This window comes from Erythrolamprus reginae, chromosome 7 (genome assembly GCF_031021105.1).
Source record: "Erythrolamprus reginae isolate rEryReg1 chromosome 7, rEryReg1.hap1, whole genome shotgun sequence".
In the NCBI taxonomy this organism is placed as follows: Eukaryota; Metazoa; Chordata; class Lepidosauria; order Squamata; family Dipsadidae; genus Erythrolamprus; species Erythrolamprus reginae.
In genome coordinates, this window is record NC_091956.1 from 53,872,259 (window position 1) to 54,160,616 (window position 288,358).

A 288,358-nucleotide genomic window follows, 5' to 3' on the forward strand; every position below is an offset into this window, starting at 1 on the left:
ATGAATCCATAGGAGCCATAGTTTTCATATTCGCTTGGCATGCCAAACCCAAGCCTATAGAAAATATACCCCATGGAATCCATTTCAGTGCAATCTGAGCAGGGTAAAATGTTAAGAAATGATCTGCTTGGACAAAGGTTTAGACCAGGGGTCTCCAAACCCGGCCATGTTATAACTTGTGGACTTCAACTCCCAGAACTCCCCAGGCAGCAAACCTGGCTGGGGAATTCTGGGAGTTGAAGTCCACAAGTCTTAACATGGCCGAGTTTGGAGACCCCTGGTTTAGACTATCAAGGTGAAATTGCCAAATTGAAAAAAAAGTAACACTTCTCCCTTCTCATCCATCCATCCATCCATGCATCTACCCATCATAGGCAATTCCTATTAGGACAAACACTGCAAGTAGCATTGCCTTACAGTCAAACTTTGGTGGAAGCTCAGTTGTTGATTAAGCATCTTTTCTACGGAATTCACATTCCATAAAAAGTGGAGGCTTTTTTAAAAAAAAAGCCATTCTTCTTAAATGAAAAGAATGCCACTCTTTCCAAATTACATAAATTTATGCAACAATAAGGGAAGAACAAGAAGGGAAGAACAATGAAAATCTATATACTATTAAAACTATCCTGTGTTTTTGTAACCATTAATTGGACAAAATAAGGCATTGTAGGGAAACAATTCTTGAATCAAGCTACCTCAAGTGGCTAACTTAAATAATGCATCCAAAATCTGAGATCCAATCTTTCTGTGGGATTGGGAATCAGGGATCTTCAAGCCAGTCGTATAGGCAGTTATAGCTGCTGCAGCAATGCCATGATTTTGTGGTTGTCTGTAGTCACATGTGCCATGTTCCCTGCCAGCTTTCAATAAGCAAAATCAATGGAAAAGCAGCAGAAAGTCAGAGGTTATTCCCACTCTGATTGGTTTTTTTGCTGAGCCATGTTGATTCTCTTTATTCCTTTAGTTACGTCACCCGATTCCTAAGAGGTCAGTAAGGGCCGTGCATAAGTCCACCAGTGTGCCACCTTCCCTATCCTAAGTTTCTCTCTTATTAGTACCAATATCATATATATAAACAGTGTTATTTCTTTGTACACTACTAATACGTACTTGTCAAACAAACAAATAAATAAAACAAACAAATAAATAAATTGATAAAGAAATCTATCTTGAATAATGACCTAACATGGGCTATCTAATATCAACTATGACTTTTTAAAACAAGGAATTTTTAGAGCCAAGTGTCATGAAGCCTACATAGTATATATGGTTTTATTTACTAGAAACTAGTATAATTTCCAATAAAATAAACCTGGAGTCATTTTGGATGAACAAATTCTCAGTGCACTCAATGTGTCCTTTTCATGCTGGATTAAAAGTAGTCAGCCTTTTTGTAGTTAGAGGTCACATTTCAAGAGGATGACAGATTTTTTTTTAACATAGTCTATGACACTGTTCCAAATGGGTATTTGATCTATTTCTCCTTAGCTATATGTCAAATATCATATTCTCCTTGGCGTTTTCTTTCCTATTTGCTCAATTCCAGAGAACTGTAGTTGGCAATGAAATCTTGGCAATGAAAACTATTCCAAGTGCACCTAGCTACTTCTTAGTATCAGAAAATACTAATATGAGGTTTTCAAGACAATTTTTTTTCTCTTGAGGAAGATTTTTTTTTTAGCTTTCAGCCTCAATTGCTTGAGTACTCTTTTGTGCCTTTTCTGAAGCAGTAGAAGGACATTAGTACATGTGATTAAATATGTAATTCAATTCTTCATATAGTGTAGGTATAACTAGACCTGTCTTGGGATGTTGGTATATGAGATAGAAATATTTTTTAAATGGTATCTTTGTTCTAGGTTCTGATATAATCAGTGTAGGGCTACCAAAATTTTTACTACCACACTGTGGGCGTGGCTTATTTTTTGGGCGTGTTTCGATGGTCATGATTAAAATGGCCACTCACAAAATAATCATTTACTCAAAGGCAACAATCTAAAGTGTTCCTTGCTACTTTCACAGCCTAAGTGAAGATCCCAAAATGCTCCATTCCACATAACATTCCTGCAGACTACCAAACAAAATCAAGGTTTTTGCCAAAACATCAGGTTTCAATCATTATTCATTTTATTTTCTAGAACAGGGGGGCCAAAACTTGGCAACTTTAAGAGTTGTGAATTTTAACTCCCAGAATTCTCTAGCCAGCTATGAAGACCTCTGTTCTAGAGAATACTATAGCCATTCGGAAAGAAAGAGGAGGAGGCAGAAGCCCAGATCACATAGAATTAATTCCAGATCTTATCTCCTTATACTTTGCCTAGATACTTTTGTTTGTAGCAAAATCGTCGGCTTTGAGGTTTTTAAATGGTTTTGGGAAGAACGCAGAGGCTGCCCAAACAAGACACCCTGCATTTTCTTTCAATACCTTTTGGTGCAAATTGGGTGCTCTGGGGTGGAGCTCCATTTTTGCTACCCCACTGTGTTCCCCCCGGTCCGGGCAGTAGCCCACCCTTGGATATAATTTTTACTAAGAAGAAACCAAATTATACAGATACTCCTTGACTTATGACCAGTCAGTTAGCAATTGTTTGCTGTTCTGACATATCTACTTTGGGAATATTTACAACCTGGATTGGAAATTCTAATGGTCACTTCCTCTGCAGTCGTGTGACTGCATATTATTATTATTATTATTATTATTATTATTATTATTATTATTATTATTATTTGTTCTGTCTGGGTCCCCCCAGATGCCAACACCAACCAAAAAGAGTATCCAGACACACTGGTAAAAAGCAAAGGCAGTTTATATAATTCAAAGCAAACACAGGTAACAAAAACTGTTCTTACAGACAGGAACACTATGAAGCTTCACAGAGGTTTCACGAAGACCAGGCAGTAAAACAGGATTCTTGCTGGCAAAAACAACGCTGGAGATAATAAAACCCACGCCTCCCCCAAGTCTTCCAGACTTCTAGGCCACAAGCCAAGATCAGAGACGCCGAGAATCGAAGCAAGGTCACAGGACTCCCAATTGATAACTCTCCACAAGACTGTAAGGGTGGGCCTGCCTTTTCAACCCTGCTGAGGAGAACCACACCCAAACCCAGCTGTTGCCAATTCAGGGATGGAAATACCTTTCTAATTGGCCCCGTCTTTGAGCTGCTCATGTCACTGCCTCATGTCTATTATAGCCTGTGCGTCTTCATCCAATGAATCCAGGCTACTAGCTGGGGAGAGCCCCCACCGTGGGTCTCAGGCTGCTCTCCCTCCTCCTCTTCCTGACGTCCCTCTCCCCCGTCTGCCTGGTCCTCCCCCTCCTGTTCACTGTCCTCCTCCTCTGGGCATGGATCCGGCAGAGATCCAGCTGGTCCCTGAGTAGCCTCAGGCTGAATCACAACAATTATTATTATTATTATTATTATTATTATTATTATTATTAATTAGATTTGTATGCCGCCCCTCTCCAATAACTTGGGGCGGCTCACAACAGTAATAAGGAACAGTGTAACAATAATGAAGAAAATATAAACAATATTTTGTATGAAGAGAAATTTTCAACCATGGATTCTGTTATTCGGCTTCTAAACATTTTAAAAGGCCATGGGTTAGAAACAATGCTTATTTTAATGTTTGAATTGTGGAAAGGAAAGCTGTAGATTTTACTTCTCTATTTTATAAACCTCAATGTTTTTGAAGCATGACAATTGTTCTCTGCTACTAGAATAATGTGATATAAGAATAACAATCCACTATAAGGCTTCAGAATGCTTAAACAAAATATCCTTTGACTTCGATTCTAAGCTTATTTAATTCTTTTCTCCCTGTGAAAAAAGGTTATAAAAGTATCATTTTACAAAAATGTTTAGTTGCAATAATACAAAAACTAATACAAACTAAACGTAGAGAAGAAGAATGGAAAGAAAAATAAAAAATGCTGGAAAAAGGAAAAAGAAAGAAAGAAGAAAAAAAGAAAAGAAAGAATACCATTAGTCCTTGACTTACGAGCATTTCTTCAGTGATTATGATGGTGATGACCTGATAAAAAATAACCTTAGCAACCTGCCCACATTCTTTGTGGGGCAGAACAGTTAGAGGCAATTCTGGAGAATTATAAAGAGGTTCAAATAGAAGCTTCTAGCTTCTTTACATTACTAGGCTAGTAATTTGGAAAGTAGCTATCAAAGGAGAGTTAATTCATGATCCTTTCAAATCAAGGAGACTTCAAATTAGGTGAATAAGGAATCTACCATATTTTTCTGAGTATAAGACGCACCCCATTCCTCCTTTAAAAAAGCTGAAAATTTGGGTGTGTCTTATACTCAAAATGTAACTTTTTCAAAGCTTCTCCCTCCCCAGTCCTAAATAGGTGCTAACGATCTTCCCAGCTTCCTACTCCCTCTGAAGCAGTTTTTCCTGCCCTAAATCTTTGTAGGCTTGTTTTCATTGCTATTCGCTCTGAAAAAGATATTTTCAGCCCTAACCAGGGGATAAAATAATGCTGAACAGACTAAGGATGCTAGCCAGATGAATACCTGCTAGGTAGATTTTTTTTCTCCCTGATTTCCTCCCCTAAAAGTAAGGTACATCTTATACTCCTGTGCGCCTTATACTCTGAAAAATACGATACAACTGTTTATATTCATTTATGTTTTGAGTATATTTGGGCCAAAATAACTATTGAGAATGCATTGTAAAAACAGACCTATATTACTTCCTTGGCTGGCTGTTGTGAGTCAAAACTGCAGACATCTACAGCTTTATTGTACTATAAAATATTTATCAGGCTCTACAGAGAAAAGCTTATGTTTCTGAAGTCAAGTGCTAAAACATATTGAATAAAGAATCTATTGTTCCGAAAGGAGTTCCTTAATGTGAGAAGCTTTTTCATTAAGAGAGGGATGGATACATTTCCAGAAAGACAATTAGTATTAAATCACAATGAAAATATTGACTGGGTTATCGGATCATTACTGTACTGCAAACCACTGAAGTTGACTGTAGATCTGTAGGTCAGCGGTTCAAATCTCATCACCAGCTCAAGGTTGACTCAGCCTTCCATCCTTTCGAGGTGGGTAAAATGAGGACCTGGATTGTGGGGGCAATATGCTTGCTCTATTAAAAAGTGCTATTGCTATTAGCTTCCCTGAGTCTAAGGAGAAGGGCGGCATAAAAATCAATCAAACAATCAATCAATCAAACAAACAATCAAACATATTCATTAAATTCAATTTACCCTGACTTTGTGAAGCATCTTGATTCTCTCACTTTTCACTTTCTGCTCCCTTCTTCCCTCATATTTTGTTATAATGATGCCTTCCTCAAAAATTTTGCATGTTCCTCCTAAAGGAAAACTATAATTTATTTATCTGCTGTTATTATTTACTTTGCTATAGTTCAGTTGGAGTTCTTGAGATTTGAAATCCAAAATATCTGGAGGTAATCATATTGAAGAAAACTGCTTCAATAAGATGATTAAAAATAAATAGTAGTCTCTACTGTGAAACCATTCAATTCCTTATTAAATAAATAACCTATAGAAAAGGAAAGAAAATTTTAAATTCATAGATTGAAAATTTTCCTGTTTTGAAAATGCGCCCAATTTACTATTGGATACTTTATTGATATAAGTATTTCAATAGTAATACTTATATTTATATTATAGCTCCAGCATCCATGTGTGTGCCGGCCAGCTGATATTTGGATCACACAGAGGCTCTGAGAAGGCATTTGGAGCCTGGAGAGGGCAAAACACAAGCCTGCTGGATTAAAAAATCCCCAGGGTCCTTTCCAACTCTGTCATTGTATTATTCTGACTACACTATAATCAAATGTCCAAGATTTATAATCCAAACTTAGTTTCAGCCTTCCTCTTGTTACAGATTTATCGTTAAAGAATGACCTAGACAAAGATCACTTAGTCACCTGAACTGATGCCAAAGTTTTGGACAATGTTTGGGTTTTTTTTTGTTTTTTGTTTTGGTAGCTCAGACTCTATTTCTAGGGACTTTTTAATAGCTTATTAGATGGTAATACATTGCCTAATAGTCTTCAAAAACAAGAAAAGTGAATACACTCTTAACGTTTAAAATTCAATGTTTCTCATTTTTGGGCAGTATGTAAATAGAGGATCAATCATTTATTTGCCATTTAAATATCAGAATACTATCTAATAAATGGGCTAGTATCAGATTTTTCCTTCACCTTTCCCACAGTTAAATACAGAATGACAACAGAACTGTCTTATCGCATGTATATGTTTGTTTGTTTGTTTGTTTGTTCAGCTTTCTGAATCAGCCAGAATCTGTATAGAATCTTCTGTACAGAGTCCCTGTGGACAGGGACTCTGTATAATAAAACGTCAAAATATAAAAACAGTGTATAAAATTAAAATTTTAGAATTAAATATTAGAAGTTTTTAGAAGAAGCCAAGAATAATTAAATTAATCAATTGAAAATGTGAAGGAAGGACCCATTCTCCTTTGGGCTCCACATCCAGAGCCATGTTTTAAATGTTTTTTGGAGGGCCTGGAAAGTGGGGGCCTCTCTCACCTCATTGGGGATAATGTTCCATAGGGTAGAGGCAATGGCAGAGAAACCTCTATGTCTAGACCCCACCAGTCAGAATTCTTTAACTGATGGGATCCACAGCATACCTTCCATACTTGGCTGGATGGAATGGACTGATGTAATGGAATGGAGGTCATTCCATAGGTCAGTGATGATGAACATTTTTTCCCTTGGGTGCTGAAAGAGTGTGGGCGTGCGCTATCGCGCATGCGCAAGTGCCCACATCCATAATTCAATGCCTGGGAAGGGCAAACACAGCATCTCTCCCCCCCCTCGAGGCTCTTTGGAGGCTGGAAACAGCCTCTTTCCTAAATTCTTGTGTGCCCAGTAGGCTCGTATTTTTTCTTCTCCGGAGCCGGGGGAGAGTAAAAACACCCTCCCCCATCCCCCCGAGGCTCTCTGGAAGCCAAAAATGGCCTCCCAGAGCCTCTTGTGTGAGCCAAAAATCAGCTGGCTGGCACACACATGCAGGTTGGTACTGATCTAGGGCAACAGGTTACATGCCAGCAGATATGCCTCCACATGCCATCACTGCCATAGGTAGTCTGGTTCACAATTAACACCTTGAATTAAACACAGAAGCAAACTAGCATCCAATACAGATCATGGAGCAGAGGTATTACATGTGTCCTTATTTGCTCACACATTGTAGCTTATGTGGCTGCATTCTGCCCCAGATAAAGCTTCCAGATACTTTTCATAGGTAGAGCATGTTGCAATAGTCATGGGTGACTGAGCGGAAAACCTTCTCAACCACCTTTTTCCAAAAGGAGAGGTGGCGATTGGATGAAAGTTTCCAGAATGGTAGGGTCCAACAATAGTTTCTTGAGTAGCAAAAAGCTACTTCCTAAAAGGAGGTGGAAACACCATTCCAACAAGGATGAATTCACCATCACTTGGATTCATCCATACGACACATGCCACTGTGGTGCACTAGTTTGAATGCAGTAATGCAATTTCTGCCGATTGCCAGCTACCCACAGTTTGGCTATTCGAGTCTCACCAGCTCAAGGTTGACTCAAGGTTCCATTATTTCAAAGTAAAATCAGGTCCCAGATTGTTGGGGACAATATACTGACTGTACTGTTTAGAAAAGGATGTAAAACACTGTGAAGTGGTATATAAGTCTAAGTGCTATTGCTATTGCTATTAATCAGCCAGAAGGGGCATGGATCTAATGCACATGTGGCCATGTTTGTATTCTGTAGGATCCTGTCCACTTCTTTAGGTCCAAGAGAATCAACCTGTTCCCAGATAATTGGATAAGTCTGCTCCCAGGCATCTCCACAGAACTTACACAATCCATTGTTATCCATTTTAAACCTTTTTTTATCCTATGGATTTTAAAAATAGATCTAGTATGGTTGGAGTTGGGAAGAATGAGGCTAACCTAATTCCTTGCTAGGCAAGATTTAAGTTCAACGTCTAATTGGCTGGTCAAGCTGAGGAAGAGCTGACCTTATAATGTTAGAATCAGGTATTTCTAAGTAGGTAATGAAGAACTGAAATGGTGAGCTTAGCACGTACCAATATCTATGAAATCTATGAAAAAACAAGTTTGCAAATCAAAAAATTAGCTTCTCTCTCTCTCTCCCTCTCCCTCTCTCTCCCTCTCCTTCTCCCTCCCTCCCACCCTCTGAACAGCTAATTAGTAAAAGTTATAAAAAGAACTTTAGCTTATTTAGAATTATTCAGTCCTCAAAAGACACTTCCATTGGATTAGCTAGCTCGGCTTAGTTAATAAAAGCAATATTATCCTGCTGAGATTGGCCTGAAAAAGCACTCAAGGAGAGGGAAGGTCAAACTGACTTTACATTTGAGAGAGAAATTAAGAACAATTTCTCTTCTTTACCAAGGCTTTACTGCTTTCTCTCTCCTACACACAAACATATATATACACTCCAATCCATATTCCTTCTGTTTTAAGACATATGATATAGATTTTATATCATTATGAATTTCTCTGAATATTAGTATAATTAAAAGACAACATATTGTGTATATATAGTCACAGCTTTTTACAATAAATATGCATTTCCAACTCCTCCTATGCCATGATATTAGAAAAAACCTTTTTATTTTTGATTTTTCTAGCATTTGATATATCAAGATTCCAAATATAAATACAAATTAGCACTCCTGTGTATAAAGATAATATTTTTAAAAATCTGGTGGATGATAAATTTTAGACATTTCAATGCAATAGGACTTCCAATAAAATCCCCAAATATACCTGTCTTATTGATTTGTGGAAGATCTTATTCTCTTGATTTTAAAAAATATATATACACGTCACAATGAATGGCAAGTAATTTCAGGTTATTGATAAAGATTGTAGATCTTTGCCAGTAAGAATACATCTCATGAAAACTGATTTTTCTTTCAAAAGGAAGATGAGTATACATTGAATTGTTTCAATTTGCACAATGTTATTAGTATAATTGTTTTGTTGAAGGTGAATTTTATAGGGTTACAGTAATTGTTTTGCTGAGAGTACTATTTAATACAACACCAGTTAAGAATTGCAAAGACTTGAATTGTAATATGAGTTAGATCTGAAATTTATTAAATGTTATTACTACACTTTTGTAAATAATAAAAATTCAAACAACAACATTGTGAATTGAAAAGCAATATGGCAGAGTGCATGCTTCATAATTTTGAGCAGTTTTAGCCTGATCCGACTACTTAGAAACAAGGAATATAGGAGTGAGTGGAGTGGAGGGTGCCTTGAGCTATAGTATCCTGTGAGCTGTCCCAAGTCTTCGGAGAGGGGCGGCATACAAATTAATCCATTAAATAAATAAATAAATAAATAAATAAATAAATAAATAAATAAATAAATAAATAAATAAATAAATAAATAAATAAATAAATAAATAAATAAATAAATAAATAGTACCTTTTTAAAAAAGGGAAATTGACGATAATGGAAGAAAATAAGTTCATATTTCAATTAGCATTCTGATGATTTCCTTGGAATCTTCAATATGGAAGCTGGAACTTAGAAGCATTTTCATAAATTGGAGGGTAGTAACTTTAGTATTTCATTTACATTTAATTAATATAATTTTAATGTCTCATTGCGGAACATACTGGTCTACAGCTGGCAAATTTATTATACTCCCCTCCCTCCAAATTTCTCTTCTGGATATGACAAAAAACCCTACAACCTTTTGTGCGTGAATGTTTATGCAACCTGGAAATGAATATGTGGCTTAGGTATCGTTTAAAGGCATTTTAAAATTTCTATTTATTTCATTTAGTAGATTTATGTGCTTCACATCTCATCTACAGACAATTCTATAGGCATGGTTTCTATATGGAAGAGGGTTGTTCACTTTCTGTTCAATTAATCAGTCAAAGAGATTGATCACTATCTGTTCAATTAATCAATCAAAACTGGTAGATATAATTTGTATAGACTGAGCTGCTGGGGTTCCCAGGGATTCGGAAGAACATCTAGTTAAGATTCTGTGCAGTTTGGAAAATTCCTAAATCCTACTCTTGGCTGGCTCCATTCACCCAGCCCTTCCCAGGAGTCCCAAAGTGGCCCATTTTGGATGAAGGTAAGTGCAGGGCATGTATGGAGGCGTGGGAGGCCAAAAAACAGGCCTATCGGAAGTTTGGGAAGGATGGAAAAAGACCTGTTTCTGGCCTCTGGGGCCTGGGAGGCCATTTTTGCCCTCCGGGAGGCTCGAGAAAAACCCCACACACACATGGTTCAAGAGACCAACTAGGCCCTTCCCACTATGGCCACTCCCACCCAGCAACCAGGCAGAGAACCCCTTGCTAAAATTTTTGAAGCCTACCCCTGCTTAAATCAACAAAAAGGCAGAGATAAAAATATCCAAGCTGTCTAGTCACTTTTAGAAGAAAGAACTAGCTAGAGAAAGAAATATGAAGTTTCATTTCACATTATAACAAAAGCTTGTGCATTTTATGACACATGAGGAGGCTTATAGGATTCTTCAATATATATTTCTCTCACACATAAAATCTCCCAGGATTGTATGGCTCAGTGGGAGTAGAAAAGGAAAGAATGAGAGGCAGAAAGGATCTAAGGGATTCTCAGCAGTCATGTTACCCTCAAACATTTTAAATGTTTAAACCAGCTGAAGAAATGGTGAACTGAAAACAGCTCTGCTAAAAGGGGAGCCACTGCCAACTGCAGTGGAATGAACAGCTGCTAATTAGACCACTTCTTTGTAATTCCTCTCCAGACATAGAGAGGATGAGAGAATATCCACAAATGCTCTGGAAAGTTGAAGAGACTGCAAGAAAGTGACCTCTGGTGGGTTTAGCATTTGGGGAGTAGAGGGGATAGTGGAATCTAACCAAGGCCAGCGTTTTTCATATTTCTTTTTCTCGTCATTTTCACAAATTGCTTGCTAAATTCTTTTTAATTATTGGATCCAAACTTTTGGATTAACAAGTCTGAAAATATCAAGTGAGTTTCCTTCAATTTTTTGTATAAGAAGTTTTAAATAGAATTTGAAGCCGATGATCTTGACCCTCATCAGTTTCAGGTCCAGTTACAGCACCAAAATTGCTTTGGTCGTGCTGATGGATGATTTCTGGCAGGCCCTGGATAGGGGTTATTCCTCTATCCTGGTGCTCCTTGACCTCTCAGCGGCTTTCGATACCATCGACCATGGTATCCTTCTGTGACAACTGGAGGGGTTGGGAGTGGGATGCACTGTTCTCCTCCTACTTCTCCAGTTAGTCACATTTGGTGTTGGCAAGGGGTCAGAGGTCACCCCTAGGCCTCTCCTTTGTGGGTGCCTCAGGGGTTGGTTCTCCCCACCCCACCCCACTGTTTAATATCTGCATGAAACTGTTGGGTGAAATCATCTGACGACCCGGGGTGAGTTACTAACAGTATGCTGATGACACCCAGCTGTACATCTCCACCCCCATGTTGATTCAGTGAAACAGTGAAGGTGATGTGCCAGTGCCTGGAGGCTGTGAGTGTCTGAATGTGTTAACAAGCTCAAGCTGCACTGGCTACCGATTGATTTATAAACACAATTTAAAGTGTTGATTATTATCTATAAAGCCCTATAGGACTTAGGACCAGATTATGTACAGGACCACATATTGCCTCATTTATCCTAGTGACCAGTTAGAGCCACAGAGTTGGCCTTCTCCGGGTCCAGTCAGCAAAACAATGTTGCCTTGTGGGGTCCAGGGCAAGGGCCTTCTCTGTGGCAGCTCTGACTCTTTGGAATCAGGTCCCCCCAGAGATTCATTCCACCCCACTCTCCTGGCCTTTTGTAAGGCTCTAAAAACACATCTCTGCTGGCAGGCTTGGTGGTGCTGAGCCTTGCCTTTATGTTCTGGCTAATGGAATAAATGAATGATTATGAATGAATCTTAGATAATTTTTTTTTTAAATTACGTGGGATTTTAGACTAACTTTTTACTGCTGTTAGGTTTTATATTGGATTTCTCATATTTTGTATTGCATTGACTTTTTATGTAAGCGGCCCTGAGTCCACAGGAAAAGGGTGGCTTAGAAATCCAAATAAATAAATATAGAATGAAGCAAAATATTTTAATATTGGACATATTGAAGGATACTTTGAACAATAGACACAGAAGTTAATTTTTCAAGTGTCTCTGTTAATACACCGTTAATATCTCTGGTGATACACAGTGTTTAAAAGATGTTATGAAAAGCAATATAGTTTTCCTGACAACATTGAGATTGATCTGAAAGTGGATTAAAAAAGTACAGAATGATATGGAAAAAGATGCTATACTAGATATGCAAAATATATCTGCTGACATTGTAATAATTAAAAGGGATATAAAAATTGAGTGAGCAGGATAACTTTCAAGGATTTACAAAAGAGACTTCTTAAACTTTGAAAAGTTTTGTGGTAAGAAGCAAAGAAAAAAATTAAAATATATCAAGTAGCGTAAGATATGTATTTAAATAGGTTAGATATCAAATTTATCAAAAGTAAATGGAAAGAATGTATAGTTGATTTATTTGATCAATATTAAAAGAGGCATTAAACTTTTGCTGATAAGCAATGAATGAAAAGTTGTTTTGATTATAGTTAAGAGTGAGATGTGGGAAGAACAGGACATTTACTATAGTTTAAAAGAAGTTGATAAATTATTAAAACTATTTATTGCTTTGTGATGGGGGAAGTCATTTTTTACTACACTTTTTCTTTTTCTCAATTTGTCTGTTTTTCTTTTCTGCACTTTCTATTTGTTCTTAATCTTTTTTTCAGTTTGTAGTAGTTTTTATCTTTTCAATTTTAATTTTTAATAAATTACTATTGAAAATGTTTAAATATGTGAAAATATTTAAATCAGCCTAAGAACTCATATAAATGCATTCCCTTTTACAGAGTCACTACATGTGAAGGCAACTGGGCTGCTATAAATATATGATAGATCAATAAATAAGAATTTTTTTCAAGCATTTTCCTGCTTTAATTCTGCCAGCATGTGATATCAAAGTAATCTGAGCATGTGACGTAAACTAGGATCAGGGTAAAATTAGCAGGTTCTGACAGGTTATGGATAACTGAAAGAAATTTTGAATAGTTCGGAGAACCAGAATATACTACCTATGGCTGGCCCCAGAGTGGGGTGGGAATGGAGATTTTGAAGTATCCTTCCCCTTTCACGCCCATAAGCCACGCCCACAGAACTGGATTTTGAATTCCACACACTCCTGCCAGAGAGTATGTCCTTTTGGCAGTGTTCCCTCTAATTTTTTTTGGGGGTGGGCAGAAAAGTATAGTGTCTGAGCGGCAGTCCCTTCGGGACTGGGCGGCACAGAAATAATAAATAAATAAATAAATAAACAAACAAACAAACAAATTAAAAAAAAACCCACCCTGTTTTGCCTCAGAGAATTTCAAAATAAAATACTGTAGTGTGTGTCTATAACAGTGAGCTCATAATAGGGCAACTCTATCAATATCAAAATGCCACTTAAATAATTGAGCTAGTTTCAAACTAGATTTTGATTTTCGTTCTCTCTTCCTTACTCCCATTCTTTTTCTTTCTCTTTTCCTTCCTCTCTTTTTTCTATCTGTTTCTTTCTCTTCCTCTCTTCCTCTCTCTCTCCTTCCCTCTCACTCTTTCCCTCTCGGCTTCTGGGCAGGTTTGGAAAACTCTGAGTTGATGATGATTTTTAAGTGAGCGATTGCTCACTGCTCAGCTTAGAGGGAACTATGCCTTTTGGTGCACTAACAAATTACAGGTGCATGTCTGAAATCATTAGAATGAAAGCCAGGTACCTTCTGTTATTAAAAATCACTTTGTCACTGCTTCCCTTTTACTAACGTGGGATATGTTTAAACTTGTTCTCACATAACTTTTTTAAAAAAATATATTTTATTAATTTTTTCAAAGTAACAAACATAACAAACAAAACATACAACATTTAGTGGAGCTACAGTCGCTCCGCTCAGAGTAGAAGTCGTCATCATAATAATGAAAAAAAAAGAAAAAATTGTCTATAAAATACATATAGTTATGTAAGATAGAAATGTCTATTCTAATATAATAAATCTAAATCTATATCACAATTTATAAAAATATATGTAAAAAAGAAAAAAAAATTCAAAGATGAAAAAAAGAGAAAGGAAAATTTATGTTTATACTGATAATTATCATCTTATACAGTTCTAATACTAAATTCAAATATGCAAGATAATATAACAACACACTTATCTCTTTTTCCTTGTTTCCCACCAAGTATATACTTTCTGCCAGATTTCATAAAATTCTGATTCTTCCTGGTTGTTTTACATAACTTTTTTTTAATTGGATTGGCTCATTTTTTTAACCCAATGTTAATGCCATGACCTCTGACCTTGTACCACTGGCACAAGGATTCTGTGGCAGATGAGAAAACTACAGGTGGCATCAGTGTAGTTCTTTTCATATATTATGAAAATCAAAGACAAAATGTTAAAAATTGTAGGATTATATTGGAGTATATAAAAGGCTTAATTTCACAAGGACGATTAGATGACATCTAAATCAGGGATCCTAAACCTGTGGGCCACGGCTCACTAGTGGATTGTCAGGGGTTTTCAACTGGGCTGTGGTAATGGCTGGTGAGCGCATGTGTGTATCTTCACTTGCATGAGTAGCGAGCGAGCGTTTATGCACACACTACATTTGCCACTTGCACAATCCATCCCCTCTCCGGCTACCAGTGTGCAAAGCTGAAAACTTTGGGGAACTCTGCTCTAAACTGATCGAGGTATGTGGAATTTTGCAATAAATTCAACTTCTAATAGACAGTACTTACATAAATTGCATGAAGAGATCTTCCTGAATGAGATTCATTAAGTAAACAATGATTGGTTTTCTTTGAGGACCGACAAAATGGGTCTTTTGGAATATAAACTGTCAATTTACCTGATCTCATAAATGGTAAAATCAATGTTCATAGTCAATGCACATATAATTTGATGTACATCTATCAGCATGAGTCAGTAGCCATTTCCATATTAGTGACTTATACCATCCTCACAGCTATCATTGAAGTGATATATATTGTGTCTGCATTATTGTTATTTCAGCATAATTACGTTTGTAAATTATTACAAAACACAAAAAATGACCAAAAATCCAAGTACATACTTCTCTTCAAGGAATAAGCCCACACAAAAACACTTTCACTTTACCTATTCTTTCATTTACTTCAGCATATCTTTTTAAAAAAACATCCATCTGTTCATTTAAGTCTTTCACGTCAGAATTATATTTGTTTCTAGAATTGGGCTCCAATTCTATTAATTCCATTCCATTAATTAATTGCAAAATCCCCTTTGGCAATTTATTTAAATTATAGATAATTGTCTCAAGCTGGCAGATAAAAAAATATCATTACATTTTGCCAAAAATGAAAACTGAAATAGAAAATAAATAGAAACTTCTTGTCAGGACAAAATTTTCATAGGCAATTCATGGAAGTTGAACTTTAAGTAAATAGTATGAAAGTTTTACTTTCTAGTTTCTTTTCTGCCTGATAAAATAGGTTTGAACAGAGAAGGCATTGATACCTCTTTTTGAGAAGATGGATTATATTTTAGTAGGAAATTCATTTACTAGGAAATGCTAATAACTTTTCTGTAGATATTATAGTAATTCCTCATTTTAGTAGTTAAAGAATTTTCTGCACCATTACACTATTTGCGCGGGCGGCTCCATAAACTCCGGACGTGCACGCACCATGCACATGAGATTCAGCTTCTGCGCATGTGCAGCAGCCGAATCACGCTACCCCTGCCAGCAGAACAGTACCCCCCGCTAGGTGGGCTCAGAGAGCATGGTGCTCATTTGGTGGGCATGGGGCACTGCTGCTGCTGCTACCGATGTGAGTGGCCGGCTGCCCGGGGCTTGATCCTGCGTGGTTTGCCCAAACTACTAATAATCTACTGGTGATGTCATGATCATGTCACTGAACCGGGTTGGTCTGTGTCAATCCATGGGCACCACCATCTTTAAAAAAAATATTTTTAAAATATTTTTTGAATTTTTTTTAAAAAATATTCTTATGCGCTGAGGGACTGCATATGTTCTGTTTCCAGCAGTGCACAAGTGCTGCCTCTCTACCACTGTTCCGTTACATGCTCACCCACACTACCCATCTGCACTATGCTTGCCCATCCTGCCTACTCACCTTCCACTCGCTAGTTCATTCCGCCTCTGAGACCCACAGTCCTGACTGGGAAGCTTGCAGGAGTTACTGATGCCTCAAGGTAAGGCAGCGGACACAGACGGTAGGGGGCGGGAAGAAAGTACTGAGAGCAGCACCAGGCTTCACTGTCTGTTCGAGCCCCAGAAATGGCTGAGGCCTTCCTTGCAGCCATTCCCCAGACTCACATAGATGGGGAGGCCCGGTGGCGCTTGGAGAAAGTCTCTGCAAAAATGGTGGGAGATAATTACCAAGAGTGGCACGCAGCTTCACTTTCTGCTTAAGCCCTGGAATGGCTGAGCCTTCCTTGCAGCCATTCCCCAGGTTCGCATAGACAAAGAAGCCTGGTGGCACTTGGCTGAAGGTTTTCTTGCCATCCTCCCCAGTCCCTGGGTTCACCTGGCTGACTAAGCCACCTTGGCTTCATGCCAGAAGATCCTAGCTGACTGGGTTGTCCCTGTGTACCTCCAGTCCAGATTCAGCCAGACTCCAGAGTGTCTAATCACCTGCTCCATCATTCCAGCATCCATCTCATCAGAGATCAGTTGATTCTGCTTACTGGTAAGTTGCTGGTTTTTTTCTTTATGCTTTTAATTTTTTTAAATGATATTTTATTGTTAATTTTTTTCAGGGCATTTTGTTGTTTTTAGGAAATGCCTTTTTAAAAATATATATTCTTTTTAGGAAATGTTTGTTTTGTAATGCAGTATTCTGCTTTTAAGTGCAGGTGGATCCTTGAATTTGCTTAGTGACTGTTCAAAGTTACAATGATAGTGAAAAAAGTGAGTTATGACCATTTTTCAAGTCCACAAGTCTTAAAGTTGCCAAGTTTGAACACCTCTGGCCCATGATTTGTGAGATTTTGGTTAACAAAGTTGGAGGGGACCTTGTAGGTGACCTAGTCCAGCCCCCTGCTCAAGCAGGAAACCCTATACCATTTCTGACAAATTTGTATGTTTCTGTGTGATAACTGGCTTTTGAAATAATTGCTTCTTGCAACAATAATCTTTTATTGACTCTATTGCTGTTTTTATATGTTCATCTGTGTGTGGCTTTTAAGTGCAGGTTGGTCCGTGAGTTAATTTAGTGATTGTTCAAAGTTACAATGGCAGTGAAAAAAGGGACTGATGACCAGTTTTCACTTAATGACCATTCCAGCATCCCCAGTGTTGTGTAATCAAAATTCAGACACTTGGCAACTGATTCATATTTATGATCATTGCAGTGTCCTGGTTCATGTGATCCCTTTAGTGACCTTCTGACAAGTAAAGCCAGATTCACTTACCAACTGTGTCATTGAGCCGCCCCGAGTTTTCGGAGAGGGGCGGCATATAAATCCAATAAATCTAATCTAATCTAATCTAATCATTTAATAACTGCATATCCTGGTAGTCTGAAGCAGGAGTCCCCAAACTTGGCAACTTTATGGACTTAAACTCCCAGCTATGTCCACAAGTCTTAAAGCTGCTAAGTTTGAACACCCTTGGACCATAGTTTGTGAGATTTTGGTTCAATACTATTGCCTAGTGGAAAATAACCTGTACTATTCTTTTTTTTTAAAAAAACCCAAAACATTAACATTAACAGTGTTGGAAGGGAATCACTGCGTCCCATGACCATCAAGCCACTCCCACTGGGTCACATGACCATTAAGCCACTCCTACCTGTTCACATGACCATCAAGTCACACCCACAAAATAAGCCACATCCACAGAGCAGCAGGGTGGAACCCACCCTCATGTGAATCTATTCTTTCTGTATTCACTTTCACCATTTTATCTCCTCAGCTGAAATACACATTCCAAATATAATTCAGTATAACTCCAAACTAGATAAAGAAGTCAAATTGGCAACCTGGAAGGACACAAATGAAATTGCTTCCATATCGGACCAGAAAATTGCACTAATCTATCTATATAATTCATTACAAATTAAGCTTTAATTGAAAGAGATTTTAGATAAAGATGAAACACTTCTACTTTGTGCTAATGCATTTCTAAAATTAAGCAAATGAAAGGAAATTGCTTATAAGTGCTTTTGAATGTAGAAAGTTATAAGGGATATGTATATGACTCAACTGAGCTGCTTGTATTAATATTTTTAATTTAACTCATAACTTTTTCTTATTGTCCCATGTCATTACTTATTCCTCTCCAACAATATATAATTAAAAAATACACAATGAAATTTTCTATCCCTTTATTTTGTTTCTTAATTCTGTTTATATTTTTATATTCTTGATATATCCTTCAATCTGATTATGCCCTCACTTATTTTTAGACTTTTATTATCAAGTTTACTTCTGCCTTTCTTATATCTGTCTGATGATGCACACATAAATATGAAATGAAATCTACTTTGATTTGAGGTATTTGAACAGTTGTATAAAGGCTGGCAATTTTTATAATTATGAGAAGGACTTTGTCTATTTTTCCTCTGATTGCTGTTGTCCACCAGTCTAGAATATGTATGGTAAATCAGAAAAGATCCTACTTTTGATGAACAATTTTTGATATTTTAAGTTCATTACTAATAGTAGATTTTAGTTTTAAGTACAGTGTAAAGCAAGTTTGGAGTTTTAAAGTTTAATGTTCTGGGGATTAACCTAGCAAATATTTGAGGATATAGAGCATTGAGCAGAATTTTCTAGAAGACGTTCTGGAAATTTTTTGATATAAATATCCTATTTGTAAAGGGCATTTAAAAAAAAAATTCTGTTAAAACCACAATACGTATCTGTATATTAACTTTATAAGCTGATAAATTGCTAGACAGGTAATTAGCAAGAGATGTAGGTAGCCCATGAGAGATAATACTTGGCTCATTTCCAAATGTGGTAAATCCTATTGATTTATTGGAATTTAATTTCACTTAAGAAGTCTCTTGGGAAACGTGACATTATGGAAAGAAGGCTAAATCATTATAAGTTATTCAGCTGAGTACAGATTTCTGGACTCATACAAGTCATTAACATAAAATTGATTTCTTTAGTATATTTCAAAGAAGTTTCTTTTTATCTCAGGGTGAAGAGATAGATAAGGTTTTTTTTTAAAAGAAAGGTATGTGTGTGTGTGTGTGTGTGTGGTTATGAAGAAAGCTACAAAACTCCAGGTAGTTGGCAACCAGCCAGAATAGATGAAAAAGTCTTTCTTGCTCACCCCATCCCATCTTTTATTAGACATTGCCTTGCATTCAGATACAAAAGAACAATAAATCCATTTCATGTTTTTTTCCAGTTGCAACTTTAATCTAAGTCCATCTCTACATCAGTTTACAAAATAAAAGTTGGCATGAAAATACCACACCTTCATGTACTTTTTGCTACAAAAATCATTTATCTGCTCTTTTTCCAATGTGTATTTGGTTCTTGTATTCATATTTTTGTGTACACTGTTCCTTAGCAAAGTGGGAGTTTTTGCATGCAGGAAAGAAAATTACAAGTTGTGTTGATATTTTTTAAATGTGCAGCCTTTCATCATGTACATATTCAGAATCATCTTTTTCAGTATGAAAGATACAAATTTCGTCAATTTGTATTAAAAAATTACATAATTTTTCCTCCTATATCTAATTCTAAATGTGGACTTTATCATGAAGGTTTGGGGAATTTGGATCAATTTGTTCACTTATCAATTTGTTCTAATAATAGAAATAATGTGATTGTTGAAGTTGCTGCTGATATTCTCAGAGAGATGCAAAGTAGACAAATAAGTAGCTAGAAAGATGGTAGATATTTAATCTGTTACTGTTTACTAATGAGTCACTGCAGGCAAATAAATATTTAGAATCCTAGTAAATTTTTACTTATTCATTAATATTAATGTGTTTGTTACTACATTGCTTTCAGCATTATTGAGATATTCAAAATAGTAGATTCTTATAGGTATATCTTTACTAAAACTAGGATGCATGATTTTTTTTTAATGTTCAAGGTTTTTAGAATGGTTTTTAGATTATTTATATTAATTGGATTTCAGATGTTTCATTGTGTATTGTTTTTTTATATGTTGTGAGCTGCTCCAACTCCTCGGAGAGGGGCGGCATACAAGTCCAATAAATAAATAGATAGATAGATAGATAGATAGATAGATAGATAGATAGATAGATAAATAAATAAATAAATAAACAAATAAACAAATAAATACAAAATTATATTTTCATGGCTTATGGACAATTCTTTGTTCATGACCTGTTGTACCCACTTTTTACCCAGATATAATTTAAATGGAATTTACATCTCAATTAGAAAAGCATTTTTAATTCTCTCTGCATGTGTTTCTTGTGCTGAACTGCAATTTGATATTTTATTTTAATTCCTATTTTAGATACTTTCAGATAGGGTAATTTTGTGTTATTCATTCATCTACATAACATTCAAAATATACCAGTAACCCAAGACTTACCAGTTAGTGACTATTTAAGGTCACAATGGCACTGAAAAAAGTGACATGACAGTTTTCATACTTAAGACCATTGCAGCATCTCCATGATGACAATTTATATTTGAATGCTTGACAACTGACTCATATTTATAACAGTTGCAGTCTCCAACCTTCTGACAATCAAAGACAATGGGAAAACAGATTCACTTAATAACTGGGTAACTAATTTAACAACTGCAATGATTAACAAAGTCATAAAATGGGGCAAAACTCACTTAACAAATTTTCTACTTAGCCACATAAATTTTGGGCTCAATTGTGGTTGTAAGTCAAGGACTACCTGCATACCAGCATAACTTTATTCAAAAAATTGTTAATGCACTATTTCCTCAGTTATCTTAAAATAAATTTATGTCAAGTTTCTAAGATAAGTGCTGTGTTTTAGATAAGTGATGTGTTTTATTTTTATGGAAACATTTTGTTTCACATTTATGGTCTCAGGATAATTCATCCAGAAGGCGATCATTTCTCTAACAAGTTACTCTCTAATTTGTTCACACAGCTGCAGTCTGTGATTGTGACTGCTGTTTTAAAGATTATTGTTCTTTCTGACTTGCCGGTATTTATCTTGTTACTGAATTCCTAGTTTCAAAGGATCTGCTAAATTGTAACCTCTCACAATAAGCTAATGATCCATTTCAAACTCCCTACTTCTTCAGAGGACTAATTAACTCGGACCCACAAGTGGTTTAGAAAAAAAATTCATTCGAGACTATGAAACCTATAAAATTCTGAAATGAAAATTACATCTTAGTGTCAAATTATTATGAATCTCCCTTTTTCTCCTCTTTTTATCTGGAATCTGTTTCTTCTAGAATTACATATTTTGGGATCAATGCATAGCATGATTCCTTTTTAATTGTCTCTAATTGTATACAACCAGAGGAAGACTTATTTCTTTGATCTCTAGCATCCTTGAATTAAAATATCTGCGGCTGGTCTTGAAAGGGTCTATCTAGCTCTTCTTTAAAAAATTCTACTACTTTACTGCCTGGTTCCCTTTATAATTTACTCTTCTCCTATAAACCATAACTACGCAGGGCAATTTATCTATTATGTTATAATAGTGCATTTCACGACACAATTCACCATCTACCAAGCAATGGATGGAGACATGCCAAGTCATTTTTATTTTGCAAGACTTTGACAGTAATTGATGAAAGCTGACTGTATTTTTATATCATGGAAGTTTTTCACATGAAAGTGAGAAACATGAGAACTCTAAGGTCATCTAAAACAAGCCTTAGTGTCAAAATAACTGTCAAAATCGCTAACATTTTTTCTTTAAAAAAAAATCCACATCTTGTGCACGAGCTACATCCTGAAAAAAGGGGGTGGATCATTTCCCTCAGTGATATCTCACATTAACTTCAGGGATATGCTGGTACCAGAGTGATGAATAGGTATAGTTACTTCCAGGCCTACACAGAACCTTTATATACAATTACTTTTGAAATCGCCTTTCTCTGACCTCATCTCTCTACTATTTTGATTTTGTATTAATAATTATAATTTTTCATTTTCATTCTACACAGCAATGACACATCTTGCTTTTTACATTTCTTCATCATCACTTGTTACCATTAGCCAATCTGTATCATCAAGGTACTGCATTATTGGTTAACTAGTCAAATTTGCAGATGTCACAACACAAGTAATTTTAAATAGAAGAGTTTTACATGGAATAAAGTACCTTATACTATTTTGGGGATCATCCTATTAAAATACATGAGAAGGGATCAATGCATCCCATACCCTCCTTTGAAATTGGTGGCATACTCTCGGATTAACTTCAAAAGTTTCTAATAACACAACTCTTCTGTATAAATAGTTGTATGGTGAACCTTATTTCTCCTTCATTAAGTTGGTTAGCTCCACATCAATGTTATACTGTAGGAATTACTGCTACACAAGAGACATCAGATTTTGATAATAAATATTTTGATGATCAAATTTTAAATTCACCAGGATAGAATAAAGTAAGAAACATGAATTATTGAAACAAGCAATATAAAGAGAGACTTGCTAAATCTGATAACATGCTCATTTATTTATTCTGGAGGTTAATCAGATGCTCATAAAAAGCTAATGTAACAATCTGGTTGCCTCTGTTCCTCAAGTAAAGTATTTGTGAAGAATAGGAAGTATTAATGGAGTGTGGATTGTTCATGGACATATTTATGTAGACTTTATTAATGGAATAATATATAACTTCTTATTTCAGTCACTTTTATTTAAAGGTATTTATAGAAAACAAATTATTTTGTTAACAACTGGTTTTATCATGACCGTTTCTAATACAGTGTATCTAAAAACATGTTCTTATTTCACAAATTATTGATTAGAAAAAATATTTCTGATTCATACACATTTTGTTTCTACATTTTGTTTATTTGGCCCCTAAATTTTATTATGAATTGTTGGATTTTATATTTTTTTGTTATACTTTAAAAGGAACAATTAATACATTTACAATGTAATGGAGATCTACATGTATTTCTCCATAGAGAGGCATCCATGGAGAAACCGTGTATTGACAGACTCTCTTCTAGGTATAGCAAGCAATGGAAGAGGCTGCTGAATGTTGGAAGAGGCTGTGATAAGCATAGGAAATCAAATTAATGAGCTATTAATTTTAGACCATTTTTTGGGCTAACCTAAATTACACAAGTAATTTACAGGGATTATTTTATAATTCTGTTAATAACCCAAAACTACAATTCTATACTTTCATGTACCCAACCATAAGCCTTTATGAATTCAATGACTTTACATTAGAGAAGAGATGTGTAGGAGTGCAATGTACATTTGTGGTGTCAATGAATTACTGAAAATTATCTAATCAATGTCAAGTGTAACTGACATATTTTCTTAACTATTGTCAATGGTTTTCAAGTATCTTTGTTGAAATCATGCCTGCTGTGTGTAACATCATACATATTGTGATAATAGAATATGTAATTATTAACTATTATGTAGGAAAGAATATGTAATTATTAGTTATACATATAATCTTATCTAAATGCATACAATATATTCATGTAAGTTTCCATGTATTGCAACAGAAATTGAAGAAAGGGGCTGTATGCGGATTTAATACTTGGGTGTCATGTAACATAATATTTAGCAATCGTTGGTAACTAGATCTCTCCCTTCATACTGATCCAACCCTCACTAAATTGTTTTCTGTGAGCAGGGGTGAGGGCTTGCTTTTTATCCGTTCTGGAGCATCATTAGAACTGTCCTGGAAGAACACTTTTCTTGTACAAATTGTCCTAAGTATTCGTTTATATTCCCGACGGAAGTTCTGATTTAGAAGTCCATAAATGATTGCATTAAGGCAACTATTGAAGTATGCCATGTAGTAGCTGGAAACAAACAGCCAATCTGGAATCTTGGAAATTATCATTTCTGGACTGACAGCTACTGCAAGTCCGATGAAATTCAATGGAGCCCAGCAGACTGCAAACAGTACAAAGACTACAAACATGGTGATAAAGTTCCGGAAATCATGTGGCTTTAGTTTAGGTTTGTAGTCAGGTTTAACTCTTCTCCGTACCTGAATAACGAGGATCCATATTCTCAGGTAACAAAATGTTACTATGGTTATTGGAAGCATGAAATGAAAGAAGACCACTGCTATGGTGTATGTGGAACTCACTGACTGAGAGAAAGTACATGAATAAATCCTAGCATCATACTGAAGGGACCCAACAAAAAAGTTTGGCATAATTGCAACAAAAGTCAAAGTCCAGATTAGAATGACACAGCAGACAGAATTCTTTTCACTGTACAACTTGTTGTACTTGAGGCTGTGGCAGATGTAGCAATATCGATTAATAGCAATGCCTGTAATGTTGAAAATAGATCCAATCACACTCAGGCCCATAAGAAACCCACTGAGTTGGCAGTGTATGTATCCAAGGTCCCAGCCATTATGAAAAATAGATGTCAAGATCAGAGGATAAGGGTAGATAGCTACGATCAGATCCGCAATAGCTAAGTTGACCACAAAAACATTTCCTGAAAAATAAACATAATATATTAGTAAATAACATAGTATTTTTAAACATAAATTTGATTAGAAGCTGAATTGAAGATCAAAGTGTGATTTTATGTGCATGTATACATTCATTTCTCACATGAGAAGTTTATTCAAGTAAGACACTATTGGTTATGTTATATACTAAGGCTCCAGTCAGGTCCTGTATTCTGGCGGGAAAATGCTTGAAGCTGATTGGCTGAGTGGTCTAATAAGCTGTCAGAAAAAGAGCTGCTGGATTGTACATAGTTGCTTTAATAAAGAGTTGTTGCTGTCACTGAACCTGACTGCCTCATCCATTCACCTGATCTAAAGGATTAATTATTTGAGGGTACTATAAAGACTACGTAAGATTGTTATTATTACATTAATTTATGTAGATACATGCATTGAGTTTCAGTAGAAGGTTTTGAAAAAAATATTCCTAAATCTGCACACACACACACACACACACACACATTAAAAATGACTACTTTTTCAAATAAATAAATTTCAAGTTTATGTAAAAATATCAAGTTGGATAACAGCAGAACAATGTTTCGATGCTGAAATACCTAAATTATACAGAAAGTATTTGTGGGAGATATAAGACAAAACTATTTTTTTAAAATGTATTGAAGTCTTTTGTTTCTTTAAAAAGGAAACTATATTGGGATAAATTACAAACTCTAGTTCTTGAAAATTCATCAAAGGAAGGTAAATATAAAGACAAATTACATAAATTATTTTGAAAATTAAAATTAATTAGCATACATTAGAGGAAGTGGAATATGTTCATATATACTACACTGTAGATATACAGTGAAAACTATAAATGAAATGAAATTTTTAACAAAATGTATAAACATTCAGTCCTGTTAAAAGAGGTAGGAAATGGGATAAAATCTATACTATTCTAACTACTTGGACACATGTACTGAAAGCTATTACCATAGTCTCATTCTGCTAGACCTAATTTGGATGAAAAAATGTGGATGAAAAAACCTCCAGTCTTTAGGCCACATAATGGTTGAAGGCAATGAAGGGCTACCAAAATTTTTACTACCACACTATGGGTGTGGCTTATGCAGGATGCCCTGCATTTTCTTTCAACATCTTTCAGTGCAAATTGGGTGCTCCGGGGTGGAGCTCCATTTTCACTACCCACTGCATTGCCCCCTGTTCAGGCAGTAGCCCACCCCTGGTTGAAGGAAAATAAAAATATTGTAAGGAATATTACATTATTTTCGCAATTCTTATATCTCCCTCAAATGTGAAATGCCTGCCTTTATAATCAAGATTCTATATATAAACCTACATTAAGTATATGTATAAAAATTCCTCTGCATATTAAATGGTAATTCATAAAGGCTTATGGGAATCACTTCTAGAAGTTCAGGTGGCTATATAAACGGACGTGGATAGCTTTAAACTCAAAGTGTTCATTTCAGCAGAAAGCACGTGTACTTCAACATATTTGTCCCTCTAAAAATAGGCCATATATTTTACATTATTAGTAATGTAAGATATTTTTTAGTATCTTAGCTAAGAGAATTCTGGTAGCAGCTGTCATGTCTGTGGACTGCCTTAACCAATTGATTCTATTTAGGAGATACAAACAAGCTTTGTTAATTAAACAACTGATCCAGATAGGCATTTAAGAACCAGGAACACTACAAAATTGTTTTCTGTAAAGAGTCCCATTCCCAAAACGATTCCCAAAGGACCTAGCTGAAAGTCTCATAAAACCATCAGTTGATGGTTTTGTATGTAATCTCAGGTATTATGATTTGTGATTGTGTTATAATCAGTGATTGTGATTATGAAGTGATTGCATTACAGTGATTTGCAATTTCAGCTATTGTCAGAACAATCTTGTAACTATTAATAAGATATCTGTGTTACTGCAAATAAACCAGAGCATAGAAACTATACTACTGTATTAAGAGTTGTGTACAACCACAATCAAGCTGCAATGGCTATTAAACCACATTAAAGAATTGTTTAAATTAATATTGCCATTGTATTTCCATTGTGTTACTATTTCCTTAGTCCACAAATGCAGTTTTGGAGAAGGAATTTTGCAGCTTTCTAAAAGTTTGAAGAAATATGTTGAGCATGTAAGAAAATCACAAAATATTACACAAAATATTGTATCTTGTACAAAATGAATTGGCTTATTCTGAATTAAGCTCATATTGATAAATTCCTGAACCCTCTTTGCAAAGGTCTGTCTTTGAAATAGTCCACGTTTTAGTTTAATTTAATTTAGTTCATGCTTGTCTTTGTTAATTCAACAAAGTGGATGGCAATCTGCCTTCAGTGAACTGTTGGACAAGGATTCATTCTTAAAACTACCTTTCCTAAGGAACTGCAAGACTTTACCGTGTTATAATTTGAAAAATTGGAGCGAATAAAATCTTATGGTTCTATCATAGTTCTTATCTTAATACGGCAGGCAGAAATGGATTTTAAACAGAATAATTAGGCAATATAATCTTCTGTAATGTTCAGCAAGCATTTAGCATTTTACAATTACAAACAGAACCTTCAACAATAAGAGTAGATATTCTTGTTTGTGTGTGTGTGTGTGTAATGTATTTTGCTGATAATGAAACAAAAGGAAACACACACACACACACACACTCATGTATGTATGTATGTATGTATGTATGTATGTATGTATGTATGTATGTATAGCATTTTGCTTAATGATGATGAAAAGGAAGGGACACTATTTCAAGCTATTTTGCTCTCATCAGCTAGCCATACCCTCATCAGCAAAAAGGATACGGTATGTTCCTTACCATGTCCCATATATTATATAGTATTTCCATTTATAAGTGCCCATTACATTTATCAGTTTGCAAGACATTTATTGAAAAAGATGAGGTAGCTGCTAAGATATTTCAGATGCAAGAAAGGAACACTTTATCTGATTTTAATGATAGCACACAAAGTCCCATTTATGCTAGAAGTACAAAATATTTGTTTAGATTGTTTAGATTGTACACAAATTAAATGGCTCTGCACCAGTGTTGAATCAATGCTCCCTGTTTGAATTGTATTTTAAACTGTGTAAGATTAACAGATATAATGACTATGGATGCACGTGATTAGTACATTATTGTATATATTAAAACAAATGCTTTAAACACTTCTGTAGTGGAATACAAATTATGTTCTATTAGAGAAATTAATCTTCAATCTCTCTGAAAATTTCCTCTGAAATTTCTAGTACTTTCTCTGATATTAATTCAATGAATGATTTTTTACTGCTTCATTAAATTTTAATTTATATTTGTAACATACTGTATTTTAAAGTCTTAAAGAGTTTTCTTTTTGCCAGTGATTCCACAGCTTTTCCCCCTAGCAATAAATTACATATAATATTTACTATTTGCCAAGGCATACTAATTTTAATGAGAGCTAATTCCTGGCACACTCCTTAAGTTCTTATTTCTCAAATGAAGTAAATCTAAAGCATAGTAATATACTACTATGAAATTACTAATTTCAAAAAACAGTGGATACATAGATTTCAAATTTGGTCAACAGCTATCTAGCTAGATGATAGATGGTAGATGGAGCCTTCAAGACAGTGTTGACTCTTGGTGATTAACTGGGCTAGTCCCCAAGTTTTCTTGGTGAGATTATCAGAAATGGTTTGCCATTGGCTCCTTCCAAGGGCTGAGAGGAAGTGACTGGTCCTAGAACACCCAGGTGAATTCATGTCTAAGGCAGAATTAGAACTCACAGATTTTTAATTTGATACCTTAATGGGCTCTGTAAAACGTATTAGTTAAACTCAATTTAGAAATGTCTTAAATATTTTATTTGCAAACACACACACACACACACACTTCTTGGGAACAAGCATCACTGGATTAAGTAACATTTATTTTCTAAAAGATATACATGACAAGAAATTGTCAAACAATTTCTGAAAATTGGCAGAATGTATCCATGAACACCAACCAGCAGTCAATAGTTATGATGACTAAATCTCTAGAACAGAGATGTCAAACTGGTGGCCCACAGACTAAATGTGTTACGCACAGGCCACACTCGCCCAGCTCCACGAAGGAAAAAACGTTGTGATACATCCCATTATGGTAATGTGACGTGGCAAGTTTGACACCCATGCACTAGAATATAAACTGAGAGTAAACTCAACACCAGAGGTGGGTTCCTTCCTGTTTGGATCGATTTGACCAAACTGGTAGAGACCCACTCATGATGACGTCGCAGAACTGGTTTTTCTGAGCATGTGCAGACACTGAGTTTCCGGCACTGTGCATGTGGTCGCCATCTTGTTTTTAGACTTTAAAAAATGTTGGAATTTTTGGCACTGTGAATACAAGCAAGTACGCACACCTGTGTGGCGCAACCACGTGCAGAAGGAAGAGAAACGACAATGAGGTAAATTTTTATTTATTTTATTTATTTATTTGTTTTGTCCAATACACAATAATACATTATAGAGAATATAATCAGGTAGAATATATTAAAGGGAGAATAGAGGAGAAAATAAAGGAGTAAAATATAACTATTAGAGAATAGCAGAAAAAGATATAGGGATAGAAGAGAAGATATATGAGATATGGGAGAGACTATAGGACAGGGGACGGTAGGCACTCTGGTGCACTTATGCATGCCCCTTAAAACCCACCCATGCTCCACACCTTAATAGCATTGGGTAATGAAACAACCAAGCTCAGAGAATACCAATGTCATTTATATGCACACATTTTGTATTTATGAATACACAAAGCAGATCACTGTTATAAAACCAAAATCCTACGGAAGAAGTTCAGATTTAATATTTGAGGTAATTCAGTTGGGTGGTGAATGATTACCTAGAATCATAATTTATATAACCTTTTCATTTCATTGTTCCATCTTACAGAGTTCAGTTTTATCAAAATCACTTAAAAAAATGGTCAGGTATGGAAACATAAAATCCTTGTCATATGAAGGAGCTGTTATTTGAGAAAGTCATTTGGTTATTTTAAAATCAATGACATAAGTCACAAGTAACTTATATTGTCTTTTGGAAATGCTCCACGTGGTCTTTCCTAAAATATGATGCCCAAAACTGGATACAAATACTAGGTGTATATTAGAACATAGAATAGAAATAATACTTCACTTGACTCTACAATTACCCCAATGATTAAGACTGAATTTCATCACAATGTTGTGATATCAAGAACCTTTTGTATGTGTTAGTATCCAATATAGCTCCTTCTATCATATAATTATACCGCTTCCTAGCTAAAAGTAACAAATTAGTAGACATTCAGGCTGAGAGCAATAAACGTGAATAAATACTATGAAAAAAATTAATATAAAAGTTTATTTTTTTGAACAAAAGCAACTGATGAATTAATTACAGTATTTCTATAGCAGAAAACATTGGCCATTTAAAAGAACTATCTAACTGAAGAATATCACAAACTATTATTGGAATATGTATTAACCAATTTTAATGAGGAACTACACTTTCAGACTGAAACAAAAGTTAAACTAAACAAACATCATAGTATGCTTCCAGTCTCCTTGGAACTGGGTTGCAGATTTTGCTCCTGGCATTTAAAGTTACAACCCTCTGTTAACATCTTGGTATTTTGCCAAAGGACTTACAAATAATTCATTGCTTTACAAATTATAGAAGAATTATTGTCTGTTGTTTTTCTACAACAAAAAAAGCAAGAAATATTTACAAAAAGATATATAAAAAGCTTTAAATACCATCTTACTAGAAAGAAGATGCAGAAATTCGGAGTAAGATACTAAATACATGATGTTGTCAAGGTAACCTCATCATGAATTGTAGAACCTTTATTCCCTTTAGAATTAATTAGGAAGTGAAGATGCACGTGACAAAAAAGAGATCATTGAACTTTTTTTTTTACTGTGATCTGAGAATTCTTGTTTTTAACTGAAAGAATGGACATGGAATCGATGACTCAAATGCTGATTAAGTCATCTGTCTTTCCCCCAGAGTTAATTTGAGCTGACCTTCCTTTTTTCCATCTTTAAACTTCCATGTACACATTGATTGTGCATGTAGTGATTTGGATGCAAAAATCATCCCTTTAGCAGAAAAGATCTAGAGAGAAGTTAATTCTTTGACATTCAGGCAAAAAAAGGAAAGTTTTACAATATTAACATATTTTTATTTATTTTAATACATAAATATATTTATTTTAAAATAATGTTATTACCTGAGAGAAATGAAATAAATGAAGTAATCTATATCAAGCTTAAGCACTAAAAAGGAAGGAAATAAACCTAGACATGGTGACATTCAACATTATGTATTTTTAACTTTCCCTGATTTGCTACTGTTGGTCTGACTTCAAAATGCCTTGGAAACTGCAGTTGAATAAGATGTGGCAGACAGGATGACAATGGAACATCAGTGTTCATTCCCTTTCATTAGTTACCAATAGTTTTGGGTAACAAATGTATTCATTTATTTATTTGATGTTTATGCCGCCCTTCTCCTTAGACCCAGAGTGGCTTACAACGTTGCAATAGCACTTTTTTTAAACAGAGCCATCATATTGCCCCCACAATCCAGGTCCTCATTTTACCCAACTTGGAAGGATGGAAGGCTGAGTCGATCTTGAACAGGTGGTGATATTTGAACCACTGACCTACAGATCTACAGTCAGCTTCCCTGCATCACAGCACTCTACCTACTACACCACCCTGGCTCTTTTAATAGTATGACATAATTTTGATCAACAAAGTATTATATGATTGGACTCTTCCAAAAAAACTTGTCTGGCCCATGTGTTCATAGAAAGAGTAGATGCTCAGGATCTGGGCCCAGCAATGGTCCTGGTGTGGCCTGTGATTGGCATCATCTGTCCCATGGAACATCATTCCCCAGGATTTTTTTCAAGTTCCAACCCTGTTACTGTTTTTTTTATAAGGCAAAGCAAATAAAATACAGGGGATGGACAAATAAATGGAAACACTTGACTTTTTGGCATCATAATATTGTTGTTGTTTTTTAAAAATATATTTTTTTATTGATTTTGTAGATATGGTTACATAAAACAAACATAAAACAGTGCACAGTGCGTGTGCCCATCACCCGACTAACAATAACTATCACCACCACCACCAATTGCGGGGGGTTCAAATATTTACTAGTTTATATATATATATTTCCTTAGCTCTACTTTGCATTTGTTATTATTGAAAGAGTGATTGGAGTTTATTTTTCACATTTGTGTCACAGATTCTACTCAGCATATAACTTTTCACCTTATTCCATCGTGCCATCAGCTTCTCCAGTTTATTTTCATCAAAGTTGTTTAATCTTATTTCCATGATTTCAAAATGAATGTGATCCACCATGTACTAGTACCAGTTCTGTAGTGTCCATTTTATAGACTCTTTCCAACCCAATACCACTACCGCTTGAGCGCTTTCCAGTGCTGCAGTTTTTATTTCTTTAAAATCTCTTAGTTCTCTTTGTTTAATTAATATCGCTATTTCTTTTGTAATTATCCAATTAATATTTAACATTTTATTTATTTCGTTCTGCACTTCCTTCCAAAATTCCTGAATTTCTACACACTCCCAGAACATATGCATGAAAATTCCTTTCTTTTGGCAACCATGCCAACAATTACCTTTCTCTTTCCAGCATCATAATGTTTGAACATGTTCAAATCAATCAAAAATTGACATATTTTAATATTTTTTAAATTCTGTTACTTGATATGTTTTTTTAAACTACCTTTTTTTGTACAGAAATTTCAGGAAATTGGTTAAAACCTTCTAGAAATGGCAGACCTCTCAGACTTTAAAAGAGGCCAAATTGTTGGTGATCGAATGGCAGGTGCTAGTGTAACATAAAGTGCCTGAATGTTTGGCATTTCAAGAGGTAATGTCTCAAAAGTAATGACTGCTTTTGAAAGAGAAGGGAAAATGTCCTCAGCCAAGCACAGGCCTGGTCAAAAGTCGAAGTTGTCTGAGAGAGACCATCAGACTCTAAAGTGAATTGTTAGAGCAGATCGCAAGACCACAGCTCCTAAAATCACTGCAGAGCTCAATAGACATGTACAGAACCCAGTTTTCAGAAAAACTGTTCGAAGGGAGCTTCACAAATCTGGATTCTATGAAGAGCTGCAATTAGAAAACCTCTGCTCTCAAAGACAAATGTTTCAAAGCATTTAAAGTGGTGTAGAAACCACCAGAAATGGTCCCTCAAGTAGTGGCAAAATGTGATTTTCTCTGATGAATCATTGTTTACCATTTTTCCGACCTCTGGCCGTGTTTATGTTTGGAGACAGTAAAAAGAATCATTTCATCCAGACTGCCTTCTCCCAACCATCAAACATGGTGGAGGTTCAGTGATGATCTGGGGTGCTATTTCTTAGAAATCCATCGGGCTAATGATTTCCCTTCATGGAAGAATTAACAGCCACCACATTTCAGGAATTTTGGCCGACCAAATTCATCCTAAGGTTCAAGAACTGTTTCCAGAGGGGGATGCCACCTTTCAAGATGATAATGCACCAATCCATAGAGCAAGAATTGTTAAATAATGGCACAAGGAACATTCTAATGAAGTTCAGCATCTCATCTGGCCATCACAATCACCAGACTTCAACATTATTGAGCATTTATGGTCAATTTTAGAGATTAAAGTAAGAAGTCGATTTCCACCACCACCGTCTCTAAAAGAACTGGACGGTGCTTTAACTGAAGAATGGGCTAAAATTCATTTGGAAATAATTCACAATTTGTATGAATCAATACCCCAGAGAATTGAGGCTATATTTGCCGCAAAAGGTGGACCAACACCATGTTAAAAGATATTTTGATGATTTTTCAAGGTGTTTCCATTTTTGTGTCCATCCCTGTATGTGAAACATATTAATTTTAAATACTGTATGCCATCATCAGAGAGACATATACAGTGGTACCTCGTCTAACGAAGGCCTCTTCTAACAAACTTTTTGAGATACGAATCTGGTATTTAAGATTTTTTTGCCTCTTCTTCCGAACTCTTTTCACCTTACAAACCCAAGCCACCGGCGCTGGGATGCCCCACCTCTGGACTTCCATTGCCAGCCGAAGCGCTGGGATTCCCCTGAGCCTCCTTTTGCTGGGAATCTCCACCTCCGGACTTCCATTGCCAGCCGAAGGACCCATTCTTGCACTGCTGGGATTCCCCTGAGGCTCCCCTCGCTGGGAAATCCCACCTCCGGACTTCCGTGTCCTTGCGCTGCTGGGATTTCCCTGAGGCTCCCCTTGCTGGGATTCCCTTCATTTTTGCTGGCGTTGCTTTGAATCCCAGCGATGGGAGGCTCAGGGAAATCCCAGCAGTGCAAGAACGGAGCTTTGGCTTGCAAAGGAAGTCTGGAGGCAGGGTTTCCCAGCAAGAGGAGGCTCACGGAAATTCCAGCAGCAAAGGAACAGAGCTTTGGATTGCAACGCAAGTCCGGAGGTGGGTTTTTTCAGTGAGGGCAGCCTCAGGGGAATCCCAGCAGTGCAAAAACTTGCGCTTTGGCTGGCAACAGAAGTCCAGAGGTGGGGATTCCCAGCGACGCAAAGCAAACAGGGTGAGTTTTGGGATTGCATGCATTATTCGCTTTTACATTGATTCCTATGGGAAAAATTGTTTCATCTTATGAACTTTTCTACTTACAAACCTTGTCACGGAATGAATTAAGTTCGTAAGACGAGGTACCACTGTATACTAAATGTAATAGAAATTGATAAAGAAGCAATTAAATCTGATTTTAAATGCCTCATTTGCAGTTTGATTGTGAATGTCCACAGATACCAACCATGCAATATTAAAAGAATTGCACTGTTAAAATGCAGTCTTCAGTATAACCATCAGTATTTGAGATTCCATGCTTTAAATGCAAAACTACTTCATGGAAACTAGTATTTATCTGTTGTATTTGTAGCAAGTATCCACAATTCAATAAGTGTCATTGAACAATGATCCCATTATGTTTTACTTTTCTTCATTTCTCCTTTAAAAAATGAATTCTTTTTAAAATTATTAGTAAAATAATAATACAGTAGTACCTCATGATACGAACCCCTCCTCTCACGAACTTTTCAAGATATGAACCCGGGGTTTGGAAAAAAATTGTCTCTTCTTACGAGCTTTGATGTCATGAAGACGTCCTTCCTGGCCGACCAAAACATGGACTCCAGGAAGGACGTCTCTGTGATGTCAAAGCTCCGCCCATGGAATTCCCTATTGGGATTCCCCACCTCCGTTTGAGCCTCCCTACCGGCTGACAGCTCTGCGGCTCTTCTGGCAAGGTGACAGCCAGGCGGCAGGGCTTCTCGGCGGCCTCCCGAACCCAAACGCCAAACTCGAACTTTTGCCGAACTTCTGGGTTTGGCATTTGGGAGAACGCCGAAAAGCCCCCTGACTGTTTCAAAAGGTGACAGCCGGATGGCGGGGCTTCTCAACGGCCTCCCGAACCCGAACTTTTGCCGAACTTCCAGGTTCAGCATTCGGGAGAATGCTGAGAAGCGCCTGGCTGTTTCAAAAGGTGACAGCTGGGCGGTGGCGCCCAGTGGAGCGCTGTTTTTGCGATTTTTTTTTTGCTTGCACACATTAATTGATTTTACATTGTTTCCTATACAAACATTGTTTCGTCTTATGAACCTTTCGCCCTACGAACCTCCTCCCAGAACCAATTAAGTTCGTAAGACGAGGTATTACTGTATTTAATATTATTATTTTTAATATTATTAAATATATTCTTTTATTTTTGTCAAGCTTATATAAAATTACAGTAAAAGTATACATGAGATAGTTATGAGTACATGGGAACATTAGGACAGGGATGGTAAGCACATTGCTGCTCTTATACATGCCCCTTACAGATCTCTTAGGAATGGGATGAGATGGACAGTAGACAGGCTAAGGTTAAAGTTTTGGGAATTTGGGGAAGAAACCGAAGAGTCAGGTAGTGCATTCCAGGCATTGACCACTCTGTTGTTGAAGTAGTTTTTTTCTCAATTGAGTTTGAAGCGGTTTACCTTAGTTTATTTAGAAGAGTGTCTGGATTGATGGTATTGAATGCTGAACTAAAGTCTACAAAGAGTACTCTTGTGGGCCTTTGAAGATGCAACATGTTGTAGGATGTAGTACACAGCCTTAACACTTTACAATATTTGTATACGAATCATGCTGCTTTACACTGAAAGTAATTGCCTCATGATGGCAGAAATGGAAATGAGTCTGGTTATTTGACTTACCATCAACCAATCACAATTGATAAGCCACATATTCAATAAAATGGATTTTATTTATCATAAGGCAAAAAATCCCCCATGATAATTAAATTCAAAATTAAAGTAGATTTTTATCTTTTGATGCATTTAATTTTAAGGTGAAGTAGGTGACATAATGAAAATAAAATGTAAAGGGTGGAAAAATTATAGATATCATATATATTAGACGCGATTAGATCCCACGGAGTTGGCCTTCTCCGGGTCCCGTCGACTAAACAATGTTGTTTGGCGGGGCCCAGGGGAAGAGCCTTCTCTGTGGCGGCCCCGACCCTCTGGAACCAGCTCCCCCTGGAGATTAGAACTGCTCCTACCCTCCTGGCCTTTCGCAAGCTCCTTAAAACCTACCTCTGCTGTCAGACATGGGGGAACTGAGATAACTTCCCCAAGCCTATACTGTTTATGTATGGTATGTTGTGTGTATGTTTTCTTAAATTATGGGTTTTTAGTTTTAATTATTAGATTTGTATTGTACATTGTTTTTCTATTACTGTTGTGAGCCGCCCCGAGTCTACGGAGAGGGGCGGCATACAAATTAAATAAATAAATAAATAAATAAATAAATAAATAAATAAATGTAGGAATATCATCCCAAGCACATATACATTTTGAGTAAATCTCATTTATTCTCATGATTTACCAGGAGAAAAAAATAGAGATTGCAGTGCATTAATTGACATAGTGTAGAAGAACAGATGTTACAGATGGGAAGCTGGGATTGAGTTAGCTGGAAGTGTGTGATAAAAAAAGAACTGAATCACCAATTTCTGTATATGTAGTAATAAATATCACTGAATCATTACAAAATACAATAGCCACGGAACATAAACTCCACCCTGAATAAAAAAAGAGAAAAAATTAACTAAAAAATAAATGAACAGTCATTAATAGGGATATAAATTTCCTAGTTATTAAATAAGCAAAATAATTTTCCTAATTCAATAGTTTTCAGACATGGCAGCTCTACCACTTTCAAAATTCCCAGTTATCAGAGCAACATGACTGGGAACACTGGAAATAAAAGTCTCAAAAATACAGAAGGTCATGTAGGTTGGAAAGGTTTGATAAAAATAAGAAAACATAACCTATTTTCATATAAATGTCAGGAAATAGTATTAGTTGGTTTTGTCATTATTGTACACCGCCCAGAATCACTTTCAGTGAGATGGTCAGCCATATAAATTTGATTAGTAAATAAACGATCACGATATAAATTTCACAAACAATGACAAAAACATTTTTGAATGTTTTTTATTCTCTGCCTGCAGAAAAATTTAAGGTGCAATTCTATAGACATCTACGGAGAAGTGAGTCCCGCCTAAGTATAAAGGGACTTACTTTTTTGTAAACAGGTATAGAAATTGCAGTCTAAGGTGGCTAACACCCACCCACTCCATATATGCAATTTGCTTACCCTTCACGCTATCTGATGTAAGGCAATTCTGAAATACAAATGTTCACTCTCTTCTCATGAGATCCTGTGTTTGCATATAAGGACCGGGTCTTCTAAAAGTGAAAATGTCCTTCTGATGGTTCAGATGTCTCCTCCATTTTTGCTCCAAAATACATCTGCAATAATGACAAGGACTTTTTAACTTCAAAATTCAAGGCAGCAATCAATGTATTTTTTATGACATGGAAGCAATAAAAAAATTAAAAATCTACTTCGGTTCAAAAATAGGGCACAAAAACAATGAAGGAAAAAATGACAATTTGATTTTCTGAAGTAGATTAAAATTTAGCATCTGGCCTTTTGTTTTTCAACAAATATTTCTGTAAAATAGGGTCTTTCATTAATTAATCAAACTGCTGTTCAAAATTTCATATATGCTTCAGAAAAAAAATCAGTTCTGCAAATGCAGGAACTGTCTGTAATTCCAAATATAGACCTCAATTTCTTTACTAGGTCTTTAAATGAATTAGAATTAACTTAAAGCCAAGTGCTGCAATCAGCCAAATCATATGTTGCAGCTCATATTTACACTAGAGATGGTATAGTGATGTTTGAAGCACAGAGATATGAAAGCATTTAAAAAGGAGACATCCCATTGAAAATGTAAAATAGTATCCTTCAATGACTAATTGCTAATTGTAGGATTCACTTGAGGGCTGTACAAAACAGTTAAAAGATAAACTTCACAAGACATCCAGAGACAATGGGAATAGCTTTCAATGTATGCACCTGAGCCTTGGAAAAAATGTGGCTGCTTTAATGCAGTGTTTCCCAACCTTGGCAACTTGAAGATATTTGGACTTCAACTCTCAGAATTCCCCAGCCAGCATCCGCTGGCTGGGGGATTCTGGGAGTTGAAGTCCAAATATCTTCAAGTTGCCAAGGTTGGGAAACACTGCTTTAATGATCCAAAGAGCAACACATTGTTATGCTTCCATGTATTGTGAGGAACCTCCTTTGAATCTTTTGCGCACTTTTCTATGTTTTGACTCATGTTCCCATTTGTATTATTTATGAAGCCTTGGTACAGTTATTAAGCTTATTCTTTTAGTTATCATTCACAAACTGAGAACTGGCCTTAAGAGCCGAGGTGGCATAGTGGTTAGAATGTAGTACTGCAGGCTACTTCACCTGATTGCTAGCTGCAGTTTGGCAGTTCAACTTTCACCACCTCAAGGTTGATTAGCCTTCCATCTTTCTGAGGTAGATAAATGAGGACCCAAATTGTTGTGGGCAATATGCTGACTCTGTAAAACTACTTAGAGAGGGCTGAAAAAGCACTATGTAGTAGTATATAAGTCTAAGTGCAAATGTTTACATCACCAGGGGCTATTCTCCACCTCCTCTTTCTCCTCAACTTTAATTATGGTTAAATAATTTCTGATATAAACTTTCAAATGAAGTTGGGAGTAGTTTTGGAAACTAATAAAAATGCAATCCTTATTAAAGTTAATCAGGATTTAGGTTGATACAATCCAGTACTAAACTATGCCCTAAGCGTATTTGTGAGAAAAGAATTTTTTTTATTAACAATCTTCTTTTGCTTGTAGCAGTTTGGGTTTTGTAATAGTATGCTTTGGAAATATTTCCCATATAGATGTTCTGTGAATACTAGTTCCTAAGTTTGAATTCTGCCTTATCCACATTATCCTTAAGAAAATAAATTAAAACAAGCAATAATTGGTGAGTGAATATTTATATTTCAATGATGAATTGTGCCATGAAAGTTAAAAATTGAGATTTGGAGAAGGGATTAATACTGTTTTATATTTATAGCAAATATTTGCAGGAGTGGAACAGACTGCTCTGAATAATAATTTAATCACGCTTCCATATTTAGGATTTTTAATCTTTTCCTGTTCCTACAGTTGGGTTAAGAACTAATTATTATTATTTTCCTGCATATCAGTTTATTTGTTAAGAAAAAATAAAAATAAATAAAAAATTGCATAATAATTAGAGGAAAATCTGGATAGAAAAATAAAACCACTTTACAAACCTGCTCCAATTGAATATGATAATGCTAGTCTTAATATGTTGTGGCAGTTGAATCAAGTAATCAGATAGCTGTCAATCTCTCTCACAAGAAGTGTGAAGAATGAATATTGCAATGGAAGGCAGCAATAGCATTCACCTAATTAAACACCATTAAATACATTCTCTTTCATCAAAAATCATTGATACCTATGACTAATTTGCTAAAAAATAAAATAGGATTGCTTTATGTACTACTTTCTTTTCAGAAATAAGGTAAGAAGACATAAGAATGTTGCTAACTGTAGAAGTAACTAAATAAGTAACCAAATAACACTGCAGATTGGTTGTAGTTCAACTCTTATAGTTCTGTATTAGCTAAATCAATTGAAAATTAGTGGAAATTGAATTCCAACTGAAAAGCTGGAGCTTGGAGCTGTTGTAAATGTTTTGGAAGGGGAATATGCATGTTCAAATGCTAATTGTTTTCCATATTTAGACAAAAAGCTTTGATTTAAAAAAATAGCTGTTATGTGCTATTGACACAATCAAAACCATTTTTGCTATTCAGAAAGGCTAATGCATCATGCCAGGCACAGGCCCCATCCCGTTCTTATTTCTGGAATCCAGGTCAGTGTGGAAAGAAATCTATAAAATCCTAAATCATCACAACATATTGCTAGACTGTTCAACTTGATCACTACAAGTATAGACTTAGCCTAATTACTATTTAATGTTTGTGAAACTAACAAAATCTTCATAATTAGCTTTATCTCTGACTATAAATTATAAAATGCCAAATAATGTGCAGTAAGGACATAATCAGCACATGTGGCATTCTGTATGGCTCCCCTGAATGACAAAATAATTGAAATAACTACATCTGCATCTCCTTAGACAGAAGAAACCATAGGAAGCCATATAAGATTCTATTAATTCTTTGGTTACTACTTACTTACTTCTTTGCCTCCTCAGGCAACCAGCTCACAGCTTTATTGTACAGCATCCCATATCATAAACCACATAAACCACACATTATGTGGATCACATAATGCACAGTGAAAGGCTGCACTTACCTTTCCCTATCAAATCGGTCTTGGAGGCTGGGGGGGAACGTGGCAGGTGGGCGCACCACTGTGGAAGAATTTGCTTCTGCACATGCATGGAAGCAAAGAAATTAGTGAAAATTGCTAATCGGTGCAGAAGCAAAGAAAGGCCAAAATCACCAAAAATTGTCAATTCCTTTGCTTCTGAGAATGCGTGGAAGCAAATTCTCGCACGGGAGTGTGCGGGGCATATGGCGGGGATGTGTAGATGCACATGCATCACCATTTCTGCTAACGGATCGGCCATCCCAGGCCTACCAGGGGCAGATCAACACTGATTATGCAACATTAGCCCATTATTATCAAGACTTTTGAAAAATATGCAACTATTTATTTCCCTATATAGACAACAATTTCCTGTTCATAAAATTAAGAACAGTTGCCAAACATTACCATATAATATGTTGTGTACAGAAATGTATACAATAGTAACTTTTGGCATAAATTGTCTTGCAATGAGGTGCCTGTAATTTTCTTGCTTAATAAAGGCGTTGTGTCTGCTTTAATATAATAATAACAGATTAGGAAGGGACCTTGGAGGTCTTCTAGTCCAATCACCTGCTTAGGCAGGAAACACTACATTACTTCAGACAAATGGTTATCCAATATCTTCTTAAAAACTTCTAGTGTTGGAGTATTCACAACTTCTTGGTTCCATTGGTTAATTGTTCTGTCAGTAAATTTTTCCTTAGTTCTAAGTTACTTCTCTCCTTGATTAGTTTCCACCATTGCTTCTTGTTCTACGTGCTTTGGAGAATAGTTTGATTCCCTCTTCTTTGTGGCAACTCCTGAGATATTGGAACACTGCTATCATGTCTACCCTGCTCCTTCTTTTCATTAACTAGACATACGCAGTTCCGGCAGCTGTTCTTCATTTGTTTTAGTCCACAGCCCCTAATAATCTTTGTTCCTCTTCCCTGTACTCCTTCTAGTGTCTCAACAACCTTTATCCATCATGGCGACCAAAACTGAATGCAGTGTATTCCAAGTGTCGGTTTAGCAAGGCATTATAAAGTGGTATTAACACTTCATGTGATCTTGATTCTATCCCTCTGTTAATGCAGCCTCACTGTGTTGGCGTTTTTGGCAGCTGCTGAACACTGCTGGCTAATAATAATAATAATAATAATAATAATAATAATAATAATAATAATAATAATTTATTAGATTTGTATGCCGCCCCTCTCCGAAGACTCATATTTAAATGGTTGTCTACTAGGACTCCAAGATCCCTCTCACAGTTACTACTGTTGAGCAACGTACCACATATACTGTACCTGTGCATTTTGTTTTTCTTGCCTAAATGTAGAAGCTTACTTTTTTCACTATTGAATTTCATTTTGTTAGACAGTGCCCAATGTTCAAGTTTGTCAAGATGCTTATATCTTTTGTGCCTATCTTCTGGAGTGTTGGCTATTCCTCCCAGTTTGGTGTCATCTGCAAATTTGATGAGTTCCCCATCTATCCACTCGTCCACTTGCTTTGCAAATAAAGGGGCGGGAGGAAAGGAAGTCCATATCATTTCAGAAATAAAGATTGGCTATCCAGGAAAGGTCCTTTCAAGAGTAAATCTGATATCAGGATAGTATGTAACCAAATAATTGGCTAGTTAACCAAGCCCTTTCATCAAGAGAAAAGCTGTATAATGAAAGTTGACATCATCTTCAAAATCATGGCATATATATGTTATTAAAGAGCCAATCCTTTTAAAAAAACTTCATTAATTTCATCAAGACTCAAATTAAAGAAAACAGAAAATTAAAAAAGAGCAGGAAAAAGGAAATCATAAAGAAACAAGAGAAAAAGGGGGGGAAATCGAACAGGAGTAACTTCCTTATTGAGACAAACATAGAGTAACTTTTTATTTTAAGATTAACAATAATACACAGTATTTCTATAACCACAAACATTTCTAATAGTAAACTCTAAAATTAAAATTTTATTTCTTTCAGTTTTAAGCAAATTTTGAATAGTTGGGGAAACCGGCAAATACCATACCTCAGACTGGGATGGGAATGGAGATTTTGCAATATACTTCCCCAGGAGTGGGGAAGGTGTAATAAGCGAGATACACAATTTCTAACTATTTCTTCTTTATTTACAGCAGGAGGTTAACAAGCGGCTGTAACACTTTCGCTTAGGCGCGCTCTCCGCAGAAGACGCATAAGACCAGAAGCCCTCCTATTTATAACATTTAGCCCAGCAACAAGCGGCGGCTGACAGCTATCTGATCTTGGCGCCAAATACAACAGCCAATAGGAAACAGTTAAACAGTTTACATTACATTTGATGATTTCTGCTTAACAACAACTATTAGAAATTTACCTAGTTACAATTTCTTATTAATAACTTCGGACATAACACCCCTCCCCCTTCTGGTTAGTTTTTTGTTACCGATTATTCTGACAAATAAGTAATATAATCATCCAACCGGGCAGGTCTTCTTGGTGTCCTCTCTGATCGGCGAGGATCATGGGATACTTGGGTGTCTACGGAAGAGGAGGGTTCCTCATGTCCTGATGAATAAGATTCTCCACGACTGGCATGTGGCAGAGAAGGGGCAGCGCTGGAGAGGCCAGTGTCCCCAGGTAAGTCCCAGTCTATTTGTTCCTGGTTTCTGCCCGGTCTGATATAACTCCCTGCGGGGAGTGAAGGAGTAGAGACCCCATTATTATTGTTATCCACATTTTGTCTCATACTGGCTGTCTCCTGTCTTCCCCTTATATGATCTATGTGTCGTTTCCATAGGCGTCCATCAGTTAACTTGATCATATAAGTCTTTGGGCCAGATTGCTCGGTCACCATGCCACGTTCCCATTGTTGGCCCCTGTCAAAATTTTTAACAAATACTGGTTGACCCACACACATTGCCCTTTCTGGGATAGACATATTTACATTTTTGAATTGTACAAAAGAGGGGTGCAGTCTGTCCAGGGGAAACCTCAACTTCCTCCCCATAAGCAGTTCGGCTGGACTCTTGTTGGTGGTTAAACTGGGTGTAATATGTTGAGTAAGGAGAAAGGTGTCCAGCCTCTCTTGCATCTCCCCTGGTGATGACTTTTTAATGGCCTCTTTGGCGACACGGACATATCTCTCCGCCATCCCATTAGACCATGCTGCGTGGGGTGATGTTAAAGCATGTCTGACCCCTAGTTGTGCCAAGAACACCTCAAACTGCCTTGAAATGAACTGGGGTCCATTGTCTGACTCTAGAATGTCTGGACACCCATGTACTGAAAATAATTTTCTTAAAGCAGTTATAACAGCAGTGGAAGAAGTGGACCCCAACAAAATAATGTCTAACCACTTAGAGTATGCATCCAGTACAATTAGAAACATGTGGTTGCCCACCGGCCCCGCCAAGTCTATGTGTACCCTTGACCATGGACTTTGGGGCATGTCCCACTGTGCAGGGGTGGTTTTTGGTGGATTTGGTCTTGTTTCTTGACACTGTGCGCAAGTGGCAACCCAATCCTCAATTGTTTTATCCAATCCAGGCCACCAATCCAGGGCTTTCATTCTGACCACTCCCGGGTGACCCAGATGTAGCATTTTAATGACCTGTGGCCTTAGAGTAGTGGGAATGACCACTCTGTCACCCCACAGAATACAATCATGCATGACTGACAGCTCCAACCGTTTAGCTTTGTATTCCCCCACCCCGGGGTCTTCCCCATTGGGTGGCCATCCTTTTAGAATATATTGTAGCACCCTGTGTAAGGTAGGATCCTTCTTTGTTTCAATAGCCACTTCTTTGGCCGTAACCAAAGGGTCAGTATTTAAATCTATGAGGAGAACATCAGCTGCAGGGACTGGGTCCTCTACCCTCTGACCTAAAGGGCAGCGACTAAGTCCATCTGCATGGTTTATCATTGAGCCTCCTTTATGAATGAGGACATAATCATACCCAGCCAAGAATATTGCCCACCTAGACATTCAGGGGGACATAAATGGAGGAGTAGGGCGACCAGTGGATAGCAGACCTAATAGAGATTTGTGGTCAGTGACCAATTGGAAGGGTCGTCCTAATAAATAGTGGTGAAATTTCTTCACCCCAGCCACCAGTGCCAATGCCTCCCTGTCAATCTGGGCATAGTTCCGTTTGGCCATGGATAACATTCTGGAGAAATAAGCCACTGGGGCTTCCTGACCGTTAGGGAATACATGGGTGAGTACCCCACCCACACCGTATGGTGAAGCATCGCATGTGAGCCTAAGTGGTAGGGTCGAGCTGTATTGAATTACAACACTATTCGATGTCAAAAGATTTTTTGCAGCTGTGAAAGCTAGATGTTCTTTCTCACCCCATTCCCAAGCTGCCCCTTTGTGGAGGAGCCGATGAAGCGGCTCAGCTGCGGAGGCCTTTTGTCTCAAAAAAACGGAATAAAAATTTAATAGCCCCAAGAAGGCTTGCAGCTCTGTCTTACATGTGGGGGCTGGCGCATCCTTGATAGCTTTAATCTTTTCTTCAGTGGGGTGGATTCCTTGTGCATCTATACGGAATCCCAAAAAATCAACGGAGGGTGTCTCCCACACACATTTCTCAGGCTTAAGCCTTAAGCCCTTATCCCGTAGACGAGAGAGTACTTGCCTAATTCTGCCATGCAACTGCCCAGGGGTGTCCCCACAAATTAAGATGTCATCAAAATAGGGGACTACCCCTTTAAGCCCACTTAGCAGTCTTTCCATCAACCTTTGAAAAATACCAGGGGCCACACTGACCCCGAATTGTAAACGTGTACACTTAAAGGCACCCCGGTGCGTAACAATCGTTTGTGCCATTGCTGTGGCATCATCAACGGTTAATTGCTGGTATGCTTGGGCAAGGTCCAGCCTTGCAAATAATTTCCCTGCCCCTAGGGTATGCAGCAACTGCTGTACAACTGGTATGGGGTAAGAGTTGTGCTGCAACGCTTTGTTAAGGGTCGATTTATAATCCGCACATACTCTGAGTGAGCCGTCCGGCTTCAAGGGGGTCACTATAGGGGTCTCCCAAGGGGCATGTTCAACAGGGACTAGAATGCCTTGGACCTGCAGTTTCTGTAATTGTGCATCCAGCTTCTCTAATAAGGGCAGCGGTACCCTCCGTGGTTTTAGACGAAGGGGAGGAACAGTGGGATCCAAGGAAAAAGAAATAGGAGGACCCTTGTACGTACCCAAACCTTCTTGAAATACCTCCGGAAATTCTTGGATGAAATTAGGCACCCCCCAGGTGGTTATTTTGTGGAGGCCAGTGACAGCCAACCCTAAGGGAGCCATCCAATCCAGACCCAACAGGGAGTGATTTTCCCCTTCAACAACTAAGATTGGCAACACATGGTGGACATTTTTAAAAGTGACAGGTATTCTAGTTCTCCCCAATACCTGAATAGGGTGTCCCTGAAAGTCATTAATTGCAATGTCCAGTGGTTGTAAAGAGTCTCGAGACAACGCTGGCACATAGAGCCGCAACTTATGCCCACGGCATTAAAGTAAATTTTAAGCCAGTGTCTAGTTCCATGTGGCAAGGCTGGTGATTTAGGAGGAGCGGGACAACAATTTTATTAGGGGGGGAGAAATAGGTGCCACAGTCGGTGTATTTTTTGTTACCTCGGGGGTTCCACGGTCGTCTGCTCCCTCTGCCTTGCTGTCTGAATTGCCGATAATAGCGCTGGGAAGAAAATGTGGGTAGCAAATCTTGGTTGCCAGAGAGGTCATCAGGTAGAGTGGCCCGGCAGATGGCGGCAATGTGGCCGCGCTTGTCGCATCGGCGGCAGAAGGCGTCTTTGAAGGGGCATCTGGATCTTGGGTGCTGGCCGCGGCATCCGGCACAGGGCTGGAATGGTGGACAGGGCTGCCTTGCTGGTGGTCCTCGAATTTGGCAGCAGTAATCTTCATAGGTGTCGAGGTCTTGAGGATGGTAGTCGTGGGGACGATTCCCTGGGGTGCGATGAGCGTCAGAAATTTTACAAACCGTTGGCAGCTTGTCGTTGGATTTCAGGTCAGCTGCAGCGGCTTCGGCTACCTCAGCTGTTTGAGCAGCCTTGATGACATCCTGTAGGGTTGAATCCTCCGCCGCCAGCAGCTTGTTTCGAATTGTCACATTTCGCATGCCAAAAATGATGGCATCCGTTAATCGTGCTTCAGGATTCTCGAATTGGCATTTTGCTAAAATTGTCCTAAGACGAGTAGCAAATTGGTTGATAGACCCCCCTTCAGCCTGGGCTGTGCGCGAGAACTGATGCCTGTAAACCCTCGCAGGTTTTGTGGGTTTAAAATGAGATGCCAATTTATCCCTCAAAGTGTCCCATGGCACGGAGTTAGCGGGTTCTGGATCAGTCAAGGTACCTGCCAAATCAAAAATTTGGGAGCCACAGTAATTAAGAAACAAAGCTCGTTTCCTGCCGTCTTCAGCATCCTTCATTCCGGCTGCCTCAAGGAATATTTCGAATTTTGCCATATAGGCAGTCCAAGTTGACCTTTCGCGGTCAAATATCTCAGGAGGTTGAATGATCGATGGGGTCGCCATTATGATTTTTTGTGGAAGAAAAATCACCTTTAGACCCTCGTCGCCACTGTAATAAGCGAGATACACAATTTCTAACTATTTCTTCTTTATTCACAGCAGGAGGTTAACAAGCGGCTGTAACACTTTCGCTTAGGCGCGCTCTCCGCAGAAGACGCGTAAGACCAGAAGCCCTCCTATTTATAACATTTAGCCCAGCAACAAGCGGCGGCTGACAGCTATCTGATCTTGGCGCCAAATACAACAGCCAATAGGAAACAGGTAAACAGTTTACATTACATTTGATGATTTCCGCTTAACAACAACTATTAGAAATTTACCTAGTTACAATTTCTTATTAATAACTTCGGACATAACAGAAGGAATGGATATTTTACAGATATCTGCAACATATTATTTGCTTGAACAACATTCTTGGGAGATATTGGAGTCTTTTGATTTGAGTTCTACAACTCTAGTTGCAAATGTTATAATTGCTGTGAAGAGAAACTGAATTGTGGATTTCTCTACAAGGGCATAGCCAGTTTTCCTCTCGGTCTCTCCCTCTTTTCTTCCCAAAAAGTTTAATTAAAGAAATCCAGATATCCAAATTGTTGTTTTTTCCTGTCATTTGGTAACATGGTGGAAAAATTGAAGAAATATAGATTGATTTCCCCAAGCGATCATTTTCAACAGACCTTAATCAGTTTATTTTCCTTGCAGAGAAAAAAGGGTGATCTTCACTGTTTTACATTTTCTTCAAGACACATCTTCATTCTTTTGATCTGTGTCAGATTTCCAACATGTGGTGAGGTTTTTCATAGTGAAAATGTCATAAAATAACTGTAATAATTACCCAGGTTCTATATCCTTATTATGCATTGTTATAGCTATACTTCATTATTGACACACACACAGACACACATATACTATATCCTTTGCATTTATATCGTGTCAATGGAACAGAGAATTTATGTTACTTTGATGTACTTCATTTAACAGTCTTCTCACAATTATAAAGTTACACGAGATATGTAAATGAACACATAAATAGTCTTGAATTCAGAGTTGTAAGTTATGCTAAATGTTACAGTTTAATTAATACCAATTATTCAAATGAGTCAAGCTTGCATTTTAAATCTCTTCTCTCAACAGCTCATCAGCTGCAAATGCTTTAATAAAGGAGTCTGGCATTGTTTTACGAAAAAAAGGGTAATGGAAAATTTAAACTGCAATTTAAGTAGAAAATCCTTAACCTAAATATTTTTAGGAGTATTTTAAAAAGTTGCAAAGAATGGGTTTTTTAGCTTATTGACATAGAATTGTGCTGCTCATTACAATGATAATTTCTTTATAAGCCCAAGACTTCACATTTTACATTGAATATATTCATTCTATTAGCACACCCTTGACCACAATAATGAAAAGATAATTAGAAAACAAGTACTTGGGATGAAGAAAAACAAGCAAATATGTGTGACAGTGCTTATGGAACATGGGCAGAAGCATAGAAAACTAAAGAAGTAGAACCAACTTTGCTTTCTAGCAAAATACCAGTTATAGCCTAGCCATTTCTCCCCTAGTTACAAATTTGCTCATGTTCCTTAGATCTCAGCTGGCTTCATTCATGATATTTGGTTCTTCACCACAGACCCCATTTAAATAGCATTAGCATTTAGACTTACTGTATATACCACTTCACAGTACTTTATAGACTTCTCTAAGCATATTTCCCCCAACAATCTGGGTCCTCATTTTTCCGACCTTGGAAGGATGGAAGGCTAAGTCAACCTTGAGCCTACTGAAATTTGATTTGCCAAACTGCTGGCAGCTGGTGATCAGCAGAAGTAGCTTGCAGTACCGCACTCTAACCACTAACTACTAGTACTATGCTATGTTGTGAGCTGCCCCAAGTCCTTGGAGAGGGGCGGCATACAAATCCAAGTAGTATTAGTATTAGTAATAATGATAACGATAACGATAATGATAATAATAATAATAATAATAATAATAATAATAATAAAAGTACTGCACCACCAAGGTGCTTTTGAAGCCAAACAAATGCCTTCTGTAGCCACTGACCATGGTCTCAGACCATCAAGACTTAACTCAAGTTTTAAATTATAACATTTCTTCAAACCTTCATACTCCCTCACCCTTCCAGGATAACACTGTGGTCCCTCATTTGTCCACAGACCACAAGTTGAAAACCACTCCTCTAAAGCATTTTCTATTATTTTAGCCATACTAAAGTCACATATTGTGACTTTCTATAAACAAGCTCGCAATAGTGATATTCTGAATTACTGAGATCTACCCTTGGCACATATGCCTGAAAACTATGTCTGAAAACTGCTTTCATTGTGGCAAATCCAGAATGCATAGGATATTCTTTATGTTATTGAAGTTTTATTAGGGAAGACCATAAAATATCATATCTCCTATTTCAAAGAAGTTACTCTTTGGTTGACTAGAATTTGCTTCATCTAGTCTACCTGCTTCACGGAGAGTCGCTTTTTAAGAGTATAAGCAGTAGTTGTTCTCAACTATGTTATCTTGAATAGTTTAATTAATTGGGGCTGTATTGCCCCAAGCTCTACAGCTATCTTTGACCATGCTGTCAAATTTCAATAGTGTGGTTGATAAAAATCCATGGTGCAATTTATGCCATTTCTAGATAGAAATTGCAAGAAAATGATACTGTACTAATGCAAAAGATGCATGCTGTACTAATAGAGAAGTATCATAAAAATTGAAATATATTATCCCTATACAAGAAGAAAACTTATAAAACATGGAATATTATTACTATTATTATTATTATTATTATTATTATTATTATTATTATTATTAATTAGACTTGTATGCTGCCCCTCTCCAGGGACCCTTATGCATTGTCGAGTCCTGCACACTTTGGAACATCATGTCGTTACAACATTCACACAGTCCAAAAATATTTAGTGTGATTCTGACTATAAATATTCCAACTCTCCACTCCTCTTCAAGCTTAAAATACCAAGCATGGAACTATGATATTGCTGTAAAACAAAAAAAAAATTATACTTGATGTGAAAAAAAGATGGATTTAATGGATACAGAATGCTTCTCAACTGATGCATTTAAAGAAGCTAGTGATCAATTTTGAAGCTATTCATCAATTCTGTACACAATACTATTTATTAATTTATATTTAGTATGCTCTTTAAATCTTATGCTCAGGAAATACTATTTTGTTGGAAAAATATTGGAGTACAACAGATACTGCCTTGAACTCCTGAAGGAAAGTCATATTATAAACCCAATAAATAAAATAAACTTGCCTTAGGTAGGAAACATTTTCACGTAGAAAACAATACACAGCTCTTTTTCAAGCAATTGTACAGTACGATTCTACCACTCCAAGTTTTGATGGTTATACATGGAGTCCTTGCTTAACAATGGTAATTGGGACTGGAAGTTTGGTTGCCAAACAATGTAGTCTTAAAGCACAGTGTCACATGACTGCATTGCTTAGTGATGGCAATGCTGCAAGCCCCTTTGGCCATTGTTAAGTGAAACTTGTGGATCTTTAAGTCACCCTCTCCTTGTGACTTCCTACCAGTTTCCAAGAAGGAAAGTCAATGGAGAAGTGAGGAAGAATTTGCAAGTCCCAGATGGGGCCAGGCTAATGTTAATTGAGAGCTATCTGCCCTGAAAAACCTAATTTGTTTGTGTAAAGTGTATGGAATAGAATGTACTTGTATTCCTTTGCCCTGGGAAAATTGGTTTCTATTGCCTTATTTTCAATATCAAAGTAAAATTTCGTTTCCATTTGGTCTGTCAGTACTTATCTCCATTCCATGCAAAAGTGTGTGTGTGCACGCTGTATGAGAAAGACAAGGAGAATTCTATAGTGCAAGTGGAAATTCACTTTGTAACTCAATGCATTATTTAATGCAGTGTTTTCCAACCTTGGCAATTTGAAGGTATCTGGACTTCAATTCCCAGAATTCCCCAGCCAGCATTTTCTGGCTGGGGAATTCTGGGAATTGAAATCCAGATACCTTCATGTTGCCAAGGTTGGGAAACACTGATTTAATGTAGAGTTCCAAAATTTACTTTTGAGTTTTTGTCTGAGTTTTAAGACTCCCTTGGGATCTAGAAGTTCTTTATATGTTTTAATTTGGTTTTAATTGGTTATATTTGGATGTATTTGAGCTTCCAATGTAGATAGCCATCTAGGCGCTTCTCTGTACTGTTTTTTCCTTACTTTTCTCCAGTGCTCAAGTAAAATATTCCGTATCTGGTGTTGTCTAAATTGTGAATGTTTGATGCGCTCTCTTTCCCACAGGTGTGCGTGCCATCCCTCGTTAATATTATGTCCCTCTATTGCTAAGATTCTATTGTTATCCAATTTAATCCATTCTTTAATCCACAGTAATATTGTAGCCTGATAATATAATTCTAAGTTCGGAAGACCAAATCCTCCTCTCAGTCTTGAATCCTGCAGTGCTTTAATATTTATTCTTGGTTTTTTGTTGTGCCAAATAAATTTAGAAATTGTTCTATTTACGTTCAAGAATTTTTTTTCATCCAATTGAATTGGTGCCGTTTGAAAGAGGTACAACACTGATTTAATGTAGAGTCCCAAAATTTAAAGTCAGTGAGATGGCCTCTCACACATAACAGGCTCGGGCTCAGCCTTTTCGCCCCGGACTCGGCTGAGCAGCAAACACCCACCCGCCCTCCCTATCTTGCAGTGTGCCACTTGGGGTCGCCCTATGGGGCCGAATAGGAATTTTTTGCGGTCTTGGCATTTGCCAAGATTGTTTTTTCGCCTATTCCACACTGTGGAGACCGATAAGTGGTTAGGGGGTGCTTTGCCCCTGTTTAGGTTAATTGGCTTACCTTTGGTCATTTGGGTAGGCAGGTTAGGGGCGGAAAACTGGGTGGTGGTTTAGCAACTGCGTGTTCTCCGTTGGGCATCTTTGGGGATGATTGACAGGTTCTCTCCAAAGGCTTGTGGTTTGAGCGACCTGAGTAATTGGGGGGAACCTGTCTTTGGGTCCTGCACATTTAATTCCCCTGGTAGGGGTTAGCCGGCGGGAACTCCCACATGCAAGTGCATGGCAATGTCTCAGGTGAGGGAGGGGTCCCTCACCTGGATTAGCATGGAGCTACGCCCATAAGTTGCCCCGGAAGTTTATCTGACGTCATTTTCCGCCCCGGAAGCAATTGTTTGACCCTGCGGGTCCTTGTTAGGGTTATAGTTAATTATGCTAATTATGCTAATTTATTAAAATAAATTATGCAAATTTAATTAATAAAAATGACCCAGTTTTAAATCCAGCTCTTGTGTCTGTGTCGTTACTCCACCTCTCCTGCAAAAGACCTCATGGTCCATCTAGTCTGCCCTTATACTATTTTTTTGTATTTTATCTTAGAATGGATCTATGTTTATCCCAGGCATGTTTAAATTCAGTTACTGTGGATTTATCTACCACGCCTGCTGGAAGTTTGTTCCAAGGATCTACTACTCTTCCAGTAAAATAATATTTTCTCACGTTGCTTTTGATCTTTCCCCCATCTAACTTCAGATTGTGTCCCCTTGTTCTTGTGTTCACTTTCCTATTAAAAACACTTCCCTCCTGAACTTTGTTTAACCCTTTGACATATTTAAATGTTTCGATCATGTCCCCCCTTTTCCTTCTGTCCTCCAGACTATATAGATTGAGTTCATTAAGTCTTTCCTCATACGTTTTATGCTTAAGACCTTCCTCTTCCTTTCGGAACTCCCCAGACTGATGAAAAGAACCCCAGCAGCAAATACCTCAAAGGAAAACTGTATCCTTTGATTGCATGCTGGTTATGTAATCAATACTTTGCAGCAACAAGGAGGTGATTTATTCTAAACCCTCCACACATTCTGGAAAACACTGTAGTATGCTAGGTGCTCTTGTGGACACCACAGGGAAAAAAAGAGTCATCCGTCAGATTTCATCTGCCCAGATTGTCAAAACACCGTGTAAGAACAACTAACATTCCATGTGACACCCTTCAAATGCCGCAAGACATTTCATTCAGAGCATCAACTAAAGATTGGAATTCTAGAAGGGGGTGTGGAAACACAGTTGTCTGCTTTGCTGACGCAATTCCCTGCACGTGTTTTCTGTTCCCTGCACGTGTTCTCTGTTCCTTCGGCAAGCAAGGATTATTTTTTTTTGTTAATGAAAGTTTAAAAGGGCCAGAGTGGTATGAGTGACTAGATTTAGAATTTGTGTGCTCCCATTCAGCCAACCCGAAACAGTGAATAAGGAGAGGATCTTCCTCTATTAGAACAAGCATCAAAGAAGGCACATTTGCTCAAGAGATTCTCCTCTTTAAATCCACACACACACAGGAAGAAGTAAAAATCTGTTTAACTGCTGGAGAGTTTCCCAATGAATTAAATAGACAGGAGGAAGTCCAAAGAATTGGCTGCATCCCAAACAAGCATTGGTAGCCACATATTCATTTTGTACCATTATTTCTTACCCTGGATGAATAACATCCATCTCTTTCCATTTATTCATCTAAGAGATAACTGTATTGCTCCCTCCCTCTCTTGGCAGACTGCCTGACTCCAACTGAGCCTATTTATTTACTTTTATTTATTTTTTGGATTTGTATGCCACCCAATTCCCAAGGGGCTCTGGCCGACTAGATCTTACCAATGCCACTGAGCATTGGAGTTTTATACAAACAGCCCAAAACCTGGCTCATGCTAAAAAAATAATCTCCTTGTTTACTCTTCCATATGAAGTGGGGAAAAATACATTTCAGCCCATTTATGTATGTACGTATGTACACTGCTCAAAAAAATAAAAGGAACGCTTAAACAACACAATCAAACTTTTGTGAAATTAAACTGTCCACTTGGGAAGCAACACTGATTGACAATCAATTTCACATGCTGTTGTGCACATTCAACTTTGTACATAAAAAAAGTATTCAATGAGAATATTTCATTCATTCAGATCTAGGATGTGTTATGAATGTTTCCTTTATTTTTTGAGCAATGTATGTATGTATGTATGTATGTATGTATGTATGTATGTATGTATGTATCTCTATCTATCTATCTATCTATCTATCTATCTATCTATCTATCTATCTATCTATCTATCTATCTATCATCTATCATCTATCTATCATCTATCTATCTTTATTGCCTATTTTGAAGCTGATGCTCTGCCTAGTAACAAGCACTCAGCCAGGGCAACGTGCAAAAACCTTGAAAAAACTACTGAATACCGTACTTAAGACCCACAGAAGGAAAAGAACTGTTACAGGAGCTGGGTTCATCCCATGGGCAGGTTCATAGAAAAGGCGCCACCCCAAACTTCCGGAGAAGGCTACCTTGAAGAGCTACTGCAGAACTTGCCTTGCAGCCACCCGGCAGAGTCCGGAGAATAAAAAGCGAGCGGCTTGGATGGATGGACCGTAGCTGTGCCCGTCCGATTAAAGAGGGGGGAGGGCACTGGGGGATCCCCAAAATTAATGGGAACGCCTCACAGCCAGAAGGGAACGCTTTACGACTTACAGGGGACTCTTGTTTCCCGGGACCGAATGACCCTCCGCCCCCTCAACCTTCCCGATCTTCCTCTCCTCTCCTCGGAGCGCCGGCTTGCAAAAACTTTGTCGTCTCCCCTCCACCCGCCTCCTCCTCGGGCTTCCCCGTTCCTCACCGGCGTTCCTCAGCTTCTTGTTCCTATAGACGGAGAGGATGACCAGCAGGTTGCCCAGCAGGTCGACCACGATGGTGAAGATGAGGACGACGGCCAAGGTGGACGCCACCCAGGGGGGGCGGTCCAAGGTGAGCTGGTCCCGCGACCCCGAGCCGTTCAGCACGCTCCCGTTGACCGACATGCCCGCTCACCGGACGCCCCTGCAAAGTTGGGCGGCGGAACTTCGGATCGCGGAGGAAGCTCGATGCACGCCAGGCGGGGCGGGCTGGGAGGACCGCGGCATCCCTCCGTCGCCTGATCCCTTTGCAAACGAGCCGAGCCGTCGCTGCCCTTTAACGTCGGGCGCCTACCGTGGCCGGGCGCCCCATCTCGCCCCCCTTTACTCAGACCGGGACGTTTCGCCCAAGTGTGCATGTGCCTCGTGGAGTTCTTTTTATAGCACCTCCCGTTCCTCCTCCTCTTCCCGCCTTCCTCGCCCCGACGCTTGGGCTGCTTGCACTTGCGTCCGGCCTCCGCGCTTCTCTCCCCCCCCCCAAACACACACACACACACACACAAACGCCCCGACGGCCCGCCACCGTCGTCTCCAGGTGACACTTCGCGTTGGCGTCTGGCTCGCCCCTGCCCGAGACACGTGCGGCGCGAGGGGATTCCAGCTGTCGTCCGAAGTGGGCAGCGCGGGGCACAGCGCCCTCTCGCGGCCTGCCCGGGAATTGAAGGCCTCCATTCATGGCGAGAATTGTAAGCGGGGAAGGTCTGAGCGGGGCGCGAGCGCGCGAGGTCCCATTCATTTTTTTCTTTCTTTCCTCCAGGCTTCCCTTCCATTCATTTCTTCGCTCGCTCATTCATGAGTCCTACAGGGGTTCATTCATGAGATTGGGCGTCGGTAGGTCCTGGAATGGCAGCAATTTTTTCTCTCTTTTGCCACTTGAAGTAACGGCTTGGATAGCCTTCCGGAGGGCAGAAGAAGGGAAGAGCAAGAGCAAGATGATGATGATGAGTTATTTACTTATAGTCAATGCATTTTATGTAGGCTTTCTAAATCGATTTTTACTCAAATGGGTAAGGAAAGGGAGGAATGCTGGGAAGGGAGGGAAGGGAAAAAAACCCGATTCTAAACAGAGTGCTGCAAAAACTTCCTTTGAGTACAGCATTTGCTTTGCATGAGAAATGAGCAGAGAAGGGCAATTTAGACCTCCGCTTCAGGGGTGGAAAAGAAAAACAGCACATTTTATTCTTTACCTTTGTAAAAACAAGTAAAAAATCAGTTCCCTTACGTTTAGGCAATATCGCTTATTGAATCTACCAAAAGATTCAGATCGCCTTTCCTGCTTGTGAGATGCAATGCGGATTTTTCATGGGATTGCAGCTCAAGGCAGGATGGTCCTATCCGAAACTGGGATCCTTTCCCTCCCATCTCTCAGGGGCCTGCCTGATTTCTCAGTGGAGATATTGCCAGCAGAATAATATTCAGCTTATAGGGATTATGAACTGATACCTGGATGGTGATATAAACCAGTATTTCTCACCTTTGGAAACTTTAAGATGATTGGATTTCAAGCTCAAAAGGTTGACAAACATTGCTGTAAAGTAAACATTCTGGTCTGTGCCAAAAAACAGCAGAGAAATTACTCCTTCTCCCCTTTCACAGAGAAAGCTGGTTGTGTTTATGTTATAAAGGTTTGTGTCATTAAATTCAATTTAATATAAACATGTTTATATTATTCAAACAGCTCTAACAAATGCTAACCAAATACGCCCACAGAGCTAAATCCCCCTCTCATTTTGGGGTCTAGCTGGAAAGGAAAAAGCAATGTCTTATATATGAAAGCTCAATGTATAATTGTTTGGAAATGCTCCCTTCCGTTTTTCAAAAAAAGAAAAGGGGAAAAAAAAAGAATTTACCAACCACAATGCACTGATCCTTAACCATTTGGTGATTATGTCATTTTGAAGCCCTTGACATGAAATAATGAAAGGTGCTGCGTTGGGCAAGGGAGGAAAAAACAGCAATAATCGCAAAGCTCAATAAGCTGAATAACAAACAAATGAAAAAGTGGGAAGTGATAGACATGTAAAAAAAACAACCTCTTAGAAGATGCAGCAGTTTCCTATGGTGGCATGCCATTTGCTAAGAGGGGGAAAAAAAGCTGTGCTAAAAATAGCATCCAGTGCTCTTACACGTGCCTTATGCTACAAGGAAAATTTCTCTGATTTGTACTGATCACAGATTCAGAGCAGCAGCGTATCAGAAAGTGAGGAGAAAGGATGATGCATCACTGTACTAAGCCAGTTTTTGTCAATCGAGCTATGCTTGCGAGAAAGGAAAATCTTTCAAAAATACAAAAAGTATCCAGGCTCTCTTCTTATGTCATGTTAATTCAGGCCAGTGTTCAGCTATTATATCTGAAAGAAAGAGGATGCTCTATTTAAAATAATCCGCACTATTCAAACGTGGACCATAATTTTGTGCAATACTCAATTTCTCCAACTCTAATTTTTGCTGTCCTGGATTCAGTGCTGTCTTTCCATTCCTGGAAAACTTGGGAGGAAATTACCTCTGTCGTGAATATATGCACGTGACACATTTGTGTATTGTTCTGCCGGGCTCTCTGGTAGGAGCCACCCAAAAATTCAAGGGTACAAATTTCAGACACACACACACGTTTGAAAATTCAAAACAATGTTCTTTTTCACAAAATTCAAAATAAACTAAGCACTCTTTTTGTATTGCAAAGAGCACTCGTCCCAAAACAACCGGGTAGTCTGTACAATTTCCCTTAAGCAGTCATTAAGTACTTAGCTAGCAGCTGTGAAGAAACTTCACAACCCTTCTTCTTCCAATTAAGTGAGACACACACATACATGTTGCTCTGCTGTGGTTTCAAAGGCATGAAAAATCAACAAAGTCCAGAAAACAGCAACACACGATTCCTGAAGAACTGCGATCAGATACTCTTTCACAACGGCCAAACCCACACGCTGATATTTATAGCAGCAGCCCTAATTACTGGAGCCCACCCAAACACAGGTGGCCTCATTTTCTCTTGTAATAATTCTTCAGTTGTTGTCTCCTATGCATCACTCTACACATGCGTGGAAGTGTCATTAATTCTTGTTCAGAATCCAAGGATGATACAGATGATTGATCTCCTCCTGGGCTGTCTGCCAAACTCCCCTCTTCCCTGTCACTCACGCTTCCTTGGTCAGAGGAGGCTTCATTGGCAGATTCCATCGGGAGCAAAACAGGCCTGCAGCATGTGGATGTCTCCCTCACATCCACCTGCACATTCCTTGGGGCAGGAGCTGGGCCAGAGCTAACCACAACATGTATATAAATAGAAATCTGCATATGATGAGTTGCCACAGCTACATCAAAAGACAGCTTGGCTGGAATTATCTCCTTCCAAATTTATGCTGCTTTTATTGTACATTGCCCAGAATCACTATCATGAGATGAACCACTATAGAAAGGTGACAAATAAATATTAATTGAAATAATTACTAATTTAAAGTGAATTGCCTTTAACATAAAGTAGCTTATTTATAAAATTGATTGATTTCCTGCTGACATATAATACACAAAGAATTAACACTATCTTGCTGCAGTAGAAAAAGAAAAAAAACTGGAAAAAGAAGACAAAGGAGACAAGGGAATGACATCAAAGGGAAGGAAAATGAAAGGAAGTACAGTGTTCCCTCGATTTCCGTGGGGGATGCGTTCCGAGACCGCCTGCGAAAGTCGAATTTCCGCGAAGTAGAGATGCGGAAGTAAATACACCATTTTTGGCTATGGACAGTATCACAAGCCATCCCTTAACACTTTAAACCCCTAAATTACCATTTCCCATTCCCTTTAGCAACCATTTACTCACCATTATTACTGGTACTCACCATTGAATAAGACACTTAGTGATCCTGATATTTATAAACATAATTATTTATTAACAATAATTATTTTTTTGTTATTTACAGTATTTGCAAAATTTATTAGTTTGGCAATGACGTATGATGTCATGGGGTGGGAAAAACCATGGTATAGAAAAAAAAATGCAAAGTATTTTTTAATTAATATTTTTTGAAAAACCATGGTATAGGTTATTCGCGAAGTTCGAACCCGCGAAAATCGAGGGAACACTGTACAAACTAGATGGAAATGATGTAGAAATGTATTATTAATGAAGCAGAGGACAAAAAAGAGAAGCATTTGCTGGCTGGGGAATTCTGGGAGTTGAAGTCCAAATATCTTTAAGTTGTCACGGTTGGGAAACACTGCTCTAGAGGATAAAAACTGTTAGAAGAGCCTTCATAAGCGGAGAAAAAAAATCCTTGACGGTGGGATGTCACCACTTTTATCAAGGCAAGCACGGTGTTTGATATAGCTCTAATTAATGTAATAAAATAAGTAACACTCAACAATGTCAAGAATTTGATATAGAATTAAGGAAGTGCAAAATTTCTTAGTGCAGAATTCATTGGAACAATGCCATTCCATTTTAGGTTGATCCGAGTTTTCAGTGAGATAAATCCAGAAGCAGATCGAAACAAAAGCAGATTCCAAACAGGATGGTTTAGAATCAAAAGCCAAAGAATCTATTTAGGCAGATCTTAAATAGGATGGTCCCAAGTAGTTGCAGATCCCTGAAGTCACTGCCACTGAAGTCACTCATGCTTTCCAACTAAATCGCTTTTCCCCTCCTTTATGCCTTTCATTCTATAGCTGTGATGGTGAACCTATAGCACACTTGCCAGAGGGGGCATGCAGCACTCTCTCTGCGGGCTTGTGAACTGTCGCCCCAGTTCAGCTCCACCGTGCATGCTCGCACACCTCCTGTTGGCCATCTGCTGCACATGTGCAGGAGTGGGGCATGTACAGAAGGGCTGTGTGTGCATGCGTGGGCCACCTCAAAGCAGGGATCCGTGTGCGCATGCATGGGGAAGGGCACATATATGGCACATGTACACAGGCAAGGGGCCATACATGAATGCATGGGATGGTGTGCATGCATGGGAGTGCATGCACATTGCATTTTGGGAGTTTTGCCACACGTATGCTCATTTGTTCGCATACGTGCTTTGGGCACTCAATCCAGAAAAGGTTAGACATCACTGCTCTATAGTTTTTCATCTGTCTAGCTTGTAACCCTTAGCTTACTTAACTAAACTGTATTCACGCACTACAATGAAGGATATAATGCTATGTGTAGCCCTTATTCATAACAACATAAAACTGCTTATCTCAATACAAGTCAGGAATATGTACCTCTTTATCTATCCTCAGTCAATTGAGTTTATTTATTTATTTTATTTATTTATTGATTAGATTTGTATGCCGCCCCTCTCTGTAGACTCAGGGCGGCTAACAACAATAGTGAAACAATATGAACAAATCTAATATTTAAGTTAATTTAAAAAACCCTTATTTAAGAAACCAATCATACACACAGACATGCATAAATTTTATAAGCCTAGGGGGAGGAGATATCTCAATTCCCCCATGTATGACGACAGAGGTGGGTTTTAAGGAGCTTACGAAAGGCAAGGAGGGTGGGGGCAACTCTGATCTCTGGGGGGAGTTGGTTCCAGAGGGGCGGGGCTCTTCCCCTGGGTCCCACCAGATGACATTGTTTAGTCGACGGGACCCGGAGAAGGCCAACTCTGTGGGACCTAACTGGTCACTGGAATTCGTGCGGCAGAAGGCAGTCCCGGAGATATTCTGGTCCGATGCCATGAAGATTTGTTGAAATCTTTATGACCTTTATATATTATTTCAACTACAGTATTTTATTTTAAAGATATGTCCAGGGCCCGATGCTGTCACTTTGTGCTTGTGTATACCTATTAAAGCTTTATTTAAACAGTGGTGTAATTAAATTGTTCTGTTTTTTTATATATGCTGTGAGCCACCCCGAGTCCTCGGAGAGGGGCGGCATACAAATCCAATAAAATAAAATAAAATAAAATAAAATAAAATAAAATAAAATAAAATAAAATAAAATAAAATAAAATAAAATAAAATAAAATAAATAATAAATGGTTCATTAAAATATGTAGTTCTTTCATTTCATTTGGGAAGATGGATCAAATCTCCTCCTCTATTTTGATACCAAGGAATATTGTGCGTTTAAAAAAAAAGAAAAAAGATCACCGCTTATTTTCCAGAACACCAGTTTTGCATGCACTTTAATGAATAAGCATTCAGGTAATCAAGACATGATTCATTACCCTCATTTTTAAATACAGGTATCTATTTTTTATTTAGTAAATGTCACCAACATAAACATTGCTGATGGGTAACATCATCCCCAATTCCCCCCTCTCCCCTTTGATTTTCCTTTAATCAAAATATCCAAAGACTAGGGAGAAGCAGTATTCATTAGCAATGAGCAATAAATGGCTTCTTGTTCAGCTTGGACAAGAAATTGCCTGTTTAGGGAAAATCTTAGGAAATTATTGACTTCAAATAATTTTGTAGGAGTTGTCCTTGTTTTGTGAAGTCATTACCTAGCAATTTGAAGCCCCTTTGGCTTTCTACAGTTCAATTAAATTGCAAAAAGGCTATGAATGAACTCCTCTTAGCTGTCAGGGATTAAGGGCAACCACATATACTGCAGGTAAATAATAAAGTACTTAAGCACACTACCTTAAGTTAAAACATTGTCAAAAAGTTCTGAAGTATTTCTTTGAGATTTAGAGCAAAAATAGAAGTCTTTCACAGAAAAAAAATATTGGAAAACTGGGAAATACATTTTGGTGCAATATTAATCCATTCTTTCAGCTTTCTTCCTTCATTTAACCACTTTTGCTTTTCAATGCTGGCTGAGGAATTCTGGGAAAGAGAGTCCCCTGACCTTGAAAAACACTGTTGTAGAGCATTCAAGTAGGCAATTTTCTCCACATGGTGTTTCACCAGCTGTAAAGAGCAGTGCTTTGCAGTGGAAAATGCATTATGCCCTGTTATTGAAATGCTTCTTTAAGTGGATGCCATTTTTGATGTAACTACAAATCTCTATAAAATCAAGAAAATGTTTCTGTTATAAAACTGTATTTAATGTTTGAATAGGAAGCCTTATTGCAAATTTCCTTGCAAATTTCTCAGCACCTGCCAAAACCACTGACCTCATAAGATTCCATTTACTAGATTTATTTACTCTCAGAAGAGTAAAATTGAATAATAGAAAGCAGCATTTCTTCAAGGCATTTCTCATCAAATTTTCACAATGATGCTAAATCTCTTTGAAAATAAGTTTTCATATTAGTTTTTTTCCTAAAATAGATTTCCCTTGAGCTATGACCACAACTGGGGGCAGAACATCCATCATTAAGCAATTGTGGTCATTAATTGACTCATGATTTTATGACCTATGACCTCTTTTGGTATGAGCAGGAAGTGAATCAGGAAGTGAATCAGGAAGTCTTCCAGTTTGATGTTGTGGCAAGAACAGCTGGAAAATAGCAGGCTTTGCTGAGCTTGGCGAAATCTAGCTGGTAACTGCTGCTGGGAGATCCTAAAGAGTCAAAGCTACCTTGTAGAGGTGGTGAAGGAAGAAGAGTTTAAGTTTAAGTTTTATTGGATTTATATGCCGCCCCTCTCCGAAAACTCGGGGCGGATAACAACAATCATGAAAATATACAATAAAATCCAATACTAAAAGCAAATTAAAACCCCTTAATATATAAAAACCAAACATACATACAAACATACCATGTATACAGTTGTAACGGCCTAGGGGGAGAAAAAAGTCTTAATTCCCCCATGCCTGGTGGCAGAGGTGGGTTTTAAGTAGCTTACGGAAGGCAAGGAGGGTGGGGGCAATTCTAATCTCTGGGGGAGTTGGTTCCAGAGGGCCGGGGCCGCCACAGAGAAGGCTCTTCTCCTGGGTCCCGCCAAGCGGCATTGTTTAGTTGACGGGACCCGGAGAAGACCCACTCTGTGGGACCTAACTGGCCACTGGGATTCGTGCGGCAGAAGGCAGTCCCTGAGGTAATCTGGTCTGGTGCCATGAAGGGCTTTATAGGTCATAACCAACACTTTGAATTGTGACCAGAAACTGATCGGCCACCAATGCAGACTGCGGAGTGTTGGTGTGACATGGGCATATTTAGGGAAGCTCATGATTGCTCTCGCAGTTGCATTCTGCACGATCTGAAGTTTCCGAACACTTTTCAAAGATAGCCCCATGTAGAGAGCGTTACAGTAGTCGAGCCTCGAGGTGATGAGGGCATGAGTGACTGTGAGCAGTGACTCCCGGTCCAGATAGGGTCGCAACTGATGCACCAGGCGAACCTGGGCAAATGCCCCCCTCGCCACAGCTGAAAGATGTTTCTCTAATGTGAGCTATGGATCAAGGAGGACGCCCAAGTTGCGAACCCTCTCTGAGGGGGTCAATGATTCTCCCCCCAGGGTGATGGACGGACAGATGGAATTGTCCTTGGGAGGCAAGACCCACAGCCACTCCGTCTTGTCTGGGTTGAGTTTGAGTTTGTTGACACCCATCCAGGCCCCAACAGCCTCCAGGCACCGGCACATCACTTCCACTGCTTCGCTGACTGGACATGGGGTGGAGATGTATAGCTGAGTATCATCGGCATATTGATGATACGTCACCCCATGCCCTTGGATGATCTCACCCAGCGGTTTCATGTAGATGTTAAATAGCAGGGGAGAGAGGACCGACCCCTGAGGCACCCCACAAGGGAGAAACCTAGAGGTCGACCTCTGACCCCCACTAACACCGACTGCGACCAACCGGAGAGGTAGGAGGAGAACCACTGAAGGACAGTGCCTCTCACTCCTAACCTCTCCAGCCGGCGCAGAAGGATACCATGGTCGATGGTATCGTAAGCCGCTGAGAGGTCAAGAAGCACCAGGACAGAGGACAAGCCCCTGTCCCGGGCCCGCCAGAGATCATCCATCAACGCGACCAAAACAGTTTCCGTGCTGTAGCCGGGCCTGAATCCAGACTGCTGAGGACCTAGATAATCGGCTTCTTCCAAGGGCCGCTGGAGTTGGAGCGCCACCACCTTCTCGACAACCTTTTTTACATTGTATTGTTATTGCTGTGAGCCGCCCCGAGTCTGCGGAGAGGGGCAGCATACAAATCTGATTAAACTAAACTAAACTAAACCTTCCCCATAAAGGGAAGGTTGGAGACTGGACGGTAGTTATTAAGCACAGCTGGGTCCAGGGAAGGCTTCTTGAGGAGGGGGCGCACAAGTGCCTCCTTATAAAGGGCCGGAAAGGACCCCCTCCCCAAGGAGGCATTGACAATCTCCTGGGCCCAGCTCCGTGTCACCTCTCGACTGGCCGAAACGAACCAAGAGGGACACGGATCCAGTAAACAGGTGGCGGAGCTCACAGCTCCAATGGCCTTGTCCACTTCATCAGGTGTCACCAAGTCAAACTCCTCCCAAACAGATGGACAAAGATGTTTAGCCCCAGTCACCTCGACTGACTCGTCCTCAGTCGACTCTGTTTTACAATTGGAGTTGAGGTCAGCTCGGATCCGAGCGATTTTATCAGCAAAAAAACGTGTTAAAGTCCTCAGCACTGCTCTGTAAGGGCTCCCCAACTCCCCCCTGATTAAGAAGGGAGCGGGTCACCCTAAACAGAGTGGCCGGGCGGGATTCTGCTGATGCAATCAAGGCGGTATGATACGTGCATCCTGCTGCCCTGAGCACCACTTTGTAAGTCTTAATATGAGCTCTTACAAGTGTTCAATTGGATTCGGACTTATTCTTCCTCCATCGCTTCTCTAGATGTCTCTTCTGGTGTTTCAACTCCCGGAGCTCCTCGTTGAACCACAAGGAATCCACAATTTCCTCGTTTGTCCAAGCAAGCTCTCCCGAATTTGCAGCAGGGATGATGGCCATTTTTGGCAGTCATAAAGCTGGGACAACTGGGATCACAAGATTTGTGCTGGAGCTGTTTATGGACATAACACTGAAACTGGATGAGATAATTAACACATTTTATTCTAAAGACCGGATGTAAAACCAAGAATATTAAAAGTCAACTCCTAAGCCTAGGATAGAAGCAATGTAACACACAGAGAAAAAAATAATGAAAATTAAGAGGTGAAAGAAGCCCAAGGGAAGCTATAAAACATAGAAAGCTTGAAAAAATGTTCAAACAATCTGAAGTGATTTTTGGGAGAAATGGTTTTGTCTACATATATTTTTAAACCTCCTGGTTTTATTGATAATCAGCTGTTTTTGACAATCTTCTTAATAGTGGATCTGGAAATAAGAGTGCCAACTATTACAAGAGAAGCACTACAGTACTATAGCCGCAGTATGCTTAGTGTAAGTGAATTCAATACACATAAAGACTAATACACAGAATAAAAGAAACAACATCCAGAGAATGAACTAACCTTGACTTCACACTAGAATATGACTTGAATAACTTGAAAGTATTTAATGAATTTCTTTTTTTGCTTCCCTTCTGAAGATCTTCAAAAGCAACTAACATGCAAATAACTAAACTTTATTAAAATTGGCTAATGGACTATGGACTTGAAGGACAGGAGGAATTTAGTGGATTAACTTGGATTTGGACTATTAATGTTATTCAACAGAACACTATGAGTTAAAACAGTGATTTTCAACCTTTTTTGAGCTGCGGCACATTTTTTACATTTATGAAACCCTGAGGCACATTGAGCGGGGCGGCGGGGGCGGGGGGGGGGCTAAAAAAAGTTTGGACAAAAAATTCTCTCTCCCTCCCTTTCGCTCTATTTCTCTCTCCCTTCCTTCCTCTTTCTTTCTCTCTCTCCATCCCTCTTTCTTTCTCTTCCTTCCTCTTTTTTGCTCTCTTTCTCTCTCTCCTTCCCTCACTCTCTTTCTCTCTCTCTCTTGCTTTCCTTCTCTTTCTCTTGCTTTCTTTCTCTCTCTCTTGTTCTCTTTCTCTCTCACTCGCTCTTTCTCTCTTGCTTTCTTTCTCTTTCTCTCTCTCTTGCTTTCTTTCTCTCTGAGCTTCGCGGCACACCTGACCATGTCTCATGGCACACTAGTGTGCCACGGCATACTGGTTGAAAAACACTTAGTTAAAAGATAGGTGATAGAAGAAAAAACAGGAAAATAAGAAAGTTAAACAAGACTTTAAAATTTAGACAATTGGAAAGACATATAATGGGAAATTTGTTGTAAACTACTAATTTCTTTAAAAATATATAAAAGAAAAATTAAAATATTGAGACATTGGAATTACAGAAATATACTGAATAATTTTGATTGTTACAAAATGGATTTACAGGGGATGATAGAGGTACCGTATATGAAGAATTGTTTTAATGTTAAAAAGTATGTGTGAATCTTTAAAGAATGATAAAGACACAGGCAGACAGTAGCTGTGGACTTTCCGGTCTTTGTGGAAGGCCAGGCAGCTTCCCCCATGTGTCAATCCACCCATGAGGCTCCCTCCGGGCAGCCTGCGCTGTCTCCACCCCTCCACCCCCCCAAACAAGGATCTGAATGCCGGCAGTAATGAGGCAAAAGGGGTGAGTTTTGGGCTTGGATGCATTATTCACTTTTCCATTGATTCCTATGGGGAACATTGTTTCATCTTATGAACTTTTCACCTTACGAACCCCGTCCCAGAACCAATTAAGTTCGTAAGATGAGGTATTACTCTACTAAGGATTGGAAATTGTGGGGCTCTTGAGATACAGTCCCGGGATTGATTAAATATTATTAATATTTGGCAATGCCCTCTTTGATGGCTGAGCATATCCAGTGCCTCACGAAGGGAGGCATCTCCTCTCAAGAATCAGGGTGGAGCCTGGCCACAGTTGGCATAAAAATAGCCACAGGGAATCTGTGAGTTTGAGATATTGGGCTCTGGACTTGAACTGCTTTTTCTTCCTTTCCTTGATTAGGGTCACCGAGTTGAGGATTTGGCCCCGATTTTGGCTGCAGCAGCCAGCCCAGCCACCTTGGACCTGGCTGATGATCTGCTAACTCCTTTGTGAGCCTCCAAATTCAGACCTTTCTTGCTCCATTGAGAGGCATCCAGGAAACACGGGCCTGAACTAAAGGGGCAAGCCGGGTAGAAAGGCTGGCAGGCCCAGGCTCCAAATGGTCAAGGAAACTTTACCAGCAATCAATAGTGAATGGACCAATGAGTGGTGGGAAGGCAATCCTAGCTCTCCCTCCACTAGGCCTGGCCAGGAACTATAGTGAGAAAGAAACTGTGCTTTACAACAGGGCACATTAAAACTGGCATACTGCTGCATGCAGAACTCTTATCCCAGCTCTAGGGGCTGAATCCCCTTCTGCTTGGGGCTCACAGCGATACTGGTCTGTTTCAAATTGGTGTCCACCATCATCAAAATGGCCACCACTATGTGTCAAATCAGGCCAGTGAGCCAGGCTGTTATCTGTCTAAAGTGGAAAACTTGGTCAAGCTGGGAAATCTCTTCTTGCTTCCATCCACCTCCGCGGAGAGTGCTCCTGGGGAAAGCTTCCCCTCCTCCGTCTGCTTGCAGTGATCCAAGCTGCAGGGAGGCGAATGGGCTTGCTGTGACCGCTCCCGATTGTCTGGCCCCTTCTGAAGTCGGTGAGCTTGTTATGCTCACCCTGGCTTCCACACCGCCATCATGGTTTGTAAATCAGAGGGGGAGGAAAAGCTACCCCCTCTGAATGACTTTCTGAGCTGGCAGCAGTTCCACAATTTAAAGGAGCCCTAGCCACTTACTAGTGGAGAAACAGCCAGCAGAAGGCGCTGCAAGATTCGCAGAGCCCTCTGTGTAAACAGCACTCTTCTTCCTGCTTCTACCAAAGAAATAGCACTGAGCAAGGATAGAAAGAAAAGATGCTAGAGTTCTCCTTCCAGGGAGAAGAAACAAAATAAAAACTATAATAGTTCTAAACTCAGGATCTAAGGAACAAATGTCCAAGAGCTTCCAACTGAGTTGTGTAACTGGAGATCGTGACCAGGGAGGCACGTCTTCAGTTATTCAACCCAGTCATATAGCTAGAGGACTAGAGTGACCCATCTTGGACTCCTCCCATCAATCACAACATGGAGAAAAGACTTGGCCCAGTCAAAGCACTGTCCACAAAATATTATTATTATTATTGTTTGTTGTTATTATTATTATTTTGATTTTTATGCCGCCCTTCTCCTTAGATTCAGGGCAGCTTACAACATGTTAGCAACAACACTTTTTAACAGAGCCAGCATATTGCCCCCACAATCCGGGTCATTTTACCCACCTCAGAAGGAGGAAGGCTGAGTCAACCTTGAGCTGGTGATGAGATTTGAACTGCTGACCTGCAGATCTACAGTCAGCTTCAGTGGCCTGCAGTACAGCACTCTGCCTGCTGTGCCACCCTGGCTCTTATGTATGTTTATATGGGGGGGGAAATGTTGCCAAATTTTTTTAACTGAATTGGGCTTTTTTAATTGACTTTGCTTTTGAAAAAAACTGGGAAGGTCACAAATAGTGATCATGTGACTACAGAACACTGTTACGGACCGGTCATAAGTCACTTTGTTCAGCACTGTCATAACTTTAAATGGTCCTTAATGAATGGTTGCAAGTTGAGGACTACTCATATTCCCATACTATCCTTGAAATGCTTTTGATGAAATAGCAAAAACTAAAAACAGGTAATCCTCAAGTTACAAATGTAATGGACGCTATTAATTACATCTGTAACTTAAGGATTCATAGAATCATGTAATTTGAATATTATCACTCCTTGCTTTCACCTAGGCATTTGCTAATTCAATGCATTCGCTAATCAAATGTGTGGGCTGTTATGTGCAGGTATTTCAGGGTAGGGGGCATCATTGGGGGCTTCTCCCCACATTTTCTGGCCCTGTTTCCTTCCAGGAGATTTCTAGAGAGGCCCGATGGAGGCTTCTCCCTGCCTTTTCCGGTTACAGTTTTGAAGGCTTGGGTTTTCTAAGTGGAAAATGGTTTTTGAGAAGAGGCAAAAAAATCTTGGAACACCCAGTTCTTATTTAGAAAAGTCCGTTCTTAGGTAGAGGTACCAGTGTATTGTAGGCAGTTCAAGAGTGGAAATCAACAATATGAAAATCCAAAGTTTGTGAAAAGTGCAGTTAAGCTTCCTCATACTGTACTATATAATATACTGTTGCACTTCAGATTATCAACCTTGATTGTTTGAAAGATATGAGGGATAATTTCATTGTGCTTTCTTTCATTCTACAAAGTAAATCTGGGACATTCTGTGGGCCCAAAATATAGTGGTCCAAACATTGGTTTGGTGAGTGCATAACGTCACATGGTATGTTTAACAGGTTCTGTATTAGCTTCTGGTTAGAAGGTTCTGTATTAGCTTCTGGTTTCATAAACACCTCTTGCGATTTGGCATAAGGTTACCTGTTGGATCTCATCTCCTCACAAGAGATGGCCCAACAAGTTTAAAATAATAAATTAATATTTATTTAAAATAAATTCAATAAACTTGAACAGCTGGAGGTTTTCATTTACTAAGAGCATGACTAATAAACTAAAAGCTGTTAGAAATTTCTGGCATCAACAGTAAGAGTAATCACATAACAGCTATTTACCGAGTAACTTGCAAGTTTTCCATTCTATTCTGTGTATTTGTACTATGATAACACACTGCAATGTAACAGGCAGGATATGAAATAATTTGTAAGTAAGTTATCTATCATGGAAGATATATTTGATTTTTAAATGAATAAGCTCCTACTGCCACCTTGTGGGTTGATTGCAAACAACTAAAGCTTGGCTGCACCTACCAACTGTACACTTTTTAGATCCATAAATCTATACTACTGGTATAGATTTACAAATTGATATATAAAATGTATGAAATAGAGTAAAAACAAAGCTAGAGTATTTTATTAATAATTTATTATCTGTAAGAAAGACTGGCTAATGGTAGATTTCAGTAAAAACCTTTACAAGACTGCTGCATCACAAATATAGACACTATAAAAACTGTGCTGTGATTTTGGTTCTAAACAGGAATGCAGTGGGCCCCAACACACTTTTCAGGAAAAGAAAAAATGGATACAGCTCCAGAGTATGAAACTTGTGTAAGACACTGCTATGTTTTTTTGCTCAGAAAATATCAGATATGTTTTACAACCTGGAGGTTATGTACAGTTGGAAATGCATGAGTTATTACACTGAAATATATATATGTGATAACACTGAATTTCTGCGAGAACATATGTAAATGCAGTAAACCTTTGATTTAATGAACTAATAAGGGAGAAGTGTATCTCTTACAGCACTCTGTGTTCTATAAAATCTGGATCTGATTTTTACAGCTGCACAATGTATAGGATTCTATACGTACATATACAGAAGTTATACAGTGTATGGGTCAATTATATCCTCTGTTTTGTAAGCTAAATGGAGACCTGTTCAATCAAGGGTTTACTGTAAAGTGAATATAATGCAGCCCAGGTTTAATGGCACACAGAACACCACTAAATCAGTTGAAATCAAATCTTAAAATTATCTACAAAATCTAGGTAAAATTACCAAAATCAAAACTGTACATTAAATTTACAAAAATATAAGAAAAATGATTTGCCTCTGAATGATATAAATACATTTATCATGCTAAAATGAGGAAGTGGTATGCGGTCCCCCCCCCCCCTGTTTCTAACATAGACAATGTAAGTACAAAACTAAAGGAAAGAAAAAAAAGAAACAACCACAGACTACCTGTGATTAATGAACCTGCAAAAGGAAAAAAAAGAAATAAAATTGGTTAATATGAGCTGCATATTCCATTGCAGCCATGCCAGTTTTAGTTCACTGAAATAATAGCGCTCAAGCATTGCCAGGGGGGGGAAAGCTCTCCAAGATTCTCTACAATCCTTTTTCTTTTTAGTTCATTAGCATCCAGGCACTTTTTTTTTTTTGAGGAAGAGTTATCAGACTTCTGTGTGCTGTTGAGGATCAAGTGGAGGAATGATCACATCTTCAAAATGGCTGTCGTCCCCACTTTCATAGTCACTCATCATTACCTCAGACTCCATTTCACAGCATGCTGACATATCAGAGCATGAAGCTGTGGAAGCGTATGCAGAAATGGACATGTTGTCTACAGGGTCTCTGTTATAGGCTACAGTGTAAGGAGCAAAAGTTTCTTTGAAGTTTGTAGGGATTCCATTTATTGTGTTCTGAGGTTCTGAAATGTCTGAAGGATAATGATGGGGAAGATACTGGTTGAGATTGAATCTTTGCCTGCTCCCTACTGAAGACCCTAAGCTACCTACAGCAGATATGTCCCTAGATTGCTGTACGGAGTCAAACTGATCATTGTATTCCGGTGGCAAAGGTGGGAGGTCATCAGGAACAGGGAAATCATCTGGTGGAGGTGGAAAGTCACTTTCAATGTCATAACCTCCAGCATAATAATCAGCGTCAATCAAATTTGGATCTGTGTATAGAGGTGCCGCCTCTTCAACAATTTCATAAGTTGGATATTCTTGTATGCCAGGCAGTTGGACATTTGGCATCCAGTCAGAAGTATCCCAGTGATAGCCTGGAGAACAGAAACAAAGAAAGATTTATCACGAAGACTGAAAAACCAAAACAAATGCATCAAGACCAACTTTGCCAATCAGAATTAGAGGATACAAATAAATGGAACAAATTTCCTGCAATGGTTGACAAGTACATTCCAAGTTCACAAAATGCCATGCGCTATATAGTTTATTATCCAGGGCTGAGCTATCATAATTTCAACATATCTTATTATACAAAGTTGTGAAAAGATGTAGTTGACCTCCTATACAAGGGCACAGCACAAGGCTGTCCAACCTTGGCAAATTTAAGACTTGTGAAATTCATCTTCCAGAATTACCCAGCTAGCTGTGAAATTCTGGAAGTAGAAGTCCACAGGTCTTTAAATTGCCAAAGTTGGACAGCCTGGGCACAGAATCATTCTAAGCAGTTTAGAGTCAGCCTATTGTCCCCAACAATCTGGGTCCTCATTTTACCGACCTTTGATGGATGAAAGGCTGAGTCAACCTTGACCTGTTCAGAACTGAACTCCTGGAGTGAGTAGTGAATTAGTCCTGCAATACTGCATTCTAACCACTGTGCCAGCACGGATCTTGCACGTGTAGACATATATACCGTGTTTCCCCGAAAGTAAGACAGTGTCTTACTTTCTTTTTACCCCCAAAAGCCCCACTACGTCTTACTTTCGGGGTATGTCTTACATTGGAAAAAAATTGAAAGGGTCACGTTCCCGAAGGCATCTCCCCAGAGTCCAGAAGGGCAGCCGCGGGACAGGAGCCTCGTGAGCCCTTTTCCAAGTTCAACCTCAGGGCTCCAAGCGGCGTGCATGCGTGGAGCCGCAGACGCGTGTCAGGGAAGCGTGTGTCTGGAGGGGAGGAGCCGCTCTGCGCAGTTGGGCAGCCCCACCTGCCTGCCGGAAAGGAGGCGGGCGAAGGAGGGCGCAGCTCCGGACGCTCGCCTCGGAGCCGGTCAGCCTTGCTGGCCGCTTGCAGCTGAGCCTCGCCAGGACTCAGTTGCTGGGACGAGCACCTTCGCTGCAAGCCGCCGCCCGCTTCGCCTCGCTTTGGACCAGCGCCGTCCTTCGCTTTGCCAAGCCGGGGAAGAGGCGGTGGCGCCGTGGCGAGGCGAAGGGTGCGCGGGGAGCTTGGAAGCGACGTCATCGGGTTCCCCCCCCGGCAATACCCCCATGTTTCCCCGAAAGCTCGCCTCGGAGCCGGTCGGCCTCGCTGGCCGCTTGCAGCCGAGCCTCGGCAGGACTCGGTTGCTGTGACGAGCGCCTTCGCTGCAAGCCGCCGCCCGCTCGGCTCGCTTCGGACCAGCGCCGTCCTTCGCTTTGCCAAACCGGGGAAGAGGTGGTGGCGCCGCAGCGAGGCGAAGGGCGCGTGGGGAGCTTGGAAGCGACGTCATCGGGCTCCCCCCGGCAATACCCCCGTGTTTCCCCGAAAGTAAGACATATGTCTTACTTTCGGGGTACGGCTTATATTAGCCGACCCCCCTGAAACCCCCGATACGTCTTACAATCGGGGGTGTCTTACTATCGGGGAAACATGGTATTTTGCATGTGTATAGACAACAAACGTGTACATCCCCTTTACATATTGTAAAACAGACTGGGTATTCAGGAACTTTTTTCTTGTTCTTTTATATTTTAACAGATCAAAACAAACTGCAGTAACTTTAGGATATGTCCTCTTATTATACAGGAAATAGGTTTATTTAAATATTATCTTTTCTTCAATTTTACAAAAAGTATTATCTCCTAACATTAAAAACCCATACACTAAAGTAAAAATGGAATAAACCGATTTAGGAATAGTATGCAAATGGTACAGAAACAAGCTTATTTTTGTTCTAAATTGGGACCAATAAATTAGGATTTGATTTTTTTAAAAATAAAAAATAATAATATTATCAATAACCAATCAGCTCTTTAGCAGAATGTATAAAATATAATTGAATATATGACTTTTAAAAAGTATTAGTAACAGCATTCAGACATTTACATGTCAAAACAAATATTAAGCTAACCATGCAAAAATGTGTTGTAGAACAAATATAAAATAAAATATGCTGAAAATAATTGTGAACTGATTATAAAGATTGTAGGCTTACAAAAAAATAACATTTCTCCAATTCATGATAAACTCTAAAAAAGGTGTATTTTAAAACAGTGTAGTAAAGTGTATGGATTACAACACAAACATACACTAAGCAACTAATTAAAGTCAAGTTAGTGCTGTGGACATTTAAATGAGTATCACTGAACATCTACATGCAGAAGTCACCTCTTGAATTGCCCAGGTCAGGAACGGCAAAAGACTCTTTAAAAGACAAGTAAAAAAGAGGAGGAAAATACACAATTGATTAGTTCCAAAAACTCTTAATGGCCCCAAATCCTACATGATGTCATGTTAATAGCACACAAATTCATGTTCATTTTTAATCTATTGTAGTTATGGAACTATGTAGCTAAAGGTTGAAATCTGTGGAAGGAAGATTAGATTAGTGGCTCGATGATAATTGTGTTAATCAAACAGCCTTATAAAAAGGGCTTCTGAAAGTAACCTCATTTTGGATTCTGTATCTCCATCAACTTTTAGATGCACAAAATTAGATATGTGCCTCCTTGGAACTAATACAAATGCTTATTATGAACCTGACAAACTCCAAATCATCAGGGATTAGTTATGAAGACAATCAACTATCAGGCATGCAGGAAAACACCTTTTCCTATGTGGTTCTTAAATTATAGAATGTATACCTTAGATAGAGGAATCACACTGTCCCAAAATTTGGAAATTGGTAAATATTTTATTTTATTTGTTTGGATTTCTATGCCACCCTTCTCCATAGACTCAGGGTGGTTTACAAAATAGGAATACAGTGATCCCCCGGGTATTGCGTACCCGATCATTGCGAAATGGCTATATGGCGATTTTTAAACCCGGAAGTACAAACACCATCTGCGCATGCGTGCCCTTTTTTTCTATGGGCACGCATGCGTAGATGGCGCCGGGCAGATCAGCTGCTGGGCGGCTTCCCTGGGTCTCCTCTTGCTGGCGGGAGGGCGAGAAGCCCCCCCAGCACCCGCTCGCCCACCGTTCGCCCGGCTCGCCCGCCGTTCGCCCGGCCACCCGCCGTTCGCTCGCTGCTCGCCCGTCCTTCGCCCGGCCACCCGCCGTTCGCTCGCTGCTCACACGCCATTCGCCGCTCGTCCGCCCTTCGCCCGGCCACCCGCCCTTCGCCCGGCCACCCGCCGTTCGCTCGCTGCTCGCCCGCCGCTCGCCCGCCCTTCGCCCGGCCACCCGCCGCTCGCTCGCTGCTCGCCCGCCGTTCGCCCGGCCACCCGCCGTTCGCTCGCTGCTCGCCCGGCCATCCGGGTTCGTTTGGCTTCGGGACATGCCGGCGGCGACGTTTTAAAACAGCCGCGCGGCTTCCCAACTGAGTCCTGAAGCCAAACGCGGAAGTTCGCCTTTGACTTCGGGACTCAGTTGGGAAGCCGCGCGGCTGTTTTAAAACGTCGCCGCCGCCATGTCCCGAAGCCAAACGAACCCGGGTGGCCAGGCGAGCAGCGAGCGAAGGGCGGGTGGCCGGGCGAAGGGCGGGCGCGCGGGCAGGCAGGCGGCGGACAAGCGGCGGGTGCGGCAGCAGCGAGGAGTTTGCGTGGGCAGCGGGGAAACCCCAATCTTCGGCTCCTCGCTGCTGCGGCGGAAGTAAAAACACCATCTGCGCATGCACAGATGGTGTTTTTACTTCCGCAGCGCTACTTCGCTAAAACCCGATCATTGCTAGGGGTCCTGGAACGGAACCCTCGCAATGATCGGGGGATCACTGTAAATATAAAATACGACATATAAAAAAGAAATGTGTACATCGTTATAAAACATGGTTCTTTCACAGCCTTCTGATTCTATGTTACTTGTATATGGAAGAATTTATAGGATGGGCATGATTGCAGACAATGGTTTAGTAGCATTTAGAGAATTTGTGTAATTTTATGTTAGTTGTCTCCCCTATGTTACATCATGAGTTGTCTCCCCTATATTACATCATTTCCAGGAACAAAGATCATTCATTACTCTTCCCTTTCTTCCAATTCTTTAAGTTATCACACAGGCACCACATAAGAACACTTTTAGAGAATGGTATTTCAGAAATACCACTACCAATTGCTGATATAGATTTCATTGTCTCTTGTCCTTCTATCTTGCTTGGAATTTTGAGAATTGTGTAATACATCTGGAAAATACTACAGTATTGTGCTGCATTCAAATAGCCAATATAGTTTTGTAGAATTCAGTCCTACTGTACAGTCACCTTACACTAATCTGAACGCCAAGAGAAATAAGAAGTTCTGAAATAATAGTTATTTTAATACACTAATTTTAAACAGCTCCTACACTGCAAACTAATCTGTCTTCCCAATTGGGTACACTTGTATGCATACAAATAAATTAAAAGAATTGTCTCAGTATGGGATGAAATCTATATGTATGAATATTTGAACATTATTCCATTTGGAGTATGCCTTTCATGTAAGTAAAGAATAAATGCATTCAAAATGAAAATCATTCTGACAAAGAACTGAATTGAATTGCATATGAACTAAAATGAATATGTGTGTTACTATTTGTTATTCAAACTGATTGCAATCATTTAATAACATTCTCACCAATATTATAGAAGTGGGTGCAAAGAGATTGCTTTATTCCGAGGAATCCTTCATTGCTTAATACTTGAGCTGAAATATAAATCAGTATCTTGCTGTTTCATATTTTGTACTTTTTATCAGTACAATAAATTCCTGATCTGCATTCTACTATTGACACCAATATATTCCAATCTGATTCCCTCCAGATGTATTTAGACATTATGAACATCTCAGCTAGAAATTCCTGTAATCAAAGTTCTAATTTATCTGGAGATTTTCCATGGTGGATGAAAATGCATTATTAGACAAACTTTTAACCGTTATGCTTTATGCCTTAATTCCATTGTTGTAAACAACCCCATTAGCTATCTAAGCATGAAGACAGAAAAAGGAAACTCTTTATAGTTCTATAATATTTAGAAGTCTTTTACAATGTAAACCATGGCTGAATAGATTTTGGGTTGAAGAAGCCCACAAATGCATCCATTTACATTCAACCCCCCTCCCAGGGGTGGGCTGCTGCCTGGATGTGGGAGAATGCAGTGGGGTAGCGAAAATTGAGCTGCACCCCAGAGCACCCAATTTGCACTGAAAGATGAAAGAAAATGCAGGGCATCCTGCATACGCCAGGCCCACAGTATGGTAGTAAAAATTTTGGTAGCTCTTCGCTGCCCCCTCCCCCTTTCTCAGGAGGGTGATGCTTTCAATTTTCTCTACAATCACAACAATCACTAACACTATTTCAACTTCCAAGAACTTTCAGTATGGAAATGTGCATATGGGAACTGCATCCAAGAAATAAAGTTAGAGATAATGATGGGAGCATCTTAGGAACTTGCTAAAATTCACAAGGTCAGATTGTTTCAGTTTTCTTAGAAACTCTCCCACAAAGGCTGTCAGCACTCTCCAGGTTTCAGTAGCCATTTCAGCAACTATCTAAGAACTTGATGGCCATAAACTCAATATGCACAGGAGTAAACTCAAGTAATAAAGAAACATAATTAAGACAATGCTCAGAAAACTGTGATAGAACTGTGAAGTAAGAATCTCAGACAAGATCCTCTCTAGTTTTCATAGAGGAAGCCATTCTAAGAAAACATAGCTGAAATGATTACGCTTACTTTAAGAATACATTTACTTTCACACATTTATGTAAGTTCATATGGAGTAAACTGAGCTACAAAGAGCTGCTCAAAGCCATATAGTCAATATCTACTGAATTTATAGAAGTATTTGACTTCAAACATCCCTGATTGCATGAACTTCACAAACAGCTGATCCACCGCTATGATTCATTTTATGCACCTTGAAGATTGTGGAATGTTACCATTCCTATTCTTGAATTTAGTGCCATTTGAGTATTATAGAGCTTCTGTGTGGATGTGAACTTTTTTGAAATCAAGTCAGCGGTGTATTACACATTTCATTAGTCTTCTACATAAATCAATAAAGATGTCTATTTTAAATATATATATACCAATGTATACGGCACACATTGTCAAATCTACACATTACTACTAATAAAGCAAATATTGTACATTATCTTCCAATGTTTCCATGTTAAAATACAGGGCATGCAATGTTCTACACAGGCAATAAATAAAAATGAAAACGATATACCTTCTTTTCCCACCAAGTCAACAACAGGATTGACAAGGTGTATTACAGTCACTAGGGAAGCTTGTAAAAGTATAGAAGAAGTAAGTTAAAAAAAGAAACCTATGATTATTAACCATTTCAATTACCATTATGTCAACATGAACTAATATAAGACTTAAACATTTTATAAAAACTATATGCAATATTAAAATTTGAAACAATTCTCTACACAAAACATACATCTCCCTGCCTCACAAACAGATTAGCGCATTGCTTCATTTTGATTATATAGAAATATAGAAGTGAATTACAGTCTCTAGTACAGAGGTTTTCAAACTTGGCAACTTTAAGGATTGTGGACTATGCTAGTTGGAGAATTCTGGGAGTTGAAGCCCACAAGTCTTAAAATTGCCAAGTTTGATGACCTCTGCTCTAGTAGGATGAAAACATTTTCAACCTGCAAATATCAACGACCAATCCCATTCACATGAATGGCTTACAAAGGTTACCAAAACTAAAAATGGATTGCAAATAGAAACATGCACATACATTTTAACAATCATTTATACTCATTTACTTTTCTTTTCATACTTGTGTATAGATTGAGAAACACAAATGCAATATAGCAATTATAAATCACGCACATGAATAGATACTTTTCAGCAAAACAGAAATGGTTTCAAGCCTTTCCCTATTGCACTAATCTTTTTGGAGAAAAGTATCAATTTACCAGGATATGCATCATCAAGAAATTCCTACACTGCACCTGGGTTCTATTTGTTTTGAATTAGGTCTGAATTAGGTCACTATCAAGTTGCAGGAAACACCTTTAGATTTACTGATACCAGAAACTGAGTTTTAAAAAGTGTGAGGAATGCCAGTCAGAGCAATTAACCCTAAATAGATTCTGTTTTATGACTATGTGTATCCCCCGTGGCTTGCCACCTGCGTATCTGCAAGGATCCATTTATTAGAGAAATAACTACATAATCCATCTTTTGTGCAGGCAAGATGTAGAGAAACAGGTGTCCTAGCAAGTATTGCATGAAGGTTAGAATGACACCTGGAAAACTGACAGATAAAAAGGCAGTGATAGGGATAGAAGGAAAGAAAGGGGAAGAATGTGTTACAAAATCTTTTGAAAAGCACAAGGACAAGGCAGAGTCTGTGGGTTTTTCTCCCCAAAGAATAAACTGAAGTTGCTTTTAGTAGGTTAAGGCAGTGTTTCCCAACCTGGGCAACTTGAAGATATTTGGACTTCAACTCCCAGAGTTCCTCAGCCAGCGAATGCTGGCTGGGGAATTCTGGGAGTTGAAGTCCAAATATCTTAAAGTTGCCCAGATTGGAAAACACTGGGTTAAGGCATCAACTAGTATAGAATGGCCTGAAGACAAGTAGGATTAATGTTAGTAGAAATAGAGGTGCAACAAGGAAGCATAAAGTGGAACAGTATTTCAGAGAGGTTTAATTACATTTTTGAATTGTGCTTTTAAATTTGCTTTTGCATTTTATTTTGTTAGCTGCTCTAAGCATCCTTAATTGGGTGTAAAGTGGAATACAAAATGATATCAAATTGAGAATACAGAAAAAGGAAGTCTGTTAATAGAAGTAGTAGGATAAAAGAAAAGAATTCAGTGTGAAAGTTAAACTATGGGAGGGTGGGATATAAGCAGCCAAATTGCTAGCTCTATTTCTCTGTTTCTTCTTAATTATTATCTGAGAAGGCTGCGTCATGTTTGTAGCCACATACGGTAATACTTTCATCTGTAGTCTGCAATTATGATATTTGTCATTGCTATTCTTTTCCTATCATGCTGTATTATATTTAGAAACAGCATTCAGATTTACAGGAAGAAACAATAATTTCTATAGGAAAAAAAAGGAGTAAATTTTGAAACTTCTGCAACTTTACAAAAAGCATTATCTACTAACACACACACACACACACACACACACAAACACCATTAAAAAGCCAGAAATAAATAAAATTTATTTTTTAAAGCAATAAAAGGAAGTTTTAATATGTAATATTTATCAGAAAAATGTGTTTTTGATATGCTAATTAAAATTTAGAAAGATGTTTTAAAAATAGCAGGCTTTGTAGTAATTTAAAGGATTTAATTTAAAGTCAAATTTGAAAAATAAAAACAGAATTTCTGGATATATTGGATGAGCCAGGCAACTTTCAGAATGTTTTCCTCCTAAAATTATAGTCTGATTTTATTAAGTGGAATATTTTTAATCCACAAATAGCACTGTATGCCACGATAAAGACTAAAGGAATATTTTGTCTTTGGCATAAAAACAAATTGCAAGACACTTATAACAAAGCCCCACCAGACAACGTCCTTTATTACTTATGTAATCAGACTTACAAGCAAATCCCTTATACTCTGCTTTCGCTCAGTACTGCTCTGATCCATATGGGAGCTGAGGCAGCAGCAGCAGCAGCAAGGCAGAAAAAAAAGGAAACAAATAAAGCTGTAATCCAATTTTAGACGTTTAAATCTTAACATTAGCATCAAACAGCTAATGTTTATATTTCCAAGGATTATTTTACAAAGGAATTATTTAGTCATGTCTATCATCAATTATCTATCAAACAAAGATGTATTAACCAATTAACAACTTTACTGAACTAACTTATATTATGTGGAACATGTACATTCCTATAGAATAATATATTGATTATGATAGTGTCAAACAGATATCTGGTGATGAAAGTTAAGGCAACGGCAGGCTTCCTCAACTTGGTACCCTTTTGATGGTGCTGCACAAATCCCACAAGGAAGGTTGCAATTTTACATTTCTGAAGAGCCCCAACCTGGAGAAAACTAAGGTGCAGCAATGACCAATAAAGACCTGTTTATGTACGTACCATTGTCATCACATGACTCTGACTGGAATGAGCTGAGGGACTGGACCTCAGACATACTTTCTCGAGCACTGTAAGGCTGGGACGTCTTTTCTTCCAGAGGCTTCTTTGGCAGGCAGGAATCAAGATCCACAACCTTAGCTAAAGGGGGAAAAACATCCCCACAAAATAAGAATCATCGGCATGAAACCAATCTACCTCATAAAAAAGCTCAAAAAATATAAATGGAAAAATGAAATATAAGTACAAATTTTATTAGCTGTGCCTTTCTGTAGATCTCACCTAGGCTTAATGAAAGGGATGAAACATAGAAACATAGAAGTCTGACGGCAGAAAAAGACCTCATGGTCCATCTAGTCTCCTGTATTTTATCTTAGGGTGGATATGTGTTTATCCCAGGCATGTTTAAATTCAGTTACTGTGGATTTATCTACCACGTCTGCTGGAAATTTGTTCCAAGGATCTACTACTCTTTCAGTGAAATAATATTTTCTCATGTTGCTTTTATCTTTCCCCCAACTAACTTCAGATTGTGTCCCCTTGTTCTTGTGTTCACTTTCACCAGAACAAGGGGACACAATTTGAAGTTAGTTGGGGGAAAGATCAAAAGCAACATGAAAGCACACATTAGCTACTATAAACAAGATGTTTCCACAAAGATGGCAACAGAGAAGGTGAATGAGTCCTTATTTCTCCAAGTTTTGCTGGAGATGTCAGTGTCTGGGTAACTGTCCACAGATACAACATATAAATCAGCATTGCTGGCCACTGCTTAGGCCTCTTCCTAGATTGTGCGCTTAGGACAGTGATGGTGAACTTCTTTTTCTTTGGGTACCAAAAGAGCATGCGTGCATGCTATTGTGCATACATGAGTGCCCACACCCATAATTCAATGCCTGGGGAGGGCGAAAACAGCTTTCCCCATCTCCTTGGATGCCGGAAATGGCCTCTTTCCCAACTTTTGGTGGGCTCAATAGGCTCGTGTTTTGGCCTCTCCGGGCTCCAAAGGCTTCCCTGGAGCTGGGGGAGAATAAAAACGTCCTTCCCCATCCCCTCTGGAGCCTCTCTGTAATCCAAAAATACCCTCCCAGATCCTCTGTGTGAGCCAAAAATCAGATGGCCAGCACACACATGCATGTTGGAGCTGAGCTAAGAAAAGGCTTGCGTGCCAGCAGATATGGCTCCGCGTGCCGCCTGTGGCATCTGTGCCAGAGGTTTGCCATCACTGGCTTAGGATGACTATTGCCAAACTTAAACTATGGTTATGTAGAAGTGCCAGACAGAAAAAGGCTCTCTTTCTCTTTCCCTTCCATCTGAAATGCCCCATAACATTGGTGAAAAAGAGACCTTTAATTTCATGGTATATATCCCCTAAATCCTATGTTCCCTGTTAAAAGATGCACATTATAAAATGACTAAGTGCCTTGAGCAGTCAATATTTTTAATTTTTCCTCACTGCAATTATTTAATTTAATTTAATTTATTTGACTTCTATTCTGCCCAATCCCAATGGGACTCAGAGTGGCTTACAACAATAACAACATAATATAGAATTACAAAGTCAAATATAAATAATAAAAACAGTAAAAAAACCATTATACTAACTGCAAAACTATCAAACCCTAGCAAATTATAGTTTTTGGTGTTTTCAATACTAAAGTAGCTCTTAGTTTAACTAGGAAACTGGAATGTTCCATTCTGCTCTACAAAAGTCAGTGTTAAAAACTGACTCTATAAAAACTTCCTTTCTAATTAGAAATGTTCTTAATTCTATGGTCACAAACTCTGGAATCTCATAAATCTGTATAAATGGATCTACATGGAAGAGGAGAAAGAAGAAAAGGCTACATTACTTTTTTTCCAGAAGTGCATACATATCTACTATTTGAGTGTCCAGGGTCTTCCTTACTGTATAGAAAAGAGTTTTCTATTTTTGACTCATCACATTTGGCTTGAATTCAACCATCCTAATTAACCATCAGAGGGAATAATTTACTACATAACTTAAGTGGTAAAAAGTTACTTGTTACTTGATGTTTAGCTTACACTCTAAATTGCCCCCAGTCATTTTATTCCCAGTTTGTGGTTGTTAATGTTATTGCGAGAGACATGTCCCAACATCCTATCAGCAAACTATTTTAATAGAAAAAAAAGCAGCACTTACTGTCATAATCAAAGTCCCAGCTGGGTTTCTGTATTGAGTCACTGTCTGATGGAGAATTGGATGGAGGAGGCGGTGGCAAATTAGGAGCTACACTGCAAACAGCCACTGTTTTTCTATGACCATGTACAGAGTCGGGGTTAAAAGTAGTAAACTCAGGATGTTCTGGAATAGTGGAACCTTCAAAAGAATTTCTGTCCAAGTTATTTCTAGAGTCACTTGGAATGCTTGGAGTATATGAAATGGGGCGTACAGGCACCTGAGGTGGAATGTCAGAATAAATGTTCTTATTCAATTTGGAATCAAAGTATGGTCTTTGCAAGAAAGCTGTTGTGGTTCCAAGGTGTTTGTCTTCTGATTGCTGCTGGCTTTTCCTCTTTTTATTGATCATTCGGCGACAGACAACAAAAAACCCCACTAATAGTAAGATTATCGCTATGAAAATTATTATTCCAATTACTTCGGCTAAGCCAATGTTCCAGGAAGTTGAAACATATTTGTTAAGGACTTCAATACAATGTTTTCCTCCAAATCCATGACTACAGTTACAGTTATAAGCACCATATGTGTTCTCACACAGTGCGCCATTCTGACATGGGTTTTCCATGCATTCATCAACATCAGTTATGCACCTGAAAAACATTAAAAGATGTTGTGGGGTCAGTGAATACTAACACCATATATCCAAGTTACACACTCACAAGTTTATAGATACTAAGATTCTTATAATACATACAAATGGTAGTGGGCTGTAAAGTAATCTGAACTTCTGCAGGGAACTTTTTAAGATCAATCACAGCAAAGTAAAACCTGGTCATCCTGTTGTATCCTATCATTTTGATCCACTTTCCCAATTGGTTTGTGGTCATACCAAAAAGGAAGTGGGAGATAAGGTTCTTCTACTTTGCTTTCTGCTATGTGGGGACTATTGCTTGGATTATAGGTATGTCACAAATACCTCTTGCGAAAAATAATTTCATTCAGCCCTGAATTGGCAAAAGCAAAAATGTTAGTGCATGGTTAGGTGGAAGGGGAAGATAGCACTATGGATAAGAAGAAAGATTGCCATTAATAATTGATTCTGATAACACCAGAATGGGATTTTTCCAAGTAATTGTTCTACAGATAAAATCATTGCTGATGAAATTATATGCTAAATATAACTTTGATAATTTATGGACTTCAAGTCCCAGAATTCACCAGTCATTCATTCCTTGGAGTTGAAGTCCACAAGTCTTAAAAGTCATGGTTGAATATTCGATAGTCAAATTGCTGAGCCCAATTAAGCACTTTGTTGCCATGATGGTAAAAGATGAAGAAGTCCCTAACCTACTCAACAACCTTTTCAGGCAGACAGTTACAAAACCCTTTTTTACCGAGCTATTATTACTAAAAAGAAAACTCTAATCCAGAAGGACTCCCAGATTGTGGATCTTTTCTGATAGGGCTAAGGTTCTCTCCCCCGCCCTGGATAATGGATGAACAGATGATATGGTCCTTCGGAGGAAATGCCCAGAGCCACTCGGTCTTGTTGGGGTTGAGCTTGAGCCTGTTTGCTCCCATCCAGACCCGTACAGCTTCAAGGCTCTGGCACATCACATCAACCCCTTCACTGAATTGGCAATTCATTGAATTGTATTTGGGAGTCTTCTCCAACACCAAAGCTCAAAAGCTTCACTGTCCTTCCTATCCTGTTTCTTAAATCTCCAATTTTCACTTCCATAGAGTGTCACAGGAAATCTCATGGCTTGCGCTATTCTTATCTTTGTAGGGTTGTACATAATCATGGCACCTGAATATATTTTCTAAGGCTTTCATGAATGCTCTATTAGAAAATATATTCAGGTGCCATGATTATGTACAACCCTACAAAGATAAGACTAGTGCAAGCCATGATATTTCTTCTATGGTGTATTTCTTGCCTATGTGCAATTTTGCCCATTACCACTATAACTGAGACATCCATCTTGCTTGACTACAAAAGGCAGAACCTATCACTTTTATATCTTAATTATTAATCCTAAGGCTGATGTTTTATCCATTGGCATTAGTTTTATCTTTTTTATATTTATTTGTTTCAATATTGCAGATTCTTTGCGGTTATACTTATGTCATCAACATAGTATATTTTATTGATGTTTCTTCTTCCAATTTTAAAACCATGCTTAAAATCATTTTACATTAGTATAGTATTAGGCTATTTTACAACACATAGTTAATTAATATGATTAGAAAGCTTCATTTTGTGTATGGTTTGTCTGAGTTGTATGGTTTTAATAATGGGCTTTTAATATATTGGATTTGTGACTGTATTCTGTTGTGAGCCGCTCCGAGTCCTCGGAGAGGGGCAGCATACAAATCTAATAAATAATAATAATAATAATAATAATAATAATAATAATAATAATAATAATTATTATTATTATCTTTAAAAAAATCTAATTTATTATCCCAACAAAGACTTTTGCTTTATACAATTCAAGCGATTTGCTGGCTTGTGCTGTAAACAGTTCTATTTGTACTTTATAAGTTAAGTCTTCAAACAAAATCAATCAGAGGCCTGAATAGCATAGCAACAATATTATATTTGTGCTATCCATGGCTTGGTGGCTGCACAGAAAAAGCCAGTGGAGATGCCCATTCACTGATAAGCTAAAATTTAGGTCAAGTCCTTGTCTCATGTGTCAAATAAACATAAGTAGCAATAAATCTTTGATCAGAATGTTCTGTATTTAGAGACCATTCCACAACCATCTTCAAAGTTGATTTTATATTTCACCCTCTTATGATAGAACTAAGCTAAAAATGGGTAGGTAACTTTATGGGCCACTAACCCACCCACCTTTGTAAGAATTTTTATTCCACATGCTATGTAAACTGGAGCAAACCTACCTCTCACCATGAAAACCGGTTTCACATTCACAAACTGGTCCATCTAAGCTATCAATACATTTGCCACTGTTTTTACAGGGATTGTCTTTGCAATATGGACCAATCTGACACCTAAGGAAAAATAATAAGAAGTCAATTACCTCCTAAATCAATCATTGAAACTTGATCAGCTATGAATGTCAGCATATTCAGCCAGGGTCCTGTGAAAAATTATTTTGTGTAGTAAATAGCATGGGTCATAATATGATTCCAGGATTATTAACATTTATCCTGCCTATGTATTTTCCCAGACCATAGACAGACATAATATTATGGATTTCAACTTTTTTTGAATCTTGATTTTGGTGAATCTTGATTGTGCGTTCCACAAAATCCACAGCAAGTTTTGACTGCCCATGAAAATGACTGAACAAGGCATATGTTTATATATGCAAGCTTATCCTCATTTGTACTTCACTTCTTCAAACATACATGCAAACTTTTTTCTGCTTCTAACAAAGTAAATGGATGCAATGCTCACAGAGACCATTTTCACAAAGTACACATGCAAGCAGAGACTATTATAGAGGAGATACTGTGAAGATAAACATACTGGGATAAAATTTATTTCAACAGTTAGAAAAAGGCTTCCTACCTCTGGCCTGTATATAGCCCTCTGCACTGGCAGATGAATTCATCATTGATGGAAATACAAGTGCCACCATAAAGGCAGGGATTGGAAACACATGGGTTTATATTTACTTCACAATGTATACCCATAAATCCTGCTGCACACTTACAATAATAACCTGCAACAAAAGCCAGGAATGAAAGCATGTCACTGCGCTCACAAAACAAAACATTTTTTTCTGCACAGAAAAGACAATAAATGGAGCATTTCTGAAACCCAAATCTATATAAATTAGCACAAAAGCATTACAGAGATCCACCACTCCTAAAAAGATGTAAAGAATCAGCTAATAAAGCTTAATAATATCTTACTATGGAATAAGTAACTAATTATGATAGCTATTTCAGAAATTATTACAGTATAGCAATCAAAATAATATAATACATCTCATTACCTTTAAAAGGTTGATAGCGTATGAAAACTTCAAATGTTAAAATGCAATAAATAAGAGTCCATATAGCTTTACTAGCATTTGGAAAATTATACCCAGGACTGTTGTTCCACAGGGCATTTAACATTTATATTAACTGAACTGAAGGGCACCGGGAATATGCAATTTCTGGTTTTTTAAAAATGTTTTCACTTGTTCTTGGGAAAGTCTGGTTTTAGACTACTACTTGGAAAATATTCTAACTAATACAAAGTTGAAGTTAGATAAAGTGGTCTTCTACAGCATTTATATTTATGTTCATTTATGTTCATACAAAGTAAAGCCATGCTACCGTAGAGTAAGCATTTGGGTGTGTCTTATACACCGAACAGAGCCCCACCCAACATCTTAAATGGAGGTTTCAGAAGCTGAAAACAGCCTGTGAAATCTCCATTTCAGAGGCTTTTGTCAGCTTCTGAAACAGAGATTTCACAGGCTGAAAAAGAAAGGCACAGAGCTCACAACCAACGAATTGTTGCTAAAGTTCAGCTGATTGAGGGTATTCAGGGAGGCCGTTCACACCGCATCAGTTTTCTTATTTTCCTCCCCAAAAACTAAAGTGCATCTTATACTCCCGTACATCTTATAGTCCGAAAAATATAGTAAATACCAATACCAAATATAGTAAATACCAATACTGTTGTGGTTGGCTCTGGCCCAGCTCCTGCCCCAAGGAATGTGGAGGTGGATGCAGGGGAAACATTAACATGTCATAGGCCTGTTTTATTGCCGACAGAGACAGGCAGTGCAGTTTCCTTGGATGAAGAAGAAGGTGGGGGTGACTTGGAAGAGGGGGGCTTGGCCCACAGCCCAGGAAGCCAATTTCCATTATCTTTGGTCGATTTGGATGAGGAAGTGTTAGACCCACGCATGCACAGAATTATGCATAGAGGAGACAAATTGCAGAAATATTACAGGAGATAAGAGAGGCCACCTGTGTTTGGGTGGGGCTCCAGTAATTAGAGCTACTGATATAAATAGCAGCATGTTGGTTTGCCCGTTGTGCAAAATTATCTGATGATTGTTCTTCAGGACTGTGCCTTGCTGTTTCCGGACTTTGTTTGTTGATTTTTCTCGACTTTGAAACCAAAGCAGAGCAAAGTGTGTGTGTGTTTCACTTCGTGGAAGAAGAAGGGCTGTGACGTTTCTTCACAGCTGCTAGCTAAGTACTTAAAGACTGATTAAGGGGATTGTACAGACTACCAGGTTGTTTTGGGATGAGTGCTCTTTGCAATACAAAAAGGGTGCTTTGTTTCTTTTGAATTTTTGTGATAAAGAACTTTGTTTTTGAACTTTCAAGCATTTGTGTCTGAAATTTGTACCCTTGAATTTTTGGGAGACTCTTACCATAGAGCCAGGCAGAACAAATACCAAATTGTTTTACTATGTATTCTATGTTTGTCGTGAGCCGCCCCGAGTCCACAGAGAGGGGCAGCATACAAATCCAACAAACAAACAAACAAATAAATAAATAAATTTAAATAAATAACAAACGAACAAAGCTTACCTCCAGTGGGGAGTGGATTACAAATGCCTCCATTCTGGCATGGACTGCTTGAACAATCCTCCATAGCTGTAAGCAAACATCCAGGAGATACATCCACTGATTCTTCCATTTGAGCATAGCTCCGAGGTTTGTTATTTAAGGGCAATTCTTGACCATTGAGTACAATGGAATCCATACAGCCTCTGAAGCCATTGCTAACCTGTGGGCTCCTTCCATGTCGGATACCCTGCTGCCGAATGTGACCACCGAAAAATACATGGTTATCTAAATTCAGTGTCCTGAGAGTGCCAGGGGCAATACCAGAGGCAGTGTGTACCCTATCTAGAATCAGTTTAGCATAGTTTCCATCGACTTCAAGAGACACTGAATGCCACTGGCCATCACTGATTTGAATACTCTGCACAGACACAATTCCAGGACCGCTTCCACAGTCAAATTTGTACTGAAGTTTTCCATGGTGGATCTAAAAGAAAGAAGAAAGGTAATAATTAACTATGAAGACATCTCATTGGCTCTCAAGATTGTCAAGTGTGAACAGCCTACTCTGATATAATGCTTGAAATCTTTAAGAACTGCAAATCCTAGATTTCTGAATTCAGTTCTAAAACTTGATATCCCATCCTCTCAGAAGGCATCAAACTGTGGTCAGATTATATAATCATAGCTCCATCTAACACCACTGAGATTCACACATTTTTGGTTAATGACCATTCAAAGTTCAACAGTGCTGAATGACGGGTACTTACGATTCAAATTTCGATTGTCCAGGCAACATGAATGCAATTTGGCAATTGGCTTGCATTTAAAATAGTTGCATGGTCATAGATTTGCCATTTGCAAAGTCAGGTGATGGCCACAAGTGGTTTGGCTAAATCTCTCACCACCCCAAGGCTCTCTCTGCGTGTGCCATGCTGACCTCACGTACCATTTCATGATCCAAAGCAGAATCCCAAGCCTTGTTGTGCTCAATAAATTGAGTATTTGTACCCCCTCCTCTCTCTAACAGAAATCACCCCAAGCCTTACTATTCTTGTGCCATACTAGACCCTTATGCCCCCTCACCTGTCTCATAGCAGTCACCCTAAGCTAGAGTTTCCAAACTTGGCAATTTTAAGACTTGTGTACTTCAGCTCCCAGAATTCTCCAGCCAGCTATGCAGACTAGAGAATTCTGGGTGTTGAAGTCCACAGGTTTTAAAGTTGCCAAGTTTGAAGACCTCTGCCCTAAAGCCTTATTGTGCACTTACATTGTGCCTTTGCTCACCTGATAGCAGCCATTCCAAGCCTTGTTGTACTTGCACCATATCAAACCATGCCTCAGAATAGCAGCCCTAACATGCCTGCTAGCTTGTTTGAAAGCTTCTTGGAAACTGCAACATCCTGCCACCTTCCCTACTGGTTTTGGTTGTTGGAAACTGGCAGAAAGTTTCAAGCAGATTAAGGACTCATAAACCTCACTTAATAACAATGGGGACTGCCAGGTTTGCTGTTGCTACTGTCACATCACATCATGGTTTATGACAGCATCACTTATTGATGGAAATTACAGTCTCAATTAATATTGTTAATTAAGAAATGCTGGAAAATGTCCCATTATTAATACAAGATGATTTTTAAAATTATTTATAATTTTTACAAGTTATTTATAGTGCTTTATTTCTTCCTACATTAAAATAAAAACAATTAAGTAGAATGATGTCTGAATATTTACAGATAAGCTTAAAGATCTAAATTGAATTATTAATGCCATTTAAAATTCCTAATTATTGCTGGTAAATTCTCAATAATTCTGCCTATATCTCACAATCACTCCATGAACTGCATTGGTTGCCGACTAGTCTCCAGACGCAATTCAAAGTGTTGGTTAGGATCTATAAAACCCAACATGGCTTAGGACCAAATTATGTTCAGGACCGTCTTATGCCTCATGTATCCCAGCGACTGGTCAGGACCCAGAGAGTCGGCCTTTTCCAGGTCTCGTCATCCAGGCAATGTCGTCAGGTGGGGCCTAGGGGAAGAGCCTTCTCTGTGGTGGCTCCATCCCTTTGGAACCAACTCCCTCTGGAGATTCATACCCATCCACCCTCCTGGAAGGCTTTGAAAACTTACCTTTGCTGGCAGGCCTGGGGCTGCTGAACTTTAACATCTTGCCCTGGCCTTCAGTATGACTGTGGTGTGAGTGAGTAGGGCTGTATGATTTTAAATTTGGGGTTTTTGTATTTTTATATGTTGTGAGCTTCCCTGAGTCCTCGGAGAAGGGTGGCATGTAAGTTCAATGAATGAATGAATAAATGAATGATTGACTGACTAACTAACTAACTAACTAACTTCTGGATCTTTCAATTTCCCCCTTCTCTTTATCTATTGTATTTATTTCCCCACTATGCTTCTTACTTGTGGAAACTGTGAGTACTTTTGTTCAAACAGGTTATTAACCTGGAATATTAAAACACGTGTTCCAAAAAGCATTAAATATTTAGCTAACCATCTAAAGCATTTCACTTGCTAACATAGAGTATTCACCTGATAATTAAATTATAGGAATCCAATAAATTATTCTTTGTCTGCAGCATATTAGATCTGAGGTAGATTCAGAAGGCTTTTGTTAATTAAAAGGTTTCAGAATTTGGAGCTACATACCTCTAAAATACTATAGTCGGTCCCTCGGGCATACATGACAACCGCATGAGCAGAGTATGTTCTGAGCCGCATAGTGAGTTTCATTTCCTCTTTATTTTCATTTTCTATGAGACGATACTTCACATAACTGCTTCCAGTAAAAGTCACTGCTGGTCCAGCTGACACTTAAAAAGAAAAACCACAAACCAGGATTTAAAACTGCAGACTGTATCTGAATTAGGCAAAGAGGATTAAATGATAAATCCTTACCAGGGCACTGGGTGGCAGTGCTTCCATCACAAACACAAGTGTACTTCTCCTCCTGAAGGTCAGCTAAGCATTCGGAACCTTCAGGGCAAGGGTTTCTCTCACAAATACTGTTCATGAGCGGGCATCCTCCATCTGGGGAAAACATAACAGAGCATGACTTAAGTTTTATCCCTGCCTCTCTTCTCTGTCTGTCAGTAATTCTTCAGGCAGGCGCACCTAAACCTCTGATCCTAATTTTGCTCAGGCACAACAGATGATGAAAATGATAGCTGTCAGAAAGCAGGAGGAAGGAGAATATGACAGCCAGCCAGCCAGCAATCATTCCATTGTTCAGTTGTAAATTGCTATCAGATCAAATTCTGCTGAGAAAATTACTCACCCGAGATTGTACTTTTATTTTTTTTTCTATTCCTCTACAGAATTCATAAATTATGTTATCTAGGTAAACCATACACTGTTTATCATTTTCAAATCCTTTGGAGCCGGCAGGCAGAATTTTCTAGGAGTTTGCAATTCTTCAGTCACACCATAAATATATGTTTTCTTAAAGGCCCACACTGACTATCCTTAGGGACAGAATTGCTAGCTGTGAAAACCATCAAGATAAGGATAGGAAAAATTAAGCTCTTAAATGTTTGAGAGACCTCTTATAACCTCCAGATCCTCCAAACTTTTCCTAGAGGTTACAGCTAGTGTGATTTGGGCAAAAAGCTATTTACGATAGTGAGGCCAAAAACATGGGCTCTCTATTTTACCACTGTTTTACATTTTGTTCCATATAAGGTTACACTTATAATTGTATCTGTTAAATATGATTGCATCAATTTTTGTGTTTTATGCAAAGGATATTCTCTATACTTCATTTATTATTTTTCTGCTCAAAAGCTTCTCCAAATCTTCCCCAAAGATTGTGATTTTGTACCTTGCAATATAAATAGTCCTTACCTTTACAAAGGCAAACTGCATTTCTATGGTGATGTGGTGTGACAAAACTCAGTCTAGCTGTGCTGTGAGTTGACATGATTTTCTCATCCACCATCACTTTTTCATCACAAAATTTCCACGGGCAATCCAAACCCAAGCAGAGTTTGTGGAAAACTTTAAGGATTTGGACACCTGAGATCTCTTCAAGATCAGGCACAGAGGAATTTATTTTGTGGAGCAAGGCTCTGGTTGAATGCTGAGAACTACCAGCCTTTTCAACAAACAGCAGTACATCAAGATTTGATGGATGATCGGAAGGTTGTAAGCTGATTATCTGAATATCATTTCTTCTAACTCCCAAAGAAGTTCTTAAAGCTCTTTGAAAATTGCGCCAATAGTCACCAATGAATTCTTCTGGGGCAAGGTTGGCAAATTGAAAAGTTATGCTGTGATTCAGCAATTCTTGTGTCGCCTGTTTGATATGTACTGCAATGACAGCTGCAGTGGTAAACTTTCCATCTGTAACAGTAACATTCAGGGGGTATTGTCCTACATCTAACCTTTTGTGGGCAATCAGTTTACCCCCAGTGCTAGAAACACTGAACAGAGATTCCATTTGGGGATCCAGTTTGTATGTTAGAGTGTCATAAACATCTTGGTCTGTTGCATGCACTTTCCCAATGACACCACCACCATATTCTTCTCCAAAGATTGTGATGAAGATTTCTAAGGGCAGGATTGCAGGAGGGTGGATGCTTTCCTCGATGACTTTAATGTCAATGTTAGTCACAGAAGACAACTGAGGCCTTCCACTGTCAGCCACCTAGAATGAACAATGAACTTGTATTCAATCTAAGTCACATTGAACTTAAAAGCACTGTAAGAAGCATGATATAGCTTATTTTTACAAACATAAAGGATGAATGAAGATTATATTTAATTGAACTTGAAGGAAACATTACCAAGGAGTGGCAAATATCTATAACACTTATTCAGTTCAATTTGCTTTCAATATCTCAGCTGTGATGAATAACCATTCAATGGACACAGGAAACATTCATTACTGGCATAATTTTGAAAGAAATGCCTAGGCAGCAACGGATGATAATTAGTTGGTAACTCTCTAGAATAGGGGTCCTCAAACCTTTGGACCTCAGGGACCACCAAGGTCATACTTTTAAATCTCATGGACTACCAAATTCATAATTTTAAGTCCCACAGACTACTAATATTATTTTTAAAAAGATAAATACATTTGTAAAATAATGATCAGAGAACTTCCATTTTATGTCATTTGGACCACCAAAATTTTCTCACGGACTACCAGTGGTCCATGGACCACAGTGGGGATCTGGTTTCTAAGATGATAATGCGTAGAAGAGAAGCTTACTTTAAATATATGCTATATTTTTCAGACTATAAGACTCTCCAGATTATAAAATGCACATTAGCTTTAGAGAAGGAAAACAAGGAAAAAACTCTCGCTCTGCCACCCATTTGCCATGACGGGGAATGGATGGTGAACCCCACTGCCTAGAACAGCTGATTGGTGCTGCACCAGCTACCTCCCCCTCCTTCCCTGTAGAACAGAGGTCCCCAACCGCCGGTCCGCGGACCGGGACCGGGCCGTTGGAGCTTTTCAGCCGGTCCGCGGCGCCAGGGCCCCCTCGGCCTTTCCGCATCACCAGCGGCGCTCCCCCCGCCAGCCAGCCAAGCCCCGCGCCCGCCGGAACCGGCTCCTCGCTCTCCCCCCGCCGCCCGCCGCGTTTGCAGGAGGTGGGGAGGGTTGGGCGGCCCGCCAAGGCCAGGAGGGACGCCGCTGCCCCCCCCTCCTTCCCTCTCTCCGCCCGCCGCTGCGCCTCCTTGACAACGAGAGGAAATGCCGGCAAAGGCTTTCCTCAGCGGAGGCCGGCGAAGGTGATATTGAATGTCGGGGGAGAACGGGTATTTGCACGCGCTCCCTATCTCCCTGCTAGCCCACTCGGAATATTCAAAATAAGAAAAACCTTTGCCGGCGAAGGCTTTTCTTATTTTGAATATTCCGAGTGGGCTAGCAGGGGGATAGGGAGCGCTTGCAGCCGCCCGTTCTCCCCCGACATTCAATATCACCTTCGCCGGCCCCGCCTCTCCTCCAAACCCCCTTGCTGAGAGCCCGGGGCGAAAGTGCTCTCGCAAAGGTGAGGCGGGCAGGGCGTGCGCGCGTCATCGCTGAGAAGAATGGAGAGAGAACGAGAGTGAGTGAGAGCAACAGACAGCAAGATAGAGAGAAAGTGAGAAAGAGAGAGTGAGAAAGGGGGGGGAGAGAAAGAGATAGCAAGAGAGAGAACAAGAGAGAGAAAGAGCGTGAGAAAGAAAACAAGAAAGAGTGAGAGAGAGAGAAAGCAAAAGAGACAGAAAGAAAACAAGAGAGAGAAAGTGAGAAGAAGAGAGAGAAAGAGGGGGAGAGAGAGAGAAAGAGAGAGGGGGGAGAGAGAGAAAGAGAGGGAGAGGGAGAAAGAGAGAGGGAGAGGGGGGAGAGATAGCAAGAGAGGGAGAGAGGGAAAGGGGGAGAGAGGGGGAGAGAAAGAGAGAGGGAGAGAGAGAGGAGATAAAGGAAGAGGAGAGAGAGAAAGGAAGAGAAAGAAAGAAAGAGGGATAGAAAGAGAGAGAGAGTGAGAGATGCTCAGTGAGCCTTTCTTTGAAGTTGCCTTTCTTTCTTTCTCTTTCTTGCTTTCTTTCTTGCTCTTTTTCTTTCTCTCTTTTACCTTCCCTTCCTCTATTTCTTCTTTTCTTTCTCCTTCCTACCTTCTTCCCTTACTCTCCCCTTTCATAAGTTTCCTTGCTTCCTTCCTCTGTTCCTGTCCCTTCCCCCTTTCTTTCTTTCTTTCTTTCTTTCCTTCCTTTCCTCCCTCCATTTCTTGCTTTCCTTTTCCTTCCTCCCTTCCTTCCTCCCTCATTCCCTTCTTTCACTCCTTCCTCTCTTACTCTCCCCTTTCACACCTTTCCTTGCTTCCTTTGCACCCTTCTTTTGTTCCTGTCCCTTCCCTCTTTCCTTCCTTCCCACCCTCCGTCCATTCATTCACCCATTCCTCTCTTGATCGCCCCTTTTACGGCGCCGCTGACAGCTAGCTCTCTCCCCCCCCCCACCGGGCCATGGAAAACTGGTCTAGCTTAAAGCCGGTCCCTGGTGCAAAAAAGGTTGGGGACCTCTGCTGTAGAAGACACAAAGACATTTCCACCCATTTTTTGGGGGGAGGGGAATGGTGGGGGAGGAAACTGCAATTTAGTCTGAAAAATACGGTGGTCCAGGATATTATTTTTGAGTTCTGTAAGTGGCTTTTTAGATTCTGCAAAATGAAGAGATTCCTTAAAATCTTGAGCCTGGTAGGGATCTGAGGTGAGCTTCATCATCATCAGAGTTCACTTTGTGTGGCTTGAAGACCTGACAATGAAGTGGAACTTCTCCCTATTAAAGGTTTCAGCAGTATCTATTTATAAAAGCTTCTATGATACAACTGAAACAATTTAATTGCCTCCCTAAAACCGTTTTTAATATAGCTTAATTACTTTAATCTGAAATCAGTGGGATTAAATGGTATAAAACAGTCGTTATAAATCTCTTAAGGAAATACAGGCTTTTTAAATATTGGAAACATTTATATATACTAAAAAAGACTTTGGAATCAAAAATTCAGACAGTTCTCTAATGCACTAGAATAACATGCAATAATGCAATAACAATCACAAACAGCAGATGGCAGTTGGATTGTTTTATTGTTTTTTTCAGAATTCAGAGCAATTGTTCACATACTAAACAATTCCATACATGTTTTAATATACAGCAGAACCCCGACTTACGAGACTAATTGGTTCCGGAAGGAGGCTCGTAAGTCAGAACACTCGTATGACGAAACATTGTTTCCCATAGGAAACAATGTAAAGTCAATTAATCTGTGCAACAACAAAAAAAACCGCTGCCGCCGAACGCGGAAGTTAGCGTTCAGAGACAGCTGCGAAGCGGCGCGTGTGTTTTAAAACGTGGCAGCCGGCCTGGGGGGCTCGGGGACTTCCCCCCGAGCCCCCCAGGCCGGCTGTGACGTTTTAAAACACGCGCACCGCTTTGCAGCTGTCTCCTGAAGCCGAACGCAGTAAAAAAGCCGTTTGGCTACGGGGTGGATTCTCCCTTCTTAACCGGGCAGTTGCAGCTTCTTTCTGTTTAGCGCAGCGTTTGAGCGCTAAACAGAAAGAAGCTGCAACTGCCCGGTTAAGAAGGGAGAATCCACCCCGTAGCCAAACGGCTTTTTTTACTGTTTAGCGCTAGAACGCTGCGTTAAACAGTAAAAAAGCCGTTTGGCTACGGGGTGGATTCTCCCTTCTTAACCGGGCAGTTGCAGCTTCTTTCTGTTTAGCGCTCGAACGCTGCGCTAAACAGAAAGAAGCTGCAACTGCCTGGTTAAGAAGGGAGAATCCACCCCGTAGCCAAATGGCTTTTTTTACTGTTTAGGGCTCGAACGCTGCGCTAAACAGTAAAAAAGCCGTTTGGCTACGGGGTGGATTCTCCCTTCTTAACCGGGCAGTTGCAGCTTCTTTCTGTTTAGCACTCGAACGCTGCGCTAAACAGTAAAAAAGCCGTTTGGCTACGGGGTGGATTCTCCCTTCTTAACCGGGCAGTTGCAGCTTCTTTCTGTTTAGCGCAGCGTTCAAGCGCTAAACAGAAAGAAGCTGCAACTGCCCGGTTAAGAAGGGAGAATCCACCCCGTAGCCAAACGGCTTTTTTTACTGTTTAGCGCTAGAACGCTGCGCTAAACAGTAAAAAAGCCGTTTGGCTACGGGGTGGATTCTCCCTTGTTAACCGGGCAGTTGCCGATTTTTTGCTAAACAGAAAGAAGCTGCAACTGCCCGGTTAAGAAGGGAGAATCCACCCCGTAGCCAAACGGCTTTTTTACTGTTTAGCGCAGCGTTCTAGCGCTAAACAGTAAAAAAAGCCGTTTGGCTACGGGGTGGATTCTCCCTTCTTAACCGGGCAGTTGCAGCTTCTTTCTGTTTAGCACTCGAACGCTGCGCTAAACAGAAAGAAGCTGCAACTGCCCGGTTAAGAAGGGAGAATCCACCCCGTAGCCAAACGGCTTTTTTACTGTTTAGCGCAGCGTTCTAGCGCTAAACAGTAAAAAAGCCGTTTGGCTACGGGGTGGATTCTCCCTTCTTAACCGGGCAGTTGCCGATTTTTTGCTGTTTAGCACTCCAACGCTGCACTAAACAGAAAGAAGCTGCAACTGCCCGGTTAAGAAGGGAGAATCCACCCCGTAGCCAAACGGCTTTTTTACTGTTTAGCGCAGCGTTCTAGCGCTAAACAGTAAAAAAAGCCGTTTGGCTACGGGGTGGATTCTCCCTTCTTAACCGGGCAGTTGCCGATTTTTTGCTGTTTAGCGCTCCAACGCTGCGCTAAACAGAAAGAAGCTGCAACTGCCCGGTTAAGAAGGGAGAATCCACCCCGTAGCCAAACGGCTTTTTTACTGTTTAGCGCAGCGTTCTAGCGCTAAACAGTAAAAAAAGCCGTTTGGCTACGGGGTGGATTCTCCCTTCTTAACCGGGCAGTTGCAGCTTCTTTCTGTTTAGCGCTCGAACGCTGCGCTAAACAGAAAGAAGCTGCAACTGCCCGGTTAAGAAGGGAGAATCCACCCCGTAGCCAAACGGCTTTTTTACTGTTTAGCGCAGCATTCTAGCGCTAAACAGTAAAAAAGCCGTTTGGCTACGGGGTGGATTCTCCCTTCTTAACCGGACAGTTGCCGATTTTTTGCTTTTTAGCGCTCGAACGCTGCGCTAAACAGAAAGAAGCTGCAACTGCCCGGTTAAGAAGGGAGAATCCACCCCGTAGCCAAACGGCTTTTTTACTGTTTAGCGCAGCGTTCTAGCGCTAACCAGTAAAAAAGCCGTTTGGCTACGGGGTGGATTCTCCCTTCTTAACCGGGCAGTTGCCGATTTTTTGCTGTTTAGCGCTCGAACGCTGCGCTAAACAGAAAGAAGCTGCAACTGCCCGGTTAAGAAGGGAGAATCCACCCTGTAGCCAAACCGCTTTTTTACTGTTTAGCGCAGCGAACGCGGAAGTTAGCGTTCCGGCTTCAGGAGACAGCTGCAAAGTGGCGCGCGTGTTTTAAAACGTCACAGCCGGCCTGGGGGCCTCGGGGGGAAGCCACCGAGCCCCCCAGGCCGGCTGCCACATTTTAAAACACGCGCGCCGCTTTGCAGCTGTCTCCTGAAGCCGAACGCGGAAGTTAGCGTTCCGGCTTCAGGAGACAGCTGCAAAGTGGCGCGCGTGTTTTAAAACGTCACAGCCGGCCTGGGGGCCTCGGGGGGAAGCCCCCGAGCCCCCCAGGCCGGCTGCCACATTTTAAAACACGCACGCCGCTTTGCAGCTGTCTCCTGAAGCCGAACGCGGAAGTTAGCGTTCCGGCTTCAGGAGACAGCTGCGAAGCGGCGCGTGTTTTAAAAGGCTTGCCAGCACCCCCCCCAGCCCCCCAGGCCGGCTGCAACCTTTTAAAACACGCGGGATACGAGCGCCAAGGAGCTGTCTCCTGAAGCCGAACGTGGAAGTTAGCTTTCGGCTTCAGGAGACAGCTCCTTGGCGCTCGTATCCCGAATGTGAGCTCGGGAGGCGAACAAAAATGTCGCTCCCCTCCCAGCTCTTATCTCGAGTAGCTCGTAAGTAGAGCTGCTCGTATGTCGAGGTTCCACTGTAATTACAAAGTATCCTTTTACAGTTCCTTAAATAAGCCATTATGTACTTAATGTTTATCAGAATTAGAAACAATTTATTTTGGTATCAGCAACTTACAACTAAGCAGAAATTTCCTGACACAACTACTAACTAGTGGAACAACTTGCCTCCAGAAGTTATGAGTGCTCCAACGCTGGAAGTTTTAAAGAAAATGTTGGATCACCATTTGTTTGAAGTAGTGTAGGGTATCCTGCCTAAGTAAGGGGTTGGAATAGAAGACCTCTAAGGTCCCTTCCAACTCTGTTATTCTATTCTATTCAGGTAGGAATGATACCAAAACCAGGCTTGAAAGGGAATGAGATGTTATGGTTCTATTTATGTACACATTCCAATGATCTGGGAAAGGCACATTCTTGATAATGTTGCTTTCCAGGGGTAATTTGACAGGTTTCTGAATAAATCTTCCATAAAAACTTTCACAAGGATTCAAATGTAACCCTGGCCAGACTGGAAGAAAGAAAAATATAATATTCTGCTGTGCTGGAGTGGTAACTCTTGCCTTTTCCCCCACTACTCAGTTTTCATAATAGCATCTTAAACTCCCTTAATTTTCAAATTCAGTAAAAACATGTGACACATACAGAATATAGTTTGTCAGCTATGAATAAATTAACTGCCTTGGAAATGGCCCTGGGTTGGGTTGAGAGGGGGAAAAAAAGGAGCTGTGATGTTCCTTCAATATACCAGGGTGATTCTACACAAAAAACATGTAACCCTTCCCTGTTACAGAGCTGAAGGGATTGGATACTGTAGCCTAGAGGTTAATTCTTTGCCTTACAAGGCCAAGGTTGTAAGTTCAAGTCCCAGTGAGGGTATGGCTAGCTGATGAGACCAAAATAAGGCACAAACACACACAGCCCAGATTCGACTCCTAGGATATGACTAGGTGATGAGAGCTAAAGAGCTTGAAATAGATCTATACTAGTCTCCCTTTATTTCTTTATCAGTTCCTTTGTAAGTTTAAAAATATGGTTTGTAGCCTGGATGGCCCCTAGACTGGAGCTGAAAGGCAAAAGGAAGCATATCTGGCTCTTGGGAGTGATGCTCATCTCTGTTTCCTAGTCGAGAGAAGCAGTGTTGCCCCCCATAATTATGCACCTGGCATGGCTATACACTGAGGTACATGGGACACTATTACTTTCCCATTTGCATGCTTTCAAACTGGGATAGGGACTGGGAGCTCACCCAGTCACGTGATGCTTGGGTCTTGAACTGTCAACCTGTTGGTCAACAAGCCCAGTGTCTTAATTTTATTAGAATGGATTGACCATCCCATTCCATTGTAATAAAAGAGTGGCCAAGATGTAGTAGTGATATTGATTTGGAAAACTTGTAGGTCTAAATTGAATTGATTTGACCAAATCAATTCTTTCACAGCTCAGCTATTTCAACATATTTCAAAAACATATTATAACATTTCATACCTTAATATGAAGCAAGTAATGATCCTTCACTTTGCGCTGTAGCTGGATACCAGTTGTAAGTACTGCGTGTTGGTTTATCTCAAAAGCATTGTCTTCATTTCCACTCAGAATTGTGAAAAGAAATGGTGGGCCATTGTGGGAGGAGTCTTTGTCTGTGACCACCAGCTGCTGAACGTTGTATCCAATTGGCTTATTTTCCTATTAAAAATGGGAATAAATCTTCTGACACAAAATCTTCTGACACAAGCCCTTAAACAATGCTTTATGTGGATGTGTTTATAGCTACTTTCAACTTCAAAATGTCACATGATAATGGATCAAGAAGCCCCATTTTGAATGAGCTATTTCAATCTTTCTCAAACGGTTAAAATATTTATAAAATGAAACAGATACTTTAAATTTAGGATAAATCTTTCAAACTCATTTTTTGCATATTACTTAACAGGTGTGCTTTATCTTCCTTCTTGGTTTTGTACAGTGGTAGAAAACATGATCAGCCTGACTTTATTTTTTTCACCATATATAAAGCACTGAGCACAATGATCCAGCTCAATCAATTGTTCCATTTCGAAGCACTGAAAGCTTCAACGTGCAAGAACATGAAATATTATTTTTGCTTCCAAAAGACTTATAGTTTTTTTGTTTTTATTTTTCCGAAATGGCCACTCTTGAAGTTGGATGCTGCAAATAGGCTACATTTACACATATTATCGTGTCTTTTCTAGATCATGGAAAGTAACTGTAATCTCTCTCTCCTATCCCTATTACTAAAAATGGTTAGGGTAAGGTAGTCCCACAATTTTCAATTCAATATCTCAATTAATGGACTAAATCTAATTATAATATAACATCTCTGGAGTATGTTGAAAACATGCTAAAGTCCTTCCAAACAAATAAAAATGTCTCATACATAATATCTGAATATATGTTATAGTGAATAGCTCTGGCTGTTAAGAAATTACAATACATTAGCTTTCTTTATAATATGTTGGGGCTTTTGAAATCAAGTTTCCTATCTGCTTCCTCCCTTTAATATAGGATCACCAGGCGGGGGTTGCTACTTACCGCCACTACCGGTGCAATGTGTGCACAGCTTCAGGTTGCCGCCAACATACATGCGCACGCAACCAAGGGAGATCGCTTCTGCGTATGAAGCAAAATCTTGCAAGAGGAAGCGTGTGCACAAGATTTTGGTGATATTTTGCTTCCACGCATGCAAAGAACGAAAAAAACCCACCAAATTTTCACATGTGCATGCGTCCCCTTATGAGAGTTTGCTTCCTGTGCATGCGCAAAAGTTTATCTCACTGGGACATACACAGACGCAGGCTGGAGCTGTGCATGCAGCTCCATTTTCGCTACCTGTGCACAGTCTGGCCCATACTGGGTACCAACCCAATACTGAGTATCACAAAATTGATGTATTTGTTGAACACAACCTAACCTTCAACTTGGAGGAACATAAAATATTGTTTTTGCTTCTAAAAGACTTATAGTTCTTTGTTTTTATTTTTCTGATGTGGCCACTGTTGAAGTAGGATGCTGGATTAGATGAAATGTGTTTAACTATTAGAACAATGCTAAAGTACAAAAGTCTCAGCAACAAAACATCCAGGATTACTTCCTGCCTGTGTCGTAACCCTCTGTGAAATAAATCCTTTAATCTCTCTGTCACTTTACTTCCTATGCAGTTAAAGGGGAGCTAAGCTTTCTGTTTCCTATCCTTTGTTTGGTTCATATATTTTACGATGCAACCCAACTAGGCCTCCAACCATTAATTCTTGTCTGACAATCAACCTGCCAAAAGTAAGTAAGCTTAGCTAGTAAACTCTGTAAGAGTTAAATTAGATTCAGGCAGGATATATTTAATTTATAATGTTTACTAATATTATTTTTGAGACCAAACAAATAAATGCTCTATTATCACAAAGCAAGCAAGCAAGCATCTGAATGAGGAAATTTAGCTACAAATAAAGGGAAATGAGAATATTTTTCATCCCTTAATTAAATGGCCCCACGACCAGCTTCACTATAGATTTTTAACAGGATAAATTTGATATTGCTAATTTAAGCATGTTAAACCTTGTTTTCTTGTTTTAAAAGAAACTTATTAATTACTATCAGTAAACATTACTATTTATCCTTTGCTAACTTTCTGACTAACGCAAATTTAAACATTAAAACTAAATTTCAGATGATGCTGTTAAATTCTTATCTAGCTGCTCTCTACTTAAGAATATCAACAAAGATTTAACAAATACATTTTGAGTATGAATATGCAAATCAATTAACTTTTAGCTTCACTTTTTTTGTTAATCACCGATTTCAGTGATTTATTGAATAAGAAAAATCAGTTCATTGAGCTCTGATAGTTCCTTTCCTTCCAATTATGCCATGCTTAGTTTCTTTCGGTATTTCTCATGTTGGCAAAAATAAATTTGTGAGATTCTGATTTCCATTTGCAAGATGAATTTCACATAAATTAATAACCTCAACCTAGTAACATAGATAGAAGTACCTATGATAATCAAAAGATTCTCCCCTTTCTCATAGATACATTTTTGAAGGAAATAAAAGAAGCTAAGTTGTCAATATGGATTTCCTTATAAAATAGCACCGGTGGTCTTTACTCACCGGTGCCTTTTGCTGGAGGCCCGGGGAGACAGAGGCACATGGCGGCCGCCATCTTGGATTCGGCCGAGATCTCGCGAGACTTCGCGAGATCTCGGCCGATGATCAGGCCAGGGTGGCCTGATCAATGATGTGTCCGGGCGGGGCCTGCCTGCCCTATAAAAGGGCGTGCAGGCCCGAGGCTCTCCCTTTTCGCCCGGACTCGCCACTGCGTGCAGACACCCATCCGCCCTCCCTATCTTACAGTGTGCTATTCTGGGTCGCCCTAGGGGGCCGAATAGGAATTTTTGGCGGTCTGGCCCCTTAGCCATGACCGTTTTTTCGCCTATTCCACACTGTGGAGACGGATAGAGCTGTTAGGGGTGCTTGCACCTGTTTAGGTTAATTGGCTTACCTTTGGTCATTTGGGTAGGCAGGTTAGGGGCGGAAAACTGGGTGGTGGTTTAGCAACTGCGTGTTCTCCATTGGGCATCTTTGGGGATGATTTACAGGTTCTCTCCAAGCTTGTGGTATTGGCGACCTGAGCAGCTGGGGGGAACCTGTCTTTGGGTCCTGCCCATTTAATTCCCCTTTCAGGGGTTAGCCGGCGGGACCTCCCACATGCAAGTGCATGGCATGGTCTCAGGTGAGGGAGGGGTCCCTCACCTGGATTAGCATGGAGCTACGCCCATATGTTGCCCCGGAAGTTTATTATATGTCATTTTTCGCCCCGGAAGCAATTGTTTGACCCTGCGGGTCCAAGTTAGGGTCTAGCTAATTATGTTGATTATGCTAATTTGATTAAATAAATTATGCAAATTTATTTTAATAAAATGACCCAGTTTAAATCCAGCTCATTGTGTCCGTGTCGTTACTCCGCCTCTCCTGCAAAATCAGGATAAGGACTGACTTCTTTTCTTAGGTCATGGAATCAAGGAAGGGTATTTTTAATTTGTCAGCATTACCAGGGACACTTTGTTTATCAACTTCCAAAATCCATACACATTCAAAAGATACCATTATTTAAACTCAGGCTCTGGAATTGATTAAAGACTCACTGAGAATTTATATACTGCTCAAAAAAATAAAGGGAACAATCAAATAACACATTCTAGATCTGAATAAATGAAATATTCTCATTGAATATTTTGTTCTGTACAAAGTTGAATAGACACAACAGCATGTGAAATTGATTGTCAATCAGTGTCACTTCCTAAGTGGACAGTTTGTTTTCATAGAAGTTTGATTTACTTGAAATTTATTTATTTACTTATTTATTTGTTTGTTTGTTTGATTTTTATGCTGCCCTTCTCCTTAGACTCAGGGCAGCTTACAACATGTTAGCAATAGCACTTTTTAACAGAGCCAGCATATCGCCCCCACAATCCGGGTCCTCATTTTACCCACCTCGGAAGGATGGAAGGCTGACTCAACCTTGAGCCAGTGATGAGATTTGAACTGCTGACTTGCAGATCTACAGTCAGCTTCAGTGGCCTGCAGTACAGCACTCTACCTGCTGCGCCACCCTGGCTCTTAGTTATATTGTGTTTTTTTAAGTATTCCCTTTATATTTTTCAACAGTGTATAAATGTTTTACAATCCTCTAATGGTTGGATTGTATTACATTATAAGTAGAAGCAATACTACAATAATATAGAAAACAGACAAAATGCTAGAATATAATATGAATGAATTACCTGAATAATAATGCTATAATTCTCCCTTGAAAATAAGGGTGGATTATCATTTATATCAGATACATCAATATTGACTGTAGTTGTGTTGCTTCTTGGCGGGTATCCATTGTCTGATGCTTGAACTGTCAAAGTGTAACCTGAAATCTTCAGAGTGAAACACATAGAAAAATATTAACATATTTTAATATTTTAATATTCTTTTGAACTATAAAATTCTCCGCATTTTGCATTAAGAAATTTTATATACTGTAGTTTTTAAATTAATAACAGAGTATCTGAACATAAACAATGCTAATTGCTTTACAATGATTTGTAAATAAGCACTTGTACATTACAGTATCAACTATGTACAGCAAACAACATAACTGAAATGTAATCTTGCTGTCTTTCCAAGAAACATTTTTTGTCCATAGGGCCAATTCATATATACACCTTTCACCTTTGACTACTGCAGTGCAATCAACACAAAATCTAGCAGTAATGATACTAACTTGTATAAGCTTCAATTTCTTGTATTCAAGTATATGTACTGACTGGCAAATGATTACCAGGTGCAATTTTAACTTCTTGGATCAACAGCTAAATCTCTAAATTGCTTAAGGATCAACCATCTGAAAGCATCTAGGATGTTCTCTATTTAATAGGTCCCTTTATTTGGTATGTCAGAAAAAGTATTTTCTTCTTTCATCTTCCCCTCTCTATTTCTTTCTCTCTCTCTCTTTCTCGACATAACTACCTACCAATTTTATTTCCAATAGTGGCAAATACCTGTTTGCTGGTGTTATTTGGTGTATGTATGGGTAAAAGTCCTCAGAGAGTCCTCCGAGTCCTCGGAGAGGGGCGGCATACAAATCCAATTGATTAAATAAATAAATAAAAATTAAGGATTTGGGATCTTTCCATTTGACTGCAAGCTGGTATTTTTGCAAAGCTGACTTCACTTTGCCATTTCTCCTCTGAAAGTCCAGAGAAAGTCTTGGTAGACATTGCTTCTACCTTCTTAGAAAATGAGTTTGATATCCATTCTCTCAACATTCAGGAAATCTTTGAAAATGTGGATTGCACACCCAGTTCACATGAAGACTAGCTACTTGCAACCTTGGACTCTCTTTCTTAGGTTCAGAAAAAAATAATTTTATTTAATGTGGTCAAATTATAGGAACTACGAAATTTAGGTTTTGTATTTTATATTTTAAAGAATGGATGCTTTATATGGAATTTTTGCTGAAAGAAGAAAACTGAATTGAGGATTTTGGGTTTGAAGACTAAGAAATATTAGGACAAAATGAAGGGGTAAATTACTTGTAAAATAGATAATATCTAGAAATACTGTTAAAATCATTACAAACATAATCTTAAGTATGACCCTACTGTCTCTCTGTCCAGAAGTTTAGCCACTTTAATTTCACCCAAGGTGGGATCAATTGTGAACGGATTTCCTTGGTTGCCATCTATAATAGAGTATCGAATGCGGCTGTTCCAAGGCCCATCAGCATCAGCTGCAAGAATCTAAAAGATACATATTTCTCAATTAAAACCAAACAAAGTAGGCAGTGATTTTCTTTCAAGTCGTTTAAATTCTCAGATAAACATCTTCCAGATTCATAAACTCTAATTTAACAAATCTATCCTTACTTACAAATTCAATCATATTGCAGAATCAATATTCAAGGCATTGTAGTATTCTGTATCCTCAGTTTAACAGCAATAGCATGTAGACATACAGTGGGGGGGAAAAGTATTTAGTCAGACACCAGTTGTGCAAGTTCTCCCACTTAAAAAGATGAGAGAGGCCTGTAACTGACATCATAAGTAGACCTCAATCATGAGAGACAACATGAGAAAACACATCCAGAAAAATCACATTGTCTGATTTTTAATGAATTTATTTGCAAATTATGGTGGTAAATAAGTATTTGGTCACCTACAAAGAAGCAAGATTTCTGGCTCTCACAGACTTGTAACTTCTTCTTTAAGAGGCTCCTCTGTCCTCCACTCATTACTGTAGTAATGGCACCTGCTTGAACTTTTTATCAGTATAAAAGTCACCTGTGCACACCTTCAAACAGTCACAGTCCAAACTCCACTATGGTGGAGACCAAAGAGCTGTCGAAGGACACCAGAAACAAAATTGTAGCCCTGCACCAGACTGGGAAGACTGAATCTGCAATAGGCAAGCAGCTTGGTGTGAAGAAATCAACTCTGGCAGCAATAATTAGAAAATAAAAGACATACAAGACCACTGATAATCTCCCTCAATCCATGCAAAATCTCATCCTGTAGGGTCAAAATGATCACAAGAACGGTGAGGAAAAATCTCAGAACCACACTGGGGAACCTGTAGAGGGCTGGGACCAACATAACAAAGGCTACCATCAGTAACACACTACGCTGCCAGGGACTCAGATCCTACAGTGCCAGATGTGTCCCGCTGCTTAAGCCAGTATATGTCTGGACCCGTCTGAAATTTGCTAGAGAGCATTTGGATGATCCAGAAGAGTATTGCGAGAATGTCATATGGTCAGATGAAACCTAAGTAGAACTGTTTGGTAGAAACACAACTCATCGTGTTTGGAGAAGAAAGAATGCTGAGTTCCATCCAAAGAACACCATACCTGCTGTGAAGCATGGGGGTGGCAACATCATGCTTTGCGGCTGTTTCTCTGCAAATGGACCAGGACGACTGATCCATGTACATGAAAGAATGAATGAGTCCATATATTGTGAGATTTTGAGTACAAATCTCCTTCCGTCAGCAAGGGCACTGAGGATGAAATGTGGCTGGGTCTTTCAGCATGACAATGATCCCAAGCACAGCGCCAGGGCAATGAAGGAGTGGCTTTGTAAGAAGCATGTCAAGGTCCTGGAGTGGCCTAGCCAGTCTCTAGATCTCAACCCTATAGAAAACCTTTGGAGGGAGTTGAAAGTCCGTGTTGCCCGGCGACAGCCCGAAAACATCACTGCTCTAGGAGATCTGCATGGAGGACTAGGCCAACACACCAGCAACAGTGTGTGGCAACCTTGTGAAGACTTACAGAAAACATTTGACCTCTGTCATTGCCAACAAAGGATATATAACCAAAATACTTATTTTCCACCATAATTTGCAAATAAATTCATTAAAAATCAGACAATGTGATTTTCTGGATGTGTTTTCTCACGTTGTCTCTCATGGTTGAGGTCTACCTATGATGTCAATTACAGGCCTCTCTCATCTTTTTAAGTGGGAGAACCTGCACAACTGGTATCTGACTAAATACTCCCCCCCCCTGTATACCGCTTCCCAGTGCTTTACAGCCCTCTCTAAGCGGTTTACAGAATCAGCATATTGCCCCCAACAATCTGGGTCCCCATTTTACTGACTTTGGAAGGATGGAGGGCTGAGTCAGCCGTCAGCCGGCGAGAATCGAACTACTGAAAGCTGATGATCAGCAGAAGTAGCTTGCAGTACTGCATGCTAACCACTGCACCACTGTGGCTTTTAAAATAATACTTCAGAAAAATCAGCAAATATAGAACAGTATTATTTTCTCAAGCAGTGCTGTTTAAGCTTAATTTTTGTTCTTCTAAAATGCAAGTGTCATGCAGGACTATCTCAGGGAAGCTAGGAATGAAAGTACATACTGTGATGATTGATTGTTCAACCTCAGCATCTTCACTGATTACTGCTGTGTAAGTGTCTTGACTGAATACTGGAGTATTATCATTGATATCAGTTATGTTTATATTCACTGTTACAACATCACTCAGTGAAGGTGTTCCTCCATCGGTGGCTTCTACCATCAGAAAATGCTCAGGGGAAATTTCATAATCAAGGCTTCCAATAATAAAAATTCCACCTAGAAAAAAGAAAGTGACACTAATAGTTACAGAAAACAAAATGATAATGATAAATTTCAAATTGTTCCATAAATTATTTCAGGTTTAGTAACTGGTTTGAAGCTTTAAATGTATCTGGTTTATAGTATGAGAAAGATATAAAAATAACCCCTTTTGAAAATAATTCATGCTTTTATGGCTGGTATTATTTCTCTCATGCATTTCTGCTAAAAAGCTATCCATCAGTAATAAATAAATGTTAAAACCAATCAAAGCAACAGTGGGTAATCAACAATAATCCTTTGGAAGTTGTTGATTTGCAATTCCTCAAATCTGTTACCTCTGTGAATTCTTAAAGACTGTTTTTGTAACAGGATTTGAATCTTTCGCTCCTTGTAATCAAATATATTGCTAATCTCTTTTTTTAAAAATTTAAAATAATCTTTATTAAATGTTCTTTTAAAAACATACAAATTATATACATAACAAGAAAAACACAACAAAACAATAAAAAACAAAATAAACACATATCACATAACACCAACTATAAACATAATGCAAACTAATACATGCCATATATTGACATAGTATACCTTTAACAGCCTTTCACTGTTATTATTTTACATGTGTACGTTTTAGTTGTTATAAAGTTTATCTTCCTATAAATTAAATCTATTGAGTGATTAATTTCTATTTCAACAGCTATTTCATTTATTTTATATTTAATCAAGTATATAATGCAACATTTGTATAATTCTATTATTGTCTAGGTGTTATCATGCTGGCATTACTGTGATGGATATAAATTGGTGTTGATTATATACATGCTCTTTTTAAACAAACAAATGAAAGGTGACTTAAAAGCTTTGAGGTAATCTTTTGTTAATTTAAAATGAAATTAACCTGACATAAAAACTTATTTTACACCTCAAAGAAGAAGTTGGTTATAATTCTCTTATTGTTGGAAATATAACTTGGAAGTTGTGGCTTTTTCAATATATTTTGAAGTTATTCACCAGGCTATTAATATGACTTTATAATGATAATTTTTCTGTTTCTTAACTATTTGGTTGGTATAAATAGAATTTATCAACATATCAACTACTACAGTAGATTCTTCAAGTTTTGGATGTAGCTCACAAAATAATCATATGAAACTGGAACAATATAGTAATGCCTGATTAGGTTTTTTTAAAAGTCTGCATTTATGTGCGTTCCTATATTTGAATTTTTATTCACACATAGGTAGAAAAAAGATTTTCAAGCAATTTGTCTTATTCACTTGTTTAGTTTATGACTTTTTTTTAAAAAAAAAAATTGTCCCAGTCTCCAACTTTTGCAATTTGATTGTCTGCCTGGAAGGGGGGGGGGAGTGGAACTCGGCATACAAATCTAACAAAAAACAAACAAACAAACAAACAAATATAAATATTCTTTTAAAAAAATATAGTATTTCTTAAAAATCTTTTTTTTTTGTCTGACAACCCCTTCCTTTATGGAAGACACCGAAAGAGTATTTTTGTTTGGGAATAGCTTATGGCTAATTTACAACTTTTGCAGGATCTCTTAGGATCACCATTAGAGTCAGTAAGTCTGTAAGAAATTTTCAATTATCCAGGTCATGGTTGTCACAAAGGTGCTTTTTCTGGAGGCAACTGGTCCTCCTTTTTTTCTTTGAAGACGTTTTGCTTCTCATCCAAGAAGTTCCATCAGTTCTGACAGCATAATGGGGAATTGAAGGATTTATATTCCTTGCAGAGACCTGGTATTTGCATCCTTTTATAGGATTCTTGAAGCACTTTGTAGATTTATCTGTGTCCTCAGGGTCACCCAAGTATAGCTAAAAGTCTAGAGATTTTCAATCGTACATAACCAGTGTATGATTGAAAATCACTGAAATAATATAACTTTACTTAAATGACCAATAAAGTGAGATCATTTCCACCCCCACTAAATTAGGTGATTATGGACCTGCATTATTTTCAAAGGGAATGTGACAGCACTGCATCACATAAAACTGAACCATTATTTTGAGATGTCAGTGCATCTTTATATATATATATATATATATATATATATATATATATATGTATATGTATATGTATATGTATATGTATATGTATATGTATATGTATATGTATATGTTTATGTGTATGTATGTATGTATGTATGTATGATTGAAAATCTTTTTTAAAAAAGCAAACTATTTAAGCATGATAATTTGTCCAAGACTTCACCCTTAATTTTTCTATTTTATTAAATAAAATAAAATATTGTGTTAACACAACACATTATAGGAATGTTTAAAATGCACAAATATATGCAGCCCACAATGTTATTGATAGTAATTTTTCCTTATTTATTAGTAGTTATATCAACAATTACCTCTTTTTGAATCAATACTGAATCTTCCATGTTCATTTCCACTCACTATGGAGTAGCTAATTTCAGCATTGGCCTCAATATCCCGACTAGCAGCATAAACCTGAAGAATTTCCATTCCAACTATTGCATCTTCTGAGATGGTTGCACTGTATTCTTTATACTCAAAGATAGGAGGATTGTCATTTATATCCAGAACAGAAACCACCATTGTAGCAGTAGAAGTCAGCTTCCTTGGTGAACCTTCATCTTCAGCTTTCAATATTAAATGATATATTGCTTGTAACTCCCGGTCTAAGGGCTTTTCCAACTTAAGAATCCCAGAAAACTCGTCAATAGAAAACTGCCCATCTGCATGTGTTAGCAGAGAATAATGAATCTTCTGATTTAGACCTACAATTAAAAAAGAAATAGGCTCTAAATATATTTTCAAATGAATCTACAGTGATACCTTGTCTTACAAATCCCTCATCATACAAACTTTTCGAGATACAAACCTGGGGTTTAAGATTTTTTTGCCTCTTCTTCCAAACTATTTTCACCTTACAAACCCAAGCAGCCACCACTGGGATGCCCCGCCTCCGGACTTCTGTTGCCAGCGAAGTGCCCGTTTTTGCGCTGCTAGGATTCCCCTGAGGCTCCGCTCCATGGGAAACACCACCTCTGGACTTCTGTTGCCAGCGAAGCACCCGTTTTTGCACTGCTGGGATTCCCCTGCAGCATCACAAAAGCACGGAAGTCCGGGGGTGGGGTTTCCCATGGAGGGGAGCCTCAGGGCAATCCCAGCAGCCCAAAAACGGGGGCTTCAGCTGGCAAAAGGGGTGAGTTTTGGGCTTGCACGCATTAATCGCTTTTCCATTGATTTGTATGGGAAACATTGTTTCGTCTTACAAACTTTTCATCTTACAAACCTTGTCCCGGAACCAATTACGTTCGTAAGATGAGGTATCACTGTATTGGATTAATGCAGAATTAAATGATAACTGTCACTTTCAAATATAGCTTTCTACTAGTGCCAAATGACAAGTAATACAAATGTTTATGCAACTTAACCTATTTTTTTTCAAAATGCATGCATAAGTTCAATATATGCACATTGGTCCACAGAATTTAGTTTAAATGGATTGATTGCCCATGGCTTTAGTTAAATTATACGCTATTCATCCATAACCACAATGATTATATCTTTTGTCTGCTAAGTAGTCAGTTTTTCCATAGCGCAGAAGATTTTCTGTAACAAAGCTTGATCTAAAGCAGGAGTCAAACTCTATTCCATTGAGGGCTGCATCAGGGTAGTGTCTGACCTCTGGGGGATGGGGTGGGTGTGGCCAGGATAGGCATGGCCAGTTCAATGTCACTCATGTCAGGTGGCACCTCTGGTAGCCTGAGTGCTTTGCCAGCAAAAATAGAGCTCAGGAACCCGTTTTTGTTGGCAGAGGCACTGCGGGCCGGTCCTTCACTGTTTCCAGGGCGGTCCTGCAGGCCTTATCTTAAGTACCCATGGTCCGGATCTGGCCTTCAGGCCTTATGTTTAACATCCCCAATCTAAAGTAAGAATGACTTCACAATCTCATAGGCACTGGCTGCCAACTGGAAGCAGTAGCTAGTAGTAATCCATGCACAGGAGCTGTGATTAGGTTACAGCCACATCTACAAATTAGGGATTATATAATAAAAAGACTTATGAAATATAATTAAACAAACATATGCATAAATAGTAGAAGTTTATTTTAGAAATAATTATTCTATAATTCATACCTGCATCCGCATCATTAGCATGAACTCTTGTCAGCAAAGTGTTCAATTCAGTGTTTTCAAACACTGTGATAGAATAGGTTTCTGCTGTAAACTCTGGAGGGTTATCATTTGTATCTTCTATATTCAGAATAATGTTAGACTGGCAAAATCTTCCTCCTGCATCTGAAGCCTTCACCATAAGGGAATAAACAGATTTTTGCTCTCGGTCAAGTGTTGCTAATGTTTTCAGTTCACCTACAAAAGAAGCAATGAAAATAAAGGAACCATATGATGTTAAGAAGTGCATTTATAATTTGATAGACCAGATTAAAGAGATCCTCTTAATCTCTTCAAAATCACATGTAGTTTAGTTTACCTTATAGTTCTGGTTCTCAAAGCCAACTATGCAAACACCTATTAACTGTAACAAAGAGCTAAGGTTTCAATGAAAGTTTATAAACTCTAAATGCTACCTGTGTCTGGATTGAGTCTGAATTCTTCTGCTCCAGCACCATATAATGTATAAGTTATTTCTGCATTGGAACGGATATCTGCATCTGTGGCTATGACTTGCATGATGAATTTGCCCGGAGGGGAATCTTCTGGAACAGTGTCCGTATACCAGGCCTAAAAGCATTTGTAAGATAATTGTGAGTAAAAATACATTAAGGATTTAAGATGTGGTCTAAAAGACATATTAAGATCAGATATTACAAGATTTGAAAATGTGAGAGACAAAGAATAAAAATATTTAAAGGTTACTCTTACATGTTCTACTTTCTACAGTTCCACTGTTCTTCTGATTGACCAGTCCCCACAAAATTGGAAACATAACAAGGGAAACATCCTAACTCTGCCCTTTTCAACCTCAAGTCCTATGTTACTACCTGTCTTGGAGACTGGGTGACAACCGCTAACAAATGGTTTCTGTTGGCTTGTCTCGGTTAGCTAAGCTATGAAACCTTCGACAACACCGAGCAGAGAATTTTAACAGAGCGCGGATGTGTGATAAAGCCAAGACACAGACTTAGTTAAATAAGTATTATTTACATATAAACAACATTTAAACAATCCAGAATAAGCACGAAGTAAATACAGAATAATATGCACTGAGCAATTACAAGATTAGCACAAAGCAAAATACTATGTAGATAATAAGCACGAAGCTAAAATACAAGAAGATAATAAGCACAAAGCCTATACAAGAAGATAATAAGCACAAAGCTTATACAATATAGATAAAAGCACAAAGCTTATACACAACTCCCCCTCTCTCAGGCAAAGTGAAAAGGAAGTGACCGAGCAAAATAATGAGCTTTTATAGCTTCAATGAGGAAGTGATGAAACAGCCTTGAATATTAACTCTTCAAGTACAAGTTAACTCTTTAAGTGCACATTAACTCTTTAAGTACAAATTTGGTACAAGTATACAATATGCAGTTTACAATGGCAATCCCTAACAACCATGTACCCTGTACTAACAGTTTCCACATTAAAAAAAATTGCCATATCTATATTAAAACTCTTCAGCTTTCCCCCATCTGGCCCCTTCCTGTAAGTCATATAATATTCAAATAATATGAAATACTGTCAAGAATTATAGAAAGTTTCAAATTTTTTATGGCACTAGCTTGGAAAGATCGCCGTAGAAAACAAGAGCAAGTTTTGTAGTTTTAAATATGGTATTAACTGCTTTAAAAATATATATATACACATCCTTACATCCTAAAACCTGTGATAATAAACAGATCTTTTAATGGTTTCCTATATATCATCAGGTTAACTTCCTGGATGTTATTAATATAAATTAGGGTTAGCATATATACCGACTGAAAATGTTTCTGGGACTTGATAATTTTCTCTCCCCAAAATAATTATTCAGCTTGAACATTAGTATTCTTGTTATCTAGCTGGCAGGTTTTCAAACTAGAAATAAACATCTATCAAAAATCCAGACCATTACCTTTTCACAAACTGGGCTATTGTCATTTGAATCAAGGACTTTTACTTCTACCACTGCTTTAGCAGCAAACATCCCATCAGTAGCTGTGATATTTAGAAGATAGTTATCTTTTACTTCTCTGTCCAATTGCTTTTTGACATAAACTTTCCATTCATTCTGTATATTTTCTACAGCAAACTGTTCCAATGGATCACCTCCTAAATAATTAACAAGAGAATATACGTTTATGCCATTTAAAAAAAAAGGAAAATATACAAGACTTAAATATTCTAAGCATGACATGGGAAGATGCTGAAGTACTCGCCCAAGACTGAAAATGCTGGACATCCCTTGCTCCCGCAAATGCTACACATAACATAGAAGGACCTAGTGCTAATAAAAAGTGCAATATCTTATGCAGATACAACTGCCACTATGCAGATATATGGAAATCAATAGTTTAAGTTATTACAGTAAAACAAACCCATATTAAAACAATATATTATAAAACTTGTTACATTTAGAGTATACCAGCAGTGGATTGCTTCTGGTTTGGACTGGTTGTTAGAACTGGTAGTGCCAGTGGTGGGAGGCTTCACCCACCCGCCCGGGACATTTTGCACATGTGTGGAAGTCTTGAGTATGTGAGCTGGTAGCAAAATTATTTACAACCCACCACTGGGTATATCTCTGTACAATTTTAAATAAAAGCTGTAACAGCATATTTGAGAAAACATGTAATCCTGCTTCCATAAGAATTATATTCTGGTTCACAGCATATTTTGCATACAAACATTGTTACCTCCGTAAAAACCTATATCCAATGCTTTCATGTTTGCAAACGTGGAAACTTTAATATAAATGGAATTCAACTCCTAGAATGCCTAGCCAATTTTGAGAAGCACTACTTTAGACCATTAGGAGTATGAACGTTTTCCTCAAATAATTGTTATGCATTATTTGATATAACAAATATGTCTTCTATTTCACCAGGCATTCCAGTCTTTTGTGTATTACTATTTTTAATATTGTTTTATGTTGCATTAATTGTCTAACAGAATTTTATGGATTTTTTTAAAAATCCATAAAATCAAGGGTTATTTATAAACTGACAAATCAGCAGGGCAAACAAATATGCAAACTTAGAAGCTATTACTACTCAAACATTGTTAAAGACTTTAAAAGTTCGAGTATTGCTTGCTTTGAATCCCTGCTTTATAGTGTACCTAACTGACAAAAATTTTGGATGGGAAAAAATATCAGCATTGCTAAATGCATACTAGTCACATTCCAAATGGTAAATACTTATTTGACAGCTATACTGATATTTTATTTTTAGTAATGAAACTCTTACAATCAATACAAATAACCGTTCCATAATAAAATTATATATATAGTGTGTGTATGTATAAGTTGTGCTCGTAAGTTTATATACCTTGGCGGAATTTGTGATTTTCTGGCCATTTTTCAGATAATATGAATGATAACAAGAAAAACTTTCTGTCACTCATGGTTAGTATTTGGCTGAATCTAGTTATTATCAATCAACTATGTTTATTCCATTAATCACAATGACAACAGAAACTATGTAAGTGACCTTGATCAAAAGTTTACATTCCCTGGTGATTTTGGCCTGATAATATGCCCACAGGTTGACACAAAGCAGTGTGAATGGCTATGAAGGTAACCATCCTCACCTGTGATCTGTTTGCATTTATTCAGTGTGTGTTTGTTTTATAAAAGGCCAATGAGTTTCTGGCCTGACAGACCCTTGCATCCTTCATTCAGTGTTGCACTGACATGTCTGGATTCTGAGTCATGGGAAAAGTAAAAGAATTGTCAAAGGATCTGCGGGAAAAGGTAGTTGAACTGTATAAAACAGGAAAGGGATATAAAAAGATAAGCAAAGGACTGAGAATGCCAATCAGCAGTGTTCAAACTCTAATCAAGAATTGGAAAATGATGGATTCTGTTTGAAACCAAGCCATGGACCAACAGAACAACTAAACTTTCAGCCACACAACTGCAGGAAAATTGTTGGGGATGCAAAGAAAAGCCCACAAATAACTTCAGGTGAAATACAGGACACTCTGAAAACATGTGGTGTGGCTATTACAAGATGTACAATAAAGAGGCACTTGAAGAAAGATGGGCTGTATGGTTGAGTTGCCAGAAAAAGCCATTACTACACAAGTGTCACAAATTATCCCACTAACAATACGCAAAACAGCATAGAGAGAAGCCTCAAACCTTTGGCACAAAGTCATTTGGAATGCTGAGATCAAAATTGAGCTTTTCGGTCACAACCATAAATGCTACATTTGGAGGGGAGTCAACAAGGCCTATGATAAAAAGTCCACTATTTCTACTGTGAAACACGGAGATGGATTGCTGATGTCTTGGGGTTGTGTGAGCCACAAAAGCACAGGACATTTGGTCAGAATTGATGGCACGATGAATCCAGTATACTATGAAAAGATACTGGAGGACAATTTACATTCATCACCCTGGAAGCTCAGCATGGGATATACTTGGGCATGACAATGATCCCAAACATTAGGCCAAGTCGACCTGTCATTGGCTACAGTAGAATAAAGTGAAGGTTCTGGAGTGATCATCTTGGTCTCCTCACTTCAATATCATTGAGCCACTCTCTAGAGATCTCAAATTTGCAGTTTAGGCAAGACAGCCCAAGAATTTATAGGAGCTGGAGGCTTTTTGCCAGGAAGAATGGGCAGCTTGACCATCTGAGAGGATAAAGAGCCTCCTCCACACATACCAGAAAATACTTCAAGTTGTCATTGATGTTAAAGATGGCAACACACTGTAATAAGAACTGGGACATGTAAACTTTTGATCAGGGTCATTTGGAAAGTTTCTGTTTTGTCATTATGATTGAAAACAAGTAAACAAGTAATTTGCCGGGGTGGCGCAGCAGGTAGAGTGCTGTACTGCAGGTCACTGTAGCTGACTTGTAGATCTGAAGGTCAGCAGTTCAAATCTCATCACCGGCTCAAGGTTGACTCAGCCTTCTATCCTTCCGAGGTGGGTAAAATGAGGACCCGGATTGTGGGGGAAATAGCCTTGCTCTGTTAAAAAAGTGCTATTGCTAACATGTTGTAAGCCGCCCTGAGTCTAAGGAGAAGGGCGGCATAAAAATTGAATACATACATACATACATACATACATACATACATAAATAAATAAATAAATAAATAAATAATAAACACAGTTGATTGATAATAAATGGCTTCAGCCAAACACTAACCATGAGTGAAAGGAAGGTTTTCGTGGTATCATTCATATTCTCTGAAACATGGCCAGGAAATCATAAATTCTACCAGGGTATGTAAACTTATGAACACAACTGTTATTTAGATTATATAAAGAAACAATAGCTAGTTTCAAACAGAGAGATTCAGGTTAATGTAAGAATTCAGAAGACCTGAAGTTATCATGATGGTTTCACATAATGTATAAATAATGCACTACATAAGTTTTCTTTACCCACAGCATACTCATATTAAAATATTAACTTCCTTTTTTTCACTTATAATTTTAACATACTGTACATTTTTCTACTGGCCAGAAACAACTAATATTATAGACATGGATCAAGAAACATTAAGTGCAATGACTTAATGACAACAGGGATAGGAAGAATACTATAGGCTGCTACATTAATATAATGTTCCATATTTCTTATATCAGAATAGCACATGGGTTTGACCTTATATTTCAAGATCAATGACATAAAACAGCTTATGGAACAATGAATCTTCCTCCTTCCATGACAGTGGATCTCATAAATAAAAGGGTGTCTATTTAAGATGTAAGCTTTGTAATAGAAACATATATAGCTAAAGCTGCCTAAATATATTTATAAATATTTACCTGTAATAAAATAGTTGACTTGTCTATTAGAATATTCTGAATCAGCATCAGTGGTGCTTATTATAGCAACTACTCCTCCAACTGGATCATCCTCACTGACTGTGCCTTTATAAATCTCTGCAGTAAACTGAGGAGGGCTGTCATTCACATCAGCTACATAAACTTCCACAACAGAGGTGGAGGACAACTGCATTTTTTCAGCACGGTCAGATGCCACCACAATAATTTTGTATTTGTCCTGCTTTTCCTGGTCAAGCTCTCTCAGAGTGGTAATCCAGCCAGTTTCTAAATTTATGCCAAAAGACTCTAGAATTTCAGTATCCTGAGTCGGCTCCAGCTTGTAAGTAATTTGTCCATTGTTCCCAGAATCTTGGTCCATTGCTTTTACCCGTATGACTTTTGATCCAGCTGGCATATTTTCTACTAAGTATGCTTCATAAGGATTGGCTTCAAAGATTGGTGCATTATCATTTGTATCTTTGATCTGAATACTTATGTCTACAGAAGAGACAACTTTATAATTTTCCTTCATAAAATATGCAAGCACTGAGAATTGGTACCATTTAGTTACTTCATGATCCAAACTTTTTTCAACTTTTAGCCGTCCGTTATGCTTGTCTATCACAAAATAATCATCTTTATTTCTTTCAGGTGTATATCCTTTAACAAGACTGTATAACAAGGGATGGGTGTGCTCTGCTCGTATAATAACAATTTCAGTCCCAATAGGAGTGTCTTCAGAAAGAATGTAAGAATAGAATGGTTCTGAAAATTTTGGCAAACGTATTTCAGGAGAGAGTATTCTAACATATAGGGGGACGCTAGAATCCTTTTGCGGGGATCCACCATCCATTGCTCTAACAAAAAATGTAAGAAATTGATTTTCTAGCCCTATTAAGCTTTCTTTTGTAGTTATTGCTCCAGTCAAATGATCAATTTCTAAATTCTCCTCAACATGTTCAGAATCTGCTTCAATTGCGTATGTGATATCTGCATTGGAACCTTCATCAGCATCGGAAGCCAAGACTTTGATGATAGATGTACCTCTTGGAACATTGGAACCAATACTGACTTCATACTCAGTTGCTCGGAACAGAGGAGCATTATCATTAACATCAGTGAGTATAACATTGATGCTGCAGAATGCCACTTTTCCCCCAGCATCCTTAGCCATGAACCTGATATGGATGACCTTCTCAGCTTGAGTTTCACGATCAAGTATTTCCAGGGTAAATAATTGCCCTCTCTCATTAGTATAAAATCTGTCTTTTGCAAAATCATTCATAATATGGTATGTTACTGATCCATAACTGCCAGTATCTTTGTCTGTAGCTTTGACTTCGGTCACCAGGGTATGCAATGGAGCATTTTCAGATAATTCCACCTCATATTCATCCTGACTGAACACAGGACTATGCAAATTGGCTCCGATTACATTTATGTGAATCTGAGCTGAACTTCTAAAGACTCCATCGGAGACAGATATATTGAGATGATAATTTGGTTTCAGAGTTTGTCTATGTATGTTTGAAAGAGTGATGACCCCAGTCTTGCTATGTATAACAAAATGCATGTTATCATTCCCCGTTAATATGGAATATTCAAGCTTTTCTGCATCTGAATTGTCTGGATCTGAGGCTTTTACACATGTTACAAAGTGCCCATGGGGAGCCAATTCACTGATATTAGATTTATAAAGCAGCTGGCTAAACACTGGTGGATTATCATTCAAGTCTGTTATATCAACAGTTACCACGATGTCACTGCTCAGTGGAGGCATTCCACTGTCTATTGCTCTTACCAACAATATGTGTTGCTGAGTTTGTTCAAAATCCAAGCTTCTTGCTGTCAGAATGAGCCCTGTATTCTCTATAACAAAATAATCACTGTTCCTGCTAATGTTGCCTACCAAGTGGTAAGAAATCTTTCTGTTTAATCCAGAATCAGCATCAGTTGCCCTGACATGTATAACAGATGTTCCAATTATAGATGCCTCAGAAATTGTGGCAGCATATATTTGTTCTGTAAAGACAGGAGGATTATCATTGATGTCTTCAATTATTATATCCACAAATACTTCAGCATGGGCCCCTGTCAATGAATCTGTTGCCCGGATGCTCAATTTGTAAGCAGGATGGGCCTCAAAATCTAAGGGGGCAATAACATTGAGAACTCCAGTGTTGAAGTTGATATTGAATTGATTAAAAGGATCACCATCTGTGATGCTGTAAAAGACTTTCAGCCCTTCTGGGCTATATGCTTGCACATGAACCACTGGACTATGGAGTGGGATATTTTCTGGTATCTCTGCACTGTAGAAAGTTTTTTCAAATATGGGCATGGCTTTATTTACCACAGTGATTGGAACAATAACTTCAGCAGATAAGCTTGGTTCTCCTTTATCCTGGGCTATCACAGTAAGACGATACTCTTTGTTTAGTGTGTCTGGATCAAATTGTTTCTTGAGTGTGATTTCACCAGTTTCTCCTATTTGGAATTGGTCACTATGTTCCTTGAAATAATATTGTATTTCACCATTTCTACCAATATCATTGTCGACTGCAGTGACATAGTGAATCACTTCACCCACTTCAGTATCTATTTTTACAGTGGCATAGTAGGGAAGATTGACAAAGACAGGGGCATTATCATTTATGTCTTCTATAGTGATCTTTACCACAAGGTGTACGATGATGGATGGATTATGTTCTGCGGTCACTTCTACCACAATATCAAATGAATCCTGTTGCTCACGGTCAAATGGTATTCCAGTGGTTGAAAGGACTCCTGAAGTATAACTGATTTTAAATCGATTATCTGGATTTAGAATCTGATAGAACAAAGGTTCATTAATTTGATTTCCTACAGCAGTGATGACTGCTACTGTTCTCGCTTCTGTGGAATTTTCCTCAACCACAGCATTATAAGAACTATGTGTGAATTTCAGCCGATTTGCTTTGGCCTCTTTTACATTAATTTTGACAGATGTAGTGCTTGAAAACCTGCCATCTGATACTCTGATTGTCAATTCATATCGGCTTCTTAGTTGAGTTGTATTTTGAACTGTTATCCACCCAGTCTTGGAATTGATTGAAAATCTTTCTCCAATATTGCCTTCAATGATAGAATACATGAGCTGTGAGAAGGCTTCTGAATCCGGATCAGTTGCATTTACTGTAACAACTTTTACTCCTTTGTATGTTGGCACTAGAAGAGTTGCTTCATAGAGGTCTTTAGAGAACACTGGAGGACAATCATTGATGTCAATTACGGAAATAGTAACATTAGCTGCATATTCTGCAGATAAGCGTGGTATTCCCATATCATATACTTGCACAGAGAAATGAAAAACATTGGTTTCTTCATAATCCAAGGCCATTACTGTACGAATGGCTCCTGTACTAGAATCAATGGCAAAATATTTGTGGGCAAATGGTTCAATAATCTGATAGACAAGTAAAGCATTTGATTCTTTGTCAGCGTCTGAAGCCCGAATCACTAAGGGCATGTTCTTCTCTGTTAAAACCACACTGTTAATTGAAGCAGATTCACTGATGACTCCTGTGTATTCTGATTGCATAAAAGTTGGTGCATTATCATTCTCATCTCGAAGGTGCACCAGTACAGTGGTGTTAGTGGACTGGCCAGCCATATTGGTTGCCTGAACAATAAGACTATAAAAAGGCAAGGTTTCAAAATCAAGAATCTTCTGAGAAGTGATAACACCAGAATGTGAGTTTATAGTGAAGGCATCATCTATGTTGCCCGCTTTTATTTCATAGGCTACAGATGACTGGCTATGTGCAATAACCATGATGATGAAACTGCCAATGCTGCTGTTTTCACTGATTTCTGCAGAATATTCTTGGGAGGAAAACCTGGGCAATGCATTGTCAGAGATTGTGACAGAAATGTGCACAGCTGTGACTTCATTCATTGGGGGGATCCCTTTATCTGTTGCCTTCACCATCAAAGTGTACTCATCCTGAATCCTGAGATCCAATTCTTTTGCAGTAGTAATGCTACCCAAGACTGGGTCGATGTTGAAAGCATTCCTAATATTTCCTGTTTGGGAAAAAGGAAAAATAGAAGGACAGGAAATTAATGATCTGAAAAAAATAATACTTTATTTAGATAAATCTATATATTGTCAATTGTTCCTTACTGAACACCAACTTATTAGATTCAAATAATATAAAGCACAGTGTCCTTTAAATGCCATGGAATTTTATGCTGAAGTAAAACAAAAAACTTAGAATGAGTCTTGCATATAAGCTACCAGTTGGTAGCCATCAAAGGAACTGAATTCTGCAAGTGCCTGGAATTGTATGCAGTCAGGAGAAGAAATCATGTGGGCTATAAGCACTGGAAAGGCCTGTGCCCCCATGTGTAGAATAGGAATGTAGTGGGCTGCTGATGGATAGAGCTCTCTGACCCTGCTTTTCTAAGTCCATAATAATCTAGAATATTTTGGGAGGAGAGAGGTTAATTTTTATGGTCACATTTTCAAAACTGATTTCTTCATAAATACCCAACCTGTAAATTGTAGTCAAACATCCTTTGATCAAGCCTCATTTGAAGATTAATTAGTAGTTCATTAACAGTCCTTTTATGTCATTATTTTAAAATCTAATAACACTTCAGTGGCTTAATTAAAACATTTTTAGCTAAATTACTCCCAATTAAAATGTATAGACTTGAGGCTCCGTATTAAAATTTTTACTTTGAGAAAAGGCAGTTTTATTCTGACTGCTGAATAAAAAGAGGAACAAATAGGCTTTTCTGAATGGCAGAAAATACTCTGGCATATCACGCTACCTAGGAAATTCCCCAAAATTAAGACAGCAAATATTTTTCCTAATACTTTAATTACAGAATGTAGCAATCAATTTTAAATCCACGACTTCATAATGTCTGATTTTATTAGCATGTTTAAATTATGTATTTGGGTAGGCTGTTGATATTATCCTTTTTATTACTGAAACTCATAAACAGAGTGCCATTCTTAGAATATCCCATTTCTAATCCTTTAAACCATTACAAGCATTTAAGGAATGTTCATTTCATATGCCTAAAATGTTTGCCCTCATGCTTTAGCTGTAAAGTTGCTGAATATACCAGAAAAAACAATGTTGAGAAAGTTTTAACATTTCCTCCCACAATGTTCTCTGGATATATAAGGAAGAAGAATTTATGAGGAAAGAATCGAAAGAGTGGGTGACAAGCAAGCTGGAAAACAGACATTTGACCAGTTAAGAGTTTTCATTTCAAAAGAATGTCCTTTCTTCTAGACAAAGTGCACCATAAGTGCCTCCCATTGCCTGTCCTAAAGTTTCTCTCTTACTAGTATCATTCATTCATTCATTTATTTATTAGATTTCTATGCCTCTCTTCTCGAGACAACTCATTGTTATATCTTTGCATATAACCATAGTTATATCTTTGCATATAACCATTGTTATATCTTTGTATACTACCAATATGTACTTGACAAAACAAATAAAAAAAGAAAAAAAGAAATAAAATATTTGCATACAACATAGGATGCTATGTTTCATATGATAGATTACAACATTAAATGATAGATTACAACATAAACTCAAATGTGGGGTTCTAACTATATTTAAATAAAAGCAGAACATTCTCTTTATATAACCTTCATATAACTTTCTGCACTGTAAGGGTCTGGTTGGAAATCTATTGCACCAGAAGCCATCATTTTGTAAATGGAAAACTATATGATTATAGATACACTGATCATTTTCAGAAATGCCTCTTGATTTATGGAACTTCCTTTTAAAGTAGCAGCTGTATTTCACCATCATTTTGGATCCTAGAAACAGAAATTTCTATTTTCCTTGCTGCTTTTAGTGTAGCATATTCCAGATAACATACGGATTGTGATTTTTTAAAACTTTTAAAATAACTGAACCATTACTCAACTAAATTTAAAATAAATTAAAATAAATTAAAACTTAATTTTAATGGTTCATAATCCGAGGATTTTTCTTCTTTGGGAGGGGATGCTGTTCTGCTTCACACTATATAAATAATTCAAACAAAGAAATAAATTCAGTCTAAATCAAATATCTTTGAAAGTAAACTTTGCACTATTTTGAATAATGTAGGTCTTGACATTTGCATATCATAGGTTATGACATTTGCATATCGTATACTGTGGATATTTTTATATTACTACATTTTAATCTTTACAACATATTGAAAATATTGGAATTTACCTGATTGTATGGAGTATATGATTTCTGCATTTTCCCCTTTATCCTTATCTAATGCTGTAACTTGAACCACCATGGACCCAACAGCTGCTGACTCATATACTTGGCCTTCATAAGAAGAACTGGTGAAATATGGAGCATGATCATTTGTATCGCTAACATTAATGATGATTTTAGCAAAGTTGCGCTTGACTGGAACATCTTGATCTCGTACCTAAAATAATTAGCACACTGTTAACAATTAGCACATTATTTTATCAAAATCAGCAGAAACTCAATTTTTACATGCAATTTTATTGTAAACAAATTCTGAAACCTACATCCTACAGAAATGGTTTTGCTCAATACAAATAAACACAATGTAAGGGAATAAATATTATTGTTTCATCTACTTCTTTTGTGAGATAATTATTTTTAACATTATGTACAATTCACAAGCATATTACATGTTATAGATGGCTTTTCTAAATAAATCTCCTTAGTTAGATTAGACAAGGAAGAAATAGGAATTAAAATGGGGAAAAGGAGTAATAATAGTTAAGCACTTATTTTTAATTGGTCCTTTCTTTGAGAATATTCAAAGTGAAATGCCTTCCAAACAAGAACAAAACAGAAACGAGGGAACAAAATATTAAACAGCTTTTATAGTGTTTTGAAGTTTTTTGATCTTTCAAATACGTCATGTAAATAAAGTTTACAAAACTCTTATAAAATAGGTCAGTTCTACAGTAAAACCACCCATGTTATTTCCCCAGAATTGCTGTAGTGAATTGGCAGGCCTATAATTTGAATATTTTATTTTAAAGCCAGCGTCTCGTGGATTTTGAGTTAACAGGTTGCCAAAGTCCACTTGTATGACAGAAGAATTAACATTTCAACAAATGAATTTTTAATTTACAGTCCATAGTTAAATTGAATTGTGGTTTGGATGAGAGCTAATGAATGTATTGGAAAGGGAAGCTATTCTAAAAGTTAGGGAAATAAGGCTTCACTGTTTCCAGCTTACATATACCACAAATCTTTCCTAAGCAAAAACAAGTAAATGGTTAAGGCATGTGCTATGTATAAGAGGTAGCTGACCTGCAGTCATTTCATTTCTGCTTATGAATGGTACTCTGTTTTACTGAAAAGCCAGACGTTTAATTATTTGTTTTTCAGATTTGTATCCACATACTGTTTGCAAAGTTTAACACTTCAGCTAAAGAAAAAGCACAATAATGGTTCTTTACCATGACTGTGAGAACATGCTGATGTATGACTTCATGATCCAACTTTTCAACAGTATAAAGTGAGCCAGTTACAGGATCAAGCCGAAATTTCCTAAGGCTGGTAGGATCCATGCTGCTTTGCATAGTATAAATTAGTTTATTCTTCTCATCTCTGTCTGTGGCACTGACTTGCAAAATTTCTGTCTCTGGCAATATGTCTTCTGCTATAACGACTTGGTATTCTAACAGAGAAAATTCTGGTCTGTGATCATTTGTATCTATTATGTTAATGTACACCTGAAATGACATGCAAAAATAAAACATGGCAGCAACAACATTATAACACAAATATGAAACCCCACAGGAAATCAGAAAATAATGCTACAAACAAGCTACAGAGGACAATATGAAAAAATACATATTAGAGATGATCAAGTCAGTCTGTTGGAAAGGGGAAAAAATTGTCCACCACATTAGAAAATTTCAATGAGCATAATCTATGAAATTCTTATTTTGTCCTCTAAACAACACAATTATCTTTGGGATGGACTGGTCTTTTTAGAAAATATAATATTATTAACATGTGTCAGACCTTTTCAGTAATATCTACTATAATATATCATATTTACTAAGTTTATCAAATTAGCAGAAATTATAGACTACCTCAATCCAATGATTCTAGGTGGAATTATATAATTCAAATGATTATATAATTTAGAACAGTAATTTACTTTCATATAAAAGTGAGAATATTTGTATTATTTTACCAGTTCAAAATTTTAGGACTAAGAAAGCAACATATCAAGACTGTTTGTAAAATATATATTGATTAAAATGGTCATGCCTGTTTTTACAATTAATAACAATTTTCCTATAAGGTAGATCAAAACAAATCCTTATACTATGTGTGCTTGCTTCTTCCAATTTTTTATTTATTAATTAACTTTAACACTCCTTTATTAGGGAGTGTTAAATAATATTTAATATATATTAAATATTTTCTTTATTACATGTATGTAGCATCAATCTCTACTTCAGTCATTAAGTTAGCATTCAGTTACATTATATAATGACAATTTACAACCATCTAAACATGAACAGCTTAGTTGATGAAAAAAAATACTGCAACATAGAATTATTGAAACAAAAGAATCACTACAATGTAAAAATATAATTAACATGGATACTATGTATAGTATGATGTACAGAATATAATAGAGTGATATAAATATTATAATATAAAAAGCAATGGCAACAGAAAGTATAAAACTAAGCAACTAGAAATAAATCAAAAGTATAAATCTAATACATCTAACTGCTGTCTAATCCAACAATTCTAACTGTTGTAAATGAATAAGTTACTTTATAGGAAGTTAAAGGATGTAACAGAAAAAAAGAATCAAACATGTAAAACTACAGTAACTAACACTTCTGTGATACAGAGAGAGAGAGAGAGAGAGAGAGAGAGAGAGAGAGAGAAAGGAAGGAAGAAAATCTTCTATATATGTATGTACGTACGTATGTATGTACGTACGTACGTATATTAGTTTCTAGGATACCAAAAAGTGACAAAGATCATCTGAAACTATAGCAGGAACAGCATTCCATTCAATATTTAGATAACTTCATCAAATATTTCACAGATGCTCACCCCAGTTAAATTTCAGGTTAATTTTTTTCCATAGGATCTTTCATTGTTATTATTTTCTTAAAATTCTTTAATAACAACAACAACAGATAGTCCTCAACCTATGACCACAATTGAGCCCAAAGTTTCCCTTGCTAAGCAAGACAGATGTTAAGTGAATTTTGCCCAATTTTATCATTTTTCTTGTCATTCTTTGTTATGTGAATCACACAGTTGTTAAGCTAGTAACATAGTTGTTAAATAAATCTGGCTTCCCTATTGACTTTATCTGCAAGCAAGTTGCAAAAAGTGATCACATGACCCAGGACACTGCAACTGTCATAAATACATTCCAATTGCCAAAAACTGAAATTTGGATCACGTGACCATGTTGATCCTGCAACAGTCTTAAAACGGTTATAAGTCATTTTTTTTCAGTTCCTGTTTTAATTTTGAATTATCATCAAACTAACAGTTGTAAGTAGAGGACTACTTGTATAATAGATAAATCTATGAGAGGCATGGGAATGATGAAGTGGAACACCATGACTTAAGTTTCTCCCCTATTGCTTGTGATCCTAATGTGATGTTACATGCATGCACAAATAGGTCAAAGTGTGCCCCCCCCCACAATGCAATGTTGCTTTCATAATTTTGAATAAAACCGATAATCCTCAGGATATCCCTGGATGAACAATAAAATAATATAATAAATAACATAATGGATAATGGTATGATATAATATCACAATAAAAAAACAACACTTCAAAGCTTTCTCTTAGAATTTTAAAGACTTGAATTCTTCAATTAAGAGAAGGTTGGGAAAATTGCCTTAGGCAATGAACATGTCTAGACTAGTTGGAAACTTTGCCGCTTATTAAATAAGCACAGTTCTATTTCCTTTACATAGTAGTGTTAAATTCCTGTAACCACAGTTCAGTTAATTCTTTTAAGGAAGAAATATGAAAATTCAGATAAGCTTTTATCACTAAAGTGATCTGTTCCTTTGTTGACAAATTTAAAAAAACTTTTAAAAAATGATCTATATATTTTTATCAAAACAAATAATTGGAAAATCCATCATGACCACCACAACCAAAAAAGTTTTTCTTAAAGTGAACTATTATTTTATGGAGGACATGGTCAATATTTGATTCTAATTATGACAAAAATTAGAGACAGAGATGCTGTTTTGACAAAGAACCAAATCTATCCTTTCAACAAATCTCAACAATGTCTGCCATAATGACAATGACTCTGTGTTCTCTAGGATTTGTATATAATGGCATTCTTTATCTCATTCTGTTAATAAGTCATCGTCTAAATTCTCAACAATTGGTATCTAATAAACCTTTCAGATCTCCTTCAGTTGATGTTGATCAGCACATCTTCTGGCAGCATATTACACAGTTTAACAATAAGCTATGTCAATGTCCTTTCCAATCGTCCAAAACCAGTTAATTATATTGGATAACCATGTTTTTAGATAAAGGGGGAAAACTTTCTCTTTATTCATGTTCATCATACCACACACATAACTTCTCTTTCTCCTCTTTTCAAGGGTACAAGAAAGAAGTTGGTCCAGCTATTTCAAAGTACAAGCAGTACTGATAATAATTGTCTTTTATCTTCTACTTTCTAATCTTTAAACTGAATTTGTTCTTTAATCATTTCATGCCACAGTTAAGTTTATTCAAATTGCTTTTGTCTCATACTGTCTCCCTCAAAATTCTGGTGCCAAGTTGCATGGAGAATTGTTGTCATGTGAAAGCTGTTTCATGTGGTTTCAACAGAATAGTTATATTCACAGCCATTTTATGTTGACACCAAAATAAACAGGAAGTCTTTAATCATTGGAATAATTCACATATAAACATCTATTGTTGTTTTATTTCAGATTTTAATTTAAATACCTCCATATGCAAACATAAATAATACTAGTGTATACAATTAAGACGTATAAACAGATGTAAATTTTTGTAGGGGAATATCTAGTAGCAAGAAACCTAATCTGTCATTATTACTTTTAAGACCAGCATTAAACCAGACATCAAAACAAGATTATTTCACTACACAAATGATTATGTTCACTGAATTTGTGTCTATGTAATATTTTCTGGTTTTCATTTATTGTGCAATTGGTAGAACACTGTCTGATTTTAAAGGTGACACAAAGTACAGAATCTTCTCCCTAGAATTATGGAAACTTTAGAGCTTTTGTATTATATTTATATAGAAAACTCTTTCCTTTTCAAATAAAATTGCTTTCTGTAATTCTAACAGGGGACACCAAGAACAAATGAACACACACGCACGCACACACAGACAGATTTCTGTAAACAGTTCATTAGAAATTCTGTTACCTGCGTACTAATAGTCCTAGTTCCATCTGTTGCTTCTACTGTCAAATTGTAATTTGATTTCTGTTCTGCATCAAGAGGTTTAGCGATAACTATTGTTCCTGTGCCCTTGTCCACATCAAAGCGGCTGTCAGAGTTGCCACCTGCTCCAAGAAATTGCACAAGAAGTAAGTTCATAAAATCCAGTTTTCTTGTAACATGGAAATATTGTTTGTTCTAATGTGAAGAATAGGATAGGCAACTATAGTTCCTTTAAGACCTATGGATTTCAACTCTATGGAAGTTTAAGTCCACGGGGCTTAAAGGGCCATAGTTGCTCACACCCTGCTCCACTGTTTTAATCACATTTTTTTAAAAAAAAAACAACAAGTTTGAAGCACCCAACTGATAATCTTACTGGAATAAAAGAGGACTAGCCATTTGAAATTTCTATTTCATTCAAAACTATGCATTTAGTATTAAAAATTCAATAGAACTGATTCACCATGCTATATTTTTACTAGTAGAATTCTTTCAAAGGCTTCTGAGCAAAAACAAAGGTAAAGACAAGATTCCAGCCACCCTTTTCTTTTCCTTAAATTAATTCTGACTATGGTAGATTTATTATGAATGGAATCCACTCTGCAGCAACACTGAAATGGTACTATATTTAACATTATGATAATGATTAAAACAAATCTGAATTAGCTGTAATAAATACTTCTTGCTCACCCAATTTTATTGATTCTCAATTTTAGATAAAATATTTCTAAATAAGAAATCATATTACTGTATTTATAACCAAGTCACTAGGGATGCTCCCTCAAAATTATCTTACTTCCATGGTGCATATTCTTTATACTTTTAAAATATAAAATATTTTTAAAATATTTTAAAATAATTTAAAAACAGATGTTGCCATTCATTCTTGAGCTGTATTTCTTTCATAATTACATTGACATTTCTTCCAAACACACACACGTATATATAGTTGTAAAGAAGCTTGAGAGATGTTAAAGGCATCTAATCGCCTGCACGTTTACAACCATTCGTAATAATGGGGAAGGTTATTGCCTCATTACAAATGCTACTGGATTTCTACATTGCCAACTCTAAAAGCAGGATAAAGCTTCTAACTGCTGCAAAACATAAGCAGGGCTACAGCAGCACATCATACTCTTTCTCTGCATTGCTTAGGGGGAATTACATTACACATTGCACTAGAGGTGATAAAGTAACAGACACAACCATGGGCAATTATTATGAACTAGAAAGCTGTGGACTGATATAAAATATTCGGTATCAGAATGGGTTTTTTTACTCTGGATCTCATAATCTGATCCACAATTATGTGATATAAGCAGATACCTTCTGTTATACAAGCCATGGGAAAGATGTAAAAAACTTCACTAGCAACTTTGTCATCTGATGCAGCCAAAAAGAAAGGAAAATAAAAATAAAAATAATACAGAAAATGTTAATCAATTTGATTCATGCATGGCAGTAACAGTCAAGAAACTTGAATAACTGCGGGATCCCAACCAGTACCTTTTATTATCTACACAATAGCAGCATTTCATGCAAATAGGAATTTTCACAATTCCCTTTCAGCTAGGAACAAGCAGACTTATTTATTTATTTGTTTGTTTGTTTGTTTGATTGATTGATTTTTATGCCGCCCTTCTCCTTAGACTCAGGGCGGCTTACAACATGTTAGCAATAGCACTTTCTTAACAGATCTAGGCTATTGCCCCCACAATCCGGGTCCTCATTTTACCCACCTTGGAAGGATGGAAGGCTGAGTCAACCTTGAGCCGGTGATGAGATTTGAACCGCTGACCTTCAGATCTACAGTCAGCTTCAGTGGCCTGCAATACAGCACTCTACCTGCTGTGCCACCCCGGTTCATTTAGACATAGATCAATTACTCCAACTAGCCTTTATCTAAAATAACTGGATATCATAGAGTGCAACCCTAGCATTCTGACCTGTTCTACTCTTAATAAATGGTGTGCACCTAATAAACTGAAACTGAACTAAAATTGCAACAAAGTCTTCAGGCTGACAATTACTTTCTTGGGAAGGAAATGTGAAGCATTCTTTGAATGATATTCAGAAAATAGTTTTGCATCCTTTTCCAGATGGGGATGAAGGGAACCAAAATCTTTATGACTGATGTGGCTAATTCAGCTGTTTAATAATCCATTCAAAATACTGCCCATAATTATCCCTTTTTATTAAACTGAATCTAGCTATTAAATTAGAGAGTATAATTATTTTTCGTACTGGAACATAGAACGTTGGATTATTTTATTTATAAAAAAACTGGGGAAAAATCATATTCTGTTCACTCATCGGCAGCATATATTTAATTAAATCCTTCCAAGATTTCTTTTCATTTTGTACCTACTGAATCAGGAGTGTCAAACTCACATTGTCATGTTGTTGTCATGTGACGTATCACAATTTTCTCCTCTTCGTTAAACCAGGGGTGGGCGTGGCCAGCGCGTGATGAATCTGGCCTTCAGGCTATGAGTTTGACACCTCTAATTGAAATATTCAAGAAGTCATAATGAAAAATTCTAAAATTCTCTTACCTGTAATATCAAACCAGAGTTGAGAACCCAGTGGCTCTACAACTATTACACCAATCATGTGAGCTACTGGGTCACTTTCCATGACTGTAAAAGAAAAAAACGATTCTTCAAAAGAAATGGGTTCAGAAGATGGAGTGGGTTTTGAGATCCATTCTATATGAAGACGGGCTGTTGATGACTTTTGTGGACGGCCATTATCCACAGCCTTGATCTAAGAATATAAGAGCATTAGCAATTTTAAATGATTGAAGGAAAATAAATTACATACAACATAGAAAATATTGGACTAAAATAACCAAGCTCACAATCAGGAAAGGTCAAGAACCAGTAAGTATTGTAGCTGCAAGAGAACTTTCAATACAATCCAACTGAAACATTTTTAAACATGTATTGACTTTAAGAATATTTATTCTAAGCTATATTAGAGTAAACTGCATAATGTTATCCGTATAAAAGGTATAAAAATGTATAAAATGGAGACTGTATGTATGTAGAAGCAGGGTAGCACAACTACTTGCAAAATGAATGTCTGAATTTTAGTTAAGGGAATACAGTGGTGCCTCAAGATATGAACCCCTCGTCTTACGAACAACTCGTGATATGAACCTGGGGTTCAGAAAAATTTTGCCTCTTCTTACGAACTTTTTTCGAGTTACGAACCGGCGTTCAGAGACTGCTGGGAAGCCGCGTGGCTGTTTTAAAAGGTGACAGCCGGGCGGCGGGGCTTCCCAGCAGCCTCCCGAACGCCGGTTCGTAACTCGAAAAAAGTTCGTAAGAAGAGGCAAAATTTTTCTGAACCCCGGGTTCGGTTCGGGAGGTTGCTGGGAAGCCCCCCAGCCCGGCTGTCACCTTTTAAAACAGCCGCGCGGCTTCCCAGCAGTCTCCGAACGCCGAAGTTCAGGTTTGGCGTTCGGCTTCGGGAAGCTGCTGGGAAGCCGCCCGGCTGTTTTAAAAGGTCACAGCTGGGCTGGGGGGCTTCCCAGCAACCTCCCGAACCCCGAACTTTTGCCGAACTTCCGGGTTCGGGAGGTTGCTGGGAAGCCCCCCAGCCTGGCTGTCACATTTTAAAACAGCCGCGCGGCTTCCCAGCAGTCTCCGAACGCCGAACGCGGAAGTTCGGGTTTGGCGTTCGGCTTCGGGAAGCTGCTGGGAAGCCGTCCGGCTGTTTTAAAAGGTGACAGCCAGGCTGGGGGGCTTCCCAACAACCTCCCGAACCCCGAACCCGGAAGTTCGGCAAAAGTTCGGGAGGTTGCTGGGAAGCCCCCCAGCCCGGCTGTCACCTTTTAAAACAGCCGGGCGGCTTCCCAGCAGCTTCCTGAAGCTGAACACCAAACCCAAACTTCCGTGTTCGGCGTTTGGAGACTGCTGGGAAGCCCTGCCGCCCGGCTGTCACCTTTTAAAACAGCCTGGGGGCTTCTCGGCGACCTCCCAAACGCCGAACCTGGAAGTTCGGGTTTGGCGTTCGGCGTTCGGGAGGTTGCTGAGAAGCCCCCAGGCTGTTTTAAAAGGTGACAGCTGGGCGGCAGCGTTTTTTTTGCGGGGTTTTTTTTGGTTGCACGGATTAATTGACTTTACATTGTTTCCTATGGGAAACAATGTTTTGTCTTACGAACCTTTCGTCTTACGAACCTCCCCCTGGAACCAATTAGGTTCGTAAGACGACGTATGACTGTACTCTTTAAAAAACATTTGGTTACTAAAATGTTACACAAACATTTTAATTTTACTTTGCATAAAAAAAGAGAAGACACATCTCTTTTATATTTTGAAAAAGTAAAAGTATTTTCCAAATAAGATCTAAAAATTGCATAAAAATGCAAAAGCACTGATAGCATGCAAGGTTATTTAATTGAAATCCAAACTTACTGTAAGAATGTCATATTCTCCAGCTCCAAAATATTTCTTAGATGAGACAACACCAGTTATTGGGTCAATAAAAAATTTTCCATGCTCATTGCCCTCTTCAATTTTGTAAGATATTTCTGCATTGGGACCTTCGTCTTTGTCCGCAGCTACCACACGGTAGATTGGTTCTTTTCTTGCTGTTCTTTCTCTCTCTGGTTTTTCACGCTCGGGCAGTTTGATTTGATAAAATTTTTGCAAGAATTGAGGTCGATTATCATTTTCATCTAAAATTTTCACAATGACACGGGTAAGGGTTGATTCTGCTGGTGTACCATTATCTGTCACAGTTACCTAATTGGACAATAAAACAATTCACAAAAATAAATGTTTCTTCTTTGTTACAAATCAAAGCAGACTGTGACTCCCCCTCTATTTTTCTTACTGTAGAACCTTAAATATGGTTTCCAGCTGTAATGTCTAAATATTTTGAAAAGCGGATAAAAATGTAACTATCTTTCCAACAAATTCTAATATAAGCCTAGATTAAATCAACCTCTTAAGCATTCATAACTGCCTATGTATCAAAATGGAAAACATGAGTCACTTTACTGCAAGCACTTGGAAAATAATTAAATACTGTCCTTAGATAGAGCTAATATTAAGAATAGTTCTAATGTTCAAAATATGTTGTTTAACAAAGCAGGATGGTGCTGGAGCTGGAAACAGCTAAGAAAAAAGCATTTTTAAAATGGTGCATGTATTTATAGACCTACCATCTTATGTGCCACATCTTAGGCAGTTCAAGAACAACAACACAAAAGAATCAACAAAAAATAACCTCTAAAATAGTATGAATATATTTAAAAAGTCACAATTATTGGGGATCAGTTTCATCCTATCCTAAAGTTTAGGAGAAAGCCATCTAGAAAGATAGAGGCCTAACAGATCTCATGGAGAAGTATATTTCGTGCAGTAGGGCTGCTAGTTGGAAGATACTATGCCTAGGCCTATCTAACATCTATCTGACTTGATGGAGCCAAATTGAGAATGCCAATCAACAGTGCTCAAACTCTAATTAAGAAGTTTGGGTTCTGTTGAAACCAAACCACAATCAGGTAGATCAACTAAACTTTTAGCCACAACTGCCAGGCAAATTTTTCACAATGCAAATAAAAACCCACAAATAACTTTAGGTAAAATACAGGACACTCTGAAAACATGTGGTGTGGCTGTTGCAAGATGCACAATAAGAATGCCCTGAAGAAAGATGGTCTGCATGGTGGAGTCCCCAGAAGAAAGCCATTACTACGCAAATGCCACAAAGTATCCTGTTTACAATATGCCAAACAGCACAGAGACAAGACTCAAACCTTCTGGCACAAAGTCATTTGGAATGTTGAGATCAAAATTGATTTTTTTTGGCCACAACCATAAACATTACATTTGGAGAAGAGTCAACAAGGCCTATGATGAAAAGTCATATTCATATTCTCTGAAATATGGCTAGGTGTTGTGGTTAGCTCTGGCCCAGCTCCTGCCCCAAGGACTGTGGATGTGGGGGAGACATCCACATGCCACAGACCTGTTTTGCCCCCGGTGGAATCTGCTGATGAAGGCTCCTCTGACCAAGAAGACATGAGTGACAGGGAGGAGGAGAGTGTGGCAGGCAGCTCAGAAGGAGATCAATTATCTAGCTCCTCCTTGGATTCAGAACAAGAGTTAATGATACAGCCATGCATGTGGAGAGCAATGCATAGGCAACAATAACTGAGAGATTATTATCAAAGAAAATGAGGCCACCTGTGGTTGGGTGGGGCTATGGTAATTAGTGACGCTGCTATAAATAGCAGCCTGTGGGTTTGGCCATTGTGGAGGATTATCTGATCGTTGTGTTTCGTGACTGCTTTACTGACTTTGACCTTTTGTGTGCTGAGTTTTCCCCGCTTTGAAACTAAACCAGAGCAAAGTGTGTTTCACTTTGTGAAAGAAGGACTGTGAATTGCCTCACAGCTGCAAGCTAAGTATCACAGAACTGATAAGGGACTTGTACAAATTACCAGTTTGTTTGGAGACCAGTGCTCTTTGCTATACCAAAAGAGGGCTTAGTTTAAGTGACTTTTCATTATAAAGAACATTGTTTTGAATTTTCAAACGTGTGTGTGTCTGAAATTTGTACCTGTGAATTTTTGGGAGAGGTCTACCAGAGAGCCCGACAGAACAACTAGGTAATCATAAATTCTGGTAGGGTATGTAAACTTATGATCATAACTATATACACAAAGTGTTAATTTCATGTGAAAAAATCCTATCTGTGGTGGTGAACCTGTGACACGTGTGCCACAGGTGGCATGTGGAGCCATATGGGAGGGCACGTGAGACTTTCCTATGTTTCAGCTCCAGCGCACATGCATGCGTTAGCCAGATGATTTTTGGCCTTTGGAAAGGCTGTTTCCTCCTCCTCCTTTCCTTCAAGCTTCCCTGAAGCTCTGGAGGCAAAAAAATCCCCAATGGACAAACCGGAAGTTTGGAAAAATGCGCTTCTGGTTTGCGCATTTGAGCATTTTTTTTAACCTAACAGCAATGGGGATGGGTGAGTAGAGCTGTACCAGTATGAAGCCACTGATTTGGGGGGATTGGTTTTTCCAGTGTCTCTATGTGGAAGAAGCCCTCAGCTGTGCTTTGGATGAAGTTAAAGGTCAGCATTAATACGAGGAGGGTGGTAAGAGGGCTTCTTCTGACACGGAGACACGGAGAAAAAACATTGCCAAAAATCAGTGGGTTTATACCAGTACGGCTTTCTGGATCACATCGGTATGAACCCACCACTGCATACCGGGCTTCAAAAAGGCCTGTGCGCATACGTGGGGAACAGTGCGGGGGGTGCACATGTGAGGGGGGAAGGAAGGGATGTTGGTACATGCACATATGCTAGCATTCCCCCCCCACACACACTTTTGGCACGCGAACCAAAAAAGGTTCTCCATCACTGCCCTATGGAACTGTACTAAAACTGTGACCTCTATGATGGGATGGAAAAAGATTGAATCAACCATATCATCATCGCATGCTTATTTATATGAATGTAGCTTTTGTGGGTTTTTTAAAAAAAATATGTTCCTTGCAGGCAGAGTACAGAATTTTCATAACTGAACTATCTTTCATTAGTGATTAAACTTTTCTTTTTTATTAATATAAAGATGTTAGGTACATTTCTGATCCATACTTTTGGTTGTATCTGCTGCAAAGCATAATATTTAGACCAGTGATTTTCAACCTTTTTTGAGCCGTGGCACATTTTTTACATTTACAAAATCCTGGGGCACACCACCAACCAAAGACATTCTCCTCTCTTTTTCCATCTCTGTCTCCTCCCCTCCTTGTGTGTGTGTGTGTGTGTGTGTGTACACACACACTCTTGAACTATTTCCAAAAACAGGTGAGTGCTGGGGCTTTCTCTCTCTTATTCTTTGGGTGCTTTTTATCATATGCTTTAAATCAAGAGTCACTTCTCTCTCTCTCTTTTGTTTCTCTCTTTTCCCTCTCATTCTCTGCCTCAATCATTTTCTAATTTCTCTTTTTTCTCCCCCTTTTTCTCTCATTTCTCTCTCTCTCTCTCTCTTTCTCTCTCGCTTTCCTTCTCTCTCTCTCTCATACACAATGCTGGCAACAGCAACATTGGACATTAGCCACGGGGCGGCATCAGGGCGGTAGGCTGAGAGTGGGAGCTCCAGGATGGAGGCACCGAAGAGGGCAGCTGGACCTGTTGCTGGACGCATACATGCTGGCGCTGCGCTGGGCATGGGTGCGGGGCTGGCACCTCCATCCTGGCCCAGCCAGTGGGCCAGTGCCAGCCCCATGCCCATTACAACATCAGTATGTATGGTGTCCAGCTGCCACTGTCAGTGCCTCCGCCTTGGAGCTCCCGCTCGCAGCCGCCCCGCCACCCCATGGCTACTGCCCGGTGCCACCCTGCCACCCCGTGGCTACTGCCCGGTGCCGCTACTGCCGGCGCCCTCCTGCTCCCATTGCTGGTGCCCTCCTGCCAGGCCCCAAAGCTCACTTGCCGGCACCACAAAGGAAAACTCCAGCTGGGTGGGCACTGCAGCTGCCAATGCCTCTGCCCTGGAGTTCTTGCTCGCAGCTGCCATCCCGCGGCTACTGCCTGGTGCTGCTGCTGCTGCTGGCGCCCTCCCACCGGGCTCCAAAGCTCACTTGCCATCACAGCCAGGGAAGCTCCAGCCGGGCAGGGCCCTGCAGCTGCCAGGGCCTCGGCCCTGGAGCTTCCGCTCGCAGCCGCCACCCCGCAGCTACTTCTCAGTACCGCTGCTGCCAGCCCTACTGCTCCTGCTGCCGGTGCCCTCCCACCGGGCCACAAAGCTCACCTGCCACAAAGAAGGAAAGTGACGAAGGAAGGCGAAGGAGGAAGGTGTGAAGAAGGAAGCTCAGCTTCCAGTGTTGCAACTTTTTGCTCTTCGCTTCACGGCACACTGGTTGAAAAACACTGATTTAGACCATTGGTTCCCAACATTTTTTGGCCATGTTCCACCCAAACTCTACACATGCAGAGGAAGCCTAAAAGGCCATTAACTTGGTTTAAACAAGGCTCCAATTGCCCCCATTGAAAATCAAATTGTCTCCCTGTGGGACATGGGCCCCACATTGGGAACTACTGATCTAAACCCTGCATTGGATGAGTCCTGAGAGTGTTTTGCTGATATACAATATTTGTCCATAAAACCGAAAGTAAGTAGTGAGACAAACATTAATGAGGTACATGATTCTGATTATTTCAATGTTAATGCATTTGGTTAGATTGGCTACGTTAGGTAGTACTGCTGCCATGGACTGTTCCATTTGTTCTGTGTCTATATCTGCATTCTTTACATTCATAGATCCAGAACTTGCAAAACAATGGTGTTGGATGTATAAAATGAAAAATACCACTGTAGTAGATTTTTAAGTTCCCTATTGCTTTTTTAAAATGTGTTTTTACTGCTTACTAAATCAAAGGCAGGACTGTGTAGAGTTTGTGAAATCTTTGTCACACTCTACCCCCTGTAGCTCTCTGTACCACTTTCTAAATTTCTCTACAAAATCTCAATTCTCAAGAATAGATGGATGACTAAAGGGAACAAGTGAGACGGATAGAATGGTACAGTGGTCCCTCGGTTTTCGCGGATTCAAACTTCGCGAAAAGTCTATACAACGGTTTTTCAAAAATATTAATTAAAAACTACTTTGTGAGTTTTTTCCCTATACCACAATTTTTCCTGCCCGATGATGTTATGTCATCGCCAAACTTTCTTCCGCCTTTAATAAATATTTTTTTAAATAAACTTTAATAAATAAATATGGTGAGTAATAATCTAAATGGTTGCTAAGGGAATGGGAAATTGCAGTTTAGGGGTTTAAAGTGTTAAGGGAAGGCTTGTGATACTGTCCACAGCCAAAAATGGTGTATTTACTTCCGCATCTCTACTTTGCGGAAATTCGACTTTCGCGGGCGGTCTCGGAACACAACCCCCGCGAAAATCGAGGGAACACTGTATTTCATTCTCATGAATAAAATAACTTAAGATTCTGATTTATTTTAGAACCAACAGTGGGACATATCAGACTGAATTTGCAACAGAAAATATATCTGTACTTATAAGCAATTGAAAGGGAAGTAAAAATGTACCAAACTTACGCTGGAGAACAAAATTCTTTGTCAGGACTACTTCTGTGAGAAAGAAAAAGGATACTGTATGTCTTCATGAACAAATGAGAAAAAAGGAATGGAGAAATAATGTTGAAGTAAAGATTCTCTGCTAAATTCACCTACTATGTTGCTACTCAACTCTATTGTATTTCTACCACACCTTTCCCAAATATCTTCAGGGCTGAATTTGATCCACACTCCAAACATATTTCTTTTGAAAATAATAAACAGAATGAACATTCCTCATCCAAGACCACCTATAGATTTTATGGCTGAGCAGGGCTTTGAAGACATTATTACTAACACTCAGAAACTTTGAAAAACATCAAGAAGCAACTGGCTAAGGTGGTTCCACCAAACAGCAAGAATGCCAAAACACTTGTACAACAACAACAAATATTGTTAAAGGAATCCAGTGCAGTTAATCATACTTTTACTTACAATTGCAGTCCAATGCAGTTCTAACTACAAGCATGACCACTGAATGCAGCTGCCATAGTCTCTGAGACAAAATGCTTAGATACTACTATACAGAGAAATCGTGTATTCCAAGAAACAATGAATGCAATTATAACACATATGTACTTACTGGATTTAAAAGATGCTATATAAAGATTAGTTTATAACCTAAGAAAATATAAATAGGATATCTTGGTTTCAATGGAAACAGATGTAAAAGACAGGATAAATGTTAATAGTAAATAAAAAAATAAACTTGCTAGGACATGGGGTGAGGTATCATCAATATGCGGATGATACTCAGTTGTACATCTCCACCCCATGTCCAGTCAACGAAGCAGTGGAAGTGATGTGCCAGGGCCTGGAGGCTGTTGGGGACTGGATGGGTGTCAACAAACTCAAACTCAACCCAGACAAGACGGAGTGGCTGTGGGTATTGCCTCCCAAGGACAATTCCATCTGTCCGTCCATTACCCTGGGGGGGGGGGAAACTATTGACCCCCTCAGAGAGGGTGCGCAACTTGGGCATCCTCCTCGATCCACATCTGACATTGGAACATCATCTTTCGGCTGTGGCAAGGAGGGCGTTTGCCCAGGTTCGCCTGGTGCACCAGTTGCGGCCCTATTTGGACAGGGAGTCATGGCTCACAATCACTCATGCCCTCATCACCTCGAGGTTCGATTACTGCAACGCTCTCTACATGGGGCTACCTTTGAAAAGTGTTCAGAAACTTCAGATCGTGCAGAACGCAGCCGCGAGAGCCATTGTGGGGCTTCCCAGATTCGCCCACGTATCTACAACACTCCGTGGCCTGCATTGGCTGCCGATCAGTTTCCGGTCACAATTCAAAGTGTTGGTCATGACATTTAAAGCCCTACATGGCATTGGAACAGAATACCTCCAGAACCGCCTGCTATCGCACGAATCCCAGTGGCCAATAAGGTCCCACAGAGTTGGCCTTCTCCGGTTCCCGTCGACTAAACAATGTCTGGCCCAGGGGAAGAGCCTTCTCTGTGGCGGCCCCAGCCCTCTGGAATCAACTCCCCCCAGAGATTAGAACTGCTCCCACCCTCCTTGTCTTCCGTAAACTACTTAAGACCCACTTATACCGCCAGGCATGGGGTATTTGAGACACCTTTCCCCCAGGCTTATTATAATTTATGTTTGGTATGTATGTGCTGTTTGGTTTTTTAATTATGATAGGGTTTCTAGTTTTTTCTTAATATTAGATTTGTGCCTATATATATTGTTTTATCGTTTGTTGTGAGCCGCCCCGAGTCTTCGGAGAGGAGCGGGATACAAATCTAATAAATTATTATTATTATTATTATTCTACAGTCAAAACTTTAATGTCCAGAAATGTTATGATGATATTCAATAAAAGCTAAATAAATACACCTAAAAGGTTCCAGGCTGGGGAATGCTACATATGTAACATTTCTAAATTAACATATTGTGACAAATTTTAAAGTGCCCCCGGATGGCAAGTGCAATTTTGTCTTTAAACTTCCCAAGGGAAATTATATACCCTTTTAATAGATTTGTTTATTTTATTATACTTTTTTTCTTTGATATCCCTTTTACGTTTTGGATCAATCTCACACATTTGCCCCAGCTCCTATATCAGTATAGCTTTTACTCTGTACAACTACTGTGAAAAATAAAAAAAGAGAAAGACGACAACCAAATATATTTGATGAATTGCAACATTAATCTCTTGCTGATCAGGCCTGCAAACAGCTTACTGAGAGGCCTTCATCGAATTGTCAGAATTGTCATGGCTCTAGAACAATTGACTCAAGAATGGCACACAATGCATTTGTTTAATGTAAAATATAATAAAAGTTCAACGCTGGATTGCTGTTTCACGAGAGTAATTGAATTTGCAGGAGGTTTTACTGGGATCACTGCAATGGCAGGCTCTCCTGTTCCAAGTATAAATGGACACACTGAAGCATAATAATAGGAAACAAATACTCAGATCATACCCAGTTTGCATGAAAGAAATGGAAGCTGATTTCCATTTCTAAATTTCAACCTCACAAAACTGACTTCAGCTGGGTGAGCGCCTTGAACAAGGATATTGGTGTGCCAAAAGGAATGAACAGATAAACAGATAATTAAGACTGCAATACATATAATTGGAGGCTTGAGGATGGAAAGTTGCCTTGTAAAAAACAAAACTCCTCCCTTCCCCTCGGCAGTCACGTAGGGACAGTTTAGCCCAATTTTTCCTCCCAAAGACTAAAGAGGGAGACTTAGGGCTTAGAAATGTATGGATTCCTTCTTGGTACACCCTCACTGCATTGCAGAGGAAAGAGCAGGAAAAAGGAAGAAATATTTAGGAGGCATTGTATTGTGCAAAATATCTCCCCCTTCTCCCATAAGCAGAATTATTTTTCGTAGAAGTGTACTAAGAATTTACCTCTAATATATGTTCTGCTTGTTGTTCTCGGTCAAGCTTTCTTGAAGTTGTTGTAATTAGACCTGTAAATATATACATAAAATAAATTCATTAAACATTATTGGTATGAGAAGAAAAAGAGAATATCGTCAACTTCAATTTTATAATCTAATTTTGTTACAAAAATATTGCATTAGTCTGTGTATATGTATTTTCTAAGCCTATTTCATATTTGATCCATTCCTGACATATTCGATGCTGTGATAATAAGCAAGAAAGTCTTAATGCTAATGGCAGAGTAAGAGAAAACCACTACTAAAGAATTCAGCCAGAGTTCAGTTCTTTATTTGCTTACACATAGCAAACAGAAACTTGCCAGAAACCTGGAAGATTCTAGGGAGTGGCTATCCTTATTATTATGCTCTGTCTACTAGCCAGCTCAGGGTTGTGTTACTTCGTCTCCCTCTCCTTTCTGGAATGTGCTCTCTTCTTCCTGGAAAACTGCTGTCAACCTATTAAGCCAGCCAGGGGTGGGTTCTACTTACCTCCCCACTGGTTTGCATTGCGATGGAAGTGCACGTTTTGGAAGGATGGAAGGCTGATTCAATGTTGAGCCAGTCAGAATCAAACTCCTGGCAGTCAGCAGTGAATTAGCTTGTAATACGGTGTTCTAACTACTGTGCCACCATAGCTCTTAACAATTTTTTAACCAAGTTACAATATAGTGCACGATGAAATATATATGGCAGCTAAGAAAAAAAAATCATCAGAACTGAAGTGTGGGCATAATGCCATATATTCAAGGTCTTACAAAAAGCCACCAGAGTAAAGTCATCCTCAACTTTGAAGGGAGAATGTTCCAGAGACAGAGGCTAAGCATAGAAGGAATGACTCCTACTTCCTGCCAACCAATATTCCTTGGCTAATGGGAGCTGGAACCCACAAACGTGTTGGACCAAACTGTGTAATTGATATTTAAGAAATTTATACAGTTTTCTTTCATTTTTGTTGGTAAGAAATGGCCAATGTCAGTCATAGACCAGGATTGTAGTGTCTGTTTAAATATAAATAATGGGTCAGGAACAAGTATAGAAAATATAAAAATGCATTTTTATCTCTTTTGATAATTTATAGAGTTAGCCACCTGGAGATCCCAAACAGCGAGATGGGTGCTACATAAATTTAATAAATAAATAAATTTCTGTATTTGTTCTGTGCCTTAAAATGGAATAAACTCCATATTTTCCCAACATTTTCTGGAATAATTGCAATATCAAATTTAAGACTGCCTTTGTGTTCTTTGACTAAAGTGACCAATCTTTCAGTTACACTTTAAATGTATTTTTAATACGGGCAAGATTGCACTGGCAAATATAATACTAAAATATTATAAAAGCATCTTAGTTTCATGATTAAATGGAAAAATTAGGATTCTTTAAAGATATGAGGATATCATTTGGTTCCTAAAAATAGTGAAATCACGATTCCTATTTGTCAAAAGTAAACATTTTAGACCTTTGGGGACTGCATCTAATCCTAGAATCATGAACTGCTTTAACTGAATATAAATTTTATTTTCTTTCAATGTTTTTCTCCATGTCCACTAAAGTGACATGAAAGATAACACTTTGGAAACAAAACTAGCAAATTATGAACCTTATTACTTTTTAAATTAACTGAAATATGACAATAATATGTTTCTTAAAGTTTTTGTAGAAAAGTAGAAAAGTTTATGATGGTTTGACTGAGGATAGTCAAACTAACCAAAAACATTGAAACATTCGGGATGGATTATTATTTAGTTATTTGTCCCCAGGAACAATATAATTGTTGCTACTAAGTAGTGCAATTTAATTAACTTTGAAACATGTTAACGTGCAATTGGTTGGTAACCTTATCCAAGGCAAGAATGCATTCTATAGAGTATGACCATATACCAATTTAGAGATGGCAACATTTAAATATAAATTTTAAAATCAATTAGTTCTTAACTCTTTGTAATACATATGTGTGTACACACATTCATGAGACTTTGTTCTTAGAACAGTGGAAAGTTCCAAGTAAAAGTCCAAATCTCCCATGCAGCAAACTATGTAAGTTTCAGCTAATCCTGCTCCATTGGCCCAACCTTACTTCTACAGTACATTTGTCTTAAGAACCACTATGTAAGCAAGTTTTATATTCACAGAAGCAGCAGAATACAGTGAACCCTCGAGTTTCGCGTCCTCGAGCATCGCGAAAGGGCTATTTCGCTAGTTTTCAACCCGGAAGTAAACTCCACCATCTGCGCATGCGTGCCCTTCCATGCATGCGTAGATGGTGGAGTTTCCCCGCCGGGCAGAGGCTTCCCTGGGTCTTCCCCCTCTTGCCCCGGTAAGACCCCAGCGGCGGCGCGAGCAACGGCGTGGGCTGGCGGGCCGCACGCGCGCGGAAACCCCAGCTTCGCTTCCCAGCTGGGAAGCGGAGCCGGCAACAGCGTGGGCGGGCGGGCGGCGCGCGCGAGCTTGGGGACACCCCAACTCTGCTTCCCAGCTGGGAAGCGGAGCCGGCAACAGCGTGGGCGGGCGGGCGGCGCGCGCGAGCTTGGGGACACCCCAACTCCGCTTCCCAGCTGGGAAGCGGAGCTAGGGTGTCCCCACGCGCGCGCGCGTTGCTGGGGAAAGCGCGCGCGCTTGGGGACACCCCACCTCCGCTTCCCAGCTGGGAAGCGGAGCTAGGGTGTCCCCAAGCGCGCGCGCACCCCAGGCGCGAGCAACAGGGTGGGCGGGCGAATGGCGGACGGCAGTGGAAGTAAAAACACCATCTGCGCACGCGCAGATGGTGTTTTTACTTCCGCACCGCTACTTCGCGAAAAATCGATCATCGCTTGGGGTCCTGGAACGGAACCCTCGCGATGATCGAGGGACCACTGTATAACTATAAAGTAAATTTAAAAAATTCTTTGAATTTAAGTATGCGATGGGATGGGCAGTGAAGGGCTGCAAAAACATTTAGTACCACACTATGGGCGTAGCTTATTATACGGGTGTGCCTTGATGGTCATGTGACCGGGTGGGAGTGGCTTCTGACCAAGATAAGTTTTCAAATAGGTGCTTGGACTTGTTTTCAATTGATTAAGTCAAATTATTTATTTATATTTATTCATTTTTTTATGGTGCCCTTATCCTTAGACTCAGGGCGGCTTACAACATGTTAGCAATAGTACTTTTGAACAGAGCCAGCATATTGCCCCCACAATCCGAGTCTTTATTTTACCCACCTCAGAAGGATGGAAGGCTGAGTCAACCTTGAGGATGGAAGGCTGAGTCAACCTTGAGGATGGAAGGCTGAGTCAACCTTGAGCTGGGGATGAGATTTGAACCGCTAACCCGCAGATCTAGCAGTCAGCTTTAGTGGCCTGCAGTACTGCACTCTACCCATTGCACCACCTCGGCTCAAAAAGCCACAAGAAGGTCAAATGATAGACAGCATTATTTGCTGAAGAGCACAGTAACATTTTAAGGTTTTGTACTGAACCCACAAGGTTCAGTATGATAACAGATTAGGCAACTAAGTCAATTTTCTTTAATTGCTATAACATTTCAGTTCTAGATAATGATTAAAATAATTAAAGCTTTTATGGGTAAAAACATACTATTTAATTATTTCCTATTTTAAAAGTAATTAAGGATCATACTAAGGCATTAAATAAGGAAGGACAATAAAAAAACTATTAAGTATTTAATAAATAGTGCATGAACTTTCTACCTCCACATCATCCCCCCCCCCGTGAGGTCAGCAGCATTAATGGGGATGGGCAATTAATGTTTCCACGAGAAACCATCCACTAAACTGTCCTATCCCTTGTGAGATGGAGATCATATTAAATTTAATAGGGATTTAAAAATGTATCTTTTTCTAAATAAAATAGTTTGCCTATTATATCTTGTTTTAAAAGCAAATGGTGCAGATTTGTTTTATCTTAAGGGTTCTTTCTTTCAATACCAAAATATAAACAAAAATGATGTCATGTACAGTTTGACCAGGACTGTGGTCATCTTCGGTTTGGCTGAATACTTGGATAGCTTCAAATAAGAGAGAGAAAGGAGTCCTGTCTCTCCCCCCCCCCCGGGATTTCTTTACATTTGGAGACTGTAAGGAAAACAAGCTGCTTAAAATTCTAAATCGTGAAGCAAAAATGTCTAATAAACACATGTAGTTAGTTTTCCTTTAGCCTTGTGGCTTCAGACTTTGTCCAGGCTAAAGTTCTTCATGCTTCCAGCTAAAATGTGGGCACAGCTTTCCCATTTATCATTAAACTGCCCTCTTGCACTATTAACTATCAATAATGCAAAACACTCAGCTCAAATGAATGCTGAGTCCCTAATTAAAATGTGCTTTTAATGGACTGGTATGGAACATTCACAAAATAGAAAGGAAATAACAAGAATAGGATCTCATCAACTGTATTTTACAGCCTGAAAGATAATTATAAGACAGCATTTGGATATACTTTCAGTCTCTCTTTTTGACCTCTATGCTTCTGGCGTGGTTATTTTCTGATTTCTAACAGATTGGACATCAATTAGCATATTCCACCATATGGCACCATCTATGTTAGCGCATCATTTTAAGGCTGTCTAAGAACGTTCTTCAAAATCTACACTTTTCTTGCATTTTTACATGCTAATTCTTGGAATTAGTTCCAACTAGACAGACATGGTGAAAATACATAATGCAAACATCTATTCTACATTATATATAGCAGTGTCAACACCAAATGTAGTATACTTTACTTACAAGTAAATATGCACAAACTCATAGCAAAAAAGAGATAATGGTATATTATAAAGCTGATTGAGTTATAGAATTACAGTTTTCTTAAAACAGTTTTAGAATTGCCAGTTACAGAATTTCCTTTAAATGGGAAGTTGAAAAGCCAGAGATACATTCCTGGAAACCCATTTTAGAATGTTCTCCATTTCAGGCATGAATAGTTCTATTAGGTTATCCAGCTTAATCGGAGCTTAAGTAAATTCCCATCGTAACACTTATTAGAAAATTTAGACAGACTGCATTCTACAGCCTTAAAACAAATTACTACAAATTGCCCAATTAAAGGGCAAAAATGCAAGTATTCTTGAGATAATGTCATTTCTATAAAGGTATTCCTGATACCTTACCTTTAAAATAGTTTTCTTTAACTGAGTATGCATTATAAATAGGCTTAATGAATTACAATCTCAATTATACTGACATCCAAAGGGCTGTCCTAAAGTATAACTTGTGAATTAATAAGTGGGTAACAGTGCCCTATGGGTAGCAGATGGTACACCTACTTAGGACAAAGTCAATAAAGTATATGCTGGCAAACTTGTTTGATTGCTATGTTTGTCAAGGAAGTCTACAGGACTTCATGTGCTAGATCAAAGGTTACCATTTTAGTCCATACTTGGTATTTTGCTGTAACAGTCATTATGTTATCAGCTGTCAGGAAACACTAGAATTGATTTCAGAAAAACTACAAAGTACCGGCATTAAAGTGCATATGTGCCTGTACCAGACTACTTCCTCAGTCTCTAGGCAACATTAAGATGTTAAGATAATGAATCTGCAGATTTTGCAAGAATTAGACTTTTAAGTCATATAATGCCACATGAGAAGATGGATCCAGATGCTGGCTTGTTGCCCAAGAACAACACATAATAAAACCAACATTCAGAGTATAACAAAAGGAACTAGCCACTCATAGCTTTAACCACTCACTACAAAAGTCCTGTTTATGGGCACTTTATATATTTTATATGAATTCTCAAACAGTAGATAAGAATTTAATTGCATAGAATTTAAAATAATCTGGTAATTTTAAAAACAAAAGATGTCCTGTTCACAATACCATAAATATTGTTTCTTGAAAGGACAAGGCAGATATTTATAAAAATATAAATTAAACTTTTAATCAATATTTACTTTCAAATAAAAATGACAACATTTTGGGCAACATTTTTTGGAAGGATAAGACTTCAACTAGATGATACCTATATAGTTATGAAAAATACTTGACCGATTGGACAAAACTTCAATGTTTTATTACTATTTATTTATTTATTTATTTATTTATTTATTTATTTATTGTATTTGTATGTTGCTCACTCCAAAGGGACTCTGAGTGGCTAACAATCGGAATAGACACAACAACAATAAAAACAGTTAAAATCTAATAATAAAAGTCAGTAATAACAGTAAAAACATAAAAAACATACATGTTTACAATCAGCCTAATTCCAGGCCTGCCGGAAAAGCCAGGTCTTAACGGCTTTCCGGAAGACTGGAAGGGTGGAGATAATGCGGATCTCTGGAGGCAGTTGGTTCTAAAGGGTCGGAGCCGCCACAGAGAAGCCTCTTCCCTGAGGTCTCACCAACAGACATTTTTTGGTGGATGGGACCTGGATAAGGCCACCTCTGTGGGCCCTTACTGGCCACAGCAAGATATGAATGAGGAGGCGGTCCCGTAAACTAACATATTAGTTTTTGCTTTAGGATAAATCCCCAACATAATTTTAAAGCAAGTGTTGTGTTAGAGGAATTGTTTTATGAATTAATTGAAGATTTAAGTCACTTAATTGACTATTTCAATAGATCTACTTTAAAGTTAAAATAATATATTTCAATATTCAACTGATTTTTGTATTGTAATTTCAAAGAAAAAAAATCCAAGCTTGGTTTAGAAAAGTAAACCCCACTTTGATACCATTATTTTTTATATATGGTTAGTGTCTTTGATTTTTAAAAAAGGAACTGATGGCAATGAATCCTTTGCTGATCAGCTTGACTGACTTCTACATAATTTGTTCAACAAGTTGTGGTTAAAAGAAATCCTTGTTTCCTGTGATAAGAAAGATACACCATTTTATACCTTTTGGCAAATTTAATTCTAAAACTAATCTACTGAGCACTTATACTGCTTATCAAAGCAAACTATATATTCTTTAACCAAAATACAGCTCAACGCTTATTTCAACTTCCTCATCTGTGCATTGTTCTACAATTATATACAGAAGTTCTGATGAGACTTTATGTGAAATTTCTTTAATCTCAGTTTCTCTCCACTCATGTACTATTCTGTTGCTTAATTTCCATTTGGTTAAATTAAAAGGGGCTAGGAAACCGGAAAGCTCAAAGATAAAGATCAAATGTAGTTGATGGCTATTTTTAATCTACTTGATTATTTCATTGTGTTTGAGACTCAAGATCATCTGACTCTGAGGTTTGTTTGCTACTTAACAAGAAAGGCAAAATGTACCATACCGCTTAGTAAAATAAAGCTCATCTAGATGAAATATCTTTATTTTTCCACTTTGTTTACTATTTGAAACTAGTAAACTATTTATTTATTTATTTATTTATTCATTCATTCATTCATTCTTTGGTTGGTTTGGTTTGGTTTGATTTGTATGCCGTCCCTCTCCGAAGACTCGGAGCAGCTATATTGCCAAACTATCTAGTAATCTGGCAAAAGACAAGATATGCAAGAGTTCTGGTCTAATGAAAAAAAATTTAAAATATGCAAATTAGTCTGCGGAGAGGGGCGGCATACAAATCTAATAAATAAATAAATAAAAAATAATATATAAAAATAGAAAGTATATTTCCTTGAAGACAAGGTGTAAGTTGTACAGAATATGTGTCCAGAGTCTGGGCAAGAGAAGAGAAAATACAGGGTTATTTAAAAAGAATGAGCCAATTTCATGACTTCAGTTCTCAAGCATTGCCGTGTAATGAATTAGTGACCATTTGAAAGAGGAGTTGTCTAGGTTTTGAATGATTGTCACAGGTACAATATAAACAAATTGTTCTTCTGGCAACGTTCAGTTGTTTGTTTACCCTCGGTGAGTCCTCAGGAAAAGTTCTTGTGTTCTCGAGTTTATGAAAACAAATTTGATTGTCAAGGTGCAGCATGTTTTAGAAGGCACCTAACTGTGTGTGATTTAGTTCTTGTGGGGATATGTAAAAGATTATGTTTATGTTCCACCACTACTCACTTGATCGCTGTTGTTATAAGAGGCAATCTTTAAAAGTTGTTCAGAATTGGCAACTGATCCCAGGATGACTGTAATCTTATTAATTAAAACTGGTATCCATCCCCATTATACCTATGCTGCGTCAATGCAATGGCTCCCACTCCATTTATGAAAGCAGCTTGATTTGCTTCTAAAGATTAAGTGCCATTCTATTGTACTATCTGGAAGATAGCATTTTCCTATATGTGTCTTCAAACTTCATACTCGAATCAGATTAAGGGAAACAACTACTAGAGTCACAAATGATACTTTAGTTAGTGCATATTTTGCATATTACATAAATATGGCATTATTTATTTATTTATTCGATTTTTATGCCGCCCTTCTCCTTAGACTCTGGGCAGCTTACAACATGTTAGCAATAGCACTTTTTAACAGAGCCAGCATGTTGCCCTCACAATCCGGTCCTCATTTTACCCACCTCGGAAGGATGGAAGGCTGAGTCAACCTTGAGCCGGTGATAAGATTTGAACCGCTGACCTACAGATCTACGGTCAGCCTGCTGCGCCACCCCACCTCATATGTGCACTTTCTTATGTGTTATGGGTTGATACGCTGATCCAAAAATTGTGCTTTGTCATTTTAAATTCAGCATATTTTTTAAAAAACTAAAAACTCTAGGGGAATGATGCACATCTCCTTTTCCTAGCCAAGCGAGCCAGAAAAAGACATATTCATGCTGTATCACCAACATGACTATACATTGAAGCACATTGAAGATCCTGCCAACAGGAGCAGGAGCTCACCTTGTCTTATGGTGCTTGAATCTCAAACTGCCAACCTTTTGTTCCCAAGCCCAGTATCTTAACTGGTAGTTTACCATTGTCTAAACTAAACTGAACACAGTAGCTATTATAGGACAATTAATAATTTTTGTCCATTATTATCACAATCAAGAATGCATAACAGCACACATTTCAGCTCAAGATGCTTTTTTATATAGGAACCTAGCAAAATGTATTGGTACTAGGCAAATGCAACTACAATTAGAGCAGGTTTGGCTCCAGTCCATTGAGAATTAGTCATTTTTTATGCATATTGCAATGTATTTATTTATTATTATTTATTGCAATATTGCAATGTAATGATTGCAGTCTCCAGGTAATTAACAAACCTCTTCTTCACTTGAATTCAAGTAGTTCATTTGGCTGAGCTCTTCCCTTTAGAGAAGCTTAAATCAATTTTTTTTACCTTTCATATGACACTTTCATTATAATAATGAAATAAATTGATTTCATTTCTTAAAATTCAAGGAAGTAGAATAAGGAATGTGTGCCAAACCTTTCCTCTCAATAAATTTGACGCCCAGTAGAAGACAAAGTACATTCAGAAAAAAAATAACAGAGGTGTCAAAAGATAAAAACACTGGTAAATCATGCTCAACTGCTGATTACTTTGTGTGTGTGTGTGTATACACACATATACATACACACACACACATATATATACATACATATGCTATTTTTTGTCAAGTCACCATGGTATATTGAGGGAGCATCATCACAGCTTCCTTTTTGCCTCTCGGCCCTACCATGGCCCATATTCCAAGGCAGATAAGTTTTTTTCATAGCTGACAACTATAATCCATAAGTGTAACATATTTTTGCTGATAATGAAAAGGAAGGGAGACTACTATAGATCTATTTCAGGCTTATTTGCCTTCATCAGGTAGTCACACCTTTACTGGGATTGGAACCTGGCGCTCTGCCTTGTAAGGCAGTGGCCTTAGCTTCTAGGCTACAGGCTCACCTCCTGTATCAGCTTGTACTATTATGTGGGATTATGTGGGATTTTTTCTCGGGTCACCCTAGTATAGTATATTGAAGGAGCATCACAGCTTCCTTTTTACCTCTCAATAAGCCCAGAATAGATCTATAATAGTCTCCCTTCCTTTTCATTATCAGCAAAAATGTTACTTACACACACACACACACACACACACACACAATTTTGTTAAAATATTGTCATCACATTAATGATATAATCCTTTATTTATATGGAACCTTTCCACACCAGTTTTATATTCCAGTTGAATATAATGTTACATTCCATCCTTCCGAAGTGGTAAAATGAGGACCCAGATTGTGGGGGCGATATGCTGGTTCTGTTAAAAAGTGCTATTGCTAATATGTAAGCCACCCTTAATCCAAGGAGAAGGGTGGCATACAAATTGAATAAATAAATAAATAAATAAATAAATAAATAAATAAATAAATAAATAACCAGTACAGATTTTTTTTGAATAAAATATCTAATAATTATGCTTGTAATAACAAAATAACAAGATAACTCATAAATCTAGCTCTGAAAGCTATCAAACGTCTATATTGAAAATTCATAAATTATTGAAAATTCTATAAAAACATTAATCACTTCCTAAACGAATGAGACAACTAAAAAAAATTATCCCCCTGCAAGACAAATGAATAAGGCACACAGACATGCATAATATAGGCACTAGGGAGAAATGCTGAACCAAACAGTTGCATGCACTCTTTTATGCATAGTTCAGTTTCACTCACTGATTCCTTGACGAAAGGAAAATAAATGACAAAAGCTGTCTGAAAAATCAATGCAATGAGATTGCTAGATCTGATGGACACACACATTTGTTTTGATTACATTATCTACATGGATTTGCATTAATCCTGACCTGGAGAGCACTTTACCACATGCACTTCCATATACTTATTTTCTGAGACAAATTAAATTTAAGATATTTAAGTCTGCATTAATGAAACTGCATATATTTGTGAAATAAATACAAGTCAGCCAACCAGAATTCAACAAATTAGTGGCTGAAAATAAAATACTTTGAAAGTTATGCTCTGAATTTTATTCATAACATGTTCAGCATTCCCAATAAAACTATTTCCCCCCTTTTGGGCCAATATTTAAATTGGTTTTGCAATAGCAGTCCTAATATTATCCACATATTTTTCATACAGGTACATATAATCTCTCAAAGTCTCAAATGATTTTCTCCGCTTTAATTTCTATTTAACAATCTGAAGAATCAATTTACTGATGTAAAGTTCACAAAATAACATCTGCCAGCCACTTACCAGTTTTAGGATTTATATGAAAGAATCCTTGTGGATTTCCACTACTAATCTTATAAGTGAGCTTTTCATTAGAGTTTGAATCTGAATCAGAGGCTTCAATCTGGATGATTGAAATGTCCTTGGGTGAGTTTTCCATAACTTCTGGGTAATAAACAGGCTGCGAAGTTTGTGGAGCATTATCATTAACATCCCCAACTTCTATGTAGATTTCAATGAATGAAGACAGAGGAATAACACCTTGGTCCGTTGCATAAACAGTTAGCCAGTAATGAGAAGTAGTCTCTCGATCAAGCAGATCAACAGTGAATATTGTACCTGTTTAGAAAGAGATACAAAAGAATGAGAACTTCTTTGTATGAAGTATCAGAATTAACTTGATAAGTTTTTAAATACTTTTTCCCTACCGGACAGGTAAATATATTTTTGCTACTCTGTAAAGAAAAAAACCCAGCTTCCTATATTCATAGAAAAGTATAATGTTCAAGCCATTGAATTAAATAGATATAATTACAGTGATAGATTCAAACTAAATTTAAACCGCTCCAAACTAGACTGCAGAAAATACAACTTCAGCAAGAGTGATCAACATCTGGAATTCACTACCTGACTCTGTGGTTTCTTCCCCCAAACCCAAAATCTTCAACCTTAGATTGTCTACAGTTGACCTCTCCCATTTTCTAAGAAGTCTGTAAGGGGTTTGCATAAGTGCACCATTGTGCCTAAAGTCCCTGTCCTACTGCCTTTTTAAAATCAATACTTTCTATGTTATGTTTATATAAACTACTATCCTATACTTGATTGACAAATAAATAAATAAAAAAAATAAATTATGAATCAGAATTATAAGAAAGAAAAACTAGCACAATTAAATCTACATATAATTGTCTACATCAAATATATTCCAAATAATATTTGAGCTGCAATATTGCCAAAGCTGTTAACAGAAATGATCTATTCTCACTTGCAAAAACAGGAAATAAGTACCTTAATGTGCAGTAGTACTATAAACAGGTTGCATACTCTTTAGAAACTCCTGGTTTACTCTCGTGAGTTTTTTAGGAGGAGAATTACTAGTTAATGTGGAAATAGTCCCTTGCATTTCTCGGCCATGGCAAACTATTCTTCTCATAGAAAGGAACCTACGAAATTCAATCTTTCCCCTTACTACTATCCTATTGATCAGATTTAAACAATACCTGTTCAGATGCATTCATGGTAAGGTTAGAACTGAGTACTGCATGAGTTGAATCCAAAGTCAGAGGAACTGTTTAGTGAAAGCCTGCACTGATTGATAGGCAAAGCAGATAAAGAGCCTAAAGTCAGGCACCGGGAAATGTGCTTTCCCTCTCAGGACACTTTGGCCTAAGATGAGGATGGATGCCACTTTTTAGCGGTCCAGAAGCTTGTAAAAACTTTGTGTTCTAGAGCAGTGGTCCCCAACGTTTTTTCCACCAGGGACCAGTTTCAGCAACACAATTTTTCTATGGCCCAGTGGGGGCGGAAAGGGGCGTGGTTGGGGGTGGGATTAAGCATGGGGGTGCTGGTCCTCCCCGCCCCTCTTTCCCGCCATCGTCCTGTGGCTGGCAGAACCTGCCTCCCAAGCCCTCTTGCCCAGCGGGAGCTAAGCGCTGGAGAGAGGGGGTCAGGCTGGCCCTCCTGCCTCCCCCCAGCCAAAAACGCAAAAGCGCCCCGCGGCAGAAGCCAAAAGAGGCTTGAGCCTCTCGGTCCTTCCCGCCCCTCTGTCCCATCCATCGTCCTGTGGCCGGCAGAACCTGCCTCCCGAGGCCTCTTGCCCGGCGAGAGGCGAAGCGCTGGAGGGAGGGGGTGGCGGCATGAGGGCCGGCAGCTGCTGACTCCACGGACCGGTGCAACATGCCCCGCGGCCCGGTACTGGTCCGCGGCCCGGTGGTTGGGGACCCCTGCTCTAGAGCAATGGCTCCCAACCTTTTGGGCACCAAAGACCAATTCCGTGGAGAGAGGTTTTTCCACGGATCAGAGGAGGATGTGCTTTCCTGAGCGGCATGCATCCAGTAAATGGGGCTTCATTTGTTTGTGTGGTCCAGACCCTAGGCTACCCCCTCCCATTCTAGACAACGTTTGGGACTTCAGTGCTGTAGTCTTCCGAGAACTGGAATTACGGACTTTTTGCAGAAAATATATACAGTATTTCTGTTATTTTATGCAGTATTACTATTACTTATTGGTTATGTGATGACTATTTCCACAAAGGATGAAACTGATTACAGTAGTATACAAATGTACAAATTAAATAAAAGTCAATAAATTAAACTACACATTCAAAAGATTTGGCTACATCCATATATTAACAACTAACCATTCTCTTCAATCCCAATGCAGCAACACCAAAAAAGAATTAATGACCCTTATTGGTTAATATATTTTATTACTGAGTATGACAAAGACAATTGTTGGTTAATATAATTTAAGTACAGTAATAGCTCGTCTTACGAACCACTCGTCATACAAACTTTTTGAGATACGAACTCAAGGTTTAAAATTTCTTTGCCTTGTCTTAAAAACCCTTTCCGTCTTACGAACCTGAGCCCGGGTCCTTGGTCTCTCGTACTGCGCATGCGCTCTCTGACTGCCAAAGTGATTCCCCTGCCTTGTGACTGTCACTGCCGGGATTTCCTATTTGCTTGCATGGGAATTCCCTGCCAAAATTCCCTGCCCCCTTTTGCTTGCATCTGAGATGGGAATGCCGGAGCTGCCCCATTTCCCTGCCACTTTCCCCTCTAGCCCTCCACTTCCTCTGCTCTCTGCAGCCACCCCATCCTGCTGCCAAAATCCCCCTAACCTGCTGCTTCCTTTGCCCCATCTCACTGCTAAAATCACCCCTCCAAAAGCTTCCTACACCGCTCCAAATTTCTCCAAAAATCGCCACCCCAAAATCTTCCTACCTTGCCCCAAATCCCTCCAAAAATTGTCACTCCAAAAGCTTCCTAACTTGCCCCAAATCTCTCCAAAAATCGCTCCCCCAAAAGCTTCTTAAGCCAACCGAAATCACTTCCAAAGTCTTCCAAACTTCACCTCTCCTTTCAAAATGCCTTGTGTCTCCTTGCAGCCTCTCTTCACTCCATTTGCCTTCGTTAGTACCTCGATTTGGGAGGCATAGGAAGTGGCTGGAGGGGCTATTTTAGAAGCAATTTGGGGCAAGATAGGAAGCTTTTGGAGTGATGATTTTTGGAGGGATTTGGGGTAAGAGAGGAACCTTTTGAAATGGTGATTTTTTTGGAGAGATTTGAGGCAAGATAGGAAGCTTTTGGGGGAGCGACTTTTGGAGAGATTTGGGTCAAGAGAGGAAGCTATTGGAGTGGCGATTTTTGGAGGAATTTGGGGCAACGTAGGAAGGTTTTGAAGGAGCGATTTTGGGAGATATTTGGGGTGGCATTAGGGTTCGTTAGGACCTCCATTCCTTGCTTCTCCTAGCTGTCCATCTCCACTCCATTAGTCTTCACTTTGTCTGCCTGCCGCTTTTTTTTTTAATCCTTAAAGTTTGGATTTTCCTAATGGGTTTGCACGCATTATTTGCTTTTACATTGATTCCTATGGGAAACTATGTTTCGTCTTCACCTTACGAACCTTGTCCCGGAACCAATTAAGTTCGTAAAACAAGGTGTCACTATATTCCCAATTCCAAAAAAGCCTAACTATCATATACAGTATTGAAGTATACTATGACAGGACTTTTAGTCACCAAGATTTCAAATCTTTTTTCTCTTTTTCGTTCCTTGCTATCTCTTTCCCATGAAAGCATATTTAAAAATATAGGGATAATAATCACCAGAATTAACTCACTACAAGCCAACATTAACTCTGAAAGAATGGTTGTTTCAATTGAACCACATAATTTTAAAAAAAAATTGTTTCTAATCCTATCCTGCTTACTTAAAAAAAAAAAAAATCAACTATCATACCTAGTTTTAAATAGGTTTAAGTTGAATTTAGTTCCAAATGTTAAAAATGTCTGAATTACCACCAGATGTCACTGTAGGAAACATTTATAAAAGTAACAGTGATGAAACAATATAAAAAGCAAAGTAAACCAACAGAAATTTGTATCCTAAACATATTTTTATTTTTGTTCTTCATGCAAAAATGATCCAATTTTATTAGAGAAAAAACTATTAATTGCTTTGAATCATGCAAAGCCAAGTTATTAATGCAGGTCAAATTGTCATTTATATAACATAACCAACTCAAATTAATACTTGCATATTTTAATCACCACCTATTGTAGACTACAAAACAGAAAAGTCTTTACATTCTACATAAATATAGATGTATTATCACTAATATAATATTACACTGTCAGATTTTATTTTCCTTTAGAAATTCCACAAGACGACTTAGAAAAAGTGGTTTCAGAGATAACTGAAGCTAGCAAGTATTGTCTGAATGAATTGAGGGAACTGTATTACAATGTCCATCAGCAGACCAGTGAAGAAATTATCACCTCTTTGATATAAAAAATATATCTTTCTAGCCAATTTACAATTTTTATTCATTTCTTGTAATTAATTTCTCCCTGCGTAATGGAGACGTAATGTGGCATAGATCTTAACTGACAGGAAGAATGTGCTATATGCATGCCAGAACAACTCTTGAACTTCACTTGGGTCAGAAAGAGTAGGGTAGTAACTAATTTCCCAGCTAATTTTATTAAAAGGAATAAGGCTACATATGTTCAGTTGGAAAAGGTGGTACCAGACTCCTCCAGCTTTTTTTTCTTTGTCCCAGTTCTTCAAGTGTTTACAATTTGATCTTATCAGTGATTCCAGCTTTATTCTGAGAAACCCAGGTCATGTTGTAACCCAGCCAACCCAGTTGAATCTTGCACAGAAACTAAAGATGACTCACCTCTAGCAACAGACCCTGCAAATTATGTACTGACAAATAGCAACACTCCTGATGTTATTTTATACAGGACAGTGGGAAATATTCAGTTGCAAAGATCTATATGATCCTAAACATATTTTATCAGCCTTATCCAAACACTTCTAATATTCGCACCTATTATTATACCAAGTTCCTTCAAATTGGATTCTATTTATCAAGGTTTAAGAGTTGACTGGAGAACATCTCACATAGTAGGTCATATACATACAGAAATATTGAAACGGTTCACAAACTTTGTGAACAAACACAAACTTTGTGAACACTTCTCAATATGTCTGTATCTATATGACCTGTAATGTGAGAGTATCTCCGGACAATTCTTAAAACTTAATAGAATGCAATTAAATTAGTCAAACACATTATACTTGTTCATTGATTTATTAAGGGACATAATTTAACCCTCAGTACTGACTTGGAATTTCACTAAGTAGGCAGAACTAACTCATATCATTTCATGATATTTTCTTTTAGTCCAAAATAAATGTACTATCTAGAGCAAGTTTAATCAGAAAGCAAATTTAATCTGAAGGTTTAAAGGACAAGATGGAAGAAATGATGGTTAGTTAAAGCACAAGATGAAAGAAATGATGGGTAGAATGCAAGAAGATATACAGAATGAAGAGATCAAAGAGTTATAGCTTAGCTGGCTCCAAAAGCTGTTGGTCCTATAATTGGACCTTAAAATGAAGATTCCCATGATGTCTGGCACAAGCAAAGATTTCTGGGAATCCTTTTTAATGACACCTTTTTCTGAGGTATATGATTGTTGTAATGTTGTTTTTAAGAAAGGGATTTAGTATTAAATGCTAAGTTAATAATTATTTTATGCCAACTCAGGTTCGTGTCCTACAGACTGTGTAGACAAATGCTTATTAGAATTTTACTGAGTTGATTCTAGTACAATAATAATTTGTAACTCTTGCAAGGACATGCCAGTAATTCCATACATTCCATCTACTTTTACCAACTCATCCTAACCTTAACCAAAATTACTTCAAATATCCAAATATCAATGACCATTGTTTCAAAGCAGTAATCTGTTTTTCTTTGGTCCAGGACTCATTTATTGATTCTTCACTATAACTCTATCATTCTTAGGCTCCTCTGTCATACTACACAGTTGTTTCAACACTTTGTAATCTGTTGTGACTCTGTGAAAACATGGATCCAAAATCATATTAATGTTATTCCATATTAGTGTTATTCCAGATATTTTATTGTTTAAAACAGCTACAACTAAGGGGAGCCAGTCTACAACACAAACACAAATCTTAGCATATTACCAGTACTGTACTGGGTTTTTTTAATGAGATGATCAAGTGTTGGTAAAAAGACAAGAAAGGATGAGGACTGACAAGGTAACAAGAAATTGTATTTTAGTTGGTTGAGACAGTAGTTAATATCCAGCAATTATATTCCAAACTGAAGATCACAGAATATCTAGTAGATGCAGAATATTCTAGGATCGCTTAGATAAATCTGCACTAAGGCTTAGCTAAACTCCAGAGGAATTAAATGATTGTGATGGGTATTGATTGCAACCATTATTACCGTGTTTCCCCGATAGTAAGGCAGTGTCTTACTATCTTTTTACCCCCAAAAGCCCCACTGTGTCTTACTTTGGGGGTATGTCTTATATTGTCCTGGGCAATTTTTTAATTTCTTATTTTAAAATATGTAATAAATAAAATCTAGAAGTGGCAGAAGCGCGGGTGAGTGGAGGCGGGCAGGAAAGGCACGAACCGAGGGTTTTAAGCAGAAGGCGGGGGCGGTTCAAGCAGCGTTCCGCCGTCGCCGCCGCTCCTGCGTCCTTCGCAGAAGTTCTTGAATGGTGGCTATTGGGTCCCTTCCAATTGCCCGGCCGGCGTCGCCTTAGTCAGCAGCGGAAAAGCAAAGGAAGCAGCAGGAGAAGCGAAGTTCTTGAATGATGGTGGCGGCCCTTGATCGCAGCCGATGAGGATCGGCTTTCTTCGCTTCTCCTGCTGCTTCCTTTGCTTTTCCGCTGCTGACTAAGGCGACGCCGGCCGGGCAATTGGAAGGTACCCGATAGCCCTTTTCGTCGCCTTTCCCGGCGGGGAGAGCAAAGGCGGGGAGAGCAAAGGCGGCGGCGGGAATAGTGGAGGCGAGGCGGAGAAGAAAGAAGCGGCGGATAGCTGGCGAGGCGCCAGCTAGAGGGCTGGACCCCCGCCGCCGCCTTTGCCTCTTGCCCGGCAGGAAAGGCGACGAAAAGGGCTATCGGGTCCCTTCCAATTGCCCGGCTGGCGTCGCCTTAGTCAGCAGCGGAAAAGCAAAGGAAGCAGCAGGAGAAGCGAAGAAAGCCGAACCTCATCGGCTGCGATCAAGGGCCGCCACCATCATTCAAGAACTTCGCTTCTCCTGCTGCTTCCTTTGCTTTTCCGCTGCTGACTAAGGCGACGCCGGCCGGGCAATTGGAAGGGACCCGATAGCCCCTTTCGTCGCCTTTCCCGGCGGCAAAGCGGTGGGGTCCAGCCCTCTAGTCGGCGCCTCGCCAGCTATCCGCCGCTTCTTTCTTCTCCGCCTTCTCCGCCTCGCCTCCACTACTCCCGCCGCCGCCTTTGCTCTTCCCGCCGGGCAAGAGGCTGGGCGAGCAGGCCGAGGTGCTGGAACTGGGGGTGCCTGTCCTTGGCATGAACGGCGGGCAGGTGGCGCTCGGCACCCAGAGTCCCGTCTTCTCGCCACTGCCCGAGCTCCCTCCGGAGCCTGCTGCCGCCGCCGCGCTTCCTCTGCCGGCCGAGGAGTCCTTATCCGCGCCGCGAACTGCTCCGACGCCTCCCTCGCTTTTAGTACCGTGTTTCCCCGAAAGTAAGACATATGTCTTACTTTTGGGGTATGGCTTATATTAGCCAACCCCCCTGAAACCCCCCATATGTCTTACAATCGGGGGGGTCTTACTATCGGGGAAACACGGTATGAATGGAGCAGGAGAAATTTGAGGGTGTGAAATAATAAGCAGATTACCAGAACTACAGAGAACACAGCTCAAATTGTGCAAATTTGAAGAAATGTACAAAAACAGATGTTCAAAGTAGCAGATAGTGGGCAGCAACAGTTCAGTTAAAAATCTAGCTCTATTAGGAGAATAATGCAAATATATATTTAATCTTCCAGAGTTATACTATCAAACATCCAGTCATAGTGATTATTTTGTCAAAATTGACAAATTAATAGGAAAATTATTAGCAGACTCTATGAAATTAAATCTTATTACATTTTAAATATTGCATCAACATTATAGTCAAAGGATATATGTCCAAATCTACAATATAGAGTGGGGAAATGTAGCCACTGTGCCTTTTTGTGTTTAGCAGGATAGTAGACTTTGCCATGCCTACTTTATATGGGTCATAATTTCTGATTATCTACAACATCCATTTTACCTTAAAAAAAAACACCCCAAAATATTATACTAGTAAAACCAACATCACTATTCCATAATTATTTGAGAACTGTGATATATTCAATGGTGAGATTCAATTTATTTTACTACTGTTTTTGTGGGTGTGGCTTGGTGGGCGTGGCGGGGGAAGGAAACTAAAATGTCCATTCGCTCCCCACTCTATAACCTTAAAAAAGCAGCATCAGCAATAGAAATGTATATCTGAAAAGTTTTTTTTTTTTAAAGTTAAAAGCAGGTTATTGGACTGTAGGAGATGGAATAAAACACACACATTGACAAAAAAGCTTATTATGCTATTAGATAGGAAAGACCATCATCCTACGGAAAATATTTATGGTGCAGAATATTCAATACAACATCCAAATGTCACATTGTATCTTGTCCCTCTGGAGACTATTCCAGAATTTTTTTCGATACCTCATTAAGGAATTTCCATGGAGCCAACCAAATCATAATAATGTTCCATTTAAAGTTTTATTTCTTTTCAGCATCATGTCTGTTACTCTTTACTCATTCTGTACAAATATTTCATATTTTTCTCCAAAGTAATACATTATTTCCCTCTTGTACAGTTTCCTTAAAAAATACACACAAAACCTAGGTTAAAATTTCTCTGAACCTTTTCGGAAGGCTGTATTCCTATGTTAATGAGTCTTGCACTTGTTCCAGCTTGACTGTTGTATTCATTATTATTGGAACTCTGAGCTGACTAGCAAAATGAATCATTTAGTCCTTTTCTCTTGATAAAAGAAACCACAAATGCAAACCAAACAATTTTTTTGTGCATAATGCTGTTTACAAATTTAACTCCATGTCAGAAAGAAACCCTCTTGGAGGAAAGATGGAAACAATATTTAATTGAAGTATATTTAGATACTTTTCATTTCTGTACAACTGCTTGATATTCTGGAAAACCACAAGTGAGGAAATAGGTTAGCAGACAGTTGAAAATCTGTCTGTTGCAATTCCTGCCTTCAGGAATGATTCTCTCCACACTCCCCCAACAAGAGTTTTGTGGCTTTTACCAGTATTTCAGTCAGCAAATTAGTAAAGATCCGTTGTTCTTCCAGGCCTTATTCTTTGCTTCATTTTATTTTGTTTTGGTCTTTTTTCCAGTAGTGTGTGTGTGTGTGCATGTGTGCGTGTATACAAACATACCTTATTCCTACACACACACACACACACACACACACACACCTCAGAAAACGAATGAATGGGCAAATTAATGAATGAATAACACAGGATGTTATGAGACACAACTTTTAATTATGCTTATTGCATTGTATAGCAATGAAGGTTTCAAAAGGACTATTTTCTAGTCTCCACTGCAGTCTCAATATAGCAGGCCATGTTATGTTCCAAATGTTCTTTTCCTGGCACCTTCTCCAACCCCCGTAGCCCCAAGTAAAAGGGTGATCTTTAGTGGTCAAGGAACATCTATACTCAGCTTCAAGAGTTATGTCCTCTTTATCCTCTTCCTTGGATAAAGATAACCTAATTGCTCTTGTCCATGTATCAGTAATCAGTCATTTAGATTACCATTATGCCTCTGATGTGATCGAGAATCTTGACTTGGTTCATAATGTAAGTGGACAAATTCCTAAGCATGGATGGTGGCCATTCATTTTATACTTTATTTATTGCAGAGACTGAATTGACTGACAAATCAAGTTCATATTTCCTATTTTTGGCATATTAAGGCCTAAACAATTATCATCAGGCTATCCTGAAAACTGACCTGCAGTGCTAAAATTTACATTAGGTCCCTTCTCTATGAGCACATTTTCTTTGAAATTATCTCCTCCCATTTCTGATATCCCTGAAACTTCTTACTTTCTCATTCTTGTTTTTTCTTACAAACAATTTTCACCTTATGAACCCACCGCCGCTGCTGGGATGCCCCGCCTCCGGACTTCTGTTGCCAGCGAATAGGCGTTGATTGCTTACCTGAACGCCTCTTCTCGTACGGTGAGCGGGTACAGCAGTCACATGGGTTGCTCATGTCCAATCCGGTGGAACTGAGCCTAGTGTTAAAAAAGCTTGCTGGATCCGCCCCTTCCCCAGAATTCGCGAATCCATAGACTAGGCTCAGCTGTGAAGCTCTGTAGTGTTCAACTCTCATTGTTAGAGGAAGAAAGGTTATAGGAAGGTAAAGAAGACACATACAAGGGCGGGAAGTGACTGCTGTACCCGCTCACCGTACGAGAAGAGGCGTTCAGGTAAGCAATCAACGCCTATTCTCCGTACTGAAGGAGCGGGTCCAGCAGTCACATGGGACATACCCAATAGATGGTCCCTAGGGTGGGGTTAGATTGCTATCGTGAGAGATAACGGATTGGAGTACCCTTCTGCCGAAGGCAGCGTCCGCTGAAGCGTAAGAGTCAATCTTGTAGTGCCTGATGAAGGAATTTGGCGAGGCCCAAGTGGCTGCTTTGCAGACCTCCTCCAACGGGGCTTGAGTCGCCCAAGCGGCCGAGGTGGCTGCGCTCCTGGTGGAATGCGCTGTGATGTTCCTTGGAACTGAAAGGGAGGCCGACTCGTAGGCCTTAGATATAGTCCCCTCTGATCCAACGGCCTATTACTGTTGAAGACACTTTGGCACCCATGACTCTGGGGTGATAGGCTATAAAAAGTGCTTCTGACCTCCGAAAGGGTCCTGTGCGTTGGATATAAATTCTCAGCGCTCTAATGAGATCCAGGGTGTGCCATCTAATTGCCAAAGGATGGTCTCGTTGGAGGCAGAAGGAAGGTAGGACAATATCCTGAGTTCTGTGGAACATGGAACTGACCTTGGGTAAGAAGGTGGGGTCCAGTCGCAAGACTACCTTGTCCTGATGAAATTGACAGAGGTCCTGCCTGATTGAGAGGGCAGCCAGCTCCGAAATGCGTCGGGCAGAGGTAATAGCCACCAGGAATGCTACTTTAAAGGATAGGTACCTGAGGGACGCCGATTTTAGGGGTTCGTATGGTGCCTGCGTGAGGGAATGGAGAACCCGTGGCAAATCCCAGGATGGATACCTGTGGACCTTGGAAGGTCTGAGGTTGGCTATGCCCTTGAGGAATTCCTGAACTTCTGGAAAGGAACGGAGAGGCTGTCTGCGGGGCCCCGCTAGGACAGAGTAAATGGCCGCCAGATGACGCCGGAGGGTGCTGGTGGAAAGTCCCTGATGGAAACCTTGCATAAGGAAGGAAATGATTCTGTGTATGGGAATGCACAGGGGAGAGAGGCCTTCCTGTAGACACCACTGGTGAAACTTGGACCACGTATGGTCGTAGATTCGATTGGTCGAACCCCTTCTGGCCTTTAAAATGACCTCCACTGTATCGGGGTCGTGGCCACGCAGTTCTAAGTCTCTCCTGATAACAGCCAGGCGGTGAGGTGGAACCACTCCGGGTCTGGATGGAATGAGGCCCCCTGCCGCAGCATATCCCCCGAAACGGGGAGTCGCCAAGGGTCCTGGACGGACAACTGTTGGAGATCCGCGAACCAGGGCCGGCGGGGCCAATGAGGGGCGATTAGGATTACTCGGGCCCTCTCGGTGAGGACCTTGTGAATCACGTCCGGGAGAATTGGAATTGGAGGGAATGCGTAAAGTAGGCCTGGAGGCCATGGGCTCCGGAGGGCATTGATTGCTTCCGCTCCCGGGGATGGAAATCTGGAAAAAAAGCGGGGGAGTTGGGCGTTCGCATTGGTCGCGAAGAGATCCAGAACTGGTAGGCCGAATCTGAGGCTGATTTGATGGAACAGGTCTTGATGGAGATTCCACTCTCCTGGGTCTATCGTTGCTCGAGATAGCCAATCCGCCTGGACGTTGAGGCTCCCCGAGATGTGGTCGGCTAGGAGCGACCGAAGATGTTTTTCCGCCCAAAGGCCCAACTTGAGGGCCTCCCTCATGAGGGCCTTGGATCTCGTGCCCCCCTGTCTGCAGATATGGCTTTTTGTGGCAATGTTGTCGGTGAGAATGAGAACGTGCCGGTTGGGAATGCGAGGAAAGAAATGCTTCAGAGCCAGGGATACGGCTCTTAACTCTAGCCAATTGATTGGCTTGGAAGCTTCCTCCGGGGACCACGTGCCCTGGGCTATCATCCCCTGGGCGTGAGCGCCCCATCCCGATAGACTGGCATCTGTGGTGATGACAAATTGATCCGGGCACCTGAACGGGGATCCTTTGTCCATGGCCGGAGACTTCCACCACTTGAATGATCTGCGAACAATTGGTGGGATGACAATGCGACGACTTGAATTGCTGTGCCCCGATCTCTGAAAGGGTAATAGGAGCCACTGTAGTTCCCTAGCATGAAGGCGAGCCCAGGGAATGATGCCTATACATGACACCATCTTCCCCAAAAGGGAAGACAGGGTTACTATGGAAACTGAAGGTTGAGATAAAATGCAAGAAATTAACTTCCCTATACTGATTTTTCTCTCAGGAGAGAGAAAGACCTGGGAGGATTCTGAATTAATAACGGATCCCAGGTGTAAAATGGATGTGGAAGGTTGGAGATGACTTTTGTCAAAGTTGATGGAAAATCCATGGTCCTGAAGAACTGACATGGTGACAGAAAGGTCTGTTTTCACTTTCTCTAGGGAGTTCCCATGAACCAAAATATCATCAAGGTAACATAAAATGTGAATGGGAGACGCCCGGATATAGGCCGCCAGGGACCCCAAGAGCGTTGTAAAGACCCGAGGGGCCGAGGAAAGGCCAAATGGCATCGCCCTATACTGGAAATGCCTGCCCTGAAAGGAGAAACGTAAAAATTTTCTGTGGCATTTGGCTATAGGAATATGGAGGTAGGCCTCGGTGAGGTCTAAAGAGACCATGAAATCTCCCGGGTGGATGGTGGCCAAAATGGATGATAAGGAGTGCATCTTAAACTTCCTATATTTGATGAATAGGTTCAGCTTCTTTAAATCCAAAATAGCTCTCCAACCTCCGGAGGATTTTGGAACCATAAATAGGATGGAATAAAAACCTAGACCCTTCTGACCGGGGGGAACCGGTTGAATGGCTCTGATGGACAATAAGTGGGAAATGGCCTCCTCCATACGGTTACAATCTGAGGAGGACCTGGGAGAAGGGCAGGAAATAAAACGTTTCGGGGGGGGAGAGGTAAATTCTAAAAGAAGGCCTGTTTGAACAGTGTCAATGACCCAGGGGTCCTTGGAGGTGAGACGCCAATTAGAGGCGAAATGGGCTAGGCGACCACCTATGGGAATCGAGGAAACACTACCATCTAGGTTTTTTTGAAGCCCTGTTAGAGGACGCTCCCCTTTGGAAGCGAAAACTTCTGCCCCTGGAGTTCCTACCTTGGGAACGAAAGCGGGGGGAATACTGACCTGGAGATCTCTGATAGGAAGCCGCTTGATCTTGCTGACGCCCTGGGCGACGAAAGGACTGCGTTTTGGTAGCCTTTTTGGTGGTTGGGCCCAATACTTTCTTCTTGTCCGTGGTTTCCGTGAGGAGTGGATCCAGAAGATCCCCGAAAAGCAGGTCGCGCTTTAAGGGTCCCAGAGATAACTGCCACTTCTGACGTACTCCTGCTTGCCAAGGGCGAAGCCATAGGAGTCTTCTTGCCGTTGTAGAAGCTGCAATAGACTTAGCAGAGAATCTAGTAGATTGTAAAGTGGCATCAGCCACGTACTGAGCAGCTGCAAAGACCTTGTTGAAGTCTTGTTGACCTCTCAAGTCATCGGGAGGAATATGCTGTTGAAGTTGGCGAAGCCACAGAAGCATGGCTCTGGAGAAAAAGGAAGCTGCTGCAGAACTTTTAATGGCCCAGGAATCTGCGGTGAATCCTCTTTTGAGCATCTGTTCAATCCGCTTGTCCTCTGGGCGGAGAACCTCCTCTGCTTCGCCTGGCACGGCAGCCGCCGAGTGAAGGATCTTGATAGGTTCATCCGGTTTAGGAAAAGATAGGAGCTCCTCATAGGAAGAGGAAAGTTTGTACAACTTTTTGTCCTTGGTTGTGGGATTAAGCCCAGAGGCTGGGAAATCCCACTGCTTAAGTAAGGCATCTTTAAACAATTTAGGCATAGGAATTACCTCGTTATCCTCCTGTTCCTCTGTGAAGTAAGGTAAGTTCTCCTCCGGGGGATCAGTGGATGTGGAGGCCTGTTTCTCCTGGGCCGCCAATCCCGTAGAAATTCTAGCTTTGAGGAGGAGAGATTTGAACAATTGAGAGGGAAAAATAGTAATTGGAGAAGGAACCTTTATTTGGGATTCCTCATCATCTGAGAGACCTTGAAAGGGATCCTCCTCCTCTTCCATATCCTCATATTCGTCCTGAGAGGAATCTGATTCATCCTGAATAGGAGCTCTAACCATTGGGGAAGAACCCAAGGGGCGGGAGGAACGAGGAGGTGGAGGAGGTAAGGAGGGCACATTGATGGTAGAGAGTTTAGCATCAATGGCCTTGGATAACACAGAAAAAATAGATTGAAATTCAGGAGGTAAACTGGAAATATCAGCAGGAATGGCAGAGGAATCCCTGAAAGCCTGGGAGGATCCTGGCTGGGGGGAATCTTCAATAATATCTGGTTCCTCTGGACCTAATCCCCATAGGTTAGGTTGGGGTCTGTCTAGGTTTGGCTCATCCAGAGATAACACAGTGACCCCAGAAGAAGGCAAATTAGGAGCCTCTGGGGGGTCATGACTACTGAGTACTTGGGCCTGTACTTTCAAACGCTTTGCTGATTTGTCATGAAGTTTTTGTAGGGCTTGGTCCCTTCTCTTCTCAGCCCTGGTGACTTTGGTCAAGGGGCGGGCCCCTGAAGAAGAGGAGGTCGAGGCCTGGGGGATACTGGTAATCTCATCGCCTGTAGGCCTGGCCTCTCTGGGACCTTGAGTGGTGCCTCTCTTGGGAAAAGTAGCCATAGTCTGACAATTAACAGAAGACAAGGCTGAGCCAAATAAACTGGATAATTAGGGAGAAGAATTTCAAAGACTTCCCAAGAGGAAAGGATCCTGCTCCGAGGCCTCGGAGCTGCTGAGACTTGAGGGCAATCTGGGCAAACCCAGAGTTCGTGTCCCCAAATACAGCGTGGCCAGCCTCCCTAAACTTTAATTAAAGTAACCAAGGCACTCTGGTTGGAGGCTTAGCCGGTGGAGAATTAAGCCTGAGCGTCCCAAAGCCCACTCCGGGATCCAAGCGGTGGACTGAGGCCTACGCGGCTGGCAGAAGGCCAACACGAGAGGCCTAAATTTAAAAAGGGCGCGAAGGCCTTCGCGCCGAAAAATCGCTCCGTAAAAGAATTCTTAAAGGGGAAGCGATCGACTAAGTCCAGGAGACTAGAAACAAGCGTCTCACTCCGCAGGAGGAATTTCTTAAGCCCTTTAACAACAATACTATAATAAATCAATGAAGCAATACTTGCACCAAGACCTCCAGGCCAAAGGATTAAAGGAATCCACAAGCGGCAGCGGGGATCGTAAACGGCAAAACAGCCGGGGGAAAACGAAACCGCAACTTCTCCCAAGGAAAAAAGCCGAGCCACACACGGCTGGCGCTATTAGTGCAAGTAAACAAATAAGGATAAACAATTCTTACTACTTTTGAAGGAAAGATCGAAGGGAAGGTGTTAGAATGTTGAACGAGCTATCACAATACAACCGCAGGATATGCGAACTGAGCGAATTCTGGGGAAGGGGCGGATCCAGCAAGCTTTTTTAACACTAGGCTCAGTTCCACCGGATTGGACATGAGCAACCCATGTGACTGCTGGACCCGCTCCTTCAGTACGGAGAAGCACCCATTTTTGCGCTGCTGGGATTCCACTGATGCTCCCCTCCAAGGGAAACCCCACCTCTGGACCTCCATGTTTTTGTGATGCTGCAGGGGAATCCCAGCATCGAAAAAATGGGCGCTTCGCTGGCAATGGAAGTCCAGAGGTGGGGTTTCCCAGCGAGGGGAGCCTCAGTGAAATCACAGCATCGCAAAAACACAGAGGTCCGGAGGTGGGGTTTCGAGGACTTCAGTGTTTTTGCAATGCTGCGATTTCACTGATGGTCCCTTCGCTGGGAAACCCCACCTCCGGACTTCGGTTGCCAGCGAATGGCTCGTTTTTGCGATGCTGGGATTCCCCTGCTGGGATTCCCCTACAGCATCGCAAAAACACAGAAGTCAGGAGGTGGGGTTTCCCATGGAGGGGAGCCCCAGGGGAATCCCAGCAGCGCAAAAACGGGTGTTTCGGCTGGCAAAAGGGGTGAATTTTGGGCTTGCACACATTAATCACTTTTCCATTGATTCCTATGGGAAACATTGTTTTGTCTTACAAACTTTTCACCTTAAGAACCTCATCCCGGAACCAATTAAGTTTGTAAGACAAGGTATCACTGTATACCGTAATTTTTGGAGACACAAATTTCGCCACCAAAAATAGGTAGAAATGTCTGTGTGTCTTATACATTGAATGTTGCTGAAGCCCCGCCCACATGCTAGCTCCTACCCTTCAGCTTCTTTTGGCCTCCATGCGTCACATTTTCAGGTGGTTCCAGGTGGTGGGGATAGCCACCGCTGCCAATCTCCACAGTCTAGAACTAGTTGAAAATGAAATGCTTGGGGTATGTGGAAGCAACAATCAGCGGTGATGTGCTGTGGTGAACTTGGCAGCCTGGGACAGGTCTAAAATGGAGTGTGCAGAGGCTGAAAACGTAATGTGCAGAGACCAAAACGGAGCATACGGAAACAGTGATTGGCTGTGGTGATCTCCACAGCCTGGAAAGCTGATTGGCAGTTTTCTGGGAGGCCGATCCAACTGTCAATCAGATGTTCATGCTAAATTAGGTTGTGATAATATGCTGAAACTAGCCAGGCTGTTTGTGGCAAGGATGTTAGCCAGATGAATACCGATGCATGCTGGTAGGCAGAGGCAAAATTTTTTTCTGCCCCAAAACTAATGTGTATCTTATACTCCGGAGCATCTCATAATCCAACAAATACTGTATTTTTTGAGAAAATCAATGTATATTAGAAGAGCGCTTGATGTTTCTATGCTTGTTAATAATCTTGGGGGAGGGGGGGCAACACCTAGATTATTTCATATTATTTTTTTCCAAAGTAAACCTCACTGGGGAATGGAAAATTGATAAGCTAGACGGACTGTGTGTGATATGCAATACAAAATCTATTCACGTTCACATATTTTTTAGGGATCAGTGTTTAAACAATCTTTTAAAATAAATACCATGTGAAAGGCATTTAAAATTATTTTCCAAAATGTGAGTAATTATTTGAACTGCAGCTTAATTGCAACATAAGAATAGATAAAAAGACACCTGGTTATAAAAATCTCCTTTGTCTCTCTAGAATGAAAAACATGTACTGACACTACTTCAGCAAGACTACAGAGGAAGACAGAGCAAGCCTTTTTCCATTCAAGGGTCTGGCAGAAATCTTTGACCCAATTCAGTTTTGCTTCTGCTATAGACTTAGCAGGTCAAACTTCTGTTTCCTGTCTCCTGATTCAGCCTACTAACTTACCTATACAGACAGTTCTTGATTTAATGGGAACAATTGGAACTTGCACTCTCATCACCAGGTGAAGCAGTTAAGTGAGTCATCCCGTGTGCCCAATTTTATGACTTTTGACATGTTTGTTTAATTAAGCAAATCATCTTTCTTCACTAGCTTTGCTTGTGGGAAGCTGCCTGGAAAGGTTACCATTGTAAATACATGCTAGGCATCAAACACCTGAACCAAATCACATGACTATGAGGATACTGCAACCATTATAAGTGGGAGGATGGTTACTTTTTTCAGTACAGGTAATCCTCAACAGTTCATTTAGTGACTGTTTAAAATAACAAAGATGGTGAAAAAAGTGTCATGACTATTTTTCACACTTACGACAAGTTGCGGCATTTCCATGGTCACCTTATCAAAATTCAGATGCTTGGCAACTAGTTTCATATTTATGACCAATGCAATGTCCTTGGCTCATACTTTTGCAACCTTCTGATAAGCAGAGTGAATGAGGAAGCCAGTCACTGAATAACAGTGTGACTAACTTAACAAATGCAGTGATTCACATAACAACTGTGACAAGAGAAGTCATAAAATGGGGCAAAATTCACTTAACAAATGTTTTACTTAGCAACATAAATTTAGGGCTCAATTGTGGTTGTACCATTGTGACTGGACAGTTTAAATAATTGGTTATAAATCAGGGATTATCTTTAGAGTAAACTCAATTTTGAGTCTGAAATGTTGGTCATGAACAATGCAGACCAAGCAGCCCAATTTTAACCACAGGAGAAGACCAAGAAAGCAGAAAGGAAGTCATCACCATTGATCCTGATTGTTGGCAATATGTTGACACTGTAAACCGCTTAGAGAAAGCTGTAAAGCACTGTGAAATAGTACATAGATCTAAGTGCTATTGCTATGTCTACTCACTGGCTTTATGACACTGTGATAAGCCATTACCTTGAGGGCAAAGCCATGCCCGAAAAATAGTTCTGTACACACAGGGATATGACCTCTAGGACTCTCTAAAACTAACACACTAATTTGTTACAATAAATGTAATTAATATTTAATATCTACATGAAACCGCTGGGTGAGATCATCCAAGGGCATGGGGTGAGGTATCAGTATGCGGATGATACCCAGTTGTACATCTCCACCCCATGTCCAGTCAATGAAGCAGTGGATGTGATGTGCCGGTGCCTGGAGGCTGTTAGGGTCTGGATGGGTGTCAACAGACTCAAACTCAACCCTGATAAGATGGAGTAGCTGTGGGTTTTGCCTCCCAGGGACAATTCCATCTGTCCGTCCATCACCCTGGAGGGGGGGAAATCATTGATTCGCTCAGAGAGGGTCCGCAACTTGGGCGTCCTCCTCGATCCACAGCTCACATTAGAGAAGCATCTTTCAGCTGTGGTGATGGGGACGTTTGCCCAGGTTCGCCTGGTGCACCAGTTGCGGCCCTATCTAGACCGGGAGTCACTGCTCACAGTCACTCATGCCCTCATCACCTTGAGGCTCGACTACTGTAACACTCTCTACATGGGGCTACCTTTGAAAAGTGTTAGGAAACTTCAGATCGTGCAGAATGCAGCTGCGAGAGCAATCATGGGCTTCCCTAAATATGCCCATGTTACACCAACACTCTGCAGTCTGCATTGGTTGCCGATCAGTTTCCGGTCACAATTCAAAGTGCTGGTTATGACCTATAAAGCCCTTCATGGCATCGGACCAGAATATCTCCCGGACCGCCTTCTGCTGCACGAATCCCAGCGACTAGTTAGGTGCCACGGAGTGGGCCTTCTCCAGGTCCTGTCAACTAAACAATGTCATTTGGCGGGACCCAGGGGAAGAGCCTTCTCTGTGGCGGCCCCGGCCCTCTGGAACCAGCTCCCCCCAGAGATCAGAATTGCCCCGACCCTCCTTACCTTTCGTAAGCTCCTTAAAACCCACTTCTGTCGTCAGGCATGGGGGAATTGAGATATTCCTTCCCCCTAGGCCTATACAATTTATGCATGGTATGTTTGTGTGTATGTTTAGTTTTTAATAAGGGTTTTTAGTTATTCTAAATATTAGATTTGTTGTATGCTGTTTTTATTATTGTTGTTAGCCGCCCTGAGTCTAAGGAGAGGGGCGGCATACAAATCTAATAAATAAATAAATAAAATAAAATAGAATAAATAAATAACAATCAGTAACTAACACAATAACTTCTTGGCAAAAGTAAACATGTTTATTGACCAATGTCTAATTAGAGTATTGAATTTGAAAGGGGAAATGTTTAGGTTACAGAAATCTCAACAACTGGACCTTTTTATTTGTTTCCATTTTACTTCTAATTCCATCAGAGTGGGCAATTCTTAATGAACCTGATAGATAGCAAAGGTAGCTAACCAGTTTACTATTAATGGAGGAATTATAGATTGGATATAACTTTTGTAAGGTTTTATAAACTTTTTATTTTATAAACTTTCTCATTTTCGTGTATTCTGAGAAGCACATAGCTATTAACCTGAGAAATTCTGAGCAGGTTAAAAGTGCTGGGATACACATAGTGCTTTATTCACTCCTTATATCAAAAGATATGCCTTAGGAAGAGAGAAAATACCATATATTTAGTGAGCAACAGACACTACCGATGGTGCCAAAGGAAATGGTTTGGGTTTTTTAAAACAATAAATGAAATGCATTTTTCAAAATATATTTCTGGTAAGAAGTGTGCTTCATTTACATCGAGATTATTATAAACTACTACGGGGTGAAAAGAAATAAGCCCAGAAAATAGTGTAAAAACTACTACTGCAGGATTTGAAGGTACAATAATAAAGACCACATAACGCAGGTAGGAACATGTTAACTACATGATTCCAGTATCCTTATACAAGTGTAACCGAGCATGGAAAACAAAGAACAATAACTATCTTAATGGAAGCCAAAAATGATTTAATAAACATTAATGAAATACGGTGGGATAAAACTCGTGAAACAAACTGGTTATTGAAATGGAGAGGACAGTTTGTATATTAAACATAGAAACAAAGAAACATAGAAGACTGACGGCAGAAAAAGACCTCATGCCCTTATACTGTTTCCTGTGTTTTATCTTAGGATGGATATATGTTTATCCCAGGAATGTTTAAATTCAGTTACTGTGGATTTACCAACCACGTCTGCTTGAAGTTTGTTCCAAGGATCAACTACTCTTTCAGTGAAATAATATTTCCTCACGTTGCTTTTGATCTTTCCCCCAACTAACTTCAGATTGTGTCCCCTTGTTCTTGTGTTCGCTTTCCTATTAAAAACACTTCCCTCCTGAACCTTATTTAACCTTTAACATATTTAAATGTTTCGATCATGTCCCCCCTTTTCCTTCTGTCCTCCAGACTATACAGATTGAGTTCATTAAGTCTTTCCTCATACGTTTTATGCTTAAGACCTTCCACCATTCTTGTAGCCCGTCTTTGGACCCGTTCAATTTTGTCAACATCTTTTTGCGCTCTATATAAGGGGATCACAATCTCCCTCTTCCTGCTTGTTATACCTCTAGCTATGCAGCCAAGCATCCTACTTGCTTTTCCTACTGCCCGACCACACTGCTCACCCATTTTGAGGCTGTCAGAAATCACTACCCCTAAATCATTCTCTTCTGAAGTTTTTGCTAACACAGAACTGCCAATGCAATACTCAGATTGAGGATTCCTTTTCCCCAAGTTTCCATTTATCTAGTAAAGCTAAATCATTTACCATATTACAGACCCCTCCAGGAATATCAACCCTATTGCACACTTTAGTGTCATCGGCAAATAGGCAAACCTTCCCTACCAAACCTTCCCCTATGTCACTCACAAACATATTAAAAAGAATAGGACCCAGAACATACCCTTGTGGCACACCGCTTGTAACCTGTCTCTGCTCAGAATACTCGCCATTAACAATAACTCTCTGATGTCTATGCTTCAGCCAGCTTGAAATCCACTGAACTATCCAGGGATTAAGTCCAATCTTCACTAATTTATCTATCAGCTCTTATTACATGAAAGAAGAGCAGTTACACTGACAAAATTTGAACATAAGTGTCCTGTCATGTATATTTTGGTAAGAAGACCAACAGGCGTGGGTTCTGATTTACCTTGCTGCGTTTGCTTCCTCATGCACTATGCGGGCATGCATCTAGAGTGCTTAAAACCCAGCTTCTGTGCATGCGTAGAAGTGAAAAACAAAATGGCAACACCTGTGGCAGTGCCAAGCCAGTTCGTGGGTATGTCCAGTTGGACATTGCTGCCGTTTTAGTGAGCAGAGTAAATTCCCACTACTGGTTCTATAGAAGCAGTCTGAACTGGCAGAAGCCCACCTCTGAGGACCATGAAGGGGAAACAATATATTTCAGTACTGAATCAGGCAGTCTAGAAGAGAGACGTAACTTGGAAAATTCTTAACTACTAAGCTAGATATCTCCTGGAAAGATCCAATTTGACCAAAACGTCAAAAATGTAATTGGCCAAAATTCTAAAATTTCTCGTAGTTTTTTGTTCATTTAAAAAAAAAAACTTTGAAAAGGATTAGCTTTCTTAAATTTTATCTTAAAAAGGTAAGAGGTAAAGCAGGATATTTCCATTGCTTTTCCCTCTTTGGTCATCTTAAAATTCAAGAGAATGACACTGAGAAACTGGACGTTGAAAAACTGAAACATAACCAGAAGAGAAAAAAATGAGGATGATTGAGGCCTGAAAAGAAAACCTCATGAACAACTGAAGGTTTTGAGTATGCTTAGCCTGCAGCAAGACATTACAGATGTTCTCAAGTATTTGAAATGTTATCATGCAGCAGCATTACTCAGAGTTGTTGCAAAGAATAAGGCAAGTAACAACTGGTTTAAATTACAAAGAAGTAAATTTCAAGTGAAAATCAAGAAAGCTTCCTAACACAACAAATAGTTGAACAATGACGGAGCAGATTGCTTCAGGAAGATAAAGATTCTATATTATTGAAGCTATATTAGAAGAAGGTTCGACTAGATTTATTTATTTAATTTATTTATTCGACTTCTATGCCGGCGACTTACAATAATAATATAAATACAATATGAATAGATACAAAGCAATAAAAAAGAAGTTGAACACTATCAAAGACTAAAACCTCATAATAAAAAAAAATGATGATCTCCAGATAGTCTTTGACTACAACCGTTTGTTTAGTGACCAAAGTTACGGCACTGAAAAAAGTGACATGATCAGTTTTTATATTTATAAATACTGTAGTATCCTCATCGTCACTGGCGCAAAATTTGGGTGCGAGGCAACTTGCATGTATTATATTTGCACTCTCCCAAGGTTATATGATTATCATTTGTAACTTACCAGCTGGCTTTATTTTATTTAATTAATTATTTATTAATTGCTGCCCCTCTCCGAAGACTCCAAAGACTTTAGATAAGTAAAGTCAATGGGGGTAAGCTAAATTGGCATAATGGCCACATGATTCATTTCACAAATGGTGATTCACTTTAACAACTGTGGCAAAAAAGGGTTGTAAAATGGGGCAAACATCCCTTAACAACTGACCTTGCAATGGGAATTAACTTGAAAATTACCTGTACATCACTTTAAAAAATTTACTCAACTTAAGTAAGATTATATTGGGTAATTTTGAAAAAAACCCAAACCTCATCCTTTAAAATATAAAATTTAAACTTTGGGGCGATTTAAGACTTGTGTCTCCTACTGAGAAATATAGGCCAGACTCTGGGAGAGTAATAGACAGTAGGCCTCCACATAAAGACAGATTTTAAAAAGTTTGTTGTTAGCTGAGTTTGACTTCAAATGTTTGTCAGAACATCTCCATGTCTATAGTTTTTATTGGCAATAAAATTTGATATTGTTGTCTTCCAGAAAGAATTTTTTAATTTTCTAGTCTTGCCTAGTAGTCTCCCATGCAAATATTAATCACATCTGACCTTGCAAAGTTGTTTTATCAAGGTCAGTTGACTCAACAAAGTTGAGATCAAAGTGCCCCTGTAATGTTTGGATGCAGGATTGAATCAAGGGATATATTATTGTAGCCTTCTTTGCAGCTACTGTAAACAGTTTACCCTTTATAGGGCAAGCACATTTAAGGCTGATTGAAAAACAATTTCCCAAGACTTATAGAGACTGATTGTACAATAATCTGCAAAATCATATAAACCACAGATAGAATGAAACATAATCAATCTACCAGTGATTAAAGATGATGAAAGTGTCCCACTAAGTGACTAACATTACGGTTCAAATTTTCTTCTTATATACAATTGCAATTCAGAATCAGAATGCAGCTTGTATGTTGTAGAAATGGCATAAAAAGTAGGGATTTTAAAACATAGCAAAATTATAGAAAAAAAAAGATTAAACCAAAGAACAGGAAAACATGCCTATCCCTGTAAAAATCATTACTTCCCCCCAATAGACTTGATTGCTTGGGAAGGGGAGGTTTAAATCTTCATTTTTCCAGCCTGTACAAGTCAAAGCCATTATTGAAAAAAAAATATGTTAATTTGCCTAAGCATGACACAGCTTTCAAATATCAATTTTATTCCATTAACAAATTGTAAAGCTATCATTCCCTGGATAACCTTTAAGTGCGCTATTCATAAGAACTCTTATTAACATTATTAATGATTCTATAATGGAAATAAAAACCTGCAATCATTTTTCAGCAACGCATGAGAATGAAGTTTAATGAACTATATCTTAGGAGTGATGGCTGAAACAAAGCAAATAAATATTCCAGTCTTTGGAACGTGACGTTGAAATGTTGATTATAATTGTAATTAATCCAAATTCTAATAAGCTAAGCACATTTTTAAAGTCACATTTTGATTGTTTTGCAGTTCTATGAAAAGGATAACACTAAGAATATTTAAAATTATATTTCCACAGGCGCTACCAATATACTCCTGGCAACGGGGTGCACCCACACAAGATTTGGCTTCTGCGCATGCGCCCAAAGCCAAATTTTGTGTGAGAACACTCACGTGCAAGAGATTTTGGCTATTTTCACCAATTTCTTTGCTTCTGCACATGCATGGAAGCAAAAAAATCAGTGAAAATTACTGAAATCTCATTCGCGTGAGCATTCTCATGCACAAAAGTTGAATCTAGTGCGTGCGCACACATGCACACCTGGGGGGGGGGTGCAATTGCATGTGCAGACATCCCGATGTACCTGAACGTTCCGGCTGCTGCCCATCACTGCTCACAAGGTAATGTGAAAAACAGAATTAAAAATTTGTTTGCTCAACACAAAAACATAGACAAAAATGTATTCAACAAGGGGCTACCATCATCTTAATACAAGAGTTGAGAAAGCTACCAAATATTCAAGGCTTTGTGAACACCAACAGGACCGAACCACACAGATTTCCGGGGCTGGGTCATTCCAGGACACTGTAGCATTTATGGGTCAAACATCCCACAAACCTCACTTTTCAACTATACTGACAACTGTAGAGAGTGTGGTAGTTTAATATAAATCACACATATAGCTACCGTATATTTTAAAATAGTCTGCACAGGCATCTTGTCAATTGTAATTCTGTTGAGTAAACCACAAATCTGTATCTCTAGGCAGACGTGCAATATATCTGAGACTCTGCTTTACCATTGATTTGGGGAACCAATACTGTCAGCATTTACATTTTAATTCCAAAGATCCAAAATGATTGTAATAATTCAATATGATTATACTATATATACATTAAAATAACATATTCAGTTTATAGCAAATTGATTATACTGCCTCAATAACTATAATTCTACAGGCCATTAATTCAGAAGATCATCAAGATCGGTTTTGTGAGCTCTTCATTTACCACTACATGATGCCAATTTGCTTTAAACAAATCGATAGAAATAATGGGATGTAGCAACTTTGTTTAAATCCAACTTCCATACTGTGATGTAAAACACATTTCAAAACACAAGAAAAAAATGTGATTTGGATCTGACATATTACCAAACCTAAAACTATGAAGAATCAAAACATGACAATTGAACCAATCTATTGTATCCATTTATGGAGAGGTGAACTTATGCAAATTTCAGAAATGTTTGTTTTGAAATATCATCTTAATTTCATTAAGGTGTGAAGAGTCTCGTGACTTGATTCTTGCAAATTTTCTTAGCTAAAGCAAGCAGTATGACATTGTTGACTATGAAATCTTCTAATTTCAAATCTGTATTTTTCATATAGGGATGGCTAGCATCTGGAGGGGGGGAGTACTTCAAAGGAAAAATTATGCTTCAAAGCAGACATGGGTGTGTGCTCCACATCTGCTAGCACTTCCTTAAAGAATCTGAGTCTTTTCTAGAAACTCAAACAATAACTGCACAACCCCAGAACAATCTGCATTTCAATTAAGGAAGTATTGACACAAGATGGCCATGAAGCACTTCTTTCAGCCTGTCTGTGCCTCCTTCACTCACTCATGGGATCTCACAGCTACTGTGAGAGCTCGGAAAAAGATGTTGCATTCAGAAGGGACAAGGGTTCTTAACATTCCCTATTGTAAAGCATCTTTGTGACATTGGAACCAATGTACCGAATATATACAAACAAATATAAGTTGAACAATATATGAGTCCCCTAAAGTTTCCACCTACATAATATAAACAGAACCAACCAATTTTTTCTGAGCAATTTTTAAGACTCCCCGCCCCTTGGAGAAATGCCTCGGTGGTGACATTCTGAGCGTTTTTGCCTCCCCACTCCAAAAATCCCACTTCTCGGCAGCTTGCCGAGGCTGAGAGGAGAGTGATTTTAAAAGGCACTCTCAGCTTGGGGTTTTCTCCCCACTGAAATGTTTCTCTCGCCACTGACAAATTGTTCGCCCGCCGCCCTCAACACCCGCTTTGTCCTCGACCCGGCAGAAGAAAACCGTGTCCTTTCCTGTCGCTCTCTTCCCGAGAGGTGGGGTGGGGTGGTATTGAGAAGACAGAAGCAAGAATCCCCCCCACACACACACACTGGCTTTTTCCCCCTCTAGCACGACATTGGAGTGGTTGGCTGGCTCTTTTGCTTGCGGGGAGAGGGGGGGAAAGCTGGTAAAGTGTGTGGGGGGGGTGGATTCTTGCTTCTATCTTCTCGCCACCCCCCCCCCTCACTGGCTTAGGAACATCGTTGCCTCCCACAGCCACTTCCCCACGCGCTTCGGATGTTCCTGCCTCTCCTACAGCGAAGACAGGCGGCACCTTCCTGAAGCACTCAGCTAAGTGGCTGGGGGAACGGCTGGCCATTTGCCGCCTCTCTCCGCTGTAGGAGAGGCAGGCGCAACCAAAGCAATGTTCCAAAGCGGTCTCCAGGAAGCGATCGAGGGAAAGGCAGTCATCTGCCTTTCCTTCAGCTCTAAAGAAGCGGCAACTGCCCTGCCTTCCCCCAGCCGGTTAACCGAGCGCTTCAAGTTAACCGGCTGGGGGAAGGCATTTGCCTCCTCTTTCGAGCTGAAGGAAAAGCAGACGACTGCCTTTCCCTCGGTCACTTCCCGGAGACCGCTTTGGAACATCGCTTTGGGAGAGGGGGCAACTGCTCCCGGTTAAGAAGCAAGAATCCACCCCCTAGCCAAACGGCTTTTTCCCTGTTTAGCGCTCGAACGCTGCGCTAAACAGCAAAAAAGCCGTTTGGCTAGGGGGTGGATTCTTCTTTCTTAACCGGGCAGTTGCCGCTTCTTTCTGTTTAGCACAGCGTTCGAGCGCTAAACAGCAAAAAAGCGGCAACTGCCCGGTTAAGAAGGGAGAATCCACCCCCTAGCCAAACGGCTTTTTTCCTGTTTAGCGCCCGAACGCTGCGCTAAACAGGAAAAAAGCCGTTTGGCTAGGGGATGGATTCTCCCTTCTTAACCGGGCAGTTGCCGCTTCTTTCTGTTTAGCGCAGCGTTCGAGCGCTAAACAGCAAAAAAAGCCGTTTGGCAAGGGGGTGGATACTCCCTTCTTAACCAGGCAGCTGCCCCCTCCCAGAGCGCTATCCTTAGCGGTCTCCAGGAAGCGGGTTAGGGAAAGACAGCCGTCTTTCGGCTTGAAAGAAGCGGCAACTGCCTGGTTAAGAAGGGAGAATCCACCCCCTAGCCAAACGGCTTTTTTGTTGTTTAGCGCAGCGTTCGAGCGCTAAACAGGAAAAAAGCCGTTTGGCTAGGGGGTGGATTCTCCCTTCTTAACCAGGCAGTTGCCGCTTCTTTCAAGCTGAAAGACAGCTGTCTTTCCCTAAACGGCTTGCGTCCTCTTGTGGTGACCTGTCAGTCACCCGAGTATAAGTCGAGGTCGGGTTTTTCAGCCCATTTTTTGGGCTAAAAAACTCGACTTATCCTCGAGTATATATGGTAAACCTCTGCTTATTGATCTGTATTACAGGGATAAAATTTATTTGGTACACTTAGGGAAAGCCTATGCAAATTACAATCACTTTTCTGATTTAATATGTGCTAAGCTTGGAAAATGAACACATGAACATTTGAACTATTTTTAGTTGAAATGCAGCTTGATAGATCAGATTTATTAAGATTCTTTGATATTACAGTGCAAGGTATCTGTCAGCAGCTCTGTCTTTTTCAGCCACTTCTTTATCATCAGATAATTGAAGATTAATCCTTATTGCTTTGAATAGAATTTAATCAAGAAACATCTGTGTAATCTCTATGTGCAAAATAGGACATACTATGGCTATGAAGCCGGGATTTGTTTGTGAAAGGTTCCAGATTTGCCCAGGGCTGGAAAAACATACTACCAATTGTTAAGAATTGTTAACAATACCATCTCATTAATTACGTATCACCATCTATGTCTACTTAGACACACTGACTTCAGTGGTACTTGTAACCCAGATAATATATACAAAACTGGAGCCTGAGGATTTAGTTTATTGGCATTTGCCACTCTATCCACTTTTAATTCTAAGGATAAATCCAGAGCTCTATATATGAGCTAATCCATTAAAGGGGCACTTTAAGAGTAATTCAGTTTTACTTTATTTGTCTAATATGGGAAAAAGGGATGCAATTTATGAATGGACAAAGCACACTGAATATCACATAAGTGTGTCCAGGAGAATTTCCAGTTGTAGTGCATTTGATGTAGATGAAAAAATGGCACACACATCACCATTTCTGTTCTGAATGAGTCTAGGGAATCATTCAGAACTTACTTATATCATCTTGAACTTTATAAAAAGACTCCTTTTTTTGTTTCTAATTTGCAGAATTAAAGTAGTTTTCCATATATTTGAAATAATAAAAAGACCCATTTCAAATCTTCAAAAACACTGATCTAAACTGCATCCTAAAATCTCTGAGTGCGACAGACTGCTAGCTCAGCTTATGCATAGCTTTGTCAGCAATGAATTGCAGAAACTGAACAACTCTAGGCAACAGCTAATTTCCACCATGGCTCTTTAGCTCACAACAGAGCTGCTTTCAGTAGACAGAGCTTTCAGAAGATTTCAACCTGCAAAAGATCTCATTTTATTGAAAATTGAGACCACATATTTGTATTCGTTTTATTATTTGTATACTGTATTTCAAATAATTTTTCTGTGGTCTCTACATGTAAACATATATATTTTGTGTTGCTGTTTTTTCTTCAATAAAGATTTATAATTTCCCCCCCAAAAAAGACCTCATTTCTCTTTTAAAGCAACTAGACCTCTCATATTTCTCACTCTAAGCAACCCAAAACACAAGCAGGCCCTTTGTATCACTGTTATCAACAAAGGAAGTGAGATAGAAAGGACTGTCTATATTAAAGAGCCAAGCAAACAATTCCACCTGGCCTTAGTGGTAGTTTCAACTAGGTAAAACCAGCTGCCCATTGAGCGTTTTAAGTTGTAACATACATCCCATTACAGAGAAGGAACTATTGAGCACTTAAAATGTTAGTTGAAAACACAGTTATATGTGCTTATGCCCCCTGAAGCAGTCTTTTGCTAAAGTAGTACTGTATGTAGTCTTATGTTTCTCCAACTAAAATATCAGACTGAATGCTATATGAAGAGAACATGAGTCATTTTTTGCATTGCCCATAAATATAATTTTGTTCTTGAAGGATTATAAGGTACTGCAAGTACTGATTAGAATAGTTTTTAGAAAACTATTAGAAATGAAGTTTGGCTCTTCATCCCCACTTTGTAATAATATATTCTGGATGGGAACATAAATGGGCAATCTAGTTATTTTCTTAGAAACAAAGTGCTGTTGATTTATATGCATAGTTTTTAATTGGCTATTTTATGGATCTGAAAGAGGAAATGGGTGAGGTAATTTAAGTTCAAATATATGACTTGAATTAGTTTATCAAAAGGAAAAAAGATGGCCTATTTCAAATCTAATGGGAAAATACAGTGATACCTTGTCTTACGAACTTAATTGGTGTCAGGAGGAGATTCATAAGGTAAAAAGTTCGTAAGACGAAACAATGTTTCCCATAGGAATCAATGGAAAACCAATTAATGCGTGCAAGCCGAGAATTTACTCCTTTTTCAAGCCAAAGCGCCCGTTTTTGTGCTGGTGGGTTTCCCCTGAAGCTCCCCTCCATGTGAAACCCCACCTCTGGGCACCAGTAGATGACAAATCAACACAGACTGTGGAAACTTTACACTTGTCCTCAATCATCTTGCAGTGTGTGCCTCTCCATTCTTCCTCCATAGTCTGTGTCCATGGTTTCCAAATGAGATGCAAAGATTTCCATAGTCTATGTTGATTTGGTGAGCTGATAGCGTCCAATACACCTTTGGTGTATTGCAACTTTGAATTGTCACTAAGTGACCAATTGCAAATCAAAGACTACCTGTAGTTAATTCCTGGATCAAGATGTTGATAAAACCCAACTCTTTACAGTGCTAAGCTACAATTTAAAAAATATATATCACATAAATATATACAATTCAACAAGGCATATTTAGTGAAAGGTCTATCTAAATTTTGCTACACTATTTTCTTAACCTGAATAGATAATATGAATGCCACCTTTAGAATCGGGAAGCAAGATTATTTCAGTAAAATATTATTAAAATTTCCCTGATGTTAAGGCTGTGGAAGATCCAGTACTCTATGCAAAAGAAGATTAGAAATAAGTCAAAGCATTCTTGAAAATAAACTTTAAAAATGATTTAATTAATAGCTTCCAATAGAACCTTAGAATTCAATTTATTAATTCCATTTCAAGAAATCTTTTGAGCCAAAACAGACAGTTCTTACTGTTATTGCATTATGCAGTTTGATGCATTATATTGCATTTAAATCAAATTTTAGGATAAATTATATTTTTTGAAACAGAGAACACTTGAGAATACACACACACAATTAAAAACTGTCTTGCATGTTGAAATGAACTAGATATCTTGCTTGCGCCTTCTGTGGACTATGGATATCACAGCCACAGATATCTTTGGTTCTACTCTACAGGGACCGCCATCATACAGCCATCTGCATGGTTGTTAAACAACTTTATAGGACTGTGCACACTTATGATGTTCATTTTAGCTGTGGTCATTCAATGAATCACTGCAGAATGTTAAATGCAATGTGATGCGAACTGGTAGAGAAATTAAGTGAAACCACCCACCCACCCACCCATACGACATAGAATGAGATTTTTAGCAAAAAGAACATCAAGTCTTTCTGAGAAGTCTTACAATTTTTAAATGATTAAATAAGTAATGAAAAACATGTTTAGAAGAAGAGCTGTGGTGGCACAGTGATTAGAATGCAGTATTGCAAGGTAATCCAGCTCATTGCCAGGAGTTCAATCCTTACCAGTCAAGATTGAGTCAGCCATCGATTCTTCCATGGTCGGTAAAATGAGGACTCAACTGTTGAGAGCAATTTGCAAACTCTGTAACCAGAGTGTGCTGTAAAGCACTGTGAAGCAGTATATAAGTCTAAGTGCCATTACTGTTTTTAAACTTTTAATGAAATTTCCTTGCCTTGCATAAAAATATGGAATCAAATTTATTGCTCTGTAAATTATTGTTAAAGAAGAATTGAATATTAAGCTGTATGCATATACCTATTTTCAGACCATTTTTAAATTGACCTGAAAGATAAATACAAATGTTTGGTGGCAATCTTTTAGCAATATGAAATCTAAGGTCACACAGTGTTATTGTATTTTTTGTTTATAATTCTACCCAACTTCTTTCACAAAGCAATCAACATTCCAAACCTAACAGGCATAACATTTGCTGATCATTAACTGCACAGGTCATTACAAAAGTAGCACAAACCTCCCTTAAGTTATTTAAGGCAATAAATTGCCTTTTATTTTCTTCCACATTTAGTCAGCCAATAGATTTAACTTTCACAATAGATTGTCAGCTGCAATGCAGTAATAGACAATTTTATACATCTCTTGCAGTTCATATAATATTACTCTTCAAACTAGGAGTCCTCGTGAAAGTGTGCTTCTAAGCAAGACAAAACAGGAGTACAGTACTTATCTTTTATGCAAAAAAAGAAACTGCAATGATACTGTTGAATCAAAAGTGTATAGTCAGTGAAGACATTCCATTGTTATCTGCCATCATTTTGATACATTCTTCCTTTTTAGAAAAACATACTGAGCACTCTAAGGGCACATATTTGGATGAAGCAGGACATTCTAGAATTAATTTCCCCCCATATCATTAGCAAAGCATGTTATCAACAGAAAAAATAACAGAGGGAATAAAAATTTAAACCTTTAATAAATTTAATGTTACAAATGACATTGCATGAGCCATGCAAATAATGAGTAATAGTGCAAAATGTAATTATGTAATGCAAAATGTAATGTCCAAGTATCTTCATCAAAGTTTCTTTATTTGCAAAATAAAGACATGTCTTTTTAATCTTTTTTCAGAATAAATTTCTGTACTAAATATTTTTTATTTTTTCTTTTACTGTAAGGTTGGTCAGAGTCCATGATTAATGCTTCTTTGGTATCGCTGCTCTTAAATTTGAAGCATCATTTTTGAGTTTGAAACAACTACTCAGATTTCAGTGTAAGTCATCAGACCCTCTTTTAATAATTCTAGGTTGTGTCTAGTTTCAGACTTAATGAGCATCCAAATTGAAAAAATGTAAGGATTATGAATTTTGAACATTTGAACTCTGAAATATTTTGCAGATCTAATGAATTAAAGAAATTAAGCGAACTATTATGACATTATACCTTAGTTTAAATCATATTTTTATTGGAAACTAGATTACAAGCCACAATTTAAGAACATTGTTTTAACATGTTATTTTTATTATTTTTCATTTATTAAATTTCCAGAAATCTCAGGCAGTGGTTCCGCATCCACTGTGAGTGCACATTATCCTGTCCAGCCTTGCCATCCAGTGAAAAGGGCCTTCATGCTTCACTTGTGCAACTCCACATTCTTGTCTGCCTGTCTTTCATCCTATAGGGTGAATCATCTGCTGGACGATGGGTGGGCTAGCTCCCCACTTCTCTCTCGCATTTGGTGAGGCTCCTCTGTTGGGCAAGGCTTTGGCGTTCGCCCTGGTCTTGCGTTGCTCTGCTGAAGACCTTTAGATGTCCCCCAACCAATCTTGTCCGGCCTTCCATTGGCACCTCTCAGATATATTAGTGATAGGAAGAAGAAAAACTGCAGCACCACAAAGCTTAGTACCGGGAATAATACATGCATTAATGGGAATAAGGAGATCGCTGACCATTTCAATAGCTACTTCTGTTCAGTTTTCTCAAAGGACACCTTACAAAATAATACTATAGAGGGATATAGCATTGCTTCCAGCTGTACGGATTCAGCTCCAGTGATCTTAGAAGCCGATGTCTTAGAAGAACTTGAAAGATTAAAGATAAATAAGGCAATGGGTCCAGATGGCATCCATCCCAGAGTTCTTAAAGAACTCAGATCTGTCATTGCTACCCCCCTGACTGATTTGTTTAACCAATCCCTGTTAACAGGAGATGTTCCTGAGGATTGGAGAATGGCCAGTGTTGTGCCTATCCACAAGAAGGGCAGTAGAGAAGAAGCTGGAAACTACAGGCCAGTTAGCTTGACATCAGTTGTAGTTAAAATGATGGAGACTCTACTCAAAAAGAGGATAAATCAGCATCTAAAAAACAATAACTTATTGGACCCAAATCAGCATGGCTTTACTGAAGGCAAATCGTGTCAGACTAATCTCATTGAGTTCTTTGACTATGTCACAAAGGTGTTGGATCAAGGTGGTGCCGTGGATATTGCCTATCTGGACTTCAGCAAAGCCTTTGATACGGTTCCACATAAAGAGCTGATAGATAAATTAGTGAAGATTGGACTTAATCCCTGGATAGTTCAGTGGATTTCAAGCTGGCTGAAGCATAGACATCAGAGAGTTATTGTTAATGGCGAGTATTCTGAGCAGAGACAGGTTACAAGCGGTGTGCCACAAGGGTCTGTTCTGGGTCCTATTCTTTTTAATATGTTTGTGAGTGACATAGGGGAAGGTTTGGTAGGGAAGGTTTGCCTATTTGCCGATGACTCTAAAGTGTGCAATAGGGTTGATATTCCTGGAGGGGTCTGTAATATGGTAAATGATTTAGCGTTACTAGATAAATGGTCAAAGCAATGGAAACTGCAGTTTAATGTTTCCAAATGTAAAATAATGCACTTGGGGAAAAGGAATCCTAAATCTGAGTATTGCATTGGCAGTTCTGTGTTAGCAAAAACTTCAGAAGAGAAGGATTTAGGGGTAGTGATTTCTGACAGTCTCAAAATGGGTGAGCAGTGTGGTCGGGCAGTAGGAAAGGCAAGTAGGATGCTTGGCTGCATAGCTAGAGGTATAACAAGCAGGAAGAGGGAGATTGTGATCCCCTTATATAGAGCGCTGGTGAGACCACATTTGGAGTACTGTGTTCAGTTCTGGAGACCTCACCTACAAAAAGATATTGACAAAATTGAACGGGTCCAAAGACGGGCTACAAGAATGGTGGAAGGTCTCAAGTATAAAACGTATCAGGAAAGACTTAATGAACTCAATCTGTATAGTCTGGAAGACAGAAGGAAAAGGGGGGACATGATCGAAACATTTAAATATGTTAAAGGGTTAAATAGGGTTCAGGAGGGAAGTGTTTTTAACAGGAAAGTGAACACAAGAACAAGGGGACACAATCTGAAGTTAGATGGGGGAAAGATCAAAGGCAACATGAGAAAGTATTATTTTACTGAAAGAGTAGTAGATCCTTGGAACAAACTTCCAGCAGACGTGGTTGGTAAATCCACAGTAACCGAATTTAAACATGCCTGGGATAAACATATATCCATTGTAAGATAAAATACAGGAAATAGTAAAAGGGCAGACTAGATGGACCATGGGGTCTTTTTCTGCCGTCAGTCTTCTATGTTTCTATGAAGGATGTCAAGCCGGCCAAGTCGAGCTGGCCACACCCAACTGGCCTTTTGAGGGCAACCATAATGCTGATGCGGCCCTCACTGAAATTGAGTTTGACACTCCTGCTCAACTTTAATAATGACTGCTCTACTGTCATTATTCTCTCACCTCACTGGTGGAATAGTCAGACTAGGCTCTGACAAGCATATTTTAATAGTATTCAAAGACAAACTGACAAACTAATTTTTTTGCTACCATACACAATTGCTCCTGCTACAAGGAGGAATGTCTGAATCCTGTTAATCAGTAAATTTCAATCAGTAGCTCAAATTTACTTCTTTCTCAAAAGGTTCTTTTTTTCAGTCTTAACTTCGAAGTCATTGCTATGGAATTTTTTGCTCGCATAGGCATGATGCTCTATGGTAGCTAAGTATTGCGCCCTCGGGGGAAAAGATAAGGGGATTGAGAACTGCTATTTCTATCTTGAAAATCTGGAATAACATGATATCGAGTTCTTTTATCCCTAGAGATTTGTAAGCATGACAAAAAACAAAAACTTCTTGCTTATTCATTCATCTGAATAAATTAATGTGTAAAAAAAAGGCAAATCACTGAATATAATTCTTAATTTATTCTGAAATAAAAGCATATTTTACCCAGCATGGATAGCAAAAAACGTAAGAACTATATAAAATTGTCATAAGGGGTTTCCCTTTTATTGGGAGAAGTCTTCTCATCACAGATGCATTAAAGAGAAATCCCCAATCGGAGATGAACGTGGCAAGTAAAAATGCACATTATATAATGCAAATAAGAAGAAAAGTAACTACTGCTGCCTTCTTTAAGAAGCTGCAGTATTTACTTTAAAAAAAGAAAGAATCCTATTAAAGGGTCTCCCTTGAGCTCGTTACTCTTTCTAGGGTCAATGATCTTAGACTGCATATTAATGTAACATATATAATCCTGAACTGCCAAGATATTCCCAGAAGCTAGCATAAAAGCAGGAACAGGAGAGAAATATAAAATGTATGGCAGACCCCAGACAAAAAGAATGCCATGTAAACACACTGAAGAGGAATACATGATGAAAATTTATTACAATTTCTTGAATAAACGGGAATGGCTGCATCTTACTTTGCCACATATTAAACCTATCCAAATGAAAACAGAAATATCTATTTTTAGTTTAGTCAGTTCAATTACAATCTTGGAATTCTAGATTAATTTTTAAAATAGGCGTTGATTGCTTACCTGAACGCCTCTTCTCGTACGGTGAGCGGGTACAGCAGTCACGTGGGTTGCTCCTGTCCAATCCGATGGGACTGAGCCTAGTATTAAAAAAGCCTGCTGGATCCGCCCCTTCCCCAGAATTCGTGAATCCGTAGACTTAGGCTCAGATGTGAAGGCTCAATAATGTTCAACTCTCATGTGTTAGAAGAAAGGTAGGTTATAGAAGTCATAGAAGACCACATAAAAGGGAGGGAAGTGACTGCTGTACCCACTCACCGTACGAGAAGAGGCGTTCAGGTAAGCAAACAACGCCTATTCTCCGTACTGAAGGAGCGGGTCCAGCAGTCACGTGGGACATACCCAATAGATGAGTCCCTAGGGTGGGATTAGATTGCTATCGTGAGAGATAACGGATTGGAGTACCCTTCTACCGAAGGCAGCATCCGCTGAGGCGTAATAATCGATCTTGTAGTGCCTTATGAAGGAATTTGGTGAGGCCCAAGTGGCTGCTTTGCAGACTTCTTCCAACGGGGCTTGAGTCGCCCAAGCGGCAGATGTGGCAGCACTTCTGGTGGAGTGCGCTGTAATATTCTTTGGAATGGAGAGGGAAGCTGTCTCATAGGCCTTAGAGATGGTCCCTCTGATCCAACGGCCTATTACTGTAGAAGACACTTTGGAACCCATGGATCTGGGATGATAGGCCACGAAGAGTGCTTCAGACCTCCTAATGGGTCCTGTGCGTTGAATATAAATTTTTAGCGCTCTAGTAAGGTCCAGAGTGTGCCATCTAATTGCCAGGGGATGCTCCCGTTGGAGACAGAAAGAAGGTAAGACAATATCATGGGATCTGTGGAACATGTAACTGACCTTGGGTAGAAAGGTGGGATCCAGTCGCAGAACCACCTTGTCCTGATGGAACTGGCAGAGGTCCTGTCTGATTGAGAGAGCTGCCAACTCAGATATGCGTCGGGCGGATGTAATCGCCACCAGGAATGCTACCTTAAAGGATAGGTACCTGAGGGACGCTGATTTCAGGGGTTCATAGGGTGCCTGAGTAAGGGAATGGAGAACCCGTGGCAAGTCCCAGGAAGGATATCTGTGGACCTTAGAAGGCCTGAGGTTGGCCATACCTCTGAGAAATTCTTGGATTTCTGGAAAGGAGCGGAGAGGCTGCCTGCGAGGCCCTGCCAAGACAGAAGAAATGGCTGCCAGGTGGCGACGGATGGTGCTGGTAGAAAGACCTTGGTGGAAACCTTTCATGAGGAAGGAGATTATCCTGTGAATGGGAAGACACAGGGGAGATAAGCCCTCCTGCGAGCACCACTGATGGAATTTGTACCACGTATGGTCGTATATCCGATTGGTAGACCCTCTTCTAGCCTTCAGGATGATTTCCACTGTGTCCGGGTCGTACCCTCGCAGGTCTAGGTCTCTCCGGATAATAGCCAGGCGGTGAGGTGGAACCACTCCGGGTCTGGATGAAAAGAGGCCCCCTGCCGCAACATATCCTCCGAAACGGGCAGTCGCCAGGGGTCCTGGACGGACAGATGCTGGAGGTCCGCGAACCAGGGCCGGCGAGGCCAGTGAGGGGCGATCAGGATTACTCGAGCCCTCTCTAGGATGATCTTGTGGATCACGTCTGGGAGAATTGGAATTGGAGGAAAGGCATATAGTAGACCTGGAGGCCAAGGAATCCTGAGAGCATTGATTGCCTCTGCTCCCGGGGATGGAAACCTGGAGATGAAGCGAGGGAGCTGGGCATTGGTTGCGGTCGCAAACAAGTCTAGTACTGGTTGACCGAACCTGAGGCAGACCTGGTGGAACAATGCCTGATGGAGGTTCCACTCTCCTGGATCTATAGTCGCTCGCGAGAGCCAGTCCGCTTGGACGTTGAGGCTCCCCGAGATGTGATCGGCTAGTAGCGACTGTAGATGTCTCTCCGCCCAAAGGCCTAATTTTAGGGCCTCCCTCATGAGGGCCTTGGATCTGGTGCCTCCCTGTCTGCAAATGTGGCTTTTTGTGGCTATGTTGTCCGTAAGGATCAGAACATGCTGGTTGATGATGTGAGGTTTGAACTGTTTGAGGGCCAGGGAAACAGCTCTCAATTCTAGCCAATTGATGGGCCTGGAGGCTTCCTCCGGGGACCACGTGCCCTGGGCTATTAGGCCCTGGGCATGGGCTCCCCAGCCCGATAGGCTGGCATCTGTGGTTACTACAAACTGGTCTGGGCACCTGAATGGAGATCCCTTGTCCAGGGCTGGAGTGGTCCACCACTTGAGGGATCTGCGAACTGCCGGTATAATGGCGATGCGACGAGTCGAGTTGCTGTGCCCCGATCTCTGGAATGGTAACAGAAGCCACTGGAGTTCCCTGGTGTGAAGACGAGCCCAGGGGATAATACCAATGCAGGACACCATCTTTTCCAGTAGGGAGGATAGGGTGACTATGGAGGCTGTTTGTTGAGATAGGATACGTGAAATAAGATCCAAAATGCTGTGTTTTCTCTCAGAAGAGAGGAAAACCTGGGATATCTCTGAATTAATGATGGTTCCCAGATGTAAAATGGAAGTAGATGGCCTAAGGTGGCTCTTACTGAAATTTATGGAAAAACCATGGTTCTGTAGGACCGACATGGTGGAGGAGAGATCTGCAGCCACTCCATCTTTAGAATTTCCATGAATTAAAATGTCATCTAAATAACATAAAATATGGATGGGCGTGGCCCGGATATGTGCCGCCAGGGATCCCAAGAGCTTGGTAAAGACTCTGGGGGCCGAGGAAAGCCCAAATGGCATAGCCCTATACTGAAAATGTCTGCCCTGGAAGGCAAAACGTAGAAATTTCCTATGGCATTTGGCAATGGGAATATGAAGGTAGGCTTCCGTAAGGTCTAGAGAGACCAAAAAGTCCCCAGGATGCAGGGCGGCTAAGATAGAAGATGAGGAATGCATTTTAAATTTCCTGTATTTAATGAATTGGTTCAAATTCTTTAGGTCTAAGATGGCTCTCCAGCCTCCAGAGGTCTTAAGGACCATGAAGAGGATGGAGTAGAAGCCCAAGCCTCTCTGGAGAGAGGGGACCGGTTGGATAGCTTTAATAGCCAACAAGTGGGAAATAGCTTCCTCCATTCGGATACGAGATGGAGAAGAGCTGGCAGAAGGTCAAGAAATAAAACGTTTAGGGGGAGGAGAAATAAACTCTAAACGGAGACCCCTTTCCACAGTGTCAATGACCCAGGGGTCCTTACAGGAACGGTGCCAACTGGTGGAGAACCAGGCTAGGCGACCGCCTATGGGAAAGGCAGAAAACTCACCATCTGGGTTTTTTGGAAGCCCTGGTCGAGGAGGATCCTCTCTGGTAGTGGGAACCTCTGCCCCTGGTGTTTCTAGATTGGGATCGAAACCGAGGGGAATACTGACCTGGATTCCTTTGAAAGGCGAACCCTTGATCCTGTTGACGACTTGGGCGCCGAAAGGACTGCGGTTTAGTGGCCTTCTTGGTGGTAGGCCCTAAGATCTTTTTCTTGTTCGTGGTCTCTGTGAGGAGAGGGTCCAGGAGGTCTCCGAAGAGGAGATCGCGTTTCAGAGGACCCATGGCTAACTGTCACTTCTGTCTTACTCCTGCCTGCCAAGGACGGAACCATAGGAGTCTTCTGGCCGTTGTAGAGGCCACTACTGACCTGGCTGCAAATCTGGAAGATTGTAGAGTAGCATCTGCTACATATTGGGCGGCTGCGAAGATTTTGTTGAAATCTTGTTGGCCTCGTAGATCATCTGGAGGTAGATGTTGTTGGAGCTGACGAAGCCACAAGAGCATAGCTCTGGAGAAGAAAGATGCTGCTGCAGCACTTTTAATGGCCCAGGAGTCTGTGAAGAAACCTCTCTTGAGCATTTGCTCAAGACGCTTGTCTTCTGGACGGAGGACCTCCTTTGCTTCGCCAGGCATGGCGGCTGCAGAGTGGAGTGTCTTCACCGGTTCATCTGGCCTGGGACAGGTTAGGAGCTCCTCATAAGAAGGAGAGAGCTTGTAAAGCTTCCTATCCTTGGAAGTGGGATTAAAGCTAGAGGTTGGATGGTCCCACTGTTTGAGCAAGGCGTCTTTGAACAATTTGGGCATAGGAATTACCTCATTATCTTCCTGTTCTTCCATGAAATAAGGTAGATTTTCCTCCGGAGGGTCTGTGGAAGGAGTAGCCTGCTTTTCTTGCCCGGCTAGCCCCGTGGACACTCTTGCCTTGAGAAGGAGAGATTTGAAGAGTTAAGATGGAAAAATGGCAGCTGGGGCTGGAATCTTGATTTGAGATTCCTCATCTTCCGACAGACGCTGAAAAGGGTCATCATCCTCTTCTACATCCACGTCCTCATTCTCTTCCTGAGAAGAATCTGAGTCCTCAATGACTGGGGCTCTATAGGAAGAAGGAGAGCTCACGGGACGGGAGGAGCGTGGAGGGGGATGAGACAGAGAAGGCACATTGATGGCTGAGAGTTTAGCATCAATGGTTTTAGTCAAAACAGACAAGATAGACTGAAACTCCGGAGGTAAGGAAGAAATATCAGCCGGAAAGTTAGAAGTATCCCTGAAGGCCTGAGAAGGATCTGGCTGGGAGGAATCTTCAGTAATATCTGGCTCCTCTGGACCTAAGCCCCATAGATTAGGTTGGGGTGGGTTTAGGTTTGGCTCATCCAGAGATAGCACAGGAACCCCAGAGAGAGGCAGGTTAGAGGCCTCTGGGGAGGGTTGGATTTATGTGCACTTGGGCCTGCACCTTTAAACGTTTGGCTGATTTATCATGTATTTTTTGCAGGGCTAGGTCCCTTCTCTTCTCAGCCCTGGTGGACTTGGCCAAGGAATGGGCTCCTGAAGAAGAGGAGGAAGAGGCCTGGGGGATATTAGTAGCTTCATCGCCAGAAGGCCTAACCTCTCTGGGACCTTTGGTAGTGCCTCTCTTGGGAAAAGAAGCCATAGTCTGAACAAATTACAGAAGACAAGGCTTGAGCCAAAGGTAGATATTGGGGGGAGAAGATTTAATGAGCTTTCCCAAGAGGAGAGGTGACCCTGCTCCTAGGCCCAGGAGCGACTGCGACTTAGGGGCAATCTGGGCAGAACCAGAGTTCGTGTCCCTAAATGCAGCGTGGCAGGCCTCGCTAAACTTAACTTAAGTAAACCAAGGCACGCTGGTTGGAGGCCACACCGGTGGAGAATGGACCTGAGGAAACTCACAGCTACTCCAGGGTCAAGCGGTGGACTGGAAGCACTAAACGGATGACCAAGAAGGGCAAACCGAAAGTGCGAAGTTACTGCTCGCACCAAAAAACCCGCTCCGTTTGCAATCGGAGGGAACTAAGTCCGGGAGACAAACAAGTCCCACACCGCAGGAGGTAAATAGCCCTTAGTCTTTCAATAATAGATAATAATAATAGCTAGCGCGGCAGGACCTCCAGGCCGAGAGGAATAAGGGAAATTCCAGTCCGGCCGCAGCGGCAGCACGGAGGGGAAAAAAGCCGCGAATGGCTGCGCTGCCAAAACTTTTCCCCCAACTCCAAGCCCGGTACGGCGGAGTTCTTTCCAATGCCGGCAAGCTTTAATAGTAAAATAATCTTACTTTTATTGAAGAGAAATGATCGAAGGGAAGGTGTTTTTTGAGAGGAACGAGCGTTCACGAGACCCGCTGGATGCGGGGACTGAGCGAATTCTGGGGAAGGGGCGGATCCAGCAGGCTTTTTAAATACTAGGCTCAGTCCCATCGGATTGGACAGGAGCAACCCACGTGACTGCTGGACCCGCTCCTTCAGTACGGAGAATAACTACTAACTGTTATTTGTGAATCTACAACTGTAATCTAGATCTAGTTACTCTTCCTCAATTGCTTATCAAAATTTGCTCAATGTCTCACCTCAGCCCAGCAGAAAGAGTCTAATGTTTCAATTTGATTAAATATGCTGGGTATCTCTAGTATTTTCGGAGGTTAATTTTGATATGAGCACACTGGTACTAATGTCAATTAACATTTTAAAATTTATATTCTACATATAACAAATGTTTAAAGTACATTTTTTCTTGCAAAATTGGGAGAATAAACATAAAGCTCTCCTTGTTCGATTTAACATCAAACAATCTTATTTACTTTTATAGGAGAATGTTTCTGTATTGGCTTCATATTAGAGATAGTTCAGTGAGAATTAGAGATAGGAAAAAATCCTAAGAAAATGCCTATGTTGATAATAAACAGACTTCAAGGTCACAATCCAATAGTAGCAATTGCTACTGCAGTCAACAGAATACACTGCAGTACATTGAGCTATCTTTTTAGACAGAATTTCTTCATGATTTAAAGCAACCCTGCTTAGTCAACTCCCAATGATCTTTGACCAAAGCTATATACAAAGCTATATATTACCATAAATTGGATATTTGACCATGATAAAGTCTCTACTGTCATCCTTTAATCAGTGATTCATAATGAAAGTTAAGTGAATCAATGTAAGGACTACTAGGCTGTAATAGAGGAAAAACATCCTCTTATGAAATAATTATAAGTCCTAAAGAATTAGTTCAAGGACCCAACAATTAACTCTTGTATAATAATATTAATATAAATTTATTTGCCATTTTACTCCGTGTTATTCCTTCCAGTTTTTTTAAAATGACATAAAATAGCAAATGTGTTAAATCTGAAATATATACAGTACTGTATATATTAAGAGAGTAAATGATCAATTCCCTTCTTGTTCACTGAAAAGATATTCCAATCTGACATGGCCTAATAATGTGATCGGGTTTCCTACCTGCTATGGAAAATGAGAATATTTAACTCTCAAGCTTACTTGTTGCTCTAGAAAGCAATTCTAGTGACATTTTAGCAGAATTTTCTCCAAAGGGAAGAACAGCTTTGTTCCAAGAGTACCCATCTTGCTTTTTTCTTCCTCATGTAAAGAGCAAAAACTACTAAAAGGGGCGTTGGTCTTACTTGATACGCTCCTTCTCATTGGAGTTGCCTGAAGGCTCCGGAGTGCAAAAAACAGCACAATGGGAAAAGCAGAAGTCTGTTTTTCTGAACTTCCGGTTTGCCCGTTTGGTCATTTTTTCACTGTCCCAGGCTTCAGTGAGGTCTGCGCACATACACGGGGATGGGAGGGATTGTGCTCATGCGCAGCACGGGGGAGTGCACATGTGTGGGGAGAGGGAATGGATGTGGGCACTTACATGTGTGCTAGCACATGCACACACTACCTTTTGGAACGCAGACTAAAAAAGGTTTGCCATCACTGATCTAGGCCGACTGAGTTGAAAAAAATGGAGCTCAGACAGAGGAAGAGGCGTGGCTAAAGAAATTTCAACTCAGTCGCTGGCCAATCGGACCAGAATATAACCCATGGTTGGACTCTCCAAACAGCACACAGAAGAATGTCCTGATCATCCTGGAGGAAAAATTGTCCCCACACAAAATGCTCCGTTCAACTGCCAGGCAGTAAGTTGGAACCACTGTGGCTCTGGATGGACCAACACCCGCTGGCTGAGGGAGATCCTGTTCCTCCAGAGCTGAACTACTAATAGGTTTATCAGGTCTGCAAATCATGACTCTCTGGGCCAGTGGTGGGCCAGGAGCGAAATTTCTGTTTTCTCCTTCAGCATCTTCCTGATGACCTTTGGAATAAGTGGAAGAGGAGGGAAGGTGTACAACAACCCTGGAGGTTAGGGACTGTGAAGTGCATCTACTCCTGCCCCCAGAGTTGAAAACATGGTATAAAACCTGGGTAGTTGGCTGCTATCTGGGGTAGCAAATCTGGGTTGACTACTCGGAGGCTGAATTGGTCTGTCATCTCCCAGAACAGGGACTGGTGCAGGCACCACTCTGGGTTGTTGACTGAAGTTTTGCTGAGTCAGTCCACCTGCACATTTGCCACGCCTGAAATATGTTCCGTCTTGATGGACAGAAGGTGAGTTTCCACCCGGAGGCCTAGCTGCTCAGCCTCTTGCATGAGAAGCCTGGAGTGGGTCCCCCCCAGGCAGTTGGCGGGCACATTGTCCATCAAGACCAAAATGTGCCTGCCCGAGATCATCTCCTCGAGCTTCTTGAGGGCCAGGTGGACTACTCTGAGCTCTAGCCAATTTATGATATAGCTAAGATCCGCCTGAGTCCACTGTCCCTAAGCCATTAGTGACTGGAAGTGTGGTTCCCAGCCAAAGAGGCTGGCATCTGTTGTTAGTGTCAGGCATTCTGGTTCTCTGAACTGGCAGCCCTTGGTGGTGGCCCAGGACATCCACCATTCAAAAGAAAGGATCACTTCTGGTACTCTAGTCGACAAACTAGAGTTGAGAGAGAAGGATCAATGGCACAGTACACTCTCTCCTTATGTGACCTGCCAGTTCTGACTGACACTCTTGGGAAAGATAGACCTTGCACTCCACAGGGTCCACAAATGAAGCAGTCGGTTTGTTGAGACGAGGTGGCTAGTGCCCATATCTACAGAAAACACTTGGACCTGGAGAACCTGGATTGTGGTATCCAGGTCCTTCCTCATTTGAGGTTCCGAGCCAGACTAAATAAAGATATCATTCAGATAACACTGGACCCTGACTGGTAGAGTTCGGAGATGGCCTGCTAATGCTGCAATCAACTTGGTGAATGCCATGGGAGTGGATGATAGGTTGAATGGTAATGGACTGTATTGGTAGTATTTCCCTGTGAAGAAACTGTCGGTGTGAGGGGAGGATGGGCACAGGCAGGTCTGCCTCCATAAGGTCCACTGATGTGTGGAAGTTGCCATTTCTGATGCTCCCTAAGATGGTTTGCAGTGACTGCATCTTGAACCATCAGCGAACAATGTGACAGTTCAGAATTGCCCTCCAACTCCCCCCCCCAAGAGGCCTTTTGTATTACATGCCCGTCCCTGCTGTTCCTCCAGAACCGGCTGGAAAGCCTGAATATCCAACAGATGTTTTATGGCTGATTCCATGAGGGGCTTCTTCCAGTCCCTTGACACAGAATAACAGATGTAAAAACTCGGGAGGGTGGAAAGGAACTCCAGGGAGAGGCCACACCTGAACTCAACCAAGATAGGATCAAGGGAGTTCCCAAACAATCTATCCCTCGCAAACAGGCAGAGGATAGTCTCCACTTATGCCCGGCTTCTGCTTGCCACTGACGGAAACATGAGACATTGGGTTGCCATCGACAAGGCAATGGACTTGGATGCGAATCTTGCTACATTCAGCATGGCATCTGCTGAAAATTCCATTGTTGCCATTAATTTATTAAGGTGTTGGTGGAACCTCTTGTCACGAGATGGTATCCTCTCCTGGAGTTGCCTCAACCAGAGCAGTGAAGCTCTATTTTTAAAAAAGAGGCAGCTGTGGAAGCCTTAACAGTCCAGGCGTCTGCCTGGTGTGCCTTTACTAATAATTTCTCTGCCCTTTTATCTTCAGGCTGGAGGGCATCCTCCAGAGAGCCCACCACTAGAGAGGATGTTGATAACGCAGCTACAGGGGCATCTACCATTGGTACCTGAAGTGCCTTGAAAGGTTTGGACCCATATTATAAAACCGTCTGTGCCTACTTGCTGGGATTGGGCCCTGCCCCAGGAGAGACCTACTGCCTCTGCATTACATCCAGAAACAGCCCGGGGGAAGGGACTATCTCTGTGTCTAAGGCTGGTTCTGGAAAGAGTGAATCCATGAAAGTCAACTATTTCTGTTTATGCTTTTAAAAATAAAAATTCAGAAAATATACTAAAAAGCTGCTAAATATTATACCTTCTATCCACTATGACATTCTAAGCTAGTAACTACAATTGTTGAGTCTTTGTCAGAATAAATAGTTTCATTAAAAGCTTAAACAATGTCTGCTATTTTTTACAAACAGCAATTTTACCCTGCAGACAAATACAGAACTTGTATTTCACAGATACTATATATTTTGCAGTCATATCAGAATGCTAATATTTGGAATTTATCTTATCTTACCAACTGCAGTTCAAGGTTCCATATAAAAATATAGCAAACAAGGTTACTTACAACAAAGACTAAACATATTTATATAGAGAAATGTGCACAGGATTTATTATACTTTCCAAAAAAAAAAAGATAAGACATTTTAACACCTAGTAATTTTTTTATTTCTCATTTAAAAAAAACCAAACAGCTAAACCCTTTAAATTATAAACCTTTTTATACTTTATAAGGTGCATCTCACCGTCACCAATATTTTATGGGTTTTTTTGTGCACAAGAAGATATTACAAGCTTTTAAAATCTCTAGTCCTGACCCCACCCTCACCTCCCATTCATCCACCTCCACAAATGAGAAAATTATGTTGAGAAAAAGTTCACATTCTTTGGAAAAGGAACAAGATTCAAGGAATCAGTTTGTAGCCCGAAATATTTAAATCACATTTTTCCAGATCAGGAACAAACAACATGACACAAACACCTTTGTAACTACTGAAAACCATTTCCATTATACTGTGGAGAGAAATCTACATTATTTCTGCTATTTTTATAATGAAAAAATAAAACAAAAAGTATAGTGTAAGGTCTAAACCACTACAAAGCAATCATCTGTGCAATATTGTCCTCTCTATTTGGCATCATTGCTCTCTTCCATTAAGTTAAATTTCCAGCCACCAAACTGATGCCAACCTATTTCTGGTCATCACCATGAACTACAACAGAACACAGCATATAGAAGATTTTATGGACATCATAATAAACTCCTAGTGTTATACTCTTCTGGCACAGATTGTCTCTATTGCTCACTTCAGACCCACAACTTCACAAATGGTGTTATCATTAAGAATGGTTCTGCATCTCTCTATCAGGAAATCTTTTATTATTTATTTATATCATGCATTTATTATTTTTATAAATAACTCAAGGCAGCAAACACATATCATAGACTTCCCACCATATTTTCCTCACAAACAGAAACCATGAGGTAAGTTAAGCTGAAAGAGGAGGATTGGCCGAGTCACCCAGTTGAGTTTCATGCCTAAAGTATGACCAGAATTCGTGGTCCCACTAGTTTTTAACCTGGTGTTTTAAACTCTAGCAAAAACTGGTCTACTTCTGTTTTGTAAGTATAATGAGTCTTGGTGGTCCAGTGGTTAGAGTGCAGTACTTCAAGCTGCTTCTGCTGACTGTAGTTCACCAGTTCAAATCTCACCAGGCGTAAGGTTGACTCAGCCTTCCATCTTTCTGAGGTGGGTAAAATGAGGACCCAGATTATTGGGGACAATATGCTAACTCTGTAAATCGCTTAGAGTGCTGTGAAGCAGTATATACCTGTAAGTCTAAGTGCTATTGCTATTAGCCTTATTACATGTTATGGGACCAAATAATAACAATAATAATAATTGATTAGATTTGTATGCTGCCCCTTTGCGAAGACTCAGGGCGGTTCACAACAATAATCAAGACAATATAACATTGCAACAAATCTAATATTAAAAGAGAACAATATATAAAACCCCAACAATTAAAAACCATGCAACACATACATACCAAAAACATAAAATATAAAAGCCTAGGGGAGGTATCTCAGTTCCCCCATGCCTGGCAATATAGGTGGGTCTTGAGTAATTTACGAAAGACAAGGAGGGTGGGGGCCATTCTAATCTCTGGGAGGAGTTGATTCCAGAGGGCCGGGGCCGCCACAGAGAAGGCTCTTCCTCGGGGCCCCGCCAAACGACATTGTTTGGTCGATGGGACCCGGAGAAGGCCAACTCTGTGGGACCTTATCGGCCGCTGGGATTCGTGTGGTAGATGGTTCTGGAGGTATTCTGGTCCACTGCCATGTAGGTCTTTAAAGGTCATTACCAACACTTTGAATTGTGACCGGAAACTGAATGGCAGCCAGTGCAGGCCACGGAGTGTTGTAGAAATGTGGGCCAATCTGGGAAGCCCCACGATAGCTCTCGCGGATGCATTCTGCATGATCTGAAGTTTCCGAACACTTTTCAAAGGTAGCCCCATGTAGAGAGCATTGCAGTAACTGAACCTCGAGGTGATGAGGGCTGTCTCCTATTTCCCTTTTTCTACTATGTCTCTATATAAAAACTTTTCTACTGTGACTCTATATAAAAACTGTCTCCTATTTCCCTTTTTCTACTATGCTAACCAAAAACAAAACAAAACAAGAAAGTAGCATTACCTGTGTTCCAAATACTGTACAAGGAATTTATACTAAAAACATAAAGTTACATATCAGACATGCTAAAATTATATGCCAGATAAAACATTGTAAATTGTATCATATTCACTTTGGAATATGTCTTTACCATGTGATTTCTAATCTATGTTGAAAATATACTGGAGCTTAGTATAAGAGGTTCCCCCCCCCCCCTATATCTACCTACCATGCGTCCTGGATGAAACTATAATAACAACCAGATTATGTCCAGATCTTTAAGTGCGCTTTTAAGTTTTAAAAAAGGTTTTTCAAAAAAATCCATTTTTCTTGATAAACAAAAAGCAGTTCTGTGGTGTATGTGTTGAAGCAACGTGTCATGCTGCTTTCCTTGAGCATCTTTCAGTACCCAATTTGAGAACTTCCTATAAGTATTTCATCCTTAACCAATTTGCTGAAGATTTGAGTGCAAAGGCAGGCAAGAATTCCAGAGATTTCTAATGTATAATAAGCAGAATATTAGTGTATTACGTCTGAATGAGATTTGTTACTCATTTCAGATTAGATGCTAGTGGAACAGAACAAGTGAAGGCAAGGCAAGTGTCTCAAAAAGAAAGCAACATGATAACCTTGCATGCACACTGCTTCGTTAAGAGTCCTGGACAATCAGCCAGCACAAGCCAGCAAGGACATTTGTTCAACTGTTACAAAGGTCAAACAGAAAATGTTCTCCACTGTTCTCATTCAGAAGAGAGAAAAAAGGGGATGGGTGGGTGGAAATCCTTGCATCAGGAACAGATGAGAGATTAGAAGCAACAGTAACCACAAAAGTAACAACAGTAACAACAAAAGTAGATTAGATCATATTTGCAGGGTAAGCCAACAGTATCACTATGTCAGGTGTCTCCAAACTTGGCAACTTTAAGACTTGGGGACTTCAACTCCCAGAATTGATGGGATTGGGTAGCACAGAAGTCGAATTGAATGAATGAATGAATGAATGAATGAATGAATGAATGAATGAATGAATGAATGAATGATGGGAGACTATGCTAGCTCGAGAATTCTTGGAGTTGAAGTCCACAAGTCTTAACGTTGCAAAGTTTGGAAATCCCTGCTCTATGTTCTTAACAGTGGGAGACAACAGAAACTGCAAGGAATGGGTTGAATAGTAAAATATGCCCAAGTGACCTATAGTACAGATATTCTCAATCTTACTGCTCATTAGGCAGTAATGAGTTTATGTGCCTCTTCTTGTTCTTTTTAAGAAAAGCAAGAGACAAACATGGATATATTTCTATCCTGTAATCCACTGAAACATTTTTTTAATTAAAGCTCTAATAATAGTATTAGATTTTCAACTAATGTCTTAGGAAATACCTGAATTAGTGGAAAATTAATTAATGACAACTGGTTTCCCTCTCCTTATATTCTAAAAAAACTATATTTAAGATCCCTTATGCAATCATTTCAGAGTTAAAATACTGGCCTGACAATGAATAAAGAGTACTTTATTATTTCATAAAGATGCTCCATAATTTAATCTTTACATTTTCAAATCTCTATGGAGACTTGATAAAAAACAATTCTATTGCCATTTTTGCCTATACACATAACTGGTCTGCCAAAGAAGTATTCTCTGTATTTATGCTTTTTAATGAGCACAATACCAACCCTTTTAAAAAATTATAATGAACATCATAGATTCCTTATAACTCTATTAATGCAGAAATTTTCTTTCAATGAATTTGGCCAACTCCCAACAATCAAATAAATTGTAATAAAATCAATCAATAAAAAGAATGAATAATTTGTCAATAATCATTTGTCATTTATAAAAATAAAAATAAATATGAAGATGAAAGAAAAGATGAAATTGATGATATGATGAAATTATGATGTGCTTATACTTTTCAATCCCTTTAATACATGATTCTAGTCATTTTTAGCAAAAATACTACTCAGTACAACTTGTGCTATTTCACTATTCCTATATTTGAAACCTCCTATGGATAATTGGACTTTATTCTTTGCAAAGTAGTCAAATTCTTAATGAAACAATAAATACAAACTTAAGAATGACTTGTGTCTTTTCAAAACATTTAGAACAGAGAATAATTTCTTACCTTTTTCTTCATCTATTCTGAAGATTCCAATGCCAGATCCATCCCTTATGGAATATCTGACTTCACCATCTCTTCCTGTATCCTCATCATGAGCAGACACAGTCATTACTGAAGTACCAATGGGAACATCTTCACTTACAAAACTTTTATCCACAAAATTAGGAAAACGTGGTGGCTGCAGATTTTCATTTACATCAACTATTTCAATTTCAACGTAACAGGTAGAGGACAATGAAATGGGTTTTCCCTTATCCTTAGCACGCACTGTTAGATTATAAACTTGTTTCCTCTCAAAATCCAGTCCTTGCACAATACGGATCGCTCCACTGAGTTTATCTATATCAAAACTTCCATTTCCACCATCCAAAAGGCTGTACCTTACTTGGCTTGCCTGGCCTAAGTCAGGATCATAGGTTTGTAGCCACATGACAATAGTTCCTTCAGGAATATCTTCTCGAATTTTCACTCGATAGTTTGCAGGAATAAATTTTGGAGGATTGTCATTAACATCTTCCAACGATACCTTTAATAGAACTGTTGAAGACAATTGTTGTGATTCTTTAGCTTGGTCCCTAGCTTCTATTTTTAAGAAATACGTTGCTTGAGCTTCACGATCTAAAAATCCTGAAACTTTCACAATTCCAGTGACACTGTCAATAGAAAACTTATTTGTATCTGTAAGAAGTGAGTATCTTATTTCACCATTGGTCCCTAAGTCTTTATCTATGGCTTCTATCTGTATTATTTCTGTATTCAGTTCTTTGTTTTCACTTACATCAACAAAATAACTATCCTGTAGAAATTCTGGAGGATTGTCGTTAGCATCAAGAACTCTGATATTTAAAAGACGCCAGTTAGACTTTTGTGGTATCCCAAGATCATAAACAGTAACATTCAAAGTATATTCATCTCTTACTTCTCTGTCAAGAGGAGACAAGATTTTTAGCATTCCCGTTTCCATTCCTACGATAAAATTGCTGTCATTATTACCTCCAGAAATAGAATAGATTAACTTTCCATTGAAACCAGTGTCAAGATCAGTAGCATTCAAAAATATGATGGTAGAATCTACAGGCTGATCCTCTTTTACTTCAATGCTCCTGGGAAGACTACTTTCAAACTGAGGTGCATGCAGATTCATTGTATGCGTATCAAAAAAAGTATCCTCTACTTCAACACGACCATGTAGCTTATTTGCTTGCAAGAGTTTTTCTGCCAACATTTTAGCTACACCAGTCTCTTCACATTGTAAACTCACTGGTTTGCGGCTGGCGACTACAGTGATATTAATATATATGGGTGCTGCAAAATTCTCTCCATCTGTAGCAGTTATTTTCAAACTATGAAAAGATGTTTTTGAATTTAATCCATCTCCTAGTGATTGTTTCAGGAAAAGAACACCAGAGTTTGGATTCAAACTAAATAAATCCAAGTCATTTCCAGATTCAATTTGATATTGTACTAACTGGAGCTCATCAGCATCAATAGCAGACACCGTAGTTATTTGTTCTCCCACACCAAGTTCTCTGGGAATTGTTCCCTCACAGTTTATTTTCTCAAAGAGAGGAGTATTATCATTCAAATTATTTAAAGTTATTGTAACAGGGACTTCAACTTCCCTGCGATACGGGGTGCCCCAATCAGATGCTCGAATTCTTAATTTATAAATTCTTGGCATCAATTCATAATCCATAGTTTCAGAGGTGGTAAGCATACCAGTGAAGTGGTTTATCTCAAAAGGAACAGGGTTTATATTTGCAATGCTATATGTGACATAGCCATTTTCACCTCCATCAAGATCCTTTGCACTCACACTCATAACGCTTGTCCCTATAGGGACATTCTCATTAAAAGAAGCTTTATAAGATGTCTGAGTAAATTCTGGAGGATGAGTATTCACATCAATGACCTTAATGAATACTTTTGTGAATGCTTTTCTATCGCTTGTCATTATATCAAATTCAAAATGAGATGCATGTTGAGCTTTTATGGCATCTATAGTAGTAATAAGGCCGGTGTCAGGATTCAAACTGAACTGATTTTTGCTTGGTGCATTTACAAACAAATATTTTATATAGGGATAAGTAGGCAATGCTTTTACCATAACCACAGGTGTGTTTGGTGGAGCAAATTCACTTATTTCAGCTTTATAAACTACTCTTTCAAACTGGGCTATTCCAGATCTAAACTGGGGAGGCGGCAGATGAATTGCTTTCACAGAGGAAAATTTTGGAGGGTTCCCTTTATCTTTAGCCTGCAGTGTAAGATTAAAACCAAAAGGTTGGCTCTCCCATTCAACAGTGCCTACTGCTTTGATTTTATACTCTTTTCCTCCTGGGAAGGTTCTCACAGCTTTGAACTGCTGCAGTGGGTCCCCTGCTACAATACTTAAAGATGCCACCTCTCCATTTAAACCATGATCTTTGTCTTCCACAGTTATAATTGCATATGCTGGATCCTTGTCCAATTCTGAAGGAGTGAAAGCAAGGGCTGTGATGACTGGAGCATGTTCGTTAGCTTGTTCTATATGAATTGTCAATCTTGCCATGCTACTAATCCCACTGCTGCCATATAATTTCATACCACGATCCACAGCAAGGACTTCCAACTCATAAGCTTTTGTTTCTGAATAGTCAAGTCTGCCCGTCAGAATGACCACCCCACTTGTTGGATGAATGCCAAACATGTCTGTCCTTTCCTTAAAACTGTAATAAAACTCTCCATTGGTTCCAATATCTGCATCAGTCGCACTAACTTTGGCAATGCTGGTCCTTATTGCTGTATTTTCTGACAATGAAACACTGTAAGACGTTGGAGAAAACAAAGGCCTTAAGTCATTTGTATCCAATACTTGCACTCTGACGTTGGTGAGAGATTCTGCATTTGTATTTTTATCTATTGCTTTTACAGTTAATATATAGTGGTCTTTTACTTCTCTGTTAAGTATAGCGGTGTTCCCTCCCTTGGTCCGAATTCGTAAGAAGCAAAAATCCCCCAAAATGTATTCTTCAGTTTTAAACAAGTTCTCACTATCCCCAGAAATAATTCTGTATTTTATATCCCACAGGGAGCTTGTAATGTAAATGCCCATTTTTACTGGATGCCCAACGTAAGTCTTAGCTGCAGAGTTTTCATATACTGTGGCATTGTAGTGAACTTGTGTGAATTGCATTGGTGGTGCATGTTGTCTCAAGGTTCCTTCACATTGTTCAAAATCCTGCACAAGCAGCAGCAGGGACAGCAACAGCATCATGGTCAAATGGCTCTTCATACAAGCAAACACTAAAAATCTGGAGGGAAAAAGACAAGAAGAGAAATTAATGTCTTTTAACATACTCCTTTAAAATACCTATTCTGTGAATAAAATGACTTGAGCTCTGTTCTAAAGTCTACATGGAAGCATATATGCAGTGGTACCTCTACTTATGAACTTAATTCCGTGACCAGGTTCTTAAAAAGTTTGTAAGAAGAAGCAATTTTTCCCAAAGGAATCAATGTAAAAGCAAATAATGTGTGGCATTGGGGAAACCACAGGAAGGGTGGAAGCCCTGTTTCCTCCCAGGAGATTCCTAGAGAGGCCCCATGGAGGCTTCTCCCCACCTTTTCCAGCCCTCTTTCCTCCCAGGAGATTCCTAGAGAGGCCCCACGGAGGCTTCTCCCCGCCTTTTCAGATTAGTTTCAAAAGCTCGGGCTTGTAAGTGGAAGATGGTTCTTGAGAAGAGCCAAAAAAATCTTGAACATCTGGTTCTTATCTAGAAAATTTCATAAGTAGAGGCGTTCTTAGGTAGAGGTACCATTGTAGCTTCATTATCCTATATACATATTTTTTTCAGTTTAAATGGTCATAATATACCAAAGGATTAAAATAATGAAATGGAAAAGAGTTTCCATATTAGTAATATCCAAGAGTCCCTTGGTTTTGGCTACCTTTGAAGATCCAAGAAAGCTTCAAGCCTCTACAATTCTCAAAGGCCAGGTTCTTGTCCTTAGCTTGCATTTAAAAATGGATATAACTCATAATACTGGGTAACATTCATAAGTATCAATCTCACATAATTGAATTTCAAGATTCTTCATATAAATCCAAGGTCTATTTGAAGTTGAGAAGTTATTGAACAATAATTATATATTTATCTTCTGCATGGTTTCGTAGCCATTTTCCATCAACTTTATTTCTTCCCCCGAAAAAAAAAAGACAAAATTCTCATGAGTAGGATGTCAGATTCTTGCACTTTAAGGGACACTCAGATATCCAATTTGCCCTCAAGATTACCTCATTTTCCAAACTGACATTAAATCTCTAGGGAATATACATATAAAAAATGTTCCCAGGGATTTTTTCATGGTTAGGAAATGAAAAGGCAGTTTGACAAATATACAACTGGGAGAGAAGAGCAAAAGTAGCCTTCTGAAACAGAGCCCAGTAATGAATTTTAAAACATTCTGAGAGTAAGACAGAAACAACAAGTGCCTCTTTTAATAAAACTTTCAGGAATTTGGAAGTGAGTTTTAAAAGTGGCACTTCTAATGCATAGGAGGATAATGAAGCTGGGAAATTGATTCCTTCAGAAGAGGAAGAGTGTCTTCACTATAATAAATTTCTAAAGAGATGTTGTTTGTATCAAACAAACTTAAATGCCTAATATATACATTTTCATATTTTCTTAACAAGAATGAATTAAGATGAACATTCTACACTTAAGCAATGCAGTCTTTAAGCACCCAAGCAGTATCTCACTTAAGAGACAAAACCCAAATACTAATGTTCTTGACCCTAATTTTGGTCTTAACTAATATAGAAAGGGTTGAACTTTACCCCAAACAGCAGTTAACAAAACAAAACATTTTGTATTTGCTGAAGCTCAGGTAGAGAACTCACTTTTCATTATTTCAGATATGAATAAAATACACATTAATAGAAGGACAGAAAAATAATCTCCCCTACATTCCTAGCCATAACAGCTTTAAGTGAAGATTAGTTTTTAATTAGACTACCATCCCAAGAAGAAATTCTATCCTTTACGAACACTGTAAAAACAATTATAGTTTTACTCAGTAAGGTAGTTTACACAGTAACTGTTCTACTAACAAATGCAATTTCTGCTCCATTCAACTTAATTCAAATATTTTAATCATGATTTTAGAGTGCAGGTGCTTTACCTTAAACACTACTTTTTTTCCAATATACTACTTTTTATTACATACCTCAGTTAATACATGATACAACAAGATCCTGGTTTTTCTAAATTTACATGTACTCTAAAGTACTATCAAATCTTAAGATTTGCTTTGCTTCACCTAGAAAAAGGATAACAGATAATGAGCTTTCACCTTTGCTCTACAAAATATATGATAGCCAATATTTGATGTCAAGCAACACTGTTTTGCAACCAAAGAATTTTGGAGCAATCTCAAAAATTGTGAATAATTTTCTAAACCATAAACAATTCCTTCAATTATCTCCAAATATACAATATGACATTCTGTTCCACAAAGTGACTCAAGAGGAAATTGTGATTTGTCACAAGTAAATATATTATTTTATGACCCTAGAATATCCTAGCATATTCCTTAGCACCTTAAAAACCCAACTAATTCACTTTTGTAAATGTCTATTTATTAACAAATGGTGAGCAATCCAACATGCTTCAAAACAAAAGTATTAGGCTTAAACCTAGGTTTTACTTCTAACAAAAGGCCATAATAAAAGACCCACATCTGACACTTTCCTTTTGTTAACAAATGATTAGCCACTAAATCCATTTGGTGAGCTAATGGTCTGGAACCAGAAAAAAGGCTGTACAATCTCAGAACTCCTAGGGTAATATATAAATTTGTTTGCTTTCTCTGAGATCTTCATGCAAATAGCGCCGGTAGACCTCACCTACCGGCGCCGTTTGCAGGAGGCATCAGGAAGACTGCGGCCACCCGGCGAAGCCGCCATCTTGGATCTCGGCCGAAGTCTCGCGAGCTCGCGAGACTTCGGCTGAAAATCAGGCCAGGGTGGCCTGATTGGTGATGTGTCCGGGCGGGGCTTGCTAGCCCTATAAAAGGGCATGCAGGCCTGAAATCAGCCTCTTCGCCCGGACATCGCCAGAGCAGACACCCGCCCGCCCTCCCTATTTTCAGTGTGCTATTATGGGTCGCCCTAGGGGGCCGAATAGGAATTTTTTGCGGTCTGGCCTGTTGGCCAAACCGTTTTTTCGCCTATTCCACACTGTGGAGAAGGATAAGCGGTTAGGGGGTGCTTGCACTTGTTTAGTATAATTGGCTTACCTTTGGTCATTTGGGTAGGCAGGTTAGGGGCGGAAAACTGGGTGGTGGTTTAGCAACTGCGTGTTCTCCGTTGGGCATCTTTGGGGATGATTGACAGGTTCTCCCCAAGCTTGTGGTTTGGGCAACCTGAGCAGTTGGGGGGAACCTGTCTTTGGGTCCTGCACCTTTAAGTCCCCTGTTAGGGGTTAGCCGGCGGGACCCCCCTCATGCAAGTGCATGGCAGGGTCTCAGGTGAGGGAGGGGTCCCTCACCTGGACTAGCATGGAGCTACGCCCATATGTTGCCCAGGAAGTTTATGTTACGTCATCTTTTCCGCCCTGGAAGCAATTGTTTGACCCTGCAGGTCCAGTGTTTGGGTCATAGTTAAGTTAGTTTATTTATGCTAATTTAATTGAATAAATTATGCTAATTTATTTTAATAAAAATGACCCAGTTTAAATCCAGCTCTTGTGTCCGCGTCGTTACTCCGTCTCTCCTGCAAATGTTCTTATGTTTAACAATAGGTAAACATTTATATGCAAAATTCAATTGTAGATAATCTAACTTACTAATTATTTAAAAAGCTATGGCTAAAAGATAACAAAGCTAAAAACAACTGCAACCACCATTGATCATTAAAAGAATCAGGAGCCAATCACTGTAGGGCAGTGTTTCTCTATTATTTTCTGTTACGCCCCCATAGGAAGAAGTAAACATTTTGCACCCCCTCCCCCAATTCTCTGCCAAGATGATTGTTTGCAATATTCCGCATGTTTTCACTGAAAAAACTCAAGCGGCTTATCAGCGTGATTGGGGTGTAATGTGTTTAAGCGATGCCTTAATTTATTTGATTTATTACTGTCCACTGTCAACATTTTTAGACATAGTAAATATACCGGTCTTTCCTCGTCTCCCATCATAGTCACATTGAAGCCAAGCGCTACATACACTTCATATTTCCTTGTCTTAGCTTTTGGGAGACTTAGGTTTGTGTCAGTATCTCCATCTCTCTCCTCCCTTCTTTTCATCCCTGTTAAATATTTTTCTAGGGTGTCTCATAAGGGCTTGTTATCTGCACTTCATATCTCCTTCTCAGTGCCGTGTGCTATTGTTCGGTGCAAAAAAACCCTACTCCCTATGGTAAAAAAGCAAGTTCCCAGGGGTCACACCCCACCCCACTACTTGAGAAACACTGCTGTAGAGGAACAAAGCTTATCAACCACAACTGGGATCGGCAACTCAATTACTTCCACTGATAAGTGAGATTTCAGGTGACTGTAACTTGCAATTTTGACTTCACTATCTCCATTGTCTGCTTGTCAGGAGCAAGTTTATGAAGTTCACAAATGGTGATCAGATGGCCAAGGAATGCGGCTCTGGTCCTAAATGCATGACTATTGTGAAGCAACCAAATACTGAGGATAAGATAAGAGGACTGGTCACAAAGCTGCTTCCCCCTGCCAACTTCAGATGGTTGCTAAACAAGGAAAGTGAGGTCTACCTATCATGGGTAAAACGCTCCCGGTTCAGTCATGCCTGTCAGTTGGTTGCGAAGGCAGCACAAGGTTCCACCCACCCACCTGCATGCCGCCAGAGCCTCGCAACTGGCTCTCCGATGACTGACAGGCACGCCTGCTACCTGTATACTGAGAAGTGTTTTTCCAAAAGTTTTTTAACTTCTGTCAAATTACCAAACTATCAAAATGTGTCACTACATTGTGAAAGCTAAATTATTTTATTCTATGGATTTGTTCTCCACTGGGAATAAGTAATAGTGGGTGTAAATATGATTTGTTCATTGAGGATCATATCTAAATGCCTATGCCTATCATATCTAAATGCCTACTTATTTTAGCAACTAAATATCTACATAAATTCCTATACTAATCTTATTAGTTACAACACAATACCATATAACATTTTACTGTTATATGGTATTGTGTTGTAACTAACAAGATTGCAATGAATAAAAAAAGCATTTAATGCAAAAAAAAAAAATCAGTAGAAGAAGAATGGAGGGCAGGAGTTAAGCATGTCATCAACTTAGAATTGTTATGTTGCCACAAATGATCCAAGTACAAATCCTCTTGAATTGACTATATTAATGACAGGTGCAAAGAATCAGGGCCATATGTTAAATTGCAATTCAAAAGATTTATTGTTCAAGCTTTACACAAGAATCTAGCCAAATTAAGTTCAATATTAAACTGGCACCAGATGAAGGTTAAAAGAATTCAGGAGGGATTGGACTTGGACCATTGGTGGCAATAAAACAATTCTCAGATAATAGATGCTTAACCCCATCCCCCAGCTCTGCCTGCTCTTCTCCAACAATATGCAATAAGTTAAAAAAAAAAACCAACTGCACACTTTTTTATGCATAGCCCATGATTTACATTCATTTTACATGGAATTTGACTATATAGCTCAGAGACTGGAGCTTTAAACAAATTACAGTATAGTTTAATAATTATGCTCTTCTCCAACAATATGCAATAAGTTAAAAAAAAAACCAACTGCACACTTTTTTATGCATAGCCCATGATTTACATTCATTTTACATGGAATTTGACTATATAGCTCAGAGACTGGAGCTTTAAACAAATTATAGTTATTGAAATAAAACAGAAAAACAAAGATCCATTCATATACTTTTCCTGGGTTTTTGCTGAATGAATAAATTCTGTCAATACTTATCTAAACATGTTAAAATGTTTATTATTTGAAATATATTGCAAGATTAAATATTTTAATAAAGTTTAAAATATAGTATGAAAAGTTGCTTGCTTAAGTTAACTGGCAACGTATACTCTTTTTTAACTAGACACTCCCTTTTTTAAAATGAAGGCTTAAGTTTAAAATCATTTCTTTTCCTTCTCTCTTTAAAAGCAAAGGATCATTACAATAAAGATTATACCTTAAAAATAGGAAAATATTTATTAAATTTATATGTTGCACATCTCTCTCTGAAAAGTCCAAATTAAAATCATACAAATATCAAAACATTAAATATAGAGACAAGAAGCAAAGGGCAGGATTGGTAATCCACCTGTTGCCTCCAATACAGAGCTCCTTCAGGCCAACTGCAAAGCCAGGTTGTACTATTTTGGAAAACCAAAAGGGGCCAGACCTCGCATCAGGTAGCAAGATATTCCAAAGAGTGGGGACCACAGCAGAAAAGGCTCTCCTTCTATTCTCTACTAGACCGTTTTACTAATGGGGCCCACAGTGCACCCCTTTGACCAAATCAAGTGAGATAAGCTAAAATTGTACCAGATAACCTGGTACTGTACGACAAAATGCTCTACGATACAATCAAAAATAAATAAATTCAAAAAATAAAATTATGAATAATAAATGTAAAAATACAATAAAAGTATTGCTGGTCATAGTGGAAAATAGATACAGATTGAAGCAGGTTTTTTTAAAAACGTTTTTAAAAACTTACTAATGACTATATGAAAATAAGCCTTTTGCTTATCAAATCTACACCGTACTAAACCATAATATGGCTTGTTTAGTATATTATACAAGTTCAACTAATGCATATTGTTTTTGTCTTAGAATCTTGTCAAAGGAATAAAAAGACACAAAATGTCATGTGATGCCATCCTGGCGATGTGAGTTTGACACCCCTGATATAGATGATACATGTCACTTAAACAAAATATAAAACAGAATTGAAAAATAAGAAAATGGACTCACATTCGGGATCCACAACCAATAAACTAAAATGGGACTAAGTCTGAAAATAGGAAGATGGTTTTTTGTTGGGAGCTTCTCAGATTGTTGAGGTTATCATATAAAACAAAAAAAATTGGGAGAAAACCCCCTAATTTTTGAGACCTTCCTCTCTGAACATTGTAAGTTCTATCCTTCCAAAGAATGTGAAGGTCAAACTGTGGTGGAGACTGTCAACAAGCCAGAAAAGAAACAGAAAGATCAAGAATGAAGTCTGTCCCAAGTTAAGCTCTCTAAAGGCCTACTGAAATCCTACGGGAATTTGCCAAGGCAATGTTATTCCACTAATTTAAAAAAAAATTAATATAAGATAGCTCCATGTGAATAAATCTAGGTTGTACAGTGAATTGGGTATAAGGGGAAAAAATCATTTTGGTGTTAGCGGGGTACACACATTGCATCTATTTGCCAACTTCCTTAAAGAACTGCATTCCTTCCTAAACTCATACAGTAAGACACATCAATGTAATATGCATGCGTCCAGTCTCCAGATCACCTTTTCCTCTTAAAATTCATATACATATTTATGCTGATAAGTGGAAAGGAATAGAGCCTAGTGTGTGTGTGTGTGCATACACTTCTCAAAAAAATAAATAAAGGGAACACTCTGAATAAATGAAATATTTTTATTGGATACTTTATTCTGTACAAAGTTGAATGTGCTGACAACAAAATGAAATTGATTGTCAACCAGTGCTGCTTCTAAGTGGACAGTTTGATTTCATAGAAGTTTGATTTACTTGGAGTTATATTCTGTTGTTTAAGTGTTCCCTTTATTTTTTTTGAGATATACTGTACATATATATATCAATATACAGTGGTACCTCCACCTACAAACGCCTTTACTAACAAACTTTTCTAGATAAGAACCGGGTGTTCAAGATTTTTTTGGCTCTGCTCAAGAACCATTTTCCACTTACAAACCCAAACCTCTGAAACTGTAACCGGAAATGCAGGGAGAAGCCTCCGTGGGGCCTCTCTAGGAATCTCCTGGGGGGAAACAGGGCTGGAAAAGGCAGGGAGAAGCCTCCATGGGGCCTCTCTAGGAATTTCCTTGGAGGAAACAGGGCCTCTACAGGCCCTGTGGTTCCCCAATCACATGCATTATTTGCTTTACATTGATTCTTATAGGAAAAAATGCTTTTTTACAAACTTTTCTACTTAAGAACTTGGTTACAGAACAAATTAAGTTCCTAAGTAGAGGTACCACTGTATGTATGTATGTATGTATGTATGTATGTATGTATATACACACACACATTTGCATATACGGTAATATTATTATAGAACCTGCTGCTATTTAACTAAACAGAAATTGCTTTTGAATAGATATGTATAGGATTCAAGGATACTTAAGTGTTGCTTGAAACAAGTGGGACCTTGCTATGAACTGATTACATTCAGTTATAGACTGTGCCCTAAACATTGTATTTCTGTAAGAGGGAGAGATGGCAAGGACAAGGTACTTCTGGATTTATGCCAAGAAAGCTGTATGGATCTCTCCATAAAGTCACCAACAGTCAAATTTATTTTTTAAAGAAGGCTATATTTAACGAAGGGCTTTCACTTGGACCAAGGAGAGCCAAGTTTAACCAACTCCACATGAGTTTACCACCATCTCTCAAACCAATTTATCTCACAGATTTCTGTGGTGGGACAAAATAAGAAATCCTCATGTGTGCCATCTCCAGCCTTAAAGAGAAAAATTGGAACATAATTACAATAAACAAATCTTGGCATTTTAAATGCTTACTACTTCAGATTATGAAGTTTATAATCTTCCACTACATGATGCCAAGAATTCTGCATGCCTTCCTTTTTAAGGCATATTAATCACCCTTTGCTCTTCAAAACAAACTCTGGCAAGCATAACAAGAGAAAAGCACAGCCTCAATCCATAGTTAACAGCTCCTTCCTTTCCAAGTCCACTAATAAGAAAAGATAATTACTGCCTATTTCCTTCAATTTTTCTCCAGCACTTTACTTAGGTCACAAACTGGATTCTGATCCAATTAGGAAAGACAGGCTGACCTTGATAAAAAAAATAATGAGCAGGGGTGTTAGCAGATAAAACTTTAAGCCAGAGGACTCCAAACTCTACCACTTTTAAGACTTGTGGACGTCAACTCCCAGAGAAAGAGAGGGGGAGAGAGCAAGAGGCAGAGAGGATAGAGAGAGGGAGAGTGGGGGGAGAAAAGGGAGGGAGAGAAGAAAGAGAGGGAGAGAAGGGAAAGAGAGAGAAAGGGAGTGGGAGTGAGTAGGGAAAAAAAGTCTTTAGAGGCTTTATTTCACTCTGAGAACTACCTCCCATAAAAGATTTGATTTAGCAATTACTCTTGAAAGAAAAAGGGATCTTCTTCCCTCTCATCGCCCCCCCCCCCCGCAAATCCCTTTCATTCCCAACGTGGCCCTACTCAGCTAATGGCAGCAGCAGGACAAAAGCTCCCGGACAGGCTGCAGCCCCTCGTGTCTCACTTGCTATTCTCCTCACGTCCCGACGCCCAGATAGGCGGCGGCGGATTGGCGGGGGGAAGAGACTCTCCGCCACCATCCAAATGCAAACAGGGCGCCCGGGCAGAAAAAAAAAATCCTAACTTTGCCGCAAGCACCGACTTTCCCACCTTCCTCCCTTGCGCGATTAGTCCCGGCCGCCTCTTTTTCCGTTGGCAACTTTTGCCCTCCCGCTTTGTTGGCTGCTGCTCCTCCACCCCCGGAAGGCACCGACCCCGAACTTTCTTCGAACTCCCGTTTTTCCTCGGCTTTCGGCTCGCCTCGAGTCCCGTGATCCCCCGCCCCGTTCCTCACCTCCAAGGTTTCCCCGGAAGCGTCGTGGGAGACGGCTTCCCCGGAGGCAAAGCGCTAGCCCGTTCCCTCGCATGGTGCCCGGTTCCAGTCCCCCGAGGTCCTGCCTTGTCTTCCTCCCCCACCCTCCCTCGCCACCTCCGCAGCGGCGCCTCCTTCGCTCCAGCAGCTCGTCGCGACACGCTCCGGGTCCCCGGATTCCTCCGCCAAAGCAGGGGCAGCCGCCGCAAACCGCGTCCGGAACTAATTTCTCCGGCATGAAAAGTTCAAGCCAACTCTTCCAAGCGGCTCCATGTGGCTCCGGGGTGATTATAACCCTGCAGATCAAACGCGCCACTCTTCCTCCTTCGGACCCTTTTTTCCCCTTGAAGGACCGGGCGCGTTTAAAGGGAGCAACAGTTGTGATAATACGAACAATGGCCGGGAGGAGGGGGGGGAGGTAGGAAGGAGAAAAGGCTTAAGGAGGAGGTAAGTCTATTACAGTGTTTCCCAACCTTGACAACTTGGATATCTGGACTTCAACTCCCAGAATTCCCCAGCCAGCATTCGCTGGCTGGGGAATTCTGGGAGTTGAAGTCCAAATATCTTCAAGTTGCCAAGGTTGGGAAACACTGGTCTATTGGGTCAGAGCCCTGTTTTGACTCAGGGGGGAAATCTCACCGGGTTCATTAGGCCGCCTGCAGGCAGTCTTGGCTGGAACCAATCTGTTTACTCGGAAGTAAAAGCTAGGTGGGGTTTCCTTTAAAAATTGCAAACATGAAAACAAAACAAAACACCGGCCCGGGAATAAGCCTTCCTGAATGCACATGTACACAGTTGATCTTTAGGATAAACCCAGCTAAATCTTTGTTAAGAACCTTTAAATATATTTAAGGCTCCTTTTGCAGCTCCTTTTAAAGTAATGCTTGCCTCTAGCAGTACGTTAATCTTTTCTTTGAACCTTCGGAGATTTGACTTTAATCCATCATCGGGTTAATGTCCTAAAGCAAGGAAATGTGAACAAGGCATCTTTTCCTTTCCTTTTTTTTTTAAAAAAAGAACTAAAGCCTCAGATCTGAGTTTCTAGTTTCCACCCGCCCGGATTTCAGCCGAGCATGATAGTGCTGTGCTCCAAGTCCGTCTCTAGCCTGGAATTTGCTTTATACTGTGCACATTGTTGCAAGCCCTTAAAAGGAAGACTCCGCGTACCCAAAACTCGCCTCCTTTGGCACTTAAACGCTCCGCCGCTCCAAACCTTCAGCGGCACCGGCCGTCATTCATTAACCTGCAGTTGCGCTCACAGCTGGGGAATTCGCTAAAGCTTTCAATCTTGCAGAACCCCAAAGCGCTTCGACGCCCTTGGTGCAGATCCCGCAAAGGACCAAATCCCAACCAGAAATTAAAAGGCAGGCAGGAAAGGGCAGCGGCGCCAACTTGGGAGGCCCAAGCAGTTCTAAAAACAGTCCAGTATTTGAATTAAAGACAAACTTACCCGATTTAAACTAAGGAATGCACACGCAAAAGCCTCCCCCTGTAACCAGTTTGGACCCCATCAACCATCATAGTACTCCACAAGCCATCTTGCCTTCTATTAAAGGCAATCCCCTATGTTTACTCATGAGTAAAGCACTGACGGAAAGCAGGCTTATTCCCAGACGTATGTCAAACGGACGCTGCCTGAATCAGATCAACTATTTGATCTTTCCTGGATTCAGGCGCCTCCAAGCGATTTGACGGTTGATCCTGAACACTAGTCCATTGCCCGAGGCTTCACTCTCGCTCTGATCGACAGCCGCGATGCTCTCTCTCGGTTAAGCAACACCGCTTATATACTTGAATTATTAATTGCAGCGCGTCCCCGAGCAACGTGAAAAGGTTACTGGAGCTCAACTCGGCGAAGGACCGCCCTGCCGGCAACTTTTCAGGAGTCTCCGCAGTCTCTTACTGCCCAACAAAAGATCACCGTACCGTAACCACCTCCGCCCGCTTCTTAAGGCGAAATAAAAGGGGCGTCTTGCCAAGGGAATCGCAAAGCTGAGCCACTTACTTTTAGGAGTAGGGATTTTCGCACACGCCAGATGCATTGCTGGATTATTTTGGAGAGACTGGGAGCTAGAAAGGATTTTCCAATTGGAACTGGGAGGGGGTGGGGGAGTTTCTCCTGGAGGAGGGGGGGGAAACTCCGGGAAAATGGGTGGGTTTTCAGATTCCGTTTCAGAGCTTTGATTTAAAATGTAACCCGACACCAGCAATCCAGTTCCCTGATTTCAGGAAACCCTCCGAACAATTTACAGCAAGGAAGGTGACTTTTCTTCCCCCTGCCCCATTGATAAAAAAAGAGAGGCGAGACTTGCCTCTGATGAATGAATTTTTAAAAAACTGCCCTGTCACGAACGGGCAGTTGGAAATCCTTTGAAGAGCCCCATAAAAACTCGCGTCCACCTGCCTATCAGCAGTTTACAGAGTACAGAAGGCGGAGGACGTGCCTGCCTTCTGCAAACAGGCGGAGGCGGATGGAATAAAGAAAAGCCAGGCCTCGGTAGTTCCAGGTAGTCCACCCACAGCAACTTTTAGCCTTCTATTCAAGATGTAAATCCTTTGGTGGTTCACGGGGCTTACTCCTAGGATACGACGCTTAGGTTTGCAGCCAACAGGTCTTCTCGTACTTACTTACCTACCTAAAGAATCACCACCCTCCAGTTGGCTTTGCTGCGCGATCCTACCCATAAAAAAATTGATGCCTGGCTCCGGTTTCCATTATAAACCACTTTCGTCTGATTGAATTTCACCTCGATGCGCAGAAATGTGGTGGGGCGCGCCCGTTTGGGCTACATCCTGATTAAACGACGGCCGGGCACCATCTCCTGCAGAAGAAGGGGGGCAGTCGAGACACGATCCTGTACTGGCGTCTGCAGGGAAGAGTGCCTCGTGGTCCTGGCTGGACCTACTTCCGGATGGGACTTTGAGCCGGAGTGATCCGATTCGAGGTGGCTGTGATTACAAATCGCTTGACCAACCCAGCGCGGCTCAAACGGCCCGAGGAGCACAGGGGCAGCTCGGGTCCCGGACCAGCAGGTGACAACAGAACGTCGATTTTCACGCCACGTTGGTCTTTTTGTTGGGGGGCAGCGCGCTCTTTTTTTTTTTTTTTAGCACCAGGAGTGTTGAATTACCACACGTTTTAACGGAGCAGCCTCTCCTCCCGCGGACTGCTTCAGAAGCGGCTTACAACCAGGAGTGTGTAAAACAACTAGGAGCGTGTAAAACCAACCGCTGTGGGACGAGGCTTAAAAGAGAAGCATCCCCGAGAAAAGGGACCCGCGCCGTGTTTAGTTCCGGTTTCCAAACCTGGCGACCCACCCTACGAAATTGAATCGCCTTGGAAGGGCTCGCCTCCTCCCCCCGCTTATTTAAAACCTCCCTCGAAAAGGCGGGGCTAAAAAAAAATCAAACAGATTCTCCCAAGATTCGCCCCGGTCTTTGCCTCACGAACCCTGCTTAAGATTTTTATTTAAAAAAATGGGTCCCGCGACGAGTTCTTAAAGGGGACTCGAATGGCCGCGACACCAATCCCTCCCCACACGTCGCCTCAGGAAGCCGGCTTCTTCCCATTCACACGCCCCGGGAGTCTGACCAGGGGTCGTGAAATGTTGCCCTCGAGGCTCACCTTTGGGGAAAACCGGAAGGGGACCCCAAAGGAGGTGGGACAAACAATAGACGCGGGGCGAGGGAGGGTAATAGGCACTGAACTCTGTCTCTCCTCGTGGCTCCGGACAATGCTGAACTTGACTGGCGGCGGTACGGGCCACAGGAGACCAAAAAAAAAGAAAAAAAAGACGGGTGCTCAAAACTACAGTATTTCCCTTTTTTTGGCACCTAGAGGGCGCTGCGCCCCAATGCTTCCTCACGCCTCGCCCACTTTGTTTCTCCTTTCCCAAAGGCGCTATTTCATAAAACAAGTTGCACTCGTTCGCATACGTAAAAGCTGTGGGGAGCGCCCCTTTTACAACCTTAAGGTTCCTTAAAACTGTTTCCCAACCTTGGCCACTTGAAGGTATCTGGACTTCAACTCCCAGAATTCCCCAGCCAGCATTCGCTGGTTGGGGAATTCTGGGAGTTGAAGTCCAAATATCTTCCAGTGGCCAAGGTTGGGAAACACTGCCTTAAAGGACAGTCTGAGAGGCGCAGGCTGCAACCGGGAATCATTCATTGCGGGAAGAAAAGGAGGAACGGGTGATGGTGGGGAAGGTTGGGGTTTTTTGGCTGGGGGGGGGGTCATGCAGATAGAAACTAAAGGAGGTGAAGAGAGCGAGGGACGCAAAGGGCCGGTGCGCCTCCGCGGCCCCCCTCAGCAGTGCTTGTCCATTAGTCTGTGGAACTACTCCCACTTTCAGGCGAAAGCAAAGCAGGGCTTCCGAAACGCAACTGGGGGGTGGGGGGGAGTAAAGGAAGGAGAAGTGGGGGGAGGAAGGAGGACTCACCAACCAGTCCAGCTGGGTGCGAACCTCGCTTCGCTTTGCTTTTTACATCCAGATTCCTTTTCGCTTCAGTCCATTCCCACAGCCCCGGCGGGTTCAAAAGGACTCGCCCGAACCGAATCAGAGACCCGCTCGGCTCCGTCTCTCCCAGCCCCTTCTTCTCTCCATCTCCAGGTGGCCGCCTGCCGGATTGAACCCATCCGGTTCAAAAGGAGAGACAGAGGGGAAAAGGAAAAGGGAGAGAGAAAAAACTCCCCTAGCAAGTTGAGAGGAGCGGGACGCGATCCAAGTTCTTCCAAGACATGTCCGGGCAAAGCGCGCGGCTGTGGAGTTTCAGCGCCCCGAGAGCGAAAGGCTGCAACCGGGTCCCTCTTCTTTCCCCCGCCTCGCTTGGAACTCGCCGGCTGTGGAGCGCCGCCCACTCCCCGCTTCCGAAGGCTGCTCCGGAGGGGCTGCTGCTTCTCCAAGCCGGGCGGCGGCGGTTGGGTGCTCTCTCTCGCCTGGCCTCCGTCGCCCTCTGCCGAAAGGGCGGCGGCCCGGGTGGGCGAACTCTGCTCCGCGAGAGGTGGGAGAGAAGGGCGCCACCCCCAGCTTTCCTTCCCCGCTCTCCCCTCTCTCTCTGCCGGCGCGGGTAGCCTTGCCTTCTGCGCTGGGGGAAGTGGACGCGTGGCTTGAGCGACTGCGGCCAGGTGAAGAGAGAAGAGGAGGGAGCTTAAGTGCTTCTACTCATCACTGGCAAAAAGGGTGAAAAAAAGAGGATCGTTTTGCCAAATTCCAAAGCTATTCTCTCCGACTTTCTCCAAACATCGTCGGATCCGTTTGTCACATCGGTGTCATCATCATCACATCCCGCGGCTCTTGCGTTTTCAGATGCAGTCACTTACGTACGCATACTTTGATTTGCCCAGAAATCCTGGTACGGATGCTAATCTACTCACGTTAAATCCTAGGTTTAGAAAACTTAGCAATAGTCGCCTTAAACACCATCTAAGCATATAGCCCATAAAATCATATGCAACAACGTCCTTCCTGTCAACGACGACTTCAGCTTCAACCTCAACAACACACGAGCAAACAACAGATTCAAACTTAATGTAAACGGCTCCAAACTCAACTGCAGGAAGTATGACTTTAGTAATCAAGTAGTTGATGCATGGAACTCACTACCAGACTCTGTATTGTCATCTCCTAACCCCCCAAATTTTCCCCTTAGACTGTCCACTGTTGACTTCTCCAGATTCCTAAGAGGTCAGTAAGGGGTGTGCATAAGTGCAACAGTGTGCCTTCTGTCCCCTGTCCTATTGTTTCTCTATATTTTCTTACTAGCATCATGTATGTGAATATTATTATTTCTAATGTTTTCTATTCTTTTATCTCTCCATTCTCACAAAATGTATCATGTATATAAGTACTATTATATCTTCACATACCTCCATTATGTGTTAAACAAAACAAACAAATAAATAAAATAAAAATGTTGGGAGATGATTTCGATGCAGGACAGATCTGTTTTAGAGGGATTGTCAAGGACTGCAAGGAAAAGTTGGCCGGCAAAAGAAACAAAAGAGCTTTTTGTTCTGTGGGTTTCCCACCAACCCTTTGGAAGATAAACATTAGAATTACATAATCTCAGATAATGGGCTTTCACTTTTCAAAAGAAATAGTCAGCAGAAATCCATAGCCTTGGGAGCACGTTTTCTCTCCCCCCCTTCCTTTGTCAAGCTGCTGCCAAGCAGGATTCTTGAGATTGTTTGTGGTATACAGCAGATGACACCAAACATCCTGGTTTTGTTTAGACAGTTCATGCAAAAGAAATGACTGAAAAAATAATCTCCAGCCAACTCCAACAACCCCCCTTCCCTGGGCATTGAAGCAGGACTAGAGAGTTTTGACACTGACATTCACAAATAGGGACATTTCTGCTCTGCAGAAATTAAAATCATGGACAGTATCATCAGATGCACGCAGACTGATGGACATATTGGAATTTTGGAGACACACCAGGGACACTGCGGTAGAAAGTATAGAACATCTAAATAGAAATCTAATAAACAACAAATTAATATTATCGGCAATAATACTTTAATAGTGATGGTTTTAGCCATTCATTTATAGTCAGATAAATATTCATTTATCTGACTATAGACTCATTTGTTTCCATTGATTTATAGGATCTTCCATCTTGCAAACATGACTGGATGGTTCCGCTAAAACTATAGTAAAAGAAAAAGCTACTGCGGAACCTTCATGACTGGGAAAATTGAAAGACATATAAAACATTGTGGCAAAAAAGGAAAGCAGCAACCAATCCACTTGGTTTAGCAACTTCCAAACCCTCATGACTAGCTTAAAATGGCTATTTCTCACTCTGGAATTCTCAAACAGTTCTCAACTATCTTGTTCTTAAACTCCATTAATCACTCTATCACCCTGCTGTCAAACGCAATCACATCACTGGCCAGATTGTGAGGTATCCTGACCTTTTTGCCTTAGTGGAGCTGGGGTGGGCATGGCCTGTGCATCACATTTCTGGCCCGCAGAGGGCTAGTTTGACAGGCCTGCTTTATCAGAAAGGTTTTACCACAAGGTTTTACATTTATATATTTACAAACATTTTCCTATTACATTTTTATTTACAGTAAGACTAAAAGATTTGCTAACTTGTTCCATGTCTCATCTAGATTATTTCCAGATAGAGCTGTTGCGTGCTTTGAAAATTATTCATAAGAACTTTGGATTTCAAATGAATAGCTCTGCTATTTGTTAAAGCAACCCACCTTTTCTCAGGCTTCTGCCCAAACTTTAATGGCTTGGCTGCTTTAATGAGTTGATTCCTTAAAGCAGATGTAGCTTTTGATTGTTTTAAGGCCTGCATAGATGTCTGTAAAAAAGAAATGGCACCTTTAATTAGTAGCAGAAAAATGTGCTCAGATAGCATTCAGTACCCTCTTTATGACTCATTGTTCAAATATGTACAGACCTTGTTGTGTTGTTGATTGAGAATCACTCTTCTTGGAGACAACCTTTTTGTCACAGTTTATGTTTCTCCTTTTCCTGGGAAGATGGACACCCTTCTCTTCCAAACAAAAATATTGGGATTATAATGGTCTAAAAGGCACATTTCTTTTTCTATACTTGAACAAGCATTTCATTGCCAGGAACCTTGAATGGAGAACATGTGGAAATGTACATATCGTTGTTTCTGTTTATTTTCTCATTTTTAAAAAATTGTAATGTAAAATGACTTAAATAAGAATAACTTAACTGTATCGTATGGCAAGAATTGAGATGTAAAATTAGTTTTGATTACTAAATGAGAGGATTATATTGTGGGGTGGATTTTTCTCCCCCCCCCTTTTGCTTTTTGCTTATAACATCTTTAAAACACATGCACTAAACACTGCAACCATCCAATTTTCATTTTCTAATAATGCATGTTGAAGGCATGTGGACCTGGAACAATTCCTGAAATCAAGTTGATGAAGTAATATACAAATTTCCATTCAAGGTATGGTCAGACAAGTCAGGATTATGGTCCTTTCTTTATTCACGTCAGCATGCATTACTAATTGTGATAATACAGCATTCAACACTCAGCTAATAAAAGAGGTATAAAATAGGTCGCAGATGTATAGCGTGTATAAAAATAAGAGTACTGTATAAATAGGATTAAACCTAAATGATATTCACCCAGTATCAGGCCACATTGATTATGGTTGCAACAGTACAATTGAACTGTCTATTTTTTCTGTGCAACACATAATGTGGGAAGAAAAATCCAGTCTGATTTCACGTTGGGAGAAATTTATTTATTTGACTTGACTTTTATGCCACCCAATCCCATGGGACTCAGGATGGTTATATAAATATATAGAATAGAGTAGAGTAGAGTATTATAATATAATAATATAATATAATTAGTATAGTATAGTATAGTATAGTATAGTATAGTATAGTATAGTATAGTATAGTATAGTATAGTATAGTATAGTATAATAGATAAAATATATGAATAGATTGGCCCAGTCTTTCTGGGTACAAAATATCCATTCCTAAAGACCAGCCACTTCATGCTTCTATTTGAGGCTGTTTTCCTATGGTAGGAAGACTGGGGTTTCCTTCTGCCTTTGTTAAGATTTTTCTCCATTTCTCCTTTAGGGGAAATATTCAATCCTGCCACTTTTTAATATTAAGAATAAATATTTTTTTAATAGGGGGTGTGGGCTTTCCTACAATAAGAACAAGCAAGGCTTTGATTGCATTGTTTCTGGTATCTTTTTTACTTTTTGGACTACCAAAAAATCAGGTAGCTACTATGGATATCCCTTTCCCATTAATCATATCTGTATTTCATTTCAGACACTGCTTGTTAGTACCAAAGGAAATTTGGGGCCCAGAGAAAAATATCTGTAACACAATGGGGTTCACAGACTTCAAAATAAGTATACTTAGGAGAATCTTCAAGAGGGGCCAATTGCAACATATTTGTTGGTATCATAGAAATACTACAATTTGCATACTTGTGGCAGGCATAATTTTTGTTTGTTTGTTTATTTGACTTCTATGCCAGCCTTCTCTGAAGACTCAGTGGTGCTCACAAGATAAATAAAAAATACAAAACTAAGCATATCAGAAATCCAAAACCTAAAATGAATCTAAAACCCTGAGACTTAAAAAAACACTCATCCCCATTCATCTCATCATAATATATATTCACCTAATCAGCTGGAGTAAAATGTTAACACTCAGTAGCCCCAAGCCTGCGGGCAAAGATGAGTTTTTTAAACCTTGCGTAAGGCCAGAGAGTGGGGGCTATATAAATTTCTGGAGGGAGTTGATTCCAAAGGGCCAGGGCCGCCACAGAGAAGGCCCTTCCCCTAAGCCCCTCCAGATGGCATTGCCTGGTTGATAGGACCTGGAAAAGGCCAATTCTGTGGGACCTGAATGGCTGCTGGGATACTAATGCCTCAAGAACATAGTGGTACCATTTGTGTAATGACATTATTATTATTTATTATATTTGTATGCCGCCCCTCTCCGAAGACTCGGGGCGGCTCACAACAGTAATAAAAACAATATAGTAGTGGAACATATCTAATATTAAAAATATATAAAACCCTATCATTATTTAAAAAAACCAAATAGCACATTCATACCAAACATAAAACAAAGTATAAAAAAGCCTGGGGGAAAGGTGTCTCAACTCCCCCATGCCTGGCAGTATAAGTGAGTCTTGAATAGTTTACAAAAGACAAGGAGGGTGGGGGCAGTTCTAATCTCCGGAGGGAGTTGGTTCCAGAGGGCTGGGGCCGCCACAGAGAAGGCTCTTCCCCTGGGTCCCGTCAAACGACATTGTTTAGTCGACGGGGCCCGGAGAAGGCCAACTCTGTGGGACCTTATCGGTCGCTGGGATTCGTGCAGTAGCAGGCGGTTCCGGAAGTACTCTGGTCCAATGCCATTGTTGCATATGTGTCATAATTTTGATGTCATCATGGTTTTTTGTTGCTTATTTCTTTGTTTTTCAGGCATCACTGTCTTTATGGATCAGAGGACATGCAAGCATGAAAACATTCTGATTTCTGAGCTTTTGCATTAGCTATAGATGTACTGCTCCTTGGACATTTCTGCAGTGTTGAGTCCAAAAATCTGAAAGGATCTTGTGTTTCAAAATGCCGGTGGGGAGGAGCAAAATTATGACTATCTCCTGAACTGCTGTAATTGAAGTAGTGAAAAGAAAGCAACATGAATGTCTTGTAGATTCTCCTCAAACCATCAGTTCTGGGAGCTGACAAAAGCGTCAAGCCATTTTGCTCATTGAAAAAATTGACCCCCAGAAACCCAGAGGTGGATGAATCAAAAGGGAGTCTGGAATTAATGGGAAATCTGGAAACTTTAGAGAGTCATACATTTTTTTTAAAAAAAAAGTACTTTTACTGCAGTTTTAAATCAATAACAGGTGAACCAGAAGTAAATCAGATCCATTTTTGATTCAGCTATTCTTGTGAGATCCCAGGGGTGTGGAACTACTTTAGAAGAATGGAACTGTTTTTCTTCTTTTTCTAAAATTGTAGAGCAAAATTAAATGGATGTTTTGTCATAAGCACATTATGAAAGCATGTTCCAATCAAAATTCAGCATTGGTTATACAGTGTTCCCTCGATTTTCACAGGGGATGTGTTCCGAGACTGCCCATGAAAATTGAATTTCCGTGAAGTTGAGATGCGGAAGTAAATACACTATTTTTGGCTATGAACAGTGTCACAAGTCTTCCCTTAACACTTTAAACCCCTAAATTACAATTTCCCATTCCCTTAGCAACCATTTAGATTATTACTCACCATGTTTATTTATTAAAGTTTGTTTAAAAAAATATTTATTAAAGGCGGATGAAAGTTTGGCGATGACATATGACATCATCGGGCAGGAAAAACCGTGGTATAGGGGGAAATGCCACAAAGTATTTTTAATTAATATTTTTGAAAAACCGTGGTATAGCCGTTTCGCGAAGTTCGAACCTGTGAAAATCGAGGGAACACTGTATATGAGCTTGAAAGTGTATAACTAGATAGTGCCCTGAGAATTCTGAAGCACAGGAATTTGGTTATTTGTTGACATTCTTTGAATGAAGTCTTCCCTCAAGATGACTGATGAATGGTAGGAGCCTTTTTCTCTTCTGCTGATCTGCTGATTTTTCTACCAAAGCTGGTTCTTTGGCAGCACTGTGTCCGAGTTATTTTTAATTTTTCATTGGAAACGGGGTGGATACCAGGCACAAAGCAGTTTCCTCAATAAAGACATGACAGAAGGAGTTCTTTCTTCAAAAGGCTCTTTTGCTTCTTCAGTAGTATCAAATCATAACTTTTCCTTTACATTATATTACAGAACAAATCACTAACAGGCTACTATCAGACCACACTATACTAAACCACTAAACCAAGCCATCAAACCAGACCACACCCCCACAAAAGGTGTATTACATTATATACATGAACTGACCAATCAGATAACATTCTGCTGAAACACCATGAATCAGCATTTTATTTACTTTTACTGTACTGATATTATTACTTCAGGGTTACATGCTGACACACTGTTCCCTGTATTTGAATGGGAGCACTTGGGACTGATCAGAGATGAGTTTTGAATGACCATGGTTCCACCTGGGACAAGAAATCTTGAAATTACACTTCCTAGTGGGAGCAGAGGAAAGTCAAAATATCCATCTCTTTCCCCCTTGGTAGATCATTCTCTTAAGCATGTCTGGGTTTTAATCATACTTTTTGAAGTTTTAGTTGTATAGTGATACCTTGTCTTACAAATTTAATTGGTTCCGGGACGAGGTTCTTAAGGTGAAAAGTTTGTAAGACGAAACAATGTTTCCCATAGGAATCAATGGAAAAGTGATTAATGCGTGCAAGCCCAAAATTCACCCCTTTTGCCAGCTGAAATGGCTGTTTTTGCGCTGCTCGGATTCTCCTGAGGCTCCCCTCCATGGGAAACCCCACCTCCGGACTTCTGTTGTCAGCGAAGCACCCATTTTTGTGCTGGTGGGATTCCCCTGCTGGGATTCCCCTGCAGCATCACAAAAACATGGAAGTCCGGAGGTGGGGTTTCCCATGGAGGGGAGCCTCGGGTGAATCACAACAGCGCAAAAACAGATGCTTTACTGGCAACGGAAGTCCAGAGGCAGGGCATCCCAGCGGTGGCGGTGGGTTTGTAAGATGAAAATAGTTTGTAAGAAGGGGCAAAAAAAATCTTAAACCCTGGATTTGTATCTCGAAAAGTTTGTATGACGAGGGGTTTGTAAGACGAGGTATCACTGTACTTTGCTTTCTGTCTCTAAAAGTTAACTGGCTGTATGAATGCTGATTTATTTTAACCCCCTGCTGGATCTTGCCTGGGATATTTTTTGTCTTTTTGTTTTCATCTATTTACGGTAGTTATTTTGAATAACTCTCACTTTTTCTTAAGGAATGTTCTAGTTTTCCTGTTGAAGGATAAGAAGATTTTTCTCTCAGCTAACAATCTGCTGATTTTGCTTCCTAGCTGGTTCTCTGGCAGTGCTGCTCCTGGATGTGAATGGGGGTGCTTAGGATTGACACAAAATGATTTTTTTTAATACCATGGACTCATTTGGGAAGGGGACTCTTGAAGATTCCAGTCCTGTTTAAATGTGGTCAGAAAGACATGGGCATATAGCTTCATGTACAGTCAATATCTCTGTGAATTTGCAACTTCTAAGTCAGATTCCTCCAAAGTTACACACCTCCTCTTATTTTTGATAAGCTTATCATATCATCAAATTTTTAAAAAACATATTTGATTAAAAGTTGCATGTTGTCAAAAGAACATTTCTCAGATTTCAGCCACAGTTTGTCTGTAATGTAATAAATAGTTGCTCTCTGGAACTTAACCAGAGAACAAAGAAACTGAAGCCAAAAAAAGATTAAAAGGACAATTGGAAAAATAAACTCTAAATATTTTGTAAATTTAAAAGATATCAAAACCCTCTTATATTCATATAAATTAAATGGGAGCACTTCACTATCAATAAGCATGCTATGTTTCCATATAGAAGAATGTTATGTAGACCAACAAAAGTTAAGAGGGGGAAAAAAAGAACTAAAGTCCAGCAAGAGAGTTGAAATAAATCAGCATTCAGTTAACCAGTCTACTTTTAAAGATAAAAAGCAAAGGAAAAGTTAAAAAGTGAAATTAAGACCCAGGCATGCATAAAAACCAAAATGCTTACAGGAAGATCTACCCCTTTTATGTTCCTTCTGAAGAATACAGTTTTTTAACTTTTCATAGTTCATTAAAAATTTGAACAAGCTATGATTATTCATTTATTGTATAATAGAAAGCATCAATAAATCATTAAGATTGTAGACAACATTTATTTTACTATCCATTATCATTACAGTAGTTAGGCAACCATAATTTCTACTTTTAGCTCAGTTTTTAGATTAGGCTGCAAAGTAGGTAATGAAATTAGCAGTGTCTTCCATTATATTCCTTGTCCAAAATATGGTCTTGCCTTAATCCCTAGGAATTAAATCAGTCACTTAACATATGTTGCTGAAAATGTATAGGTTCTTGGTATTAAATATGTAAGAGTAAGGAATCTTAATGTTACATGTATTGCAAAAGCATATTTTACTGTAGCAGCACAGTAAAATATTTCATTTTATGTGCAATTTTAACTCTCTGTATTGTCCCGAACAAGAAAAAACTCATTTAAATGCAAGTAGTCCACAAATAAATGTATTTATTTATTTATTTATTTATTTATTTATTTATTTATTTATTTATTTATTTATTTATTTATTTATTTATTTATTTATTTATTTATTTATTTATTAGATTTGTATGCTGCCCCTCTCCGAGGATTCGGAGCGGCTATAGTTATGTAGTTATTAAATCTGAGGATAAAACATATGTACTCTCTTTTGCAATGCAAAATCTTATTTGACTCTTTTTCTTTTCTTCAATCTTCCACAGCAGTGCACACAACCCCTCAAGTGCCTATTATGCTATCAATGTATGACTGAACAATTTAATATCATAGTGTCTCATTCAGTAGCAAGATCTGTAATGACTGGAAACTGTTGCTCTGACCTCCTGACTTCTTTAAGTTCAGGACAACACAACATCAAGTAAAATTCTCCGAGTCTGCGGAGAGGGGCTGCATACAAATCTAATAAATAATAATAATAATAATAATAATAATAATAATAATAATAATAAACATTTAGGAGTCTTGCCTCAGTACACTGGAATGAATGTAATACGGGGATGAACTGAATGATATGAGCCAATTTCACCAGCTACTAGTTCAGAATTTGCTAGCATGATTAGACTTATATACAGTGATGGGCTACCAAAATTTTTACTACCACACTGTGGGCATGGCTTATGCATTTTGTTTCAACATCTTTAAGTGCAAATTGGGTGTTCTGGGGTGGAGCTCCATTTTTGCTCCCCCCTGTCCAGGCAGTAGCCCACCCCTGATTATCTACTATATAAAGTGTATGTGCACACATGCACGCACAGCACTTGTAAAATTATACACATTCAACCTCATTTACTGTGATAGGAAAAACACACCCAGAGCCCAGAAGGGAAAAAAAGAAAAAAAATCAAAATTTTGCTGCCGGTACCTGACTGTACCCGTAAGAGCCCACCACTGCTTATATACCACTTCACAGTGCTTTACAGCCCTCTCTAAGTGGTTCATAGAGTCAGCATATTGAATGGGTTCTCATTTTACAGCACCTGGAAGGATGGAAGGCTGAGTCAACCTTGAGCTGGTGAACTGCCAAACTGTTGGCAGCCAATGATCAGCAAAAGTATCCTACAATATTGCTTTCTACTGCCCTGTACATGGGGCAACCTTCTGAAGAGTGTTCGGAAACTTCAGAACATGCAGAACACGGCCGCAAGAGCTATTGTGCGGCTTCCAAGATCTGCCCATGTTTCACCAACACTCCGCAGCCTGCACTGGCTGCCGATCAGTTTTCGGTCACAATTCAAAGTGTTGGTTATGACCTATAAAGCCCTACATGGCATCGGACCAGAATATCTCCGAGACCGTCTCCTGCTGCACGAATCCAAGTGGCCGATTAGGTCCCACAGAGTTGGCCTTCTCCGGGTCCCGTCGACCAAACAATGTCAGCTCGCGGGACCCAGGGGAAGAGCCTTCTCTGTGGTGGCCCCAGCCCTCTGGAATCAACTCCCTCCAGAGATTCAAATAGCCCCCACTCTCCTCGCCTTCCGTAAAATGCTGAAGACTTACCTTTGTCACTAGGCATGGGGATAATTACCATCTTTCTCCTTTTTTATTATGACTAGGTTGAATGTGTATGGCTGCATAGTTAGGGGTTTTATTATGTTATTAATGCCTTTTAAATGGATTTAATTTATTATTATTATTATATTTGTAATATATTGTATTACTGTTTTGCTGTGAGCCGCCCCGAGTCTTCGGAGAGGGGCAGCATACAAATCTAATAAACTAAACTAAACTAAACTAACCACTGCTCCATTGTGGCTGAGTGGCACTCAGATTTCAAACTATAAAACAATGATGGAGAGACAATCTTGAGGAAGTACATGTTCCTCCAGGAGGCTGAGTCATCATTTGTGTTCATTCTATACTATAGTGGTTCTCAACCTGTGGTTTGGGACCTCTTTGGGGGCTGAACAACCGTTTCACAAGGGTCATTTAAGACCATGGGTAAAAGACAAATTTCCCATGGTGTTAGGAACTAAAGTTTCTATTCTGGTGCCTTGTGACATATTTTTATAATCTGACCCATCAGGTGTTTACAGTGGGGTATCCCTCTGAACTTCCTGCCAATCAGCTTAAAGCTGTGTCAGGAGAATTGGTGCTAGACTTATGGTTAGGTGTCACCACAACATGAGGAATTGTATTAAGGGGTTGCGGCATTAGAAAGTTTGAGAACTATTGTTCGATATGATTCAATAGAGCAGGTACACTTTGTAGCCTATCCATTGAGCAGTATCTTCTAAACAGCCCTAGATTCTCCTCTGTTGCAGACCCTACTTTTTGGAAAGGCATTGCCTTGGAGATCTTTAAACAATCCTTGAAAACCTGTCTTTTTCTTCTTCCAAATTGTAGAGTAGATTGGGATTCATCAGGAGTGTATTATTTCTTTTGATTGGGGAGATTTATTTGTTGACATGTATCTAAATAGTAGGAATTTAACTTGTTTTTAATTTATTTGCTGCCCAGAAATAGTATAATGCTTGGAGGTCTTCTAAATTAAAAAATAAAGGTATTGCTTTGGGAGTTGCATTTGGCTTCGACATTTTCTGTATTTCAAAAAACCTATAAGGACACACTTCTGTCAAGCTTTTAATTGTTAATTGGTTTGAATGCCCATGTTTATGTTAATTATAAATTTAGCATTTAATGTTAAATTAAATTTAGCATTAATGTTTTGGTGTTTTCTTAATTTGTTTTTAATTTTCTCAATTCCACTAGTAGTCATTAGCAGAGAAAGATGAAGGATCAATCATACAAAGAAACAAACAAACAAACAAACAAACAAACAAACAAACAAATGTCAGTCGATATATTTTTGCCTCTTTTGGAGAGATAGTCACCTTTTGAAAGGGAAAAAAAATATTCCTGTTTTGTATTGTCTGTTCTATTTCCCTATTTTAGACAGTCACATTTTGCAAGCAAAAATATTTCCTTATTCCCGCCCCTATAATTTTTATTTTTTAAAGAATGATTCAGTGGTATATAAGATGTGGAGCAATCCTTTTTTGAAAAAAAAAATAGGACTATGACTGAATTTTGTTTGCTATCTCCTGATAAATAAGAACACTTTAAAACTCAGGAATCAATATAATCTGGCAGTTGCCAAGAGAATTAAATTTATCTCTAGGGACATCAACCTAGAGACTAAGTGATCAGAGTCTAGTTTATCAGATGTCCAGAATTTCTGAACTATGAATGAATATTTAATATTATGTGTCACATAGTTACATACTCCAAAGAACAGTGGTTTGTAAGTAGAGGCATTCTTAGGTAGAAGTACAGTGATACCTCTACCTAAGAATGCCTCTAGTTGCAAACTTTTCTAGATAAGAACCGGGTGTTCAAGATTTTTTTTTGCCTCTTCTCAAGAACCATTTTCCACTTACAAACCCGAGCCTCTGAAACTGTAACCCGAAAAGGCAGGGAGAAGTCTCTGTGGGGCCTCTCTAGGAATCTCCTGGCAGGAAACAGGTCTGGAAAAGATGGGGAGAAGCCTTTGTGGGGCCTCTCTAGGAATCTCCTGAGAGGAAACAGGGCCTCCACCCTCCCTGTAGTTTCCCCAATTGCACGCATTATTTGCCATAATTGCACGCATTATTTGATTCTTATGGGAAAAATTGGTTCTTCTTACAAACTTTTCTGTAAAGTCTGTAAATTTTCTTATTTCATTCTTTCCATGTTCAGGCCTTAGAGCATATTCCATCAGTCTTTCTGTGGGCACATCAGGTTAATTAGTCCAAACAGACACACACACAAGATAGAAGGTAAATAAATGTTCTTTATCAACAGAAGAGAAGAAAAAACTCCCTTTTAAACTTCAAAGGGATTTCTTGTAGCAACTAGGCACAGTTGACATACAATACAAGAACGAAGTCCAATTATTAACTCAGTAACTGTGAAATTGGGTCACAGATACTGTTGTCCAAACAGTGATAAACACTCACAATGGAGGTGTAATCCAAAGTTCAGGAATCCAAACAGAGTCTTGAATACAATAAGGAAACAACAATTCACCTTGACGAACTATGATCAGATAATCTTCCACAACGGCCAAGCCAGCTCATTGCTATTTTATCAGCAGCTCTAATTACTGGAGCCCCACCCAACCACAGGTGGCCTCTCTTATCTCCTGTAATATGTCTTAAGTTGTTCGCTCCTATGCATAGCTCTACGCATGTGTGGGTCTGTCGTACGTTCCTCCTCTGAATTCAAAGAAGATAAGGAAAATTGATCTCCTTCTGGGGTGTCAGCCATTCCCCCTTCTTCCATCACACGCACACTTCCTTTGTCATCGGATACTTCACTAGTTGACTCTATCGGTAGCAAAATAGGCCTGTGACATGTGGATGTTTCCCCCACCTCCACCTCCACCTTCCTTGGGGCAGGAGCTGGGCCAGAGCTAACCACAGCACCGTGCATGTACATGTACTGGCCAGCTGATGGCGGGTCTCTACCATTCATGCGTGGGGGCAGGGCATGTGCAAGGGTCCTGTGCACCCATGTAAGAGGACATGTGTGCATATGCAGGGGGCTGTTCGGAGGGCAGGGTGCATGCGGAGGCCATGCGTGCATGTGAGGGAGTGGGGCACATCCATGAGGGACTGTATGTACATTAATTTTGGGAGTTTGGGCACACATGCGTGCATTCATCCTCGATCTGGAAAAGGTTAACCAATCACTGTTCTAGAGCCATCCATTCAGTGCAATAATATAAATGCTATTCTCATTACTGATATATTGGCACTCCAAGAAGATATTCTAAGGAGTGGAGAAATAGCCTAAGTATGTTTTGACACATGGCGAGTCTTTATGCAATAATTTATTAAGTTTAGATGGGGAGAGAGTAATCCCAAATCAGTGAACTTCAATCCAGAAGCTGGACTTGAACCTGATTTCTTCCAATGGTAGTCAGAGTCTACTCTTACACTCCATTTACATTTCTATAGTCACAGCAATATGACAACACATTCCAGCTGTACTTCTTTCAGATATGTATCACAGTACAAAGGAATAAATTATGAATGGAAGAGGGTTTTCCTATTCAATCTCCATTGCCCTCCTCTCTGTATATAGAATTACCAAGCAGCTGGTTTTCTAACTTAGCACTTGAGGCTTGCTGGGAGGGTGGCATCCAGCGGTCTCAATACATCTGGAGGGTGTCAACTCAGAGCTGTGCTGCAGCACATCAAAACTATCTGAATGACATTATTTGAAACATTATTGGGTATTTGTTGACGTTAAGAGCCTAGTGGAAGGAGGATAATAACTTATTAGAAAGCATACAAAAAAGCAAAGAATAAGCATTTCCAGTAGTGGCTGATGACATGTGTACATTTTTTAAAATTAAAAACACTTGCTCTTTCAATTCAGATTAATATGGCCAAGAGAAAACCTGTTATTGAGACTATCACTTTATAAGAGAATTCAGGGAGAGTGGATTCAAAATAAAATTAATCAGCCACTTCCCCAGAGCCTGTGTACAAAGATGTTGATTTCTTTTTCCTACTTAGCTTTCTGCATTCATACACACATAAGCATACATTCCAGAAACATAATGTCTATGGACGTTAATGAATAAAAATTCTACTGTCAACCTAATGCAAAAAAAGAAGAAAAAAAGTGTTGTCTCACAGGATCTTTTCTTTTTCCCTAAGTAGCTCTGCTTCTGCCCCAATCAATCATCAATGGTCACAACACTGTTGCATCTGTCATTTTTCATTGCAACATTCTAATAAGAAATCCAATGCAGCAGTGAAAAAGCAGGCACAGAGAAACAGGCTATCTTGCCAGATCCTTTTTCCCTTGGGAAAAGCGAAAAGATCTCCACATCTATCACTTCTAATCCACTCTACCTTTTACCTGCTTGCCTTTATTGATCTCAGAGAGTCATAAATCAGGCAACTCTTATTGTTGGCATGAAAGTGATCGTTCTCAAAACTATTCTATATCTATTTTCTGTCTTTAGATGAGAAACATTACTTTGGAATGTCAAAACAGGATAAAAAAATGAAGGCCTCTATCAGGTTCAGATTTGACTTGGGAGTCACATTGAACCTGGATTAATAACTCGATCAAACAATTATATGTGTATAACTTCCTTAATTAAAGAGGTCAAAACATTTGATTCACTGATAATCACTAACTGATAATTCACTGACTAATCACTTGAGTGATTAGTCAATCACCCAAGTTAACTATTAATGGTTAGATAAGTGTTTTTTCAAAACGTTTCAACTGGAACCTTGTACTTGAGTCAGCTATAATGCTTGAAAACATGTACCGTATTTTTGGGACTATAAGACACATCTTAGTTTTGAAAGAGGAAAATGGGGTAAAAAATTACCTGTCAGGTATTCATCTGGGTAGCATCCTTAGTCTGGTCAGCTTCAGCACATAATTTTATCTCCTGGTTAAGGCTGAAAAAACCCCTCCTTTTTCGAAGGGAGTAATACTTAAAACAAGCCTGCAAAAACTTAGGGCTGGAATAAATCTTCAGAGGGAATAGGAATGAAAAAAACCGGGAAGATTGTAAGCTCCTCATTAGGACTGAAAAAAACTTTTTCGGAGGGTGTAGCAATGAAAACAAGCCTGCAAGCCAGGAAGAGGTAAGAAGATCATTAGATCTCAATGGGGCTGGGGAAAAAAACTTTGAAAAAGCTACATTCGGAGTATCCAAAATTCCAACCTATTTTAAGGGGGAAAGGGTGCGTCTTACACTCTGAAAAATACAGTAACAGTTTTTTAAAACAGCTATTTTAAACTAGGACGTTGAATTTTTTAAATAAAGGCTTTGCATCACACACCTGAAGAGTTGAATGCTTTTGTTTCATGCACATGAAGAGGCAACTTCAAAGTTCATTAAAGTTATGCTTTATGAAGCCCAAGGGTTAGTAGAAGAGATCAGCTTTTGATCAGTGGGCTGTTTTATACTTTTTAATAGAAAAATGTACAATTCTTCCGCTGTGGCACTTTTTACAATTTTTTTTCTCCTCTAAAATTAACAACTCTGTATTACCAACTCTCCTCTCTGGTGAGGTCTGGTCTATTTCTCCATTGACATGAAATTGTTGTTGTTAATTAAGAAGTTAATGAAAAATCTTCATGCAAGGTAAATTGGGCAATTATAATCATCTCTTTTGAAACTGAAATATAGAAATGACTGATGAACTAGGAACAAACCCAGCCAATGATATATGTTTATTGATATATGATATTCATTTTTAAATTTTGCTGTATACACTGCTCAAAAAAATAAAGGGAACACTCAAATAACACATCCTAGAGCTGAATGAATGAAATATTATTATTAAATAATTTGTTCGGTACAAAGTTGAATGTGCTGACAGCAAAACGAAATTGATTGTCAATCAGTGTTGCTGCCTAAGGGGACAGTTTGATTTCACAGAAGTTTGATTTACTTGGAGTTATAGTCTGTTGCTTAGGTGTTCCCTTTATTTTTTTGAGCAGTATATTTTCTGATCTCTCTCTTTATTTAAAAAAAATGAATTTTCTTTATAACCGAATCATTGATTAAAATGAAAAAAGTTATTGACTGGCTAATGCGTGGATCAAAACACTTCTGAATTGTTTTTAAGTGTTCCTATATTTTGGGGTTATTAAAAACTTTAGTTTCAATTCCAGAAATATGCTATGTTCTGTGAGGAATATTACTATTTTAAAAAGTGAAAGAAAGGGTGCTATATTCATGTCCTGGCATGCTCCCCAAAACTATTTAAGAATCAAATTTGAAGCACTAGAGATAGCTACTCCTGGAACAATTCTAAATTATGTTCAGATTTGTTGTAATCATTGCCTATTCTTTCAATTTGTAATTTCAAAACAACTAATTTAAATAAGGACATACATAAATTCAGTAAATATGATGCAACTATCATATCATATCCAATTTTCTGAAAGGTTGTCATAAAGAAGAAGAAAGGTCTTTATTGCCATAGACAACAGGAGGAAAAACCTATGAATTAAATTGACAAAAAAGGAAGTTCAGGCTAGACATCAGAAAAAATAGTCTGGTTTTTTTTAAATTTCACAATATAAAATTATTTATTACAGCTCTATCACTGTATGAGTCACTATTGGAGATCTGCTGTGTTACAGTTAAAAAGTGCAGATCGATCAATGGTTCGTGCAGAAACTTACAAGATTCCTTTTGAGGTATGTCATTTTTACACCCACAGGTGCACATGAGAATAAAAATTGCTTCCCCCCAAAATAAGATGCCCTGCTGTTTTAATGAGGAACAAACATGTCTTCCAACTATGCCGGATTTACCATTTTCCCAGTGATGTATATGATATATAATCAGATTCACAAATATCTGGAGAGGTGAGGGGAAGAAACATCTCTAATGTGTTCTGCTACGAGGGTCTGACTTTAACCTCTATATGGTATCATGCAGTATCTTGTAATAGGCTGGCCTTGAGGATTTGGATCATGTATTAAAGACCACAGTATTTTGCAAAGGTCTGTGTCAAAAAGCAAAGTTAGTTGGGATTCAAAGCCATACCTCTTTGATCAAAGCCATACATCTTTGTGACATTGACCCATGTACAAAAGGGAGCAAGGCCATCTATTTTTTAAAAAATTATATAGTGAACTTAATGCTTTATTGTATGTCTCCTTTAGTGAACCATGTTTATGATGTTGATTGGAAAATTCCCCCTCCAATTGGAAGTTTTGGAATTTTGTTTTCTGATTTTAGATAGAAAGAAGTAGATTTTGGGGGATGGAGAGTATTGCAGAAAGGCATGTTCAACTTACTTAAATGATAATGCTTTATTAAGTAGGAAAATTATTTCAAATACAGTGATACCTCATCTTACAAATGCCTCATCATACAAACTTTTCAAGATACAAACCCGGGGTTTAAGATTTTTTTGCCTCTTCTTACAAACTATTTTCACCTTACAAACCCACCGCCACCGCTGGGATGCCCTGCCTCTGGACTTCTGTTGCCAGCAAAGCACCCATTTTTGCGCTGCTGGGATCCCTGAGGCCAAGGCCGCCGATAGACGGGTATTACTGGGAGGGGCGTACCGGGCCCCGGGAAATTGAATAATGGGGGGGGCCCGGCGCTTCTCCTGCTGAGCCCAGCTGCTGCGGCTGGAGGCGCACCCGCTCTAGCGTTCCTTTCAGCCGGCCGCCGCCTGTGCAAAGTTTGGCTGCGAACTCGGAAGCGCCATCCCGCCGGCTGGCTGGCTAGCTGCTGCCTGGCCCCCTCCCTCCCGGAGGAGGATCTCCCTCCGCACCACCAGCGGCGCTCCCCCCGCCAGGCAGCCAGCCAAGCCCCGCGCCTGCCGGAGCCGGCTCCTTGCTCTCCCCCCGCCGCCCGCCGCGTTTGCAGGAGGTGGGGAGGATCGGGCGGCCCGCCAAGGCCAGGAGGGACACCGCTGCCCCCCTTCCCTCTCTGCGCCCGCCGCTGCACCTCCTTGATGCCGAGAGGAAATGCCCCGGGCGGGGGAGGCCAGGGGGGCTCGGACCGGCCACGGAGCCAGGCCCCCTCCGCCCGAAAAGCCACCGCGGAAGACCGCGGAGAAGGCAGGCTAACTGAGGAGGGGGCTGGGGCGGGGGCGCCTCGGTGCAGCAACCTGAGCAGGCAAGAGGGAGCGGAAAGTAGGGGCTGGGCGGGGGTCTGACCCGTGGGCGCTTTGTTTCTTTTTCTTTCTTTCTTTCTCTATTTCTCTCTTGCTCTTTCATTCTTTTTTCTTTCTCTTGCTTTCTTTCTTTCTCTTGCTTTCTCTCCTTCCTTCCCTCTTTCCATTTCTTTCATTCCCTCTCTCTTTTTATTTCTCTTTCATTCTCTTTCTTTCCTCTTTCTTTCTTTTGTTTCTTTTTCTTTCTTTCTCTCTTTCTCTCTTTCTCTTTCATTCTTTTTTCTTTCTCTTGCTTTCTTTCTTCCTCTTTCTTTCTCTCCTTCCTTCTCTCCTTCCATTTCTTTCATTCCCCCTCTCTCTTTTTATTTCTCTTTCATTCTCTTTCTTTCTTTCTTTCTTTCTCTTTCTTGCTCTTTTTCTTTCTCTCTTTTACCTTCCCTTCCTCTATTTCTTCTTTTCTTTCTCCTTCCTACCTTCTTCCCTCCCTCCCTTCCTTCAGTCCTTCCTCTCTTACTCTCCCCTTTCATAAGTTTCCTTGCTTCCTTCCTCTGTTCCTGTCCCCCCTTTCTTTCCTTCCTTCCCTCTCTCCATTTCTTGCTTTCCTTCTCCTTCCTTCCTTCTTTCCTTCCTCACTGCCTTCTTTCACTCCATCCTCTCTTACTCTCCCCTTTCACACCTTTCCTTGCTTTCTTTGCACCCTTCCTCTGTTCCTGTCCCTTCCCTCTTTCCTTCCTTCCTTCCCACCCTCCGTCCATTCATTCACCCATTCCTCTCTTGATTGCCCCTTTTACCATTCCTTCCTTCCTTCCTTCCTTCCTAGCTCGCCCTCGCCTTTCTTCCCTTCCTTCCAGATGGGAGTGCCCCCTCAAGACACCCGTCTGAGTGCTGGTACCCTGCTTTTTCTCTCCCCTCGTCCTTTCCAGCTCCTCTCTGGTGGCTGCCGGGTGTGGGATCCCCCTCCCCTCTCCCCTCGCTAGAAAGCACATGGTTTTGTCAACAAGAAGGGAGAAGTGCCAAGGAGCCGTAAATAAGCCTCGCTCCGCCTGACCGATGCCAGGATCTTTCTTTCCCTTGTCACTCCCGCTTCTTTCTTTCTCCTGGACGAGTCCACACAATCGGCTTAACCCAGTTCCTGAAATAGCCTATGGCAGTGCTTCCCAACCTTGACAACTTGAAGATATCTGGACTTCAACTCCCAGAATTCCCCAGCCAGCATTCGCTGGCTGGGGAATTCTGAGAGTTAAAGTCCAGATATCTTCAAGTTGCCAAGGTTGGGAAACACTGGCCTATGGGACCGCCTCGCTTGGCGTGAAGCGGGAAATGATCCCCGGGGGATGGAGTGGCTTGGCGACTTAAAATAGTTTTAAAATGGCGGGGGGGCCCAGACACTTAGGCTGTATGGGGCTCCAAAATTCCTGATGGTGGCCCTGCCTGAGGCTCCCTCCATGGGAAACCCCAACCTCCGGACTTCCGTGTTTTTGTGATGCTGCAGGGGAATCCCAGCAGAGGAATCCCAGCAGTGCAAAAACGGGCGCTTCGCTGGCAACAGAAGTCCGGAGGTGGGGTTTCCCAGCGAGGGGGAGCCTCAGTGAAATTGCAGCATCGCAAAAACACAGAGGTCCGGAGGTGGGGTTTTGAGGACTTCAGTGTTTTTGCGATGCTGCTGACGCTCCCTTCGCTGGGAAACCCCACCTCCGGACTTCCGTTGCCAGTGAAGCGCTCGTTTTTGCGATGCTGAGATTCCCCTGCAGCATCACAAAAACACAGAAGTCCGGAGGTGGGGTTTCCCATGGAGGGGAGCCTCAGGGGAATCCCAGCAGCGCAAAAATGGGCGCTTTGGATGGCAAAAAGGGTGAATTTTGGGCTTGCACGCATTAATCGCTTTTCCATTGATTCCTATGGGAAACATTGTTTTGTCTTACAAACTTTTCACCTTAAGAACCTCGTCCTGGAACCAATTAAGTTTGTAAGACAAGGTATCACTGTAGTTTGAATTTCAGAAAAAAAATTAGCATTGTGAAATTCAGTCATTTAGCAATAATGCATTATGAAAAAATCTGGGAAAAAATAAAGCCGGAGGAGTCCACAGTGAAAGAAATTGTAAAAAACAAGAACAATTAACATGGCAGGTACACGATTGATGTTTCGCCCCTAAGGTATCAATGCTTTTTGGGAAACAAGGAACACTGTATATATTAATAACATTTACAAATAAACATTTAGGAGATAGTTACACCAAAGTGCATATAAATATTAGTATAAATTTATTGAGAAAAAAGTTTAATGGTAATAAACCCGACAGGTCTGTAAAATTAAGACACCAAACAACTCTGAACTTGATAAATTTAAAAAATGAAAATGGAAAAAACCTAAAATGGACTTATTTGTCCTTGCCATCATGCCTGGGGAATAAAAGAGTTTGTTTCTGCAGCCCTGACAAAAATATATATATTTACTTTGGAATAAGTGCCATTTATTGGGGAAAAGGGAATATATATTTTAAAGAGTAAGAATAAAATATGAACTTTAATTGTTGCTCTGGGAATAGAGATATAGAGGGTAGCACACTCTGGTTTCATCCATTGGCGAGGGGTCCAAGGACTGTTGGAAGCCTGTTCTTCCTGCTTTCCGTGAAGAGGACAACAGGGAAAACAACTTGGTTGCTTAAATCAGCCAGAGAAGAAGCATTTGTGAAAGTTTGCTTTGTTCCTTCTGCAAAACAGAACGAGGCAATTGCCTGGAGACCAAAGAACTGATATTCAACACACCCTTTGTCAGCCAAAGGAATAATAACCACAATTGGCTATTTGAGCAAGAAAGCCAAGAAGGAGAAAGAAGTCTAGCTGAGTGGTATATAAATGACTACCCATAGCAAAATAGTTCTTTTTTTGCTTGAAAAACAAATTTTCTTGCTTTTCCCTTCATCCCCATATTTGTTTCTTTAACATACAGAGCCAAATGGCAAGGCCCATCACTCTTTTCTTAGCTAATATGAACTGCTGTTCTGTGAAAAACAAAAGAGCAGCCTGAAAAATGAAATACAATGTATGTAAGATATCAATATTGCACTTAATAAACTGCATTCAAGTCGGGGGTGGGCTGCTGCCTGGATGTGGGGGAACACAGTGGGATAGTGAAAGTGGAGCGCCACCCCAGAGCACCCAATTTGCACTGACAGATGTTGAAAGAAAATGCAGGGCATCCTGCATAGGTCACACCCACAATGTGGTCGTAAAAATCTTGGTAGCCCTTCACTGGATACAAGTATAGTGATACCGCTACTTATGAACTTAATTCATTCCGTGACCAGGTTCGTAAGTAGAAAAGTTCGTAAGAAGAAGCAATTTTTCCCATAGGAATCCATGTAAAAAGAAATAATGCTTGCAAACCCATCCCAAAACTCACTGTTTGCTTCTCTCCATTTGCCGGCGCTGCTGGGATGCTCCGCCTCTGGACTTCCGTTTCTGGCCAAAGTGCCTGTCATTCTGCTGCAGGGATCTCCCTTTGCTTCCCTCCGTTTGCTGGTGCCACTGGGATACTTCGCCTCTGGACTTACATTGCTGGCCGAAGCGCCTGTCATTCTACTGCAGGGATTCTGCTGCATTCCCAGCGGGGGAAAGCAAAGGGAGATCCCTGCAGCAAAACAACAGCTGCTTTGGATGGACGGCAAGCACGAAATGCAGGGATTCCCAGTGGGGGAAAGCAAAGGGGAATCCCTGCAGCAGAATGACAGGTGCTTCGGCTGGCAACGGAAGTCCGGAAGCGGAGGATCCCAGCGGCACCGGCTCGGCTTCATCAGTAGAAAATGGTTTGTGAGAAGAGGCAAAAAAATCTTAAACATCAGGTTCGTATCTCGAAAAGTTCATTAGTAGAGGTGTTCATAAGTAGAGGTACCACTGAAAAAAAATTGTAAAACAAAACAAAACAAAACATAGCAGCCACCATCACCAGTAGCACTACAACACACACATGCCATGCTATTCCTACATGTTTTGTTTTAGCATCATTACTTATAGTCATAACCTGTACAGATAGTCCTTCACTTACAAACCACAATTGAGTCCTTAATTTCCATTGCTAAGTTAGACTGTTATTAAATGCGTTTTGCCCATTTTATAATCTTTCTTGCCACTGTTGTTTAGTGAGTCACTGCAGTTATTAAGTTAGTAACAATAGTAATAGTAATAGCTAATGCTATCGTACTAGCTAGTAATAACTAATAATAGCTACTATTGTACTAGCTAGTAATAGCTATTAATAGCATTTAGACTTATATACCACTTCGCAATTCTTTTAAGCCCTCTCTAAGCAGTTTACAGAGAGTAAGAGAGTATTGTCCCCAACAATCTGGGTCCTCATTTTACTGACCTTGGAAGGATGGAAGGCTGAGTCAACCTTGAGCCTACTGAGATTCGAACTGCCAAACTGCTGGCGGCCGGTGATCAGCAGAAGTAGCTTGCAGTACTGCACTCTAATCCCTGCACCACCAGCTGTTACGTGAATCAGGCTTCCCTATTGTCAGTAGATGACTACCTGTAGTTGCAAAGCTTATGTCCCACAGGTTTAAGAATAACAGACTCCTTATATCATATATAAAAGTCACAGCCTATTAGTGTTCTAAGGAAAAAGTTCTCCTTCTAAGATATGATAGCAAGGCTTCCTGTTTTCATTCTTGTTGAAAATCAGCTAACTCTGAAAAGCAAAGAAAAAGAAGGAAAAAGGAAAAATAAAAAGGCCACAATATCCACAACCAGATGTGGTTTCCCCTTTCATTATTATGAACATAAGTTTTCATGCAATCCTATCTCAGGTAAATGCCTAGACAAACTTTCAGTGTATCCTGATACTGTCAGATAAAGTAGGGCAGTGATTTATGAGAAAATAATAATAATAATAATAATAATAATAATAATAATAATAATAATAATAATAATAAAACTACCATAGAGAAAGGTCTTTTACAGTAAATACCATGACAGTGATTGGTAGATATTTAAATTTAGGAAGGCCTATCTCAGTCATTCCACTGATAGTCTGATAGCATAACTGTTATGGCAGGAAGTGAAGGAGGAGGCAAATACAATTCTCTCTAGCAGCATAAAATGAATTTAGAAAAATTACTTTCAACACCAGAGGGTACATATTCAAGAATACAGCTTGATAATGACAATGGTGAGGAGAAATTGAAAGAGGATATCTGAAGTAGCCAACAGCCAGCAACTTCACCAAGAAAAGTCAAACTGCTAAAGACCACCAGTGGTAGGTGAAATGACCGAGAAAAACGGTTTCCAAATAAACTCTCTTTATTTCTCTACAGGCTCTGAGCGAGCGGAAAACACTTTCACTCTATACGCGAGTTACAGAAGAAGCGCGTAAGACCAGAAGCTCGGCTATTTAAAGACTTTCCCTCAGCAACAGCCGGCGGCTGACAGCTCTTCCATTTTGGCGCCCTCTAGAGCAGCCAATAGGAAGCAGGTAAACAATGCCTATGGTTTCTTTCAATTCTGCTTAACAACTCTTGTTTAACCAGTTAACCCAGATACAGAACATTATAGAACATTACAGAATTTACAGGATTTAACACCCCTCCCCCTTCTGGATGGTTTTTACAGATTTTATTCGGTCAAGTAAGTAACAAAGTCTTCTAAGTGAGGGGGTCTTCGCGAAGTCCGATCTGACCGTCGAGGGTCGCCCATAACTTGTGTGTCCACCGATGAAGACGGTTCCTCTCGACCTGCAGACGCGTTGCTCCCCTGACCAGGAGATGGCAGAGCTGAGGCAGCGCTGGAGTGGCTATTTCCCCCAGGTAAGTCCCAATCAATTGGTTCCGGGTTCCTGTTTGCCCTTGCGAAATTCCCTGTGGGGAGGGGATGAGTGTTATCTTTATGTCCTTCACTCTCGATTTTCTCCACTCTCCCCCTAATGTGGTCAATGTGCCTTTTCCAGAGGCGGCCATCTAGTAATTTCACCATATATGTTTTGGGACCTGTTTGGTCTTGCACAATGCCACTTTCCCAATGCTTCCCTGTATCAAAATTTTTAACATATACCTTTTGTCCCACGGCCACTGCACGTTCAGGTATTAGTATATTGTCCGGTTTTAATTTGATATAGGAGGGGTGCAGCCTATCCAGGGTTGATCTTAACCTCCTCCCGATTAGCAACTCAGCAGGGCTTTTCCCAGTGGTCATACTAGGTGTTATGTGTTGGGTCAGCAAGAACGTGTCTAACCTCTCCTGAATGTCACCTGGGGCTGACCTCTTAATGGCTTCTTTGGCCACTCGAACATAACGTTCTGCTGCTCCATTAGACCACGCTGCGTGGGGAGAGGTAAGGGCATGCCGGACCCCCAGACCAGCTAGGAATACCTCAAATTGTTTAGATGTAAATTGGGGCCCGTTGTCCGAGACTAATATGTCCGGGCACCCATGTGTAGTAAATAACTTCCTTAATACATGTATTACTGCTGCTGATGTGGTAGATGTTAATGGGACTATTTCCAGCCACCTTGAATACGCATCAATCAGGATTAAAAACATATGATTCCCCACTGGTCCAGCCAGATCAATGTGCACCCTAGACCATGGCCCTTGGGGACTGTCCCACTGTGCAGGGGTGGTTTTAGGCGGGTCTGGGCGCGTTTCTTGGCACTGGCCACATGTTGCCACCCAGTTCTCAATTTCTTTATCCAAGCCGGGCCACCACAAATACCCCCTTGCCAATGCCTTCATCCTCACCACCCCTGGATGTCCCTCATGTAGCATTTTCATAACCCTCGGTCTCAGGGCAGTAGGGATAACCACTCTTTCCCCCCAGAGAATGCAATCATGCATAACTGATAGTTCTAGCCTCTTTGTTTTAAAGTCACCTATTAAGGGATCGTCCCCATTTGCTGGCCAGCCTTTCAAAATATAATTCAAAATCCTGCTCAAAATCCTATCTTGCCTGGTTTCCAATGCCACCTGCCTGGCAGTGACTACAGGAGACTTATCCAATTCGATAAGGAGTACCTCTGCAGCGGGCGCTGGGTCTTCTACTCTGCATTGGCTGCCGATCAGTTTCCGGTCACAATTCAAAGTGTTGGTTATGACCTATAAAGCCCTTCATGGCACCGGACCAGAATATCTTCGGGACCGCCTCCTGCCGCACGAATCCCAGCGACCGGTTAGGTCCCACAGAGTTGGCCTTCTCCGGGTCCCGTCGACTAAACAATGTCGTCTGGCGGGACCCAGGGGAAGAGCCTTCTCTGTGGGGGCCCCGACCCTCTGGAACCAGCTCCCCCCTGAGATTAGGATTGCCCCCACCCTCCCTGCCTTTCGTAAACTCCTTAAGACCCACCTTTGCCGTCAGGCATGGGGGAACTAAAACACCTCCCCCTTGCCCATGTTGTTTTGTTGATTGATTGACTGTGTGCCTGTTTTTATATATACTGTTTTTTATGAGATTATTAATTTCAATTGGAATCTGGATGGGTGGGCATTGGATTTGGTATTGTGTACTGTACTGTTTTTTATTATTGTTGTGAGCCGCCCCGAGTTTGCGGAGAGGGGCGGCATATAAATCCAATAAACCTAAACCTAAACCTAAACCTACTCTCTGTCCCAATGGACAGCGACTGAGGCCGTCTGCATGATTAATAGCAGAGCCCCCTTTATGAATGAGTTGATAGTCATATGCGGCTAGGAAAATAGCCCATCTGGACATACGGGGAGACATGAAGGGAGGAGTTGGCCGTCCGGTGGCTAGCAGACCCAAGAGAGGCTTGTGGTCTGTTACTAACTGAAAAGGTCTCCCAAGCAGATAATGATGAAATTTTTTCACCCCGGCTACCAGCGCCAGAGCTTCCTTGTCAATCTGCGCGTAATTGCGCTCAGCCCCAGATAGTGTTCTAGAAAAATAGGCAATTGTAGCCTCATGCCCGTTCGGAAAAATGTGGGCCAACACACCGCCCACGCCGTACGGAGAAGCGTCGCAGGTGAGCCTCACAGGGAGGGTTGAGCTATATTGCACTACTAAGCTATGGGACGACAAAAGATCCTTAACCATGCAAAACGCCCGTTGTTCTTTCTCACCCCAATGCCACTCTGTCCCTTTATGGAGGAGTCTATGCAGGGGCTCAGCTGCTGAGGCTTTTTGTCGCAGAAAAACAGCATAAAAATTTAAGAGCCCCAAAAAGGCTTGCAGTTCTGCTTTACAAGTTGGGGCAGGGGCATCTTTAATTGCTCTAACTTTTTCCTCTGTGGGGTGAATGCCCTCAGCATCAATACGAAATCCCAAAAATTCGACTGAAGGGGTCCCCCACACACATTTTTCTGGTTTCAAACGAAGACCTTTATCTCTCAACCTAGTGAGTACCTGTCTAATTCGACTGTGCAACTGGGCAGGGTTGTCCCCACAAATTAAAATGTCGTCGAAATACGGGACCACCCCATCTAGGCCCCCCAATAAGCGCTCCATTAACCGCTGGAATATACCAGGAGCAACACTCACTCCAAATTGCAGGCGCGTACACTTAAAAGCACCCCTGTGCGTTACAATAGTCTGTGACAGGGCAGTGGCTTCGTCCACTGTTAATTGCTGGTAAGCCTGTGCAAGGTCCAGCCTCGCGAAGATTTTCCCAGACCCCAAGGTGTGTAACAGCTGTTGCACCACTGGAATAGGATAGGAGTTGTGCTGTAGCGCCTTATTAATAGTGGATTTGTAATCCGCACAAACTCGCAGGGAGCTATCTGGCTTCAATGGTGTTACAATAGGTGTCTCCCAGGGTGCATGTTCCACTGGAACCAATATACCTTGTGCTTGAAGTTTTGTTAATTGCTCATCTAGCTTATTCAGTAAGGGTAAAGGTACCCTGCGAGGTTTTAATCGAACGGGAGGAACAGAAGGGTCTAAAGAAAAAGAAATAGGAGGTCCTTTAAAGGTACCCAGACCAGCACGGAAAACCTCGGGAAATTCAGTGACAAAATCAGGGGCGGTAGAAAATGTCAATTTGTTAAGACCTGTTACCGCTAATCCCAAGGGAGCCATCCAATCCAACCCTAGAAGGGAATGATTAGCCCCGTCTACAACTAATAGAGGGAGAACATGGTTCACATTTCTAAAGGTGATAGGAACCCTAATTTTACCCAAAATCCTAATTGGGTGACCCTGGAAATCATTGATAGCAATGTCCAAAGGTTGCAAACTGTCCCGTGCCAAACTTGGTATATACAAATGTAATTTATGCCAAGGCATCAGTGTATATTTCGAGCCTGTGTCCAATTCCATATGGCACGGCTGATGGTTTAACAGGATGGGGACAACAATTTTATTAGGGGCAGGAGGGTAAACTGTAGAACCACTGAAAAAGCGGTTACCTCTGGCATTCCAAGGCCGGCGAAAACCCCGTCCTTGTGGCCGGAAAGGACGGTAGGCTCGGGGAGCAGGAAAGGAAGGCTGTTGACCTTGCGGAGAAGAGTTGTCATCTGGCAAGGCAGCACGGCAAGCGGCGGCGATGTGGCCTCTCTTCTCGCATCTGTAGCAGAAGGCGTCTTTAAAGGGGCAGCGCGACCGTTGATGTTGCCCTCTGCATCCGGCGCAGGCAGGAAAAGTTGGCCTGGGTTGTCGTTCTGGTGGTCCTCGCAGGTAGCAGCAGTGGTCATTGTAGTCTTCATAGTCGGCGAGTTGAACTTCAGGTAGGCGGCGAGCCGAGGGACGCTGAGAGTCTGTGATTTTAAATACAGTTTGCAGCTTGTCATTTGACTTTAAATCAGCTGCCGCAGCCTCAGCTACCTCAGCTGTCTGAGCAGCTTTGATCACGTCTTGCAATGTGGAACTCTCAGTTGCCAATAACTTGTTCCTTATGGTAACGTTTCGCATCCCAAAAATGAGGGCGTCCGTCAATCTGGCTTCCGGATTGTCAAATTGACATTTCGCTAGGATAGTTCGGAGTCTGGTCGCGAACTGGTTAATAGATTCCCCATCCGATTGGGACATACGGGAAAATTGATGCCTATAAACTATGGGCGGCTTAGTTGGTTTAAAATGGGCAGCCAACTTTTCTTGTAAAGTAGCCCATGGCACAGCATTAGGTGGTTCGGGATCAGTTAAAGTCCCCGCCAATTCAAAAATATGCGTGCCGCAGTAATTCAAAAATAGAGCGCGTTTCCTGCTGTCCTCAGCCGTATGTAGGCTGGCAGCTTCCAGGAAAATCTCAAATTTAGCCATATAGGCTGCCCAAGTTGACCGTTCTGGGTCAAACAACTCGGGAGGCTGAATCAGCGAAGGGGTCGACATTTTGATTTTTTCCTAAAAAAAAAATCACCGCTAAGACCCTCGTCGCCAATGAAATGACCGAGAAAAACGGTTTCCAAATAAACTCTCTTTATTTCTCTACAGGCTCTGAGCGAGCGGAAAACACTTTCACTCTATACGCGAGTTACAGAAGAAGCGCGTAAGACCAGAAGCTCGGCTATTTAAAGACTTTCCCTCAGCAACAGCCGGCGGCTGACAGCTCTTCCATTTTGGCGCCCTCTAGAGCAGCCAATAGGAAGCAGGTAAACAATGCCTATGGTTTCTTTCAATTCTGCTTAACAACTCTTGTTTAACCAGTTAACCCAGATACAGAACATTATAGAACATTACAGAATTTACAGGATTTAACAGTAGGTGGTAGTGGCTCTGTCTTCCTGTGCTTCTATGGACATTCTAAAATACACAAACAAAACATACCTCCCCATCCAATTGTATAATTACTAGGGATCATAAGCTATAGCATAGAAACAGAAACATAGAAGATTTACGGCAGAAAAAGACCTCATGGTCCATCTGATCTGCCATTATACTATTTACTGTATTTTATCTTAGGATGGATATATGTTTATCCCAGGCATGTTTAAATTCAGTTACTGTGGATTTACCAACCACATCTGCTGGAAGTTTATTCCAATCATCTACTACTCTTTCAGTAAAATAATATTTTCTTACATTACTTCTGATCTTTCCCCCAACTAATCTCAGATTGTGACCTCTTGTTCTTGTGTTCACTTTCCTATTAAAAACACTTCCCTCCTGAATCTTATTTAACCCTTTAACATATTTAAATGTTTTGATCATGTCCCCCCTTTTCCTTCTGTCCTCCAGACTATACAGATTGAGTTCATTAAGTCTTTCCTGATACGTTTTATGCTTAAGACTTTAAGGCTCAAGCAGGCAACAACAAAAGTATTTCTGGCTTACTTCAGCCCATTACTCACTCGGCTTGAGTGCCAGAATTCCAAAGATATCCAAGGGAAAAACTAAATCGTGAAGCATCAAAGTCTCTATCTAAAATCTGAATGATAAATTCCCACACCGCCTTTTGCAAGCCCTTCCCTTTTTAACCCTGCTGTATCATCATTGATTACTGACAGCTGTGACTTAGAATCTCCATCTGTGTCTGCGCAGCTGTTCCTGGTGTCCCAGCATTCTATGGACCCTGACATTTAGGATGGGATCACCCATCACCCTTCCTCATCTGACTCAGATGAGGCTCTGACTGGAGATCCTGCAAGCTCTGCTGGCCTCTCTGCCTCTCTGGCACTTTCCACATCCCCTGCTCTTTCCACTTCATTGTCTAACTTCATAAAGCCAGACAGGTCTTCTTTGATCTGACGGACCTGGCTTCTCTGAGTCAAAATCAGTGCCAGAGAAGCTGGCCGTGAGCCAACCACAACATACAACGGGATCACAATCTCCCTCTTCCTGCTTGTTATACCGCTAGTTATGCAGCCAAGCATTCCACTCACTTTCCCTACGGCCTGACCACACTGTTCAACCATTTTGAAACTGTCAGAAATCCTTCTCTTCTGAAGTTTTTGCTAACACAGAACTGCCAATACAATACTCAGATTGAGGATTCCTTTTTCCCAAGTGCATTATTTTATATTTGTAAACATTAAACTGCAGTTTCCATTGCTTTGACCACTTATCTAGTAAAGTAAATAGTTTGCCACATTACATACATATCCAGGAATATCAACCCTATTGCACACTTTAGAGTTATCATCAAATAGGCAACCCTTCCCTACCAAACCTTCCCCTATGTCACTCACAAACATATTAAAAAGAATAGGACCCAGAACAAACTCTTGTGGCACACCACTTGTAACCAGTCTCTGCTCAGAATACTTGCCATTAACAACCACCCTCTGAAATCTATGTTTCAGCCAGCTGCAAATCCATTGAACTATCCAGGGATTAAGTCCAATCTTCACTTACTTATCTATCAACTCTTTATGTGGAACTGTATCAAAGGCTTTGCTGAAGTCCAAATAGGCAATATCCATGGCACCACCTTCATCCAATACCTTTGTGACATAGTCAAAGAAATCAATGTAGGAATGTAGGACAGACTCACACTACCTTTTCTGTATCAAAGCCAAATAATTGATTAACATGAAAACATTAACATCTTCAAAGGAATAAAATTCCCTAAAAATAGAGAAAACATCAGAGGTGGAGATGACAGACTCACACTACCCTTCCTACATATCCTCATCAGCAGAGACAGTGATAAAAAATTAGAAACACAAGTCTATCACAAAACCACCCACCCCAAAACACACACAATGTGTTTTAAAGCCAGACTTAGTATGCAAAAGATTCTTCTTCTGATTTCACTTCACAGCCATTTTCACCTGGCTTGAGGATCCCCCTTATTTTAGAACTAAAACATTTTCCCCCCCCCAAACTTTAGGGCACTAGATCAGTCAGCATCACTGAATGGCAATAATCACCTTATTTTTCTCAATATGCGTTCATGCTTTATCACCTTTCAGTGTGAACAACTGGTTTATAATTTATTTTTTTCAGGTAGTCCTAAGCAATTTGTTTAACTATTGTTCGAAATTCCAATGATATTGAAAAAAGTGACTTCCAATTGGTCCCAAAACTTACAACTATTGCCACACCCTCATAGTCATGTATTCAAGATCAAGGTGCTTGGCAATCAGCATGTATTTATGATGGTGTGCGGGGTTCGTGCGTTGTACTTGCCTGGTATGCCCTTTCTTGTAAGGTGAACTTAGCCTCCAAGAATGGGAAAACACTGCCTTTAGCCAATCAGAACTGAGTCTGGAATAGTGCCCCCTGTGCTACGACCTTCTCTCTTCAAGACAAGGGAATAAGTTCAGACTCTACGTGCACTCCTTGATAAGAATATAAACTTTATTAGCGTACAAAGGAAAACAACACTTATTAGTCTACGTATTTAGATATATGCAGTCAGGGGAGGGTTGGGACCACCAGGGGAGCTCATTGGGCTATGAAGAGAAAACACTCACTGTGAGATGGATCATAGTGATGGAGAAAGTCCTGAAGGAGATTGATAAGCACGTGTCCCTGGCTAACAACTGAGTCTTGAAGAGGGGGATTATAGCACAGGGGCCATTAATTATAACTTTTCCAGACTCAGTCTTCATTGACTAAAGGTGGTGTTTTCCCCATCCTTGGAGGCTTGCTCCACTTACTATGGAGAAAGGTCCATTTGTAACTTTCCCAACCAGCTTCTGAAAAGTGCAGGCAGTTGTTTAGTATTCTATATTTAACATTGCATATCCTTCTAATTCATACTTAAATAAATCCTTCTTGTTGATCATCCATATTTAATCCCTTGTTTTACAGAATGAGAAATTTACTTTACTTCACAGCTTAACAATTGCAGTATTACATTTTTAAAAAAACATGGTTGGGAAAAATGCATGAAACAATGGCTTTTAAGGGAATTAATTCTGAATTTTTACTGCATCCAGGAAGTCCTGTTAACATACAGTATATCCATGACACAATATACAAACAAAAAGTATAATGGAAAAGATGTAAATTTCCCTTCCACTGGCTTCTGATTTTATGTTCCAGAAATTTATTTTGCTCATATGCATCTTCCTTTAGTTTTTAAGGCAGCAATTTATAGAAATGAATGAAAACACAACTCTTACTGTATAGGAAAATTTTGGAAGTGCTTAGAGACTGCATTTATGAAGATTGTTATTTCTCTTCTGAAACTTTTCTTGCTTCTCAGTGAGTATTTTGATTTTCAGTCTAATAGAATTGGTTTATGCTTCTAGGTGTCTTATTTTGCAAGTTTATTTTCTGCACAATCCTTTGCATGTTGTAGCAGCCTAGATAAGTCCACCACAGCATAAATTAGACAAATAGGCAACACTGTGGAAATTTTCATTAAGGGAATATGACTTACTTTTCCTTTAACATATAAACCTCTCATTTATAGAAGGATCACACAAAGGTCAATTCTTATAAAATAAAAGAATATACAGTGATCCCTCGATTAGCGCGGGGGTTACATTCCAAGACCTCCCGCGCTAATCGATTTTCCGTGTTATAGTGGTGCGGAAGTAAAAACACCATCTGCGCATGCGCGCCCTTTTTTTCCCATGGCCGCACATGCGCAGATGGTGGTTTGCGTGTGGGCAGCGGGGAAGACCCAGGGAAGGTTCCTTTGGCCGCCCAACAGCTGATCTGCTCCGCAGCGCGGCAGCAGCGAGGAGCCGAAGATGGAGTTTCCCCGTTGCCCAGGCAAAGGGGAAACCCCATCTTCGGCTCCTCGCTGCTGCCGCGCTGCGGAGCAGATCAGCTGTTGGGCGGCCAAAGGAACCTTCCTTGGGTCTTCCTGCTGCCCAGGCAAAGGGGAAACCCCAAGAGAGCCAAAAGAGCACCGGGCCAGTTGGTTCCCAACCAAAAGAGTTTACCCCGATTGTCCTCGGTGGGGGAAAACAGCGCGTTGCCAGGCTCCCCATCTTCAAGAGAGGCGCGACGGCTAGCCAGGATCCACGCAGGGGAGAAAAGGCGCGCGCTCCCAGCCGCTGCGCCCCGCTTGGAGAGCAGCGGCGAGCAGAGCACAGAAGACGACGAGGCTTTCGAGGGCTCCAAGGCGGGCGGCGGCGCATCCTTCGAGCACGCCGGCGGCAACCCCAAGCTGAAGGCGGCCACCACACACACACACACCGCCGCCGCCATCCACCCCGCCGGGTTCCCCGCTTGCTACCTCTTCGCCTTCTCCCGCCTCCGAGGCCGACCAGCCCAAGCCGCAACAGACACACACACACATACACGCACTCCCTCTCTCACGCTCACACAGACGCACTCAGACAGAAAAGAAAAAAAAATCCCCAAAAGAGAGGGACAAGAGGCAGGCACAAAGCGGGGGCACAAGGGGAGCTGCCCGGCAGAGGTTGCTTTTTTTCTTCTCGTGGGCAAGTGGAGGGGGGGAGAGAGAAGGAAAGAGAGAGAAGGAAAGAAAGAGATGAGAGAGGGAGGAAGAGAGTGTGAGAGAGGAAGAAAGAGAGAGAGAAATGATAGAAAAAAGGGGAGAAAAAAAGAGAAATGAGAAAATGATTGAAGCAGAGAATGACAGGAAAGAAAGAGAAAGAGACAGAGAAGTGACTCTTAGTGATGACGTATGACGTCATCGGGTGGGAAAAACCGTGGTATAGCAAAAAAACCGTGGAGTATTTTTTAATTAATATTTTTTGAAAAACCGTGTTGTAGCGTTTCGCACTAATCGAGACCGTGCTAATCGAGGGATCACTGTATACCAATAAGATCTAAGTAAAAATATATACTAATATAAATTGGTTTTGCATCAATATGTCTATATTTATGTATCAGCACATAAAATTATTGCAAGTTACTCTTTCAACAATTTATTTCTCCATTTCCCCCTTAACATGAGATAAATATTAATTGAAAAGAAAAAAGACTTTATATCTTTAGATTTTTAAATATTAATCTGAATCTATTAATATTTTAATTGATACTAATATAAAACACTTCAGCCAAAAGAGGTTCATGTGAAGTGGACAGATAATATTTAATAGTATTTCTGAATACAATTAGAATAGAATAATTAATCCTTTCCATAGATCCAGAGTGTTTATTGTTCTTAATCAGAAACAAAATTAGTGTACAAGTTTGGAAATTGTGTTTTTCAAACAGTTGACTCACTTCAACATAATTTACTGCTGAAAGGGTTTTTTCAAAAGTGCTTCCTAGATGACATGAGCACTTTTATTAAGTGATAATTTTTTTATATTCCTTAGATCCTGTCTTCTCTGTCCTTTGTAAAAGATATTTACTAGGTTACTATACTGCTTAATCAATTTATATAGTACACAACCAACTTCTGATTGTCCTACTTCCACATAGTTATAAGTCATGCTACATCTTTCACTTAGCAGTGATGGAACCAACACAAACCTGGTTGTGCTCAACTCATATATATAATATTATCAGGCAGTGGTGCTTCCAATTTCCATTTTTTTTCAATACACCATAGAGACCCAGGGGTTCATTTCCAGTTTCAGATAAACATTTTACTACTGTTGTTTTTCTATTGTTTACTCTGTCTGGTTATAAGTTCATTAGGGTGAAGCATTTAAAGAACTTTGTGAGTTCTTTGTGAGTTGCCTTGAAAAAAGTTTTATCTATGAAAATATGGCATGCCAATTAATGTCTAAATCTAATATATCTGCCTTATCTTGGAAAGGAAACTTCTGTGCATTGCAGATTTGGCAGATACTCTCTTGAAATTAAATAGGTGAGACAGGCTAGAGGTCATAACACATCTGGAATTTTTATTATACAGAATCAAGACATCATTGTTTAAAATTTTAAAGATACATGCCCATTTCTTACATTTGCTATAAAGAGTGAGATAACTTTATTGTATGTATAGAGTGAGATAACTTTAAATACCATTACCTGAGTTTTTATACAGATTATGGATATAATGATTTTATCTCTTGAAGACAAATATATGAATACCATAACTAGACCTGATTTCTGTATTATGTTGCAATATATGTCTCAAGTACATAGGGAATTATATGATTTTTAAAAATATGTGAGTTGCTTAGGTTAAGTAACAGGGAAATATAAGCTTTATATCACTGCATCTCTCTATTATTCAACTTTTCCTTCCTTCCTTCCTTCCTTCCTTCCTTCCTTCTTTCTTTCTTTCTTTCTTTCTTCACATCTGGGCATCTCAAACAAAGAACAAATAATAATAATAATACCATACTAAACATGCCCCATTAACTAAATTATTATACTATACGATCAGTAAAAATTCATATATTTGGTAATGTTTTCATTGTAATATATTTAATTTTAATTATTTTTTACTACTTGATAGCATATATTGCTATCTGTAGAGTCTTTAAAAAATACCTCCAGGGGGCGGGTCTACGGCGAGCAGGCGTGCGAGAGCAGAGCTCCGCTCTCCCAAGCCTGATTTTGCAGTTCGGGGGGTTGAAATTTGGCAGAATTTCGACGCAACCACGTTGGAGAGGTGGCTGAAGTAGCGAGGGTTCCTCCTAGCACGGAGGTGTGAAGCAGGCACCCCGTGTGCAGGAGTGAGAACCTCGCAAACCTCGAAGCAAGAGAGTCACCAAACAACATGGTGACGTTAGTGCTGTGACAGCCCAGCGTAACAGAGGAAGCAAGAGAGTGTAACTACAATCCTATTTACGAAGAAGAAGAACCCAAGTATGATAACAAAAATATATATAGTCAAATTAATGGAAGATTAAGTTAAGAGAGAGCAGCAGCGTGGGACCCACCAAAGTTGGTTAGCGGCTACTCAGCGGTGGGGGAGAAAAGACTAAAAAAAAAAAATTTTCTACTGAGAAACCTGGAAGACCCGGAAGACGTTTGGAGTTAAAACCTAAAACAATAGCAGTGGACTAACAAGCACCCCGTGGAGGAGAAACCTGAAAAACAACTTAAATAACTTAACAACTTAACAACTGTTTGTGAGTTTTGTGACTAAAAGAAACGGTGGAGAATACTAACTTTTGAAAAAAAGAGCCAAACGACGGAGACTGCAGGAACTACAGAATTACAGCGGTAGTGACGAGACACGGAGATACGGAGGTTGCTGAGAGATCGGAAAAGGGAGGAAGTGCTCCAGAGTTTAAAGAAGCTTAAAGAACAAATGGTAAAGAGCTGAGGTCCACGACCAGAGGAATAAATAAACAGCAGCGGTGGAGTGTGCTTGGAAGTGAAGAAGGAGCCTGCAGAAGCTGACAAGATAAGCGGAAAGAGCCGAAAGAAGGTGCAGAGAAGAGGAACATCGGGGGAGGAGGAAGTTAGCTTAACTAAGCACTTACTTATATCTCTTTTCTCTCCTCTTTACCTTCCCTAAATCGAAAAAACTGACTAACTGATTTACTAATTAACTTTCTCCCTGATTAACGGATTAACTGATGACTTGCTATTTATAGCGGAAGAAAAAGAAATTTGACCGAACTTTGATTGAACTCTGATTGAACCTTGATTGAACCCTGATTGAACTCTGATATACTGAACCTGAATGTGAACTTAAAAATCTAAGGACGAAGAATTAGGTAAAACCCCACAACAAATAGAAAGGTTGATTACTATTATTTTCTGGATGAATTGAATCCCTATGAAGTGAATGGTATTAACGATACAACGAAATAAGTAATTAATCTGTATTCCTATTTCTATCTCAGCTATAACATATCTACAATATCTATACTTAGAATATATATATTAGCTTAATAATATTAATATTACTATTGAATATATTGAATTACATTGTATGAATTATACTGATCTATTGGAGTAAAGGAAGAGGGGGGAAAAAGGGGGGGAATATAAGAAAAGAACAATAACAATAACAGCTCATCAACAAGTAGCTCAATATTAAAAGTCTAACTGCGCATTATATACCTTAAGTCTAACTATATATTAGACTCATCTGATTCCAAGAAAATATTAGACATTCAAGTTAATAATCAATTAAAAAGATTAAAATGGCAACTTTCCAGAAATATACAAAAAAACCATCTGGCTCCCCCTCAACCCAAAAATCAATAGTTAGCATGTTAGCAACAGAAAAGGCCAGCAGTACTGGTAATATTAGCAACACCCCACAAACAACGCAGGAGGCATTAATGGCAATTCAAGAAACAATGCTCAAACTGGAGGGAAAATTAGATAGGAACCATGAGGCAATGAGGGAAGATATGCAAAAAATGGACAATAAAATTGAAATAATCCATCAAATTTTGGAAAAAAATGAAAGGAGAATAGAACAAATTGAAAAGAAAGTAGAACAAAATGACAAAAAAGTAGTAACAATGGATGATAAATTGATGCAATTAAATAGAGAGTTAGAAGAATCAATAATTAATTTTGAGGTCGATAGAGCAGAATTTTACGTCAGATTCCAAAATGTAGAAGAAGAGAAAGATGAGAATTTAGTAGAGACAATGACAGAAATGATAGCTAATATATTACAAAAAGATAAACAAGAAACAGCTAATGGAATAGATGAGATTTACAGGGTGAACACTAACTACGCCCGAAAACATAAGCTTCCTAGGGAAGTACACGTGAGATGTGTAAAAAAGGAGATTAGAAATGAAATATTGAAAATTACAAAAGACGAAGCAATAATTCATAATGGGAAGGAAATCAGAGTTCTTAAGCAAATCCCAAAAAAATTAAGGGACAATCGAAGGGGATACCGACCATTGGCAGATTTGTTAAATCAAAGTAAAATTACCTTCAGATGGTTAATTCCGGAGGGGATGCTTATCACATGGAAGAGGAAAAAAATAAAAGTAAATAACGAACTAATGGCACAAGAATTTTATGATGAATTAATAGCGGAAGAGAGGGTGGAAACAGGAAGTCAAAAAGAGATAGAAGAACCCCAGGTAGAATCAGATAGCGGGAAAGAAGGAACTTCTAAAGATATAGTACAGGAGGAAGAAAGAATATTGACAAGAGCACAGAAAGAAAACAGGACAAACAGAAGACAAATAAGGAATTAAAGGGGGATGGGAACAGAAATTAAATTAATCTCAATTAATGTAAATGGCTTAAACTCATTTATGAAAAGAAATAGTATATTCAATAAATTACAAAAACAAAATTTAGACATTGTTTGTCTACAGGAAGTACACATTCCACAAAAAAATGAAAAGCAATTAGAAAATGAGAAAATTGGGAAAGTATTTACGTCCTTATCACATAACAAAAAAAGAGGGATTGCAGTTTATGTTAAAAAAGAATTAGATCCAAGGAAAATATATGCAGATAAAAAGGGAAGAACTTTAATCATGACAGTTAAAATTGTTAATGTATTTGTATCATTAGTAGTAATTTATGCACCAAATAAAAATTTAAAAAAATTCTTCTATAACTTGCACCAGAAACTGATTGAATTAGAAGTAGAAGACATCTGCATGATAGGTGACTTTAACGGTATTATCGATCCCATTAAGGATTATAAAAGTGCTAATAAAAATCGATATAAAAAAAGAAAAGTACTGCCAAAAACGTTTGATCAGATGTGTGAAGAATTAAACCTGAGGGATTGTTGGAGAACAAGGAACCAAAATAAAAAAGAATATACATTCTACTCCAATGCGCACCAAAGTTGGTCTAGGATTGATATGGCGTGGGTTAATAATAAGATAGGAAACTTAATAAAACGAATTCAAATTGATAAAAACGATTGGGCTGATCATAACCCAATAAAAATTATATGGAATGAGGAGGAGAAAAAAAATAGGAGTTGGAGATTAGATCTACAATTATTAAAAGAACAAGAATATATAGATTGGATTGAAAGAGAAATGAAATTATTTTTAAAAGAAAATAACAATCCAGATACCTCCCTCCAGAATTTATGGGATACAGCAAAAGCCTATCAAAGAGGCTTAACAATAGCCTATAAATCAAGAAAAAACAAGGAAAAAAGACAAAATCAAAAAGAGTGGATATTTAAATTAGGAAAATTAGAAAAAGAATCCCAAAAAGACCCAGGAAACCCAAATATAAGGCAACAAATTATGCTGATAAAACACAAACTAGAATTAATAGAGATAGAAGAAGTAACTAAGAAACTAAGAGAAGTAAAACAAAATCAATTTGAGCACGCAAATAAACCTGGCAGATGGCTATCGTATAAATTGAGGAAAGAAAGAGAGAAGAAATTAATCCAACAATTAACAGATAAAAAAGAAATAACACATTACCAGTTAAAAAAAAAGAAAGAAATTGCATTAGAATACTATAAAGAATTGTATAGTGAAGAAAATATTAAGGAAGAAGATATATTAAAATATTTAGAGACATGTAAAATCAATTTAATAAGTAAAGAAGATAAAGAAATATTAAACAAAGAAATAACAAAAGAAGAATTGGAAAGAACAATTATGAAACAGAATAATAATAAAACACCAGGCCCAGATGGCTTCCCAATTGAATTCTATAAAGCAACATTCCATGTAACGGGAGAATTATTATTAGAAATTTATAATAAAATGTTAACGAACGGAGAATGCCCGGTATCATGGCAAGAAGCTAACATAACGCTGATACATAAAGAAGACACAGATCCAAAGTATATTAAGAATTATAGACCAATATCTCTGTTAAACGTAGACTACAAAATTTATATGGCAATAATAGCAGACAGATTTAAAAAAATATTAAACAAAATAATACACTCTGATCAGAATGGCTTCTTACCTAACAGACAAATCAGAAATAATATAAGAATTACATTAAATATGCTAGAATATTATGAAAGCCATAATGATAAGGAGTTTGCAATGCTATTTCTAGATGCTGAGAAAGCCTTCGATAACCTCAATTGGAACTTTTTCAAAAAATTAATAAATACTATGGATTTTGGAGAGAACTTTGAAAATACAATAAATAAAATATACTCCAAACAAAAGGCAAGGATAATTATAAATGGAGATTTAACCAATACATTCGATATTAAAAAAGGAGTGAGACAAGGCTGTCCACTATCTCCCTTAATATATATAATGTCTATAGAAATACTATTAAACCGAATTAGAGGGGAATCATCAATACAGGGCACCCAAATTAAACAACAAATTTATAAAACACAGGCCTTCGCTGATGATCTGGTCTTCTTCTTAGAGAATCCAGTTAGCTCAATGATATATTTAGTAAAAGAATTAGAGAACTATGGGAAAGTGGCCGGCTTAAAAATAAATAGGAACAAAACTAAAATATTAACCAAGAATTGTAATCAAGATTTAAACAAATTATTAATAAAAGAAACAGGTTTTCAAATAGAAAAGAAAATTAAATATCTAGGGATTTGGTTTACGACAAGGTATTCTTCACTGAAAGAACTAAATTATACAAAATTATTAACAAAAACAAAAGAAGATTTAGAAAAATGGTCAAAGTTAAATCTATCCTTAATGGGAAGGATCAATACAATAAAGTCTAATATACTTCCAAGGTGGCTCTATCTCTTCCAAACAGCACCAATACAACTAAACAAATCGTTCTTTGCTAAAATAAATAAAATAATTTCTAAATTTATCTGGTGCAATAAAAAACCTAGAATAAACATGAAAGCCCTACAAGATTTAAGAACAAGAGGAGGATTCGGTTTACCCAACTTAGAAATATACTACCAAGCCACTAAATTACTGTGGATTAAAGAATGGGTCAACCTTGAAAATCCTAGAATTCTAACAATAGAAGGCCACGATATAAATGAAGGATGGCACGCACATTTGTGGGAAAAAGAACACTCAAAACATTCTCACTTTAAACAACACCAAATTCGGAATACACTATTGACATACTGGCGGAAAGTCAGGAAAAAATACTATAATGAAATTCCCAGATGGCTATCCACTCTAGAAGCTCAAATTCATCCAAACATAATAAGCCAAGAACAAAAAATAACCTACGAAGCCCTATTAAACACTAAAGGAAGTCTTAAAACTAGAGAAAGACTTAAAGAGGAAGGTATAGTAATAGATTGGCTTCCATATTATCAAATTCAAAGCAGGTATAAAAGGGACTTGGTACAATTTGGAATATGTAATAAACAAAATGAAATAGACAAAATATTGACAGGATCTGACAAAAAATTTATAACTAAAATGTATATTTATCTATTAAACTATGAAAACATTGAAGAAATTGTTAAACCTAACATGATATCTTGGATGACCAACTTTGGATATGCAATTCAGCTAGAAGACTGGGAAAAACTATGGTCAGTTAATTATAAGATGACTTTGTCAACACCATATAAAGAAAATCTTTATAAAATGTTCTTCCGATGGCATTATGCGCCAGCACGCCTAGCCAAAATGAATGTAAACATTAGTAACAAATGTTGGAAGTGTAAAAAAGAAGTGGGAACATACTACCACATATGGTGGCAATGTAACGAAGCAAAAAAATTTTGGATTCAAATTAGGGCATGGATGGAAGAAATATTAGGCTATAAAATTGAAATAAAACCGGAAATGTATTTATTGGGCATAATTAGAGGCAAACATAGCAAAGAAAATTACTACTTAATAAATCACTTACTTACTGCTGCAAGATTAGCATATGCACAAGTCTGGAAACAGGATAAGATTCCAAACAAAGAAACGGTAATTAAAAAAATATTAGACTGCGCCAAATTTAGCAAATTAACATACGAAATTCAAAACCAACAAAATAAGGACTATTACAAAGTGTGGGAAAAAATTTACAACTGGGTGGAAATCAAGAAAAAGGTATAGTAAATAGAATTGTTAAAAAATAAATCTTGTAAATATATTAAGTGTAAATGTTTAATGTTGTATTGTTTGATGTCTAAATGTTTGTAAGTCATATAAAATAAAATAAAAATATTTTAAAAAAAAAAATACCTCCATCTTATATGAATAATTGAATTTACTGTGAGTTGAGAGAGTGGAACAACCACCTAAGAATCATATATGTAATTTTTTGGGTACCTTTTAGCTTATGTACAGTAAAGAATATGAATATAATCTTGCACTGCTTGTAGAAATTATTTTCCTGAAGTCTTTTAATTTCTCTTTTCCTTCCTATTCACCAGTGGACTCTTTTAATCACAAATTCATCAAGCTACGTATCTAGAGAATGAAATAGTAATGAGCAAGAAAGCACAAGAGGAAATTATATAAAATTAGAGGAACTTATTGGAAAGCATCTATGAAATGTTATCCTGCTTTGATTTCAAAAAGTCTGTAATTTTATTGGTAGCTAAATTGACTCCTCCCATCAATGAGGTGCATCCTTTCTTTGTTTATTCTTGAAGAATGATTATTATATGTGAAATGAAGATTAGTCATAAAAATAAAACATTGCTAGTAGTAATATCTGAGCTTTCCTGCAACTTCTAACTGAAGTAAGGTCTAAAGACCTGAATAGATGATTGTGATTGTATTTCTGTCTATATTTGACTATATGCTGATTAAATGGCATAGGTATTATTTTATGAACTAACATATTTTCAAATGTAATTTGTACCTTAATGCTATTTATAATTTGCTGATTATTTTTTAAATCTTACAAAACTGATCACACATCTTTGTCTTACATGTACTTTATTAATATGTATTCTTTTCATATATCTTTGCTGCTGCTATCTGTTAGATATTTGCTGGGTGACCTACCCAGACAGGGTAAAAGTCAAAAGTTCAGATTTGTTTATTGCATGTTGATTGGTTTCCTTCTTTTGGTGCTTAAAATGTATCTTTGTAAAACTGCCCTGTTGCTGGGCTAGATTGTATAAAAAGGAGAACTGTCATTGAATAGAGCTCTCAATACTCCATTGCTTCTTGACTGAATTGACTTCCTTGTCCTGTTAGCAAAATAAACCTTGCTTGATTCAACCTTGCTTTGAGACTTATTACACTATCCATGTATTTCATGCCATATGTTAAATAAATACATAAACTTACTGACTTATGTCCATATTAAAGTTTGTTGCAAGCAAACATAGATAACTTATTCAGGTGGATTCAATAATTTCCTTATAAACATAATAACAGATGAATTTACAATACCATTAGCAGATTATTCTTCAAATAAACACAAGCAGAGATTAGTTTCATTTCAGAAGAGAGTAGAGAGTAGAGTGAAGAGTATAGAGAACAGAGAGGAGAGTGCAGAGTGGAGAGTTAGCCATGCCCAGCCTTAAGTTTAAGTATTCAGTTTCTATTCTCTGCACAGACTCAGAAGTAGTTAGCTCCTATTGTCTGACTGAGTTGCTATGCCTATTCATTGGATTACCTTGTTACATTGGCTTTGCCAGTTCATTAATATCTTAACAGTCTATCTGATATCTTTCAGTGGTCTGTCACATTCCTGGATGGAATCCTTAGAAATGAGTTATCATTCCTTTCTATAATGCTTTTGGTAATTTGTTTGCCTTTCTTTTCTTCCATTTAGTCATGTCAGATTCTCAGGGACTTCCTAGGTAAGTCCATTCATTTTTCTTGGCAATTTTTTTACAGATGTGTTTTGTTATTACTTCCCTCAGAGGGCTGAGAGAATATCACTAGTCCAAGATTTTAGGCCTAAGGCAATGTTCTGGTTCTTAATCTAATGCTTTAACCACTAGATAAAATTGGCTTATTTGCTAAAATACACCAAATCTGTAGTGTTTCATCAATTATTATCAATACGAATTATGTCCCACATATTTTTGTATGTAGCATGCAGTTAAGGTCCATTGATGAAGAAGCAATGGTTATATAATTTGAATCACCTGGGAGTTTTTTTAAGGAATTGCTTAGACATGAACAAAACTTTGGTAGCTGGCATAGATTTTGTGGGTTCTTATTATATTTATTGAATTCTCTTTGTAATAGCATTGAATCTTTCCATAGACAAGAGCTGTGTCCAACCAAAATCAGTAGTGCCATGACATGTCCATGCCATAATATGAAATTTCTGATTATTTTCATGCTTAATTAATTAATTCAGCAAATAATGATTTTCTTGTACATCTTAGCAAAGGATCTTGAGTTGGAAGGAGGGAAGACTGATGAAGTTGGGCAGGGAAAAGAATAGAAACTGAAGAAATCAAAGTATATCATGCAGAGCTATGAATACATTTCTGACAATTTGGGGATGAAATTGAAGCAATATTGAAATATTTTCTTTAACAGTAAATAGGCCTAGAAGTTTGATATAGAGGTAGAAATGCAGAAAAATTATAAAACCAGTCTTCACAATATAACTGTGTATATATTTAATCTTCTTCAACTTTTCTTGCCAAGGCAGGAAGGTTCTGTACTTGGGGAAGACTATTCAAATATTCCATAACAGAATGAGGGAGGGAGATACAAGAAATTAAGAATAGATTCTTGTCTCCTGTTTTATTATGACTCAAACTGGATGATATGCTAAATCTTTCCTATACTCTCCAAAATCTGCAAATGTGTTTTCTGTTTTTTTAAAAAAATATATTAGTTGTGTGACAGTTCTGATGGCGACAGTGAGGTAGAATATTATGGACTGATACATGTGTACATATTCTTAGAAATATTTATAGTATTAATATACTTAACTAACAGGCTTCAGTATAATGAAAGTGAAGCATATCAAGTAGCACAACTGTCAAATACACTTTGGCCTGGCAAGACCAACTGTGAGCAGCTGACAACTAATAATGCTTAAGCAATTCTATTTTTTAGCAAGTGATCTAAACAGAAGCGTTTAACTGTTGAACCTAATATCCATGACCAGTGTTCCCTCTAATTTTTTGGGGGGGTGGACGGACAAGTATAGTGTCTGAGCGGCAGTCCCTTTGGGACTGGGCGGCACAGAAATAATAAACAAACAAACAAGCAAACAAACAAACAAACAAATAAAAAACCCACCCTGTTTTGCCTCAGAGAATTTCAAAATAAAATACTGTACTGTGTGTCTATAACAGTGAGCTCATAATAGGGCAACTCTATCAATATCAAAATGCCACTTAAATAGTTGAGCTAGTTTCAAACTAGATTTTGATTTTCTTTCTCTCTTCCTTACTCCCATTCTTTTTCTTTCTCTTTTCCTTCCTCTCTTTTTTTCTATCTATTTCTCTCTCTTCCTCTCTCTCTCCTTCCCTCTCACTCTTTCCCTCTTGGCTTCTGGGCAGGTCTGGAAAACTCTGAGTTGATGATGATTTTTAAGTGAGCGATTGCTCACTGCTCAGCTTAGAGGGAACTATGTCCATGACATAATTAAGCATTTCAGCACATCTGTAAAAGCATTTTCATAATGGTAGCTGCTAGCAAAACTTATCTTTCTTCTCCCCAAGACCTGATTCTACCTCTCCTAGTTAGAGAAATATGTAGCCAGAAGTAGTGGCTGTAAGCTATTACAGAATTGTCTAAGGCAGTGATTGTATAATAGAAAAACAGTAGACATTGTCTGTGTTAAAACAGTTACCAATCTTGTCAGTTTTTACACATAACATGGGACATCAAAATACCTTGGCTCTTCACAAATAAAGGTGAATTACGCTATTGTAGAATTCATATCTAAAATCCTTATTCTTCTACGTGATTACAGTTGCATAGCTTTGAACTGGTGTGAGTGGAACAGTTGTGTTACAAATTTTATTGAAGGGGCAATGACTTTCGTGATTTTTTGTTCCTTATTTCTGATAAAAAACATGACTATGTATGCAGGAAGGGGTATGACTTTCCTTTCCCTTTGGTCATAAAATATGGAATATAATTACTCCATATAGTAGTGGATGGAGAAGAGAAGAATTGGGGGCAATGTCAAGAGAGCAATTAAGCTGGAATCATTATGTTCTGGCAAGTGGTCTAAATTTATCACCTTTTGAATTTCATTAACTCTTATCTAGTGCTAATTCAATGCTGTTTAGTTGACTATATTCTTATGCAGACATATGAGCAATGTCTTAACTAGTACATAACACATGATCCAAATTCTTAGTGCCTGACAGTTCCACTTCAATTTTCACTTTACTCTATACCAGTGTTGGGGGCTTGCTATTGCACATGCGTGAGTGCCCACACCCATAATTCACTGCCTGGGGAGGGCAAAACCAGCTTCCCCCAACCTCAGAAGACCTCTGGAGGCCAGAAACGGACTGTTTCCCAACTTCTGGTGGGCCCAGTAGGCTCGTGTTTCACCTTCCCCAGGCTCAAAAGGCTTTCATGGAGCTGGAGGAGGGTAAAAACACACTCTCCCATCTACCCGGAGGCTCTCTGGAAGCCAAAAATGTCCACTCAGAGCCTCTGTGTGAGCCAAAAATCAGTTGGCCAGTGCACATATGCATGTTGGAGTTGAGCTAGGGCAACAGCTCGTGTGCCAGTAGATATGGCTCCATATGCCACCTGTTGCAACTGTGCCATAGGTTCGCCATCACTGCTCTATGCTGTTCTGAATGAGAATGGTGGAAATTGTAGTACAGTGCCTACCAAAAACAACAGGATGAGGAAGGTCATACCATTTTCAAGACTACTGGAAACAAAGATGACATTAACCTGACTTACTGTATATCCAGTGATGGGCTACCAAAATTTTTACTACTACACTGTGGGCGTGGCTTATGCATTTTGTTTCAACATCTTTCAGTGCAAATTGGATGTTCTGAGGTAGAACTCCAAATTTTGCTACCGGAACTGCGTTTCTGACCGTTCCCGTAGGAGCCCATCACGGTGTATATCCAAGGGTTACAATTTAACTATGGGTCTAGTCACATTAGGTGTTATTATACTGGATAAAAAAAGAGGTGTAAAAAGGAAAATATTAATATAATATAAACTGAAAAGTGCATAATATATATTTGCAAAATACTTTTCCTTTTCTAGTTTTTTAAAGGGATTTTTTTTAATACTCACTTTCAGTAAGTTTCAGAAAGCTTAGGCAACTGCCAGACAGAAAAATAATTAGTAAGACATTGTTCATTTAAACTCTCTAAAGCTAAAACCTTGAAATATTTTTAGCAATAGCTAACAAGTGCATATAGCTTATCTGACAGTAAAGCAAAATTGTCATAGAATAATTATACACCACTTCACTTTAAGATTAAAGAAACATATGTTTTACTATCATAACCCTGCAATTAAGTAGCTGATATCTTGCCATCTAGATTCAAAGTAGACGCACCAGATTATAAACTATGTCTGGATCTTTGCTCTGATCATTTATCCCTTCGAGACTTTCTGGAGTACATGAAGAAAATGTGGATTCTGCTGCCAGATTAGTTTATAAAAACATATCCATTGTTATTCAATTTACCCTGTTGATTTAACATTTATGCTTACTCCTACATATTTTATAGAGAAAAGAAAATTCTTTTGCTCCAGTTCTTCTAGGTTGCTTAAAGAAATATGTGCTTAAAGATCTATTTTTAATGACAGGAAGAATTTCCCCCTGCTTTTTATTCTATCAGATGTCAATAGAACATAAGTTAAAGTCTATTTGGATAAAGTGACCAGATTATTACCTCGGTAAAGTGGGACACCATTGAGGTGAGGGGAAGCGGGCCCAAACTCACACAGGCTTCAACCGCGCCCTGTTTTAAAGCCTCTTCCCCTCAGAGCCTGGTGACTGAGTGTGTTGCCCGCCCCCCCCTCCCCCAGGTAGTAGAAGCAGGCAGCAAGCCTTCTGCAGTGAAGTGCTGGGCAGCTCCATCCTGGAGAGTGAACCTTTTTTTACTCAGCCGAGTCATGTGTCGATGCCTCATGGCTGCATCTGGGAGCAAAGCACACCAGAGCGGCAGCGAAACCGCAAATGCAGCACTCACCTGCCAGCTGCTTGCAGCCTACTCACCGGGGGAAAAGGAGGAAAGTCATAATGCCAGTCTGAGGCTTCTCCTCCTCTTCTTCCTCAGCTGCTCCTGTTGGGTCCACGCGTCTTGGGGCAAAAGTTGCGCTCAGTCGAGTCTCATCCGACCCCACCGAGCTTGGTCTGGTCACCTTATATTTGGATTAATTCTCACAAGTGGAATCTGGAATGGTTACATTTATTAAGTTATTAAGTTTTCCCCCCGAACGCCATCACTCTACTAAAGAAATAATTCCCTCAACACTGTCAGACTTTCTACTAAATCTGCACTTATATTCTACTAGTTTTTCTCATCATTCCTTTCACCCATTTCCTCCCATGTTGACTGTATGACTGTAACTTTATCCTAAGATTTTTATTAATATTGCTTCTTCATTGTTTATTTGACCCCTATGACAATCATTAAGTGTTGTACCACATGATTCTTGACAAATGTATATTTTATTTTATGTATGCTGAGAGCGTATGCACCAAGACAAATTCCTTGTGTGTCCAATCACACTTGGCCAATAAAATTCTATTCTATTCTATTTTATTAAGTTATTAAGTTGTAAGTGGCCAAGAAGTGTATGCACTTCTTTCTACAGGTTTGTGATTTCCTGGTTTTCTAGGTTTCAATTTAAATCTCAGTAAATCCCATCAGGAGGAGGAGGAGGAAGAGGAGGAGGAGAATAACAATGTTCTTGTCATCCCTAAGTGCAACGCTATTTTTGAGAAATTATTATTAGAACTTCTCCTCCTGGGAAATCCAGCAACATTTCTCAACATGCAGATTCATGAAACAGGTCACCTAAGGTCTTGTAAAGATTTCTTGTCTGCCTATACATTTAATAGTTACAAATAACTCCTAGGTCTAGGAACAGAACACCATTGAATATAATTTCCTGGCAAAAGTCTGATTAATCAGTGCTCATATTGTATCCTTGTGTAAAGGCAAGGCAGTCTAACTCTGTCCACAGCTGTGATATCATACTTCAAGTTCATATCACTGGAAAATATAAGGGGTATATCCTTTGTGAATAGGTGGACAGTAGAATAGGTATTTCTCAACTATGGCATTGGATGAATTGTTGTAAGTGGAACAGATTGGGGTTAGGACATCAGTCCTAAGTGAATAAACTCTGTTTTAGGTTGATTTGGCTATTCAAAAATGAGATGATTTGAATAGAACTAAACTAAAACCATTTTCAGAGATGACTTTCAATTAAAAATAATTGTCCAGTCATATATACTTTTAAATGCCAAAAACTAATTGTTTTGGATGATAGTGGGATCCTTTGGAGGATATTACTGATGCCAAGTTTTAGCTAGATATCTTCAAAGTTCTATTGCAAGTTTTTAAATATAGTCACAGACTTATTATAGGATAAAGATAGTAGTGATGAGGAAAGGACAAAGCAAAGATGCTAAAACCAATGCAGTTAATGTCTAACTCCAGTTTAAAAGAATATACATACAAAAACAGTATCAGAAATAAATTCTTATTTTCCCATTTACTTTTGTAGGGGACTCTGACTTAATACGACATTAAAGAATGACCATGCATTTCCCCAAGGCATACTTGTTTACTCATTTTTATGGTATGCCAGGCAGGTTAAGAAGTATGACCCCCCCCTCTATTAAGGACCCCTCATCACTGACTTCAGGATGGACATATTATGCTAACAAAACTGGGCATCTTCTGAAAAGGAACCAGAATTATCATGAATTTGTCCTTGTGGGATAAGGTAGTAGTTACCTCTATTCACTGGAGTTTCTTGGATGCCAAGAAAGTTTCAAAGCTGGTTGTCAAACATAGTCCATCCTGAAAAGACTTCCCTAATCTCTAGTTGGGCTCAATTTTATCAAGATTGTATCATGCTGGCAACACTCCTTGTTAATTAACTGTCAGAGGCAACAGAAGCAGGATAGCAGGATAGATACAATTCGACAGAGATAGCCAACTCCTCAGAAATAGGCTAGCCAGAGTAAATGACATGGATGCTTTTTCCCAGTCCTGTTCTTAAAAAGAAATAAGACAGTATCTCTTAAGTGGTAATCTGCCATCCATTCACTCATCATCAAACAATTATACTTTCCATGTTCATGCAGATTGTGAAACCAAAATCAACTGAAGCATTTATCTATCTATCTATCTATCTATCTATCTATCTATCTATCTATCTATCTATCTATCTATCTATCTATCTATCTATCTATCTATCTATCAGTAAGGAAACAGGACACATGAAAAAATGGCACAAATAAATGGATATAAAGAAGCAAAAGCCTTTGCTAAAGCCTCACACCAGGAGGTTGAAGCAAACCCCAAATTAGAATGTCTCTTCCCTCTAACCCACACAAAAAAAACCCAAAGGGGGAGACTCTCTGCAACAACACAAATGTTCATTGCACATATCTGTCTCAAGGGCTGTAGTTTGAGAACCACTGATTTAGAACAATCTAAAAAATGTAAATAATTTTTCTGCAGACTACCAAAATTTTCTCATGGACCACCAATTGCTGACTGCTGCTGTAGCTGGTTCCATGAGTTGTGGTTGAGGCTGAGGTTGTTGAGAGGGTATAGATTTTTGAGATAATGGGTCTTCACTTTTCTGCATTATAACTTTTTTTTGAGGGATGCTACAATGGTTTTAAGGGATTTTAATTGTGCTTCAAAGAGGGTTGCTAACCAAGGGTCAATAGAGTTTAAAATGACCCAAAATCAAAGTTTTCATAGTCACCCACTCTTGTGGCTATGTGACCAAACTTTGGGCATTTAGCAACACAATTGTAAATGTTGTATCCTGAAATGGCTACCTTGTAACTCTGTAAATAGTTTGTTCCTCTTTCCAGCGCTGTCGGAGCCCAAGCAGGAAGTCGCTCCTGATTGGCTCAGACGCGGCCGGCTCTAGCTTTGGCGGGAACCGCAAATGTATAAAAGGAGCGGTTTCTCCAGGCAGAGCCAGTCGGTACTCGCTGAATTGTCACTTTGCCTTGCTGAGCTGTCACTTGTTCTCTGAGCTGAATAAAAGTACCGATTGCTCAAAACCCTGTCTCTGGGTCTACTTCACTGGCGACGAACGGACGGAAGAATCGCGTGCAAAAATGAACAAAGTCCAGATCGGCCAGGCTCCTGAACTCTTCAATCCCGAGAAAACGACCTGGGACGAATACATGACCACCTTCGAGATCTTCCTCGAGGCAGCGGGAATACAGGACGCCGAAGCCGATCGCAGACGGGCTATTTTCCTTAACTACTGCGGCGCAGAAATCCGTGGACTGGCCCAAACGCTCACCGAACCGGAGCAAGCAAGAACCGTAGCGTGGGACGTCCTACAGGAAAAGCTAGCGAGCCACTTCAAGCCGACAAAACCGGCCATGGTTTTTCGGCATCAATTTTCCATGATGGCTCAGAAGGAAACCGAGTCGATCAACCAATTTACAACGCGGCTTCGAACGGTACTTGCCCAATGCAAGTTTAAAGACCCGGAAGCTCGCCTAACCGACGCCTTGGTTTTCGGCATGAAAAACAGCACAGTGAGGAATAAACTCCTCACCGAAGAAGAGCCGACTCTACAAACCGTGATTAAACTGGCGCAAACCGCAGAAGCAGCCGACGCAGCGGCTAGAGAATTAAAAGAGCACGGAAGGCGAGAACTCATTGCCAAAATTGACTCCGCGTCTTCCAGCGCCGTGGAATCAGACGACCTCAATCAACCAACTCACAGCGGTGACAACTGCCTCCTGGTACAAGACCAGCCAAGACACCTGAGAGCTACTCACCCAGCCCCCTGCGCGGGCTGCCGGGGAAATCACCAGCGCCATCGATGCCCTTTCCGAGACGCTACATGCCGCCGCTGCAACCGGAGAGGCCACATCGCCATCGCTTGCAGAGCGACAACACCGGAAGACACTTTCGCCACGCCACAATACCAGCGACCACAAAACCAGACCCCCCAATCGCGAGAAAGGAGACCGTTCCGCAACTCGGGTCAACGGAACTACCCAAACACTAACCGCGACTACTATAGAGGTAACTCTCAATTTTCCATGAATAACACGGCAACTAAAAAGGGGGCTAAAATTGTTATCTCATTGTTACTAAATAACCAGCCTTGCTCAATGGAGCTGGATACGGGCTCTAGATATACCATCATGCCCTGGGAAAAATTTAAACTGTATATGCCTAATGTGTCTAAGACTGACCTAAATCAAACCTCTTTGGTAATCAGAGACTTCCAAGGGGGGGTAATCTCGGTCCTGGGAACAGCTAATGTACCTATCGCATTCAAAAATGTTAAATGTACCCTTCCAATGCTTATTGTAACGGGGGCCAAGCACTCTCTTCTGGGTTTAGCGTGGATGGAACCGTTGGGAATCGAGATTTCGGGTGTGTGTAATGTTAACTGTGATAATATGCCTAACTTTGTTAAAGAATTCCCTGAAGTGTTCAGCCCCACCTTGGGATTGTACAAGGGGCCCCCTATATCATTCTCTATTGACCCCAAGGTCCCACCGATCAGACTAAAACCTCGCAGGGTCCCCCTTCCGCTTCTCCCCAAACTAGACATACAGCTGGATAAACTCATTAGCCAAGGTATCTTGGTCCCTGTGGAACAGGGGCCATGGGAAACTCCAATAGTTACACCTCTGAAACCAGATGGTTCTTTAAGAGTTTGCGCTGATTACAAATCAACCCTGAATAAGGCACTCCAACACCACCCCTACCCCATCCCAGTTGTGCAGCAACTTCTACACTCCCTGGGGGAGGGAAAAAGGTTCGCAAAGATCGACCTGGCGCAAGCTTACCAGCAACTTCCGGTCGATGAACAAACAGCAAACGCTCAAACAATTGTAACGCACAGGGGGGCTTTCAAATGCACGAGGTTACAGTTTGGGGTAAGCATAGCCCCAGGAATATTCCAGAGCATTATGGAACGCCTATTGTCAGGGGTAAATGGGGCCATTCCATACTTTGATGACATCTTAATTGCAGGGGAAAACCAGGAACAAGTAAACAAAAGAATAAGGGAAGTACTTAAGAGGTTGCAGGACAAAGGTTTAAGGATCAAGCCTGATAAATGTGTCTGGGGAACCAACAGTATAGAATTCCTAGGATATAAAATAGATAAGGAAGGCATCCACCCCACAACAGAGAAGCTGAGAGCAATTAGAGAAGCCCCAGAGCCACGAGATAAGAATGAGTTGCAGGCATTTTTAGGCCTCCTTAATTTTTATTCCGTTTTTTTAAAGCAGAAGGCAACAGTAGCAGAGCCTCTCCATCGTTTACTCCAGAAGGAAGCCCGCTGGACATGGGGGAAAACTGAACATGAAGCTTTTTCTCAAATAAAGAATTTATTAACTTCTAAAAGCGTAGTAGTCCAATATAGTGCTTCGCTACCCATTAGACTCACGTGCGACGCTTCGCCGTACGGCATAGGAGGAGTCCTAGCTCACGTTCTACCTAATAAGACAGAGGCCCCGATAGCATTTTTTTCAAGAACCATGACCAGCACAGAGAGGAATTATAGCCAGTTAGACAAGGAGGCTCTAGCATTAGTGGCAGGGGTAAAGAAGTTTCACAATTATATTTTTGGAAGAAGTTTTGAGCTAGTCACTGACCACAAGCCCCTACTAGGTCTGCTAGCCCCCAACAAGCCCACTCCACCTTTTATGTCTCCAAGACTAATCAGATGGGCTCTTTTCCTCTCAGGGTATCAGTATGAGCTCACCCACAAGGGGGGAAAGGAAATCAATCACGCAGACAGCCTCAGCAGGTGCCCCATAACAGACTTAGTGGAAGACCCTGTTCCTTCCACAGATGTGTTAATGATAGATCTCGAGGAAAACCCACTAACCACAGCAAAAGAGGTAGCTGCACACACGCAGCAAGATCAAATCCTTAAACAAGTGGTGAACTGTGTTCTTAAGGGATGGCAAAATGATGTTGTGAAACCTGAATTGTGTGATTTTAAAAACAAAAGACTTGAGTTATCGTATGTAAAGGGTTGTCTGTTGTGGGGAGATAGAGTGATCATCCCAAAAAATCTAAGGGAAAAGGTACTCAAAATGTTACATGTGGGTCATCCTGGGATTGTCAGGATGAAGAGCTTGGCAAGGGGGCATTTATGGTGGCCAGGGCTGGATGCTGATGTTGAAAATTGGGTTTCAAAGTGTGACCCGTGCCAAGAGTCACGGCCTAGTCCCCCCAAAACAACTCCGGCTGAGTGGGAACAGCCTGCTGGTCCTTGGTCTAGAATCCACATTGATTTTGCTGGCCCGGTGGGGTCCCAGTATTTTTTAATAGCGGTTGATGCCTTCTCCAAATGGGTGGAAATAATAGCAATGAACAATATAACCACAAGTGCCACCATCAAGGTATTGAGTAGACTGTTTGCATCCCATGGTTGCCCAGATATCTTAGTGTCTGACAATGGGCCTCAGCTAACTGCCAGGCAATTCGAATTGTTCTTAGATGGCCTAGGGGTCAGGCATGCCCTCATCTCACCTTATTCGCCCTGGGCTAACGGATTGGCAGAACGTTACGTTCGGGTGGCGAAGGAGGCATTGCGCAGGTCAGGCCCTGGGGATGTGCAACAAAACTTGGACCAATTCTTACTAACCCAGCACATTACCCCTAACTCACACACACATGTAAGCCCTGCAGAGTTATTGATGGGAAGAAAGTTGAGGTCACCACTAGACAGGCTAAACCCAAGGTTCTGTATTAATAATAACCAAATGTGTGTAAAACCTGAAAGAGAAATGTATTTGGGACAAAATGTATATGTAAAAAGCTTTGATGGAAATGTAAACTGGATGAAAGGAATTGTTGTTAAGCAAAATGCACCCAAGACTTATATTGTAAAACTGGAGGATGGTCGTTTGTGGAAACGACACATAGACCACATTCGAAAGCGAGCAGAAAATCAATTGCCACAAACCGCTGACATGGACTCTCCCCCTTCAACAGACTTTTGTACATTGCCCGAGCTAAGAAACACGCAAAGAGACTTATCGGGCCAGGGGGAACCATCCAGCGACGCCGAGCCATCCTCGTCCTCCGAAGCCTTCGTTGGGCCCGCCAGGCCAAGTCCGCCGCGCCGGGAGAACAGCGGCGAGCCATCCTCCACAGTCGATGGCGAAGGAGAAATTGAACTGCGCAGGTCAGCGCGAGCTCCTCGGAGGCCCCACCGATTGGACGACTTTGTCACATGGCTTTCTTGATGGATGTGTCCAACTATGAGGGGAGGGGTGTTGTATCCTGAAATGGCTACCTTGTAACTCTGTAAATAGTTTGTTCCTCTTTCCAGCGCTGTCTGAGCCCAAGCAGGAAGTCGCTCCTGATTGGCTCAGACGCGGCCGGCTCTAGCTTTGGCGGGAACCGCAAATGTATAAAAGGAGCGGTTTCTCCAGGCAGAGCCAGTCGGTACTCGCTGAATTGTCACTTTGCCTTGCTGAGCTGTCACTTGTTCTCTGAGCTGAATAAAAGTACCGATTGCTCAAAACCCTGTCTCTGGGTCTACTTCAGTAAAGATGATTGCTTTTTACAACAGATTTAATAAAAATCTACCACATTCACTTAACGACCTCCACATAAAATGATCATAATACCAGGTTGGTCTTATTTCTGTTTTATAACCATCGCAACCTATGATTACGATGGGAAGGCTCCATTATGATTGTAAGTCGAGGAACACCTGTAATGGATTAGAAACTGTAGTTTGGCTATTTTTGAAAAATCATCCTTATCTGAAGGAAAGTTTAGTTTAGAGGACTGAACAGTGACAAAACAGTAACATGTCTATCTTGCCATTTCATGCAGACATTCTGACCAGCCAAAATTTTTGTAGCTCACAAGGAATTCCTCTCCAGGCTGCACCATTTCAGGCAAACGTTGAGCTCATGGGAACATGGTTTTAGTCACAGCCATATGGACAAGCTGCTTGAGCTCTGCTGAATAGCTTCTCATCATGAAAAAGGTATTTGTGTGCATCATCATTTTTGCCTCATAGTTGTTATTTGTCTTTCATGCTTCCCCTTGCCAAAGGCTTTAGCCGATCTGTTAGAGGACCAGAAACATGTGTTGTAGGAGACAACAATGAATAACAAATTCAAAACTGTCAGAACCAGAAGTTCAGTGTAGAATATAGGCTAAACATTAGTTAGGCAATCAATTTGGCAACTAAATCCCTGTTTGGAACACAGAATACACGTAGTATAAATGGGAGTGATTCCCAAGTAACTTGGAGACTGAAAAAAGGTAGAAATTTAATGGATAATTAATTTGCAATGAATCATTTCACTAGTATTTAAATTATTAAAAACTAACACAGTGCTTTGAAGATATACCATGCTATATAATTGCCATGTATTACCTTTATTGGTATTATGCCTGCTTTAGCTCTTTCTTTTCCCTGAAGGAATTATGCAAAGATTTTGTTTTCCAGATGGGCTGTATATATAGGTCCTTTAAGTAATGAAATACAGTAATCTTTCTAAAGTATATAATTATAAAATATAATGAGGAGCTAGGCTGAAAATGAGAGAGAGAGAAAAAGCTCATTTTAACACATGATTTACCATTATTTCATACACTTTCAAGAACACAGACGTAGGGTCAGTAATGGGCAGCCAAAGTTTTTACTGCCACACTGTGGGTGTGGGTTATATTGTGGGTGTGGCTTAATGGTCATGTGACTGGGTAGGAGTTGCTTGCCGGCCATGATTGGGTGGGAGTGGCTTGAACGATCATCATCGTTCAAGTGAACTGTTAAGTCCTCAGCTTACACCCTTACCAGTGTCACTCACTAGGGTGACAATTTGCTTCATGTTTCCTTCCTGTGTCTCCCCCTGCCTGAGGCTGGGTAGCTAGGCGAACAGGTCCTACAAGAAGCATAAATTCTGCCAGCACTGCTTCCACCCACACCTTCTGCTTGCACCTCAGGTGGGAGGTGGCCTCAGGCTGGAAGGGAGCTGGGCAGGAGAGAGAGAAGCTCGTCCGAGGCCAGGAAGGAGGAAAGAGGAAAAAAGCAAGGAGCACCAGATGCAGCAGCAGCAGCAGGGGAAAAAAAAGGAGAGCTGAGCTGAGACCAGTAATCCTGGAAGTGACAGCTGGACAGTTGGAGCTGCGCATGCATCTTCATTTCCACCAGGGGAACTGCATTCCACCCCATCCTGCCTGCTGCCCACCCTGTGTAGAGTGGAATGAAAAAAATCAACTGTGCATCTGCAATTGCATGGTCAAAGCCTCAACCTTCATTCCAGGCATGAAAAAGTTAAAAGGGCAGCTGTAATAGCACAAAGTACAATAATAAGAAAGGCAGGTCTGTAACTGTTGCAACTGCCATCTTGATGTTTTTTGACACCATCCCTTGACATGCCCTCAATTATAATTTGCACATAATTTGGTGCCAATTCAGTGAGTCTTTTCTATGCATTTGATGAAGTGAATTCTACGCACAAAAGTTTACAGCATACATGTCTATGGATATTTTCAGTTATCCAAGTCATGGTTGTCCAAAAGGTTCTACTGTACTTGTTTTTTTCCTTTATAATATATCCCTTCTAAATAAGTTCTAAAGAAGCTTCTTGGATGAGAAGCAAAACAGCTTCAGGGAAAAGTACCTTTGGGATTTATAGTATACTGTTATACCATCATCTTCATATTGCTTGTTTGAGTAACAAGAAATCCCAGCAGTACAATAGTTATGCATGTTTTATTTCCTTTTGAAGAAGGTCAGTGTTGACATGTCATATTGTAATATTTATGTTTGTTTATAAATATACAAATTAAACATTGATAGGAACCACCAAAACTGCTGCTTACCTCAGACCTTTCACTCTTCAAAAGTTCTTAGTGCATAACACACAAAGTTATTTCTCTTTAGAAGGATACAAACATAGTGAAAAGACACAATTTAATTAACTATAGTTTGTTTAATAAATGAGAGGCCAGGCGAATTAACGCCCGGCCGAGAGTTGCCGATGGCGGGAACCAACCTGGCTCTGTCAATTGGCTGGGGCGATCCCCGCGGTGGTGTAGGAATGCCCCAGAACACCCAGTGGCTGCTCGGGCATTCTGGGAAAGCCAGGGGTGGGTTGTGCGCCCTTTATCAGGGCTTTCTCGCCCCCAGGGCTTCCCTTGCCCCCGAGCTCACCACAAGAGCTCACCCCAAGCTTGCACAAAACAGTCTGGGTTTCCATACCATGATAAGCCATAAAACACATTTTAGAAAAAAACACAATGTTTGAGTTAATAAAATGAGTTAAATCAAACCAACCACACCACATTTTTGTTTATCTCATTGTGTGAAGCCAAAATAATGTAATTAATATGTTTCCAGATCTACTTGAAACATATTTTTAATCACCTAGACCAGTGATGGCAAATCTTTTTTTCCTTGGTTGCCGAAAGAGCATGTATGTGTGCAATTGTGCAGACATGAGTGCCCACACCCATAATTCAATACTGGGAGAGGAGAACAGATTCCCCCGCTTTCCAGAGGCCCTCTGGAGGCAGGAAATGGCCTCTTTCCTTCCTTTGGTTGGCCCAGTAGGCCCAGGCTCATGTTTCACCCTCCCCAGGCTCCAAAGGCTTCCCTGGAGCTGGGGAAGGATAAAAACGTCCTTCCCCATCCCCCCCGAAGCTCTCTGGAAGCAAAAGCACTCTCCAAAGCCTCTGTGCAAACCAAAAATCAGCTGGCTGGCACACATATGCACATTGGAGCTGAGTTAGGGCAACAGCTTGCATGCCAGTAGATATGGCTCCAGGTGGCACCTATGACACCTGTGCCATAGGTTCGCCATCACTGACCTAGATTTATTAAGATGGTCATAAATCCAGTGGCTAGCAGCATTTAATGCCACAAAAAGATGATTATTCTGGTGATGAATAAATATCCCACCACTGTTGTTATAGAGAAGAGCACTTGTACACCCTATGGCTATCACACATGGATATTTGTTTGCGGGTGTAGTTTTGTAATTTTTACTGACCTGTTTAACCTGTAGATATATCAAAATGTAAAATGCGATTAAAAATATAAAAAAATACTAGTAATAATATTAATCATACCAATAAAATGGGGTGCAGGGTGGGGATTGCTGCTTTCTTGTCCCAGAAAATAAATTACTGAGTCATTGCATATAATGGTGTCTGGGATTGCCTGGCAGACAGGAAGAAGAGCCACAGACTGAAAACTGTTATGTAAAAGATGTCTTGGTCCACAGAAGTGGGAGGTTCATAGGAAGTGTTTCGAAGGGACTTTCCTTATTTTCTGGAATTGATGTTAGCTTTTCCAGATAGTCCAGACAAGAGATACAACTATGAGTACTATTTCTAACTTTAATGAAAGGTTACATCAACAGAATCTTGCAAGACAGAAAGTATTTCTCCTTTCCCAATAATTTTCTGAAAAATAGTGTGGCCCTCTTCTGAATTGCTCCCTATATCTTCTTCTGTGGACTGAAATATGTTTAACATGACAATTGTCCAGTCTGTGGCTCTTCTTCTTGTTTCCCAAGGCCATTTCCAAATACCATTGTATTAAGTTGGAGAGCTAATAGAGAAATATTAGCCTTTTTTTGTGTTTTACAATTCAGTGTCCGTCAGACAAATGTACTTTCTCCTCCTCCTCCTCTTAATTTGAAAGCCCTTCCATCTATTTCTTAGCCACTGTGAGAAAAGACTGGTAGACTAAATAGGTCCAATACAGTAAGATATGTTTATGTTTTTACTTAATCGGCATGCATAACTATGGTGGGTCAGTGTTGCAGGAAAATAAACTATGAATATAATCAAAGAAATTTACTATCAACGCACAACCTGATTGTGGGGCTGTAGATTTCAACTAAAACCAGATCCTGTCTTTCTCTTTCTCTTCCTCCCCTCCCACTCCTTTTCTTCTCTCAGCTAATCTTACTCACAGAGTGACTCAGATATAAAGCAAGTCACTTTCATTTTGGTTGTAAATGAGTATTGGAATTGTGATGGCAAAGACAGTGTTAATCATCCCTTCCTTCATCCTGACTGAGGAAGAAAAAGGTCTCTGTGAAAGCCACAGATAATAATTTGTGCTTCAAGAAGCCCATTAAATTCAATGAGACTTTATAATCTGTTTCACAAATTAAAAATGTTTAATCTGTCCTTGTTAATTGTCTCAAGTTGAATCAAAAGTAAGAGGGATATCTATTCATGTAAAACAGGATTTTAGAAGATTATCAAATTACAGAGAAAGAGCATGGAAGATAACTTGTACCCTCCACTTATACTTCAGTGGCACAAAACAGAAAAATCCAAATCTGTGATCATCTGAACAAATATTTTAGATGACTTCTCTGGGAGGGCACATTGACCATATATTTGCATCACTATTGTTTCAATGTAATTTGCCTACCAATTAAAAATTATCAAGTTTTTAAAAACTGGATCCTATTCCTATACTTGCAGAGTATCTTGATTTGCGCATGTAAGCATATTATTACATAATGGTAATAATTTACAACTAGTTTTTAACATGTTTTCCCTATATGGTTTATAATTCATAATTGTAAGGTCGGTAACACATTTTTTTTAAAAAAAGAATGAATTTTGATTAAGTAAAATATATATATATGAAAAACAGTTGGATTAAAAATTTAAAAGGGCAATGGAAAACTCTTGCAGAGATAAAGCATCATAGATAAAAACACAACAGAAGATCCTTTTTTCATTATGGCTTGAATAAAGAAATATTGAAATGAGAAAATAACCGCAGGGGACAAAATTATCTAAACTCAGGATTAAAATTTACTTTTTCACAATCCAGTATTGGTATGCAATATTAATTTATAACATCCTGTTTAACATTGCTGTTTGCATTCAATTTCACCTTCTTTACAGTACATGGTTTTCTCGACCAATTCCAGCTTTAATTTATACTTGGTCTCCAAATATACATATAATATCACAAGTGTCAAAGAACTCAGAAATCAACACTGTTTCAAAGTCACAGATACATGTGCGCTATTCCTCCATTTATGATATCTGGGACAGAAAAAATAGAATCAATTATTTTCCAAGTGTAGAAGCAAATATGACTTCATGCAGTGAAAAAAAAATCCATGTTAAGATAATGCTTTTAAAAATCCCATCTAAGATTCTGTGTCCTCTGAAATATTCAGATGTCTTCACTGGGTCACATGTTAAAAATATGTGATTCGGTAATTTCAAAAGCTTACACATATTTGGTGTCCCTTGAGATGACATAACAAAGCTATGGAGTTGGGATTTGTATGGGCATATGGATGTGTTAACTTTTACCCTCCTATTTTTATATCTTAAAAATTATTTTCTGTCCAAATGATACAAATATTTCTGTGTTCGTTAAATAACTAGTTTGTTTTTTTTAAACCCTGCTACTTGGACATTCTGCTACCTGAACCTTTGGCTGTACACTTATAAACACAGTCGTAATATTATATAAATATTAAATGTTCAATTTGGTAGTCATTTCTTCTAAATATTTCCTTATTTGTTTGATTCATGCACTTTGAGCATTGTTCATTACTAAATTAATTACTAAAATATACTGTGATTAGTCTGTGGGGCCTGATGTTTTATTTTTCTATTGGCTGTAATATGGCTGCCAATGGAGAGTAAATCTGTAAACCAGAAGTTATCTTCACCTGCAGGATTTGTATCTTTTTACTCTTTATGTTCCAACATAAAGAGTATCCCGCTCTGAGTCTCTGGAGAGGGACGGCATACAAATCTAATAAATAATAATAATAAATAATAATATCATAGCTATAATTCAACAAAATAAATCAACCACTTCTCAACTGTGATGGGTTATGATTATGAAGACAATAAAAACTTGGTTTCATCTTGCTCTCTGGTTTCATCCTTGTTCCTCTTGAAGTCAAAATGCCATGGTATCGTGTAATCATTTCTTGATATTTTTTTCATACTCACTGTGAAGACAGACCAGTGGAACAATATAAAGACAGGGCCTGGCTGAAAGTGGAATTTTTCATTTTCTAGAAGTAGCTGATCAGTATATGAGAAGTACAGAATGTTGCAAGAAAGAAAGTGGTAAGGACAATCATAATACAATTTGGAATCATTGGCCATGCCGGTTTTTGCAATTCTTCCTGACTTTCTTCTCTATTTGGGTATTGGGATAATTTGTAGTTCTGATCACATGTAAATTCACTAATATGAAAATGCTGTTTACATCAAATTTATAATCACTATCTAGCAAAAATTATCCAGAAAGATTTCTGAGAAGACATACAACCAGGGTACAAATACACTATCAGTCTGTTTTCTTCCCCATAATAGCGGTCTATAAAGGGAAATAATCTGGGACTTTAAATGGGATAATGCCTTATCTAAGATAAAAGTTATCTTAGATGTTTAAATGACTTAGATGAAGGAACAGAAGGGAAACGTACCAAATTTGTGGATGACACTAAGCTGGCAGAAATAGCCAACATCCTAGATCCGTAATGGTGAACCTACAGCACTTGTGCCACAGGTGGCACAAAAAGGCTCTCTGTGGGCATGTGTGCTGTTGCCAGCTGCTCTTTGTTTTTTGTGTGCACACAATTGAAACAGATAGCTAGTCTTTGCGTGCACCAGAGCACTGGAAACCCAAAGACCAGCTGGACTGTGCATGCACATGCAGCCACCTGCTCTTCTGGTTTCCGGCATTCTGGCACGTGTGAAGACCAGCTAGCCAGCATGCATGTGAGTGACAAAAAGAGCAGGTGGCCAGTGTGCACATGTATACAGGTTTGGGTTTGGGTGCCTGTGAAGACCAGCAGAAATCCAGTACACATTCGCACTGGCCACATGGTCTTCGGGTTTCTGTGTTTTCGGCTCTCTGGTGGGCGGGTGCGTATGCGTGCACACACATGGTTCACCATCACTGCCCTAGATGATAGGCTTAAGATCTGTTCTGCCAGTGTGTTTCAACCACCCGCAATTACAGGGCAATTAGTCCAGGAAGACACACACCACACGATAAAAGAAAAACCCAAAAGTTTTTATAAACAGAAAACAGAAACAGCTCCCTTTTTAAATGTCAAAGGGATTTTCTGGTACACACAAGGCACAGGCTAAATGCAGTCCAATTCTATTGCTCATCCAATAACTGGGAAATTGAGTCCAATTCTAAAGTCCAGAGAGTCCACACACACAATCCTGAACAGCACAAAACCACGATCTTGACGAAACAATGAATCAGATAAACTGCCATGAGGCTAAAACACCAGGCTGCACTTTTATCTGTAGCACTAATTACAGCAGCCTCACCCAACCACAGGTGGTCTCATTTTCTCTTGTAATAATCCTTCAGTTGTTGTCTCCTATGAATCATTCTACGCATGCGTGGATGTGTCATTAATTCTTGTTCAGAATCCAAGGATGATACAGATGATTGATCTTCTCCTGGGCTGTCTGCCAAACTCTCCTCTTCCCTGTCACTCACGCTTCCTTGGTCAGAGGAGACTTCGTCGGCAAATTCCATCGGGAGCAAATTTTTTACTTAATTACCCCACATCCACCTGCACATTCCTTGAGGCAGGAGCTGGGCCAGAGCTAACCACAACAAGATCCATATGAATCTTGACAAACTTGAACACTATCTAATAAAATGAAATTCAATGTAGAGAAAAGTAAAGCCCTATACTTAGGCAAGAAAAACCAAAAGTACACACATAGACTGGATGAAACCAGACTTAACAGCAATAAATGTGAGAGGCATCTTGGAATCTTAATGGATAACCAATTAAATATGAGCCAACAGTGTGCTGCAGAAGCCAATAAACCCAATGCAATCCTAAATTGTATTAACAGAGGGGTACTATCAAGATCAAGTGAGGTACTAGAACCACTCTATAAATCTTTAGTAAGACCACACCTAGAATACTCCATCCAGTTTTGGTCACCACACTATAAAAAAGATGTTGAGGGTCTAGAAAGAGTGCAGATAAGAACAACCAAGATGATTAGGGTACTGGAGGCTAAAACATACGATGAAAGGTTGCAGGAACTGAGCATGGCTAGTCTATGGAAGAGAAGGATCAGTGGAGACATGATAGCAGTGTTCTAATACTTGAGAGACTGCCAGAGAGAGGAGGGGGTCAACCTATTTTACAAAACAGCTGAAGGCCAGACAAGGAATGATGGACACTGATCAAGGAGAGATTCAACCTAGAAATTGGTTGCCGATCAATTTCCAGTGACAATTCAAAGTGTTGGTTTTGACCTCTAAAGCCCTTCATGGCATCGGACCAGAATATCTCCTGGACTGCCTTCTGCCACACGAATCCCAGCGGCCGATTAGGTCCCACAGAGTTGGACTTCTCCAGGTCCCGTCGACTAAACAATGTCGTTTGGCGGGTCCCAGTGGAAGAGCCTTCTCTGTGGCGGCCCCGACCCTCTGGAACCAGCTCCCCCCTGAGATTAGAACTGCCCCCACCCTCCTTGCCTTTCGTAAGCTCCTTAAAACCCACCTCTGCCATCAGGCATGGGGGAACTGAGATAACTTCCCCAGACCTATACTGTTTATGTATGGTATGTTGTGTGCATGTTTTTTAAATTATGGGTTTTTAGTTTTAATTATTAGATTTGTACAGTATTATATATTGTTTCCTATTACTGTTGTGAGCCACCCCGAGTCTTCGGAGAGGGGCGGCATACAAATCTAATAAATTGAATTGAATTGAATTAATTTTTTTGTCAGTGAAAGCAATTAACTAATGGAATAGTTTGCCTTCAAAAATTGTGGAAGTGTAAAGCTGCCAGTCAGAATTTAAACAAATAAAACTTAGAGTCCTTTTTGTAAAAGTTCAAAAGTGAATTTATCAAAATCAGAACTAGAAGCATCGAAAGAAAAGAAAAGTCTGAGAAAATGGTGTGATACAAGCATATATCAAAACCCTTATTCCAACCCCCTTGGGGCAATGCCCAATCCCTATTTTCCATAACCATCAGGTGGATACATCTTCTTTCTTTATCTTTATCTTTATTTAGATTTGTATGCCGCCCCTCTTGGCCCTAATGTCACTCTTCTGGAATTTTCCTCTAATGGTCTCCCCCTGGCACCCAGGAAAACGAAACCTAACTCTCCTCCTGTGTTCTTCCCTCCCACACCGCTTATCTCTAACCCACCCCGTAACTATTGACAACCAAGCGAAAGAGATGCCGCAGCATAAGTGAAGGTTGACTGGAAGCTTCATCACTGAAAGATTTCACAAGAAGAGATTGGAACGACATCAGTGAGAAAAGATGCAGGGTCTCTTGCTTGGATGGGTGGGTTAGATTATATGATTTACAAGGTACCTTCTCATTCTATTAATCTGTTAGAAATTGTAATTGAACAAGCAGATAAATTCTACATAGAAGTAAAATGTCTTTATTTTATATCTTGATGTTTGCATGTCAAAGTTCTCTTGCTAGTCCCAGTATTTTCTCCTAGTGGGAAAAAGTACAATTCATGGAATAAGTCTGTAATTTTGAAGTTAATTCCTATCACAGCAGTAAATGGAGACCCAGGTGAGGATAGCATACCAATTAAAGCCCTACCTGTAGTAGAGTTACAGTAACACGTGTGGTCATCACTTATTTTCTGGATTTCAGTAATACAATATGTCCTTCACAGTTTACTTTACTTTATTGTCATTGCACCTCATGCAACAAAAATAAATACTAGCTTCAGTGTACATTATACATAAATAATAAAACAAAAACACATCACATTCTATACAATTGAATTAAAAACCCTGATATAGCAGTAGTATTTCACTATACAATAGAATTCAATATAGTTACTGCTCTGGAATAGAAGCTGTTTTTCAGCCTATTTGTCCTTGTTTTTATTATTCTGTACTGTCTTCACAGGGTTACCTTTTAAAGTAAGCCAGAATATTGCATTTGGTTCAGAAATCAATGGCCCATGTTCCAATTAGCTGACCCACCAATAGAACATTACAAGTATGCCACATGTCCCGCATGGACTTCCAAAAGTTTCCTGGTGTAATTGTGTTGACCTATAAAGCCAAGCTTGGCTTAGAACCAAGTTAGAACTGTCTTGGCTGATTTTTCATGCTAAGAAAAGCAACAAATTTCTGTTTTGCTGAAATATGGAAGCTGCCCACATTAATGATCCCTCCCTTGATATGATTCCCTAAAATGGTTAAAACCATGTTCTTTCAATCCAATAATCCAGACTGAAAGTAGTGACCAGCTTGACATATAACAACCTAGTCATACATTTGGAGTTGATTATTTGTCATATATTGACTATTTCTTATTAATTTTTCAACTGAATTTTTTTTTCTCACAACACCATGT

General features: G+C 39.6%; 2 protein-coding genes across 8 annotated transcripts; both read right to left on the reverse strand.

Moving 5' to 3' along the window:
- Window positions 1-23,848: 23,848 nt before the first annotated feature.
- Window positions 23,849-54,993, reverse strand: MTNR1A (melatonin receptor 1A). Of its 2 annotated transcripts, none has more exons than XM_070756621.1 (2): window positions 54,734-54,993; window positions 23,849-24,717 (listed from the first exon to the last, which is right to left on the reverse strand). In XM_070756621.1, the coding sequence occupies exons 1-2, from the start codon at window positions 54,912-54,914 to the stop codon at window positions 23,849-23,851; spliced, it is 1,050 nt and encodes a 349-aa protein (XP_070612722.1). In that variant the 5' UTR covers window positions 54,915-54,993. The 2 variants fall into 2 exon arrangements, 1 of the variants encoding a protein (XP_070612722.1); XR_011559555.1 differs by lacking the exon at window positions 54,734-54,993 and adding an exon at window positions 37,425-37,500 and having other exon boundaries at window positions 24,666-24,717.
- A 14,580-nt stretch (window positions 54,994-69,573) lies between these two features.
- FAT1 (FAT atypical cadherin 1) lies at window positions 69,574-221,585 on the reverse strand. 6 transcript variants are annotated; one of them, XM_070757585.1, is made up of 28 exons: window positions 221,500-221,585; window positions 204,242-207,531; window positions 153,619-153,933; window positions 142,515-142,576; window positions 133,950-134,279; window positions 132,084-132,294; window positions 129,511-129,650; window positions 125,542-125,817; window positions 124,316-124,526; window positions 118,077-122,141; window positions 114,204-114,400; window positions 112,714-112,867; window positions 112,262-112,495; window positions 110,507-110,896; window positions 107,927-108,141; window positions 105,674-105,811; window positions 104,303-104,446; window positions 99,996-100,193; window positions 91,839-92,640; window positions 90,894-91,025; window positions 90,645-90,808; window positions 88,006-88,468; window positions 86,033-86,186; window positions 85,399-85,509; window positions 82,510-83,138; window positions 80,349-80,486; window positions 73,506-73,541; window positions 69,574-71,239 (listed from the first exon to the last, which is right to left on the reverse strand). In XM_070757585.1, the coding sequence occupies exons 2-28, from the start codon at window positions 207,510-207,512 to the stop codon at window positions 70,626-70,628; spliced, it is 13,794 nt and encodes a 4,597-aa protein (XP_070613686.1). In that variant the 5' UTR covers window positions 207,513-207,531; window positions 221,500-221,585; the 3' UTR covers window positions 69,574-70,625. The 6 variants fall into 6 exon arrangements, with proteins under 6 accessions (XP_070613686.1, XP_070613687.1, XP_070613689.1 ...); XM_070757586.1 differs by lacking the exon at window positions 221,500-221,585 and adding an exon at window positions 219,697-219,757; XM_070757588.1 differs by lacking the exon at window positions 221,500-221,585 and adding an exon at window positions 217,043-217,132.
- Between the last annotated feature and the right edge of the window lie 66,773 nt (window positions 221,586-288,358).

What these genes read in the sequence shown, in the direction of transcription:
- MTNR1A (XM_070756621.1), bottom strand. Translation starts at nt 54,914, where the DNA reads ATGTCGGTCAACGGGAGCGTGCTGAACGGCTCGGGGTCGCGGGACCAG. An exon ending in CAAGAAGCTGAGGAACGCCG is followed by an intron (nt 24,718 to 54,733) that starts GTGAGGAACGGG and finishes TTTATTTTTCAG; the next exon opens with GAAATGTTTTTGTGGTCAAC.
- FAT1 (XM_070757585.1), bottom strand. Translation starts at nt 207,512, where the DNA reads ATGAAGAGCCATTTGACCATGATGCTGTTGCTGTCCCTGCTGCTGCTT. An exon ending in ATTATAGCATTATTATTCAG is followed by an intron (nt 100,194 to 104,302) that starts GTAATTCATTCA and finishes CATTTTTAATAG; the next exon opens with GAAAATAAGCCAATTGGATA. An exon ending in TGACCTGGGCAATTCAAGAG is followed by an intron (nt 71,240 to 73,505) that starts GTGACTTCTGCA and finishes TCTGTTCTCCAG; the next exon opens with GCTATCACTGGGATACTTCT.